Here is a 262902-nt window from a genome sequence, read left to right on the forward strand (position 1 = left end):
TGCTTGAGCCCAGGAGATTGAGGTTGCTGTGAGCTAGGCTGACGCCACGGCACTCACTCTAGCCTGGGCAACAAAGCGAGACTTTGTCTCAAAAAACAAAAAAGAGTAAATCATTGAAAGAGACCCCAAATTCTTAACTTCTTGAAAAATAGAAGCCACTCTTCTAAATAGCCCCAAAGAGGAGGTCTGAAGACCCCATCTCTTTGCCCCAGTGTGGACGCTCAGAAGGACCGTCCCAGCTTCAGAGCTCAGCCCCTGGGACCCCAGCGCCACACCCGTGTCCCCCGGCCCCGTCCTGCTGCCCCCCGCCCCCCCTGCAGGTGCTGTGCCCCGGAGCACGCCCCGCAAAGCGCCTGCTCGCAAGGCTCGCGCTCCGAGTCCGCTTCCTGCTGCAGCACCCGGACAGGCGGCGCAGAGCCACACCAATAGGAGGCGGCGCTCTGCGGCAAGTCCGCTCTCCAGACGGGGTGGCTCAGAGAGAGGCCCGCCCAAGGTCACAGCTGCTGGCAGAGCTGAGGTGACCCCAGCTTCGCCCCATCCCACCTGCAAACCAAGAAGAGAGTCACAGCGGAAGGGCCTGAGGTCTGCAAGGGCCAGGCTATGTCAGCAGGACAGGAAGTCTCAAGGACCGGCACCGTCAGTGCGGTGGGCTCTGGCTGAGACTGCGTGGGAGCAGGTCCTTTATTTTTAGTCTGACACAGTGCAGCTCACTTAGCACTGCAGGGTCAGGCCACTGTCGTTCAAATCGGCCCCTGCGGTGAGACACTGCCAGTCTAGTTTCCGGTAAGTTTCGGCATTTCCCTGTCACTACAGAGCCCCAGCTTTACATATTTTCAAAATCTTGGCCAGGAGCAGTGACCTGAAACAGTGAAACTTTTTTTGTAGTCTAAATCTGACAAGTTCAGCACCCCGGGCCTGAAGCTTCCTGCTTCGGGGCTTTCTCACTTGCTGGCTTCTTGGGCCACATGGGGCTGCCTTTTCTCCCTCTCTTCCTCCCTCACTTGTGTATTCATTCATCAAATATCCTGATGTGCTGACCAGGGTCTCAATGCTGGGATATAGAGACAAAAAATGACCTTGACTTCAAATGGCCGATGGCCAGGTCAGGGAGACAGATGGCTAACTGATCCACTTACTAACCCTTCAGTAGGAATGACTTGTTTATCATTGGGGGGGGTATAGTGAGTACCCTCTTTGAGACCAATTCAGAAAGCTTTGAATGATCCAAGGGAGAGTTTGCTGTCTATTATAGAGGCAGTGGGAGCCAAGGTAGGTTCTTGAGTAGGACAGTGGTGTGATTCAAAGTGCAGTTTGGGTTCATTTATCTGGCTGTATGGCCGTCCATCCATCCAGTATTTACTGAGCATCTACTCTGTGCCAGGCACTGTGTCTTATGTACCTGGTTTCCATTTACAGCCTTGAATAAGACAGACAGAAATCCCTGCCGCAGGGACCCAGCATTTTGGTTCTGGGGAGGAAGGGCAGATAGACAATAAAGAGCTCAACAAATGAGTGAGCTCCAGTCATGCTAAGAGTCATGAAGGAAATAAACAGGATGACGAGACTGAGAGTGACTAGGCAGGGAAGTGACCTCTAAGGAGGTGATGACTGAGCTGAGGTTTAAAAGAAGAGAAAGAGGCAGTTACGGGAGGAGCAGAGGGAGGAGAGTTAGAAGCAGCAGCAAGTGCAAAGGCCCTGAGGCAGGAGAGCCCGTGGCTTGTCGGAGAGAGTGGAAGGCAGTCAGTGTGGCTGAAGAGGAAGGGAGGAGGGAAAGTAGGAGAGGTGTAGACGGGGCCTTTCTGTGTGCCAAGGTGAGAACTTGGGAGTTTCTGGAAGGGCACCCAGAGGCCACTGGTGGGTTTTCAGCAGTGTCTTTGATTCACGTTCCTACAAGTTCCCTCTGGCTGCTGCGGGAACAAATGTGAGCAGAGAACCCAGCAAGGAGTCCGTGGGCAAGGGTGGCAGTGGCTGGCCCAGGCGGGGGACATGGGGCTGTAGGAAACAGAAGAATGGAGAAAGACGCCTCACTTTGGGGCTTGAGCTACGGGTGGCGTCACTGAGGAGCAAAGACTGGGGGTGTGGATGAGTCTTTGGAGAAATCATTTTAGGAGGTTTCAAGCAGATAATATTCCAGTTCGGAGCCCAGGAGAGAGGTCAAGGGTGCTGCTGGGAGTCTGGGACTTATCAGAGCACACACTTGGCTCAAGCCACGGAGCCCCCTGCGGGGAGGACAACAGGCCGGCCGTGCAGAGCCCCTGTGTCTGGACCCAAGGCTGTTTCGAGAAGGATGTTTGGGCAGGAGAGGGTGGTTGGCAGTGGCAGACATTGCCAAGAGGTGACCGTAAGTGTGGCATGCCACGATTGGACTTGGCTGCGAGGATGGTGACAGCGAGAGCCGTTTGGTGGCACCGAGGATGGAAGCCTGGTTGAGGATGCCCAGGAGGGGTGGAGCCGTGGAAGCGCACTGGGGGTGTGCACAGCTTTTACCAGAAGCTCGGTGTGGGAGGGACTGCAGGAAGTGGGCATTTGCTGGAAGGTGATGAGGTGGAGGGACACTGCGTGTTTTTTCACACGGGAGGTCCTGGGAGAGGGACAGCCGGGCTGCACAGGAGAGGCAGCTGGGTTACAGTATCACCAATTGTGTGTTCACTCCCTGTGGGACTTCGGGGGTGTCACAGGGACTTTCTGAGCCTCAGTTTTTGCATCTCTAAAATGGGCCACATGGGGCCCGGATGACTTGTGGGCGAGGTGTCTGGTCCTGGGGGGAGAGGTCCGCAGGGCAGAGCAGGCTCCAGCACGGAGGCAGTTTTGATGGCTGACAACCTTTAGTATGTGACTGTCCTGGACTGTACCCAGGGAGGCCACCAGGCCCCAGCGGACACACTTTGCTGCACTGGCCAACCTGACTTGCTCCCAGGTTCCCAGCCAGGCCTGGGTGGCCCCCCAATGCTTGGTCCAGAGCACGGTACTTTTCGGGGCTGGGGAATGAGATCTTTAGGGTCTGAGGGGCTTCCAGGTGCAGCCCAAGGGGTCTGGCAGGAGACAGACCTGGATTTGATCCTGGCTCTGCCACTTCCTGGATTGGGGACCTTGAGCAAGGACTTTACAGCTCTAGGTCTTAGTTTCCTTATCTGCAAAATGAGAGTCATCATTCTTCATCTCCATCATCATCATCAGTTGTTAGAAGATGAAATGAGATAACAGCTGTAGCACGCCCAGCACGTACTAAGTGTTCGATAAATGCTATAGCTCGCTTGCTCTCTCGGCTAGCTGGCTGGCTTGTGGAAGCTGAGTTCTGCCGTAGGCGTCTCCCTCCTCCTGGCTCCTGTTATCCGGGTGGGACCCCTGACAGGGCAGACTCACAGGAGTCTGGGCCTGTGGGCCCACGGGGCCCCCCACTGCTGCACTTATCTGTCCCACCCTCTGCCCTCTAGCCTGGACCCAGTATCAGTGACTGGCCCGGGCCCCGCCCAACACGAAGGGAGGGGCGCGGGGCTGGGCGTGGGCTGGACAGCAGGTGCACTGCCGCCAAGGGGGCAGGGCTTGCCCGAGGCCATACAGCAAAGGGGGGGAGGGCAGATCTGGTGGCCATGTGTCACTCTGGCTCCTGTGGGCATCCAGCTCTGGTGTCAGTGCTCAACTGCCGGGGAGCAGAAAGGGTGTGGATGTGCTTGGCGCTGTGCGGCCAAGGACAGGCCCTGGGGCGACTCCCAGCTGCTAGAGCTTAGCTCTGGGCCTTGCCTGGTGACTCAGCAGAACCTGCTGGTCAGGGCCTGGCCATGTCCCTCTGCCCATGGTTCAGGTCCCTCGTACCTGCCAACACCCAGTGTCACCTGGAGGTCGCAGGGCAGGGCTTAGAAGACAGGGCGCCGCGCTGGGTCTGGCTGGCATCTTTCAGTCCCTCCAGCCCTGTGGGTCCCAGGCTGGGTCCTGGCTCTGTCTCTCAGCAGCTGTGTGACCTTAGATAAACCTTTCAACCTCTGGAGCCTCAGTTTCCTCATCTCTGAAATGGGAATGACAATGGCTAAGCGCTTTGGTGGGAGGATTTAAAATGCTGCTAAGATCAACCCGCTGCCCCGCTCAAAACGGTCCAGAGGCTCCCACTGTGCCCGGAAGAGAGTCGTGTGTCCTCCCCCTCGGGGCCCCGTGGGTCAGGCCTGCCCACCTCCGTGTGGCCTCCTCTGCCTCCCCCTTTGCTTTCCCTGCTCTGGACACGCGGGCCTCCTGCCGCACACGCCTCCATCTCACAGGGCCGTCCCCGGCTCCCTGCCCCGTAGCCGTAGCCGTTCTCCCAGCTGGTCCCGTGGCTGTTCCCTCAGCCCTCCCCTCAGAGGGGCCCTGCTGACGCCCCCGCCCGCCCCCCACTTTTGTTCACTCCAGGGCAGGCACTTGGCGCTGTCTGGAAGAGTCACTTTTGTCGGCTGCTTCCCGCCCGTGGCGGGAATGGGAGCTGCGCGGCGGGCGGGCCTAGGTCTGTTTTGTGCGTGGCTCTTCCGACGCCTGGCCCCAGGTGCGCCGCAGCGGCGCATCACAAGCATCAGCCATTGCTGGGGCGCCCGGTGCTCCGGGGCGGAGAAGGGCGCCACCGGCGAGCGTTGAACCGCCAGCTTCTCACACCCCTGTGACTCACGCATTCACTCAAAACCGTCTCCCCGAGCAGGCCCGGAAGTGGGTGCAGGGGACGAAGCTGCGGCGCGTCCTAGTTAGCTCAGCTCTGTAACCCTCCACTACCAAACTTTCCATGGCTCCCTATTGCCCCAGGCCAAAGTCCATGCTTCCCATCTTACAATGTCTGCTCTGCCTATCTGGGTCCAGGTGGCTGCTCTGGTAGGAGCTCGCAGGGCACCCAAGGCCACTGCTGCCACCGTTGTGCCACTTCTCAGGGGGGCTGCTCCTGAGACACACGTCCCCACCCTAGTCCGCGGCTGAGCTTGTACTCGTGCTCCAGGGACATGCAGGGGTCGCCTGACCCGCCCTGCTCACATCCCTCAGCTCTCAGCCCGGGGCGAGTCGAGGCCCTCCGGTCCCACGTCGTCATTGCAGGCCCTCCGCCCACCGGCCGTCCTTGGTGGGCACAGTCTTGCATCAGGACCTCTCGCCACCCCCGGGGCCTAGTGGAGATGATCTGATCCCTGTTTCACAGATGAGGAAACCAAGGCACAAGAAGTTAAGTCGCTTGCCCAAGGACTCACAGCTGGTACAGGGGTCTTGAACTAGCAGGCTGACCCCAGGCCTGCGGTCCTCACGTCCCTGCGCTGCTGCCTCAGCTACTCGGCTGGGCCTTTCCAGTCGCTGGACTCGTGCCCTCACGCTTCCCTGGCCCGTGCAGGGAGGCCCGGCCCTGCCTGTGAGGACGTTCGTTCACAGCCACTGCCCACACTGGCTGGCCCCACGGTCGGGAGGCCTGCACTTCCCTTGGCCTGCCCGCCCGAGGCCGCCCTCCAAAGCCCTGGAACATTCTGTGGTCAGCATGTTGGGCTCCCTGCACTGGGTGCTGTGCAGTCACTGCCCTGGGTACGGCTCTCATTAGCCCCGTGTCCCAGATGGGGAAACCAAGGCTTGGACACAGGAGATCGCACACAAGAGATCGCACCTGCCACAAGCTACAGAGCAGGAGATCCGAGACAAACCCGGGTCTGTCCGAGCCGGGAACCCAGCCATGCCCACCCGCTGGTCTCCATGCTTGGTACCATGTAGCCAGCCACCACAACTGCCACCAGAGCTGCCACCAGAGCTGCCACCACAGCTGCCACCAGAACTGGCCACCACAGCTGCCACCACAGCTGCTACCCCAACTGCCACCACAACTGGCCACCACAGCTGCCACCAGAACTAGCCACCACAGCTGCCATCACAGCCGGCCACCACAGATGACTGCCATCTGCTGTTAAACACCTGCTGGGTCATGCGTGCATCCAACTCCTCTCCCCACGCGGTCGCACAGCAGCCCTGGGAGGTTGGTTCTATCTTTCGCCCTGTTGTACAGATGAGGGAACTGAGGCTCAGAGAGGGAAATGATGTGCCAAGGCCACTCTGCCAGCAGGGGGCGGGGCTGTGGGACCTCAAAAGCCTCCCACGGTGGCCCTGCGCGTCCACCTGACCAGGCCGCCTGTGTTTCCCTCCCCTGCCCCAGGGACACTCGAGTCTCCTGGGAAGCTCCAGCCTGGCCGCCATTCCCACCTGGAGCTTCCCGGGAGCTGGCAAGGGGGAGCCGCCCCTGGGCTGCCCCGGGCCCTTCCCTTCCGGCCGTCAATGGGCCTCTGTGTGGCCAGGCCCCGCCCAGCCACTGTCGCAGCACACGGTTCCGGCTGACCCAGGGCTCTGGGCCAGCAGCCGTGCCCAGTGGGAGGACGCGGGGCGGCTCCGGGGCTGAGCAGCCCCCAGGCCTTTGCACTGGCTGTTCCTTCTGCCGGGAAAAGCGTCCCTCCCTTTCTCCGCGACCAGCAGCTTCCGTCCTTCAAGGCACAGCTCGCATGTCCCCTCCTCACAGAGGCCCCGCACCATCGGCTGGCTGGAAGGGGCTCCAGGAGGCAGGGGTTTGCCTGCCCTGCGAGGGGACAGACAGCTGTCTCCTTCTTCATACGAAGACGTCAGTATGTCGACAAGATCCTTTCCGCCAGTGACATGCGCTGCCACGACAATCAGGCAGTTGGGCGACAGTGTCTGGGACAGGCCTCTCCGAGGCAGTGACGTCGGAGCAGAGACCTGGTGGGCGGGAGGACCCGCACTGACATCTGGGGCAGCAGGAGCGGCGGGCGCAGGAACGCGCCCAGTGCGGGCGGAGGAGGCCGGGGTGTCTGGCACACAGTGGGGGGAGTTTGGGGCCATCACGCAGGCTGTGCGGAGAACTCTGGCTTCTGCCCCGAGTGGGGAGAGTTCCCGGGGCGTCCTCTGACGCCGGTTTCCACGGAGCCCACGGCGGCCTCGTGGAGGACGGCTGACGCGGAGGGGAAAGTGGAAGCTGGGAACGCACTGGTCCGCGGGCCGGCCCTGGCGCCGACGACTCAGCAGCGGGCAGCGCCGACATCTGCCCTCGGGAGCTCCCGCGGCCCAGGTGGGCCCGACGCTGAGCGAGGGAGACCGTGCAGTGATGAGCAGGTCAGGGGATGAGGCAGGGAGTGCCCGTGTGCACCGTGCTCGCTGCAGAGGCCGTCTGTGCAGGCCCGTGACCCCCCGGGGGTGGGGGGGGGACAGCGGTGCTGCCATGGCTGGATCCCAAACCTCACCCTGGGTCCTGGCTCCAAAATGGACTCCTACCTCATTGTACCTCTGGGGAAACTGAGGCTCAGAGAGCTACTGTGGCCCACTGGGAAGGCCTAACAGCTAGCTAGATTGAACGCAGGGGGCGGTTTCCCCTCCAGGGGACAGTTGGCAGCGTCTGAAGACGTTGGTTGTCACACTGAGGGAGGGAGGGATGCCACAGACACCGTGGGTGGAGGCCCGGACGCCGCTGCCTGTCCCCGTGGGCGTGTCCCTGTGCGGCCCCACGCCAGCGCCCCCTGGTGGCGCCACCGGACATTGCAGCAGCCCCGGGCCTGGCGCCCCGGGTTAGAAACGGTCCCTCGGCGCCGGTGTGACTGTAATTCCAGCAGCAAGTGACCACACGGCGGTGATAGCAGCGATCGCCGGCTCGCCCACGGCTCACGGTGTGCCCGTCAACGCGAGCGGTTTCGTTTGGATGAATCCAAACGCCACATCCCCTGCCCCAGGCAGCTCAGAATAGACGCACCTGAACCCTGTTCTGCCTGCAGCCTTCCCGGGCTCACGGGCAGCTCCAGCCTCCCCAGGCGCTCAGGGGTCACCCCCATGTCCCATCTACTGGCTAATCCTGTAGGCTCCACCTTCAGGATATGTCCAGGCACTGACTCAGTTTCCCCATCTCCACTGCCCCCACCAGGCCCAGCTGCCATCATCTGGACCCCAAGTCACCTCCTCCCTGGGCCCCCGGCCTCCACCCTGTTCCTAACAGTCTGGCCTCCTCGAGGAGCCCGAGGGGTCCCCTGAGAACCTCAGTCAGGCAGTGTCCCTCCCTGCTGGGAATCCTCCATGGCCCCCGTCTCATTTGCAGGGCAGCCCAGGACCCTAAGTGGCCCACAAGGCCCTGCCCCACTGCTGAACGCTACGACACACTCCAGCCCTCCGCCTTCCCCTCCTGTGCCCTATTTTATTCACTCACTGATTGATTGAGACACAGTCTCACTTTCTTGCCCGGGCTAGAGTGCAGGGGCGTCATCATAGCTCACAGCAACCTCAAACTCCTGGGCTCAAGTGAGCCCGAGTAGCTGGGACTACAGGTGCACCCCACCTGTTTTTCTATTTTTAGTAGAGACAGGGATCTCGCTCTTGCTCAGGCTGGTCTCGAACTCCTGAGCTCAAGCGATCCTCCTGCCTCAGCCTCCCAGGGTGCTAGGTAGGATTACAGGCGTGAGCCACTGCGCCTGGAGACACGAACCCCCTCTTTGCCATGCACAGTCTCGGCAGACTCCCTACCCCCTCTTACAGGTAAAGAAACCGCGGCTCCCACAGGGGAAGAGGCGGGACCTGTCCCTTGGAGCTCTGCTCTGGGGTGAGGCTCAGGGACCCCTGGGAACCGGGAGGGAAGGGCTGTCATTCTGCAGCGTGACCAGCAGGGGGCGCGCAGAGCCCGCGACTGCTCTGCGGCATAGGCCGGGCTGCAGCTGCACGCGCGGAGCCCGCGCCTCCTTGCAGAGCGCACGGCGGGCACCCGGCTCTTGGGCCTAGTCCAGCCCTGGTCTGAAGGGCCGCGTCCCACTAGGAGACGCCTTTCCTCCGCCTGGCATCGAGCAAGTGTGCTCTCCCTGGCCCTGTGCCACGGGCTTCGCGCATATGTTGATTCACGTAGCCTAGGCAACCATGGGGTGCAGTTGTTACCCCAGAGGTGGTAACTGAGCCTGGATAAGGGAGTACCCAGAGGCAATGCTGTTCCCCCGTTTGCATGTTGGGCTCGCGGAGGCAGATCTTTGGATTATATGCCATGCTAGTGTTTCACGTGTGTGCGGTCTCCTCTGGGGATGGCTGCGCGTGTCCGCATGCTGAAGAGAGGAAGCAGAGGCGCGTGACCCAGAGGGTGGACTGGGCAGAACATAACACTGTCTTTAAACCTCTGGGTGTGGTGGCTCACGCCTGTAATCCCTGTACTTTTGGAGGCTGAGGCAGGAGGATCGCTGGAGCCCAGGAGTTGGAGGTTGCAGCGAGCTAGGCTGATGCTGCTGTGCTCCAGCCTGGGCAACAGAGCAAGACCTTGTTTCAAAAATAAATGAATAGGCTGGGCACGATGGCTCACGCCTGTAATATTAGCACTCTGGGAGGCTGAGGCGGGCGGATTGCTCGAGGTCAGGAGTTCGAAACCAGCCTGAGCAAGAGCGAGACCCCGTCTCTACTGTAAAATAGAAAGAAATTAATTGGCCAACTAATACATATAGAAAAAATTAGCCGGGCATGGTGGCACATGCCTGTAGTCCCAGCTACTCGGGAGGCTGAGGCAGGAGGATTGCTTGAGCCCAGGAGTTGGAGGTTGCTGTGAGCTAGGCTGACACCATAGCACTCACTCTAGCCTGGGCAACAAAGTGAGACTTTGTCTCAAAAAAAATTTTTTTTTTAGAGGCAGGATCTCTCTCTGTAGTCCAGGCTGGAGTGCAGTGGTGTGATCGTAGCTCACTGCAGCCTCGAACTCCTGGGCTTGGGTGATTCTCCCACCTCAGCCTCCCAAGTAGCTGGGACTGCAGGTGCATGCCACCATGCCTGGCCAATTTTTAATTTTTTGTGGAGATGTGGTCTCACTATGTTGCCCAGGCTGGTCTTGAACTCCTGGCCTCAAGCAATGCTCCCATGTCAGCCTCCTGAAGTGCTGGGATTACAGGTGTGAGCCCCTGTACCCACCCATCATTGTGTTCTTGTCTGATGCTCTTGCTTGCCCAGGCGGGAGTCAGAGGCCCGCTAGAGCTTCGTTAGAAGGGAGAGGCGAGAGTCAGTGAGGCGATGGGAGGTGTCAGCAACGACGGAGTTTTTCTCCTTGAGATGCTCAGAGCAGCTCTCTGACTCAACGCCCTGAAAGACCTAGAACAACCCCCAGTTGTCAAGTGTCCAGGTGGCTGAGCAGGCCACTCAACCCTGGGCCAGATCCTTCTCCTCGGCTTGCCTGGGCCCTCCCAGGCCCTGCGTCCAGACCCCTTGTCCATGCGCAGACTGGGAAGGGGCCCTGGAAACAGAGCCCGGACTCTTCCTTCTCACCCTCTGCCCCTCCCCGGCAGGGGTCCCCTAGGCAGGGTACACAGCTGGCACTCAGCCAGTCCTCCAGGGCCCGGGCTGCAGAGATTCAGCCTTCCGTGGCTGGTTTTATTTATTTAGTTAGTTTTTGTTTTTTAGCAGAACAATGTTCCCTGTACCACCAGCTCTTTCCTGGGCAGGGTTGGGAAACTATTTCCAGATGGGAAATAATTTTAGAGAAGAGGAACAGCTAAAATTACAGGCCATTCTGCCGCCAGCTCCCACCGGGACAAGCCAGCTGCGGCCCTGGAACGTTCCCGAAGTGGGATGGGTGGGTCTGAGCCGCGGAGAGAAGCCAGGGACAAGCTGTTGAGACTTAGTGTCTCTGCGGCCGCACGTGCTCAGGCCACATGGGCACCTCCGTCCGCACTGTCAAACGCTCTTCGACACAGCCCGAGGGTAGGAGCTTGGAAATGTCTCCGATGAAGCTCAGGATCCAGCTGCCACTCTGCAGGAAATACAAGGACAGGACGTGTTGCACACACCTTGGTGCCACCATCGGCCCGACCCAGACCCGGGGGACGTCTGCGGGTCACATGGCCCAGGGCCTGTAGCACGAAAACTACTTAGAAAAGAAGGGGACGGAGGAGGAGGAGAAATTAAAAGACTTAAAAGACAACAAGCTTTCAAAAACTGAGCGAGATGAAGTGCAGTGTCTAGGGACGCCCGCAGCAGCGGTACAATGTGATGGCCATCAAAGTCAGGGCAGCGGTGACTTCGGGAAGGAGAGAGGGGCTGTGAGGGGACAGGGCTCCTGCAGGGGCTTCTGGGGGTAGCGGGAAAAGCTACGTTTCTTGACCTGGGTGTGGTCACTAGGGTGTTTAGATGCCTTATAGTAAGTCATATTTGTGTTGTGTGCTCTTCTGTATCTGTGTTTTATTTTTCAAAAGAAAAAGGCTTTTTTTATTTTTAGAAAGGAAGCAGAACTATTCCCCACGCAGATGAGGACAGGCAGGCGCTCCCCGGATGTCCGGTTCCAGGAAGGAGGCTACATGTCTGGGGCTGGGATCTAGCTTCCTCCTTGGTGTTCGGACCTTCCTAGGCTGCGAGGAGGGTGCCTCTCATTCACCAGAGTGGCGAAAAAATAATAACATGCGGTGCTGGCACGGCTATGGGGAAATGAACAGTCTCTTTCCCTTCTGGCAGTACCTAACAGTAGAAACGTACACCCATCTTTTGATGCGGAAGTTTCACTTCTAGGAATCTATCCCACGAGCCTACTGGTCCATGCTCACCAACACACATCTATCGGGTTGTTCACGACAGTGCTATTGCAATAGGGAAGAACTAGAGACAGCTTCAAGGGCCACCCACAGGGACTGTTTCGTCTTTCTGGAGAATCCATTACTTGGGGTCAAATCCCAACTTTGCTGCTTCCGGGCGGTGCAGCCTTGGAAAGTATCTGGGCCTCGCAGAGAAATGGGGCAATGAAAGCACCCACCTCTAACATCCTTGTGCACAGTTGATCCGTTAGTTCAGTAGAATCTTCGGCATATAGCAAGATAGTTTTATGCGTATGCGCAGCGTGTTCTTAATTACCCAAAGACCCCACTCCTCAAAGCGCGGTCCACAGGTCAGCAGCGTCGGTATCGTCTGGGAGCTTGTTAGAAACGGCACCTCGGGCCTCGCCCCAGACCCGCTGAGCCGGCATCAGAAGGTCCGTGTGCACATCAAAGCTGGGGCGGCATTGCTGTAGTCCTTGTTCTGGAACAACTGGAGACAGATGCTCCCTTCTCTCTGCGTTTGCTGAGCTGGTGGGGTGAGAGCTGGGAGCTGCCGGGGGGGGGCAATCTTGGTGACATCATAAGGAGAACCTGTGTGCAGTGAAAGAGACGAGAGCCGGAGAGACTGTATCTCTGTAGACGGTGTCTAAGCATCTGGATCCAACCATGCCTGAAGCCTACATCCATGCCCGCTTTTATCAGACATTTGTGACATAAATCCTTCTCTGGCATAAGCCAATTTGAGTCAGGGTTCTACCGTTGTCATCTGCTACAGTCCTGCCTAAGACGCCCACCGTGTGGCCTTGGGAACTCCCTTGCCCCCTCCGAGTCCCAGCTTTCTGTCTGTAAGGTACAGGTGACGAAAGTGTGTGGTGTGAAGGAACATATGAGGCGACGTACTGAAAGCACATGCACGAGCACCTGGCGCGTAGTAGGTGCTCAGTAAGCAGTAGTGATGTGGGGTAGTTTTTATCATCCACCCTCGGCGCTTCAGAACTCCCTGGGGCTCCACCTTCTCTGCGTGGTAGAGGTTTGGGGGCAAAGGGCGGGCGCACAGTAGGTGCCCTGTGCGTGTGATAAGGTGACAGCGCAGCATGAGTGTTGGGAGCACTGAGTCTGGAGTCAGACAGACCTGGGTTCAACTTCAGGCTTTGCCACTTACTGGCTGGGTGACCCTGGGGAGATGGGCCTTCTCCGGGCCTCAGTTTCATCATCTGTGAAATGGGCGCGAGGCTCCACGCTGTGCCTGCAGTACAGGTGCAGTGAGAGCTGGCCAGTGAATGGCCAGGAACACTCAGGGGGCCGCCAGCCTACCTAGGGTGTGCACTGAGCCACCCACCGACTTCGGGATCCCCAGGAGGCAGGCGGAGAAGGTGCAGACTGTCATCAGCCCAGAGCCCGGGGCCCTGACCTACCTCCCGGGGCTCGGCTTGGGCCTGCTCCACAGCAGACACTTAGGGGATTCGAGGGCGTGAGTCCACCTGGGAGGTGATCCCAGGAGCTCTGGAGGGAGGGAGGGGAGAAGGCAGCCGGCACTGCTGGTTAAGTCCTGCTGGGACCTCTGGGAGGTGGTGGCCCAGGAAGCTGGAGGACCCAGCACCCCCACCCACCCAGCATAGGCAGCGGCGGAAATACCAGGGCCCCAGCGTAAGCTGGGCCAGGGAACCACTGCAGGGAAACAGAAGCCTCTGCCCTGGACTTGGTCCCACCGGCCGAGACCTGCCGGATTCTGAGGCCTCCGCCCTCATCTGAATTGAAGCACTTGGCTTCTAGTAAGTGCTACAGAGTGTGGCCGCTGATGGCATTATGGTTCTTATTGTTATATTATTGTTACCATCACGATCTGCCTTCAAGCTTCACAGCAGCCAGTCCGGACTCCAGGATGCTAAGTACATCTGTGATTAACTCTTGAAAGTGAGAGTGTCATCCATTAATTTTGCTCTGACCTCAAGGGTCCCAGCCATAATGTCTGAGACCCCTGTGCCCACTCCTGGTGCCCCAGGACCCCCATTGCTGAGTTTCTGAGCCTGACACAGTCTCCCCTGTCCTGCCCCTGAACCTGGCCCGTGTGGGCCCAGCGTGGACCTGGACAAGACAGCGCAGGGCATATCCTTCCTCCTGTTTCTACCAGCTGTACATCTGTCCCCAGTAGTTGTCCCGTCAGTTCAACCTGTGACATTTGCCTCCTGACGCCGGCCACTTCTCTATCTCCACGGGCGCCACCCTGCCCAGGCCACCTTTACAGCTGTAACAGCCTCCTTGACCGTCTCTGATGTGCAAAGAAGGTTCTGTGTTTAATTTCAAGTCATGCAGCCTGTGGTTCAAGTTCAAGCAATACGGAAGCATGCCAAACTTAAAACCATTTATGAACTCTCAAAAGCTGTTAATAGTAGTGGTTTCAAGGGTGAGATTAGGGAAAATCGGTTTTGTATTATTTGCATTTCATTGCTTAAATTTTGTGATAAGTGAGCACTACTTTCCTATTTTAAAAAATTATGTTTAAAACATAGGTAAGACACATAAATGGAAAAAGTTCAAATGGCACAAGAAAGTATGCAGTAAAAATTGAGTCTTTCCCCGCCTTTGAATCCTAGGTTTTCAGTTCGCTTTTCTAAGGCAACCTGCTTTCAGTTTCCTGTAGGTTTTTCCACAGAAAGTCTGTACATGTGCAAATACACACAACTAATACACTCCTTATTTACACAGACAGAAGAACCGGACGCCCAACATCTTGCAGTTTGCTTATTTCATTTAACATATCTTGTTGTTCTTCCTAATTCATCATGTACATATTGATGATGTCCTTTTCACGGCTGTATAGTAGTCCATTTATTTAGCTATTTCTTTACTGATGAACCTTTAGGTAGTTTCCTCTTTTTGCTATTATAAAACAATACTGTGGGCCAGGAGTGGTGGCTCACACCTGTAATCCTAGCACTCTGGGAGGCTGAGGCAGGCGGATTGCTCAAGATCAGTTCGAAACTAGCCTGAGCAAGAGCGAGAAGCTGTCTCTACTATAAAATAGAAAGAAATTAATTGGCCAACTAATATATATAGAAAAAATTAGCCGGGCATGGTGGCGCATGCCTGTAGTCCCAGCTACTCGGGAGGCTGAGGCAGGAGGATCGCTTGAGCCCAGGAGACTGAGGTTGCTGTGAGCTAGGCTGACGCCACGGCACTCACTCTAGCCTGGGCAACAAAGCGAGACTCTGTCTCAAAAAAAATGAAAAATAAAACAATAGTGTGGTGATTGTCTTCATCCTCAACATCTTTGTGTGTGTGTGTGTGTGACTATATCTGTGGGAGAAATCTCTGGAAGTCAGCTTTCATGACTGATTTGTGCATTTTGAATTTTGCACCACATGGTCAAACCGCACTTCGTAGAGGTTGTGCCAACTTACTCTCCCACTGACCCCGTGTGAGGTGCCTGTCCACCCCCAACTTTGTCGGCACCATGCTCATGAACTGTTTGATTTTTTTGTCACTCTAACAGATGACAGCGGGCATCTCGGTATAGTTTAAACTTCTATTTTTAAATTAAGAGTGAAGCAGAGCACCTCTTGTTTGTCGAGTTAAACATAGGATCACTGATATGGGCCTGGAAGCCCCACTGTTTTATTTTATCTTATTTTGTTTTATTTTCTCCTTCATCCTTGATACAGGCCCGTGCTATATGTCCCTGGATGTACATGCGTCCTTGTAACACAGCAGTATTATTTTATGCACGAGGGTCTAGTTCACAGGGAAGTCCTGCACCCGCACTCTGTCCCCAGACCTCTGCCTGCGGCCGTGCACGGCCCAGCCTCCCGCCCGGTGCTGAAAAGCCATTCGTTTCTGCTTCCTTCTCAGCGGGCTGTTTGCTCGTGTCTTTTGGGGTGGAACATTTTTCAGCCATGAGGAAACCTGGGCTCTGAGCCTGTGTCCTTTGAAGCGGGGAAGCCGCTCAAGGCCAGCAGAGGAGAGCTCCAGCCGCTCCGTGACTCACCCCGGCGCCGGCCCAGCAGGCAGGTCCCTGGGCCTGCAGTCTGCACTCGCCGCTGGCCCGGCCTTGGGAGGGGAGCGCCTGAGGGCCATGCGTGTGCTGGAGGGAGGGCTGGGACCAGGACTTTCCCCTTTGAAGCTGCCAAGGCCTGGGGCCCCTCTGTGGGGCTCCCCCACACAGCCCGGGGCCTCTTGGAGCAATGAGAAGCTCATTTCCTCCCAGGAGAGCCGGAGCTAAGGGATGCAGGTGGGACAAGGGTGGGCGGGGAAGGCCTGGGGGCTGTCACAGCTCCAGGCATGTCGGTCTCTCTGAGCCTCTATCTCCCCATCAGTAAGATGGGGAGGACCCAGTCCTCCCTGAGTCACCTCCTGCCTCCCTCTCCTTCAGCCACCACCTCCTACTCCCTCACCCACACAGTCACCTGCGACTTCCTGCGCACCCACTAAGCGCCAGGAATGGGCCATCCTGGCGATGACATCTGGCGAGTCTGCGTGTGTGTGTGTGTGTGTGTGTGTGTGTGTGTGTGTGTGTGTGGTGGCAGGCAGAACAATGCCACCCCTCCCCAAGGCGCCCTCATCCCTGGGACCTGCGGACACGCTGGGTTACATGGCAGAGGGGAGTTAGGGTCACTAAGCAGCCGGCCTTGAGCTGGGGGACCACCCTGGGTGGACCAGGCGGGCCACCGTAAGGACAAGGGGCCTGGTCAGTGCGGGAGGGAAGCAGGAGCACCGGAGTCGGAGGGCTGAGCCTGGGAGAGACTGGCCTCCCGCTGCTGGCCTGGAGGAGGGAGGATGGAGCCACGAGCCAGGGAGTGCGGGTGGGGAGGAGCGCAGAAACCGACTCCGTCCCGGCCTCCAGAAAGGAACCTCGCCCTGCGCGCACGGTGGCATTAGCCGGGGACACCTGCTTTGAACGTCTGACCCCCAGATCTGTAAGGCAATAAATTGTGCTGTTTTCACCTGCCAAGTTCACGGTGATTTGTTCCAGTGTGGCATTTGTTCCAGTGTGGCATTCGCCGTGTCAGGCGGTGAGGAGTGTGCTGGGGGAAAGTAAGGCCGAGGGAGGTGGCGTGTGCCGGAGGCTGGGGCCTCTTGGGTGCGGTTTGCAATTTTACATGGGGTGACGGGCAGGGAGGGTGTCCCTGTGAAGGCGACATCAAGCAGAGGCCTAAAGAGCGTACAAGCCACAGGCACAATGGGGAAGACACCAGGTGGCAGGAACAGCAAGTGCAAAGGCCCTGAGGGTGGGGCAGGGCTGGTGTGCTCAAGGCGCAGCAGGGCCCCCTGCGCCTGGGCAGAGTGAGCCGGGCTGGGGAGTGGAGGGAGGGTGGCCAGGGAGCGTGCGAGCTTGGGTGAGGCGGGCCTGGCACGTGGGAGCTGCTCAGAGGCGCAGTGCAAGTTCCTGAGCCCGTCCGTGCTGGGCCAGAGGGCCCGGCCTCAGTGGCAGACCATGTTTCTCCAGAAGCCAGCTGGTCCCCTTGCCTGCCCTGCCTGGGGCCGGCTGAATTCCTGTCAGAAGTCACTGACGGAAGGAGGAGTGTGGCCTCCCCCACTTCCCCCGCGGCTCCTGCCTCCTGGGCCAGCCTGTTTCTTGGAATCGGTCTCTGGATCTCGGCGGCAGACACGGCCTGGCCCGGGAAGGGCGGGAGGCCACGTGCAGCCAGCAGAGCACGGTGCCCTCTCCCTCACCCTGGACCGCCCGGGCTGGACGGGGGCTGCGTGGGCTCCCGCAGGCTCGGGGGCCAGCCTGTGCCCTGAGATTGCGGCTCCTCGGAGAAAGGTCACTGCTCTCCACTTCCTGCGCTCCGTGCCCTGGGGCTGGTGGCTCGCCCTTCCTGCCCCCCTTCCCCTGGTGCCACCAGCAGTTAGATTCCTCGGAGCCTTAAACCGCCAGCCTGCGGCCACATCCTGCCCACAGACATGTTCGAATGCTTTCAGTTAGTTGTCAATACTTAAAAATTGGGAAATTTCTTATAAAACTCTAGATTTCTGGCTTCTCTTAAGACATCAGAAGGTCTGGCAGTGCTAGTGACCGGAGCTGAGTAGCTGAGTCCCCACCCCGCCTGCTAGGTCATTTCTGACTCCTGCCTGGCTCACCGGCTGTTTGGATCTGCAACCCTGGGCTCTAAAGGCCCTTCCGGCTCTGATTTCACTCATTCATTCATTCATTCATTCATTCATTGATGCAACAGAAATGCCTTGCGTGTGTAATGCGTGTGGGACCCCCGCTTGCGCGTGTAATGCGTGTGGGTCCCGAGGAAGAAGCGTGTGTTACAGGCCATGGAAGGGAGGCTCCGAGAAGGGGTTGCCACCTGCCAGGGTCACGCAGTGGCAAGGGCGGCGTCTCGGCCACACGGACCACTGACGATCAATCCAAAAGGTCTTTGACGAAATCTGTTGAGTCCTGACTCCGTGCCCAGTGCCAGGCCACGGCCCCAACCAGACAGACAGGCTCCTGCCTCCGTGGGCCGATGTTGTAGCTCCTGGAGCCACGCGACTAGTGAACACGTGGCGAAACCTGGGCTAGCCAGGAAGTGACGGGTATGGCCCGGGTGGTGATGTTAGAGCCGCTTCCCCAGGGTCGAGGGTTTAAGTCCGGAGCCGGTGCAGACCCCCTTCCTCCCCTCGTGTCCAGCGTGGAGGCTTCGGCGAGAGCCGGGAGGGTGGGAGGGGGCCCACTCCCTGCGGCTGAGTTTCCACTGATCTGGTGGGGGCACGTGGCTCAGGGGCCAGGCTGCCTGCCAGGGTCCCTGCTGCCCACCCTCATGGGACCTTGGACAAGGGACTTAACCTCTGTGCCTCAGCCTCCAAATCTGTAAAATGGAGACCATAGGAGTGCCTACCTGGCAGGGACCTTGGCGGCAGGATGACGTGAATTACGAACTCCGAACTCCGGTAATCGAGTCGGCCCAGGGCCTCGCTGCAGCTCGCTCAGTGGGCTGCCATCCGAATGCGTTTCTCTGGGGGAGGGAGAGGCCAGACGGGCCGCAGCGTACCCATTCCCCGGAGGACTGGCCAGCGACCGAAGGACTGGGGGCAACGTGGGATACAAGGGTGGGCAGAAAAGTGGCCGTGTGTGGGATTCGAACCCACCACTGATGCTACCCACAGGAATCTCCCACCTCAGCGGCCACGGGAGGCCGGGGTTGGTGTGTGGTCCTCTGTCCCCTGGCTGAACCCAGCCAGCCTGGGGTTAATGGGGCCAACGTTTGAGGAGGAGGGACGGAGGGAGGGTGGGGGGAGTTGAGTTGTGCCTGGAGGCACAGAGCCCAGTGTCTCTGGCAGGCAGGAGCTGGGGTTCGTGAGCAAACAGCGAAGTCTTCCTGACAAACTGCAGGCTGTCCCAGCCGCAGCTCTCTGTGTGCCGACAGAGACACACAGGCTCCCCCTCCCTCCACCTCATGACACGCGTATGACACATGCCCGCCCCCGGCAGAGGCCACCGCAGAGAGACCCTCGCCCCACCCCCTTGCGCTTCCCCTAGTCCCTGCATCTCCCAGGAGAGGGGCTTTTCCAGACCAGGAGAGAGTGGAGGCAGGAAGGAGGGAGGCTGGGGGCCGAGAGAGGCCCGTCTAGTCCCCAGTCGGTCCTCGTCCACACAGTGCAGGCACGTGGTAGGCCCTCGGCAATGCCGGATGGACGGATGGACGACGGACGGTTGGGACTCAATCCCGAGAGCACTGATTCTGGAGGAAAATCACTGGGTCATCATGGTCCTGACCTCAGGGCCACCCAGGCCAAGTTCACCTTCCCTCCCTCCCGCCTCCCTCAAGTCCAGGCGTCTCTGGGGAGCGGCGTCTCCCCAGAGCAGGGGAGCAGGGGGCTAGACGGGCAGGGTGCAAAGGGAGCAGGAGAAGGAAACTTTGGGGTAAGATGGCCCGAGCGAAGGTGGGTCCCAGCCTCTGCGGCCTCTGGCTTCACACAGCTCCCCTCCCAGCTCCATCACCTCCTCGCTGTGTGGCCTGGGGCGAGTTACTGCACCTCTCTGTGCCTCTGCTCTCTCGTTAGCCAGAGAGGGTGGTAACAGCAGGTCCACCAGACAAAGGTTGTTATGAAGACTCAGGGAGACAGAGCGAGGCCCTTCGCACGGGGCATCCCACGCTATCGGTCTCAGTAAACTTCGGTGTCTAGTACCGTGTTTTCCCGAAAATAAGACCTACCCATAAAATAAGCCCTAGCAGGATTTCTAAGCATTTGGGCAATAGAAGCCCTACCCCGAAAATAGGACCTAGTGATGGGCGTGGCTACGCAGCGCGTCTGCACAACTCATGTGTTTCGTTGCGGAGCGGTAAAGAAGACGAGCAGCCCTTCTCATGTGCCCCGTGAGAGCTCTATCACTCAACGTGAGAGATTGGGGCCAATGGTTCTAAAGGAAATAGAGTCGCAAGAAATTCAGGCTGGAATTCAGGGTTTGGAGAGTTATGATGATGTTCCAGAAGAAGATGACTTAACTGTATTTGAATAAATGTAGATTGTTGTGCCGTACTTAAAAAAAATAACACATCCCCTGAAAATAAGCCCTAGGGTGTCTTCTTGAGGAAAAATAAATATAAGACCCTGTCTTATTTTCGGGGAAACACAGTATTTCATGCATTGTCACTGTTCCCAGTGCTTTCTATAAATGAGCTCATTTGAGTCTCTTAAACTATGAGGTGTGGCCCAGTATTTTTTCCATTTTACAGATAAGGGCTGGGTGGAGCCCTCGGATGGCTCAACTAGAAGGAAATTCCCTCCAGATCAACCGCTGCTGGCGAACAGGAGGGAGGATGGGAGTCTGTTATCTTGTAGCTTTGGGTAGTTTCTGGGGTGAGGGACGGGCAAGCCTCAGGGCAGAGCTGGCCTGCCATGGACAGGGCTAAGACACCTGCCGATCATTTTTTTTTAAAATTTTAAATTTTTAAAATTTCAGAATATTATGGGGGTACAAACGTTTTTGTTACATAAACTCCTTTTGTACCATTTAAGTCAAAGTTATAAGTGTGCCCACCCCCCACATAGTGTGCATTTTACCCATTAGGCGTGAATTTAACCATCCCCTCCTTGCCCCTCACACCTGCTTGACTTCCAATATTTTTTTAAAGAAAGAGCAGCCCTCGGCTTAGAATCTGCAGCAGCAACAGCATCCAGTGAGAATGTGATAACTTCGTCACATCTTCATGGAATTTATTTGTACAGTTTTTATTTGGCTATTTATAGCAAGCATGAGGTGATACTGATTTTCTATCTCTAGTGATGTGGTCAAGATTCCTTTAAATAGGCTTCTTTATTAGAAAATTGATTTAAAGGGAAATGCTAAGTAAGTATGAAAGGCATACAGATATGGCAAAAACCAAACCAAACACACACACGCACACACACACATGCACACACACGCATGCGCACAAACCCAGAGATAACGGGGCAAAGTTGACTTAGCACATGGAGGCAGTCATCGTATTCATGGTGGCTCTTGTTCATTCATTCATTTGTTCACTTATTTGTTCAACAAGTACTTGTTGAGCACCTACTATGTGCTTATTCACAGAGAATCTTTTCGTACGGAGTTGACATTCCAGTGGGAAGTACTAACCATGACCGTCTAGCAAATACTCAGACAGAATCATCTCACTGAGTGACAAGTCGACGGAGGGGACACAGCCGGGAAGAGGGAAGTGTAAAGGGACTTGGAGCAAGGGCCTCCTCCAGTCGGGGAGGTCAGAAGGGCCTCGCAGTGGAGGTGACGTCAGGGCTGAGACCAGGTGGGAAAGAGGCTGGCTGTGGCAGGGTCACAGGGGAAGCGTTCTGGCGTTAGGAACGGCAGGTGCAAAGGCAGGACCGAGCCTGAACATTCGAGGAGCAGAAAGAAAGTCGGTGTGACTGGATCCCAGTGGGTAAGGGGAGGTTGGGAGGGATGAAGTCAGGGAAGTAACAGGGGCCAGACCCCAGCACCTCAAGAGACGTAGTTGTTATTTTTACAGTGATACGTTAGAAATTATTGTTGTCATTTAACAACGGTCTGGAGGAACCCCCAGAGGTGGAGGGAGGGTGCCTCGGGAGCACACCGCGAGCACCCACGGGACGGGGCGCGGCTCCACGCACACGCCATGTGGCTCGGGGCGCCTGTCAGGGGTTTGCTGTCTCAGTGGGGGGTTTGGGGCAGGATCTGACGCCCAGGCACCAGCGTTCAGCCCCTGCCGCGGGGAGCCAGGCTGGGACAGCTCAGCACACCCAGTCTTTAGGGAATTTAAAATCACTCAAATAACTCGCGGATATATCCTCCTGGTACGGAATCACACATCGCGCTCGAGGCTGTGAAGACCCCGCCTGGGCCCGCACTCCCCGCCCTTCTCTGCCCTGTCTCTCTCCGTAGCTCTTAGACCGTATGCACCGGCGCCTTCTGCTTTGTTTCTTGTCCCCTCCCCCAGGAGGAGGTCAGATCCACAATGGCAGCGATTCTGCACCCCGAGAACCTAGCACAGCGTCTTAATAAATACGTGCGACATGAACAAATGAATGAACGAACGGATGAGTAATGAACGAAAATCCTCTCCCCACTCCAGTCCTTCCCTGTGCCCCAGAGGTAGCTCACCGGCCTCTTGGAGCTTTTCCTTCCAGAGCTAATTCCCGTGGTTCTCTCCTGGGCACTTTTGCCCCAGAGCACGTGTGGCAATGTCTGGTGACATTTTGGTTGTCACAACCAAGGGGTGGTGCTGCTGCTGGCACTGAGCGGGTAGAGGCCAGGGGTGCTCTAAACATCCTGCCATGCCCAGGACAGCCCCGCAGTAGAGCAGTGTCCTGCCCTGGACGTAAACATCCCGACTGGTGTCACTTCCCAGGCTGGCATGTTGTGCTGCTGTCACTGTTAAACACAGCGGGGAGGTTTGCCTATGCTGACCACAACAGCTCCAAGATTTATTATTATTATTATTATTAGAGACAGAGTCTCGCTTTGTTGCCCAGGCTAGAGTGAGTGCTGTGGCGTCAGCCTAGCTCACAGCAACCTCAAACTCCTGGGCTCAAGCGATCCTCCTGCCTCAGCCTCCCGAGTAGCTGGGACTACAGGCATGCGCCACCATGCCTGGCTAATTGTTTCTATATATATTAGATGGCCAATTAATTTATTTCTATTTATAGTAGAGACGGGGTCTTGCTCTTGCTCAGGCTGGTTTCGAACTCCTGACTTCGAGCAATCCGCCTGCCTCGGCCTCCCAGAGTGCTAGGATTACAGGCGTGAGCCACCGCGCCCGGCCTCCAAGATTTATTATTAAGAGAGAAAAGCATGTAGAGAACGATGCATACAATGTGACACCATTTATTATATATTTTAAACACACCAGAGAAATAAAACCTTTGTGTTTTCTACAAGAGCACGTGAATGTATGTGGCTGAGTGGGGTTTTTAGCTCTTGCCATGGAAGTACCTGGGAACTCTGAGCAGAGTTGAACGAGGTCATCTCAACGATCCCTCCAGCTCAGATGCTCCCCGAATCCTTGAGTGGAGCAGACGCCTGCCGTAGGAAACGCCCTCTCTGAGAAGCCGGGGAGATCAGAGCGGGAGGTGGCAGAGACAGGGAAGGGCAGGCACGGCAGGTGCTCAGGCCCAGAGGCAGGGCTCACGAACCTCATGCTTGGCCTGCAGGCATAAGGCTCACCTCTAGCAATGACCTCAAGCGTCAGGCTATGTACAGAGGCCTCTCCACACCCTCAGACTAGCCGCAGCAATGCCTGGGAGTGTATTGGAAAGGCAGAATCTCAGTGGCACGACCAGAGCTCACTGCAGCCTCCAACTCCTGGGCTCAAGCAATCCTCCTGCCTCAGCCTCCTGAGTAGCTGGGACTACAGGTGCACACCACCATGCCTAATTTTTTTTTTTTAATTTTTGTACAGATGGAGTCTCCCTATTTTGCCCAGGATGGTCTCAAACTCTTGACCTCAAGTGACCCTCCTGCCTCAGCCTCCCAAAGTGCTGGGATTTCAGGTATGAGCCACCACACTGGGCCCAGAATCTGCTTTTCGACAAGACCCTCAGGTGATTAAAGATTGGGATGAATGGATTTCAGTTTATAAATATCCAGAGACACATTTTTTATTCTTTAAGGGAGAAGAGCGGACTGAACTGCCATTTCTCTCTGTTTCCACGTCTCCCTCAAACGCCTTCCAGCACTTTCCACTTTGGTGGAAGAACAAAGAAGGACAAGAAGATGCAAACGCACAGGCACGAGCGTGCGTGCGTCCATGCACACACACGGCACCGGCGATGTCACGCGCAATTCGAGCGATTCCAGCGGCGGCTAACAGGCACACGTGTGTTTAATAAGCGCCGTTTCCTCCCAAAACATGCTCAAGGCTCCTCGCGGTTCAGCCACCAAGATTCGCAAGCTCTGGGGTCATCGCAGCCTGGAGGCGAGAGGCGAAGCTTCAGACACCGAAGGGTGGTCTCCGCGGCGAGACCCTTCCAGGGGCCCTGACCCCCTTCTGTCGCCGCCGCCGGGGAGAAAGGCCCTCGGAGGAGCCCGCCCCTTTGGGGGAGCGCGGAGCCCACTGTGGCTTAGCCTGGCAGGACCTTGACTTTGATGACTCGACCCGCCCTGGCGCGGCCTCCGCCGTAAATCCACCTCCCTTCTGGGCTCCGGGCCGGCCATCTAACAGCAGCCATCTGTACAAACAAAGTATTTTGGGGTCTAGAAACACGGTTTCCTTTCCGGGCAGGATTTTCTGATTTAATTGTCCCCTCGCCTCCGACTCCCTTGCTTACGAAGATCGAGACTGGGCAAAAGGAGCATATAATTTTATTCCACGTGTCTCTTAGAAAAACAAAAACACATTTTTAACTCCACGCCTCCGTCAGGGAGGCGAGTGTGGTGGCCGCGGTCCCGTCTGCCAGGCCGCTCGCCGGCCTGCGGGACAGAGGGACGCTCCTGGCCCGCGGCTGCTCTCTCCGGACCTCTGACCTGGCCTCTTTCTCTTTCCCTGGCTTCTCTCTCCCCAGATTCCTTGGACCCACCTCTAAGCCTCCGTCTGCCCACGCAGGAAGGAAAGGGGAGTGCGCAGCGTAAATATTTAGCCTGAGGGTCTTGCAGGGTGTTTGGGGAGGCTCCTGCCGGCCGGGTTCCAGGTTCCACTGACCTCGCCCAGCTTCTCCTGCCAGCACTGTCTTGGTCCTTCCTGCCTGTCCTCGACGTCCCATCTCCCTTGGCCCCGCTGTCCGGGGCACTTGGCGGTGGCCCCTACAGGAGTCCTGGTGTTGGGGGTGAATTTGGCTCCCCTGTAATTTCTGTAATCGGTTTCACAGCCACCCCGAGTAAACATACAACGCACATTAACGCAGCCCACCCGCTTAGCAGGTGTTCCCAGCTGCCCCTAAGCCCCTTCCATATGGCCATCCGGTCCTGCCACCGCGTAGATCTGACCGCCTTCACAGCAGAGGTTCACATCCAGGGCTCTGAATCAGCCCTGAGTTCAAATCCTGACACCTCCCAGCTGGCTGGCTGTGGGCAGGGAGCCGGGACTCCCGGAGCCTCCGATTCCTTTCCTGTGAAACGAAAATGATGCTGTGGTTCTCAACGGGGGAGACTCTGCCCCCTGGGAAACCTTTGGCAACGTCTGCAGACATTCCTGGGGTCATAACTGGAAAGGGGGCTGCGGCTGGCACCTGGCGGGTAGCGGCCAGGGACGCTGCCAAACACCTTGCAGGTTCTCCGTGCGGATATCAGCGTGTGCAGGTGGAGAAACCCGGGATAAAGCGACACCCGCACCGTTGGGTGGTTGTGAGGGTAAACAGCGCGAAGCCGCTAACACAGGCCTGGCACGCGCCGAGCATGCGGTCTGCGGCTGCCGACGCAGTTTCTGATCAGTCTCTGCTGACTCCGAGTGCGCCCTAGCACGCGAGAATGGCACCACCCGGCGCTGTGCACAGAGGCCACCCTGCCCATCGCCACTTCCACATGCCAACCACACGCCTCTGCCCAGAGTCCCGCAGCGACCTCCTTGCCGGCCTCCCTGCCTCCACGCCTTCTCTCCTCCATCCCTTTCTCCCCACTGCTGCCAAAGGGGGTCTCTAATGGCCAGGGATTTTTGAGCTCCAGGAGCACCTAGATCTATGTTGAGCGCTTTGCATTGCATACTTTATCTTCTTTAATCCTTAGAACAACCCAGTGAGGCAGATCCTAAGATGGGCTTCATTTTAGAGGAGGCAAAACTGAGGCTCAGAGGGGTGCAGTCACTGGCCTAAAGTCACACAGCAAGTAAGTGGCAGAGCTAGGATTTGAAACCAGGTTTGTCTGAGACTTTTTAATTGGAGTCTTAGCAGCAGCATCTCTCGCTCATTAAAACAGCACGTGCACTTCAGAATCTCCTCGGAGGGGCCCTGTTCCAACGGGAGCCACATCTAGGGTGGACCCCAGGAATCTGCATTTTGGCAATCTCCCCCAGGGCCTGCTGCAGGCACTTCTGATCCTGATGGTCTATGGAGCACACTTGGAAAATGACTCTCCTATCCTGTTGCTCGTCTTCCTAAAACCATCAGTGGTTTCCTTTTTCCCCCAGAACTGAGTCCAAAGCCCGGGACATGTCACCCCCTTCTCCCATTCACGCTAGTGTTTGAGCTTGTGTCTGGACTCTTTCGCCCCCGGGCATTTGCACGTGCCACACTCCTTGCCCATGACACCCTGCAAGCCGTCCTTCTCCCTTCGCCTGGGTGGTTCCCGCAGGTGCTGGGCTGGCAATTAAGACTCCTGGGGTTTAGCCTCATTGATCAGCACATCACAGTATAACTTTGGACGTAGCCTTCACTCTCTTTGAGCTTCAGTTTCTCCACTTGAAGCATGAGGATTTTGCTAGATGCTGGCTCTGGGAACAGGGACAAGAAGAGCAGGCTCCAGCCGCGAAAACCAGGCATCTGGGCCTCCCCATCTGGTTCCAGGTCAGCGGCCCGTGCTCCTGGCAGGTGCTCAGTGCTAACTCATGCTGCTGAGAAAGTCCAGGGAAGTCCAGCCCCGGCGCCTGGGCTGCAGTTGCTTTGGCCAAATCGTTTCCCCGCCTTATCTCTAACGGGCTCACTCATAATATTTAGACACTTGGCCTCAAGTTGAGAAATCTAGTGACTCAGAGAGAGAGCAGCTGCGGCCGGCTCCTGACCCCTGAGCCTTCTACCCCCAGTGCGGACGTGCCCGTCCGGAAAGAGCAATGGACTTTCCCTCCAGGGAGAAGGAAACTGAGGACCAGAGAGGAGAAACAACGTGCCCAAAGCCACACAGCCATGTACGTTAAGTATTTACTGAGCACCTAGTATGTGCAAGTCCCCGTGGCAGGTGCTGGGAAGAGAGGGATGAACAAACAGGACAGAGAAGGGATCTGTCTTTGCAGGCGTCTTAGTTGGCCAAGACTCTTGCTCCTGGTAAAGTTCAACATTTACAAATGTGCGACCATGCACATGCTTTATCTGATTATGTATTTTTTTTTTTTCAGGCCAGTGACAAAAGTGTATGATTATGTAATCTTCATAATAACCCAGGGACACAGCTGCTGTCATTTTACAGCTAAGGCAGCTCATCCCAGTGAGGTTGAGACACTCACCCAAGGTCACACAGTGGGTGTGGTGGGCGGAATGGTGGGCCTCCAGGATTTCAGGTCCTAAGCCCTGGAACCTGTGAATGCTGCCGTATATGGCAAAGTCTTTGCAGGTATGATTAAATTAAGGATTTTGAGATTGGGCGATTATCCCAGATGATCCAGATGGGCTCTAAATGGCACCCATGCATCATTGTAAGGGGAAGGCCAAGAGATGGTAGCAGTAGACAGACACAGAGCCGGAGAAAGCAACGGGAAGACCAAGGCAGAGACTGCAGTGATGCGGCTATAAGCGAAGGAATGCTGGCGGCCACCAGGAGCGAAAGAGGCCAGGAGAGATTTGTCCCCTGGAGCTTCCAGGGGGAGCACAGCCCTGCTGGCATCTTGATTTCAGCCCAGTGAAACTGACGCTGACCTCCTTGGCCTCCAGAACTGTGAGCAAATAAATTTCTGTTGTTTTCAGCCACCAAGTTTGTGGCAATTTGTTATGATAAGAAACTAAGACAGCTAGTCAATGGCCATGCCAGGATTTGAACCCTAGCAGTCTTCCAATTTTCAGCTTTACAGGTGTGCTTTACTCCATTCCTTTGGCCTCTATCAGTCCCAGTCTGGCAAGGCAGATAAGATCACTCAAACGCAAGTTCTTGCTTTTTCCCACTTTATGCAGGCCGGGAGGTAGGTCTGAAGGCAGGAGCTGGAGCAGCCACCTCGCACCCAGAGATTGAGGCAGTGTGTTGGGAATGGCTGAGCCTCCTTGCCAACCCTCAACCAGTGATCTCTACACTGTAATACTAGAGATAGACATAAACTATGTTCTTAAAAAAAAGAAGGAAAGAAAGGAAAATAAAAGAAAAAAGACCTCATTATCTGAGTGCCTCCCAGAAATTCGTGTGTGTATTATAGGCTATATTCAACTTTTACAGGGAATAAAAGCAGTACTTGTCTCAACAGCCATTTTTCTGTTAGATTCCTCATGTAAGGACCCCTCACTGCTTCGGAAAAACTTGTATTTATTCTTTTTCTTTTTAAAAATAATAAGTAAACAGGCTGATGCAACTGAACACATTTCCCCTTTCACCTTAGCTGCCAGGAAGCTCAGTTAAAGTCATTATCCAACCATCATGATTGATTACTCTCAGGTGCACGGTAACATCTGCATCTGTGCTCCATTCAATGAGGCTAATCACTTAACATTTTTAACTGTCCTGCGAGACTTGGTAGGATAGACCAAGATTCAAATTCATTTCTCTGTCACTTACCGGCTGAGGAAACTCTCTGTGCTCCAGTTTCCCTGCTTGAGAAATGGGGACGATGATCATCCAACAATAAGTCCTCAAGATGTCTTCTGCCCTATGGCAACAGAATCCATCTCTTATTTTGGAAAGCGCCCTCCCCTACTCAGTCCATGGGGTTTTGCTGGACTGAGCCCTGCATCTGTCAGCTATCGCTGCGTAACAAATCTCCCCAAAACTCAATGGCTAAAAAGAGTAAATATTTATTATTGCTCACAAGTCACTGGATGCACTGGGCAGTTTGTGTCCCAGCTGGTCATGCATCTGTGGCCGGCTGTGGGTTGGGGAGGCAGCTCTGATCCCGGCTGGGCTCGCTCACGCGCCGGGAGGTCAGCTGGCTGTTGGCTGGTCTGGGACAGCGTCTGCCGGGGGACTGGCTCTCGTTCACGCGGGTGCTCCTCCTGCAGCAGACCAGCCCAGGCCTGTCCTCACGGGGCTATCCAGAGTTCCAAGAGACAGCGGAGGGAGAAACTGCGAGGACTGCTGAGGCCGCGGCTGGGAACGGCAGATCGTCGCTCTCCGTGTATTCCCCCGGCCAGAGCAAGTCTCCACGCAGCCCAGACTCAGATCACGTGGAAATAAACTCACACTGCGAAGGGCTGGGGAGCAGGGAGGCCATTAATTAGGGCCTCGATGCGGTAACGCTGCCCCGGTCTCCACCTCCAGCTCCGACAGTGGGCAGGAGATCCAGGCCTGACCGATAAAGGCGTCTCACATGGCCAAAGGCGTAAGTAAAGGGATTTGCGTCTGACTTGAACAAGGCCAGCCCGAGTCAGTGCCGAACTTTCACGAAGACTATTGACCAAAGAGTGACCCATCCACTGGCGTTGCCGAGCGGGCAGGGTGGAGGGGCTGCTGCGGGCCATCGAGACAACACACGGGAGAGGCTGCCTGAGGGGGAAGCCAAAACAGGAAAGCACTGCTGAGAAATGGAGAGAAAGGAGTCTCCACAATGTCCCTGCAGCCTCTGGATCCTGCTGTACCTGAAGCTGTTTCCCCCCAGTTCCCTGAAGCCAGGATTTCATCCCTGAACTTTCTCTGCTTCTGGTGGTTGATGAAGTAGAGAGAGATTTTTTTCCTTTAGGGATGAAGGGACACGGGTCAATTGGAGTGTAGACGCCTCTGAATCTGGTCTCAGTACCGGGAGCGGGAACACACCGTGAACAGGGGCAGAGAGGAGCCAGGCTTCCGGGGTGGCCGTCCTGGAGTCTAGCGCTGCCTCCGTTGCTCTCGAGCTGCACGAGAGAGAGCGGTCAAGGGAGTCGTGATTCCTTCTCCGCAGGGCTGTTAGGAAACTCAAGGAGCCTGTGCACCGAGAAAGCTTAGTGCGGAGGGAGCACTCACGAGAGGGCACTTACTAACCTTGGCCTTTCTCCTTGGAGCTCAGTTTCCCCGTGACCAGGATGGAGGCCAGGCAGAGGTGGTCCTGGACAGCAGCGGAGGAGGAGGGAGGGAGACTGGACAGCTGAGCTGGTCCCTGAAACACCCAAGTGAAGCCTGTTTGACCCGAACCGTTTAAATTCCCAGCCTGGCTTGAGGTCCGTGTCTCCTGCCTCGTGGGGGCTCACGACCGAGATCGGACGAGGGCGCGCGGGCAGTCACGGAGACTTGCGTGGTATTTACTATACGCCGGACGCTTGCCTTCGTGTGTCCCCCCGTGGAAACGGGGGCCTGGAGGCTTAAGCGGCTCGCCGCAGGCCACCCGGCGGCAGAGCCCAGACTTCAACCCAGGCCTCGACCCAGCACACCTCTCGCTCCCGATGGCCGCCAGACGGCCTCGTGGGAGGAGGAAGAGGCCCGTTTTTCTTTGCGTGTCTGAAATCAGAGCGAGGAAGTCTGCAAGCCCAACGCACCGGCGTCTCTAGGTAAACGGGGCCTTAGGTTTTGTGTGCAGAAAGGAACATTCCAGGGCTTACGAGCTGGCCATGCTTGGGCTGCCTCCAGGCCTGGACGTATTTTATTTGGTCCACACAGTGTCTCACATATCAGGAAAAGGCACAGTGGAAAAATAAAGCTTTCCCCGCTAGCGCCTCTGGAGAGCCACAGGGCGGGAGCCGAGGGGCGAGGCTGGATTTGAAGGGGGCGTCTGTTCGCTGCGGGGGAAGAGGCCTCGAGCCCTGAATGCGGCTCAGTCTAAGGCAGTTTCCTGCGCCCAGGGGACCTCCTCTGAGTCCTGGCATCCCCGGAGCCAGGCACTCACTCCTGCAGGGGGACAACGCCCTCCTGTTCTTCTGCCAGCCTGGGTCCCGGGAGGGGAAAGGCAGCCGGGACCGCTGGTTGGAGCCCAGACTCCACCGCCCCAGCTCTGTGGCCTTGCCTATTTCTATCTGGGCTTCCCTTTCCTCATCTGTAAAATGGGCACACAGCCATCCCTGCCCACCTTTCAACCCTCCCACCCCACTTTCTGTTCCTCTTTCAGGGAATCATCCTTCCCACCTTGTTTGGCTGTCCATCAAGGTCGGTGGGTGGGCACACGACCCAAACTCAGCCAATCCGGCTTTCTCTTGGGAGAATAGGCGATTTAAGGGCAACAAGGCTAAGACAGAAGGAGCCGGGAAGACCAGCCCTCTGGCTCCTGCTTCCCACATCCCTGGCTCCTGCTCTCTGTGTCCCTGGAACCTTTGTTCTTGTCGTTTCCAAGTCCTGGCTGGTCAACTTTTCCTTTCCATACCCCGCCTCCCAACCTCTTTTTCCCCTTAAATTAGCCAGGGTTGGTTTCCGTGGCTTGAACAAACCCGAATGTTCTGGTGCCAGGGTGACAATCTCTACTTCTAAATTTGGTGCGAGGGTCAAATAATATGCACTGGAGCATAAGGCAGGACTTGGTGCTGCCCAAACATGATCAGTGGTTAGGGACAGTTACAGAACTCTGTCCAGACCCCTTCCGTGTGTCTGTTACCAGTGGAGGAAGGTCAGAGGCTGTGATAATAACGCTAACAGCCTGCATTTATCCAAGGGTTCCAATATTTCCAGATATAAACTCTTTTCATCCTCACAACGATCCCCATTTGACAATGGGAAAACTGAGGCTCAGAGAGGGTAAGCAACTTGCCCCAGGCCACACAGCTTTTACACCTGGGGTACCAGGCTTTGAGTCCATGCAGTCTGGCTCTGGAGCCCAAATTGTACACTAGCCTTCTGTGGAAACTCGGGACACGTAGACATTTGGGCTACCTCATTGCCCATACGTCAGAGTCTGGAGCTGTGACCCATGTGCATAGCTGAACAGCCACCCGGAGGTTTTCTGATTTTTAAGAAAGCAATAGAATGTTGTTCTTTGTTTTTGTTGTTTTTTTGAGAGGAGATCCTATGTGAATATGGAACAGACGAGGAGCTGATGCCTGGTGACAAGGGGCTGACAGTCACCGCCCTCTGGAAGCTCTGGGACGGACGGGCGGGGAAGAGGGGAAACAAACAGGCTCATTGTGATCTGAGACGACCATTTGTACTTTTACTCTGCTTTTAAAAAAAAGTATCGAGGTGTTCCTTGTAGCCTAACGGGTGGCCAGTGTTTGTGGATGTTTATGTTATTTTGACCTTCCGTATCCTTATATTTTGTCCTCTTGATCTTTCGTGGGCTGACGAAAGTGACTTAAAGTCTCTTTGCTCCGTCACTCTTTGTAGCTGGGTTATTGGTGCATACACGCTCAACCTTTATATTTTCAACAATTGTACTCTTAGCACTGTAAAGATCTCTTCTTTGTCTTGTTAAATGCTTTCTTGCTCTAATTCCAAGGGAGGGAATATTGCAGCTCCTCCTTTCATTTTGTTTGCATTTGTCTGACAGATTGTTGCCCCCTCCCCCTTCCACATGTTTGATTTTTTTCTGTTACTCTGTTTTAGGGGCGTTTCTTAGTCTCTGCTATACAACATCAAATTGGGTTCTGCTTTGTGATCCAATCAGAAAATCCCTTTCCTCTTCCTCTTCCTATAAGGCCACAGATCTTATTGGTTGGGATCTCACCCTTATGACTTCATTTGACCTCAAGTACCTCCTAAAAGACCTGTCACCAAATACAGTCAAATTGGGGGTGAGGGTTTCAACATATGGATTTTGGGAGGGACACAACTCAGTCCTTAGCACTATCTCTTTTGTGTATTTGTTCTTTATAATTATTTTGTATTTTTTTTGAGGCCTCTGATTATGCATATATTGGCTCTCCTTTGCCTGTCTCCTTTACCTATCATTTTCTTTCTAGTCTTTCTTTACTTCTGTCTCATTTTTTCTCTTTTCTCATTTCTTCCAAGTATGTTCCTCACTGTATTTTCTGCAGGGTCTATTTCCTTCATGTTCCTTCCAGGTTGTCTTAATTTCTGCGTTTTTCTCTCCCTATTACTTCTTTCCTGAGTGATACCACTTCATACTCTTTACCTCCTTTTGCCAGACATCTCTTTTCTGAGTTCTTCAATTTCCTTATTGTCTTTCTTCAGAGAGTCAATTGCTTCCCTTTTTTTCTTTTCTTTTCTTTTTTTTTTAGAGACAAAGTCTTGCTCTGTCACTCAGACTGGAGTGCAATGGCATCATCATAGCTCACTGCTGCAGCCTTGAACTCCTGGGCTCAAGCCATCCTTGCACCTCAGTCTCCCAAGCAGATGGGATTTATAGGAGTGTACCACTGTGTCTAGTTCCTGGGCGTCATGACTGAAAGGTTCTCCCCTCTGCTGCTGCAGAGACAGACTGCTTCCTGCAAATATGTCTGCTCTGTGTGATTCGGTTACATCTCTGTTTCCTGGGAACCAAACCAGATTCAGGAGCCCTTCTGCTGCTAATACTACTCACCCAGGCTCCCACGCTCACTTTTGTAAATAAGGAATATAACTTCTACCTCAGGGCGAGCTCTCATCCCAGGAAGTGTATTTTTGCTGATGCTCTCTGAGATTTGCCACCACGGAGCCCACTCATACTCTGAAGTGTGTGGGTTATATGTTTCTCCCAGCTTTGCTAAGAACAGAGTTTGTGGTTTTGTTTTGTCTGTTTGTTTTTCTATGCTCCTCGATGTTTTGGTATAATTTCTAGAAGGAGAAGGGGAAATGTTCCCTTCCGCAGCCATTTAGCTGCCCCCACTGTCCTACTGGATCTTCTTCAGCAACTCTGTGACACAGAGAGCAAAGCGGTATGATTGTTGTTCCACTTTCTACAAGAGAAAGCAGGTTCTGAGGCTCTGGGTGCTGCAGGCTGGCAGGAGGGCTGGCACCGGGTGTCTGTCTGGGCAGTGGGTCGACTTGGGTCTCTTTTCTCTTTGTTCTCCAGGCCAGCCTGGCTCTCAGGCAGGTCAGCAGGGAGTTGAGGAGATGGAGGTCTGACTGCATCATTTTTTCCACTCCATAGTGCCAAGGCAGCTGGTTGAGAGCCATGGGGATGCCTGTACCCTGGTACTGGGAAACCAAAGGGTGGAGGCCTGCTGGAGCCCCCTCCTGTAGCTCCTGCCCCCCTGGCAGACAGCCTGGGATGAGGAGCAAGACCACGCCCGAACATCATCTCTCAGCCCGAGACGAGGTCCAAGCGGAGTTAGCCTGGGAAAGCGGAACACGAGGCCGCCCAGCCCAGCCCTGTGTGCACCGGGGTAGCTGCCCCCAGCCTCTGGGCGCCTTGCCAGCCACATTCCCTACATAATCCCGGATCTGCTGGGGGGAGGAGGCTGGAAGACAGAGTTATTGCAGCTGGAACCCTCGTTCATTGGAGACCTTCAGCCCTCCCAACGCACGGGTATGTCCCCATCCTTAGAGACCATCAGTAGCAGGCCTATATGTCAGAAAAGAGGTCATTTCTTCCATCCCTCTGCCTCTGATCCAGACACGCTTTGTCCACTCCTGGACGAAAAAGACCAAGTGAGGAGGTTTGCCTTCTTTCTTTTCTCCTGTAAAATTCTTTTTTTTTTTTTTTTTTGAGACAGAGTCTCACTCTGTTGTCTGAGCTAGAGTGCGATGGCGTCAGGCTAGCTCACAGCAACCTCAAACTCCTGGGCTCAAGTGATCCTCCTGCCTCAGCCTCCCGAGTAGCTGGGACTACAGGCATGCGCCACCATGCCTGGCTAATTTTTTCTATTTTTAGTTGCCTGACTAATTTTTTTGTTTGTTTTTAGTAGAGACGGGGGTCTCACTCTAGCCCAGGCTGGTCTCAAACTCCTGAGCTCAAGCGATCCTCCTGCCTTGGCCTCCCAGAGTGCTAGGATTATAGGAGTGAGCCACCGCGCCCGGCCTCTCCTGTACAATTCGTGATCAAGAGGCCAGCACCAGGCTGATAAAAGCTCAGCGAGTGCGTGCTGAAAGAATTACGCTTCATCACTCTCCTGGAGTGTCTGCTGCATGTGCTAGAGACGTGACCTAGAATCCTTCCAAGCACCATGGGAGGGGCCCTGTCATCGTTTCCTTGCACAGATAAGAAAACCGAGGCTCCAAGAGTAGGAAGTAGCCTATTCTCTATCTAACTGATAGGACGAACATCCGACCACAAAGGACTCAAAAATGTTCAAAGATAATAGGCAATTTCTGTTGCATAACAAATCCCAAAATCTCCACGACTTGTAAGAACAGACCCACATCTGTCTCACGCGGCACCTGCGGGTCAGCGCGGCGTCTCCGCGTCCAGCTGCGGGCTGAGCTCGGGTTCGCGCTGCGTGTCTTGGCTGAAGGCAGAAACCAGCAGGTCAGATGGAAATGTGTGATTCCTCTTGAAACCTCTGCTCAGAACCGGCACACCGTCACTTCTTCACCCTCCACGAGTCAAATCGAGTCCCAGGCCTGAGTCCCCCGTCACTGGGCGGGGAGACGTCCTCTGCCCGTAGTGGAAGGCCCCAAAGTCACACGGCAAAGGGGATGAGTGTCTAATTCCCACAAGGGGAGAGGGCAAGAATTGGAAGCCGAGATCCGGTCTGCCGCGGGAACGGTCCCAGGGTGGGTGGATGGACCGCGTGACTTAGCAGGGGCTCTCCGCAGGCTGCCAGGTGGTCGCCACAGCTCTGAAGCCGTCTCTGGCCAGCCTCGGCCCTCACGTGCCGCAGACGTGTGCGGACGGCGTGGCCAACCTTCCTGGTGTGCCCAGGACTGAGGGGTTTCCTGGGACGTGGCGCTTTCAGTGCTAAACCAGGATCTGGTCACCTGACCTGTGTAGCAGATTGTTTCTGAATATTTGGGGAGCCGGGGTAACGTGTAGGTGTGTGAGTGTGTGTGTGTGTGTGTGTGTGTGTGTGCTGTTATTCCACAGTCCAATACAGCAAATGACTACACGCTCAATGTCACCAGTAGAAATGGCTGGATGTTCCTAATTCCTCGGGGAGTTTCACGCTGGCCGATTTTCTACATACGCCCACGATCTGCCTTCATGTCAGCCTGGTCTTCGCCCCCTCTCTCCAAGGCTTCCTCCTAAAACTCTACTGCTCTTCCTTAATTCTACAGAGCAATTTTGTTCAACATCCCAACTCCAGACCTATTTTGCTTATCCAAAATGTCTAAACCACGGGCCCTTGGCACTAGACTCCAGGGCTAAAATCAGAGGGCAGACGTTGCTGGCCTACACAGTGTTTTAAAATACACCGAGCCATTATTTCCGGCGTCTCTTGAATCAGGAGACCGGGCCACACTGGCATGTATTTCCCCACGGCCACAGCGGGCTGGAATGGAGCAGAGGCTGCTTCCTTTGGGCTGGGCAGCGCCGTCTAGCTTCCGCTGTCTCAGCCTTCCCCGGTGCCTTCCCGACAGGACCGGCCCGCTCCATCCCTTCGCAACACTTGCTTGAAGACTTGAGTTCACCACACTCTCACTAGCAGCACGAAAACAACCTAAACTTTGCCGTTTTCGCGTTTTCTTTCCCTCTACCTCTCAACCGGTCCGGCGTCTGGAAGTGGAAGAATAGCACAGGCAGCCTTTTTGGTTTTAGGTTGCAGCTGTACTTCCTGAAAGTGCAGCGGCCGTGGAAACGCGCCTCTGAGGTCTCCTGTACGGGGACCCGTTGACAGAGGGACCATGCTTACGGTGCTTCCCGGGGTTGGTTCCCAGCTCATGCCCGAGGGAGGCAGGCCTGTGCCTGGGCGACACAGGGCTCCCCTGGAGGCTCAAGGACATCCTGTTAGCCTTGCTGAGATTTCTTAGAACCGCACTGCAGCCCCAACCCTTCCCTCCCTCCCACCCCTTTCTCCCAGCCCCTCTGGTCCCTCCTCACTTTCCTCCCTGGCATTTAGCCCAGTAAATCTCTCGTACTACATCTCGTCTCATCTTGGCCGTCTCAGAGGACCTGGACTCATGCACCTTCCCATGACGGATGTGGATAAACGGAGAGGAAGACAATGGGGGGGGGCTTCCAGGCAGGCCACCAGCACGAGCCAAGGTGTGAGGCCCAAGGTGTGTTCACTGCACGAGGGAGGCAGGCAGCGTATCCTAAGAAGACATCAAGTCCCACGCTCTGGTCTATCAAAGGAAGGACTCGGGTGAGTTACTGACCCCCTCTGGGTTTTGGTTTCACCATCTGCAACCTGAGGATAACAATAGTATCCATTTTACAGGTCCTTATGGGGAGTAAATGAGTTATTACAAAAAAGTGTTTCCAATGGGGTAAGTGACCAACTAAAGTTAGAGCTGCCATTGAAAAAAGCGTGGAAAACTGCCCCTCTCTAACGAGGCTGGGTTTTAGCTGTAAAGAAGGCAGCACACACAATACTTCCCCTTCCTGACTCAGTGCGTCTGTAGGCTTCAGGATGCAGACGCGAGCCAGACCTGGTCCCTGGAAGGGAGAGAGCAGGGGCGCAGGGAGGAGAGGGCTGCCCTTTCCCAGGCAAGGTCCCCTGTTCTGATTGGGTTGGGTCTGGACATTATCGTCATGACCCTACAGCGGCCAGATAAGAGGGCAGGGAGTGGGTGGAATGGGACGGTTGCCCAGGCGTCATGTTTCTACTGGACAGTGGACATCTGGATGCACTGAGACTCCTACAGGGGAACGTCCGGCTGCGTGCCGCCGGGAGGAATCTTCCTGGGAGTCCACTTGACATGTGGGCTTCACATCCCGGATGAAGGCTTAGATGCCGCAGTTGGAACCCCACGGGGTGACTCCTTACCGCCACTGCCAGCAACACGCCCATTGCACAAACGAGGTAACTGAGGCTCAGAGAGGTGAAGCGACTTGCTTAGGGTCATGTGCGAAGCTGAACTTGGCTCCACTGTGGGCTGGAGGGGTCACCCTTGGGCCATACCTTCCCTGCCCTCAGCAGGGTCCTTTCGACCCTCATGGGGCAGGGGAGTTAGGAATTCCTGCTACTGTTCAGAGCCTGCCTGTTCCCGCCTGATGCCACAGCCAGACTGCTGGATGCCTATTAGGCTGCTAAATATGTTAATAGAAAGCCCGTGTGCTAGGTGATAAAGTAAAAATAATAAGACATTTTTGAAGCAACATTTTTGAATTACCACCAGGGGCCAGGCCTGTGACAGGTGCTTTGGGCGCATTGCTACCTCGCTTCGGCCTCTCACAGGCGTAACTGGGAGCCGTCTCGGTTGGGAATATTTTTGGCTATAAGTAAGAGAAAATCTGAGTCATGGTGTCTTAACACAGGCATTTGGTTATCTCATCAGACGAGAAATCTAGAGGTGGGCGGTTCCAGGGAAGGTTAATCTGCAGCTCTGGGCGGGGGCTCTAGAATTTTCCCGGCCTTCCCCCACTAGCGGCACTACTCCCCCCGCCCCATCACATCCGCACGCAGTGGCCCCCAAAGTAGAAGAGGAGACAGACAGGGAACTTTCCAGAAGCCTCCCACAGATGTCCAGAAGGTACCCACCTCTGGACTTGTCACCAGCAAAGAGGGATGTCCCCGACTGGCTCAGAGCAGTGACAGTTTATTCTCCGGAAAGAGGGTGGGGCCACCTTCCTCAACACCTGCCGACCCCTGACCAAATCCAGGACAAAACCTGGCAAATTCAGGATAAATCCCGAACAAAGCCCGAGGCACCGGCACATCCCTCTCTCTCTGGTGTGCAGGGAGCCGCGGCTCCTGGCCTGGGAGGACTCTGCCCCAGGGTGGCGTGGGAAGAGGGTATTTGGGAGAGGTTCCCACGGAGGCGACGCTGGTCTGCACTGAAGCCAGGAGTGGGAGTAGAAGAGCTAACATTTATTGAGCACCTGCTGTGTGCCAGGCCCTGTGCTGGGTGATTTCATACTCTTGTCATTTAGCTGATCTCCCAGCAGCCCTGTGAGGAAGGAACTGTTCTTCCCGTCTTCCCGATGAGAAAAGAGACCTAGCCCTGATCACAGATTTGGTGAGACGCCGAGCTGGAAAGAGCGGAGTAGCAGCTAACTTTCACCAGGGCTCGCTGTGTGGCAGGCACTCAGATGGTGTGTCACCTGCCGTAGGTCATGTGCTCCTCACCTCGACCCCCTAGGTTCTCTCTTCCCCAGCTCAGAGCACACTCCCTGGGGCCACAGCTGCTTATCGCTGAGCTGAGCAGGGCCGTGAACCCCACTGCCGGAAGACAGCCCCGTGGAGCTCCCCAAATTTGGAGAAAACCCTCCAGGCCTGTTCCGAGGCCTTTTTGGGATTGTTGGCTTCGCTGGCGGATAAGCTGGATAAATAAACAAGAGGTGCAGGAAACTCCTTTCGCCTCTTGCTGTCCTGAATCTGCCGAGGACGCATGGGGTCATCCGGCTGCCCTGACGGTTGACATTAAGCAGGCAAATAAATGAATGTCTAATGTGATATCGGGCCGTGTGAAGCGCTGCCAAAACCAAACAACAACAAAGCCCCACACCGAGCCCAAAGAAAACAAACGCGTTAAGGCAACAGAGTGATGGGGTGGCTGCTTTAGACCAGATGGTCAGGGAGGGGTTCTGAGCATAGCTGAGCGAGAGAGAGGGACGAGGGACGTGACAGAAAGAGCGAGCTGTGCAAATCTTCCAGAGAAGAACCTCCAGGCTGAGGGAATAGCAAGTGCAAAGGCCCTGGGGGGACATGAGGCTGGCATATTTGGAGAAAGATGGGGAGATCAGTGTGGCCGGAGCAGTGGACGTGGGTGGGGGGGCAGGGTGCTGAGGCCATGGAGGTAAGGGTGGGATGGGGCAGACCACGCTGCTTCCCACAGGACCTTGGAAGGACTTTGTGCTCTGAGTGAGGTGGAGCCAGGGAAGGTTCTGAGCAGGATTCAGTGATCTGACTTAGGTTCTCAGGAGCCTTCTGACTACTGTGGGGAGACCGGTAGGCAGATGAGGGCGGGAGCCACCAGACCAGGGAGGAGGAGGCTTCTCCACACTATTGGGAAGATGGAAGGAAACCTGCCTAAGCTCACCCAGTGGGGAGCAGGCAGATACAGGACTAGAACCAGACTTCCTGGGTCCCAGCTTCATGTTCAGATAATTGTTTCCTAAAACCTACACGTACCAAGCACTCAACACTTTCAATTCCTTTATACTGACAAGCACTCATCAACTCCTCACGGCAAGCCCTGGGGTAAGTACCATTCTGACCCCTCTGTTTCCAGGTAAGGAACTGTGCTCAGAGAGGTTAAGTCACCTGCCCAAGGCTTCCCAGGGTATCAACCTGGAAGGAGGAGGGCGGGGGAGGGTAGGGGAGGGAGGCACAAGCCTGGAGTGAGGCCCCGGCCTTCTAGCTGGGAGTCCGGTTTTCACCAGCACCCTGGGGTGGTCCTTTGCAGAGCACCTGGCACAGGGGCTGGCACCGAGAGCACCAGGTAGTGGCCCCAATATGCTCCAGCTGCAGGGTGGCGCTTCACACTCAGTCTGACGCTATAGCAGGTGAGGAGCGTGGGTACTCAGAGCGGAGTCCCAGTTGCTCCTCTGACTCCTGAGCTGTGGTTACTGAAGACGCCATACAGTGCAGTATAACCCGCCCAGCCCACCCAGCCCAGACCCACAGCACAGAAAACGCCAGGTCTGGGCCAGGGACGGGCTGGTGCCGGTGCGGTCAGCTTAGGAGGGACGTGGAAAGTGGTGGGAAAGCCCCTCCGGGCCCCCTACACTCCCCCCACGCCCTCCCACCGCAAGCCCTCCCCACACTGCCCCTCCCGCCCCAGGGCTCCTTCCGGGTCCCCCTCCGCCTCCCCACATTCCTCCCCTCCGCTGGCTCAGGCTGCCCCTCCCACCTCCCCCAGCCCCCTCCCACCTCTCCCCTGCACATCCCCTCCGAACCTCGCCCCTCCATCACCCCTGCCAGCCCAGCACAGCCAACCCACTCCATCCCCCCCTCCCTCCCACGTGTCCCCTCCGGACCGGGAGGTGGGGGCTGTCCCGCGGCGCCCCCCCAATACCGGAGGCCCCGCCCCCGCCCCGCGGCGCCCGCGGCGGGTGGGAGGGGCGCCGGCGGGGCGGAGGGCTTTACCTGGGCGGCCCGCGTCGCGGCCGCCGCTGTCCCGCCATGGCCTGGGCCGCGCTGCTCGGCCTCCTGGCCGCGCTGCTGCTGCTGCTGCTGCTGACCCGCCGGCGCGCGCGGTGAGTGCCTGCCCGCCGCCGCCACGGGCGCCTCGCTCGGCCGCGAGCCCGGTGGGTCCCCGCGCCGGCCGGCCGCCACGAAGGCGCACGGCGGGCATTGCGGGGACGGGAGGTCCCTGGGGCCGCACACCGCCGCGAGGGTCCGGGTCGGGCCCTAGCGCCGTGGCCGGACCGCGAAGGGGTCTGGGTGAGGACGGGGGTCTGCGAGCGGGGAGAGTGCGCGGAGAGCCTCGGCGGGACCGGGTGGAGGAGCCTCTCCTGCTCCTGAGCCTCCGCCGGCGCCCGGCACTCGCTGTCACACTCTGCCTGCTCTGCGCCCATTGCACTGACGGGACAGTTGAGGCCGCGGGATGTAGGGGCCCCGGGGCTGTCCTTTTCGCGCCCTGGAGCCACCTTCCTCCGTGTTCCGCGTCTGGATTGGGCTGGGCGGTGGGTAGGCTTCCGTGTGTTCATTTGCCTCGGGAGAAACTGGGGCGGCTAAAGGGGTCCCCTACGGGGGCCGGACGTTGCCACCTCCAGGGCCCAAGGGTTTTCCTGCTCCATTGAGAATCTGCGATTTAGGAGGAGAGGTAGAACTCATACACCTCCAATCAGGGTGATAGCAGTAGTTCTTCTTTTCATAAAGTATTTTAAAAATTAATTTGAATAGCAGAATAGATAAGACTGAAGCCCTTCAACCGTCCCCACCCCCTTGCCCTGGGATTCTAGTCCTTTCCCCTCTTCAGGCCTCTCCTGTTTCTCAGTTTGGGTGGAAACTTCAGGATTTGAAAAAAAAATGTGTTTTTTATTTTAGACTAGGTTGAGATTTACAGAAAAGTTGCAAAGATAGTACAAAGAGTTCCTGTATTCCCCTCCCCCGTCTCCCCTGTTGTTAACATCTTACATTGTCATGGTACATTTGTCACAACTGAAAACCTAGCACTGGCCGCATCACTGTGAACTAAACTTCAGACTTCACTGGGATTGCTTCAGTTTTCCATTAATGTCCTCCTTTCTTCCAGGACCCGATCCAAGGTACCACATTCCTTTAGTTGTGATATCTCCTCAGTCTTCCAGATGTTTTAAAAATTATTCTTACAGACATGAGCTTGTAGATAATCCAGAGCAGTGTAATGTAAGGTTTTTCCGCAGCTGAGAAAGAAACAGAGAGAAAGAGTGGGGCCAAACCAGGTGGCTTTATTTAGTGTTCCCAGAGGAGGTTCTGGGGCCCCAAGAGAGGGGGGCCCCAGAAGTCACCCCCGTTTAGGGGCGGCTGCGGCCTTTTATACCCTTTGGGCCTGGGCTAGGGACTTTTGGCAGGAAGAGCTGGGGATTTGCCATTGTGACCTTGGGTGGTCATTGAGAAGTAGGAGGGGCTGGCGGTATTTGCATTTGCGGAACCCAGAAGGGAAAAGTTCTTATCCAGGTGGACATCTGGGTGTGGCTTTTCTCATGGGGTCTGGTCTAGGGAGCCTTTTCTTTTTGATCTACAGAAGGGAGGGGGCCGCCACCAGCCTTGCATGTAAGTGTGTGTGTGTGCGCGCGCTTATTACGTTAGAGTGTTTGAAAAAGCCAGAAACATCGGCAAGTTTTGGGTTTTGAAACAATATGTTAGTTGAATTTTCAGGCACTAAGCTGCCCGTATTTTTCTTCAGCCTCCAGACAGCTTTTCAGGTGAAATTAAAATTGATGCCTTCAATCATTTACCTGCAGAAAAGGAAAAGACAGCAAACTCCCCGATGAAGAAATGAATTATTTCTCCTAGGTTGGCAGGCTCTTTCAGGACTCTGTAGAGAAGAGTTTTCAGACTGTGCCGTTGCTTTTCTTCACCCAGATTTTAGTTTTGACATCTGTTCAGTGTTGCTGCATGGAGATCTAATCCTCTGTTTTGATATTCCATAACATGAATAAGTTGCAGGTTTCTTTGTTCCTTTGTGTTCACGTGCCCATCGATGGACTTGATGGACTTTTAGGTTGCTTTTGGTGCTTTGCTGTTTCAGACAATGAGCTGTGCTCTTCCTGCGGGCGTCCGATGGTCTCGCTTTCCTCTGGGGCAGGAGGGGGCAGCGTGCCCCAGTGCATGGGAGGGGGTACCTGGGTGCCCGGTGCTCTTGGCATATGCAAATTCCCAGCCTGTGGAGATATGGTCAAGTTGAGTAACTGCTTTCTGCCTCAGTTTCCCTGTGTTTAAAATGGAGATGATGATAATAGTAGCTAAGAATGGAGTTGCTGGGTTGGGAGGAATGCCAATTGGACATTCTTTTGGCCAGTTCTTGCCGACTGTCAATCTGGAGAGCTAATCTATCTTTGGGATGAGCCTTTGATTTTTATACCTGTGGGTATATTGGGAGGGGTATCAAGTGAATACTGGAGAGAAGTGTGGGAACGAGGGGGGGGTCACAGCAGCTGGAGGGCAGTACATGGACTTTGGGGACCCCAATTTGGGCCCCCAATCTCATTTTCCCTTCCCAGCTCATCTAGGGGGCACTTTTGTTACCCCCATTTTACAGAGGAGGAAATGGAGGGTCAGAGAGGCCAAGCAACTTGCTCAAGGTCTGCCTGGATTAAAGCTCAGGATAGCAAGGATTTTTAATTTTCAGGAAAAATGAATTCTCACTCTTCCCGCACATTATATTTGTAATCTGACTACTTAAAATTCTTAGAACCACGGAGCCTTAGATAATAAGAGATGCAGCCACAGCAGAAGATTTCTTAAGGAAGGACAATCATGTGGAAAAAGATGGTGCTGTGTAGACACTGACCCAAAGTTTGGGTCGAAACAAGGCTCTCTGCTTCTCTCGTTTCATTCCTTTGCTGACCAAGCCCTGAGATAGTTTTCATCACCCCCACCATATAGCTGAGGCTTAAAAAAGGTTAAGTGACTTTTCCAAGATCATGCAGAGATTATATTCCACCTGTAGCCAGCCCCACAATTCATGCTTGGCCCAGTAAGAAAACAAAAAAACAAAAAAATACTACTTAATCCGTTTAGCAACTCTGTCTTCACTTAATGGTATTTTTTTTTTATTTTTTAAACTTTTTAATTTATGAAAAATTTTAACTATACAGAAAAAGAATAGTATAAGAACCCCTGCGTATCCACACCTTGATTTGACAGCAGGAGGGCAGTTAACGTTGTTTTAAAAATCATGCACGTCATGATATTTTACTCTTGAGTATTTCAGAATGCATATCAAAAAACAAGGATACAGTGAGCTATGATTATGCCACTGCACTTGAGCCTGAGCAACTGACCGAGAGCCTGTCTCCTAAAAAAAAATGCAATCACAATTCCATTATCTTGCCTGAGAATAAAAAATAATAATAATAATAATTCTTCACCTACACTCGAATGTTTATAGCAGCACAATTCACAATCGCAAAGTTGTGGAAACAACCCAAGTGCCCATCAATTCATGAGTGGGTTAATAAAATGTGGTATATGTATACCATGGAGTACTATTCAGCTTTGAGAAACAATGGTGATACAGCACCTCTTGTATTTTCCTGGATAGAGCTGGAACCCATTCTACTAAGTGAAGTATCTCAAGAATGGAAAAACAAGCACCACATGTACTCACCAGCAAATTGGTATTAATGGATCAACACCTCAGTGGACATATAGGAGTAACATTTATCGGGTGTCGGGCGGGTGGGGGGGAGGAGGGGATGGGTATATACAAACATAATGAGTGAGATGTGCAACGTTTGGCAGATGGTCACGCTTGAAGCTCTGCCTCGAGGGGGGAGGTGGGGCATGGGCAATATACGTAACCTTAACATTTGTACCCCCATAATATGTTGAAATAAAAAAATTAAAAAAAAAAATAATTCTTAATGCCATCTAGTTCCTGGTCCAAATCCAAATTTCTGCAAGATTTTAAGCCCAGTTTCTCCTGGGAAAGGGTGGAGCTGAGAGTTAGCAGTGTGACTTCTGGGTCCATTGAGGCCAATGATTTGCCTCGTGGGTATGAGAGACCTCCTCCTTGCTTTCCAGGCCTCAGTTTCCCTGTCTGTACTGGGAGGTGGCTCACAGAGCTGGTCTCTCGGGCCCCAGCCGCTTCATCAGGCTGTTCGCCTCTCTTCCTCTTTGGGCTAGTGCGGCTGTTACCTGGAGCATCAAGAGAGATCTCCTGGGGGTCCAGAGGCCATAGTGTCATTCCCTGTGGCTCAGTGGCTGGTCTGGGCCACTGCAGGATGCAGAATTTGTAGGCACAGATAAATCTGTCTCATTCTAACATGCACTGACCAGATGGGCCAGATGCTGGTCCGTGGCTGCATTCAGCCCTGCGTGTGTCCGGTTGGGCTGCACAGTACAAGGGGAAAAAGAGAGGGGCTCCGTATACAGAAATCCGGATTGCCAACTTGTTGTGAAAAATTGGAAGATCTAGCAACACTTTCCTGGGACTCAGTAGTAGAGCCCTCTTTAAACCTTGCCACAGTCCCCACGACTCCCTATAGCCTCTCCAACATGCTGCTATTCTGTTTAGCACTGTACTTCCTCTGCTGTTTTTTCTTATGTTGAGAAATAATTCTGTGAGTGTGTCTATTTCAAAAACAAGAAAACAAAAACTAGAGCAAGAAGGTTTTTTTCTACACAGCAGGAAGCAGTGGGGGGAGGTTTGGAACAGCATCTGGGAGACCTTCAGTTAATGGCAGACAGGAAACCCTAGAACAGGGGTCCTCAAACTTTTTAAACGGGGGGCCAGTTCACTGTCCCTCAGACCGTGGGAGGGCCGCTGGAGAGTGCGGCGCACATTCCACACATGCGCACTGTGGGCCCGGACGAGTCGGCTGCTAAGCAGGACAGGCAGCAGCAGCAAAAACACCTGGCAGGCTGGATAAATGTCCTTGGGGGGCCACATGTGGCCCGTGGGCCTTAGTTTGAGGACCCCTGCCCTAGAGGCCTGTGGGTGAGCCCTGGGGGAAGAATGGGTTAAAACAGTTAAACAAAAGCTCAGGTTGCTCCAACTCAGCTGGACAACTCAGTCCCTTTTTGTTCCCCATCTGATCCTCCCAGAGCCTGAGGGCCCTACATTACGTTGAAACTGTGGAACAGAGAGGTCAGGCAATCTTGCAGCATCGCACAGCTAACGGATGCCAGCCTCTGCTCTGGGCAGTCTAGAACACGGACGGTGTGTCAGGTTCTTAACTGCACTGGCTTAGCGCCCTCGGCAACTCTGGGAGGCGCGTGCTGCTCACTGAGTGCCGACTGCGCACGTGATTCCTCCGTCTGACACGCACTTAATAAGCACCTGCTCACCCTGTGCCGGCACGCTCCAGGTGCTGGAGGGAGCAGCCTCTGCTCTCGAGGACCTTGCACGGAGGATGCGACACGGCACGTCAGCGGGCACAGGGGCGAGCGACGTCCCGCCCGTGACTCCCCGCCCCTGGCTGCACGGGGTCAGCTGGGAGAGGGAGACAGGGCAGGTGGCAGGGCTGGCGGTGGGGTCTGTGAGGGAGGAATGGGCAGTTTTTAGAGGAGCCGCATCATGGGCATTAAAGCTCTTAGGGGAGAATCAGAAAAGACGTCTTGCTGCCTGAGCCAGGCTGGGCAGGCGGGGGGCGGCTGAGTGGGCGCGGGCCCGGACAGGAAGGTCGAGCCTTCCCTCCCCCCGCCCCCCCAGAGCCTGGCAGTGCCTTGAAGCAGTGAAAGTGTCAGTGGGCGAGGCTGGAGCCCTCAGACCTCAAAATAGAGCCTCCTTCGCCCCTGCTGGCTGAGTCACCCTGGAATGTGGCGGGCCTGAGTTGGGTCGAGGGCCAGAGCCTACGACCAGCCCGGCCAACCCCAGCCCGGCTAACCGCCCGCCCACCGCCCACTGACCGCATCAGGGCCCCGGCGCCTGGGCTCCCAGCTTCCGGCCTTTGTCTGCGTCTCCTTGGGATGCGTCTGGGGAGACAGGAAAGCTGCCAGAAATAACACCTGGCTCCGGCTGCCGGGACAAAGGGCTGGGACAGGAAGCCCCTCCTAGGCCTTGCGTTTGGGCAGGTGGCTGCAATCTCTCTGTTAGATGCACCCCTCATCTGCGAAGTGGGGTGTAAGTGTCCAGTTGGGGTGACTGAGGGCCAGGGTAGTGTCAAAAGCCTGGGCTCTGCAGACCTACTTGGATTGGAAACCCAGCTCCTCTAGGGTGGGCCCCCTGGCCCCTCACACCTCAGTTTCCTCCTCTGTAAGGTGGGCCTGCAGTAACAGTTCCCTCCTCGTGGGGTTAGGGGGAGGATTCATGGAGTTGGTGGGGTGAAGGGCTTAGCGTGGCGCACCCCACACTGCCAGGGCTCATTCGGTAGGTGTTAGCCATGATTACCAAGCAAGGAAACGTTTGGAAAATGCCAAAGCACAGTGCCTGGTGTGTAGCTGGCGCTCAGTAAATGGTGCCCAGGAGTCTTACTGGTCCCTCGTCTCAGCTGCTCCCGGCTAGCAGGTGCCAGGTGCTCTGCTAGGTGCCCTTAACCCCTTTCCTCCCCTCACAGCCCAGTGAGGTCAGTAGTGGGGTTACTCCCGCCTCACAGACGGGGAAGAGAGGCAGAGAGAAGCGAAGTCACACAGCCGGCAAGAAGCATGGCTAGGGTTTGAAGTCAGGAGGAGTGGCGCTAAGTCTGGGCTCAGAACCACCTCGCCCTCCCGTCCCTTACGCAGAAATCGCTGCTCCTGTGTCCTCTCTCCCGGGGCTTTGACCTGGAGCGGCTGGGTGCACCAGCTCACGGCTTGGCAGCGTGCCACACGGGCCTTCGGGAGAGGCTGCCTTAGCCCAGGGGCTCGGCGAGGCGAGGCGCCTCCTCAGGACCCCAGCTTCAATCTGCAATCTCCTCTGCCTAGAGAAGCTGGGCTTGGAACTGTGGGCGGAGAGGCAGGGTGGGGGCTGGGGAGAGAGGCGGGGATGGTGGGGGAGGCCCCTCCCAGGCCCCCAAACGTCATCTCTGGTTCTGTTCCCGTCTTCCCCAGCCATGGCCCTCACATCTGGCCATTCTCTCCTGCCTACCACCCTTTGGGTTATGTTGGGGGACAGCCACACAGAGGGAAGGGGAGGCAGGGGTGGAGGAAGAGGGAGAGGAGGAGGAAAGGGATGAGGAGAAGTTGGTGCTCCCCTGAATTGCTGGGGTGGGGAGTCAGGTGCTAGGCCTGGCTCACTGGGCGCCGTGACCTCTGCTTCCGCCATATTGCTGTCCTGGATGGTCACAGTGGTCTCCTAACACATCTCTCTCCTTCCTCATGCCTCTCTGTTGCGACCCTTTGAAAGCGTAGTCACATCATCTCCTGACTCCTGCTTCGAACCCTCTGGTGGATCCCCACCACGTTGGCATAGAAGCCAGACTCTGACTTCGGCCTTCAGGCCTTCACAGTTTACAGGGTCGTCTCCCTGGTCATTGCCTGCCTCTCACTCCTGCATTCTCCACTGCAGTCATGCAGGCTCCTGCTGTCTTGAAAACTCACCAAGTGCATCCCACCCCAGGGCCGTTGCGCTAGCTGTTCCCTTTGCTTATAACACTCTTCTTTCAGTGAATTCCCTTCTCATCCTTTGGGTCTTTGCTCACATGGCACCTCCTTGGGGAGGCCTTCCTTGACCACCTTCTGTAAACCAGGCCCCTCACTGACTCCCATCACCCTTCTTTCTTTTTTCTTTAGTGACATATAATTCGCATTCCGTAAAATTCACCCTTTTAAAGAGTACAAGTCATTGGTTTTTAGTATATTCAGTGTTGTGCAGCCATCACCACTATCTAATTCCAAAATGTTTTCCTCACCCCCAAAAGAAATCATGTCCCCGTTAGCAGTCACTCCCCAATCCGCCTCCCCTAGCTCTTGGCAACTACTAACCTATTTTCTGTCTCTATTGATTTGCCAATTCTGGATGTTTCATGCACATGGAATCATATAATTTGTAACCTTTTGTGGCTGGCATCTTTAACGTAGCTTAATGTTATTAAGGTCCATCCACATGGTAGCATGAATCAGGGCTTCGTTCCTTTTTATGGCTGAGTCATGTAGCATGGCCTGGGCACACCACATTTTGTTTATCCATTCCTCAGTCAACAGACTTTGGGGTTGTTTTCACTTTTCAGCTATTATGAATAATGCTGCTGTGAACAATAGTCTAAAAATTTGTGCATGAAGACGTTTTCGTAGTGTTACTGCACTTAACCTTTTGAGCAACTGCCGGGCTGGTTTGCAAAGTGGCTGCAGCATTTCACATCCCCAGTAGCAACTATGAGGGTTCCAGTTTCTCTGCATTCTTGCCAACACTTATCTTCCTTTTTAAAAATTGTTATTCTTCTTACTCCCATTCTAGTGGGTGAAGTGGCACCTCGCCGTGGTGTGGTTTGCACATCCCAGCGACTAACGATGCTGAGCATCTTTCCGTTGACCGTGTGCACGTCCTTGGAGACCTGCCTGTGCACGTTCTTCCTGCGTTTTTAAACCGGGCGATTTGTCTTTTCCTCATTGAGCTGTATCTCCTTTATTTTCTTTGTCACAATTCTCACCTTCTGATGAGATTTTTGCCCTTTTGCTTTTTGTTTACTTGCCCTTTTTGGTCCGTAAGCCCCATGTTGTCAGCGACCTTGTCTGCCCTGTCCCCCGCTGGGTCTGCAGCACCCAGGACAGCGCCTGCTTCTCATGAATGGTTGGCGAACGGGAATGAATCCCAGTGAGCAGGAGAGGCGTGGCGATTCTTTCATTCATCCAGCAGACAGGTATCTGGGAGCTTTCTGCATCCCTGTGGCTACAGTCATTTTAAGACTAAGTCGGGGGTCCTGACCTGGGTTTAGGGACCCCCAAAGGCTCCCCTGTGAGCAGCAGCCCTGCAAGGTTGTGCGGCCCCTCTGTGCTCCTGACTGCAGCCCCCAGCAGCCCCCAGTCCCGCCCTGCGAGGGTCCGAGGGTCATGGGCGAGGGCGGGGAGGCTTGGCTTGGGTCAGGGAGGGTGGACTCACGCCGTAGGTTTGAGAGCATTAGCTATTCATTGCCAAGTAACTAACCACCATGCGCTTAGCGGCCTAGAACAACACCCATCTGTTGGCTCAGTTCGGCGGGTCAGAAGTCCAGCAGGGTGCGGCCGGTGCTCTGGGTAGAGTCTTAGGTGGCTGAAATGGAGGCGTCGCTGAGCTGCCCTCTCCTGGGAAGCTCCAGGGAGGAGTCTGGCGGAGTCCCGCCGCCTGCGGTGGCAGCACCGAGGTCCTCATCTCCTTGCCTGCTGCCAGCTGAGGTCCCCTCACAGCTCTCGCAGCTGCCCGAGGTCCTTGTCACGGGACCCTCTTCCTCTCCCTGTGCCTGTGCTTTGAGTGTCTTTTGCCAGGAAGGGCCTGCCCCCCCCCCACCGTTAGCTCAGCCCACTCAGGAGAGTGCTTTTCTCCTAAAGTCACCTGTGCCATCCATCGCCGACTCAACAGAGGGGACTCTGCAAGGGTGTGGCTGCTACGAGTCACCCTAGAGTCCCGCCTCCCCCAGCGAGCTGGGGATGCTGTTATTCCACCCTCAGAGCAGTGTCTGCATTCACTGGTGATTCTGACCTTGGCTGTCACACACGTAACTGTCTCGTCCCTGGGCAGAGCTAGCATGTACCCCTGGGACACCCCTAGAGGCTGTGGCCTGGCCTCTTGCCACCGAGGTACCTCAGACCCTGAGCTGGCGAGGGGTAGTCGGGGGCAGCGATGAAGCAGGCGCTCCCACTGCCTTCTGCCACCCGACTGTGCCGTCCAGTCCCGTCCTCTGTCTGTGGGCAGGGCGGGGAGTGCGAGATGACCAAAGCCCTGGCCCGGGCTGGCTCACGCGACTCCTCTGTGTCATTATGTTGTGGGGTCCTGGAAGGCTGTCCCCCCACCTCCACTGCACCCCATACTCTCTGCCAGACATCAGCGGGTCCCCAGCTTCTGCTCCCACTCCAAGTCCATTCTCTGTCCTGTAGCAGGAAGCATCCTGGAGAAACCAAAGCCAAACTATGTCCCTGCCCTGCTCAGCCCCCCCCCATGGCTCCCACCTCACTAAAGGAAAACCCTGCATGAGCCCCTGTTACCGCCCCAGCATCAACTTCCATGACTTCTCCCTGCTCCCTCCGATCCTGCCACACTCACCTCCTCCTTTGATCACGCTGGGTGTGATCCAACCTCAGGGCCTTTGCGCTTGCTGCTCCCTCTGCCTGGATAGCTCTGCTCCCAGATGCCCCTGTGTCTCCCTCCCTCCCCACCCTCGGGTCTGTCCTCCCATGTCCTCAGTGAAGCCTGCCCTGACCGCTCCATTTAAAATGGCACCCCATGACATATACCCGTCTCCCCCTTCCTTGACTGACCGAAGAGTGATGAGCGCTGTGGCTTCTGCAGGCGACCCGGAGAGCCTCCCCTGGCCCTGGGCAGCATCCCCTGGCTGGGCCATGCCTTGGACTTTGGAAGAGATGCTGCCGGCTTCCTCACTAGGATGAAGGAGAAGCACGGGGACATCTTTACTGTAAGTGCTTCTTGTGCCTCCTGGGAGGGACAGGGATGAGAAACGGGGCCTCATACTGGCTGGTGTGTCTTCCAGTTCCTTCCACATCTGCCCATATGCTGATCCCCTCATCCAACATCCAGCCAGTGGTCCAGCCAAATTCCTATCCATCCACCTGCCCAGCTGCATATCCAGTGCTTACCTGGTGTCCATCCGTTCAGCACCCCCCGGCCTCCTCCCACCATCCCGCTACGCAGTCACTCAACACCTGTCCAGTACTGTACCTCCGTGCGGCGACCTCCACCCATTCATTCAACCTCCATCTGTCCAGCGTTCATCTGCGCACCTAGCATCTATTCTTCTGCCTGTCCACCCAGGGTCTACCCGGCACCCTTCTGCCCTAGTACCCACCCAACGTTCCTTCATATATTCTGTTTCCATCAGACTCCATCTATCTGTTCATCCATCCGTCTTTCCACATACTCTTCCAACATCTGTCTGTTCATCTTCTTATCCGTCATCTATCCCTGTCTGTCTACCCATATTTACCCAGCATTCTTCCACGCATGTAACCAACACCCATCCACTTTCATGCGTGTGCAGTCAGCCCTCTGTGTCAATGAGTTCTGCATCTGTGGATTTTACCCAACCGCGGATCAAAAATACTTGAAAAAAAATTGCATCTATACAAATATGGACTTACGAGCATATATGAACAAAGATGGACTTTTTTCTTGTCATTATACCCTAAATAATAGAGGATAACAACTACTTACATAGCATTTATATTGTATTAGGTATTATTATAAGTCATCTAGAGATGATTTGAATTATATGGGAGGTGTGCCTAGGTTATATGCAAATACTACACCAGGGACTTGAGCCTCCATGGATTTTGGTACGTGTAGGAGATCCTGGAACCAATCCCCATGGATACTGAGGAATGACTATTCACTTTCTACCAACTTCCATTTTCCATATGTCTACCCATCTTTCTATCCACCTGCCACTCTCTATCCAACACTTAGCTATATTCGATATCCAGTGTCTGTCCACCCAGTGTACATCTATTTATATCTCCATGCATCCATCTCTCCAACATCCGTTCAAACAACCATGACCCGTCCATCTTCATGTATTCTTCCAACTTCCACCCAACCATCATTCTTCTTCAGTCTGTTTATCCAGTATCTACTTACCATCCTGTTATCCATGTACCCAACATTCGTACATGTTTAGTTTCCAACCAACCTCTAGCTGCCTTTCCATCCTTTTTGTCCAACATAGATGCGCTGATCTATCCTTCCATTTATCCACCCATTTAATGTTCCATCCACTAGCATTTACCCAATAGTTTCCTTCCTTCCTTCCTTCCTTCCTTCCTTCCTTCCTTCCTTCCTTCCTTCCTTCCTTCCTTCCTTCCTTCCTTCCTTCCTTCCTTCCTTCCTTCTTCCATCCATCCATCCTTCCATCTATCTGCAGTCCATCCCCTGGCATCTACCCAGCACCATCCTTCCTTTCATTCATCTGTCCGTCCTTCCTTCCATCCATCCGTCCACCCACCCGTGAGGCACACAATGTCCCTCTGCTGTCTTCTGTCGGCCTTCCCTCCTGCCTGCTGGACATACGGCAGTAACCAAGATAACAACGGCCTGTGCCATTGGTGGTAAAGAACACAGCCTTTGTTTGATTTTAAAAAGCCCCGAATTCCAGTCCCAGCCCTGCCACTTCTCAGCCGTGAGATCGTGGGCACATTGGTCCCTTTTCTTAGCCTCACTTTGCAGCTAGAAACGGCGAGTCCCTGCCTCACAGAGTGGGCGTGAGGGATTGGTAAGAGAACATTGTCTCTTAAGTGCCCGGCGGGGACGGGCCATGACCACCGGGAGCGGCTGCTGTTCCCAGTGACACTCCCCACTCCACCCTGCCCACTCGCCGCAGGTGCTGGTGGGGGGCAGGTATGTCACCGTCCTCCTGGACCCGCACTCCTACGACGCCGTGGTGTGGGAGGCTCGCGCCAAGCTGGACTTCCACGCCTACGCCGTCTTCCTCATGGAGAGGATTTTCGACGTGCAGCTGCCGCATTTCAGCCCGAGCGATGAAAAGGCCCGGATGAGACCGTGAGTGGCTGCGCAGGGCGCCGTGGCGGGCTGGCGGGCGACCTGCTTCTGCCTGTGCGCCGAGTCTTGGGTGGGCCGTGTGGCTGCGCACCGTGTCCCGTACACACTGGGTCCCGGGAACGCAAACAAAAGCGAAACAGAAACAGCCCAGACAACGGGACTAAAGACTCTTCCCTCTCCTGTCGGCGCCCTTTAGGAGGCAGCCCCGACTTTAGCCGGAGGAGGCCAGGCCTCGGGTCTGCCGGACCCAGATTCAAGCCCCAGCTCCGTCTCTCCCTAGCTTTGGCACTTTGGACAAATCCCTTCCCCGCCCTGAGCCTCTGTCCCCTCCTCCGTGGAGGGAAGGAGAGTAGGCGGGGGGTGAATATGTTTGATCCGCACCCTGTGCTGGGCGTCACCTACCATCTCCTTAGTCTTCACAGCCGCTGGAGGCTGCGTCACTTCCAGGCTCATTTTATAGAGCGGCACCATAGGGCTGGGAGGGGTGACTTGCCTTAGGCCTCATAGCTAGGAGGTGGCGCGGCTCCTGCAACACGAGGAATAGTTTATCCACGAAAGGGCGCGTGAGCACGTTTACTCTGCGTCCATTCAGCAGACATCTGAGGACCTGCTATGCCCTGCTCACCGTCCCAGACTGGGGTGGCGGTGCAGGAGGTGCCCCGTGTTTGACAGGCACACGTTCATATCTGTCCCTTAGCCTCAGGAGGCGGGTATTTTTATCCCTATTTTATGGGTGAGGAAACTGAGGCCCAGAGAAGTGAAGTGACTTGCCCAGGGTCTACTGCTAGTAAGTGGTGGGGCTGGGATTTGAACCCAGGTCTGCTGCCTTCACTACCATCCTCCTCCATCTGAGATGCTGACACAGACGAAACCCTGTGTCCACGTCTAGAGTTCGCGCAGTCTGTGGCAGCCTTCAGCGATCTGTCTCAGGGAGAACGACCTCCCAGAGTGTGGGAAAGTGTCTGGCATCCTCTGTTTTGCAGGATAGCGAAGCAGAGGCAAGGCCAGCATTTATGAGAGGTGACGCCCCGTCTGACCTTGTCTGACCTTGTCCTGTGGGACAGCTGCTAGGAGCGTTTCCGAGCCTGAGTGTCCTGGGTCCTGCCGTTCCAGGGCACCCTGGGGTGGGTCAGCAACAGGAATCCACGGCTCACTGTATCCCACTCCCCCACCCAGGGAGGATCCCAGTTTCCTCCAGTGTCTGCCTTAAGAATTTCTGGAAATTTCTCACAAGCCAGCATGACATCTTCTGGACATAGCTGCCACTTCTGTTGAGGGCCACTGTCTCTGTTGAGGACTAGTGACTGGGGTGACGTGGGGAGAACAGCTGGGCAAGGGTGAATGGCAATGCCGGCTCCCACTTTTTGGGGAGCGTTCACGTTTTCAATGTGCCAGGCACGGTGCCAAGCCCCTGGCACCATCTCACACGAATCACATCTGTTGTTTTTCCAGCCACGTTCCTATTTGAACGTCCCAGAGTCGTTATTGCCAGGGAGTTCATGGACCCCCTCTGCAGGCTTTCCCCTCGTGAATTATGCAAGCACCCAGGGGCTTACTCAGTGTGAAGCTGCCCATCCCACTTCCCAACAGCGGGTGGTGACAGAACCTGCCGTCAGGCACAGGTAGAGCACCTGATCAGCACGGCCCCGCCGTTCTCGCTGCTGCCACAAGGTGTCGCTGTCAAGCACTGACTGTGCACAGCCCGGTGGACATGTGGTTCGCTTGCTGCCGTGGTGTCCTTTCTGGTCTAGATCCCTTCAAGAGGTGCAGAGGGGGCGTAGGCTTAGACACTGATCCCCCTTTCTTGGCTTCTAACCAAATCCTTAGTCGTGGCCCAGTGTGGACTGTGTAGCATGGGGGCTCAGTATGGGTGGCTCTGGCTTCTGCCACACACTCCCCCAGACTGGTCATCTCCTCCAGCTCTTAGGTCCGAGTGATGAGACCAGGTCACCAGCACAGATTCCCTGGACCTCATGTCAGGCTCACCAGGGGTCATGTCTCAGCAGTCCTTAGTCAGGGGACACCATAACTCTCCAAACAGGTCTTCCTGTCTTTTGATTTCAGGGAGAAAGGAGTTGCTTTTTAGTTCCTTCTCTTCCAGAAGGCTGTGGGTCCCTCATCCAAGCTTGTGTGCCCCAGGTAGAGACAGACGATCCTAGTTCAGAGTTGAGACCCTGGAGTTGGGCAGGCCTGGGTTTCAGTCTCAGCTATACTACTTACTGCCTGTGTCACCTTGGGTGAGTCACTTTGCTCTCTGTTCCTGAGTTTCTCATCTGTAAAATGGGTGTCACAATAGTAACTGTTATTCCTAGGGGGGTCGTCAAATGACATGAGATCATCGTGCTTAGCACAATAAGTGGCAACTGGCATTGTTGTTGACGATGGTAGTTATACTGTCATCTTGTTTAAGCCGGTCTCCCACGGGGCCCCACTGCCAGGGGCGAGCTTGAGCTCTGGGATCCTGAGATTTGGGGAGGAGGAGCCTGTGGGTGGATATTTGCCTTTGGAAGCCAACTCTCACACTTTGTCCCCTGCCTCAGGACCCTCCTGCACAGAGAGCTGCAGACGCTCACGGAAGCCATGTACGCCAACCTCCGCACCGTCCTGCTGGGCGATGCCGCAGAAGCGGGCGGCGGCTGGCGTGAGATGGGGCTCCTCGACTTCTCCTACAGCCTCCTGCTCAGGTGAGCCTGGGCGGGGCCTGACATCCGTCCCTGTGTCGCCACGAGCAGTGGCCACGGGGGCCGGGAAGACTTTGTGGGTGGGGGAAGCAGTTTGGGACGCCCAAAGCCAAGACTTCAGGGAAGTCGTCGTACACCTGGGAGCCCAGGTGTTCACCCGACCCAGCCCAGAAGCTGTTAAAGAGACACTGGCTGAGAATGGGGCCTTGTGGGTCACCCAGAGAAGTAGCAGAGCATGACTTCAGAGGCCTCTTGTCCTGTGGCTTCTGGACTTTGGGATTTCATGGACCAGAAAAACAAAATGTTTAAGAGACCAACCCAGGGCCTTAACCTTTTATCAGGCCATGTAAACTCATGTTAAAAACTGCACAGCCGACTGTTCCTTCCTTCGGCGTGCCGGGCACTATTCCGGGCCCTGGGAATACAGCAGGAACAGGACAGGTGAAGTCCCCAGACTCACACAGCTGACACTCAGTGGGCGAGACAGACTGTGGTTATGTCAGAGAGGGATAAACACGACAACAGAGGTCCACAGATGGGGTGATAGCATCGGGGGGGTCTTTCGGCCAGACCGATGGGGCAGGGGCTCTCTGAGGATCTGGCTTCAGAGCCAAGAAGTAGCTACGAGGTACCCACCGTGCCATGATTCTGGGCGGAGGACACGGCAAGCGCCAGGGCTTGGCAAGAGGGCCGGGGTGGCTGGAGCACCGTGAGCTGCAGGGGGAAGTGGAGGTGAGGTCAGAGGAGTTGGCAGAGCCAGGTCTCAACAGAGCCTCACAGACATGGAAGGTTCTGGAATGTATTCTGAATAAGATGGGTGACATCGGGGGTTTGAGCCGGGCACAGCATGGTCCAATTTAGGAGTTTTGAAGCCCCTTTGGCTGCTGGATGGAGGAGGAGGTCCTGTAGGGGGGCGTGGGCCTGAGAAGGGGGCAGGAGGACCCCTCGGGAGGCTGCCGTAGTCACCCAGGGGGTTGAAAGGCGGTGGCTGGGGGGCGGTGAGAGTGCAGGTAGCTGTTGGAGATGGCGTCCAAGGCCCTGCTGAAAGATTTGGCTGGGGCAGGGCTTGGGGAGCGTGGTGTGGGAAGGGGGAAGAGGATATTGAGGATAGCTCCTTGATTTTTAATGGTATCGTTAACCCACCAGCATTTGTAAAAGAAAGGGCATTTCAACCCTCCAAAACATTACAGCAACATAGTTTCAGGATAAAGGGCAGCAACTAGTTGACATGCGTGGGCATGTGGGTCTGTTTACGTACGACTCAGTGTGTGCCTACTTGTCTCATGCTCGCAGCGGCTCTGGGAGGCTAGTACTTCACATGCCCCATTTCACAGATGGGAAAACTGAGGCCAAGGGAGCCTAAGCCATTTGTCCAGAAGCCCACACTGGGGCCCCAGCAGGGCTGGCTCCGGAGCCCGCACCCTCAGCCACCACCCTCGCGTGTCAATGATCCCATTCTTCTGGGTTCATCCTGGAGTGGGGCAGACCCCGTCCAGGGCTGTGCTTGGTCTGGCTGGAGCGGGTCTGGCCACCTGTCATAGTGTGATGGGGACGGAGGGCCGGAGGCAGCTGAAACCACCCAGCAAGTTCACGGCAGGGCAGCCCCGAGGCCTCCTGGCTCCTGCCGTCCTGTGTCCCCATGTGGGCGAAGATGTCAGTGGGGTTGGGGGAGGCAGGGGACAGGGTGGCAGCTGGGACCGTTGAGGCCTCGTGGTGCCGCAGGCACAGTGCCAGGGGACGGATGTGGATCCGGCCCTGCAGATCCTGCCCTGTGTCCCCAGGGCCTGAGGCCTGGGCTGCGGCTCCGGCCTCCTGGCCGTCGGTGGCCCTGAAAGAGGAAGGGAGGGCGAGTTTGTGGAGGTGCAGGTCCGCACGGCGCAAACTGTGAAGTGCCGCCTCTCACAACCCCCAACCTGTCTGTCCTGCGTTGGCCTCACTCAGAGCCACATCCCAAGCCCTGCCGTGTCCTCGTCCTGTGACCCTGGCCTCTTCTCATCACAATGTCCTCCTCGCTGCCCCTTGAACGGGCCAGGCGCCCCCGCCCCCCGTGGGGCCTTTGCAGTTTCTGTTCCCTTGCCTGGGAATGCTGTTCCCCCCCACACACACATCTGTGCGGCTCCCACCTCACTTCACGGCTCATCTCGCGTGCCACCCGCGCAGAGAGCCCTTCCTTGACACCCCCTTAGCGCGACAGCCCTCGCCCGTGTCCAGCTTGGTCCCGCTTGAGTTTCTCTGTGCCACCCAGCACCCCCTGTGGGCCGTGTGTGATTTACACGTGTGATTGTCGCCCTCAGCCGCGTCGCTTTGATCGGAGGTGCCGTGGAAAGGGCCTTCACTTCCATGGGAAGCCTCGTGGTCCTCTGGGTTTATTTTAGAGTTTTTTTAAAATTGCAATTTCAGGTAGAAATACATGCACAGGGAAATCGTTCTCCATTTCAGGAAAAGCAGTGGTGCGAGCGAGGTGGTAAATGGCGACGGGTGTTTGACTGCGGGGTCCGGGGACCACGGCCGGCAAGGCAAGCGCGTGTCTCTGAGAGGGGCTGAGAGGGGCGGCCACGCTGTTCCCGCCCCGGGCTGTCGGGGGCGGGGACTGCGGCCGGGAGCGGGCTCCTGTTCAGGGGGAGTGAGTGGGGGTGCAGGTTCCACAGGTCTGAAGGTAGGTTCAGTGTGTTTTGGGGAAAGCTGTATTGACTGAAGGAGAGCATGCCGTGGACCGCGTCCCCTTCAGGGGCTGCACTTTCCAGCTGCTGCCTTAGGGACAGCGAGGGCGCCGGTCTGCAGAGGAGGGGACAGACCCCCGGGCCGGGGCAGAGGCTCGAGCAGGGCTGACGGCTCAGACGCTGGAAGGAGCGGTTCAGCTCCTCTGAAGGGGGTGGCTTCCCCTGAGTCCGTGGGACGGGCAGGTCATGAGCGCCCCATCCCTGGGGTGTGGAAGCCTCGGCTGGACGAGGGGGAGGTGAGCGGGATGTGGGGGAAGGTGGGACAGTGGCCTGAATGACTCAGAGGTCAAGGACTCAGAGGGACCCCGTAATTTTCTTGCAAGATCAGTGTTCTCAGGATTAATTTCTACCTATCCATCCATCCTTCCATCCACCTATCCATCCACCTATCCATCCATCCTTCCATCCACCTATCCATCCATCCTTCCATCCACCTATCCATCCATCCTTCCATCCACCTATCCATCCACCTATCCATCCATCCTTCCATCCACCTATCCATCCGTCCTTCCATCCACCTATCCATCCGTCCTTCCATCCACCTATCCATCCGTCCTTCCATCCACCTATCCATCCATCCTTCCATCCACCTATCCATCCACCTATCCATCCATCCTTCCATCCACCTATCCATCCATCCTTCCATCCACCTATCCATCCGTCCTTCCATCTACCTATCCATCCATCCTTCCATCCACCTATCCATCCGTCCTTCCATCCACCTATCCATCCATCCTTCCATCCACCTATCCATCCACCTATCCATCCATCCTTCCATCCACCTATCCATCCATCCTTCCATCCACCTATCCATCCGTCCTTCCATCTACCTATCCATCCATCCTTCCATCCACCTATCCATCCACCTATCCATCCACCTATCCATCCATCCTTCCATCCACCTATCCATCCATCCTTCCATCCACCTATCCATCCATCCTTCCATCTACCTATCCATCCGTCCTTCCATCCACCTATCCATCCATCCTTCCATCCACCTATCCATCCACCTATCCATCCACCTATCCATCCGTCCTTCCATCCACCTATCCATCCATCCTTCCATCCACCTATCCATCCATCCTTCCATCCACCTATCCATCCATCCTTCCATCTACCTATCCATCCATCCTTCCATCCACCTATCCATCCATCCTTCCATCCACCTATCCATCCACCTATCCATCCACCTATCCATCCGTCCTTCCATCCACCTATCCATCCATCCTTCCATCCACCTATCCATCCATCCTTCCATCCACCTATCCATCCATCCTTCCATCTACCTATCCATCCATCCTTCCATCCACCTATCCATCCATCCTTCCATCCACCTATCCATCCACCTATCCATCCATCCTTCCATCCACCTATCCATCCATCCTTCCATCCACCTATCCATCCGTCCTTCCATCCACCTATCCATCCGTCCTTCCATCCACCTATCCATCCACCTATCCATCCACCTATCCATCCATCCTTCCATCTACCTATCCATCCATCCTTCCATCCACCTATCCATCCACCTATCCATCCATCCTTCCATCCACCTATCCATCCATCCTTCCATCCACCTATCCATCCATCCTTCCATCCACCTATCCATCCGTCCTTCCATCTACCTATCCATCCATCCTTCCATCCACCTATCCATCCATCCTTCCATCCACCTATCCATCCACCTATCCATCCATCCTTCCATCCACCTATCCATCCATCCTTCCATCCACCTATCCATCCACCTATCCATCCACCTATCCATCCATCCTTCCATCCACCTATCCATCCATCCTTCCATCTACCTATCCATCCATCCTTCCATCCACCTATCCATCCATCCTTCCATCCACCTATCCATCCACCTATCCATCCACCTATCCATCCATCCTTCCATCCACCTATCCATCCGTCCTTCCATCTACCTATCCATCCATCCTTCCATCCACCTATCCATCCATCCTTCCATCTACCTATCCATCCATCCTTCCATCCACCTATCCATCCACCTATCCATCCACCTATCCATCCATCCTTCCATCCACCTATCCATCCGTCCTTCCATCTACCTATCCATCCATCCTTCCATCCACCTATCCATCCGTCCTTCCATCTACCTATCCATCCATCCTTCCATCCACCTATCCATCCATCCTTCCATCCACCTATCCATCCATCCTTCCATCTACCTATCCATCCATCCTTCCATCCACCTATCCATCCATCCTTCCATCCACCTATCCATCCATCCTTCCATCTACCTATCCATCCATCCTTCCATCCACCTATCCATCCGTCCTTCCATCTACCTATCCATCCATCCTTCCATCCACCTATCCATCCGTCCTTCCATCTACCTATCCATCCATCCTTCCATCCACCTATCCATCCATCCTTCCATCCACCTATCCATCCATCCTTCCATCTACCTATCCATCCATCCTTCCATCCACCTATCCATCCATCCTTCCATCCACCTATCCATCCATCCTTCCATCCACCTATCCATCCATCCTTCCATCCACCTATCCATCCACCTATCCATCCACCTATCCATCCACCTATCCATCCATCCTTCCATCCACCTATCCATCCGTCCTTCCATCTACCTATCCATCCATCCTTCCATCCACCTATCCATCCATCCTTCCATCCACCTATCCATCCATCCTTCCATCTACCTATCCATCCATCCTTCCATCCACCTATCCATCCATCCTTCCATCCACCTATCCATCCATCCTTCCATCCACCTATCCATCCATCCTTCCATCTACCTATCCATCCATCCTTCCATCCACCTATCCATCCACCTATCCATCCACCTATCCATCCATCCTTCCATCCACCTATCCATCCGTCCTTCCATCTACCTATCCATCCATCCTTCCATCCACCTATCCATCCATCCTTCCATCCACCTATCCATCCATCCTTCCATCCACCTATCCATCCATCCTTCCATCTACCTATCCATCCATCCTTCCATCCACCTATCCATCCTTCTCCCTTCCACCCATCCCTTCATCCCCCATCCCTCCATCCATCCACCTATCCACATGTCCATCCATCCATTTCTTCGCCTGCCAATCCTTCTATCCACCTACCCATCCGTCCTTCTGCCCACCCATCCCTCCATCCCTCCATCCCTCCACCCAGTGTTTGCGGGGGGCCACAACATGCTCGATACAACTTGCTGATCACTCTACCTCAAGCCCTCCCTGGAGTCTTCCCACAGCTGCCCCTTGTCATCCTTCAGGAGCCAGCTTGAGCGAGCCCCTCCTCACCACGCGTGCGACGTTGTGCCCCCCCCAGCCTGCTGCCCAGCTCTGTGCCTGACGGTGCTGCTGGGCACCAGCTGCACGTTACTCGTTCTGCTCGTTGTTCTTGTCTGTGGTCTGTCCCCCGTGCTGAGGACAGGGAGTTTCGTCTGTTTTACTCGCCGCTGACTCCCAGTACCCGGAACGGTCCCTGGTAGGATTGGGTGCTCATTAGGTGCATGAATGAAGAGAAGCTGCCATGGGTGGGTTTGGCTGTGAGTGTCCAAGGAAGACCCCTGACATGCTGTTTGTCACCCCCAGAGCCGGCTACCTGACTCTTTATGGAATTGAGGCGTTGCCACGCACCCCTGAGAGCCAGGCCCAGGACCTTGTCCACTCAGCCGACGTCTTCCACACCTTCCGCCAGCTCGACCTGCTGCTCCCCAAACTGGCTCGTGGCTCCCTGTCAGTGGGTGAGCGCCATGGGGGTCCCAGTGGGTGGTGGGGAGGATGGAAAGACTCAGAGGGGGAGTCCAAGCTCAAGGTAAAAGATCAGAGGCAAGACAGGAGGAAGGGCATCCTAATGCCCTGGGAGGCAGTAAGATCCCCGTCACTGGGGGTATGCAAGAGCACAGTGATAGGGAGGCAGGGCTTGGACCAGAGCTTGAGTTCCTGGTAAAAATTCTGATTCAGCACATCTGGAGTGAGGTCTGAGAATCTTTGTGCATGTATGTTCCTTTTCTTGTTTTAAGATTCGAGTTGCTTTAAAAAATTTTACAAGTAGTTCATAATTGTTGTAAAAATTCAAGTCATATAGAATAGAGGAAATGATGAAAGAGTTCTCCACTTTCTCCCCATCCTCAGTCCCCCACTTCCCTTCACAGAGGTGGCCACTGTCGTTAGCCTGGAGTATATCCTGGCAGAGCTTTCTCTAAATATACACGCAAAGAATTGTGTGGTTTTTTTTATTGTTTTCTATTTTTAAGCATTTTTCTTTCTTTTTAAACTGAGGTATAATTTGTATACAGGAAAGCACACACTTCCTAAATGTGTAGCTGAGAGGTAGAGCTAAACATTTCATGCTCTTTCCACTCAATATTCACCTCAGAGATAGCCACTGTACTGATTTCTTTCACCTCTGACTAGTTTTGCCTATCCTTGTACTTCCTGTAAATGGAATCATACAGTATGTGCCCTTTTGTGTCTGGCTTCTTTTACTCAAACTTAACATCTGGGATATTTATCCAGGTTGTTATATATATCAATAGTTTATTCTTTTTCACTGCTGTATAGTATTTCACCAGAATAATATGCTACCATTTATCTATCCAGTTTGCAGTTGGTAGACATTTGAGTAGTCCCCAGTTTGGGGCTGTTATGAATTAGGTGGTTGTGAATATTCTCGAGTGTGCCTTTCAGTGTACACATGCCCTCATGTGTACACATGCCCTTTTACGTTCACGACATAGACATATCACGCTGGAAGAACTGTTCTGCCGCTTAGAGCTTCCGCTGACCTCCACATCTAGAGCATTTCCATGTCAGTTTGTACAAACCCACCTCGTTCGTTTCTGCGGCTGCAGGGGGGACCCGGTGCTAGTAAAGAGCCCCCAGCTGATCCAGTGTGCAGGGGCCATGAGCGCCACTGGGCCGCACCATCCCCTGGGCCGTGTGTGTCAAACTTCCCTAATGGGCAGAATCCTCCTGGGCTTTTGTTGATAATGCAGGCCCCCAAGCCCCATCGGGTCCATTCGGATCTAAATCTCCAAGGAAAGGCCTGGAAACAAAACAAAACAAAACAAACCCAGACATCTTTTCTAGCCTTGCATGGCTGTCCGGCTGTTCTAGTATATAGTCAACCATCTCCCTCTGGTGGATATCTATTTACTTTCTTTCTGTTTTTCTTTCTTTTCTATCTGCCTGTCTTTCTTACTTTTTTATAAAAAACATTTCATTGTACTTGTATCTGTTCTACCATCTGGTAGATTTTATTTCTCTCTGACAGCATCCTGGAAGTGGGTTTGCTGGGTCAAAGGCTATACACATTAAAATTTTTATCAGCTTCTTCTACATCACTTCTAAAACCACAGAGCAATTGCTGAGCCTGCCCAAGGGGAAGAGTCTGCCCCGCCAGATGTTATCAGTCTTTGCACTTGTTCGCCAATCAGATGGGCAGAGGCGTAACTTACGGTTTCAATTTGCGTTTTCCCACAGCCTTGCCAACGAGCAGTCATCAGCCTTCAAATCCTTGTCAATCTGATGGGCAAGACAGGGCATCTGCTCTACGCAGCCTTTCCCTGGCTTCTGTGCTGAAACATCTTTTTGTGTTTCACTAGCCATTAGCATTTCCTCCTTGGTTGCTGCCCATTCCTGTCCCTTTTTAGAAGCAACTCATCATCTTATCAGATCCTCCCGTCAGTGCTGGGTGGTCGGTAGTGCCATACCCACTTGCACATAGGAAACCGGAGCTCAGAGAGGTGAGATCACTCACTTGTAGACACACAGCTGGAAGGTGGCAGAGCCAGCAAAATGAAAGCTGGGTCTGATTGCAGAATCCTGTACGTAAAGCACCTACCACATCCTAGCACTCATGGTTTCCCCAGGAAAAAAGCAGGTTTCTCTACTGCCTCTTCCTCTATACAGATGCTCCAGGAGAGTGTGGGTGAATGCAAAGGGACGCTCCCTCATTCTGGGAGCAGCCCGGGGCTGGGTGCAGGAAGGCTGCATTTCCCCGTGTGGGCAGCAGGTGGCGATGTTGGAGGACAGTTTCTCATCTTCATGGGGCCAGAGGCGCGTGGGCAAGGCCGCGCTCAGACCTTGTGGGCGGGTAGGTGTGTGAAGCTGCGCAGCCTCTTTTGCAGAGCCTCACAAAATATAAAATGCAACTTTTGATCCTGTACTTCCACTTGTGGGAACTTACCCTGCAGAAATGATTGCACATGTACATAATGATATTCATAGTCATGCTGCTTGTCATAGCAAATGCTAGAAACAATTTCAGCGTCTACCAGTAGAGGTGGATTAAATAAATTATGCGCTCGTAGAGAGGCAAACTATGCAACCGTAAAACAGAATGGCACATACTATATAGGATGGAATCCACTATTACAAAAAAGAAGGTGCAAAGCAATATAGTATGCCACGATTAGTATATTTATTGAAACGTGGGAGTATGGGTAGATTTTTGCCTTTGGCGAGGCTGAGATGGGGTGGAGAGAACATTACTTGTGTAGTATGCCCGTTTGAACTCTTAGCGATTCCTTCTCTTTTTATTATTGTTTTTAACCATGTCCATGAATTATTCCCTCTTTCACTTTTAAAAGTATAAGCATATTTTAAAAGAGAATTGATCCTTCAGGGATCCATAGACCATTGAGTCTGGTGCTTCTCATACGGAAGGGAGTCGTGGGCAGGGGACAGTTAAATAGAGCCCCAAGCCAAGCATAGTGCTTCTTTCTGGAGCATTCATTTTAATGGATCATTTTGGGGGGCTGTTTTATTTGGATATTGTTTTGGGAGACAAGGCATTCTTATATCGAAGAATCACAGAGTCTGATGTAAAACTGTAAGGTGTTTTAAAGGTCTCGAGGGCTTGTAGGAGTTTTCAGGGAAAAACTTGAGAGGTACTCAAGCCAAGGACCTCATTTTATGGAAGGGGAGAGGGAGGCCCAGAGATGGGCAGGTCTCAGCCAAGGCCACACAGCATGAGGAGCCTGGGATTTAAACCTGCTTCTGCCATCTCCAGACCGCCAGTCACATGGACCATGGGCCTGTCAACTCTGATTCATGGCGTCACGTCATTACACTGAGGCTGAGAAATCATACCTTGTAATAGTGGCAAGAATGTAGCAAGTACTATTTACCAAACTCCTGCCAAAACCAAGGGTGTTCTGTGTTTGATCTTTTTCAATCCTCCTGCTGATCCTACGAGCTAGATTGCTCCCATTTTACAGATGGGGGAAATTGAGGCTCAGAGATTCAAAGTGATTTGCCCAAGCTCATTCTGCTAGGGAGGGCAAAGCTGGGATTTCAACGTGGGTCTGTCTGGCTTCAAACTTGATGCTCTTTATTTCACAGTTTATTATTATTTCTTCATTATAGAAGCAGTATGTGTACACATTCTCCTTGGACCAACAATTTGCTAATATTCATCAAGTTTTGTTATTTAATAATATAGCTAACGTTTATGAGGCCTGTGCCAGGCTTCCCCCACTGTAATTTAGAAGCTAACGCATTCAATCCATACATAACCCTATGTAGCGACTTCTCTTATTATCCCATTGTACAGGTGAGAAAACTGAGGTGCTGAGAGGTGAGGTGACTTGTTCAAGGTCAGGCCCTCTGCTTGAGGGTGTGGCTCTTTAACTGGGCTCCCTTGACCTTTAAGAAAAAAAATCAAATATTACGGAAAATGGAAATTCTTTTTTGACCACATTCCCTCTAAATTTATCCCTGAGGTAACCTTGCTATCAGTTCGGTTTCATCCTTCCAAACCAGTGCTGTCGTGTAGAAACAGAATGCAAACCACATATGCGGTTTTCCATTTTCTATTAGACACACTAACAAAAAGAAAAACAGAGAGGTGAAATCAGATTTAATAATGTATTTTATTTAACCCAGTATATCTAAAATATTAGCATTTTAGCATGTAACCAGTGTAAAAATTATTAGCGAGATATTGTTTGTCATGTTAAGACTTTGGAATCCAGTATATACTTTGCACTCACGTGGGCATTTGGGCCCAGCTCCCGCACTCAAAATGCTCAGTAGCCCCGTGGCTGTGGCTGCCCCGCTGGACAGAGCAGCCCCAGGCCTTTCCACACGAATCAAAACACATCGTCAGCTCACGTTCTACTGTGGGCCCAGATACACAGCCAGCCCCCATTTTCCCAGTGTGAAAGTTTTTAAAGTTTTGTCTTGTTTTGGTTTTTTGGTCGACCTCAATGTTGAAATAATTAGGGCTGGAAATGAAATATTAATAATTGCATTTCTTCTTATCGATTTTGGTGAACATCGATAGTGAACACCCCACGTTGTATAAACTGCCCATTGAGAGCTTTGGCTGCCTTCCTGTGACCACATTTCAGGAGTTGGTTTTACTCAGACCCCACCTCTGGGAGCGGGTCCAGGAGGGGGAAGGCTGCTCAGTGTCGAGTGCTCCTTCCCCTGCTACTTAAAGAAACGCCATTCAGCTAATGCATATTTATTGAGCACCTGCTATGGGCCAGGTGCCGGGAACTAGCGGTGAGTCAGACAGACGAGGCTCCCGCCTGCAGGAGACAAGGCCCCTTGCTGCTTTCTACTGGGGGTGAGACACATGACAGGTAAGTGTTTCCTGCTGGGGGCCTGTCCCTGTAGCGTCTTCCTCCCCTGCAGGACCTCCCCACCCCCATGAGTGACACTCAAAGACCCCTGGCCTCATGGGAGGTCAGGGCTGGGTGGCCCTTGGGGGGAGGGTGAATCTGTAACCTGACCCCTGCCCTCTGTGTGCTCTGTCCCTACAGGGGATAAGGACCGCGTGGGCAGCATCAAAGGTCGCCTGTGGAAGCTGCTGTCCCCAGCCAGGCTGGCCACCCGGGCCCACCGGAGCAAATGGCTGGAGAGTTACCTGCAGCACCTGGAGGAAATGGGCGTGTCAGAGGAGATGCAAGCGCGGGCCCTGGTGCTGCAGCTCTGGGCCACACAGGTGGGTGCGGGCAGAGGGTGTGGGCAGTGGGCAGTGGGTGCGAGTGGGTGTGTGCAGGTGTGGTTGTGCATATGAACGTGTGTGTGTGTGTGTCATCAGGCACATGCAGACACGTGTGGGGTGTGCATGTGCATGTAGGCATGCATTTTGAGTGTGTGCACATGCATCCAGCTCTCTTCATCACCCCTGATCTCCTTTACTGTCAAATAGCATCATGAACAGGATCATTCATTCAGCATTCTTTTTTTAATTTGGAAAAGTGACAAAAGTTTCATAAATAATTTAATGAATTCCTATATACACTTCACCTTGATTCTCCAATTTTTAACAATTTACCACATTTGCTTTCTCTCTCTCTCTTCCCTACTGGCATCATTTTATTGAAATCATTTGCAAATAAGTTGCAGACACCATGACTCTTTACCCCTAATTACTTGAGTGTGCATCTGCTCGGAGCAAGAACACCTCTTGTATGACCATAGTGCAGTAATTAAACTCAGGACGATTAGCCCAGATACACGATCAGTATCTAATAAACAGCCGTGTTCCAGTTTTGCCGCTTGTCCCAATAACACCCTTTATGGCCTGTTTTGGTCCAGCATCTAAGCCAGGGTCACACGTTGCATTTACTGTTTCCGCCTCTTTAGTTTTCTTTAATCTGGCACAGTTTCTGTGCCTTTCCTTGTTTTTCATGACCTTAACATTTTTTGAAGTGTGTGAATGAATTATTTTGAAGAATCATTTAAAAGTTCCTTTGAGGAGCTGAGTGTGGCATCATGCACCTGCAGTCCCAGCTACTCGGGAGGCTGAAGTCACTTGAGCACAGGAGTTCCAAGACCAGCCTGAGCAACGTAGTGAGACCCCATCTCTAAAAAAAAAAAAGTTCCATTGAGTACGCACCATAGACCTCAAAGATCCTGCTTTGTGTTGTTTACGTTTAAGTTGGAGGGGAGGGGAAGGGGGAGGGCAGGGGAGGGGCAGATAGTCAAGGAAACAGCACAGGTGATTTTAGATGGTGACGTGCAGGATAGAATGGGGCTATGGGTAGATCCTTCCAGAGCCAGCATGGTCAGGGAGGTCTCTCTGAGAAGATGTCCTGATCTGACCCCTGGATGACAAGAAAGCTAGATTCAGGGACTTGGGGAGATGGGGGATAGAGTATTCCAAAGAAGGGAAACAGCAAGTGCAAAGGCCCTGGGGTTGCATCACGCCAAGTGTTCGGGCAACAGCCAGGACTCAGGAGGCTGCAGCAGAGTGCGGGAGAGGGTGAGGGACCAAGGGAAGAGGCAGGAAGGTCTGGTGGGTCCTAGTGAGTGAGGATTTGCGGTTTTTCTCCAGGTCAGGTGGGAGTCCTTGCAGAGTTCTGAGCAGAGGAGAGACAGGATCTCGGGGGCAAGGGCAGAAGCAGGGGCCGCAAAGAGGAGACGCAGGTGGCAGGATCGGGTGGTGGCCGTGGAGGTAGCAGGGCGGTGGGTAGATCTTAGGGACTTTGAGAAGACAGAGCCGGTGGGTTCGGTAGTGGACCAGCTGTTGGCATGAGACACAGAGGGCAACCTTGCATGCCGCGGGTCCCCGGCCTGGTTCGTGCCCTCAGCCCTGACCCTGACCCGTGCCCCCTTCCCTGGCCCCGCTGGGCAGTGACAGTTGCACAGGCTGACGTTTCTGGTTCCTCTCCCATCGACTGGCAGCTTATTTTTAGTTTCTTCTCAGGGCCATTAACTGTCCTTGCAGGCCGAGGCTGGCAGGGCCGGGGGCTGGTTTAGTCCGCAGGTGGTCCCCATTAGTGCCTGATAACATATTTATGGGCAGAGATGGCTTGGCGCTCCAAACTGTCCCCAGAACCCCTTGCGGAAAGGACCTCTGTCAGCAGAACTGGCCGCGGCTGGGGGGCTTGAGTGACAGAAAGTCCAGGGAACAGCCTTTGGCAGGGCCAGGGGAACTGGGCGGGACTTGGGGATGGGTGTCCTGTGAGGGTGAGTCGTTGGCAGCGGCCAGAGTCCGCAAGTGGGAAACCCTGCGAGAGTCTCGAGAGCAAGGCCGTGGAGCCCCGTGACTCTGGGCACAGGTTCTCTGACTTCCCGGCCTGGATTTGAATCCTGACTTTGCCACTTCCTGGCAAGTCAGTTTCTTAACCTCTGGGGACCTCAGTTTACTCATCTGTGAAATGGAGAGGCAGCACCTTCTTCAAGGCATGGCTGTGAGGATGAAAGGATGCAATAAGTGTGAAATTCTATAACTGAGCCTGGCAGGTAGCAAGTGCTCGATACACGTACTCAACGAGTCTTTACGAGGGTCCCGTGTGCCCGGCCCATTCTAGAAGCTGTGGTTAGTGCAATGAGCAGAATAGACAAACCCCTGCCTTTAGGGAGCTGGTGCTCTGGCGGGCAAAGACAGACAACTGATAAACAAGTAAGCGTCTGAGATGTATTAGAGGTGACGAGTTCTACGGAGAACAGGTGACGCAGGGAAAGCGGATGGGGGAGGGGTGAGGAGGGGCGGCCAAGCGAGCCCTACTGAGGAGGTGACACTGGAGCAGAGACTGGGGGAGGTGAGGGAGTGAGCCCAGTGCATACACAGAACGGGGGCTTCCAGGCAGGGCCAGCAGGGACCAAGGCCCTGGGGTGGGGCCAGGCCACACGGGCCCTCCAGGCCGTGGGGAGGGCGCTGGATTTTACTTTGAGTGAGATGGCGCCTGTTGAGGGCTCTGAGCAGAGGAAAACATGGCCTGTAATGCCTTAATCATTCCGGATGGTTCTGGCTGCAGCGGGGGCTGTAGACTGTAGGGGAGGAAGCAGGGCAGGGAGGGGGCCGCTGCAACGTCCAGGCCGGAGAGGACGGGGGAAGGCCTGGTTCTTGGGAGAGGGCACCAAGGGTGACTCTGGATTTGGCCCCAACAACAGGAAGGATGGAGGAGGGGCTATGAGCTCCTGGAAAATTGTGGGAAGAGCAAGTCTGGGGGAGAAGATCGGGGTCTGGCGCTGGGTGTGCCGAGTTGGAGCTGGAGGTGGGGCACCCGGAGAACAGTCTGGAGACGGGCCTTTGGGAGTCGTCAGCGTAGAGACCCTGGACTGGAGGAGGTCCAGGTGTGAGGGTGTTGGGAGGAGGGGGCCACACCCTGCGGCTCCCCAATTATAGGGTGGGAAAGATGAGGAGCAGCCCGCAAAGGAGGCTGAGGAGGAGCCTGAGGTGGGAGGACAGCAGGAGGGAGCCCCACCCCACAGGCCGGTGCAGGAAGTGTCCTGAGAGGCAGGGGGATCGGCTGGGTCAGACAATGCTGCTGCCAAGAGGCTGAGGAATAGTAACTGTGGTTGCTACCGTCAGATCAGAGCTGATGAGTCAGGAATAAAAATTCCAAAAGATACTGAGCACTTACCATGGGCCAGGCATCCTGCTGAGCACTTTGCAAACATCATCTCCCAGGATCCTCACAGTCTAGACTGATGGAGACTTCTGGGAGGGGCGGCCCCGTGGGTTGAGATCCAGGCAGGGGAGGAGGCCGGCTCTAAGGGGAGTAGGGCTCACGGGACAGGCTTCCCTGCAGCTTGGAGCTACTGGCCCTGGTGACAGGAGAACTGAGACCCACTACTGCCAAGATGTGCCAGTCACATTTCATCCTTTTCCGCCTCCAGCCCCGATCATGTCCTCAGCCCCAGGAACTCCTGGGTGGTCCTGAGAGGTGGGGTCGGGCTGTGGGGGTCTGAGAGCCTCAATTGAGGTTGTCATCATCAAGAAGAGTCCTGGGGCACAGTGACCAGGGGGTGAAAGGCAAAAGCACAGTATTTAGAGTCGGACAGACGTGGGTGGCATTTCAGCTCTGCTACTGCTGTTGTGTGACCTCGAAAAAGTCCCTTTTCTGAGCTTCAGTTCCACCATCTGTAAAGAGGATTTTTCTTCTTCAGCAGTTCGATTCTGAAATAATTCTGCATCGTGGGAGGGTTACACAGGTAGCGCAGGGCGTCCCCAGTGCCCTGCGCTCGCCTTCCCTGGTGTCACGTGACCTCAGCGCGCTGTCAAAGCCGAGAGTCGGCCCTGGCGCCCGACTGTTAACTGAAGTCCACGCTCAGTGCGGATGTCCCCAGGGCTCCGTGGTTCCCTTTCTCTCCCAGGACGCAGTCCAGGGTATCACATTGCACCTCACATTTCTGTTTGTTTTAAGTAGATTTTATTTTTAGAGCAGTTTTAGGCTCAAAATCGAAAGGAAGGTCCTCGGATTTCCCGGGAGCCCCCCCTCCCCCTCGGCATCCCCCACCAGGATGGTGCGCTCGTTACAATTCATGGCCCACCTTAACACGCCATTTTTATACTTGGGGTGCTTTTTTTATTTTCTTGAAATTTTTTTTTTTTTTTTTTTTTTTTTTGAGACAGAGTCTCACTTTGTTGCCCAGGCTAGAGTGAGTGCTGTGGCGTCAGCCTGGCTCACAGCAACCTCAATCTCCGGGGCTCAGCGATCCTACTGCCTCAGCCTCCCGAGTAGCTGGGACTACAGGCACGCGCCACCATGCCCGGCTAATTTTTTGTATATATATTTTTAGTTGGTCAATTAATTTATTTCTATTTTTGGTAGAGACGGGGTCTCGCTCAGGCTGGTTTCGAACTCCTGACCTTGAGCAATCCGCGCGCCTCGGCCTCCCAAAGTGCTAGGATTACAGGCGTGAGCCGCCACGCCCGGCCTCTTGAAATTTTTTTAATCACAAAATTAAAAGATGCATGATCCGTGACCGCCCCCCCCACTCTCCTTTCTTCTGTGCTGGCTCCCTGAAATCGAGTGGGCGAGGTCTTCCCTTTCCTGTGCATTCTAGAACACGTCCCAAGCCCGATTCTCTGTGGCCCAGCCCGGTCCCATGTCCCCTCTGAGGGGACCGCAGCCCACACCGGGGTCCGGAGCAGATGCTCAGCCCGGACCATGCGCACTGACCCAGAGCGAGGTGGAGGTCGCTCTCGAAGGGGAGTGGGTGCTGCCACCCAGGGGCGGCAATGCCAGGCAGGTGGGGGCAGCAGGTGCCTGCACTGCCCCGGAGGGACCGTGTGGGCCAGAGGTGACAAGACGGTGCCCATGAATACTAAGTGTGTGGGCCGCAGTAGCAGGGACTGAGGCTAGATGGGACATGCCTTCCTGAGCCAACCGAGGCAGGGCCCCCCGGGAGAAAGCTCAACTCCCAGGCTGGGGCGGGATTCAGGATCTTAAGGTCATGTGGGCACATGTGCACACGCACACTCACACACATCTGTGCTGTTGTGGGACAGTGGTCTTGGTCACCTCCCTAACTTGCAACAGGTTTTTCCTGCAAGCAAGGGTAACCCAGTGCCCGTGTGCTTGACTCCCGCTTGGCAATTAACAAGCAGTGGCCCCGTCTGACCACCAGGGCAAGATAAAGCGGCCTTGGCACTGAGCTAACCCAGTGCTGAATTATTTATTGCCCATGTCCCCCAGGCTGTTTAAGTGATGGACGGCAAGCGACCTTGCTGTCTCAGCCCGACCCGAGGGCCGGAGGGCCTGAGCCTTGCCTGTTCTCACACCCGGGGAGGAGCCGGGGAGAGAGGGTAACCATTTCTGGGCACCTGCGCTGGTCTCAGTGGACCCTTGCGGCCAGCCCGGGGGTGTGCTCTGTTATCCCCGTTTTACCGAGGACGGTCCTGAGACCCAGAGGGGACAGGGGCTTGTCCACAGTTGCAGAAAGTGGGGAGGTGAGATCTGAGCCAGCTCTGCCTGGTCTCTCAGCCCAGGGCTCTTCCAGCCCTCCTCCCGCTGTCTTGGAGCCCCACCCCGACCCAAAGGGACATAGATGTTCCTTTGGCAAATATCAGTGCCGGGCAGTGGGTAGCAGCCAAGGAGCACTTGGTTTTCCTTCTCGGTAAAAGGCCGGATGACGGCCGGCTTGCTGGAAACGCTGAGCACGAGAGTGTGGCGCCTCCTTGAAGCCGAATTCACGGGCCTGAAGCAAAAGCAGACAGCTCCGTCTCGCCCTCCTTGCTGCTCTGGTGCCTTTCTTTGTAGCCTTTCCCTGCATGTTTTTCTTCATGTAGTCCCTTTAACTCAGCCTTCAGCTTGCCTTAGTATTGTATCATGAGCATTTCCCACGTCCCTGGAGGTCACTATAGAAATCATTCAGATCCCTTCGATTTCACTTAAAATTAGTGTATCCATTAACAAATTCAAGCAGTTTAAAAGGGTCCATGCAAGGAAAACCAGTCTCCCACTCCCCGTCCTCCGGTCCTCCCGGCTTCTGTTCCAGCAGGGACCGGGTGCCTCTTAGAGATGGTCTGTGCTTCTCCGTGTTGCTCCTCGCACATGGACACGGGGCAGCGCCGAGCCCGTCCCGCGCCTTGCTGTTTGCACGCGCCCCTGCTCTTGGCTGTGGTCCCCTGTCGATGCGCACGGAGCCGGCTTCTCTGTAAGGACTTCCCGTGTCATCGTCCTGTGGATGGGCCATCACGTGTCTCGTTGGTTTCCTAGTGATAGACACGGAGGCTGTTTCCAGTGTTTTGCTGTTAAGTCAGCACTGCAGTAAATGTCCTCCTCCTGCATGTCCTCTTGCGCATGTGCAGTTATGTCTGCAGTGGATCATGTTTACCCATGGCTGGACAAACATGGTATTTAATGGCGATTTAATATTCCATTATGATGATTGAATGGGACATTTATGGGAGACAAAAATCTTCCCCCAAATCAATTTAGTTGCTATTCCATGCATGTCTGGATCCCTACAATGGGCCCTCTGAACATTTCAGCCACATGCTGAACAGCTGAGACACAAATGTATATGAACATTTTCAGCCAAGGCTGAAGGCTTAGGGCAAGAAATTCTATCCATTTTCCTAATTGTTTAGCTATTGGGAAGTTTTAAATAATTTTGGTTCAGGCGAGGCACTGTGGCTCACACCTATCATCACAGCGCTTTGGGAGGCTTATGTAGGAGGATGGTTTGAAGCCAGGAGTTTGAGACTAGCCTGAGAAACGTAGCGAGACCCTGTCTCTACCAAAAAATTAGCCAGGCATGGTGGCACATGTCTGTAGTCCCAGCTACTCAGAAGGCTGAGGCAGGAGGATCACTCAAGCCCAGGAGTTCAAGGCTGCAGTGAAGTATGATTGCACCACTGCACTCCAGCATGGACAATGGAATGAGACCCTGTCTCCAAAAACAAAAATTTGTTAAAGAAATTAATGGCTCTCACAGTCATCATTGAATTATTGCCATGTACTTTATCGTACATGTATATACTGTGTACTTTAAACGTGTACATATTGTTATGTTGTTTATATGTACAAAACACACACATTTATTCTTCAAGTGAGGATAGAATTTTAATCTATAAAGTATGTAATGAAATACTGCATCCCAAACTACAATGAGAATGATTATATTTGGAAGCAAATCTTTAGCTATTGTACCAATTAGCTATTGTTGTGTAACAAACATCCACATAAATTCAGTGGCAGGGAACATTTATTTAACTCAGGTCTGTTTGGGTCTGGCTATCTAATTGGGGCTCAGCAGCATGGTTCAGGTCTGCTCCATGAGTCTCTCATCCTCCTTGTGGGACCACTGGGCTCGCTGGGCAAGTGGAAACCCACAGGGTTTCTTAAGGCCTATGCTTAGAACTGTTGTCCTGTCAATTTCACCTCATTCTATTGGCCAGTGCAAGTCCGTGGCTGAGCCCAAGTTCAAGGGGCAAGGGAAATGCACACTGCCTCTTTAGTGTGAAGAAATGCAAAGTCACATGGTAGGAGCGTGGATATAGGGAATAGTGAAGACTCAGGCCAGTGGTGCAGGGCAGGCACCCTCAGATGTTAGCAGTAGTCTTAATTGGCACACCCTGTTCTTGTTACTGACAATTTTTTGCTGATCAGCTATGATGATTATCTGTGTGACCTCAGATCCGTGACTTTGCTCATGGTCAGAGATGCCAGGAGTGGCCTCGATGTAGGTACTGGGCCAGGCCAAAGCCACAGGGCAGGTTTGGCCAAGTCCTGAGGCTAAAGATAGACACGGTCATGCCGGATGCTTGGCAGGGGAGCGGGCCCAGGCCCGCTGGCTTCTGCGCCTGGACCAGGGCTGTGTCTGTGGCGTAGACCAGTCAGCTCTGCCCTCTTGGTGCTGTAACAGGGGCTTCTTCTCATTGCAGGGGAATATGGGTCCCACTGCCTTCTGGCTCCTGCTCTTCCTTCTCAAGAATCCGGAGGCCCTGGCCGCCGTGCGCGGAGAGCTCGAGCAGGTCCTCCGGCAGGCGGATCAGCCTGTCTCGCAGATGACCACCCTCCCGCAGAAGGCTCTGGACAGCATGCCTGTGCTCGGTGAGATGCCAGACCCTCCAAGATAGCCTCTGAGACCGGGCCATCATGGGCTCCCCCAACCCACCCCCCGAACTTGGGCTCCTGTCCTCCAGGGCCCGTCAGCGTCCTCTGACCTAGGGTTTCCCCGAGCCTCCCATCTTTGTAACCCCAGTCTCAGCTGCCCAAGACTCATGGTCTCAGTAGGAGATTTTTGGTAGCAAGTGACAGAAAAACCTAACTTAAATTGGCTAAAGTGGAAATTGGTTTTTATTTGGGACAGGTAACTGAACAGTCAGTCCAGAGGGACTGGTTTCAGGCACAGGTGGATCAGGCGCTTTAACGATGTCATCAAGACTACTCAGTCCCTCTCCATCTTTCATCCCCATTTCCCACTGGCTTGGCTCCAGTCTCAGGCTGGCAAGATGGCTGCCAGCAGCTCAAGCCCAGCTTGCTCTTGGCTCTGTGAGGCTGTGCCTCTTTTACAGCATTCCCACCAATAGTCCCAAGACTGTATCTCATTGGCTCTCTTTGTGTCATGTGCCCATCCTGAACCAATCACAGTCTCAGAGAGATGCTCTGATTGGCCAGTTACAGCCCAATCCCAGGAGTTGAGTGTAGAATCAACAGCCCAACCCCTGAGAGTGGGAGTGGGTGGACCCTAGAGGAAAACCTGGGGAATATGTGCTGGGTAGGTGGAAACGGATATTGATGGTGCCACTCTCTCCCCAGCCTTATGATGTTTGTGTAGCTCCCACCTTCCCTCACAGCTTCCCTTGGAGTCACACCCAGATCCCCTCACATTCAAGGATCTCTGAGGGATGACAGAGATCACATTTATCATCTGGCCTTTTTCACCTTGCTGTGTGACTGTGGGCAAGGCATGCACCCTCTCTGAGCCTCTTCATCTTCCTCTGTACAATGAGAGCCGGGGGCATTTGAGTGGGCGAGGGGACAGCCTGCTGACCCTTCCTGCACCCTCCCCCTGCAGACAGCGTGCTGAGTGAGAGTCTCAGGCTCACGGCCGCACCCTTCATCACCCGCGAGGTTGTGGCGGACCTGGCCATGCCCATGGCAGACGGGCGAGAATTCAACCTGCGACGTGGCGACCGCCTCCTCGTCTTCCCTTTCCTGAGTCCCCAGAAAGACCCAGAAATCCACACAGACCCGGAGGTAAATGGCAGGGGCGCCTGGTCATGCAGGGGACCGTAGGGGAAAACAGGGTGAGGGGAGGCAGAGCCAGGCGGTGTTCCCTGTTCCCTGTTTTCCTAACAGGCCACAGACCCATACCGGGGTGCGCCCCAGAGGTTGGGAACCTCAGCTTTCAGCTGTTCTGAGCCTTTACAGACATACACACAACACGTACGCGCATGGATAGATCATACAGTACATGCTGTCCCGAAACTGGCTTTTTCACTCAACAGCCAGCTGCAGATTCCTTCCACGTCAGCACACACAAACCTTTTGCGATAATTTTTTAGCCAGTCCTCCATCAGTTGACCTTTACACTGTTTCCAGTTTTTCTCCTCCTGTTAACACGGCTGTGGTGAACGGCATTCTTCTCGGTGCAGGCTTGTCGTGGGGGTGGGGTCAGAAATGGGCCTTCTTCCTACTTCAGGTGTTTAAATACGACCGGTTCCTGAACCCTGACGGATCGGAGAAGAAAGACTTTTACAAGGATGGCAAGCGGCTGAAGCATTACAACATGCCTTGGGGGGCCGGGCACAATCAGTGCCTGGGGAGGACTTATGCCACCAACAGCATCAAACAGTGAGTGGGCCGGGCACGGTGGGCGGGGGGGCTGCCCTTCTCTCCGGAGCCTGAGGGGCTCGGCCAGGAGCATGGTTCAGGGCAGAGGCCGTAAACGGACAGTACATGAGCTGTCTCCTCCCCACAATTCTGTTTATTCGTGTGTCTTTTTAATGTGCGCTAACCTTTAAGGATCAGAAGAACGCACGTAAAAAGTCAGATTTCTGATGTCTTTTGAGATGATCGGGTCTGGCAGCAGGCTCTTCCCTCTGAGACTGGTGTCGGGTGCCACGCGCTGGACATTCCGTCCAGCGACCGTAGCTGCCCGTCTGCAGCTGCTGTGGCATGTTCAGAGCCTCGCGGCGGGAACTGGCTGAACCTCACTGTTCCCGGTCAGCTGCTGTGACGCCGGCGGGGGCCAAGAGCCTCACACGTTCTCTCCCTGGACCCCAGAGCCGCGGCCCCCAGGATTACAAACGGATTGGATCAGGGGTTAGGACATCTGCCCAGTCCGCTGTCTAGCCTGTATGTGATCATAAACCGAGTGACCTTTGGAATGTCTCTTTCCTCAACTGTAAAATGGGGGTTCTGATTATAAGCACATCCCAGGGGTGTCAGGATAAAGGAGTTGGATCCTTCTAAGTTCTTAACCCACTGCCTGGCTCATTGTAGGCACTTGATAAATGTTAATTATTATCATAATTACTAATATCATCATTAATGTGCAGATATTATAATGATGTCATTGTTACAGCGCTAAGTGAATGGGCACATTGCACTAACCTTTTGGCCTTAGTTTTCCCAACAACTGCAGTTCCGACCTCATCGAGTTTCTGAACAGATAAAAAGAGATAGTGGACGCTGAGCGCTTAGCAGGTGTCTGGCACATAGTGTTTCAATAAATTAGCTAATTTGTTGTTATTTTTATCTCACTTAATTGTCATGGCAACCCTGGCAGGTAGTTATCAGTCTCAAACTGAGTCTATCCGTGTGAGGTATCTACATAATAATAATAACTAATAACAGATAAAAAACGGAGTCTAGACAAGTCGAATCACGTGCACGCCACGCTCCTCGGAAGCAGAGACGCCGGGATTCCGAGGCAGGTGCAGGCGCAGAACCCTCCCACCCCCAGGAATCCCGCAGCGTCCGAGCTGGAAAGATCCATCGACCTTTCCTCTCTTTGACCAGAGGGGGAACTGAGACCCAGAGTGGGAAAGAAGCCTGGCAAAGCCGTGCACACATAAGTGGCACAGCCCAGTCTCCTGTCCAGGGTGGATGTCCCTCGCTTCACCTGTTCAGTAAGGTTAAGGAATCCCTGCCGTGTGCTCAGCCCTCACCCGGGTGGGGTAGGGGCATAGTGATGGGACACAGAGTCGTAAAAGACACACTCCAGACTCTTGCGAACACGGGCAGTGGCATTAGATGTGACAGGTGGCAGGAGCCAGTTAACAGCCATCAGGCGGGCCCCACATTTCTGGGGGCGCCGATTACATCATAGACATGGCAGCTTTGCATATTCACAGTTCTCCAGGAGATGGCAGTAGAGAGCGCTCGTTCCCGAATCGTGGGTCTGTTAGGACGGTTCTCAGAGACGGCAGTAAAATGTCTTGGCAGAACGGTACCACCTGTCTCTAATCTCACGCAGGCACCTGTGGGCTAGCAGCAGCCCTGGCCAGGACAGACAGCGGGGGTTCCAGGAGTTTGGAGGAAGGGGCAGGGGATGGGTGTGGGCAGGAGGGACCAGAAGAGCCACTGTTTTCACCAGCACAAGCTCAGCTCTGCTGCTGTGACAGGGGCTGCCAGTGTCCCTGGCTTCTACCTGCACAGGTTCAGTTCCTACTCACACTGCATTGGCTGTGGGTTTGGGGGGCTTCTCCCCTCCACGCAGGGACTCGAGGGCCAGCCTCTCTCCATCTTTCGGCTCCACCATCTCAACGTGAAGCCAGGCGGGAGGGACGGCTGGAGAGTCAGTCACACGCCGGCTCTTAAATGCTTTGATGGGGAAGTGACTCATGACACTTCCGCTCAGAGCCCGTTAGCTGGAAGTCACCTGCTGGCCTGTCTGACCCTACGAGGTGCTGGCACAGGTGCAGGAGCAGCAAATGCCTTTGCTCTCCCCTCTCTCTCCCCTCCTCCCTTTTCCCAAAGTGGGAGTTGGGGTCGGACTCAGAAGGAAGCCATGGTTCCCCTGCCTTGTTCTCACACCTTCCACGCCACCTCTCTGCAGATTTGTGTTCCTCGTGCTGGTGCACCTGGACCTGGAGCTGATCGGCGCGGACGTGGAGGTGCCCGAGTTTGACCTCAGCAGGTACGGCTTCGGGCTCATGCAGCCGGAGCACGACGTGCCCGTCCGGTACCGCATCCGGCCGTGAGAGTGGGCCCCTGCGCCCCTCCGCCGGCCCGCCCCAGCCCCCCGCTCCCCCTGTCTGCACTGGGCCTGGGAGTGGGTGCCAGCGTCACCACTTCCCCGTTCCTCTCCCAGAAGGCTGTGGCCGGGGAGGGGAGAGGGGAAGCCGAGAGAGGCGAGCGCAGAAGAGACCTGAGAAGCTCTGCGGAGTCTCTGCTGGGAAGTCTCGGCTCCCAGGTCACGCCTCTCTGCTTCCAGCTCGCCATGCCTGTGCTCCGCACAGGAGCGAGCATGGACAAGGCAGGACTAGGAGCCCTCACTGCTGTGCCCCCAGTTCCCAGAGCCGTCGCCTCCCGAGTCCTTAACAACTGGTGTGCTCCAGGCCTCGTGCAGCGGGAGCAGGTGCTGGCCACAGAGGGGCCACTCGGAACCTAGCATTGAAATGACTCTGTCCCCCAGTTACTATGAAGTTAGCTAAAGCCAAAGGAGTCCCTTAGCATATCCGCTTCCCTGGGTGCCCCATCCACTGGGCACTTCCACGTTGCTCTTTCCACACTGAGACTTGAGAAAATGCAGGAGGGTTCCCGAGGCCGGGCGCCCTCTGAACACTGTTGTAAAGTTACTGGCGCCAGGTGGCATGGGCTTTCCCGGCGTCAAGAGACTCGGGTGGAGAGCTAAGGAGACGCAGCCCTGATGGGACAGCTCCCGGACTGGGCCGGCCATCGCAGAGGAGGTGCCGAGGTCATCCACGCTAGCAAGGAAGCTCCAGCGCCCGGCAGGCGTGTTTTGTTTGGCCTTCACCTGAAAAAAATTACCTTAGTTGTGATCGTCTGTGGGGGAGTTGATTCAAAATGTCCGGCTTCTCTTGAAAACTTGGTAGATCTGGCCACACGGGGCCATGTCACCAGAGGTAACCACTGGCCAGAGCTGAGTGGCAGCTGTGGGGCAGGTGCCCTCTGGCTCCCCAGGGTTCTCACGTGGTCTGACTCTCCATTCACAGTCACTCCTGGCCCTGAAGGCATTTGAGTTCGAGACCCTGTTCTAACTCTTAGAAGTGATATCGTAGGAGGTGGCGGGGACCAGCTGATTGATCTAAAGACCGATCGTCCATCGCAGCCTGGGTGCACCACCCTTTGAACAAACAGATCGGTGATGAAAACTTGCCTTTGCTTCCGTGTTAGAAAAAAGCAGCTTAAAGAGAAAAATTGGCTGGGCATACTGGCTCACACCTGTAATTCCAGTGACTTAAGAGGCTGAGGCAGGAGGATGGCTTGAACCCAGGAGTAGTTGGAGGCTGCAGTGAGCTATGATCCAGCCTGGGCAAGAGAGTGAGACCCTGTCTCTTAAAAAAAAAAAAAAAAGATAGAGAAAGAAATTGCCCACAAACCTTTAGTATGATGGTAAATAATGTGTTTTTATTAATATTAGGTCCTGTTTATTGAGTATGCTTTAAATGCCTATAATGGGCACAGTAGACATAGCATCTCTACTCCTCCCAGCATCTCTGTGGAGAGAGGATGGTTATGCCCACTTTACAGATGAGAAAACAGACTCAGAAAGGTGCAGTGACTTGCCCGGGATCACACAGCTTGTAAGCTCGTAGAACTCAGCAAACATACTTACTGTCTCAGGAGCACATGCTGGATGGGCAGCTCTCTCTTCTCGGGGGGCGGGGGCAGCTCTCTTTGACTTGGGAGGGCTGATGGAGCCAGAGGCACCCAGCCTGGCTGCATCTCATCAGACACAGACACACGCACACAACAAAGTCCTTCTGGCTTCAGCTGGAGGGAGAGGAGAGGACCCGCGACCTCTGAATGTTCCAAAGGCTTGTCTCTTTCAGAGCAGTGCTGGGGCTTGGGGGCTTCCCTGGCCCTCAGCCTCTAGGCACCCCCGGATTCCCAGACAGACACTGTGATTGGCAGGAGGCGGGATATCCCCAGGGAAACCCATCTTCACGCCTGGGTGACCCCCGCTGCCGCCTGCTTCTTAACTCTGCAGGAAATCAGAGCTGGCAGCCTCCTGTGGGAGGACAGAGCCGGTTTCCATGGCAACCCTCAGCTGCCTCATCAGTGGCTTGGAAGGGAAGGAAGAAAGTGCCAGCAGAAATAGCTATGAAGGTCTCGCAGGTTGCAATCCTGCTGTGCTGGGGGAAAGCCCTTCCGACTTCCCCCTTCCAAATCAGGCTGGGTTGTCACTGAGACTAGATTCTCACCTACCTTCAAAGAAGGGCCAATTCCCTTTAAAGGTGGCACCTCCTTGGAGCCACGATCATTAGTGAATCACTCGAGGAAAAGACGGTTCTCCCACCAGGCAGCTCCAGCTGGCACCTGATACTGAAGTACGGCTCAGGAGGCAGTGATTTTTTATAAGCCTGCCCTTGTTTTAATCTTTATTATTTTTTTTATTTTTTTCTCCCTTAGAAAAAATAAACTATAGAGAAAAGAGAGAGAGAGATGAGTGGATCAGCTACTTGCTGCAGGTTGGTTAGGAAGGTACCTATATAACATCATCGTATTTCCTCGTACCTTGTTTAAGAATCACAAAATTGCAGGACATGTGCTAGAAATATTCTTAGGTTGACCTAATGAGGTGTTTTCTTAACATCATTATCATTATTATTTGCTGTATTTTACATTGTTGTTTACTAAATATTCTCCTTTAGAAACAGACTTGCTTTTTAAGCTTAAATTTGTAGGAAAAGGGAACTTTTTTTCGATTGTTGCCAGTAACGGACAACATGTATCACTCGCTGCCAAAAATAGAAGGAGGCTGTGAAAAATAAATTTGCTAGAGTGGTGGTGGAGGGGGCTCCATGCTGGTGTCGCCAAGGCTCAGAGCCTTAGAGCTGTCTCCGCTGGGTTAGGAAATGAGATGAGCAAGTGTTAGATTGCCTTAAGGCCACACTGGCATCTCCCTGGCTCTCCAGGGCAGAGGAGGAGTAAGTTGCTCACCACACGGGCCACCCAGAGCCACCTCCCCCACCAGTGGGCCCCCACACACACACACCAGGGAGCTGGTGATATCTTACCTGCCCGTTCTCCAGGTAGAGAAACAGGCTCTGAGAGTCCAAATGTCTTGTCTAAAGTCATTGATTTTGATGATTTTTTTTTATAAACAGTGTTTCCTGAGTAGCAGTGATTGTTATGGCTATTTTAATGAAGAGTTCTATTTTCATATAACATTGTCGAGTGGAAACATGCAGAAATCTATTAAACTGTCCTTGTTTGTGGAACTGCCTCCGAGTGTGATTCCGATGGAGGGAGTCGGCCGTGTCTGAGATGATGAGGTTGGCTCCTGGGCTGGGAGCACAGAGCACATACTCTGTGCCCGGCCCTGCAGGGCCTCTCACTGACAGAATCAAGTCACACCTCCACCCATCTGCCAAGGCATGTGTTGTTATCCCCATTTTCACAGAGGAAGAAACCGAGGGTCAGGGAGGTGAAGTGGCTCACCCAAGGTCAGTTAGCTAAGAAGTAGTAGACTCAGGATTCCAATGCAGGCTTGTCTGCCCCTTGAGACACTTCCGTTGGTGATGCTCTTGGTGGCAGTGAAGGCACTGGCACCCATAGAGGACCTTGGGGTGGAGGGTCACAAGCAGATAACACAAAAGATCTCTTATAAATTCACTGGATATCTTCCAAGCTCCATCAGAATGCATGCATTTGCTTTAGGATAAAAAAAGAAAGGGTAAAGTTGATTAAATTAGCTCTGTGAACAATGAAAGGGGGGGAATTGTTTTTTTCTCAAAGCTTGGAGTAAAATTATGCCCCAGGGCAGATGTCATTATCAGTTTCCTCATCTGGGGTTATGGAGGCACATCCGGTGGGACTGGGTGGGACTGGATTTGGCCGTGTGGGGCAGACTTCTCAGTCACACGACAGCATTTTATAGTTTAAAGTGTTTTTGGGGGGCTTTTTTTGAGACAGGGTCTCGCTTTGTTGCCCAGGCTAGAGTGAGTGCTGTGGCGTCAGCCTAGCTCACAGCAACCTCAATCTCCTGGGCTGAAGCAATCCTTCTGCCTCAGCCTCCCGAGTAGCTGGGACTATAGGCACGCGCCACCATGCCCGGCTAAGTTTTTGTGTATATAATTTTAGTTGGTCAATTAATTTCTTTTTATTTTTAGTAGAGACGGGGTCTCGCTCAGGCTGGTTTCGAACTCCTGACCTCAAGCAATCTGCCTGCCTCAGCCTCCCAAAGTGCTAGGATTACAGGCGTGAGCCACCGCGCCCGGCCTAAAGTGTTTACATTCAAAAGAGCAGACATTTTTTTCTCTCTAAAGCAGATACAGGAGACCAGAGGTAGTGTGTGGCATCTCCACAGTCACCACATTTCTGGTATTGCTAGCATCTATAACCAGTGCTTTCCACGCAGGGCTGCTTAAGCTCCAGCCATTTTGTTCACATTCCAACCAGCAGGAAGGAGGGAGGAGCAAACAGGAGAAAAGCTTGCTTTCATCCCATTGGTCAGAATGTAGTCACATGACCCCCTCTTGCTGCATGGAAGGCTGGGAAATGTAGTCTTTCCAGAACATCAGTGTGTGCCCCCAGAGAGGCACCATAGCCCAGCTTGAGAAGCACTGCATTCTGCTCTCCTGCTTACCAGTCATGGTCTGAGCCACTTGGCATGGCCAGAGGGACAGAGCTTGGCTTTCCTGAGCCGTTGGCTTTACATTCTAGGTTCTAGGGGCCTGCAGCTCCAAGACTTTGGCCTTTCATGCCCTTCTACCATTGATGTTAACAGAAGGATTCTAGCATTTCATTTTGCCAGATAAGGATATTAAGAAATATTTCTGTAGGTTGGGCATTGTGACTCATGACTGTAATCCCATTATTTGGGGAGGCCAAGGCGGGAGGATCACTTGAGGTGAGGAGACCAGCCTGGGCAACTCCATCTCTACAAAAAATTTTTAAAAATTTGCTGGGTGTGGTGGCATGCACTTGTAGTCCCAGCTATTTGGAAGGCTGAGGCAGGAGGATTGCTTGAGCCTAGGAGTTTGAAGTTACAGTTAGCTATGATGACACCACGGCACTCCAGCTTGGGCAACAGAGCAAGACTCTGTCTCTAAGGGGTCGGGGGAGGGAAAGAAGAAGAAATAGATCTGTCATTTACTTCCACAGACAGTTCAATCTCCCAAAAGCAGAAAGATAGGTTCCATATCAGAATTAACACAGCCACTCCCTCAAAAATTGATATTGAATAGCCCTAAAGGTGGAAACAACTCAAAAGTTCATTAACTAATGAATCGATAGACAAAATGTGGTATGTCCATATGAAGAATAGTATTTGACAATAAAAAGGAATGCAGTATTGATACATGGCACATGAATTAACCTTGAAAACATTATGCTAAGTGAAAGAAGCCGGTCACAAAAGGCCACATATTATATGACTCCATTTATATGAAATGTCCAGAATAAGCAAATCTGTAGAGTCAAAAAGTAGATTAATGGTTGCCAGGGAGGGAGTGGATGGGAAGAAATAGAGAGTGACTACTAATGAAATCTAAAATTGACCATGGCGATCGTTGCACACCTCTGTGTATATACTAAAAACAATCGAATTGTACACTTTAAATGGGTGAATTTTATAGTATATGAATTATATCTTAATAAAGCTGCTGTGTATTTTTTAAAAATAAATATTTTGAGCACCTCACATGTGCCAGGCACCGTTGTAGACAACAGGGGCCCCACAGTGAGTAAAATGAACAAAAAAAAAATCCTTGTCTTCATGGCATTGACCTTCTCATGGAGGAGACAGCAATAAACTAGGTAAATAAGACATTAAGTAAGTCAGATGGTGACAAGTGCCTCAGAGAAGAATAGGAGGGTTGGGAAGTGCAATTTTTAATAGGGTGGGCAGGGACGGCCTCCCTGGGGGACAGTTTGAACAGAAACTCAAGGAAATGAGGGGAGCAAACCATTTGGATATCTGAAGGAAGAACGTTCCAGAGAGATGTGGACAATGCAAAAATGGGAAGCTCCCGGCAGGTTCCAAGAACAGAGGAGGCCAGTGTGGCCAGGAGCTGTGGGGGCTCTGGGTAGAGGGGGTTGTGCTCTGGCGTGTTCTGGCGGGATCCGTCTCACTGTGTGTGTGGGGAGTGGGCTTCGGAAAGAGGGGACACTGCCCGTCCAGGCAAGGTCTCTGCCCTCATAGTTGTCACGTTCAGGCAGAAGGGAACGTCAAAGAGGAGCAAATCAGCGCGCACACGTGTCAGGTGCGGAGGAGGGTGGTGGAGACTGGCAAACGGCAGGATGTGATGCCATGCAATGGTGGCACGGAGTGGGAGATGCCAGGGCCGTGGAAACAGGGAGTCTCCAGGCAGGTGGCATGTGAGCTGAAGTCAGAATGACAAGTATCATCCTTGCAAAGGACCAGGGGAAGAACATTCCAAGAAAAAGAAGAGCAAATGCAAAGACTCTAAGTAAGAGGTTTGGTGTGTTAGAGAGACGGTGAGCGCCCAGGGGGCTGAGGCTGGGTGTTGGGGCAGCCAGGGAGGCTCCAGGAGCACGTCGTCTCTGTCGGGCGTGGCCAGGAGGCTGGTCTGTGTGAAGTGCCCTGGGTTTAAGTAGGGAAGTAAACCACTGTGCTATAAACGGAATCAACGTAGCTTCACGAAAGCCAAGTTCTAGGCCTAGATTTCACCTGTAATCTCAGAACCTTGGGAGGCCAAGGCAGGAGGACCCCTTGAGGCCAGGAGTTTGAGACCAGCCTGAGCTACATAGTGAGAGCTTGTTTCTAAAAAAAATACAAAAATTAGCCAGGCATGGTGACACGCACCTGTAGTCCCAGCTACTCAGGAGGCTGAGGCAGGAGGATTGATCGGGCCCAGGAGTTTGAGGTTACAGTGAGCTAAGGAGATGCCACTGCATTCTAGCCTGGGTGACAGAGCAAGACCCTATCTTAGAAAAAAAAATCTAGTTCCATCGTCCTTTCTTTCCCTCTCATTTCACAACGGAGCAGGGAACACTGTAACCCCTCACTGCCCGGCGTTGGAGGATGTCCCAGGGTGTGTCTGCGGGAAGCAGAGGTGGTGAATGGGGGCATTGGCAGTGTGCTGTCCTGTTGCTGGGACCTTCCCCAGGACTTCAGGGTGGGCTGGGAGAGACAAGGCAGGTGCACCCACATTATGCAGACCCGGAAAGGTGACCTTTGGGGCATCTGGGTCCTTGGGGTGAACGGGGCTTTCCTCTGTGACTTTCCTCTGTGACTTTCCAGTGACTGGGCCAGTGGTGGTCATGTGACCCAGCACTGGCCACTGAGGTGGCTGGGAAAGTCTGTGGGACTTCAGAAATGTGGGACATGTTCCTCCTTCCTCTCTCTTGGAGCAGTCATGTGAGAACCTGACCATGGCAGTCGTCTTGTGGTCATGAGGACAAGAGACTCTCCCAGAAATCAACCAAGAATCACGAGGCCTCTAAGCTGCTGCCGTGACAGACCGTGGCTTCTGGATTGTGTGTTAAATGAGATAATAAATGTCACCACTGCTCATACTCTACCTAGAGGCCGTATCCCATGGTGGGTAGGGCGTGGGCTCTGCCTGAGTTTGCATCTCGGCTGAGCCACTCAGCACCAGGGCGACTGGGGCACTTCTCCGAGCTCCAGCTTCTTCGCTGGTGAAATGGGGTAACGGATAATAGTAACATCTCCCTCGTGGGGTTCTCGTGAGCATTAAATGAGCGAATATTGTCATTTATAGTCAGTGGAGGAGACCGAAAAATGAACATGCTAAGTAGCCTCCTAATAGTTTCCCAGAAGAAAGAGACACGGACTCAGGCTAGGAGGAGGTTAGGGAAGGCGACACTGGATACGGGTTCTGAAAAATGAATAGGAGTTCGCCATGCACGGAAAAGAAGACCGTTGGGGCTGGAGAAGGATTCTAAGCAGTGCAAATAGCAGCAGCGGAGACCCCGCATCAGTCATCCGTTGCTGTGCAACAAACAACCCCGAAACGTAGCAACTTAACACAGAACCATTTTATTATTTCTCATGGCTGTGTGGGTTGACAGGGGCTTACCGCTGGATGGCTCTTCTGCTGGTCTCACTCGGGTCACTCAGGTAGCTGTGGTCGGACGTCAGGTGAGGCCAGAACACGCGCCATGCTTCACTCGCATGTCTGGTGCCTTGGTTGGGCTGGCTGTAACAGCGGGGTGGCCGAGCCCGTCTCTCCATGTAATTCTGGGGCTGCTCACTCTCTGTGCCCCCTCTCCACGTGGTCTCTTACAGCAGGTGCCCAGGCTGCCTACGTGGTGGCTCAGGGCTCCCAAAAGCACAAAAGCAGAAGCTGCCAGACCTCCCAAAGGCTTAGGCCTGGAACTGGCCTCACTGTCACCACGCTCTACTGGTAAGTGCAAGACACAAGGCCAAACCCAGAGGCCATGTGGAAGGGGCCTGAGCAAAGGCATGAATGCGAGGGGACACGTTCACTGGGGGCCATCTTTGGGAACTGGCTGCCACCGGGCCAGAGGTGGGTGTGGAAAGGGCAGGGTGTGGGGAAGCCGGAGACATGCCCTGTGCCCTGCGCCCCCCGGGCCATGTGAGGGGAGAGGCGCGGGGGAGCGTGTGCTCAGTGAACCAGCGGCCTCTGCGGTTCGTCTGTGGATCTTGTCCTTTGTCTTGGCAAGGAGAAGTCATGAAGGATTATAAACAGGGGAGTGACATGCTCAGACTTGAGCCTTTCAAAGTCCCCCCTAGAGGCTGGTGGAGGCTGGCTTAGAGGGGGATGAAGCAGGGGGAGAGGGGCGAGAGAGGAGGCAGACGAGCTGAGGACTGGGTGGACAAGGGCAGCGGAGAGGGGGCAGGAGAGACAGCAGTCCCCAGAGGGCGGGAGAGCTGGGTTTCAATGAAATATTATCTCAGGAGGATCAGTTAATTAGCTCTTGATCTCTGTGGCTTTGATTTCCTCCTCTTGCTGACTCGCCCCTTTTCCATCGCATCTCGGAGTTCCCAGGCTCTTCGGGCGGGGGTGGGGGGAAGAGATATTAGTTTACCTCTAATTGCTCTGCTGGAAGCGTGTGCCTCCGTCCGTCCCTGCCCTGCGTTCCATCAGTAATTGGCCGCAGACCCTGGAAGTCAATGGCTTTGAAAGTCCTGGCCACAAAGAGGCAGACTGGGCCACATGCAGGTTTATCTGTCTCTGTGGGGACCTCTGGTGGGGCCCACATTTCCTCCTAGGGAGGGAGCCCAAGAGACCATGCCCGGGATCAGCACAGAGCATCACTCCAAACATTAGGTGATGGCTGGGTGGGGATGGCTGGGTGCGCGGGCGGATTCATGGATGGGTGGGTGGATGGATGGATGGATGGGTGGATGGATGGATGGATGGATGGATGGATGGATGGATGGATGGATGGATGGATGGATGGGTGGATGGATGGATGGATGGATGGATGGGTGGATGGGTGGGTGGATGGATGGATGGATGGGTGGATGGATGGATGGATGGATGAGTGAGGGATTGAGAGATGCATTAATATTAGGGGTGGATGAGTGATTGAGTGGATGGTTGAGTGGGTGAATGGGCAGATAGATGGATGGGTAGAAAGACAGATGGCATATGGATGGGTGGATGGATGGATAAATTGGTAGACGGGTGGATGAGTGGGTGGAAAGATTGATAGTGGATGGAATATATGAATGAATTGAAAGAAAGATGGATGAGTGAGTGGGCGAGTGGATGGAGAGAGTGGTTAGATGGACGGGTGAGTGGGTAATTCCATCATTTAGTGGCTGACTATATGGATGGATGAGGGGATGATTAGGTTGATGGATAGGTGATAGGAAAAAAATAGAGAGTTGGATAAATGTTTGGGTCGATCAGAAAACTAGGCTCAGCTGGGAGCAGTAGCACATGCCAATAGTCTAGGCTACTCGGGAGGCTGAGGCAGGAGGATCACTTGAACCCCCAGGAGTTTAAGGCCAGCCTGGACAACAAAGTGAGATCCCATCTCTAAAAATTTTTTTTCTTTTTAATTTAAAAAAATGAAAAAAGATAAAAGTACATGAATGGGCAAAAAAAAAAAAAAAAGAAAAAGAAAAAAGAAAACCAGGCTCATTCCTTTACCAGAAACTTAGGCTGGGAACCCAGGGGTTGACAAAGACAATCAGGCTTGCAGAAAATAGAGTAGGCGTTAGAATCAGACATCTGGTTACTCCAGTGTCACCCAACAGCCAATAGGTCTTGTTTATATTGGAATATTCAGCCCAAGGGTGAAAAAGCTAGAAAGAATCTTAAATGAGATCAGACATGTGCAAAGCATTTAGCACAGTGCCTGGTGCATAGTAGGTGCTCAGTCAATGTAGGCTGCTATTTCTGTGGGCATTAGTATTGCTACGACTTCCGTGTCAGTGAGTAGTTACCAGTTTCAGGCAAGGCGCAAAGCACGTTACGTGCATTTTCTCATTAGCCCTCTCTGCAACCCTGTGAGGCAGATTCTATCATTATCTCCTTTTTACTTATAATTGCGATTATTATTTTTGGGTGTGACAAAAGAGGAATGGGCGAGAAGACCAGAGTCCAAGCTGATGGAAAAATCCCTGGGGCTGCGGGGGCTTTGTCTGGGCGAAGCCACAGCACAGAGCAGCTGCCCGGGGTGACAGCCACCCCCTCGAGCCTTCGGGTACCCCTGTAACTACCCTCGCAGAGCAATTATTCCTACCCAGGAACTCAGGGGGGCAGGGGGATTAATTAGCCTCGCCCCATGTCCAGATGTGCCGAGTAAGCAGAGTAGGGTACTCAGCAGACTCATAAATAAATGATGGCTGGTGATATGGAATCCAGGAGAAAAAAGATCTGACTTCAAATGAACATGTCTCTTGCCAGCACCTTTTAAAGGGGATATCACTTGTATTTACACGGGCGAACTGGGTTGGCTTGGCCTCACTCAGCCTCGAAGAAAAATCTTGGCAGGATGTCTGCCAAGAGGGCCTGAGCAGAGGACATTTCGGGAACACTGCCCCAGGAGTCGGGTGACCTGGTGTTGGGACTTGGCTGCCCACTCGCTAGTTGACCGGTGGGATACTGTTGCCCTCACTAAGCTTTTTGGTTTCTCCATCTTTAAATGAGATAGTTGTATTTGAGATCTAATTGGGGAATAGTCTATATAATTCTGTATAGAATATCCTGAGTTTTATTATTCCTCTTGCCCTCTTTCCTGTATGTTCTTCTCAAATGGATGATAAATTTCCAGTCTGTGGAGAGAAGATTGTTGAGCTCTTTTGGAAATAGATGACAGAATGACAACTCAACTTGGCTTAAGTAAAAAGGGACATTTACTAGCACACATAACTGGAAAATCCAGTGGCACTGCTTCAGGCATGGCTGGATCCAGGAGCTCTAATGATATTGCCAGGACTCAGTATCTCAATCTCTGGGCTTTACTTCCCCCTATAATGACTTTATTTCTAGGTAGTCTCTCTTCTTGTGAAAGCAGAAAATTATTAGAAATGAAGGCCATGCGCCTTCAAATAACTTACAGTCTTTCCATTCAGAAAATGGAAATTCTAAATCAGGCACTGCGCAGAGCCTGGGGAAACAGAGAAATGCAAGACAACCTTTTTGGACTTCCTTGGCCTTTGCATGTAAGAAGTAAATTTATACCGGGACCGGGCAGGTAACGTCAATAAGAAAAGTGACTTGAGTGAAGGAAACTAGGGAGAAGCGGAGACCGTAGCAAGCAGAAGAGCATGCTCTGTGTTAAAGGGGGCAGCTGGAACTCAAGGGCAGGCACGCCTCCGTGCCAGCCGTAACTGCCATGCCACACCAGAACAAGGTTCCAGTGTCAATCAGATCCTCTGATTTTTCAGGAGAAGCCAGAAATCCATATTTTTATGTAAACTCCCCTGATGTTTAATATTGACTCAAATAAAAAAAAAATAATCTAATGGCCAAACAACACAGGCCTGCAGACCACCAGCGTATGGCCTAGCTGTTTGCTAGAGGGGATTGCCTGTTGGAACGCTGCTCACACACTATCCATCTCTTTTTAAAAAGATATTTACAAATATCAGTTTAGCCAAGATTGAGACTGTAAAGGATTTCAGGGGTCTCCTCACCGACGGCTTGGAGTTGGGGAGGGGAACAATAAGAGAGTTCTTTGCCAATTTTTTCCCTGTATATCTTATCCCCACCAATAGCATTGGATACACCTGGAGTCCGAGATGAGTCTTATTCATAAGTTTCTTATATGCCCTCATATAAGTGGGTTTATTTATTCATTCAAAAGAATATTTATTGGCCGGGCGCGGTGGCTCACGCCTGTAATCCTAGCACTCTGGGAGGCTGAGGCGGGCGGATCGCTTGAGGTCAGGAGTTCGAAACCAGCCTGAGCAAGAGCGAGACCCCGTCTCTACTATAAATAGAAAGAAATTAATTGGCCAACTAATATATATATAGAAAAAAACTAGCCGGGCATGGTGGCACATGCCTGTAGTCCCAGCTACTCTGGAGGCTGAGGCAGCAGGATGGCTTGAGCCCAGGAGTTTGAGGTTGCTGTGAGCTAGGCTGATGCCACAGCACTCACTCTAGCCTGGGCAACAAAGTGAGACTCTGTCTCAAAAAAGAAAAAAAAAAAAAGAATATTTATTGAACAGTTACTCTGTAACTGGATTGTGCTGGGCACTTGTGAACAGCACAGCAGACACCATTGGCTGCCTACCCAAACATTGTTACTTCTTCCTTATTAACGGAACTTCAATTTTGTAAAGGCAGTAGTCAACCCAGTTGTATGGAGTGAATCCTGTTCCTTTTGCTGGTGATTGGTCTAGGGGTAGCTATATGACCCAGTTCTGGCCAATGAGATGGTAAGGGAAGTGGGCAGTGGGTAGAGGGATTACTCCACACACACATACACAGATAGAGAAGTAGGATAAAAGAATTAATTTTGGCCCCAGGGTCACCTCCTTTCTGGTTTTTGAATATAATTTTATGAAAATTGATAGTTGGTGTGGTAGCAGCTATTTTGTGCCTATGAGACAACAAGCTTGGGAACAAAGATCCCATATATTAAGGAAGGCAGAACAAAAGGGTGGAAGAAACCTGGGTCCTTAATAACAGCTGAGCTGCTGAATCAACTCTCATACCACCCCCATCCTAACTTTTGTGTGAGATAAGAAAATATCCTTATTCTTTAAGCCTCTATTAGTTAAATGTTCTGTTACTTGAGACAAGCAGGACCGATCAGCTCCTGCCCTTAGGTAACCTACGGTCTACCAGACGGTGAGAGCTGGCGATGATTAAGTGCCCTCTATACATTCCTCATAGTGACCCTATGAAGTGGGTACTCTCTTTATTACCATACCCATTTTACAAATGAGAAAATTGAGGCTCAGAGAGGTTAGGCCACTTGTCCAAGGTCACTCTGCAAGTAAGTAATGGCACCACTCTGACTCCAGAGCCCTCTCTCTGAGCCACTAGATCACACTGCCATCCTGAGTAATTTTGCACAGAATCCTTGTTGAATTAATGAATGGACAAGTAGTAGCAACCGAGCTGCTTGCTGAAAAGTGACAGAGCTGTTCCCAGCGTCTGCATTTCCAAGATCCAGGTGTATCAAGATGTTCTTTGTCTGAGTCTGGAGCCAGACTTTGCAGGAATCAGGCCGCTGGTGGGGAAGACTCTAAATGGTGTGGGATGTCCAGCACTGGCTTTGGGCTTGGGGAAGAATCTCCCATCAGGCGCCTGTGGCTGTGAGATTGCCCAGCCACCCCCACCACTGTCAGCCCAGTCCCAGTCCCACTACCTTTGGCCTGGACAATTGCAGCAGCCTCATCACGGGTGTTCCTGCCACCAGCTTTTGTCCTCCAACACTTCCTAATGCTCACAGCAGCTAGAGCAATGACTTCCAAACACGTGTCAGCACCTGGGGCTTCTCTGCGTAAAACTCTACTGTGGCCTCCCAGTGCAATGAGAAAGAAACCAAACTCCTTCCTTTCCCTTGAGAATAAAATCACAACCAGGCTGTGCATGGCTGGTCCCAGCACCCATCAGTTCTTAGAAGACACCAAGCTCATTTCCACCATAGAGGCTCTGCGCTTGCTCTACGTCCTTCCTCAGAGCTCCAGGCGGTTGGCCTCTCCTGTCCTCAGGTTCTCAGCTTAGATATATTGCCTCCCCCAGGCAGCCTTCCCTGACCACCCTGTCTAAAGTTGCTGACGCCTCTCTTAGTCACGCTCTATCACTTCCTCCTGTTTGCTTTCCTTCACTGCAGTTATCACAGTCTGAATCATCTGACTTAGTTATTTGCTTGTTTATTAACTGTGTCTCCCAGCAGACTATAAGTCCATGAGCACAGACAATGTCTGTTTTATTCCCACTCTAGCTCCAGAGTCTAGAGTAGCGCTTGGCACATAGTAGGTGCTCATTAATTATTGGTTGAGAAAATGGCATTTCCAGCCTGGGAAAACCTTTGCCTTCTGTTAAGTTAATCTAGGGTTTCTCAACCTGGCCACTGTCGACATTTGGGGCTGGAGATTTCTTTATTGTGGGGGGCTGTCCTGAGCCTTGTGTGATGGTTAGCAGTGTCCCTGGCCTCTACCCACTAGGTGCCAGTGAGGAGACCAGTAGACTGGTCTCCCCTGGGCTTGTGACAGTCAACATCTCCAGACATTGTAACATACGCCCTGGGCTAAATAAACAAATAGAGAAACATAATAACGTCAAAATATGTGTCTGGCTCATGTTTGTGGGGAAATAGCTTTCCAGCTAACTGAAAGATTGGCCCCAGGTTTCTTTCCAGGGACCCATCTACATTCCGCAGGGGTTTCCTTGGGTAGAGGCGCTGCGGGTAGGAGAGGGTGGCAGACTAGTAATCAGGAGTAGGAGAGGAGAGCCAGGGAAGGGTAATTGCCCCTTAATAAACTTACTAAAAATTTTGTAGAGAAGATTAAAAGTCCACAGATAGCTAAGTCTGCCCTAGAAAGGAGAGCAAAGGAGAGGGACCAGGCCTACCAGGTACTAAAGCACATCACAAAGCCACACTAATAAAAAACAGGACATGAGCATGAGTACAAACAGACTGATGGAGCAGAGTGGGGAGGGCGGGGGGACTTCATGTGACAAAGGTGACCTGCCAATCGAGATCAGTGGGAGAAAGAGCAAGTTATTTCATGGATGGTTTTCAGAAAACTAAACAACTATAGGGAAAAAACGAAGTTGGATTTTTACCAAATAACACACACACACACACAAACACATACAATTGCTTAAAGACCTAAGTAAAAGATAAAAATATAAAATAAACAAACAAAAATGTTTGCATCATGGGGTGGGGGAGGACTCAAACAAAACTTTACAAGCAGAAACCATATTTACCAAAACTAAATTATTTTAATCACATTAAAAGAATTTCTGCTTAACCAAGGACAACACAGACAAAATTAACTGACAAATTAACTGACAGGTGACAGGTTGGAAGAAGATATTCGCAATGTCTAAAATCCACAAGGGACTTAAAATCTACATTATACAAAGGAGTCCATCAAGTCATCAAGAAAAAACAGGAGCCACAGTAGAAAAATGGGACGATTTACACACAATTTACAGGCGACATACACACAAGGACAACAACAAGCGTATGAAGAGATCTCAGACTCGTTAGGAATCAGAGAACTGCAAGTGTGAATACACTGAGATGCGACTTTGCATGCAGTAGACTGTCAAAACTGAGATACCTGGATGATGCCAAATGTTGGCAGGGACGTGGGGCTGCAGGAGCGAGATGCAGCCCGGAGCAGACATTTGTAGGGAGATCTGGGTGTACGGAGTTGAATTAAGTACGTACACACCCAATGACATATCAATTCCAATCCTGTAGAAAATATTTTTTTTTTCTTTTGAGACAGAGTCTCCCTTTGTTGTCCAGGCTAGAGTGAGTGCCGTGGCATCAGCCTAGCTCACAGCAACCTCAATCTCCTGGGCTCAAGCAATCCTCCTGCCTCAGCCTCCCAAGTAGCTGGGACTACAGGCATGCGCCACCGTGCCTGGCTAAGTTTTTGTATATATAATTTTAGTTGGTCAATTAATTTCTTTCTATTTTTAGTAGAGACGGGGTCTCGCTCTTGCTCAGGCTGGTTTCGAACTCCTGACCTCGAGCAATCTGCCTACCTCTGCCTCCCAGAGAACAAGGATTACAGGTGTGAGCCACCTTGCCCGGCCTAGAAAATATTTCTTAAAAAATCATCACACTGGCCCATAAGCAGACATGTAGGAAGATGCCATGGGCACATTCATTGCAATGGTAGGAGCTGGAGGCCATCTAGGTGACCACGTCAGGGTTGGACAGTGGAGAGGGGACACACAGCAACATAGACAACTGTGCAGCTCTTAGGAGTAGTGTGCTGGTGTACCCACAGGAACACGGATGGATCTTAGGGAAAAATAAATAGAATGCATTCTATAATACAAACCCTTAAGTTTTAAAATGCACACACAACATCAAACACAGTTTTATGAATTCATGCAAACAAAACAATATACAGTCGGCACGTGAGGTTGCTTCCTATGGGCTGGAGAGGGCAATGGGAGAGGAATGGGCATAAAGGAAATGAAGAAATGAATAAAACAACAGGGAAGAAAAACAAGCATCAGGTTTTCCATCCTGTTCCTTGCAAGAGAGGCATGTAGCTCTATGAGGACAGGGACTATATCAGTTATTTACCCTCAGTTCCCAGCACTGACATCCATGCTAGGCACATAGTAGATGCTCAGTAAACATGTGAAATGATTCCATAGATCAATAAATGAATTGATGGATCAAGGGCTTTGCAGAGAGGCTGCTCTAGGATTTAGATAGCCCATTGATTTTGGAGTCAAACAAAGAGATTCTTATCCTGCTTCTGCCAGCCACTTGCCAGCAAGACTTTGGGCAAGATTCCTTCTCTCTGAGGTTCAGTTTCTACATCTGTAAATAATGTCATCTGTTATGAACCCTCAGAGAACTATTTGTAGTAGGTGCTCAGTAAACATTCGTTCCCCACTCCTTGGCTAATTGGAGTAGAAAGGAGAGGCGTGTCTGAGCATCCTTTTAGCTGTACCTGGATGGCTGTGTTCTGCAGTAGTGCCTGGAAATGTTACCATTATAGAATCACTTTTTTTCTTTTCGTCAGGAAGGCTTTATTGTTTCTGGCAGCCTCCTGCAGGAATGCCCAGACCTCTGGGGGGAGGCTGCCTACAGCAGCTTAAGCCTAAGAGAGGGCCAGATGAGAGCCATTTCTGACCCTAGGAATGCCGGTCCGAGGCAGGAGGGAAGCTGACTGTTCTGTCTCTCACACCCCCATCCAGACCATCAGAAACTCCTGACAGCTTTACCTTTGAAATACACTCTGTCTGCCCCCTTCTCCCCACCTCCACCACCACCACCACCCAGAACCCAGTGGCCATCGGCTGTCACCTGGACAGCTATGACAGCCTTCTTGCTGCTCTCCCCGCTCCCACCCTGTCCGCTAACCATCCTCCAGCGTGATGCCAGTCTAACCCAAGTCACTCTCTGCTCAGTGGCTCCCATCTACCTCGCTCAAAGTAGAAGCCAAAGTCTTTGCTACGGCCCACAGGAACCCACATTATCCACCCCCCCCCCATGGTCCCTCCCGCCTCCTCTGTTCCAGGTCCTCTGGTTGTCTTGCCGTTCCTTAAACAAAGCTGTTGCCCTCTCCTCCCCAGGGCATTTGCGCATGCTTTCCCTCTGCCTGGAATGCCCTCCCCTCTTTCTCTCCATGGCTGGTCCTTCGTTATTTCCCAGGTCTCTGTTCACCTCCTCTGAGAGGCCCTCCCTGACCACCTTGTGGATAGCTAGCAGCCTGGTCTCTTCCCAGCAATGATGCTCCATTTCTTTTATAACATTCACCATAGCCAGAAACTGTCTCATTTTTTAAAATTTGGTTTTTTAGTTGCCTATGTTCCTCCACTGGTGTACAAGCCAAGAGAGAGGTGGGCGGGGCTGAGTTAGGGCACCAGGTCAGAAGTTTAGATTTTAGTCTAAAACAAGGAGACGTCCTGGGAGGGTTTTAAAGAGATGAGAGACGTGACCCCAGGCACGAAATGTAACCGCTGTCCTGGTGGCTGTGGGAGAATGAACTGTAGGAGGCAAGGGTGGCAGCAGGGGACCAGGGAGGAGGTTGCAGTGAGACAAGCTGATAGGACCATGGACAAGGGTCCCGATGAAGGAGGTGATGAGAAGGGGACAGGTTAAAAATATGGAATAACATTTTGTGCAACTCTATGGAAACGAATCCCTTAATTTTGGACGTGGAGAGAAGGGCGGAGAGGGGAAGGCCTTCCTGTGGAGCCCTCAGTCCTGTTCGGTTCTTCTCCTCCATGCAGGAGCCTCATTGCTGTATCCCCAGCGCCTATTTACGTGCGATGCAGTAAATAAGTACCTGGAAGAATAAATGAGTAAATGTAGGGCCCAACTGTGGCACCCGTGGGGAAGCCTTGCCCAGCTCTCCGGGTAAATTCTATATTCTTTTCTGGGATTATTTGATGGATTTAGCCTCCTGCTCTGGACGGGGAGGTCCAGGGCAGGACTCCTCCACTGAGCCTGCACTTGGGGGGCACATGGGGAGCTGTCAATAACCGGCTGTCCAACTTAACATGAATGCATGAATGAATGAATGAATCACTGGACTGTGCAACTAGCTCGCTCCTCCTCGATGTCTCTTCCCCTCACCTCGCTTTGTTTTTCTTCTTAGCAGCTATGACCCCCAGCCCGACTGCGCATTTATTTGTTGATGTGTGCGCTGTCCCCTCCCCCCGCTAGGCTGTGGAATTCCATCTAGAATCTAGAATGGAAGCTCGTGAGAGCAAGGGCTGTTTGAAATCGCAACCCGCCTTCCCCCAGCGCTCTAACCCTCCCTTCATTATTCCTCCAGCGCTTATCACCCCGACATGTTCTTTCACTGTTTTGTTTATAGTCTGTCTCCAATCAGCTGCGTGCGGCCGGATGTTTGTGCTGGGCTCACAGCTGGATCTCGGATCCCTGCGCGTCCCTGGCACCCGGCGGGCGCTCGCCCCGCGTCGTCGAGGGGACTGAGCAGGGCGGGGTCGCGACGCGGGCGGTGGAGGTGCCCAGGTGCGCAGGGACGAGTGGCGGGGCCCCGCGCTGGCCCGGGCTGGGAGCCCGCCCCCGGGCTCGCCGCAGGCTGGGCCGGGCAGGCAGGAGTTAAGCAGCGTGCGCGCTTCCGACCCGCAGGTGGCGCCGTCCCGCCTCGGTGCCCGACTCCGGGCGCTTCGAAGTGCGGGACAGAATCGCGGCGAGCGCGGAGCCGAAGCTCAGCCCGGACTTGTTGATCTCGCCCAGGCAGCCGCCGCCGCCGCCGTCGCCGCGGGAGCAGGAGGAGGAGGAGGCGGAGGAGGCGCCGCCGGATCGCGGTCCTGCCCCGCGCGCTGCCCGCGCCCCCAGCCTCGGAGAGCGCGCCCCGGCCCGCGGCGCCTGCAGCCCGGCGCGTCGCCCGCCCGGCCGGGGTAGGCCGGGCCCAGCCCGGCCCCGGGACCGCCGCTGCCCGCGGGCGGGGGCGCCCGGGCGGCCGGGGCGATGCGCGGTCCCTGGCCCCGGGAGGCGGCCGCCCTGGGGGTGAGTGTTGGGGCGTAGGGCCCGCAGTGGGGGCGCAGGCGGACACGGGCCGGGGGCTCGTCTGCCGCAGCTCGGCCTGTCGGTCTGCCGGGCTCCGCGGCTTCAGTCGGGGTGGGGGGAGGCGGGCACCCGCTGGGGCCTGGGAGACGCGCGATCCCCAGTCTGGGGCGAGGATGTGAGCCCCACATGCCAGGGGGCTCAGGGGGAAACCCCCAAAACCAGCAGTGCGCGGCAGGAGGAGGGCACGTTTTGAAAAGGCCAGAAAATTCAGCTCGTTTCCCCGCCTCCCACCTCCCCCACCCCTTCCCTTCCAAGCCCGGGGAAAGGCGCAGAACCCGGAGTTATAAAAAGCCATCGCAGGAGAGGAACGAGGAGGAGCAGGAGGAGGGGAGGAGGAGGAGGAGGAGAAGGGGGCGGGGAAGGAGCGAGGGGAGGACGGAGCAGGCGGATCCCGAGTTGTCTGCGCGCCCCTCCTGCGGTAGGGTAGGGGGCGCAGGGGGAGGGGCAGGACCCCGGGCAGAGCTTGGCTTTTCGTCTTCGCGGCCACCTCCGCGCTGGAGCAACCTCTGGAGATGCTCTGGCGGCGAGGGGTCGTTCCAGGACAGAGGGGCTGTCGAGAATACCCCGTCTGTTGTGACCTTTGACAGGTGGGCACCTGGAACCCCCAGAAACCCCCAAATATTTTAAGATTTAGAAAAATCAAACCCGCTACCATCTCCCTAAACCCCAAATCCTGATAATCTCGAGCTGGGAAGGGAAAGGTGAGAACTTATTTTAAAAACGAAAGACAGAAAGTTTTTCATGCAGCGCCCCTCTCTCCCCATTGCGGGAATCGACGGGGAGACCCGCGGAGAAGACAGTTTCAGCACTCGAGGGGGCGGACAGCGCCCCGGGCGGTTGGGTCGCGCCTGGGCCGCGGAAGCCGGGGGTGGGGCCTCCGGGACGCCAGGGGCATCTCCTGGGGCCGTCTCCCCGCCCCGAAGGCGGCCCCTCCCTCCGTCCGTGGGGTGGGGCGGACTTCAGCACCGGCTGGAGGGACAGCACCCAGCCATCCTATTGCACTGAGCCGCTTAAGCGCGGGGAAGGTCAAGGCCAGCTGGGACCCTGGTGGAGAGGTAGGGAGCAGCCATGCCCAACTCCTCGCTCGCTGACCCGCGTCCACTTTCGCTTTCTGCCTCGCAGCCGTCGGGATGGAGGTGAGAAGACGGCCGTGACGCGCGCCCGCGCGGTCCCCTGCACCCCCAGCAGCCCATAGCGCTCCCTGCCCCCCTCCCCCGCAGCAGCGGGCCTTGCCGTGGAGTGACAGCGGCCTGGGGGGGCAGGGGGGGCGGGGGCGGCCGGACCAGCGATGCCGGCGGGCATGACGAAGCATGGCTCGCGCTCCACCAGCTCGCTGCCGCCCGAGCCCATGGAGATCGTGCGCAGCAAGGCGTGCTCCCGGCGCGTCCGCCTCAACGTCGGGGGGCTGGCGCACGAGGTGCTCTGGCGCACCCTGGACCGCCTGCCCCGCACGCGGCTGGGCAAGCTCCGCGACTGCAACACGCACGACTCACTCCTCGAGGTGTGCGACGACTACAGCCTCGACGACAACGAGTACTTCTTTGACCGCCACCCGGGCGCCTTCACCTCCATCCTCAACTTCTACCGCACCGGGAGGCTGCACATGATGGAGGAGATGTGCGCGCTCAGCTTCAGCCAAGAGCTCGACTACTGGGGCATCGACGAGATCTACCTGGAGTCTTGCTGCCAGGCCCGCTACCACCAGAAGAAGGAGCAGATGAACGAGGAGCTCAAGCGTGAGGCCGAGACCCTGCGGGAGCGGGAGGGCGAGGAGTTCGACAACACGTGCTGCGCAGAGAAGAGGAAGAAACTCTGGGACCTACTGGAGAAGCCCAATTCCTCCGTGGCTGCCAAGGTGAGTCTGCGATCTGGGGCTGCTGGGCTCGGGGGATCTGCCTGTGTGTGTCCCCACGGCGAGAATCGCGGCTGGGGGACGCTGGCTTATCCCAACGATGAAAATCAGTGAGGGGGAGGGGCCAGGGCTGAGCTCCCAGGGCTGAGGACCAACCCCTCAGATTTTCCTAGGTGGCATTTCCATCTGTTTTTCTTTTTGTCCGATACTTTATACACCTACTTGGTTGAGGACAAGGATTTATAGGGACGCACAAAAGGCCAGGACAAGAGGATGGACACGGAGAAATGAGAGAGGGCACAGAGAGACACTAGAGGCCCTCTGGGGTGGAGGAGAGTTTGGTTCCCTGGGAAGTCCCAGACCCAGGCTGGAGGGGGTTGCCCTGTGATTTTGATACATACCTCCACATTGATAACCCCACCCTGCCCCGGGAAGGGAATGGAAGCAACTTACAGACATGCTTGGAGGATGTTGAGATACTGCCAGGTAGTTTCAACCTCAGAGAGAAAAACAAGGCGGAGGCACTCTGGGGTGGGTGTGTGTGTGGGTGACACAGGCAATCAGCTGTGGGCGCCTGTGGGCTAGAGGTCACCCCTGGTTACGTAGGTATTTATTGGGTGAGTTTATTTCAAGAATGGTTTGGTGCAGCTTGCAAAGATGCTGTTGGAAGAGGATGTAAATTTCGAAATATGAAAAATGAGGCAATGTGAAAAACAGAGGAGGAGGAGGAGGCAGGAATGCGCTTGGTCACACGGGGTGGGCCGGGAGTCCTGCGTGCTGCTGGGTGGAGGCCGAGGCTGTGAGGGACCGAAAGGGGCTTGCGGTGGGGCCGGGGCAGGGCAGGGGGTCACTGGTTGATGAGAACCCTCTCTGTGTTGCTTGGGAGAGATGGGGCCTGGCTTCACGAGGCCAGTGTGCTGGGTGTCGGAGCGGATGAGAACAGTGTGATAAGGGCTAGCGACTCGATCTCGTGAGGCCCAAGGGGAGCCCATGAACGAGAGTTGTTGATGTCGAGATCCAGCAAGACCAATTTGGGAAACACAGGTTGGGAGCAGGTAACTCACCCTCTGAGAGTGGGGCCTAAAAAGGGGCCAGGTACATACATCTGTGGCATAAAGAAACAGGGAAGAGGAAGTCGACATCTCCATCCATAATTAAATAGCCACGCTGGCTCCTGTCCAGGCCCAGACTCTCATTGTGGGGTCTCTGTGGCTCAGTTCTCACTAAAGGCCCCCCTGCAGGTCCCAGTCTGAAGGGGACTGTGGGGTCCTCCCCCAGGTCTAGCTGCCCAAAGAGAGGCCCCTGAGACTGGCTGCAGAAGGGGTGGCCGGTAGCAGGGTGGAGGGAGCCCCACATGGTTTTCCTCTTCTCTGCCCACCCTAACTAGGACGTAGAGGTTCCTGGGCCCAGCTTCCTCCTCTGAGGCTGTGGGCTGCCTCTCTCCATAATCCTGCCCCCGATTTCGTGTCCAAAAAGCCTCCCTCCTAAGACACAGTCACTCACCCTTAATCAGCTTAGGATCAACAGACTTATTTTGCTATTTCCAGGCCTGACACAGGTTCCCCCTCTCCAACCCATTTAGGCCCAAACATGACTCTCCCTTCCTGTCTTGTCCCTAAGACCTGAGAGCAAGGGCAGGAGACGAGAGGGTTTGCCCTCCCGGGGAAGCAGCAGGCAAAGGGCCATGTTTGGGTTGGCATCTGGCCGCCGGGCACAGGCGCTGGGGCGTGCAAGAGGCGACGTTTGGGAACGAAGAGCCTTTCCTCTCCCTTGGGTTAATCTGCTTGCTGGGACGAGCCTCATGACCTCTCTGTGATCCCAGGCGGGGGCTGCCGGCTCACATTCCTGGCAGATGGACCATCTAGGATTTTGTGCAGCCAGAGCTGAAACGGGGAGGCAGGCAGGCTCGTTGGCCCTCGGTATAGAGACCCTGGCTGCTGTTGATCAAACACCTACTGTGTACGGAGTCTAACAACGCTACTCTGTTATTATCTCACTTTTCACCAATAGTGAGGCTCAAAGGGGTTTACTAACTTGCCTAAGACCACACAGCAGGCAAGCAGCAGCCAGGAATTCCAGCTGACTTCTCTCCACAATGAGCAAGTGCTGCAGCCTCTTCCCTGGTCCTCCTGCCTCCTCTTTTGCCCTGCAATCCATTCCCACATGGCAGCCACAGTCAGCTTTTCAAAATGCAAATTGGATCACATTATTCATCTGCTTAAAATCCTCCAGAAGTTTCCTATCACATTCAGAATAAAATCTAGACTTGTCATCCTGGCAGATGAGGCCCTATAGAATCTGTTCCCATGACCTCTCTGAGCTCATCTCTGTCACTGTCTTCTGGTTCACTTGGTTCTGGTCCCATTGGCCTCCTGCCGGTCCCTAAACAAGCCAGGATTTATCCTACCCCAGGACCTTTGCACTTGCTATTCCCACTGCCTGGCATGGTCTTACCCAGAGCGTCCCCTGGCCAGCCCCTTCCCCTCATTCCTCATTTGAGCAGGTCCCTGCTCACAAGTCCCCTGCTCAGAGAGACTTTCCTTGACCCTTGTCTAGGACAGCCTCCCTCCCTTCACTCTCTGTCACATCCTGCAGTGTCCTTCCCACATGGGCCTTAAGCACCATCTGAAGTGACATTTCTTCCTCGTATTTCTCTGTTTCAAACCCACAAGAATATGAACACCACGAATTCACTGCTCTGTTCTCAGCACCCATCGTGGTGCCTGGCACAGAGGAGCTTCAAATAACTGCGTGTGGGGTGAATGAATGAATGAAGCAAGCAGTCACTGTGTCTCAGGGTTTGGGGACCTGTCACTCTTTCCCACTGCCCACCTGCAACCCAGTGCCCTGTGCCGCTGCCCTCCTTCAGCTGTCACTTTGCCTGCCCCGTCTCTACCCAGCCCCGGCTGGGACACGTTGCTTGTGGAAACGGGTGAGGCCCGTGGGAATTTCTCAGTCCACAGAGTGACAGGACCGAATGGGGGCTCACTTCTAGGGGGTTGGGAGGTGCCCAAATAGCCATGTCTCATGTGCTAAGAGCAGGGACTGACCGGGTCCTGCCCAGCCCCACCACTTCCCTGGATTTTGGCCTTAGGCAATTTTTTCACCTTTCCAAGTCCCAGCCCTCCACCTGTAAAATGGAGATAAAAGGCCCACTTCTCAGCGTTGTCATTAAATCATGTTTATCAAAAAATTGCACTCTGTGCCTAGCATGTGTTGTTGTAAACAGTAACGAGCAGAGTCCTTTTTCTGGGGCCGGGGGCTGCAGGGGGCTGCGTCGCTGCACACCCGATAGCAGCGCCCGGGAGGCTGAGCCAACGCTGTTAATAATTGATGGGGATGTTCTGGCAACTCGGAGAGGAACCAAAGCACAGGCCCTAGGCTTCCCCGTCAAGGGAGTGAAAATCAAAATCCATTAGGCAAAGGCAGTGTGATTGATTCTTGTTTAGAAGATGGGGTCAGCCCCATCGGGCTAACAGGGCTGCAGTGCTGGGGTTTCTGCTTTCTCGGAAAACCCTACAGGCTTTTCTCAGCAAAATTGAGGGGGAACTGATTTGCCAGGCCAGGAGTGTCTGCATTCCCTGGAATAGTCTCAGGGTTAAAGCCCTGAGATAACTTTCTCATTTCTAGAGTGGCCGTTGTTTACTGTGCCAAGCATTAGTGGGACTTTATATCTTCTACCTTGTGGAAATCCCTCTCCAACAGGTACTGTGCCAGTTGGGGATGCTTTGGGCTGCAAGTAGCAGGATAGAAAACTCAAAGCAACTTCAGTAAGGACAAAGATGCATCACCTCACATAACATGAAGTTCCAAGGTAGTTGGTTTTAGGTTGTGTCAGTGGCTCAATGATGCCATCAGGATTCTAGAATCTTTTCATCTCTCTGCTCTTCCAGCCCCTGTAGGTGGCTTGGTCCTCAAGCTTGATGCCTCATATCACAAGATGGCTGCCCAGTCCCAGCCCTCAGATATAGACACAATTATGTCCAACCCATGAAAAGAGGCATTTCCTCCTATGCCTCACTTTTTTCTTTTTCTGAGAGATAACCCTTTCCCAGGAGCAACCTAGCAGACTCCTTTTAAATCCCATTGGCCAGAATCACGTCACATGTTGTAGCTATAGGGGAACCTGAGAAAGCCGTCATCTGGCCTTTTCAGATGATGGAGGGAATGGATTTGATGAGTGGGATTCAGACTGTGTCACAGAGGAGGGAATGGAGGCTGTGGGAGGTGAAGTCAGTGCCTGAGCTCACACAGCCATGTGCTCAGTAAATATTTGTCGAAGAAATGAAACTGGCAGAGTCAGGGTTTGGACCCAAATTTATCTGGTTCCCAAGCCTGTGTTCCTAAATCCTGGAATCTTGGACACATCATTTAGCTTCCCTGAGCATCAGCGAGCTCATGTGCCAAATGGTGAGGACAGCCATGCCTACCTTTCGGGACTGTTTTGACAATTCGGGGAGATTTCAGATGTGAATGTGATTTGCACATGGAAAGTACTACAAGTGAAAGCTATTATTGTTATATTCAAAAGTGGGAGTGGCCTTTATTTAGGGACAGTGGTCAGTATTTTGCCCAGCACAGATGTGATGAACAATCAGCTCTGGAGCCCAACAGCTGTGGCTTGTTTCTTGTCTCCATTGCGTATCAGGAATCTGAACTTGGGCAGGTTCCTTTCCTTCTCTGAGTCTCAGTTTCCTCATCTAGGAGATGAGAAGGGCCAGTAAGGGGTAATTTATGTAAAGAGAGCAGCCCAGTGCCTGGCCTGCATTAGTGGCAACGGTGGCGACCAGCATTTTCAGCGAACGCCTCTATTCCAGCCACACGCCGTTAGTGTGAGGACGTTGCAGCTTCTCCAGCCTGAGCCATGGAGATCGTGTGTTACCATCAAGCAAAATGAGAGCATCAGCTCGGAATCCACGGGCCCTGCTGGGCTACGAGTCATCTAGCTGAGGCTCTCGCTGGCCCCAGCTTGGTCATCCAGATGCAAGTTTTTATTCCTGGGAGATAATATGCCAGAGATTCAGAATCCTGGTTGTGGGGTCACACGGACCGGGCTTTGAATCCTGGCCCTGCCTTTTCCTAGCTGTGGACTTGGGGCAGTTTGCTTCACTCCTCGTAGCTTCCATTTCCTAATCTGTACACGAGGGTGGTGCATATAAAACCGGCTCCCTGGCGCTGTCGGAGGATTAAGTAGGATAGCGCCCGTGCGGCCCTGAGGCTGTGTGTGTCAACCCCAGCGTCCCTCTTGCTTAAGGGGAACCCAGAGCCCAGGATGCATCTGTGACCTGCCTGGGATCCCACTGCTAGTTGGCGAAAGACCAGAGACCGTCCCCAGGCCTTCCCGGCCCCACCATCCTTCCCCCCACCGAGGCTCAGGGATCTTTCTGTCCCTCCCGATGCTTAACCAGGACCATGTCTCGGCAGCTGGTCTCCCAGGGGTTTTGAAAGGCCGTATGGGCGGGAGAATGTGAAAATGCTTAGGAAGAAAAAGTTCTGGCCAAATTAACAGTTTGGCCAAAGCTTAATTAACTGGAAGAGAAAATTAGGCAGCAACTCCGCACGCAGCACTTTGTGTACTTCCTACGCTTGATAGCACCGTGGACGGGAGCCCTGATCCCGGGCCTGGGTTGCCCAAGTCCAGAGTTTGGCTCCTCTTCCCAGTGACCATGTGAGTTGAGGCAAATGATGGCAGCTCTCTGTGCCCGGCTTCCTCCAGCCAACAGCAATCTGGGGGCCATAGCAGCGCCCGCCTCATTGAACAGCTACCAGAATTAAACGGGTTACGAGTGCGAAGCACCCAGAACAGCCCTCGATAACTGTTGGGGTTTTTTGTTTGTTTAACTGTCATCCCATTTAATCTTCCTGACAATCCTGTAGAGTAAATGACATTTTTAAAAAAAGAAAAATCAGCTGGGTGTGGCAGCATGTGGTGGCGTGTGCCTGTAGTCCCGGCTACTCGGGGGGCCGAGGCAGGAGGATCGCTTGAGCCCAGGCGTTCGAGGCTGCAGTGAGTTGATTGTGCCACTGCACTCCAGGCCGGGCGACAGAAGGATATCCTGTCTGCCCCCAAAATTATCCTTATAAAATGCTATGTGCTCCCTGTAAACCCAGAGGTCTCCCCAGCCACCGGAGCCCAGTGGAGGCAGAGGGCTGAGCCCGCCGGGAACAGCACTCAGCCCCTGGGTCGGGTGTCGCCCAGAGGTGCATGTTCTACACTGGCTCCCAGAATTCCCCAGCGGGCGTGAGCTCCAGTTGCCCACAGTGGTCACTTGCTTGAAAACACACCCTGTTTGACCTATTTTCCTTCCCTGTCTCATGTCCCCCTCCCCTTCCAGAGTTTTCTGGGACCACTTCCCACATGAGCCACTTGTACCCAGATCCTTATCTTAGGATCTGGTTCTGGGGAAACCAACCAAAGACCTGTGGGAAACCCCATCTCTTCGGTGTCCTGGTGTTTTATTACGGCCTCGGAGGCATCTACAACCGAACCTCCATCGGGCATTGTCGTAAAATGACAGACGGGGTGCAGCCAGCCTCATCCCCGTCTCTTGGATAAAACAAAACCAACAGTAGTGTTGGTGACAGCTACCGCCTGAGTGCTTACAAGTGTCTGGCGCAGTGCTAAGGGCATTCGCGAACCTTACATCTGATTCCCACGGCCACTGCATGAGGGAGGGACAATTATCCTCATCTCGTAGCTGAGAGGCTCGGAGGGGCGAGTGGCTGGCCCAGGGGCACACATGCAGCGAATGAGAGGCTGGGACAGATCCCAGATCCCACCCAGGACCCCCCGACTGCCAAGCCCATGACTTTGACCTCTGTGCTGTATGAATGACCTTCAGGAAGCTAGAAGCCAGCTCCAGGGACGCTACCCCAGCATTTGCTTTCCACCTTGGGGAGGTGCTGAGAGGTGAGAGGTTTGCCCAGCGTCTCCCACCTGACCTGGGAGTGTTCCTGGCCCCCGTCCAGAATGACCTTATCCCCAAAGGCTACTGGACAGGACCACTGGAGACACTGGTTTAGCATTCAGCATTATTTTAACAATAAACCAAATACATAAGGTCCTGCCTTCTCCCTGAGGTTGAATAGTCTTGATTTTGGTGCCTCTGGTAGGACTGGGCATAGCCAGGTGAAGCCGGGGCAGGAGGAAGACCCCAGCCCCACACTGGGGCAGGTGGGATGGGAGCCGGAATTCACATGTTGATATCCAGGGTGCTAATTCTCCTTAAACGTTTCCCCTGGTGACATAAATAAGAAAGATGTTGCCGTGTGAGACATGCTCCCATGGGCCTGGGGATGGGTCCTGGGTTCAAATCCCACTTCCTCTGCCTCCTGGTTATATGGGCCCCCAAGGCACCTCACCTCTCTGAGACCAGGCAGTGTGGATAATAAGTGGGCCACACCTCGCAGAGCAGTGGTTAGCTTTGCAAAATATCCATGGCGAGGCTATACAATTGCAACTCACCCCCTAGGTGATTTTTTTTTAATTGTAGTAAAATATACATGACATGAAATTTACTATCGGAATCAATTTTTTTTTTTTTTTTGAGACAGAGTCTCACTTTGCTAGATTGAGTGCCATGGCGTCAGCCTAGCTCACAGCAACCTCAAACTCCTGGGCTCAAGCGATCCTTCTGCCTCAGCCTCCCAAGTAGCTGGGACTACAGGCATGTGCCACCATGCCCGGCTAATTTTTTGTATATATATATTAGTTGGCCAATTAATTTCTTTCTATTTATAGTAGAGACGGGGTCTCGCTCTTGCTCAGGCTGGTTTTGAACTCCTGACCTCGAGCAATCCGCCCGCCTCGGCCTCCCAGAGTGCTAGGATTACAGGCGTGAGCCACTGCGCCCGGCCGAATCGGAATCAATTTTAAGTATAGTCACGTTGCTCTGCGACCAATCTCCAGAACTTTTTCATCTTGCAAAACTGAAACTCTATACACATTAATCAACGCCTCCCATTCCCTCGCCCCAGACCCTGGCACTCACCCTTCTACATTCTGTCTCAACGAACTTGACTGCTCCAGGTACCTCATGGAAGTGGAACCCTATGGTATTTGTCCTTTGTGACTGGTTTATTGCACTTAGCATAATGTGCTCAAGGTTCATCTGTGTTGTAGCCTGGGTCAGAACTGCTTTCCTTTTTAAGACCGAGTAATATTCCATTGCATGTGTACGCTGCATTTTGTCTATCCCTTCGTCCACTGGTGGACACTTGCTTCCTTCTGCCTTTTGACTATTGCGAATAATGTCGCTATTCACATGGGGAACAAATAGCTGTTTGAGTCCATGCTTTCAGTTCTTTGGGGCACGTACCCAGGAGTAGAACTGATGGATCACATGGGAATTCTAGTTTTGATTTTTTGAGGAAGTACCGCACCGTTTTCTGTAGCAGCTACACCAGTTCACGTTCCCACCAGCAGTGCACCAGGGTTCCAGTTTCACCACGTCCTTGTCAACGCTTGCTGTTTTCAGTTTTTGTTTTTTATAGTAGTCATCCTAATGGGCGTGAGCCGGTATCTCACTGTGGTCTCGATCGGCATTTCCCTGGTGATGAGTGGTGTCGAGCAACTCTTCACGTGCTTGCTGGCCACTTGTACACAGTAGTCCTCCCTCGTCCTGATGTCTGAGCCGTGGCTAGGACAAAACCCTGTACAGTCTGTGTTCTCTCCTAAACATACATGTCTATGATAAAGTTTAATTTGTAGATTAAGCACAAAGATTAACAACAATAACTAATAATAAAATAGAACAATTATAACAACATACTGTAATCAAAGTTACGTAGATGTGGTCTCTCTCTCAAAATACCGTATTGTATGTAATATTTTTGGACCGTGGTTGGTGGTGGGTAACTGACACGGAAGGTGAAACCACGGATAAGCGGGGACTATGGAATGTTTCTTTGGAGAAACGTCTACTCGAGTTTTTTGCCCATTTTTAAGTTGAGTTATTTGTGTTGCTGTTGCTGAGCTGGAGGAGTTCTTCGTCTGTTCTGGTCACTAATGCTTAGTCAGGTATGTGATCTGCAAACATTTTCTCCCATTCTGTGGTTGGCCTTTTCATTCTGGTGATTGCGTCTTTTGATGTACAGAGATTTTCAACTTTGTCTATTTTTTCCTTTGTTGTCTGTGCTTTTGTGTCACATTCAAGAAATTGTTGGCAAATCCAATGTCATGAGCATCTTCCCTGTTTTCTTCTAAGAGTTTTATAGTTTTAGGCCTTGTGTTTCAGTCTTTGTATGTGGTGTGTAAGATAAGGGACCGGCGTCACTCGTTGGCACGTGGCTATCCTGAACCACTTGTTGCCCCTGGTGATCTTGCCCACGGGAGGGGCCAAGAAACCCAGCATGGGGGACGGCCACGAGGTGCTGGCCTGCGCAGCACCATCTGGGGGTCACCGTCTGGGTCAGTGGCTGTTATGATTGTTGCCGGGATACGGGACAGTCTCTGACACACCCAGCAGGGCCCCACCTTCCTCGTCCACTCGAGACAGCTTGGTGGATGCAAGCGAGAGACAGTGTGAGTGACGTGTGTCCAGAATGTGGCTGCTCCTCACCCCCCAACTGCTGCCTCTGTGACCCCCATCCTCTCCCGCACGGACCATTGTGGGAGCCTCCTCCCGTCTGCCACTCCCGCCCTACCCCCCAGCCCCTACCCCCCAGCTGTGTGTGTACCCCTCCTGCACACACAGCAACTCAGCCCCCTGCTCAGAACCCTCCCAGAGCTCCTGTCCCACTCAGAGAAAAAGCTTAAATCAGCCCCATCCGCAGGGCCCATGTTCTGGCATCTTCCCTCTCTTCCCAGCGCCCTTCCAGCCGCCCACCAGACCCGCTCCCACCTCCGAGCCTTTGAACTTGCTGTTCCTTCTGCCTGGCACAGTCTTCCTGCAGACAGCCGCAGGACCCACTGTGGCCACATTGCTCAGGTCTCAGGTCAAATGCCATCTTCTCAGCGAGGCCATCCCTGAGCACCCTGTGTGAGACAGACCCGCCCCTCCGGCGCTGTCCGTGCTGCTATACTCGTGTCCTGCTGACACGGCGCACAGTCACTCACGTATTAATATGCAATTCCCTTCTCTCTCCCCCACTTGACTGTAAGCTTCCGAGGGCAGCTTTTTGTCTGTTTTGTTCCTTGTATTTTCAGTGCCTGCCTAAAGTAGGCACTCGATACTTGTGTTTTGAGTAAATGAATGAATGAATGATGTTACCCTAGAGATAACTGGCAATACAAGCTAATTGATGAAAAAGGAATTTGTTTATAAACTTCGGGACATTTCGCCCTTATTGCTGACACATTGCTAGACGTCTGACTCTCAGCTGCTTCTGCCACACTCTGGGCGCAGAGTGTGTCTGGTTTCTCAGCCAGAGCCCGGTTTTCTCAGCCTTAGTGCCGCTGACGCCTGGGTAGGGAGCCCCGCTCCTCATCGCCGGCCTGTCCTGTGCCCCGCGGGAGGCGCGGCCGCACCCTGACCTCCCCCACCCGCTGCTGCGTGGAGAGTGGGCATCAGAGAAATACGGGATGAGCAGCTGCCGGGAGGATGTTGCATTATTCCAGGCAAGGGGAGGTGACAGCTTGGAAGAGGGTGGTGGCACGGAAGTCAGCAAAAAGTGGCTGGATTGGGGGTACATATGAGGCGTGGGGACATTCCCTGGGAGGCCACAAACCCCAGCCTCCACCGGTGGTCAGAGATGCCCAGGCTACGTGACGGGTCTTGGACTGTGGCCTTTCTTTAGCTGAGAATCCCTCAGGTCAAGTGACTCACTTTCCTCATCCATAAAATGGACCTAATCACAGCTCCCACCTCCCAAGGAGGTTGTAAGGATTAGATTAGATAATTATGGCAAATAACAATAGTAGACACAGGAGGCCTGCAAGGCCAGTCGCAAGCTGTTATTACCATGACTGATTGTGTGCATTCATTCAGTGAAATTTACCGACCACCTGCTGCGTGCTGGGCAGAGAATAAAGATCCCAGCCCGAGTGGCACTGATATTCCAGTGGGAGAAAGAGCGAGACCATTAAAAACAACCAAATACAGGTCCTGATTGGACCCTAACGACCACGAAAAAGAAATGAGGTGGTGAGACGGGGAAAGACAGACGGTGCTAACTGGACATTTGCTGTTAATGAGGGCCGAGTGCTATTTTTAGGCATGATGATACTATTGTGAATACGTTTTTAAAATCTTTATCTTTTAGACACACACACTGAAGTATTTATGGATGAAAGGACAAGATCAGCTAAGCATGGAATGTTCTGGATGGTGCTATGGAGAGAGGAGGTCTGCAGGGAGGGAGGGGAGTGTGGGGTTAGCCAGGGGGGAGGGGAGGCCTCTCCAGAAGGTGTGGACTAAGCAGAGACCTGCAGGAAGGGAGGGAGAGAGGCGTGTGGACATTTGGGCGAAGAGCACTGTGGGTGGAGGGAACCCACATGCTAAGGCCTTGAGGCAGGAGCATGCCTGGGACACTCAGGGAACATTCTGGTAGCCAGTGGTTGGAGCAGAGTGAGCCACTGGGAGAGTGGGGGAGGTGAGATCAGAGGGGTGACCTTGTGGGTCATGGCCAAGCTCTAGCCTTCCCTTGCAGCCCCTGAGCCTTCACACTGGCCTCCCTGCCTCCAGGCTTTTCTATCCAGTCCCTCCTCTGCAGGCAACCAGAGCCGCCTTCCTCAAATGTAATCTGCCCATCTTAGTCATCCCCCTGCCCCCAGGATAAAGTCCACACTCCCTAGCCCGGCCTTCAGGGCCCCGGCCAATCTCTCCACGTTCACCTCCCAGCCTCTGTCCACACTGAGCTGCCTGCATACCTACATTTCTGTGTTCCCCAAACACCCCATCCTTCCCTGGGGCTGCAGCACAGCCTTGCCAAGCTGATTCCTGTGCCTTGCACCCCTTTCTTCCTGTTCTCCACCTGCAGCCCCCCTCTCCTTCTCTTTCTGTCTCTACCTTCAAGGCCCAGCTCCCCAGCCCCTCCTCTGTGGAGCCTTCTCTAGCCGCCCCCACCACCACCCACACTTCCCTCAGGCAGTGTGGACTGCTCCCTCCTTTGTGCTCCGGAAACCTGACGCTCATACCTTCCTCCAACAAAATATTGTGAAGATGAGCTTGTGGGTTGTTCCGTGGATGCCAGGCCTGGCCCACAGAGACAGGAATGCTTAAGAGCACGGGCTCTGCAGCCTGACTTTCTGGGTTCAAATCCCAGCTCGGCCACTTTTGAGCTGTATACCCTTTGGGGAATGACCTAACGTCTCTGGGCTTCAATTTTCTGATCCATAATCCGGGGAGCCTCGCAACAACTGGGGTGTTGTGCCAATTCTACATGAAGCACTCAACGCAGTACCTGGCATTCATCGAGTGTTCGGTACTTGCTTTCTATTATTATCGCAGGTAATTGTTAGTAGTTGTTAGTTGAGTGAATAGATAAGCAAACATGTGAGATTTATGATGACTGATCAGAGAGGTGAGGGTCTCCCAGGTCATCCCCCTCCTTCCACCTTGCTTGTCTCTGCCTGCTACCTGTCCCTGCACTTCCTGGGCAGGAAGAAGTGGTCCTTGCTCTCTATTCACAGAGAGGAGACACACGGTTAAATTAGACATTTGGCGTGTGCCCGCACCCCCGCTGCTCCGCTTTGCTCTGCAGTAAGAGTGGCCTCTCCCGAAGTCGCCCAACAAGGCCCGGCAGCCAGACACCATCGCTGGGAGAGTGACGTCACATTTCCCAATGCCACACAGTCACTTACATCCACCAGGTAATGGAAACTGGAATCAAACAGCTTCTAAAAATAGATCATCATATTTCACTCATTGTGACCTACAGGGCACCCCTGAGTCTTTCCAAGGCCTGTGTGATCCGTGGGGCCCTTGACCTTGGCCAGCCCTGCCTCTCAGGTCTTTGTCGACCCAATTCTACCAAAGAGGCGGTTGCTGATTGCCCTGTTAGGGCATACGAGAAGCAAAAGGAAAGAGAAGGTGCTGTTGAGCAGCTTTTCATTTGCGTGTCGCTTGTCTAGAATTCCCACCTTCTCTTTGATGGATCAATTTTCCTTTATCTCTTTTTAGTGGTGGATATGTTTGCACATCCTTTATTGTTCCTTGAAATCGTGACTGTAATTTGATTCAGTCGTCCCCTCCTCTCTCTGAGACAGTTCTTTTGGTTTAAAACTGGCTTCCTTTCTAGGCTCCCGTGGTCCTTCTAACTTTCCGTGGGTGTATGTGCATGCTTTGAGGACCTGTTTCAACGCCACCTGTTGTTTGTGTCAGAAACATTTAGTGCATGTGACTACATGTCGAGCACTGTGCTGGGTGCATGAGAAGCACTTGTGTATCTAGGAGTATCCTGGTTGCAGGTGACAAAATGCAGCTGCAATGGGCTTGTGTGAAAATGTAATTTAAAAGTCTTGGGTTAGGTAAGGCTTCAGGCAGTGTTGGATCCAGGAGCTTAAGTATATTATCAGGACTTGGTTTCCCATGTCTCCAAGTTCTATTCCTCTCTGTGTTGGCTTTTCAACAAGCTGTACCACCAACACGGCTGGAAAGATGGCCTCCTACAGCTCTAGGCTTGCTTCCTGGGGAGAAAGTAAGTCTCTTTTCCAATAGTCCCAGCAAAATCCCAGGGCTGATTTTCATTGGCTCCACCCTGAGCCAATCACTTAGCCGGGTCTGGGTCACATGTCAATGACTGAAGCTGGGATAGGACTGAGAATGGGAAAGAGGCGGCTCCTCAAAGAACCACCAAGAGATAAATGTGAACTGGCAGAAAGAATCTACGGCCAGCATGAAGTTTATTGCCTACTGGAGGGAGACAGGCATTAAACAAATAAAAAATTAAATGAAAGAATAATCACACGAAGTGTAATACGTATGTCATGAAGGAAAGAAGCAGGTGTTTTGATAGCTCAAGGTCAGGGAGGGCTTCTCGGCATAGGTGCCCTTTTCTGGGAATCTCAACGTGATTTCTGTCCTCCCACCGCAGAAGTGATCTTGCTTCTGCAAGTTGTCCGGGCTACCTCTCCTGCGCGGTTTAGCGTGCTCCCTCTTGTCTCCTGTTTTCTTCTCAACTTGTTTCATCTCCCCAAATAAAACAGGATGTTCTCAAGTCTAGGACTGTATCTTATTCCTTTCTGTGTTCTCAAGCAGGGTGGGTGGGCTGCCTTTTTTGTAAATAAAATATTATTGGAACATGGCCAGGCCCATTCAGTTACCTAGCGTGTACAGCTGCTTCCAGACGTGCGGCTGTAAAGCCTAAAACACGTTTATTATCTATTAATAGCCTTTAGAGGAAAAGTTGCCTGAGCTGTGACCTGATGCCGCCTCAGGGCCTGGTGCAGAGGAAGAGCTTGGTGGGTGTTATGGGGCCGGGGCAGGGAGAGAGGGAAAGCGCAAGCGAGCTGTGTGACTCTGCATGAATCACTCAACCTCTCTGGGTCTCTGACTGCACACTTGCAGTGTGGGCTGGCCCCCCTCATTCTTCGGATCTCAGCTCATGTGTCCCCTCTCCAGAGAGGCCCTCCCTGACCCTGAATGGCCAGTTTGGACTTGTGGTATTTACACTCTTTCCATGATAAAATGTCTCTCTGGTTTATTTTGAGATTGGGCCCACGTGAGCGGGCGTCGGTCCCCTCCTCTGCACAGCGTTTCTCCTCCCCTCGAACGCCGGCTCTCCGGTGGGGTGAGCGGAAGGAGCTCTGGCGTGGGATTCTGGGTTCGTAATCCCAGAACGGCCACATATGCACTGTGAGACTCTGGTCAGACCTTTCCTCTCTCTGGGCCTCGGTTTCCTCAGCTGGAAAATGGGCGTGGTGACTACCAAGCAGGGCGACTGGAAAGACAGGTGTGCTCACCAGTGCCAGGTGCCCAGCGCTGTGCCGGGCTGAGCACAGAGGCGTCGTTCATGCCAGGTTGTTTTCCCTTCCCTCCTTCCTTTTCTCAAGAGAGTTTCCCCCTGACCTTGCCATGATGCAGCGGTACCTCCCACGGCACCTCCACCTGCCGGAAGGCCTCTGCAACGAGCATGCCAAGGCGTGCCGGGAGGGGAGGCGTCTAAGCGCCCTAGGCTGCATCACAGCCCCCCATTCCTTGGTGGGCACAGGGAGCTCCTCTAGGCTACATAAAGTGCTGTGCAAATGCACCCCGGCGACAGTCCCTCCATTTCCCTCTTCCTCCTCCTAGGCTAATGCCCCCACGTCCCTCCCGTATAAAAATTGCTGGACCCTCCCTGGGCGCATGGCTACGTGGTTTTCCAGACAGAACAGAGCAGTCCCCCAGGGCTGAGCGCCTCTCATTACTAAGAGGGCCAGCTACAGAATTTGTGGGGCGCAGTACAAAGTGAAAATGTGGCCCCCACATTCAAAAACTGGTAAGAATTTGAAGACGATGACAGCGGAGTGTTACAGCAACCGTGGAGCCCTGCTAAGTGCGGGCCCTGCTGGACGGTGCAGGCTGCACGCCCAGGAAGCCGGCCTGCCCGCGGGGCAGAGGGACTCAGAGGTCCGCATGGTGGGGAGTAGACGACCCCTCAGTCCCAGAGGATCAGCCAAGGGAAAAGTGCCTGCCCCAGCCCCTGCCTGGGGACAGGAGGCCAGAGCTGGGGCCTCAGGCGCCGATGCTGCGGGAGCCAGGTGGGCCTTGTCACCACCAAGTGAAGCAGTGGCTGCGAGGGCTCAGGAGGGCAGGTTCACTGGGGACGCCGGTCAACGCCCAGCCTCAGTGCCAGCACCCAGCCGCTCCTCAGGCTGGGCACGGAGGGGTCTGTGGTTGCCCGGAGCTCGCCCACCTGAGGCGGTAGCTGCTGTTCAGCTCTGGGCTGGTTCTGGGCCCAGCCAGAAATTTTAATTTTCATGTGAGATGATCCCCATTTTTCAATGTTGGGAAGTAATTTTCAAAAATTAAAAACACTTGAGGCCAGATGCACTGGCTCACGCCTATAATCCTAGCACTCTGGGAGGCTGAGGCAGGAGGATCACTTGAGCCCAGGAGTGTGAGGTTGCTGTGAGCTAGGCTGATGCCACGGCACTCTAGCCCAGGTGACAGAGTGAGACTGTCTCAAAACGAAACAAAAGTTAAAAACAATTGAGAGAGCCAAACAGAACATGTCTGGGGACCACACGCAGCTTCTGGGGCTCCAATTTTTTGACCCCCGCAGCATAGAGCCTTCAGGTGGCTGGAAATGGGAGGGGGTCATGTCTGGCTGCTGAGGCCCCCACTTGGAAGGGAGGAAAGGGATGGAGCTTGGGCGACAGAAGCAACAAGTCCCCTGTGTTAGTTAGGGTTCAGAGAAACGGAGCCCATAGGACGTTTATGATGAGGAAGTGGCTCGTGTGATCACGGAGGCTGAGAAGTCCCACAGTGTGGACGCCCAGGAGAAAGCCAGTGGTGTAATTCAGTCTGAGTCGGAAGGCCTGAGGACCAGAGGAGCGAAGGTGTAGACCCCAGTTCAAGGGCGGGCAAAGACCCTGGGCCCCGCTCGAGTAGGCCTTTCTGTTCTGCCCAGGCCCTGGGCGGCCTGGACGCCGCCCACCCACACCGGGCAGAGCGTCCGCTCTCCCGCGTCCGCTGGTTCAAATGCGAATCTCATCCAGAAACGCCCTCGCAGACACACCCAAAACAGTTTAGTCCGGCCACCCCATGGCCAGTCAAGTGCACACATAAAGTTACCCGTCACATTCCTCCTCCCTCTTCCTACTCCTGGCACCAGGCGTAGCCCGGGTAGCAAGTGTTTGCTGAATGACTATCCCACCAACGTGAGGCTTGGCTCCAGCAATCCAGGCAGCTCGTGCCTGGTAGGTGCCAAGAGGAGTCAGGGGGCTTCTCAGGTAAATCCTAAACTTGCTAGCTAGTGAGTTCCAACGTCTTCCACCTAACTTCCAACCAGAGCACGAAGAAAAAGCTCCTGGAGTGGCAGGAAAAAGCCCTCGATGTTGGGTCAGCAACTGGACTGGCTCCAGCCTCAGTTTCCCCATCTGTAACATGAGAATAGTGCATGGAGTGACCCAGAGGATGGATGAGATGAAACATGCAAAGTGCTCGGCAAAGTGTGTGATGGGCAGCAAACGTAAGCCAGTATTTGTATTGCTACTTCCATCATCATCATCATCATCACCATGCAAGCATTTGGCTTATTTCTAAGGGCTGTGGGCCTGTGGAAAAGTTAATTGTGTAGAATTAAACTTGATATCCTTGTGGAGTAATGTGGGCTCCACTATTTCAGGCCAGAAAGCTTGGGCATTCGGAGATTCTCAGTAGAGATTAGAGTGCCTAGGACTGGAATTCTCTTGCGCAAGATCACTGCTGCGGTGTTCAGTGTTGGCGCATGGCCATTCAAGGTCACAACTCTGAGGTTCAAGGTCAGAAGACGGCCGTCCAAGGTCAGAATCCTCAAATCTGTAATTGGACCCTAGGAGTCCGTGGCCAGAGAGTCAGTATTCATGATTGAAACTCTAGCGGGCAAGGTCAGAACGCTGATGTTCCAAGTTGGAACTCATGTACAGAGCTGGAATTCTGAAGTTCAAGGTCAGAACACTTCAGCGGTATTCACCGTCAGAATTCTGGCAGGCACATTCAGACGCTGGTGTTTGGAGTCGGAACTCTTGTTCCCTCCTTGTTATGTTGTGAGTTCACCCCTTCTGTGTGTCCTTAACCCTTCATCCTCCACCCTCCCTGCTGCAGTGCAAACCACACAAGGTCCCCAAAGCTCCAATGAGCCAGAAGCGTTCTGATCCTTCTGCCTCTGTTTCTGATGTCCGTCCACTTGGGCCGTGCTGGGAGAGGTGACAGGATCCTCAGGGAGGCAGCTGACGTGTGGCTCCCCGGCCCCACGCCTGCCAAAGCCCCCGAGCCTGTTGTCAACTCTGTTTAGATCCACCTCTTCTCCTCGCTGGCTGCCTTGGAGCAGGCCCAGGGAAGCAGCTCTGCCAAACCCCTGGGGGCACCTGGATGATCTCGCTGCTCCGCCATCCAGAGAAAGGCAAACAGTGTCGGGCGAGGGGCAGAGCCGAGTGCCAAGGGCTTGTGGCTTCCCGATCGGGAGATGTGGGGCTGGCAGCCGCAGCGGGGAGGCGGAGCAGCCTGTTGGTCCCTGCGGTCACCACGAACGCACTGTCGGTGCCAACTGGAGGGGAGCTTTATTGATCCTGGGCTGGAGGGGCTAAAAAAAAGTCATCTTTAAACTCGACTTACAATGGTGCAAACAACGAGCGCTCAGCGGAAGGGGGCGGGGAGCCCGAGCAAGCGGCTGTAACACCCCCCTTTCCTCCGCCTGCCTTTACCGTTTCCGTAGCCCTCGTCACCACCTGGCGGATCACGGGTTTGCCCGGCTCTTGTCTCTCGTCCCGCCACACCGTAGGCGCCGTCAGAGAGGGACTGGGTCGGGTTGTGCTGCTACTTCCCCAGTGCCTAAAACCGCACCTAGCATCCAGTAGGTACTAAATAAATATTTGTTAAATGAATGAATGACTATTGTCCCTTCAGAGACGAACTTAGAGAGTTTTCTGAGCTCCCTAATCATTCCATATGCAGCCCATCTCTAATCCCATTTGCTCTGTCTGCGTAGAGTTTGTGGATAGGTTGAGGGAACTGGTGGCAGGGAGGGGTTCCAACCACTCTGCAGCTTCCTCTTGCTCCCAGGATAACTTTCCTGATCCTTTCTGGCCACCAAGGCCCTGCAAGATCTGCCACCCCACCTTCATAACCACACAGCCATCATATCCCCCCTTTGGTTCTCCCAGCCATACTGGGTATCATTTCTCAGATCCTCAGCACACAGCTGCTGGGTGTGCCTCAGGGCCTTTGCACACGCTGTCCTGTCTGACTAGGACAACTTGCAGCCCCTCTCCTGGCCCCCTGGCCTCCCTAACTCATCTTTTAGGGCTCTGTTTAAACACCCCTCTCCTGACTTCCCAAACTTGATATTGTCCACTCCCTGATGGGCCCTGGGATTTCTTTGAAGAATTTATCATTAGACTCCACCCCCCCTACCTCCCCACCCCCCGCCCCCGTCACTGCTTTTGGAGTCCAAAGTTCAACACTGTGGGGACAATCTTTCCTGAACTGGAGGTTCCTTGTGAGTGAGACAGCCAGAGTCCCTTCTTTTTTCACTCAGAAAAATGCAGAAACTGGCTCCTCTTCCCAGATAGGAGACATTCTTACTCAAGGGAGGAGGCGTTTTGGTCTCCCAGGAAGAGTTCTTGGCCGCCCCTCCAAAGCCTGTCCCATGCCAGCCCCATAACCATGGGGCCTTTGTCCCCTCAGTTACCTCTCACCTTCCAGCTGTCCAGGTTGGGCCCAGGGCTCCCTGGGGACTCCGAGGAGCTTGGAGGGTGCCACCCAGCCTCTGAAGGCACCCGCAAAATAGCTGACACTCTGTGCGCCTCTCTTACAAACATGAACTCATTTGACCCTCCCAACGCCCTATGAGGAGGGTATTATCATTATCCCTTTTTACAGATGAGGAAACTGAGCCCCAGAACAGTTAAGTCGCACATGCAAGGATGCAGCTAAGAGGGGGCAGGGCAGCATTTGAACCCAGAGCCCAGGCCCAGGCCCTGAATCAGCATGTCCCCTCCTTCTGCTTCCCTTCCCTTCTCTCCCCAGCCTGCCTCTCACTTGTCTCTTCCTTTCACTTCTTGGTCTTCTCACCTTGCTCTTTGCTCTTCTCTCTTTTCTCCTTAAGTAACTCGAAGTCTCCAGGCTATAAACAACCCCAAGGGCATGGATGTTTTGTTGTATTTTTCATATTGTAAAAATCATAAGGGCCGGGTGTGGTGGCTCACGCCTGTAATCCTAGCACTCTGGGAGGCTGAGGCGGGCGGATTGCTCAAGGTCAGGAGTTCGAAACCAGCCTGAGCAAGAGCGAGACCTCGTCTCTACTATAAATAGAAAGAAATTAATTGGCCAACTAATATATATAGAAAAAATTAGCTGGCCATGGTGGCGCATGCCTGTAGTCCCAGCTACTCGGGAGGCTGAGGCAGCAGGATTGCTTGAGCCCAGGAGTTTGAGGTTGCTGTGAGCTAGGCTGACGCCACGGCACTCACTCTAGCCTGGACAACAAAGCGAGACTCTGTCTCAAAAAAAAAAAAAAAAAATCATAAGGGCAGTGGATTTTTTCACATCTTTATAAGGGAGGGAGGGTGGGAAAGATGGGAGTTTTCCATTTGATTTGCTGCAGATTGGGGTGGGGCAGGGGCAGGTCTGCTCACAGGGGCCTGCAAGACTCCAGGAGTCCAGGCTGCCCACCTCCCTGGCCTCGTCACCACCGCCATCAGCCACACGGATCTTGTACTCGTACTCAGTAAATCCTCCTGCCTTGGCCTTTGCACGTGGTGTTCCCTCTGCCTGGAATGCTCTTCCTCTCTTCTCCACTCAGTTATTTGCCTCCTCATCCTAAAGCTCCCAGATCAAATGCCACCTCCTCCAGGAAGCCTTTCCTGATCTCTGAAGAGGTCAAATCCCCCAGTTACAGGTTTTCAAAGTTCTGTGTCTCTCTCATGGATGGCCTTTGCTCCCATTGTAATTTCACATCCGTTTAAGCCATTATCTGATTACCCCCTGCCTCCTCGTCTGACCGTGGGCTCCCCATAGGAGCACTTTGCTGTGGGCATCTGTCTCTCCTGCACCTAGCACCCTGCTACCTCCATGTCTCTCCTGCACCTAGCACCCTGCTACCTCCATGTCTCTCCTGCACCTAGCACCCTGCTACCTCCATGTCTCTATTGCACCTAGCACCCTGCTACCTCCATGTAAATCCTCCGTAAGACTGTTGAATGAATGGACGGATGGATGGATGCAGAGGTTAGTCAAAGTTGGCAGAAAGCAAACATCACACTCCTTTGGGTGGGGAGCGCATGAGATGGTCTGAAACGTCCAGCTGGAACCCCAACCAGAAGGTTCTTATTGTCTCCTGAAAGCAACAGGGCGGCAGATTCTTTACAAGCAGCGGGGATGTCCTCTCTGGTGCTCAGTGTGTGTTGAATGACCACTGCTGTCTTCTACCAGCTTTGTGAAGATACCTGCTTGGGTTATGTCTTATGGGTCGATGTTGAATTTTACTTATGTAAACCCTACATATGAAGACTCTAAACCTAGGAAACAGAAGGTCCGAGGGAGGTTTTAAAATGAAGAATCCCAGAGAATTCACTTCTGGTGAATTGAGTTGAGTTGGCAGTTGTGCTCCCTTTGGGGGCAGGTGGGCATGGTTCAGATCCCAGCTCCACCGCTAGTGCCTGTGTCCTTGGGCAGGTCCTTTCCACTGTCCTGGCTGACGTTTCCTCCAGAATCCATCCTCCCGGCAGGAAGACAGGCCGTCTTTCCTGCTCTCCCAGCAAAAGTCCCAGGACCGACTTGAGTCCTGTGATCATCCATCCCTGAACCGATCCCTGTGGCCAGAAGGGACATGCATGAATGGACCAGCTTGGGTCACAGACCACCATTAGGTCCAGGGGAGATACCTGAAATGGGATTTGCTTACTAGTCTTCTTTATATTAATTCATTTAATTTTCTAAATCAAGTTGTTTGAAGAGGAAATTTGATATCATGAAGAATCGGTACCATTTGCCATAAATCATGTCTTAAAATTCCAGCCGCATGCTGGAGCCTGACAGCTGCTCTCTTTGGGTTAGAAGGGGAGACTGGGTGTTAGGGAGGTGGGAGAGTCTCATTGGCTTCACACTGGGACTGAGTCTGCAGGTTTGTAGAGAACTGGGAAGGGCAGCACCTTCTCACCTGCGAATCCATGTGATTCCACGTCTTGTCCCTGGACAACTAAACCAGTCCTGCCTGCACGTGACAGGCATCTGGGGATCTCTGAAAAATCCCAATGCCAGGCCACCCTCCAGGCCCATTAAATCAGAAACTCAGGGACCCAGGGATTGGTATATTTCAAAGCTCCCACGGCGAATCCGCTGTGCAGCGAGGCTGAGGAATCCAGATTTCAACGCATCTAACACAGGTGGTGTGTGTCCCACACCTGGACGCACGAGAGTTCGGCAACTCCGTTGGGCTGCAGGAAGGGCGCACTGTGACAGCGGGGTGCCCTGGCTGGCCAGGGAGCATCACAGAGAGCATGCTCCTGTTTCTCCAAGGAGTTAACTGAGCAGGAGTCTGGAGAGAGACATTTAACACTCTTGAATGGGAAGGAAACATAATGTCCATCTCGTATGTCTCGGAAGTATTAGATTCCCAAAATGAAATTCAACTCTCACCCTGATACGATCCTACCTCTATTGTCTGAATCCAATTGCTTGTTACAGAACCTGCAGTCACCAATTATCTCAGACCCAGCTCTGCTGCTTGCCAGCTGTGTGGCCCCAGGCCAGGTGCTCAGCTTCTCTGATCTTCAGCTTCCTCATTTGCAGAATGGAGGCACATTGCTGGGCTGTGTGATCTTTAAGGGCATTTCCATTCTGAGGCCCTGTGAGTCTGCACACAGGGAGGCAGCCACGGACGCCTTAACTGGACACCCAAGCCCTAGGTTGGGGTCTTCAACCCCAGGCAGTTCAGATTCCCAGGACCACCCCCCAGACCACAGCTTCACAGTCTCTGGAAGCAACCCGGGATCTGCATTCCTAAGAAGGCTCTCAGTTGATTCTGATAGGAGTGGTCCTCAAACACACTTTAAAAGCACATTGCAGCCTGAGCAAGAGCGAGACCCTGTCTCTACAAAAACTAGAAAAATTAGCAAAGTGTGGTGGCGCATGCCTGTAGCACCGGCTACGCAGGAGGCTGAGGGAGGAGGATCACTTGAGCCCAGGAGTTGGAGTTTGCAGTGAGCTATGATGATGCCACTGCACTCTAACCAGAGTGACAGAAAGAGAGAGACCCTGTCTCAACAACAACAACAAAGCATATTGCCTATGCCTTGGTGTTCACTGTAAAAGCCTTCACGCCCTCCTCCCAGCGGCCTCTGTTTTATAGGTGAGGAAGCTCAGAGAGGCCACGGGTCTGCAGTGAGCCCGTGGAGGGGCTTGGATTCAACTCCGAGCCTGCCCAACTCCCTAGCTAGTGCTCTTCCCCCATCCATGTGACATTTCTCGAACTTTACGTGTCCAAAACTAAGCCCTGGGTCTCCCCACTTCAAACTTGCTCCTGCCAATGTCCCCGATCTCAGTATCTCTTTCTGGGCGCAGAGGCCAAAACCCCGGGAGCCATTCACAACTCCCTGTTCCTTAGTCATGATCTCTCTGGGATCTCTCTGTGCAAAGCCCAGGGCCCGGCTTTCAAAGTGTATCCAGACTCCAGCCCCTTTTCACCACCCCCATTAACACTCCGGACCAGGAGTCGGCGAGCTCTTTCTTAAAGGGCAAGATAGTAAATATTTAGGTTTGCAGTCCCAGAGGCAAAATTGAGGATATTATGTAGGTGCTTTTATAATCATTTAAAATGGAACCATTTAGGCCGGGCGCTGTGGCTCACGCCTGTAATCCTAGCTCTTGGGAGGCCGAGGCGGGCGGATTGCTCAAGGTCAGGAGTTCAAAACCAGCCTGAGCAAGAGCGAGACCCCGTCTCTACTATAAAATAGAAAGAAATTAATTGGCCAACTGATATATATATAAAAAAATTAGCCGGGCATGGTGGCGCATGCCTGTAGTCCCAGCTACTCGGGAGGCTGAGGCAGGAGGATTGCTTGAGCCCAGGAGTTTGAGGTTGCTGTGAGGTAGGCTGACGCCACGGCACTCACTCTAGCCTGGACAACAAAGTGAGACTCTGTCTCAAAAAAAAAAAAAATAAAAAAAATAAAATAAAATGGAACCATTTAAAAATGTGTTCTCAGTGCTGGGCACAGTGGCTCACGCCTGTAATCCTAGCACTCTGGGAGGCCGAGGTGGGAGGATCGCTTGAGCTCAGGAGTTCAAGACCAGCCTGAGCAAGAGTGAGATCCTGTCTCTACAAAAAATAGAAAAAATTAGCTGGGTGCAGTGGTGTGTGCCTGTAGTCCCAGCTACTCAGAAGACTGAGGCAGAAGGATCACTTGAACCCAGGAGTTTGAGGTTGCTGTGAGCTATGATGACACCACTGAACTCTACCCAGGGCAACAGAGCAAGACTCTGTCTCAAAAAAAAAAAAAAAAAAAGTGTTCTCAGCTTGCAGGTTGTACAAGCAGGTGGCAGGTGGCAGGTTGCATTTGGCCTTCGAGCCATGGTTGGCCAGCCTGCTCTGGACCAGAGGTTTTCAACTGGAGATGACTTTTGTTCTCCAGGGGACATCGGACATTGTCTGGAGACATTTTAGGTCATCCCTCCAGGGGGGACCCAGGGGACAGGGTTCTACTGGCATCTCTGGAGGCCAGAGATGCTGCTAAACATCGTACGGTGCACAGGACGGCCCGAACAACAAAGCATCATCCAGCCCTAAATGTCGATGGGCCGAAGTTAAGAAATGATGTTTATTTATTTTTAGAGATGGGATCTCACTCTGTTGCCCAGGCTGGAGTGCAGTGGCACAATCATAGATCACTGCAGCTTTGAACTCCCGGGCTCAAGCGATCCTCCCACTTCAGCCTCCCAAGTTGCTGGCATTACGGGCGAGAGCCACCATGCCTGACTCATGAGAAACTCTACTTTATTTTTTTTTTTTTTTTTTTTTTACTAGCTACTACTGGCTCTGAGTAAGAGAAACTCTACTTTAAACCAAGCCGCTACCTTTTCTCACCTGGACTGTTGCAGTCACTCTCTCACTGGTCCCCTGCTTCCACACACCTGGTCACCTGCTTCCACACTCACCAGCTCCCCGAGGCCATTCTCCCTGCGGCAGCCAGAGGGATCCTGTGAGAACCCGTCAGATCGCGTCACCCCTCACTCTAAGCCCTCCAGTGGCTCCCACTTCCCTTGATGTAAAAGCCAAGTCCTTACAGTGGCCCATGACGCCCCTTAGGACCTGTCCCCGGTGGGATCTCATCTCCCGCCTCCTATAATCTACCTCTAAGGCCTCGCAGAGGCTGTTCCTGCTGTTATATCCATGACTTGCTCCCTCGCCTGCAAGTTTTTATTCAAATATCACCTTTTCAGAAAGTGACACCTCCCTGACCATCCATTTCAAATGACAACTTCCACCCCCTGCACTCTTCTCTCCCTTTCCTGCCTTTTTCCACAGTAATTGTTAATACTGCCTCCCTCCCGGCCCACTTGAATATATGCTCCATGAGGGCAGGGGTTTCTGTTCTGTTTGCTGAAGTACCCTAGCACCTGAATTAGCGCCTGGCACACAGTGGGTGCTTAATCCACACTTGCTAAGGAATGAAGTTAGTGGCACTTCTCTAAGCCTTGGTTTCCCCACGTGTAGAATTTAGCTCCTGATTCAGCTGTCTCAAGATGCTGAGCTAACAACAGGTTGTTTGCTCACTGTAGAGTGCTGTGCCCAGCTGAGGGGGTTTTAGCTTGGCATGGGTGAAGTTGAAGGGGGGCCCTGCTCAGAGCCACAGGACCCAGTGCCTTTTGCAGCCAGGGTGGAGGCTGCAGGCCAGGCCCTCCCCTACCCCGGGCCCCTCTGCCTGTGTCCTGCCCTGCTCCGTCCTACTGCCTTCTCACAAGATCGATCTCGCCACCGCCATCCCTGTCCCGGGGCCTCCCGTGAGGCCTGGCCAGGCCGCCTTGTCTTTCCTCACCTTGTAACTTCATCTGCTCAGCCTGGTCCTCGAGCCGGCCGCGTCCTGCCTTCCCTCGGAGAGCAGCAGGCACAGCTGTGAGAGAGCCCGAAAGCCACGATTCTGAAGGTCTGCCCTCAGTGTCCCGCCGAGTCTGGGGTCCTGCAGGTGCAGAGGGTACGGCGTGCACGGTCAGCCCAGGTGTGCGAGCGGTGCCTTTTCTTCAAACACTGGATTCAATGGCCTGCGACGAGGGTGGCAAAAACTCATTCCCGGTTCCGTTCAGTCCTTCCCCTCTCTGCTGAGGCCTGGCCCTAAGCTGGGGAGGTTTAGGTGGTGATGAATTAATACAATAAGGGGACGGCCGACGTGGGGACCCTCGCCTGCACCCCACTGCTGTGAGCGCCGTCTGCGAATAGCCTGCAGCTGCCCCCTCCTCACAGCTGCCCCCTCTCACACTTGCCCGTGGCCCGTGGGGTCACCTGCCTGGGGGATTGCGACCCTGGCAGCTCCCCGCCCCCAGGGCAGCCTGTGGCCGGCTGGCCACTGCGAATCACGGTGGGACCAACTCTGCCGCAGTCCACACTCCAGAGCTCCCTGCAGGACCAGACCGGCCTGGCCTCCCTCCCGCTGCCCCTGTCTTCCAAAGGTACGTCCTCACAGAACCACGTGCCTAAGAGCCCCTGCCTCAGGCTCTGCTTCTAGGGACACCCTGACACAGTCACGCAGGGAGGTGAGCAGTGTGTTTAAAGATGCCATCCGTGTCCGAGTGCTACAGCGTGGCAGCCACGAGTGGCCCTCGGGCTGGGACAGTCTGCCCGCTCCCCAGCGCTTCCGTCCGCAAGGTAGGCTCCCGGTGGCCCTGTCCCCACACCCACAGACCCCAGGCCACTCTCCATTGTCCCTGCGGGCTGAAGAGTTTTGCTTCTGCTGCTGCTGGGAGGGGACAGTGGCCGGAGTGGGCTGCAGCCCAGGCGTTTGCTCACGGAGGTTTCAGAGGCTGGCCGGCGCGCCTCCCGCCTCCCCCGCCAGGAACGCCGCCCCTGCCCGGCGCGGCTCCCGCGAGTCCGCCCGTTTCCTTTCAGCCGGCGCTTTCTGAGGTTTAGCTTGGCAGCCTTCCTCGCCGACCTTGGATGGCTTAATGAAGTCGGGAGAGGCTCCGTGCCAGCCCCCCATTAACGTGGCTTTGAGAGTGCCGCAGGGGCTCCCCGATCGTTTGGCCTGCTCGGGTCAGGAGGTGGAGAAGGTGAGCCAGGCCGGGGAGAAGATGGTAGATTCAGTGGCGCTAAGACGCTGTGTGACCTTGGACAAGTCACACCCCTCTCCAGGTCTTGGGTCCCCCAGCTGTCAGGGGAGAGCCCGGGCTGGGCGATTCCCACCAACTCCCGCTGGGAAAACATGGACTGAGTGCCAAGTGTGTGCCAGGCGCTCTTCTAGGCTCTGAGGACACAGCGAACCAAACGACGTTTCCGCCTCGTGGAACAGAATATCCCGAGTGGGGGAATAGAGAGAACATGAATTTAGAATCAGAGGACCTGGGTTTCTTGCCACTGACATTTCTGAGCCTCAGTTTCCTCTTCTGTAAGGTGAGGCTGTTCTGAGACAGTGCATGTGGACGTTCCTGGCGGTAGCCACGTGCAACGCCAGCACCTGGTGGGTTCCGGGGCACGGACATGGTAACTCCCGTGATCCTCTGTGACTGATCACTGCAGTGATGGCAAGCGAAGCTCTAGAGCCAGGCTAGGTCCGAATCCCAGCTCTGCCACTTCCTGACTGTGCGACCTTGTGCCTCAGGTCCCTTACCTGTAAGAGGGGTAATAACTAGACCTGGATTGTAGGGTTGCCGGGGCTCAGGGAGAGAGTGGGTGAGGACTTGTACAGCCCTCAGGACAGGGCCTACCGCATAGTAAGCGCTCGATACAGGGGAGTTATTATGAGTTATATGTTGTTATTCATTCCATTTTACAGAGGAGGAAACTGAGATTTTAAGTACTTGCCTTAGGTCACCCAGCGAGGGGGGCTGAGGGAGGTGTGCGAGGAGCCTCCCCGTGGTGTGGACCCAGGGGCTCCCCCGCCTCATCACCTGGACCTGGAGAGGCTACGCTGAGATGCGAGCCAAGGCGAGGGATTTATCGCTCAGAAGTGCCCGTTTCTGAGTGTGTCTGAGCTCCATGCGCGTGTGTGGCCGTGCGTGCTCGTTTGCGCGTCCAATGATAGTGTGCATGATAGTTGTCATCAAGGAGAACACACTGCATGATTCCGTTTTGAGGTTCAAGACCAGGCAAAACTCAGCTATAGTGAGAGAAATCAGAACAGTGGTTGCCTTTGGGGACATTGACTGGAAGGGGATCTGTGGGGACCTTCTGGATGAGGGAAACGTGCCGTGCCTTAATTGGGTGGCGCTTTCACAGATGCATCCGTTTATCGAAAGGCATTGCAATGAAAACGTGTGCATTTTATTATGTGAAAATTACACCTCAATAAATAAAAGAGCACTGGGAAAATAATAAGGGATCTCATTTACTGAGGGGCAGTTAACCTCGTGCCACTGTTCATGGCGCCTTACAGGTGTTCTGTCATTCAATCCTCACAGCAGCCCCAGGTGGCATGCTGTGTGCAGAAGCATGTACTCGATCCCATGTGTATATGTCCGGGGCTGTTCGGAGCAGGCGTGTAAGTGGTTCACCGAGCGCACATGCACACATGACGCTGATCCAGTCCCATACTTGGGGGCCACAGCGGGCATGTAGCAGGGCGCACGTGTCCACGGATTTGTCCACGGGAGTAGACTTCTGCGGGCATCTGTGTGCTTTGCCCGGGGGCTTTGATGAACCGTGCGTGCTTCACACACCGTGCTACTGGCAGCACGATGCTCACAGCAGGCACGCAGGGGCCCTGGTCTGTGTAGACGGATCAAGCACTGTCATCCCACAGTAATGGCAGGGGATCGACAGCCAGCTGCCTGTGCCAGCCAGGGAGGGGTGGGGATGCAGTGGGCACCGGGCAATTAGCATCTCTAAAGGGCGTCTGGGCTGAATGGCGGCTAATTTGCAGACAGAGCCCCGCCAGCCCAACGCAGCGGTTGCCTCTCGGGAGTGATGGCCTCTCCGAGGATTTGTGAGTTGCTGCTGTTGGCTCCGGGATTTGCCCTGGGAGGAGCTCACCCTCTAAGGAGAAGTAGCTCTCGTGAAGGGTGATGAGCCCGCCGGCCCACAGCAGCCCTGCCTCTGTCCTCTCCGCCTGCTATAAGGACAGGTGGCATTGTGAGTTGGTGGGGACATGGAGGCCCAGAGACAGTGAGCAACTTGTTCAGGGTCAAACAGCCGGTCGGCCACCAGCCAGGAACTGAGATTGGGCTTCCGGACTTGCAGGCACTACGTGGCCCCCACGCCACCCCTCACTCCCATGCAGCTCTCGTGTGTTTTTGCCGTTTCTTTTCACCAAAGGTATTATTATTGTTTTCTTAGTATTTTCCCCTTAAACATCTCCCTTTTTAAATGTAAATGTTTATTTTTCAAAAGGAACTCGTCATTAATGAAAAACTAGTATCTGATTCCTGCAAAGTGAAGACCAACCCTTCCTGCCTCCGCTTGCCTGGGACCGAGGAGGTTCCCTGGACACGGAACTTTCAGTGTTTGAAATCACGATGGTCCTGGCAAACCGGGTTGAGTTGGTCACCCTAACTGAAGACAAGCTTAAGAATTAATAACCATGAAACAAACTAGCTTATTAAACTCCGACTATCCACCGTGGCCCACCAAAGACTCTGAGCCAGGAGCCTGTCCTCCACCTGAGCTAAGCGGGAGGATTGGGAGCACCTGTCTCCAGGTAGTCCCAGCGCAAGTCCCAGGATTCACTCTGATTGGCTTGATTTGGGTCACATGCCCAAACGGAGCCAATCATTTTTGCCAGGGGAATGAATAGTTCTGATTGGCCCGGACTGGAGCCAGAAGTGGGCTTCCCCTGGCAGGCGTGAACCAGCAGTGACCCCTCTGCCCTTGCAGGAAAAGTCTCCTCTTGCTGTCCCAGTCCTTGGCTCCCAGAGCACCCCCTGCTCCCTGTGTCCCTTCCCCACTCTGACCCTCAGTCTTCTCATCTATGAAATGGAGTGTCGAGCTGAATGTCCTCAAAGCATCTTCCAGGCTTAGATATTACGTGATTGGTCTTCCCCGGAACAGTGATTATTGGAGTTTGGTGGTGGCTGTTACTGTTTTCTCCCTCCGACCTGCCCAAAGGAAGATGAGGAATGGGAAGTCATACCACATGATGAAAAGAGCATAAGCCATTGCAGGTTCCAATCCAGCACTGACACTTTCTGGCTCTGTGATTTGGGACAAGTCACCTCACTCTCTGAGACTCAGTTTCCTCATCTCTAAAACAGGAAGAAAAATACTTTCTATTCAGAAGGGTCGCAACAAGGATTAAAACTGGCAAAAAGTCTTTAGTAGAGTGTCGGGGTGTATTCTGGTCTGTTGGGGTGTATTTGGGTGCAAGGAACAGAAAGCGAAATCAAACAGGCACGCACGATAAAGGGCCTCTGTTGTATGGTGTCGCTGAGATGTCCAGACAAGGCTTGATTCTTAGTGGGGGCAGGGGTCGCAATGTCATCGCAATGTCCAGGATTTACCCTGCTTTGTCCTCCTCTGTGAGTCGGTTTTGGTCTTGGGTTGGTCCTCTCATGGGAGCCCCAAAGGCTGCAGCACCTCCGGGCATCACGCCTGCACACCGTGTCATCCCAAAGAACAGAGAGCTCCCAGCATTCCCAGCCAAAGCCTCAGAAGTCGGCACACTGGCCTCGCTTAAGTCACGTGCCCTGCTCTGAGCAAGCCCTGTGGCCGGGCTGGGGGAGATGCCATGTGCCGATTGGCTTATCCCTGGGGAGGGGGCGGGGGCGGCTTCCTCAGAACCACAGGCATCCCCTGCAGGCCAGGGAGGGGTGGGGAGGAGGGCGTGTGCAGGGGTGATGCAGTCAGGGGTTGGAGATCACCAGGGACTCTGGCGCCGATGCTCTGCAAGGGCTGTCTAGGAGGCCTCCTCCTGTCCTGAACTATCATTTCACACAAGGGGACACTGCAGCGGAGAGAGGCGGGGCTGATTCCAGGTGGGTATCACCCAGGAAATGCAGCCGAGATCTGCCTTTGGCTGGGTTGCTGTAAGAACCCAGTGAGATAATAGTAACGTCTCGAGAAGGAAGGAAAGAGAGGAGGAAGGACTAACACGTACCGTACACCTACTAGGGGCTAGATTTTCTATATCCATCATGTCATCCAGTCCTGTGGACACCCTGGGAAGTGGGCTCTGTAGCTGTTCCCATTTTACAGATGGGAAATGCAAGGCTGAGAGGGTCCAGGTGACTTACCCAGGGTCACACGCTCGGAAGTGGTGCAGCAGGGGTGCCAGGCTGGCTCTGTTAGGATTCCGATCAGAGGCACACCTGCATTGAGCGAGCTACCCTGGCCACCATCTCTTACCCGAGGGGTCAGTGGGTCTGCCCACAGGAGGGGATGTGCCCGTAGGAGATCCTTCCTGGACACCAGAAGTGCCCTATTTTTCAAGTCACCTTTGCCAGCGGAGCCTCTGTGACCCCTTTCCTGCTCTTTCTTTCTGTCACCCCTCCCCCACCCTGGCAGTCTCACTCTGGGAGCCTCGAACCTTCCAGGTTCCTGGTACTAGCCCTGGCACTGACCAGGAGGTTTTTTCTGAGACACCCAGGCCTTTGTCTCCCTGGGCCCCAGGGCTCAGTCCCACCCCCGGCCACCCCCTCGCAGGCCCCTCCCCAGCGCTGGTTTGGTGCCAGTGTTTGGGTTGCTACAGCCCTGGCCAGGCTCGAAAAAGGAATTATTTCTGTCTCCCGCATAGTTCTCAGCCCATTCCCAAAATGGGAAGTGGCCTGGGAGGGCCTTCCAACCCCCACTCCAGGGCGGGGTGGGGTGGGGAGGAGAACTAGGCAGAGCTGAAGCATGCGTACATGCATACACGCACACACACGCGTGTGCACAGACGTACACACGTACCCCTAGGCCCCTTCTCTAGGCATGTGGCCCATACGGGGAGGCCAGGCACTTCAGAGGGTGAAGGGGATGGCTCCTGGGTGACATGGGCCTGGGGAGGATAACAAGCTCGGGGCAGGTGTGTGGACATTGTCCCACAGCTAAAAGGGGACACTCAAATCCTGGCTCCCACCCAGAATGCTTTGCTCTTGTCTGCTGAGGCTGGTCCTCCTCCTTCCCCTTCCGGGAAGCTTTCCCTGACTGCTGAGGGGCTGTGGCTTGAGAAGGGTGTCAAGGCCCCCGGTTATTCTGTGAGCTCAGGGCCACCTGCCCCATTTCCTAACATCCCTCCTGGTGTCCAGGTCCCAGCACTGCCCAGCCTGGGTGTCTGTTGTGACAAACAGCTGCGTCACTGGCCAGGGGGCAGCTTGGGTTCGACTGACACTGTCTGACTGTATGACTTGTCCACCACGAGGCTGAGTGTCTGACTGATTAGATGGTTGACCAACTGGATGAATGGTTGTCTGTCCGTCCGTCCGACTGAATGGGTGGTTGACCTCCTGGCTGGCTGTCTGCATGTCTGACTGCATGCTGGCGTCTGACCAAGTGGCTCCCTGTCTGACCACACCGTCAGAGCTCTGAGCACATGGAGGACTGACTGACTGTCTGTCTGTCTGCCTGGCTGTTGCACTTAACTAATTGTATGCAAAGCAAATTGTCTTTCTATCCATTTCCTTGTATGAATGCCTTTCTCAGTGTCTGAATGACTGAGTGTCTGCCTGCCTGGGTGTCTGTCTGTCTGTCTGGGTGTCTCACCAAATGTGATGACTGTCAGCCTATCTCCATGTCTGTCTGACGAGCTGACAGTCTGTCTGTCTCCCAGAGTGTTTGGCTGGCTGTAATTAGATGAGCGACTAAACCTAGCTGTCCTTCTGTCTGACTGACTGTCTAGCTGTCTCTGTAGCTGACCGGCAAGATGGCTGACAGACAGCCTACTTGTCTCTGTCCGTCTGCTGGGTGTCTGTTGTATCTGAGTAATAGATGATGACAAAAGGCCTGGGGTCTGTCCATCTCCTCTCTGACTGACTGACCATCAGTCTGTCACGTTGTCTGACCACGGGCCTGGTCAAATGGCTGAGCGGCTGACTGACCGTGTGCCTGTCTCTGTGTCTGACTGACAAGATGGCCGACAGGCCGACGTGCTGTTTCCCACCCTCATGTCTGACTGACTGGCTCCCTGGATCCTTGACTCTCTCATCACTAGGACGCAGCTCCAGCTGCCCTCGGGGGTCGGCAGGGTGTGAATGGCGCACATCTGGAACACTCCACCCAGCCTCAGCCACTACACCTCTGTCCCCGCCCAGGGCCCCCTGGCCCAGAGACGCCCAACCCTCTCCCTCCCAGAGCAGGAAAATGTGCACACCCGCTCAATTGTTTGCACTCCCTGGGATGTGGAGCGGTGAGCCCTGCGTTCCTCCTCCCATCCCCCACCACTATTGTCAGGGCTCTAAAGGGGGAAGCCTCATTCCTTGAGGTGGCCACAAGGACACTCACCCAGTGCGTGAGGCCCCACCCAGGCCCAGCCGTCCTTGGAAACACCTTGGGACGCCACTTCAAAATCTCCACCCCTTTGTTGCTCAGACGCTGGGGCAGATTCCTAGGACAGGGGCAGATCTGAGGGGCAGCTGGCTGCCTAGAGGACGGGGGACTGGCTCCCTTGTCAGCGTCCACACACCCCAAAAGCTCACAGCCCCCCAGGAGGAAGCTGAGCAAAGGAAGAGTGAGTGAGCTTTACTGGGAGTGCGAGCCCGGTCCTTCCCTGCTGGCCACGCTTCCTCCTGATGACAGAGTCTGCCCGGCTGTGGGGCACGCTGCTGACTGACCTCCCTTCCTTAAAGACAGGCTCTGCCAAGGAATTTTTTATTTCTAGAGAAATCTGTGCGTGAATGGGGGAGAAAGAGGGGCTGGGAGAAATAGGAGGAGTTGAGGAGCCTCTGGGTGGAAAGGGGTCTCCCAAGAATTTAGCTCTGTGTAAATCATGCCTTCCCTGTCTTTCCAAGGGCTCCCTAGGTGCCCCAGATTGGTCCTGGGGGTGGTGGGCTGGGCGACCGCTGCACAGGCCAGTCAAATGACTGATCCAAGCTCTGGGGTGAGGAGGGAAGAGGGCATTCTGGGAGTTCTCTGGACCCCTGGACAGTAGACGGCAGCATGTGGAGATGGCTGGGCGTCTGAGGCCAGGATGGAGCCCAATGTAGGACCAGGTTCAGGACTCGGTCTGTGACCAGGGTCGGAGATCAGTATGTGACCAAGGTCATGGCTCACCCTAGGACCACGTTATGGTTGAGGCTATGGCCAGGATCAGGGCTCAGTCAGTGGTAAGGGGCAGGGCTCAGTCTGTTTCCAGGATCAGGGCTCAACCAGAGAGCAGGGTCTGGATTCAGTACGTGATGAGGGTCAGGGCCTATTCTTGACAAGGATCCAGGCTCCGCCTGAGCCGACGTCAGTGCATAGCCTGGGTCGTGGCTCAGACCAGGGGCAGGCCTGTGACCTGGCCTGTGGCCAGGATCAGGGCTCTGTTTGTGACCAGAGTTAAGAATCAGTGTGTGGCCAGGTTGGGGCTTAGCATAGGACCAGGGTCATGAAGGAATATTTGGCCACAGTCAAGATTCAGTGTGACTCAGTTTGTGCATTGAGGGCTGGAGTTAGATTCAGTCTAGTTACTTGGGCTCTGAGAATAACCTAGATCCTTATCCCTAAAAGACAGGCAGATGGAGGAACCAATGACACCTGGCTGGCTCCTGTTCACCTTATCCCCTCTTGTGGCTGGACTCCAAGGGCAAGCCAGGACACCTTATGAGCCCCCCGACAGGCGAAGATGGGGAGGGTTGGGCCATCCTCGTGCCTGGGAGAGGGCGTGGAAGCAGGGGACTGGCCCTGGTAAGCAGGGAAGAGGAGGAGGAGGAGGAGAAGAAAGTCATAAAAAGAGGTAGTTACAAGCGTGGGGTCTGTAGCAGAATACTTGGGTTAGAATTCTGCGTCTGCCACTTCCTAGCTGTGTGACCTTTAGCAAGTTACCCAATCCCTCTGTGCCTGACTTCCTCATCTATAGATGCAGATAAAAGTACTATCTATAGGACTGTAGTAAGGGTTAAATAAGTTAATACATGTAAGGTGCTTGCAGTGTACCTGGTTGGTTGCAAGTGTTCAATCACTCAGAGCTGTTCTTTTTAGCTCCAGAGCCACAGACACCCCCCCACCCCCCAGCTAGGGTGGGGGGAGGGGGCTGGAGCAGGCTGTCACCCTCCAGCCAGCTCCCCAGATCTGCAGAGCTCCCTGCTGTTAGGCTCTGATACCCCCGTGACCCCTGGACATCATCGTTGTAACACTGATGACACTTGCAGTCACTTCCCTAATGCCCGTGTCCCCCAGCTAGAGTGTCTGCTCCCTGAGGGCCAGTTTGTTATCTTTCTTGCTCACCTCTGTGCCCTCAGCACCTAGCAGAGAACCCAGCACATAGTAGGTGCTCAAACACACAGTTAATAAATGCAGGATAATAATGAAAGCAACCGTTTACATTGAGCCAGGTACAAAGAGCCAGGTGCGGTTCTTTGTCTTCCCCTCCATTTTTTTATCCAGCCTTTTAAAAACCGATTGTTAAAATGACCTCAATCACATGGTAAGACTAATTAAAACAAGACCAAAGGGTATTCGCTGGAAAGATAGAAATCTCACTCCCATGTCGCCCGGCTCAGAAGAAACCATTTTCTTGTACATCTTTATAGTGTCTTTACGTGTTTATAGATTCACACGCACATCCGCCAGCTCCAGGGAGGTAGAGATTTTGCTTGTTTTGTCCACTGCTGTGTTCCCGCTGCGTAGGAGACTGCCTGGCAAGAAGTAGGTGTTCAATAAGGGTAGGTCGAAAGGTCATTTTTATTTCTAAAGCCAATAGGGTTACATCATACGTACTGTTCTGTAGCCTACTTTTTAACTATTAATAAATGAATAAGCCGCAGAGATCTTTTCATATCAGCAAAAAATAGATTGACCGCATTCGTTTTAATGGCTGTATAATCTTCCATGGCATGGCTGCACTTTATTTAACTAGACTAGACCCTCCATGGAGGTAGTTTTCAGTTTCGTTTTTCTTCACTCACAATGATGACCTCTGACTTTAGCTTCGTACCTCAATTCTGCAAGGGTTAACTCCGATTATGGCCGAGAAGACTGCATCTCAGAGAGGTTAAGGCACTTGCCCAAGGTCACACAGCCAAGCTCCAAGCCCGCTCCCCCACCCAGGCTTTCCTTCTCTGCCCGCTGGTGGCCCTGGCTGAGTTTTCCCATCACCAGCCTCACAGGAGGCTGCACTGAGACCCTTCTGTCACCTGCACAGGGTGTGGCCCTCCAGCAAGGTCCTTCTCTAGGTCAGTGTCTCCTCAGCGCCTGAGCCAGGATCAGAAGGGCAGGAGTCCCCAGGAGGACCTAGAATCTGCTTCTCCAAAGCTGTGTTAAGGCAGTGGCTCTCATCAGGGGTGTGTGATTTTGACCCCCAGAAGACAGGTGGCAATGTCTGGGACATTTCTGGTTGTCATACCAGAGCACATCTGGTGGGTGGAGGCCAGAGATGCTGCTAAGCATCCTGCAATGCACAGGACGCCCCCACCTGAATGACCCAGCCCCAAATGCCAATAGCGTCAAGGTTGAGAAACGCTGGGTTAAAGGCACAGACTTCCTAGGGCCAAATCCCTACCTCCCATGTACCACCTGGGTGACTTGGGCAAGTTGTTTGACCTCTCTGTGCCTGTGTTTCCTTATCTGTGAAATGAGCGTAAGAGTAGTCGCTGCCACCAGATTACATATGCACTCCGTTATATGGAACCGTAATTGGAGTCTTTGCCCCGAGAATCTGGGTGTCAGAGCTGGAATCGGACGCGCCCTGCAGAGAAAACCGGGCAGCGGGCTGTTCCCTGCCCCCACGGCCCAGCCTCCTCCGGGGAATGTGACCTCAGTCCACAGATAGAAATAGAACCCTCCGGACGCTGCTGACCTCTGCTTGCTCAGGAATGGAGGAAACAGCAGAAGACTGTTTCCATTTTTGGGGTCTGAAAAGCAGCTCCCAGGAGACCCTCAGACATGGACATTCTCAAGAAGCTGAGCATTAAAGGGTCTTAGAGACCAGTAACTCAAAGCCCTCCATTTAACAGATGGGGAAACCGAGGCAGGCCTTGCTCACACATCAAGGCAGTGGCAGATCTGTGCCGGAATCCAGCCGGGGTGAACACAGGTCTCCCTGTAGCTCAGCCCAAAGGCCCTTCTCAGGCTCAGACCAGCACCTGGGTCAGATCACTCTTCCCTGGTTGCCGAGAGTCTCTGGCATCCAGCCTGCCTGGGAGGCAGCGCCGAGCGAGTGTTTACAAGCACCGCTTTGACATCAGACAGACCCTGGTTCACGTCCCTGTTCCACCAGCTACCCGTGATGATCTTGGGCAGGTCACGTATAACTCCCTGAGCCTCAGCAGCATGGACACTATCCTGTTTTGTTGCTGAAAGGATTAGAGACCACGTGTGGGAACACTCGAACATCACCGGGGAAATGCAAATCGGCCAGATCTCTTTGCAGGGCAGTTTGACAACATCTAAGAACATGTGAAAGGCATCTACTCTTCCGTTGAACAGTTCGACCTCTGTAGAGACACCATCACATACAGGAAATGAAATAATAGTCTTTGCAGTATTGTTTGCAATAATAAGTTGAGAACAGTCCAAATGTGCACCAAGAGGGGACTGGTTGAAGGCTCCGTGGGCACCTGCACAAGGCCTTTAACATAGTCATTTAAGTTTTGGGCAGTTCTGTGTGTACTGATTCGTAACAACCTCCGAGATATATTATTAAGTGAAGCTATAAGATCTTGAAGGGTAGGTGTAGTATGTGCTACCATTTTTGTGGGGGAGGAAGAATACAGATAAATATAAATGCTTATTTAGGCTTACTACATCAATTAGGACGGCATGTATCTGGAAGGAGCAGAAGATCCAACAAACAATGGCTTGAACAAATGCAATAACTCCAGAGCTGTGCAGCCCAGCACTAGTGCAGCTGCTCAAGGATTCAGGTACCTTCCTCCTTTCCTCTCCCCTATTCCGAGTATGTGACTTTGATCTTCATGGTCCCAAGGTGGCTGCTTTACCTCTGGGCATCAAGTCCACATTCCAGGCAGGAGAAAAAAAGAAAGTGCAAAGGATAAAAGGAAAATTAAAGAGACAAGAGTTTTCTTTTCCAGACAATTTGACTTTTTTTTTTTTGAGAGTGGAAAGGAGCACCCTCCCCAGGACTTCCAGCTACACCTCATTGCACAGAACTGGGTCACACGGCTGCTGCTAGCTGCAAGGAAGTCTGGGAATGTGAGTGGTTTTATCTGGACACTTTGCCTCCGGAACAGAATTGGGGTTCTGCTGGCAAGGAGGAGACAGAGGATGGATAATGGGTGCACAACCACCAGGGCCTGCCATTTATGGTTCATCACTGGAATGATCCAGAAGAAACTGGGAACAGTGGCCACTTCTAGGGCAGGGAGCTGGGTGACAGGAGATGGAGGCAGGAGGGGAGCCCCCTCTTGTCTGTGTGCCGGTTTGTACCTTTTTGATTTTCTCGATGCATACATGTATCATCCTTCAAAAATTAACATTATTTATATAAAAGTATAATTTTTAAAAGGCGATGCACACAAAATGCCTGGGACGTAACAGGTGCTCGGGAAGGCTGGCTTTCCTTCTTTTGTCACTCGCCTTGGCGTCAGATATGGATTGAATTCTCAGCCCTGCCGCATCTGAGTTTTGTGACCTTGGGCATGTTTCCCCAGCTCTCCACGATTGCATTTCCTCCGTGGTATGTAGCATGACGCGGATCAAGCGTGTTCCGTTAGTGGCTGGCAGGAGAAGCCCTCCCCGGGCCGGTGTTGCAGAGGAGATGGCTGCTTAAGGCCTCTCGAGATGGGAGAGCCCATGGGTGTGGCTGGGCGGGTGCTTCCCGGGGGCATCCGAATGCCCCGTGGCACTAGTCCTGGAAACTGGCTGTGGGGGCTGAGACGGGCCCAGACAGGGGTCAGCACTTGGATGCAAGGGACAGAAGCAGCAAGGACCCTGAGTCTGCCGATCCACGGGCAGCTGCGGAGTTCTGGGGCAGGCTGGGATCGGGGGGTGACCTTGGAGATTGGGAGGTTTACAAAGACTGTTCATTAGGTGGGAAGCCCCGATCTCAGCTGACATCTGTGTCAAGTTAACTGGTAATAAAAATCCCTGCCAACCTCAGGGCTGTGGGGAGGTTCTGGCGAGATCGGGGATGGAATTGCTACAGTCCTCACTGGGCATCTGACCGTTTCACACCTCCGCCTCCACGCCCTGGGCCCAGCCCCATCTCTTGTCTCTCGCCTGGTCTATTTCAGTAGCCTCCTCGCTGGTCTCCTGGCTTCCGTCCTGCCCACATGTCCTGCCCACGTCCACCCCCCAGTCCTGGCTCCACACGTGGCCAGAGGCATCCCGTGGAAACCTAAGTCAGAGCATGTCCCTCTTCTGCTCAAAGCCTCATTCAGGATAAAGCCACAGGTCTCACCAGAGCCTACCCAACTGTCCACCTCTTCTCTTCCCTCTGGCTCTTGACGCTTTGGCCCCACTTGCTTATGCGCCCACCCCAGGGCCTTTGCACTTGCTGTTTCTCTGGCTACAAATGCTCTTCCCCTGACAGCAGGGTCTCCCTGTGTCTCTACATTCAGGTCTCGGTTCACATGCCACCTCTTCAGAGTGGCCTCCCTGGACCACAGTGCCTGTCCCCCATCTAGGGCAACTGCATCCCCAGCCATCACTCTGTCCCCTGCCTGCTTATTTTTTTATCACCACAAGTCAAATTACGCTTGTACGTCTTCCCTTGTCTCCTCTTGGTTAGCTTCCTGAGAGGGCAGGGACTTGGTGTTGCTTACCTGACTCGCAGCAGATTCTCCATAAATACATTTTTATATGTATATAAATATTATATACGTGTATATATATATATGTAACAGCTTTATTGAGATATTGGGATGTACAATTTACCCATTTAAAGTGTACGATTTAATGGTTTTTAGTACATATACAGAGTGGTGCAATCATTACCATAATTGATGTCAGAACATTTATAGCACCCCAAAAAGAAGCCCCATGCCCCTTAGCAGTCACTCCCCATTCTCCCACCCTGTCCCAGCCCCAGGCAGCCACTGACCTGATGTCTGTTTCAGTGGGTTTGCCTATTCCGGACATTTCACGGAATTGCACAATATGTGGCTCTTGTGGCTAGTTGCTTTCATTTAGCAGAATGTTTTCAAGGTTCATCCATGTGGCAGCATGTATTAGCACTTCATTCCTTTTTATAGCTAATAATATTCCATTGTTTGGATAGACCACATTCCGTCTGTCCATTCATCAGCTGATGGACATTTGGGCTGTTTCCACTTTTGGCTATTATGAAGAATGCTGCTATGAACATTCATGTACAAATTTTGTGTGGACATATGTTTTCCTTTCTGTTGGTATATATCTAGAAGTGGAATTGCTGGATCATATGGTAATTCTACATTTAACCTTTAGAAGAACTTCCAGACTGTTTTCCAAAATGACTTCACCGTTTTACATTCCCACCAGCCTATATGAGGGTTCTAGTTCCTCTGCATTCTTGCCAACACTTGCTACTGTCTGTCTTTTTTATTGCAGCCATCCTAGCGGGTGCGGGGTGGTGTTTCACTGCGGTTTGGATTTGCGTTTCCCTGGTGGCTAACCATGAGCATTTCCTGAAGGAGTGAATTGAATGATACGCTGTCAGGAGAGGGTCCACACAGGGCTCTGAGGGCTGAGATCTGCAGCCCAGGCGGTCCCAGGATGCTGTCCGAGGCTGGGTCAGGCCGAGTGGCCGGGCCAGCCCCCTATGCTGTCAGGTGGCTGGTAGCCAGCTGGGTGCAAAAAGCCCAGGTGGCCACCACGTCATGACACCCTTGGCCAAGCCTGGGCTGCTGACTGGCAGCTGTGGCCAGCTTTGTGGACCGAGCTGCAGGGACCACGACATCACCGTGCTCTGTCTCCAGCTCAGAGCCTTGCAGGGTGTCACCTCCTTCCATCTCCTCCTTAGCCTTTGCAGGGGCTGCTGTTACCTCTTTTTATAGGTGAGGAAAGAGAGATTCAGAGAGGTTGCTTCCTGGCCCCGGGAGACCCAGAATCTCTGCCCGCCCTTCTGAGATTTGTGTTCTCTCTACAAATACCAATTGAGCGTCTATGATGTGCCCAGCCCTGTACTAACCCTGGGGGTCCTAAGCCACTGAGACGAAGTCCCTGCCCCTATGGAGCTCACCCTCCAGTGGGGGAGACAGCTGGCACCCAAGTAGACAAACAGGTAATATAATTTCAGGAAGGGATAAGGGCAGTGAAGAAAAATAGAGAAGGAAAAGGGATGTGAGTGACTGGTGGGGGGGTTGCAAATTTAGATGATAATGATAATAGTACCAGACACTTCCGTAGTGTTTGCTGAGGGTCAGGTGCTGTTCGAAGCACTTCACGTGCACTAGCAGGTGAGGCAGTCGGGGAAGGCCCCCTGTCTCAGAGAAGGCAGATCGTGCCCCCACATACACATGCGCGCACTTCTTGGCTCTTGAATTTAAACCAGGAAAAGAAGGAGCTGTGCGAATAGCTGCAGGAGTGTGCTCCAGAACTGGAAGCAGCAAGTGCAAAGGCCCTGGGGTGGGATTGCACTTGGTAGAATCTAGGGAGTGTGAGGAGGCCAGGGTGCTGGTGTGCAGGGGAGCATGTAGGAGGTGAGGCCGGGTACAGATCAGAGAGAGTGACTGCCCCAGGGTGACATACAGTTAGTGGGAGAGCCCAGATTCTAACATGGGCCTTAGGACTCCCAGCCCAGTGCTCTCACAGGGCCCCACTGTCTTGGCTATCACCTGTGCCCTCTACTCTCTGGAGAAGGCATCTCTTAGGGGTCTGTGGGCCTCCTGCCCAGAGGCTGAGCACATGCAACATGACTCTACCTCCTGCCTTCACTGCTCTAGCCCAACGTCAGCGTCATTGAATCCCAGCCCTGCCCACTCCCCGACTGCATGGCCTCGGGCTAATGACTTTACCCCTCTGTGCCTCAGTTTCCCCATCTGCCAAATGGAAATAATAATAGGACCACCTCAGAAGGCTGTTGTGAGAATTAAAATGGACTAAAATAAATAATGTGCTTAGAACAGCACCTAGTAAGTGTTTAATAAATTTTGGCTTTTATTATTTTGCTATGATAGTTTTTTTCTATTTTTACTCCTGGCCTATGGTTTTTGAGACTGGCAGGAGTGGGAGTGCTCATGACCAGCCTGACTTGGAAGCAGAGATCATTCTTTCTTGGGAAGCTGGGGGAGGGAAGAAAGAGAAGGTCCATGGCCCGGCCCCTGGGGAGGGAGTGTGGGTCTCACCCCCAGGGGCCAAGCCTGGCCCAGTCATCCAGCTCTGCCCTGGTAGGGACAGGCGTCATCTGCTGTCATGGGCCCAGCACCAGGGGAACGAGTGAGGGGACACATACGTGTTGAGTACCTACGGTGTGCCAGGCACTGTGCTGGGCACAAGCGGAGCAAGCATCATTGCTGGTTGCTCTCCCCTCCCCCAGCCCCCACCGTGCCCACCTCCCACCCGTGAGCAGCTGTGACAACGGCCGCCGTCCTGGTGGGCAACCTGCACAGGAGCACCGGGCCCCACGCTCAGAAAGGCCCTGCACTTTGAGGCTCTGCTGTCACTGTCTTGAAATTCATAATCATTTTTGAATAAAGGGCCCACATTTGCATTTTGCACTATGACCTGCAAATGACGTGTCTAGTCCCGGCCCACGAGGGACTAGGAGGCCCCCGCTGCCCCCCCTTGCTGGAGCCGGTCATAGTGGCTGCTTTCTTTCTGTTGTAATTTACAGGCATTATTTGATCTATCTCGTTTAATCAAGTGCCTTGTGAGTGTTCTCGGAGGGTCAAGAAAAGCATTTACCCTTGAGAGGAAGCAGAGAGCCCAGGAAGTAGGGAGAGAGGGGGCCTGGCGGCGCATTTAGCGCTCGGAGGGCGGGTGGGGGGGACATTACCGGGGCATCACCAGGGCATGACTCTGTCCCCTGAGCTTTTCAAATGAATCCCCCTCCAACTCCCAGGATCCCAGAAGCTCCTAGAAAGGAAGGAAGTAACTGACCGAACGCCGCTCTGTGGCAAGAGCTCTCCCTGATGGATGTTGTTTCGCTTAATCCCGCCCGGGGAGGCGTTGCCATGATCGCCAGCATGTTTGGCAAAGGCTGACGCCGAGACTGCGCGGGGCAGGCGGTGCTCACTGCCAAGGCCCGTGGTGAGTGGGGGAGGGGTGCGGGCAGCAGCAGCAGGGCCACCTGATGGATGGACTTCCTGGGCCCTGGGCACTTTGCCTTTCTCCATCGAACATGTTAAGCATTCTGTTTTATGGCTGCGTTGGTATAAAGATGGATGTGTTAACATCGCATACAGCAGTAAAACATTTTCTTCAGCCTACAAGTTCTTTTTTTTTTCCTTCTAATCATAAAGGAAATTAAAACCCTGCTGAGGGGACCCTGGAAACATTGTGAGCCCCAGGCCGTGTGTCTGCTGTGCAATAAGGAGAAGTCGGCCCTGGCTGGGGCAGAGGCGGGAGAGGAAGAAGAGAAGGGTTGACGAGTCACACGTCCTAGGCGGCAAGGTCGCGATGAAATGCCATGGGCAGCAGCTCTCAACCCAAGTGTCTGAACTCTTGGTGCCAGCTCCCCCGGGCCCCCTCCACTCCTGCTGGCACCTAGAGACCCCGGGAGCTGCACCTGCCCCAGACTCCACCTGTCCAAAGCTGGTCCCTGTTAGACTAGATCTGCCCCAGTGCCCTGTTTTGGGGGGTGGCTGCGGCCATTCCCCCACCCACCGCCCCGCCACCCCACCTGCCCGAACGCCACTGCCACACGTGACAAATTGCACCTGTCCTTCCTGATTTATACCATCACCCTGACAGCCCGTCACCTGGCGTGCTGCCAGTGGCGCCGTTACCTTTTGCTGCCATTAACACGGCTATTTACTCCAAGGAAAATGACCTTAATTTACAAGGCATTATAACTAATACCAGATGATTACGGTCATTAATATTTATGGATTGACACTCCCAGGAGGGGACCTGGGTGCTAATTGGCACTCCTCTCTGTGCCTCTTTTCTCAATGAGCCTTCTGATTTGTGCTGCCTTGCTCTCGCTTTCAAAGGGAAATGCTGCTCGGGCCTTTCCTTATTTCTGGCTGATTCTCTCATTTCATTCTCTAACTTCCTCCTGCGTCTGTGGGCGGCCTAGAGACATGCCCGACGATGCACTGGGGGCCCCGGGGCGCTGGGGAAGGGCTGGGGGCCCTGCTGAGGGGACTGCGCCTGCGGGGAGTCACCAGGAGGGTCTGTGCTTCTGCCCCGAGTTCGGGGAGGGAAGGGGGGCATCGGGGAACGTGTATGTTGGTCCAGAAACAAAGCCCCGTCTCAGACACCCACGGCTTCCTCCGTGTCTAATCACAAATGTTCTGGTCTTTTTATATAAGACGGAATCTAAATCAACCCCTCCCAACGCCCCATCTCTGGGGGGGTTGAATCAATGGGGGTGTTTGAGGCATCTGCATTCAGGGCCCAGATTGGAGAAGACAGATCACACTCCCCCTTCTCGCTCCTAGGTTTGGGGGTGCCAGGAGCTGTTGCTGCCTGGGCTGAGAAGAGAGATGTACTTGTCGTCTCCTCTCCACTTCAGGTGGAAGATGTGTTACAAACCGCAGCGTGTCGCCGTGGTAACCAAAGTGCTTCCTTCCGAGAGAGGGGGAGGGGGAGAGTGTCCTGCCTGTGGCCTCACCTGCCCACGCCACCCCCCACCCACCCACCCCGCGCCTGTGCCCCTCAGCTGGGCTGGGTTGCAGTCTCGGGATGCCTCTGGGGCCGGGCGGGCCTGTGTGGAGCGATGTGGCCAGGAGGGGGGTGGGGTGGAATGAAACTTACATCCCGATGGAAGGGGCGGCGGCTGCCCCTCCAGCAAAGGGTGGCCCTGCAGAAATGTGGGCACAGTGCTGCCAAACCCCCTGTCATCCAACAGAAGCGGGAAGTTTGGATTATAGGCACCCTGTCCCAATTATTTTTATTTTGGGCCAAGAATATAAATAATACTCTTTTTAAAGAACTATGAGGGCCAAACAAAACATGTCCACAGGCCGGCCATGTGGGTTGGCCGGTGTGGTGGCCGTTTTTGCATCAGAGCAGGGGACACGCCCAGGGCAGGTGGCCCCACTCGGCGTCCTGTCGGGGTCCGGGGTCCGAGGCAACTGAATCCAGGAAGACCGCTTTGTAAGGGCATGGGAGGCGGGAAGTGGCCAAATTCCCGAAATAGACTTGCGTTCAGGAGCTGGACGCCGTGCTCGGCTGGGTCCTGTGTCTCCAAACGGTCATTCAGGATCTGCCGGGGTTAGAAAGGGGCACGTAGATTCCGGCCTGCAACTTTTTGAGGGGCCTTGGACTATGCCCTCCTCTCCTCTGTGCCTCAGTCTCCCCATCTGCACCATGAGAGGCCTGAACCCAGCCTGTCCAGGGGTCTTCCTGGTGCTGTCACCCTCCTGTGCTTACTCCAGTGTCATCGTAACCAACACGCTCTGGAGGACTCCTGGGAATTTTCAGAGTCGGGGTTTCACCGCCCAGAGTGGTTTCTGTCCCCATCCCAGTGACTTATTCTCTAACAACAGAGCGTCGAGCCATTTTGGTGGCAGGCACTGAAGGGGAATGGGGCTACAGAAGTGAAGGGACTGGCGGGTCCCTGCCCGTGTGGGACTCACAGCCACTGGAGGGGGCAGGGACGGTGGAGGGGTCGTCTCACTTCTGCTCATCCACATGGCCAAGCGCTGGCCCGACTCACCACTGGGGTAGCCAGTGTCCGTCTTCCAAGACTTAGCTGAGCCATTGCGTCGTCCAGGGGCCCTGTCCCGAGCAATCCCAGCCCCCTTCCACCTGGGGCCTCCAGGACTCAGGCTTTGGCTCTGATTGGTTTCTCAACCTTGGCACTGTTGACATCTGAATAATTACCTGTCTGAGACGATCAGACCAGTGGTTCCTTTCACTAGTGGCGGTCTGGGCGTGAACGTGGTTATATCTTCACCTGATGGCTAGCGCAGTGGCAACTCTCTTTGGTCCATGAGGCGAGCCAGTCTGGAAATGAAGCTGACCCTCTGAGGACGGTAGAGTAGATGGTAGAGAGTCTGGATCCTTGACTTGAGTTGCTGAGTCCCACAAAGGTGGGGTAACCTTATTTCAGGCCTTTTCGTTATGTGAGATCATAAATGCCCTCGTTGTTTGAGCCTCTTTTGGTCAGCATTTTCTACTTCTTAAGCCAAGACCACTCCTAAGTGATAATCAGAAATCATATCAGACCTTATCCTAAATGTCAGCTTCCTCAGGGGGACCTCCCTTACCCTGACAATGGAAGTTAGGTCCCCCTTATTCTTCCGGACTTTTCTTTGGTGGCATTCATCCCAATTGAAGCTCATATTGTGTGAGTCTACACAAGGCCTGTCTTCCTCCACCAGACTGAGCTCCGTGAAGACAAGGTCCTTGTTTTATCTTTTCTTCCACTGTATCCACTGGCTAACACGGTCCCTGGCACAGAGTAGGCTATCCATACATATTTGTCAAATTAATGAATGAACGAAGCTAATGAGGGAATGAATGAATGGGTGGACAGACGAGGGAATGAGTATACGCTCTAATGGCAGATGATGGATGGATATGGAAACGTGTGTGTCTGCAGCTCTGCGTGTATACTTAGACGGAAAATTCTCTGCAGGCCTGCAAATGCCAAAGCTGGACCTGCAGCCCTGGGAGAAAAGGGAGGGCCACCAAACAGCATCTCATTTAACGCTGAGGAGGAAAGCCTGTGAAATCACATCATCTGCCTCGACCCCCACGGCAGGCGGCATCAGAGCTATTTGGGAAGTGGAGCAGTGTGCCAGGCACGGGAAGGAGGGAGTCAGGAAAACAGCACAGATGTGGACCAGCCTCCCTGGGTGGGTGGGGGCGCGAGAGAAGCTGCCTGGCTTTGTTCGGATGAAACTCGAGGGAACGGGAAGCCTCATTAGACCAGAGGCAGGTGGGGTACTCTGCCTTAAGTCCCCACCAGGACGGGGAAGGGCTAAGCTGGGGTTTCTTGGTACAGATGGGGAAACCAAGGCCCGCAGAGGGCAAGGAACTCGGTTCCCTCTGAAATGGTCTCAGACCTGGGTCTGGGTGTGTCCCATGTACTATGATGTAGCCGAGAGAGCCAAGAGCCATGTGACCTTGGGCAAGTCATCTCACCTCTCTGAGCCTCCATTTCTTCACCTGGATAATGGGGGTGGTGATGCTACCTAACATTCAGCAAAGGTGTTGCATGGTTCCCCTGCAATATCACAAGCAGAGCACCGAGGCACCAAGTGGTACCCAGTTATCACAGTGGGTCCTTTTCTCATCTCTAGCTGGGATATCTGGGAGGGCTGCCTGGAGGAGGTGTCTTGCAGATTCTCAACTCTGTAGGAACAAGCCCTCAGGCAACTCCTCAGGGCTGGGAGTTGAAATATTTCTTGAAATCCTTACTGAGATGTCCAGGAAGACAGTATGGGGCTGTCCCTGCTGGAGAACTCTTCCTCAGTTGTGTTTTCCCTTCTAAAACTCCCTTGCCATGGAAATGCTTCTCTTAATCTATTAAAAAATGGTTTGATTGTGCTATAATTCACATGCTATAAAATTCACCCATTTGAAATGTATAATCAATAGTTTTTAGTATATTCCCAGAGTTATGCAGCCATTATCACAATCTAATTTTAGAACACTTTCATCACCTCGCAAAGAAACCTCGTACCCATTAACAGTCACTGTCCGTTGCTCTCTCCCCTCAGCCCTGGCAACCTGTAATCTACTTTCTGTCTCCGTAGATTTATGTATTCTGCACATTTCTCATAAATCGGATCCTATAACATGTGGCCGTTGTGACTGACTTCTTTCACTTAGCGCAGTGTTTCCGAGGTTCACCCATGGTGTAGCACAGCCGTCCCCAGCCTGTATGGTGAGGTGTAGAATTATTGCATTATATGTTACAATGTAACTAGACTAGAAATAGAGTGCATAATAAGCCCAATGCGCTTGAATCATCCCGAAACCATCCCCCTCCCCACCGGTCTGTGGAAAAACTGTCTTCCATGAGAATGGTCCCTGATGCCAAAAGGTTGGGGGCCGCTGGTGCAGCACATGTCAGTACTTTATTCCTCTTTCATGGATGAATAATATTGCATTGTGTGGCTACATTTCTCTTTAATCGGTTGTTGGATATTTGGGTTGATTCCTCTTTGGGTTGTTGTGAATAACGCTGCCACGGACATTTGTGTGCAAGTTTTTGTGGGGACACAGGTTTCAGTTGTCTTGGGTGTATACTGAGAAGTGGAACTGCTAGGTCGTGTGGTAGCTCTGGTCAACATGTGGGGACCTGCTCTCTGTGTCCCCCCCCCCCCCGCCCCTAATTCTGCGGTGTAACGAAGGCCGGAGTTGGCCTTGGGCACCAAGGCTTTCGCCCCACAGCTGACGTCCCCAAAGTCTCTTCCTCACCTGAAGAGTCTAAGGGTTGCCCTAGCCTGCCTCAGGTTGCCTTGGATTCAAGTCCTCCTGCCACCTAGGCTGTGTGACCTTGGGTAGGCAATTAAACCTCTCTGAGCCTCCATTTCCTCACCTGCAAAATGAGGACAAAAGGGATTCCTGGCTAGAAGACGATCGGGACTGTCAAAGTGAGGGAATGTGTGCGGGAATCCTCTGAGAACAGCGGTGGGGATGTCATTCCTCCACCCGACAGATTTCTCAAGGGCGTACTGTATGCCGTGACGGGACACCATGGCGACCGAGGCTGACAAAGCGCGTGCCCTCTGAGACGTCACATTCTGGTCTTTTTGGTGGCAGACTGCGGCCAACTGCTCCGAGAGGACCACACTGCCTCTTGGGGCCTGTTCGCCACCTGTAAAATGGGTGGGCCGGGCCCCCCACGAACAGTCGAACTCCTACCTCTCCTCTCAGCCCATCGCTAAAATGGGCACCTGCGTCCCGCACGGTGCCACCCTCCAAATCCCGGGCACGTCCTCGGCGGATGACGGGGTGGGCTCCTCTAGCTGCTCAGGGCAGTCCAAGAGGACAGGCAGGGAGGACGGCCGCTGGACTGGCTCCCCTCACCTGCATCTCCTGGAACCTCACCATAGCGGCCCCATGCAGCTCTGGCCACACTGGCACGATCGCACGACATCTGCTGGTCCTCTCCTGCCACAGACCCAGCCCGGTGGCCCAGACCTGGCCGCCCGGCCGCAGCTGAGAAAGGGGCCCCGGGAGTGTGTGTTCCTCATGAAGAACAAAGATGTAGGCAGCAGCCTAAAATAGACACGGAAAAACACTGCTTTTTGTTTTCTCCCTGGAAGGGCAGCTGAGTGAGCCGCGGCAGGGGACCCAGAGCGTCTGTGTTGAAAACACTGTTATTATAAGACACTCAGAGGAGGGAGCTGGGAGCCGAGGGCGCCGGTGGAAGGCACCGCGCTCTCACCACTCTGTGCCCTCCGGGATGGAGTTTGACCCCAAGAGAAGCCTCGCCAGACTTAAGATCCCAGAGGATGGGCACGGCTACTTCCCCACACCAACTCTGGTGTGGTCACGTCTCTTTCCTTCCTCCCAGCCCCCAGTGGCTGCCCGTCACCCGTTACTGACTGGCTCAGGTAGCTGAAAAGTCGGGGGTTCGTGGCTTCAGGCTTGGCTGGACCCAGGTGCTGAAACTATGTTGTAAGTGTTCCATCTTCCTCCATCACCTGGACCTCTTTCCCTTTGTGTTGGCTTCACTCGCAGGCGGCTCCCTCAAGTGGCAGCAAAGATGCTTCTCTGGAGCCCAGGCTGGCGACCAGCCAGCACGGCCCCTGCAGTGGGTACCAGCAGTTCCCAAGAGCCCTGCGGCTGGCATGCTCTGGCCTGGGTTGTGCCCAGTGACTGCCCCTGAACCAGCCACTGTGGCCTCGAATGGAAGGCTCCCATCAGCCGGGGCCGGGCCACATGCCCACACCTGGAGCAATTTCCTGGGGATCAGAGGAGGGACAGTTTCGGGGGGAAATCAGGGAGCGGTTACCGATAGGGGGGTGAGAGCATGCTGGGCACTTAGAAACAACAGGCGTCCGCGGCGACCCCCATGGCTCTGGTCTACAGTCAGCCAACTCCGAGTTTAAGCGGATTTCACTGGGATACAAACATCTGGGGGAAGAATGGTTAGAAACCCTCGTGGGCAAGTCTCATTCTCTGGTCTTAGGTTACTCACCTAAGGGATTGGACTTGAGCTTTGTCCATGGTCTTTCCTGCTTTGACACAGAACGACTGGCAGCCAACAGCCCTCGCTTGTCTCCTGGTTTCTGAGAGAAGAGACCCAGTGGGTCGCGTCAGGAGATGGGCTGTCATTAAAGACCAAGAAAGTGTTTTCTTTCTTAGTTCCTACCGCTGGTGTCCCATATTCCAGACTCTGTGTTAAGCACTTTACCAGCTACGTTGTTTTGCTCAATTTGCACGTTGGCGCTCTGAGATTGAAACTGCAGGAAACTGAAGCTGTGATCAGCGAAATGAGCGAGAATGGTAACCCCATCTGCCTGACTCCTAACCACTGTGCCCCACCACCTCCATCCCAAACTGAACATCCTGAGAGACCTCGGACCAGAGAGCGGGGTTGGGAGCACTGAGACGCCCCTGGCAGACCACGGCCCCGGGACTGCATGAAGAGGCCCGCGGGGCCGTCAGCACACTGGGATGCTCACGCCCAGCCGGTGGCAGGTACAGAGGCAGGAATGTGGAGCTCACTCTGCTAATTTCTCAAGATAAATTGAAAATTAGGATTTTCAAATGAAATCTCCCAAATGTATAAATGTTAGCAACGAATTCAATTCCTGGAGACACTATTTAAACCAAACAAAACATATTTGTGAGCTAGATTCAACTTCCAAGCCTCTAATTTTCAACTTGTCTCTCTCCTTGCTGCAGGTGGGGGAAGCTAAGTCAAGATATAGGTCATATAAATATCAATATTTGGCCTTATCCCTGAGGCTGAATTGGATGCTTTCTCCTAGGGTGGTCTTTCTTTTATTGTTTTTTGAGACAGAGTCTCACTCTGTTGCCCAGGCCAGAGTGCCATGGCGTCAGCCTGGCTCACAGCAACCTCCAACTCCTGGGCTCAAGCAATCCTCCTGCCTCAGCCTCCCAAGTAGCTGGGAGACTACATAGTGCGCACCACTATGCCCCACTCATTTTTGTGTTTTTTATAGAGACAAGGTCTCACTATGTTGCCCAGGGTGATCTCAAGCTCCTGGCCTTGGCCTCCCAATGTTCTGGGATTACAGGCATGAGCCACTGTGCCCAGCCTAGGGTGGTCTTGATAGTGTCTCTCTGAAAAGATGACATTTGAGCAGAGACCTAAAGGGAGTCAGGCCATGGCTATCTAGGGGAAGAGATTTCCAGGCAGATAGAAGAGCAAGTGCAAAGGCCCTGAGGCAGAAAAGCATCTGTGTTTGAGGGATAGCAAGGAGGCTAGTGGGCTAGAATGGAGTAAGAGAAGGAGAGAGGAGGAGATAAAGATAGAGATAACCAAGCCCTCTTCTATGTAGGGCCTGTAGGATCCTGATTTTAATTCAGAATGAACAATTGAGAGGACAAATTGATGAATAAATTTATGAATGAATGAATGGATTCCAAACTGTTTTCACTGGATGTTCATCTTTGGTGTTCATGTGGGTGTGGCTGATTCGTCCTAGGTTCTGAAGTCTTCAGGACTGTTCTAGAAGATGATCTGTGGTTACCATTCCCTAGATGCTGTCAGTCTTTAGATGTTGAAATGGCACTTAGAAGCCTGAGATGCAGCAGGTTCTCTGTAAGAGTGGGTGAAGGGACAGAGGCAGAAAGCGATGGTGCTCACCAAAACACCAGTCACGTCCTGTGTGCTCATCCCCTCGAGCCAGGGCCCCAGGCCTCCACAGAGGACGGTGACCTGGATAGTGACCCCAGGGGACTTCCTTATCACAGAGTCCCCACGACCCTCCCAGCGACCCCTGGCGAGCCCGCGCGCGATGCCGTGTCCTCGGCCGCACTCCGTCTGTGAGACCGTTTTGTGCCTTGGTTCAGGCACTGGCATCCCAGCTGCTGGCAAGCAAGTCGGGTGGGGTTGCCATGGCGACCCTTGGGCATGGATTCCCAGAGATGCTCCCTGCATCCTCCCAAGCCTGCCACTGCTGATTGCTGGGGAAGAGCGTGACTCACTGTTAAATATATCGCGGTCGTCCCAAATTGGCTGCTCAGCCCCAGCAGCCGGATGTAGGGACAGGCAGCATCTGGGGGTGTGTGGGTTTGGGAGGCTGGGAGGCACGACCTTCCGTGTACCTTTGGAGCACTTGGCTCCTGTCTCTTCCAGCTGTTTCCTTCTCCAGTCCCCTACTCGTACCTTCTGCCTTTCCCAATCTGTCCGGGTATCCATTCTAGCCTTGTCACTTGCTAGCTATGTGATCATGAACAAGAAGCTTCAATTCTCTGGGCCTTGGAGTCCTCATCTGTAAAATGGGGGTGATGTGAATACCAACCGAAGAACTGGGAAGGGTCTGAGCTTTTGCCTTGCGTGCAGTCTAACCTGCCGTGGTTTCACACATGCCAGCAGAAGACACAAGATCCCCTCACCAGAGACAAAGGACTTTGTCACTCACAGTGCAGCAGGCAGCATGAGCTTCATGTTTGCATCTGTTCTCCTGGCCCTGCAAGGTCCATGAGAGCAGTGTAAAGCAACCCAAGTAAATCCTGCACACAGGGAGTTTGCGTCACAGTGGAGGATCCCAGAGCTTCAGAAACCTGCAATCTTATAAGCGCGCTACTGGCAAACCTGCCCAGCCTTTGCCCCAGCCAGAGACATTATTATACCAGTTGAAAACAACTCTGTCCTCTGCCCTCGGCTCCAGAGGGAGGTACTAGCTCCATCTTCCAAGGCTGTTTGCTAGACAGACGTCCTTGAGAAGGTAGTTCAGAACAAGCTCTTGTTGTGCTTTGCTCAGAAGACATGCAGACCTTGAGAGACCCACGGAGAATTGTCTCCCAACGCCACTTCAAAGGGCTTCTGGAAGGAGTGTGTGGGTTCATACCTGTAAAATGCTTTGCATAGTGCCTGGTGTAGAATAAGCACTTAAGCACGGTTAGCTGTTGTTGTTATGACTCTCAGCTTTTGTATCTCTTTTCAGGTAGTAGGCCTCCAGCTCTGGGATGTCCCCAGTTAGGTGACTAAGAAAAGCACAGATTCTATTCTTTCTGACCAGGCCATGCTCATTTACTCCCTTTGCCCCACCCCACTTTGACAACCCCAGCCTCCCCAGCCCTTGTCTTTTCCCTCTGACTTCCTTGGCTTTTTTGTTTGATTGTTTATTTGTTTGTTTCTTAGAGACAGGATCTCGCTCTGTCACCCGGGCTGGAATGGAGTGTTGAGATCATACCTCACTGCAGCCTGGAACTCCTGGGCTCAAGCGATCCTCTTGTCTCGGCCTCCCAAGGAGCTGAGACTACAGGCGTGTACCATCACACACAACTTGTTTTTTAATTTTTTTTTTTTTTTAGAGATGGGGTCTTGCTATATTGCCCAGGCTGGTCTCAAACTCCTGGCCTCGAGTGATCCTCCTGCCCAAAGTGCTGGGATTATAGGCATGAGCCATCATACCCAGCCCCTAAAAGCAACCTCATGCCAATTTTCATTCACTCCCCATTCTCCCCCCTCCCAGGCCCAGGCAGCCACCAGGCTGCTTTCTGCCTATAGATTTGCCTCTTCCAGACATTTCATATACATGGAATCATATAACATGCGGGCTTTTGTGTCTGGCTTCTTTCACTTAACGTAATGTTTTCGAGCTTCATGCATGGTGTAGCACGTGTCAACAGTTCATTCCACCGTATGGCTGAGCGCTGTTCCCTGGCACGGACACACCACGGTTTCATCCGGTCGCCTTCGCTGGGCTCCCGAAAGGACTTAGAGCTGCGCGCCACCACGTGCGCTGCAGACCTCGGCTGTGATTGCTCGGACCGCTCTGCCGGCTCGCCTTGGGCGCGTCCTGTCATCATGGCTCTCTGGGGACTTCTAGCCAACTTAAGATAGGAGAGAGGGACAGTCTGGCAGGCAGAGTTTTAGAGACTTAAAAATCACAGGACAGACCCACTTCCATGAAAAGCAGGGAAAGGGCCGGTTCAGGCCCCGCTCCGACAAAAGGAGGCGCTCGCGGAGATTTTATGGGCCGACCTTGCCGTCTCCCCCCCCCCCCCCGGCCCCATCTCCGTGGCAGCCCCACACAATGCATGAAAGAGCAGAGAACAGAAGGAGCGGTTTCTGGTGCTGTCCTATAGCATGGCCTTATGTCCTTTGATATTCCAAATGGGACGACAGCTACCAGGTAGTTCCACGTTCCATGAAAAACATATAAGATCCCGAATTAAGGGAAAACATCTATTCTCCGTCTTTGCCAACTTCGCCCCCAACACAGAGGCTCTGGGGGCGGATCTGATTAACAGAGGCTTCTCTCTCAAGTGGGGAAGAGCCGGAGCCCGTTCTCCGCTATTCTAGCTGGAGAGGCTGGGAGCACTGGGGGGGAGTCAGCAGATGAAGTCTCTGACCTGATTTATTGGCCCTCCTTAAAATAACCCCCAGGCCTCTCTGTTATTATTAAAGCTCTACATCTGGATTTTGGGTCCCTGCAGGGCTCAGGAAATTACTTCCAAGTTGAGAAGATGCTCTATGAATCTACTGCTGCATAACAAACCACCCCCCGCCCCGAGAACCTAGTGGTTTAAAACAAAATCCCCCATTTATTTGCTCACAAATCTGCAGTGTAGGCAGCGATGGGCAGGGCTCATCCATTTCTGCTCTGCTCATGGCATGGGCCGGGGGCTCAACTGGGGCTCCCCGGCCTGGCTGCACAATTGACGCTGTCAGTTCCTCTCCACTGGGTGGCTTGAGTTTCCTCATGGCCCAGTGTCTGGGTTCCAGGAGTGATCACACCAAGAAACACGAAGTGAAAGATGCCAGTTTCTCAAGGTCTGGGTCCCAAAACTGGCGCCATGTCATTTCTGCCGTATTCCACCAAATTTGGGCTCTCCCAAATTTAAGCAGGGGGAGGGGTGGCCAAATCTCACCTCTTGATGGAGGAGTGTCAGAGAATGTGGGGGGCTATGTTTTGAGACTCGTAGCTTGTCAGTAGCTCAGGGGGAAGATGTTCCGCAGGACTGTTAAACCATAACAGCCTTGTCCTAGAACAAGACATTTCTTAGAACTTCGCATTGGCCAAAGTTGGTTTGGGCCAGATTTCATTTTGCCTGTGTGGGCCAAGTGTGAAGCAGGTCCCTAGCTCGTCTCCTCTCTGTCCTCAGGCCTGTGTCCCTGCTCCACCCGAGGGGCTGTGTATTTGGACATCCAGGCCCTTTTGCCCAACCTTGGTCAAGTGTCTTCTCAGAACTGGGAGACCCACGACTGGGTCAGCAGGACAGCTGCAGGACGTGGCTGCTCTGGGGCCCTCGAGCGCCCACTCTAACAGAGTCCAGAGACGTTTCCAAACACATCTTCCCTCGCCTCTCACTAGAGCTTTTAGAAGCAAAGGACCCGAGGTCTCTGGACACCTCCCCAGGAACACAGTGGCAGTGCGTGTGACCTCAGCCTGAGCTCATGGTGCTGCATGACTGGCCGCTTTGTCATTGGATGACCTAGAACCCTTGTTTCTTTCGGGCCCGACCACAGGCCTGTGCTTGTCTGCGTGGTTGTCTCAGCAGAGAATTGCCAAGGCCCGTGTCCTCTGAGCATCTTTTCTCGGATTCAGGGTGAGCAGACCAGAGTTTGAGGGCTGACTTCTCCTCTTAGTGGCGTTCTCCTCTTAGTGCGTTAGGCAAGGCACTTCACTTCTCTGAGCCTCAGTTTCCTTTTCTGGCAGGAAAGTATGGAGCTCAAAGTTTCCTTTGAGTCCCAAAAGTTCTCACTGTGTTTGTTTGACTGCCTTGAGGAAATGGAGTGCGCTTTGCTTCTAACCACAAAAATACACTGACCAGTGGGTATCGTTGCTGCCGTCAGCTGGACGTGTGGCCAGCACGTAGACTGTCAGCCCACAGGACGCAGGTTGCATTTCTTGCAGAGAAAGACCCAGGAGGCATTTCAGAGCCCGCTGGCCCGGGCACAGTCCTGAGGAGCCTGTCTGGAGACCTGGAATTCACTCGTTTGTTCTTCCAACCAGTCTTTATTTAGCATCTGCTACATGCCAGCCCCTTGCTAGGTGCCGAGGGTATCGCAAGCAAGAAAAGAGACAAAGACTCACAGTTCATGCAGCTTGTGTTCTAGGAAGAAGAGAAGAACAATAGAGTAAGACACAATTAAATCTATAATATAGACCCACAGATGTAGAACATCAGGAGTAAGGGGAGCGGTGTTGATGGGGGGTTGGATGTCATTTGAAATAGAGTTGTCAGGGAATGTGACATTCTAGCAGAGACCTGGGGATGTGACATTTGAGCAGAGACCTGAAAGAAGCAAGGAATGGAGACAGGTGTACATTTGGGGCGGGTGTTCTGGGCAGAGACGCACAGCAAGTGCAAGGGCCCTGGGGCTGGGGCACGCCTGGTGTAGCAGCCAGGCCAGTGTGGCTGGAGGGGACTGGGTATAGGGAGGAGTGGACAGGCGTAAGGCCAGCGAGGTAAGGAGGGGCCAGGCCCTGCAGGGCCCTGTGGGCTACTGTACAGACTGTGGCTTTTGTCCTGAGAACCCTGGGAGACGTGGGGGTGTTCTGAGCAAAGAAGAGTGCCCTGATCTGGCTCGGGTCCTGGAACCCTCTGGACGAACGTGGAGAATGGACTGCGCTGCGCTGTAGGGGCCAGGACAGAAGACAGTGAGGGGGCGACTGCGACAGTCCGGGCAGGAGAGGGCGGTGGCCGAGCTCAGGGCATATCTGTGGGGGTGGTGAGAGGCGGGCAGGTTCCAGACAGCGCTTGAAGGCAGACCTGGCAGGTTCCCTGTCGCTGGTGGCTCACGGTGCCTCCCCCATCACCAGGTGTGGCAGGCCAGACTAGAGTCATCTGGCCTCTGCCCGGCACTCGGCACACCTGTGACAAGGGCCCCTCCCACCATGCCCGGGGCACCAAGGCACCGACTAGGCCCACCCGGGCTGGCTTTGCCAGGCGGCGTCTCAGACAGAGCTCTGCGCTGGAGACCTCACTGCGTGTGAGCGAGACACCGGCGGCACGGGGTCGGTGGACAGCGGAGGTGATGCTCACGAATGGGTTAAGTACGTACACGTTATTAATAGTGCCATTCTGTCGTCTCCACCGTCACGTGGGCTCGTGGGAAACTTTGACCCTGATTCAGGTCAGGCCACGGCCATGGCTAAGTCAACATCTCCACTTTAACACAGTGACTACAAACCTGGGCTCTGGAGTCGTTCAGAAACGGGGAGAGCTCCTGGCTCAGCACAGCAAGCCAGGGAAGGGGCAGCTGTTTCCAGAAGGGGCAGCTTACAAAGCCACAAGCGCCCCCCCCCAGTCCGAAGCAAGACCAGCCTCGCAGGCTAGAAATTCTCTCTCGCCACAGCCAGCAGGGCCATGTCCCCCGGGAAAGCCTGGCCCTGCCTCTGCGCCCTGTGCCCTGGCGAGCTTGTCGCCAACCCCCGGGAGCAGCCAAACGTGGGACTGTGGGCTTCCATCGCTCCTGGGAATTCAGGCTCTCTGTCCCTGTTCTGGGCGCCGCCCTCAGCTCTCCCCCTTCCCTAAGGAGAACGGGGACAGGCTCCCCTCGGGCCAAGAGAAGCCTGGAAGACTTCCATTTTTTGAGGCTCCTGGAATATTAATTTAAGAAGAAAACAAACAAAAAACAAAGACGTCCCCAAAGTTGTGGTACCTTTAAAATGTCAAATTGGACAAACTGTAGACTCACCCTACACAAACTGACAGTGCGAAGTGAGAGTGGGGCTCACAAGGTGACCGCGCTCCAGTCCCTTTATCTATATGTTTGTATTCTGAGTGCGCGGAGTTCCGTAGGAGCGGCTCAGTGCGGGAGGCAGGGGGAGCATCGTTTGATGAGCCCCGTCTTTCCTCATGGCTGTCACTCTGTCCCCGTTTGTGTACGTAACCCATTTAGAGATAAGGTCAAAATTCTAAAAATACTGAAATGTCAGTTTTCTGAATAGGTAATATATTTTCTTAGCATGAACGTCAAAGTGTTCAAAAGGGCACACAGTGCAAAGTCCTCTCCCTCCCTGTCCCCCAGCCACCCAGCCCTCCTCCCCAGAGGCAGCCACCATTACCAATTTCTTCTAGTCCCTTCCGGAAATAATAGATCCATATATAATTAAACCCATATATGTGCATATTCTTTTTTCTTTGTTCTGTTGAGATGGGAGTTATTTATACATACCATGCTCACCTTGCTGTGTTTTCTAATAGTATACCTTGGGACTGTTCCCTGTTTATGCATTTTGAGCCACCTCTGCTCTTTTTACAGCTGCGTAGTATTCCACTGTGTGGATGGCCCAGGGTCAATTCAACTTTTCCTCTGCTGGTGGACACTGAGATTGTTTCCAAACTTTTTGACTGAGTAAGCAGTGCTGCAGTGAAAACTCTTATACCTGTATCATGAAAACTCTTGTTTAAGCTGCCTTAGGGATGTGAGGCCTGGGCAGAATGGCACCCCCTCTTGCCCACCCTCAACCCCTTCCTGGGAGCTGAGGCCTGCGTGAGGAGGGTCAACACAGAGTGGGGGAGAGCACTCCCAGGAGAGGGAACTGCAATGCAAAGGCCCTGCGGTAGAAATGAGCTCATTGTACTGGGAGAACGGCAAGAAGGCCATGTGGCTGCAGTGGAACATGAGAGGGGAGAGCAGGATATGGGGTCAGAGAGGGCTTTGGGGGACAGGTGGGGCACGGTGAGGCAGGAGGGAGCGAATGAACGAGCCAGGTATATGATAAGTGTAAAGACATCATCTTGCAAGAGGCAGGCGTGACTTCTGGTTGCCGCAAAGGCTGGCAGCGCCTCCCCTCCTGGGTCCCCTAGACCTTTCCCCAAGGTCCCCCACAGAGAAGAAAGAGCCCTGCGCCCTGTCACGGGGCTGGGCTCTGATCTCCCATTGCGTCAGCTGCCCTGGCCTCCCTGTCGTCTCTATGTGCCCAGGGCACCTGCTGCTCTCTGGGCTCCTTCCTCCGCCATCTCTGCATGGTCAGCCTCTCTGTCTCAGCCCGCAGGTCACCTTCTTAGGCCACCCGATATCAAGTTGCTCCCCACTTCATGCCCCCACCCACCTGCCCCATCCTCTAGCTGTTTGGAGCCACAGGGAAGCGTGGTGGTTAACAGCTTGAGTTCCAGGGACAGGCTGCCTGGGTGGAACCCGGCTCTGCCAGAGGAGCCACGAGCGACCTGCCTTACAGCTCGTTCCCTCGTGGGCTGAAGGTGACAAGGGCACCCACCTCTCAGGCTAGAGCAGGATTCAACAGCAAATGCACGCAAACCATCCTGAATGGCACCTGGCACAGAGGGTCCTGCAAAAGCTTAGCTGTTTGCTTTTCCACCCGGGGCCCATCTCCGTCTTCAGTGGGCTGTCTGTCTCCCCTCTGAACCATGCGGGAAGCGGGTGTTGCCAGTCGGGTTCAGCCCTAAGCCCCAAGTGATGTCTAAACAGACCTTGAAGGAAGAGCTGGAGTTAGCCCAGGTGGGGAGAGCGGAGAGAGCGCAGCCCATGTGCAACCCCCAGGACCAGACTGGTGTGGGGCGGGGCAGGAGTGTGGGAAAGGAGGTGTGTTGGCAGTAGTCAGATCCCAGAGGGCCTGCAAGCCTCACTGAGGAATTTGGATTTATCTAAAGGCACCGGGGAGCCACAGAAGGCTCTAAAGCAGAGGAGGGACAGGATTAGATTTTGTAGAAAGAGGCTTGGGATTCCCTGGGAGGAGGGGTCAGAGTGAGAGCATTATTGCCTTTCGTGAGTCAGACAGACTCTGTCTCTAGCTCACTCTCTCCCTCCCTCCCTCCCTTCTTCCTCCTTTCTTTCCCTCCTCCTCCTTCCTTCTCTCCCTTTTTTCTCCTACTTTCTCTCCTCTCCTATCATATCCTCTCCCACCCACTCTCCTCTCTCCCTCCCTCCTTCTCTGCCTCCTCCCACCTCCTCCCTGAGCAAAACTGTAATTCCTCACCCCCTCTGGCAGGCCCTGGCGCCCTCCCTGCCCTCCCTCCCGTACAGGTCATTATTTTAATTAAACTCTGGGATCTGTTTTACTAACCTGACATCTTGCTTAGGGAAACCAAAAGAGGAGTTGCCTGGGGCCAAGGAAGGGACTTGCCAGAGGCCTGTGGAAAGGTTTCCACCCACCCCTTTGTGGGAAGGGGCCTGAGCTCCAGGCCCAGCACTTAAAGCTGCAGCCGAGCTATTTTGTGTGTGTGTGTGTGTGTGTGTCGTGGCGTCAGCCTAGCTCACAACCACCTCAAACTCCTGAGCTCAAGCGATCCTCCTGCCTCAGCCTCCCAAGTAGCTGGAACTAAAGGCATGTGCCACGACACCCAGCTAATTTTTCTATTTTTAGTAGAGAGATGGGGTCTCACCCTTGCTCAGGCTGGTCTCATACTCCTGAGCTCAAGTGATCCTAGCCTTGGCCTCCCAGAGTATTAGAATTACAGATACAGGCCACCACACCCAGCAACTTTCTCTTGAGGTTTAAATGAGTTAACACAGTGCTTTTCAAACTGATGGTCGCAAAATCAATTTAGTGGGCCACAACCACCATCGCAAACACAAGAACAGAAGACACTGGTGTGTGTTACCGCAATACAGATGTGTACTATGGGCGGAGCATTTATTTCAGGGTATGTGTGCTTGCTGGATTGTTTTGGAGCTGTACTTATTGCTTTCCCAGTCCAGAAGGCTTGAAAGCTACAATTAATGCACTTAGAAAAGTGCACACAGTAGGTGCTCAGACTGTGGTTGCTGATTTTTCTTGTGGTAGCAAGAAAAGATTTCCTGTTCATTTCACTGCAATGGGTTTTGCCCCATTTTACACATGGGGAGACTGAGGCTCAGAGAGGCTGTCCAAGGGCTACATGACCATGCTAAGCCATGAACCCTGGCCTGACCCGCCTGAGTACGGCCCAAACTCCCATCCAAAATCTTCTGGAAGTCGAGGGATGATCAAACCAGACTGCCATGGTTTAAGGAGGGCCCTGGGCAGCCAGGGCCTGCAGGACTCACGGGAGAGGCTGGGCAGGGACCCCAGGGGCTGGGCACCCTTGACTGTGGCCCTGGAGGTGGCATGAATCCCTGGCCTAGTGATCTTGCCTCTCCACCCTGCTCCCTAGCCCAGCCCATAGCTACCAAGGAAAACAAATGCCGGAAGGGAAAAGGCTGCAGGTTTTCTGCTTCCTCCTGGGCTTTCCAGAAACCTACAGATCTAGAAGAGAGCTCCATATGGGGCAGGGGAAGGTTGTGTGGCTGAAGCAGGGTGGGGTCTGCAGACCACAGGGGCTTCAGGAATATTCTGTGAGGCCGTGACCAAGGAACTAGTGCCTGGCTGAGAGGCGGGGGGCTGGGTCCCTGCCTTGGTTCTGCTGCGGCAGGGCTGTGGCTGGGGCAGTTCCGTCCCCCTCTGGACTTCAGCTTCTGCACCTGGAGCACAGGTGTCGTGGCGCCAATGATCCGCAGGAGCCATGCCGATTTCTAGAAGCTGCTCCCATAAGTCTGTGTTTCTAGTTCGGAGAGTTCGCTTCAACTTCCCTACTGGGGAAGGTGTTGTATATTCATCCAGCCAACATTTACTGAGCACCTGCTGTGTACCGGGTAGCTGGGATGCAGAGGGCACCACGACAGACACCCTGCCTTCTCGGGGAACCCGCATGCTCGTGCGTGAGACAGTCATCAAGTCGAGAAGGAAATGACCAGTGCTTTGAAAGCCCTGAGAAGGCTTATGGGATAATACATGAGGGAAAAGTGGCTACTTCGCCAGGGTGGCCGGGAAGGCCCCCCTGGGGTGACATTTGAGCTGAAACCTGAAGGATGAGAAGGAAAGAGACGTGCAGAGATACCGGCGAGGAGCATTCCTAGCAGAGAGACCTGCGAGTGCAAAGGCCGGAGGCGGGAATCAGTCCAGGCGTTGAGGAGCAGCAGGGAGGCTGGTGTGGTGGGGGGGGGGCGCGAGGGGGAAGAGGGGGCGCAGCAGATCGGGCAGGGCCCTGAAGGCCGCATGAGGTGCTGGCTTTATTCCCGGTGTGCGGGGATGCAGGGAAGTGGCAGGATCAGTGATGGTTTCAGGAAGCTCATTCTGAGCGGAGAATGGACTGTGGTGAGGGGGACATGGGTACAGCAGCAGAGGTCCCTGCAGTGGTCCCGTGGGCTAGTCGGGGCCTGGCGGGGGTGGCCAGCGGAGGGGTCAGACTGGCCCAGACTTTTTTGACGGTAGAGCCGACAGGATTTGCGGACGGACGGGGAGGAATTGAGGAGGGCTCTCAGGTTCCTCGCCTGAAGATCTGAGAGGCTGGAGGTGCCATGTGCCCCAAAACAGGAAAAGCCCAGGAAGGAGCAGGTGGTAGGGGATCAAAAGCTCGGTGTGGCCTCGTTAAGCGTGAGGAGCCCGCGCGACAGCCAAGTGTCACAATGAGCCTCCTCCCACCCGCCAGGCCCGGAGAGCCCCAGAGTGGGTGGAGGGCAGGCTGCCTGGTGGCGATTAATTCCCATGACCCAGTTCTGTCTTCTGTGGCTATCTGGGCCACCTGGACGGCAGGGCCTCACCCCTCTGAGCCTGTCAGCCACCCCTAGCCTGGCCCGGCCCTTCCAGCTCTCCGGGCTACACTGCCGAGAGAGCGGGGAGGGGACCCACCGTTCCCCTCCCACCGGCCCCCGTGCGAACTGAGTGTCCTGCTTCTTTGCCTTCGCTCTTGCCCCTCCCTGTGCCTGCAGCTCCCTCTCCCTCCTCCCCCCACACATCCTAGTTCTTCCCATCCTTTCACGCCGAGCCCAGGAGCCTCTAAGAAACCTTCCCCGGCTTGGAATAATAAATAGGAACCCTGTGTTGAACGCCTACTGTGCGCCAGGCTCCCCAAAGAGTGCTTTACCTTTCTGATGTCACCTCACCTTCGGAGGCAGACATCATCTCCATCTCACTGAAGAGAAAGCTAAGGTTCAGAGAGCTGACGTGACTATTTTGAGGTCATACAAGAGGAGTGGCAGAGATTTGAACCCTAGGATTTCTGTCACGTTTCATAAAACATCTGAGGTACTTACTCAGCTTGAGGGACTCTGGGCTCCTTGAGGGCACAGACCGAGTTTGTTTAGTTTCTGTACCCCCGGGACAGCACAAGGTTTCCATGAATGCTTGCCGGGTGGGTGGATGGATGGATGGATGGACGGACAGACAGATTAGTTGGGTGGTGGGTGGGTGAATGATAGATGAATGGATGATGCATGGATAGATGGATGGATGATGAATATAGTGGCTGGATGGACAGGTAGATGGTGGATAAGTGGATGGATGGACAGATAGATGGATGGATAGGAAAAGAGAGATAAGATTGATATGAGGGAGAGAGAATTTCTAGCTGGGGCAAGTAGGAGGCACACTCTTCCTTTTTAAGGGAAAGCTCCAGCCATCTTCTCCCTTTACCCATGTCCCCCGGCCACTCCTAGCTGCAAGGGAGGCTGGGAAACAGCCTTTATGGGGGGCAGCCTTGTTTCCCTCTAACCCTCAGTGGCTCTGCAGCACCAAGGAAAGGAGAGAATGGCTGATGGGGACACACTGCCCCCCTCACTATCCCTGGTATTTATTTTCCTTCACAGAACTCTCCACGATCTCATATTATCTTGTTTACTTGTTTACTGTCTGTCTCCCCACTGGAAAGTGAGCTCCACTGGGGCAGGAATCTTGACTGTCGCGTTTGCCACCGTGTCCCCAGCAGTACAAATCAGTAAGAATGAAGGAAGGAACTCGAGCTTTTTCCTTGCACACCAAATTTTTCTCGGATTTTTTCCGTCATCCTATGATCGCACCTGTGGAGAGATGACAGACATGTGCCGGCCTCACGGACGCAGCAGTGCCGAGGGGGCGGCAAGCTCCTATTCGAGAAAAACACACTTTAGCTGGATGTCATTTAGGGAGTGTCACGTCAAAGTAATGTAACAAAAACACCAAACACGAGTGAGATGGAGCACAACTCGGGAGGGCGGGGAGGTGGAAGGTCCCCAGCAAGCCAGCAGCAGTCAGAAGTCATTACCCAGCCAGGCGCACCCTGGCCAGGCAGGGTCAGCGCCGGAAACCAGACTGCAAAGGCTGCCCAGAGCCGCAGCAGCTTGGTGGCTAACGGGCCAAGAAGCCCCCTCCACCCTCCCAGCTCTTTCCCGCCTGGCCTCATACAGACCCAAAAAGATTCTGGTTTTAAGACATGAGGTCACTTGGTTCTTGAAAGGTGGCATATGCATCAGAGGCTCGTGTGGCTTCAACAAGGCAGTATAGTACTGTGGTTCACATCGTGGGCTCTGAACCCAGCCCTGCCCAAGTTCAAATCTCACGGCATCTTTTGCAGCAGAAACCAAAGGGTCTATAGAGACTAAATTATTTCCTGTCAGTGCTGTGGGACCTTGCACAAGGATCTTAATCTCTCTGAGCTTCCGTTTCCTTATCCGAAAAGAGGGCTGTAAAAACACGCCCATCTCCTCGGGATCCTGTGAGTTAATTACATGCAGAGTGTCTAAAGCAGGGGCCAGCGACAAATCTAGCCTACCACCTGTTCTGGTACAGCCCACAAGCTAAGAACAGTTTTTACATTTGCAAGTGGTTGGAAAACATCAAAAGAGGAATATTATTTCGTGACATGTCAAAACCATATGAAATTTAAATTTCGGGATCCATAAAGGTTTATTGGAGCACAGCCATGCTCGTTCATCTCCGTTTGTCTGCAGCTGCCTCCGTGCTACCATGCGGGGCTGACTCGCTGGGACGGAGACCGCACAGCCCGCAAAGTCTAGAATATTTACTGACCCTTTGCAGAAAAGTTGGCCGAGCCCTGGTCTGGAGGTGTCGTCTTGCGGGTAACAGGCCTTGGCGTGCGTCCATTATTCTCTTTATTCAGGCCCTTAGAGGAGCCGCACGGGGTGAAGACCAGACTGCATTTATTAAGCACCAACTGTGTTAGACACATTATATTTGTCATCTCCTTTACAACAATTTAAGGTACATGTAACTATCCCCATTTTACAGATGAGGAAACTGAGGCTCTAAGAGTCGATGGGACTGGCCCAAATCACCCAGCTGGGGAAGTGGCAGAGCTGAGATTTGAACCCAGGGCCTTCTGGTTCCACTGACTGTCCCCCTCACCTCACCCCCTTGTACCATGTACACCTGCTGCCAGAGACAGCTCTGGGAACGTGCCAGCAGCCGTGTCTCTCCAAGGCTGGGCAGAGGGATCGCCTGGAAGGAAGAGTTTGTTTAAAATGCGGATTCTCTCTGTGGATCCACAGACCTCCCGAATCGTAACCCCTGGGGAAGGCCCTGGAGTCCACGCGGCTAGCAAACTGCCCCAGAGGATTTCAGTGTCGGCAGGCTGGCTGGGGAGGAAGAGTTCCCCATGGCTGCAGCGTCAGAGGTTTCCTGAGCAAGGGCGGCTGAGGGGCGGTTGGACAGGCAGGGGCCAGGGGAGGCACTCCAGGTGGGGACCGTGGCCGGAGCGTGCAGCGAGGTGCCACACTGGGCCCCTCCTAGCTCCGAGGCAGGCTGCATACAAGCCAGCCAGGTTTCCAGGTTGGGGTGACAGTCAGGTTCTCCCAGGAGCCCTGGCGCTCCCCAGAGAGAAGGCAGCGTGTCCGCTCCGAGACGGGAGCCGCCTTTCCCTCCGGGCTCTTAATTGCAAGCTCCTCACCCTGACCGTCCAACCGGGCATGGCCTGGCCCCCACCTGCCTCTCCCGCATCTTCTCTGACCGCTGCTTCCCTTGCATGCTCCACACGGCCACACTGGCCTCCTTTTCCGACCCTCAAACACACCGGGCTCCCGTCTCAGGGCCTTTGCACGTGCGGCTCCCTCTGCCGTGCTGCGCAGGTCCCCACGCCGCAGCTCCACAGGCGTCCTCACGGGCTGTTCTCCACCAGCGGCCGCCTGCCCGCTTGCTCCCTGCCATTTTGATCTCTTTGTTGGTTCCTCTGCTGTCCCGGGGACAGTGACCCCCTGCCCCACCCCCTGCTCTGCCCCCAGAGCCCAGCACGGTGCCTGGTCACAGAAAGCACTCAGTACGTGGCAGCTGAATGGACATGAAATGTGGGACATGCTCAAGCCAGCGAGGGGCTGAACGGAGGCTCTCGGTCCCCTGGTTAAGCACTCGGTGTCCCGGGGACTGCTGACTAAGGGTTTGGGACCACAACTTTGTGGCAGGAAATTGGGCAGAGAGGTGCATTGGAGAGAATTCATCAAAGAGAAAACAAGGCCCTCGGAGGACACTTCCAGACAGCAGTAGGAAGGCTGGTGATTAATCACCAAGGAGAAAGACAACGGGATCCCGGGGCCTTCCCAAGAGCCAGTGTGGTCCAGAAAAAGAACTTGACTTTCAGGCTGGGCTTCTCAACCTCGGCACTCGTGACATTTCTTATTGTGGGGCTGTCCTGTGCATGGTAGGAAGTGTAGCAGCATCCCTGGCCTCTACCCGCTAGAAGTCAGTAGAACCCTCATCACCACCCGACGCCCAATGTGACAACCAAAACTGTCTCCAGACATTGCCAAGAGTCCGCTGAGGGGTAGCATTGCCCCTGGCTGAGAACTACTGCTTTTAGGTGGAATCTAAAATATTGGCATCCAACGTACAAAGTGTTTAAGCCTCGTGCAGGTCTCGGACAGACACGACCAGCTCAGACACCTCCCGGCATCCAGCAGGTCGCAACCGTGAACAGGGAGGGATGCAGCCCGTGAGCTGCCGGTTTGGGAGTTCTGTCCTCACAGGTCAGGCTGGCCCTAGAGGTCGTCTCATTGTGTCGATGGGAAGACTGAGGCCCAAAGAAGGGAAAAGACTTGGCCAAGGTCACACAGCAGGATGGTGGCAGAGCTGGGCCTAGAATCAGCCTCAGTTTCCCCATTTATACAATAAGGATTAGACTGGGTGGTTGGTGGCTGCCTGGCAAACTGTTCCACCTCCACAAGACTCAAGGGGTGCCTCCTGCAGGAAGTCCTTCCTCGCTCCTCCCAACAAAGGTAGACTTGGTTTCTCTCAAGCAGTGGGCAGGTCTCTCTCCCCCGGGCCTGCAGTAATTTGCTTTGCCATAATTTGCGTGTCTATCTCTCTGTTAGTAGACGGGAAGGAAGACTGGGTCTAAACTCGCTTTTGCAAACCTGGCACCTGACCCAGGGCTGGTCATTTTTGTAGCCTTGCCATAAAGTTAAAATGTATTCATTTTTATTCGCCTATGATATATATGAAATATAGAGCCCTTCATTCATTCAACCGGTGACTGCAATGCCCCGGGTGCCGCGCCAGGCACCGCAGATGCAGCGATGAACGCAGCAGACCGTGTACTCGTGCTGGATCCCCCAGTTTAGGGAGATGGGTGTTACAGCTAATCCTACAAACGACTGAAATCAAGTTGACAGAGCCCAGAAAAGCGTGGCGAGCGAGGTGCCCAGGATGCAAGATTTAAGGAGAAGCTCCTTCTCAGGGTGGTGCGCCTGCGTTTTGGTTCTAAGAAGGGCCCCAGAGAAAAAGTGCAGACGCTCTGAAAGTGTAAGCAGAGAGTTGTAGCCTGATCCAGGAGGGAGGAGGAAGTGGAGACGGCAGCAGAGCCAGCGAGACGCGTGGACGCGTCACCATTCCGGTCCATGGTTCTCCACTCTCAAAGCCCAAGTCAATATAACTCCCAACTTCAGCGGAACTTTGGTAGAGAATCACAAGGACATTTGTATTAGACTTGTATGCGTTTCAGTATGCAAATGCCTGGTCACGACAATGACACCTAAAAACACCACGGAGTTGTCAGGTGCTTACACTATACATAGAAGCACTGTGAGTGTGGCAGCGACAAAAACAGACGTACAGGTGTGTTGGCAGCTCCCATACCACAAGCGTCATCGCCGTCAGCTACACTAGTTTTCCCAAATTGTGAATAACTCTTGGTAAAGTTCTAAACAGAAGAAAGTACAGTTCTTCCCTGGCTTTATCCAAGGGTGGCATAAATTTCTGGAAAATTCAGGATAGATTAAAACCTTGGCAAAATAGATCTGGTGTGTTTATATGTAAAATAGAGTCTAGGAAATTTAAACAAGTTGTTCACCTACCGGAATAACCACCAGGACATTCCAACATCGAGGGACAGTGCTTCATGGAGCAGAGTGTCGCATGCACTGCAGATTGCCTGGCACCCCAGCCTGAGGCATCCCCTCCCATCCTTGTGAGGCCCTCACAAATTTCCAGAACATGCCCTTATGGGCAGTACCACCCTGCTGAGAATCACTGAATCCAACCTCTAGCTAACAGCCGCCCCTAATTAGAAGGTCACCTTTGTTATCTGTTGATCTTTCCATTCCTAACCTAATGGTTTGTTTACTGACATCGCCATTATCAGGGTCCTTGACACACTGAGAATGTCTTGTCTTTTCCTCCCATTTGTGCACATCCTCGGTAATTATCTCTGGAAGGAAAGGAGGCAACACAAGTACAAATAAACACTCCCAAGGAAGGCGGCAGCCCCAGGCTGTATTGTTTCCGTGTGATTGTTTCTGCCACTCACGCCTGATTCCTCGGACACCAGCCAGCTCCCACGGGTGGTCACGGCCAGAAACAGGCAGGGAGTGTGGTCTGGAAGCCCCTCCGATTGCTCCTTAGAACCTGAACCAGAGCGAGCTCTCCTGCATGCCCAAGGCTTTTAGCTAGAACAGTTTCTCATCTGAGCATCTAATTTATTAGACTTGAGAAAGAAGAGCAGAGAAAAATTCCCTCATTTCCCCCCTCACCCGTTCACCCCTCCCTAACCATCACCCACCCCAGCCCCTGCACGAGCCTCAAAGAGGAGGGCACATCTGAAATAAAGGACATTACTTTGGCTTCTGACCTTCCTGGTTTCAGGTCCTCACCTTATAAAAGTAGGACTTTCAAAAGGAAACAACAAATACTTATCTTACATGGTTATTGTTGGAACCAAACCCATTAGGGATGCGACTCTACTGTATACTAATTCTAATCGTCCCCGCCACCTGCGTGGCAGGTGTTCTCAGTCCCACTGCAGATGAGGAAACAAGCTCCAAGGGGGCCGTGACCTGCCCAACTGCACGCCGCGGCCAGCAGCAGGGCTGGGGCTTGTCCCATCTGCTCCCCGCAGAGCACACGCCGGGCACAGCCACTCCGCTGCAGAGTCATTTACCTTCTCTCAGGGTAGAAATAGCTGTTTACCCTATTCTCTATGAACAGGTTTCCAAAGAGGCCTCCGGAATGTGTGTGATGAAGCCAGTGCATTTAAAAATACAGCGCTTATTACGGAACTTAGTATTATGGAACTTAGTATTAGCCAGCCTCCCACCCGCCCGGCTCTAATTAAAGGCCTGTCTGTCTGCTGCTTTACAAATCATGGCTTTCTGGGGCCTATAATTTAACCATTCCTATTCAAGTCCTGGCGAACTGGGGGTGGAATAATGGACTCCCCGTGCCTCAGTGAGGCTGGCGAGACAGAGACAGTTACCCTTAGTGTGGCCTCGGGTTCTCACGCCGTCTCCGCCGCTCAGGGTCAGGACTAGGGTAAGTCAAGTGAAATACCCGCCGGGGGCACAGAAATCCAAGATCAGTATTATGAACATTTCCTTTTCCCTCAGACTCCAGTATGGCTCAGATGCCACTGTTACTGATCCTGCCGTTACTTAAAATCTAGATATTTTGTTCATCATGGATTTTTTTTTTCACATTCAGTTTTATTTTTAAAAAATATTGCATTGAAATATTACTTCTCTTGATTACTGAGTTTTTTGGCACTGCCTTAAATTTTATACCCTTACATTTTTTCACTCTAGTCTCAGCCCTGCTGCCACTTCCCAGTTTACGTGACCTTTGTCAAGTCGTCTCCCCTCTTTGAACTACAGTTTTCCCATTTGTAAAGTAGGGGCACTAATGGTACCTACCTCATTGGGCTGCTAGATCTAAAGTCCCTGGCATACAGCTGGCACTCAGTAATGGCTGCCGTTGTGGGGGAAGAGAGAAAACCGGGCACTCCTGGCAGGGGGGCAGGACAAGACTTCACGACGCAGGACTGTTTGTGCATCAAGGACATCGCTTTTCCCCGGTTCCCACTCACGGAATGCCAGTGTCACCCCACCCCCCTCCCCATCACCGTGACAACCAGAAACACCTGCCTTCCCCCGTATTTCCAAAATGCCTCCCAGGGGAGGGACAGTGTCACCACCCCTGGGCTAGATCACAGTCTTTGGAGTCACACAGGCCTGGGCTCAAATCCAGATTGTCACTTAGCTGTGTGATCTGGGGCAAGTTCCCTAACCTCTCCAAGCCTCCTGTTTTCTTCATTTGCGAAATTTGTAACAATATCTCATAGGGGTGATTTGAGTATTTGGATGTTCAGTTTTTGGTAGCTGCTACTGTTATAATTATGTTGCTTGTGTTCAGAGCAACAGGACTTCTCGGAGCTGAGCTCCCTTGTGGCAGTTTGAGGTGTGTGGGGCAGGGGACCATAGACAAGAAGAGGTTGTGAAGAGGGGACGGGCAGATCTAGCTGGTAAATGTGTGTTATTTGAACTGAACTGCATTTACATATTTTAATTAGTTGCCAACATTAATGTACTGGGAAAATTCACACACACACACAAAAAAACACCTTAGATTTTTGTTGTTGTTGTTTCTATTGAGAAGTTGGAAAATTAGGCCACCCTGTGCCCACCTCTGTTCCCTCCTGAAGCTGGTGGTGGCCCCAGCACTCCTTCCTGGAGCTGCATATCCAGGCTGCTTTGGTCCTTGGCACTTCCTGCCTGGCCCTAGGACACCATGGAGTTTCAACCCCTGGCTAGCAAGGGGAGAGGACTGAGCCATTCAGAAAACTGGAAGGAAGAGTTCTAACAGGAAGCCTGGGATTGAACTAGGGTGTCAGGGATGATAAGAAGTACCCTAGGAATTCAGAGTTCCTTGAAAAGAGGCTGAAAGAATCAAGCTTTTCGTTTGTTCAATCTCACGAGCTCCTTGCAACTGGCTAAGAGTGGGAACGTGTTAAGCTTCTGGGGAAGGAGGCTGTGGAAGAGCACGATCTAGAGGCTGGAGTAGCCCTTCATTGTCCAGGGAGAACAGGGCAGGCTAGGGAGGCCAGTGAGGGGCAGGGCACCAGGTCAGGAGACCCTGAATCCAGTCCTGGCTCTGCTGCAGACTGGCTGAGCCACCTCAGGGTTAGCGACTTCCCTACCCGGGCCGGTTCCCTATCTCCAGGCAGGAAAAAGGATGGATGGAAGGACTGACGGGCGGGTGGGTAGGTGGATGGATAGACGGATGGATTGATGACTAGAAGAATGGAGAATGGATGGAAAGAAGAAAGGAAGGAAATGGATGGATGGAAAGAAGGAGGCCTAGTTCTGCCTCTGAGCGGCAACCCATTAATGAGCATCAATGCAGTGGCTGCTCTGTGCCCAGCCCCGTGCTAGTCACCGTGGCAGAGACAGGAAAGTCAAGTCAGAACCCTCCCCAATAAGGAATTCACTGTGTGGTTGAAAGGCACAAAGGCTGAGTCTGTTGCCCAGGGCAGCTCAGAGAAGAGGTAAAATCCACAGCAGTGCTTCAATTCTGCTCACAAACCGGGCTCCTCCATTATGGTCCCAGAACCCTGAAGAGGAGAGAATGGTGCTGGCCAGGCTTCCTGTGGAGCCTGTGAGGGAGGCTCCTTGGAATGTTCCGGAGCCCATGCAACTGGCAGCTCAGTGAGGGCAGGGACCTGTCTGTGTTCACTGCTGCATCCCAGCATCCAGCAGAGCCTGTCCTCACACACAACCGTTCAGTGACATCTCTTCAATAAACCATGACTAGCTGAGTCAGAGCAGCACTGGCCATGGCCATAAGCAGTTTCCACCAGCTTTGAGAACCTGTGTCCTCGCCGCTAGGATGGAACTAACAACACCCACCTTGTTATTATTTTATTTTATCACGGGGTTGTGGCAAGCTTTATAAAGGAACGAGACAGGACTGTGAAAGTGCTTTGAAGCTGGGGGGAGGTTTACAAATGGAAAATGTAGAGAGAGCAGCAGTAACGGCGTCAATCACAGTACCAACGATGGCCGGCCGCGGCGGTCACCGTGGTAACAATGGCAGTGAGGCTGTTATTCGCGGTAGGGGGAATAGGAGCGTGGATGGAAGCCGTCACCGTACAGGCGACAGCAGTGATGGTCACGTTAATTTAGGTGGTAGCAAGAATAATACTGTTGGTAGCAGGAGAGAACAGAAGGGAGAGCGTTACAGGATAGGGAAAAAATGTTCTGACAGTTACGAGCGACAGAAATCCGATTCAAATTGGCTTAAGCGGGGAAGGGACGGGAGGCTGATTTATTGGCTCCTGCAGCCGCAGAGTCCAGGAGGAGCCCTGGCTTCCGGCCCAGAGGCACGGGCCCTCGAACAACGTCGCCAGGACGTGTCATTACAGCTCCATCTCTCCCCATCTTTTGTCTCTGCCGTCCCCTGGGTGGTTTTCACTGTCAGGCAAGCTCTGGGGCCTTCCAGGCTTCCCACCCCCCAGTTTGTCTCAAGAGAGAACTTCTCCTCCCCATAGTTGCAGTCAAAGATCCAGGATTCCTTCTCATTGGCCTATTTGTGTCACATGCCCATCCCTCTGCCAATCACTGTGGCTAGGAGGGTTGGCCTGTGCTGATTGGACCAGGCTGGGTCACATGACCACTCCTGAGCTGGAGGTGAGGTCAGGATGGTGTTATCAGAAGGGGAAAGAGATTTGTAGGGCAGGAGGCCAGGGGGTGGCCTTCAGAGATGGGGCCACGTAATGATGACGTGTGTCAAAGGTCTCCATGCTTGGTAGATGCTCAACAATTCCAGTTTTTCCTCCCTATGCTCCAAGGATAGGGTTTTTCCCATACATTGGAGGGCAGAGCAGCCCTAGGTTCAAATCCCAGCTCTGCTACCTGCTAGCTGTGTGGCCTTGGGCAAGATACTTAACATCTCTGTGGCTTGGTGTCCTCATCTATAAAATGAGATTACAATAACGGATTGTTTTGAGTATTAAATGGCTTATTGCGTGTTAAGTGCTTAGAAGAGGGCCTGGAACATAATAAGTGCTCCATAACTCTTAGTTATTATTTTTATTTTCTATAAAATGGGGGTAATAGTGCCAACTCTTATGACTTGTGAGGATTAAAATCTCTTCCCTCTGCCCAGACATACCTCTCCTGGATTTCCCTACAGCCCGATCCTTCTTGTTTGGGTCTCAGCTCAGACATCTCCTCAGAGAAGCCCTCCCCAACCACTATAGCTGATGATGCCCCCACGCCCAGTCACTGTCCATCAGCCCATTTTCTTTTCTTTGTAATTCCTGAAGTGACCTGTTAACTTACCCGTTTGTTCACTTAACGTCTGCTTCACCCACCCAAATGTCAGCTCCCTGGAAACAGAGTCTGTCTTGGTCACTGCTGTGTCCTCAGGATCTGGGACAGTGCCTGGCACATAGTTTGGGCTTCATACATATTTGCTGAATGAATGAATGAATGAATGAATGAATGCCCCTTTTCTTCCTTGACGATGTTTTTATACAGCATTTCCCCATCAGAGAGGACTAGAGAGCAAACATGTAGGAATGGGGAGGGGTACAGGGATGAGCCTGCCACCCTCTGCTCCCAGAGAAGGGCTCTCTTTGGTCCCTGTCCCTGATTGTGTGGAGGGTGTCAGTTCTGGGTGGCCTTGGGGAGCAGGAGCGTTCATCTTGACATGGGTCATCCCAGCCAAGGTCAGGCTAAAGCCAGCAGGACAGGACACTCAGGCCCGGGATTACTATCCTTACACATCCTGCTGCTTAGCCGGGATTAGTGCGGATGCCACGCCCAGCAGCCCATGCGTGGAGCTCACGGAGAGTGATTCATAGGCCACCCTCCCTCCTACTCCTCAGCCCCTTCTTGCCTTGGGGAAGCCCCAAGACCCACCAGAGACTGGATCCAGGGCTGCAGGCAGCGGGGCTGTATTTCCTGTGCATTTTCACTACCATTTATTGAATGTCTCCTGTGTACCAGCCCCCAAGCCAGGCACTTTGCAGTGTCTCAATCAGTCCTTCAATGGGGCAGACTAGGGCTCATTTATTTTTAAAATTCAGGCCGGGCGCGGTGGCTCACACCTGTAATCGTAGCACTCTGGGAGGCCGAGGCGGGCGGATTGCTCGAGGTCAGGAGTTCGAAACCAGCCTGAGCAAGAGCGAGACCCCATCTCTACTATAAATAGAAAGAAATTAATTGGCCAACTAATATATATAGAAAAAATTAGCCGGGCATGGTTGCGCATGCCTGTAGTCCCAGCTACTCGGGAGGCTGAGGCAGCAGGATTGCTTGAGCCCAGGAGTTTGAGGTTGTGTGAGCTAGGCTGATGCCACAGCACTCACTCTAACCTGGGCAACAAAGTAAGACTCTGTCTCAAAAAAAAAGTAAATAAATAAAATAAAATTCAGTTCCTCGATCACTATTGAGCACCTACTGTGTACCAGGCACAGGTCTAGGCATGGGGGATACAGAGGTTAAGAAGATGGTCCCATAGATTTCAGTTTCTTGAGCAAACAAAAAAAAAAAAAAGAAGAAGATGGTCCCTACTTTCATGGAGCTTTTAGAGGAGAAAAAAGGCAGTGATTAAATAAATATTTTTTTAAATGCCCTTTGGTTCCTAAAGCAGGGGCTGAGGAGGAGAGGTGGGGAGCCACGGAAGGGCGGGTAGAGCTGCCCGATGCATACCCTGGTCTTGGGAAGCATGTTTGCGCCTCATAACCCGTGGCGGGTGGGGGAGCGTTGCTGCCTGGGAGAGAGAGGAATACGGACCAACTCTCCCCGTAAGCGTTGGTCGAATGGCTGAATGAATGTCCTGCTGTTGCTCAAAAGCCTTCCCAAGCTCCCCATTGACTGCAGCCTCTCATCCAGACCCTCGGCCGATGTTCCCGGCCCCCCACGACCTAGTCCAAAGTGCTCCTCAAAGTCCTTCCCGTCTCAGGCAATGCCACCACTATTCTCGGGACAAAACCTGGGATTCTACCTTGACTCTCCTTTTCCTCACCCCGCACATCAGCAGCTTGGTTGGTTTTACCTCCGAAATATATCTTGAATTTGTCTTCTGTTCTCAACAGCCACCATCTCTCGCCTGGACACCTGCCATGGCCTCCTCACTTTGATCCCGGCTTCTTTTCCAGTCCTCGCAGGCTGTTCCTAAACACAGCCGGAGGATCTCAGAAGCTACAGTGGGCCACGCTAGCCTGCTAAGAAGCCCTCTGTGGCTCCCATGGTTCTCAGAGTACAAATGTCTTTTTTTTTTTTTTTAAGAGACAGGGCCTCACTCTGTTGCCCAGGCTAGAGTGCAGTGGTGCCATCGTAGCTCACTGCAGGAACTCCTGGGCTCAAGCGATCTCCCGCCTCAGCCTCCAGAGCAGCTGGGACTACAGGCGCACACCACCACACCCAGCTAGTTTTTTTATTTTCTATGTCGCCCAGGCTGGTCTCGAATGTCTGGCCTGAAGCGATCCTCTTGCCTCAGCCTCCCAAAGTGCTGAGATTACAGGCATCAGCCACCATGCCCAGCCAACAAAAAAAAACATCTTATCAGGTCCTTAAGGCCTGGCCTCACTTCTCTCTTCAATCTCATCTCTCACACCCTTCTCCTCTTACATATCAGTCTCTTCCCTGCCACAGGACATTTGCACTTGCTGTTACCTCTTCCTGGAACACCTTTCCCCCAGATCTTCACCTGCTGGCTCCTTTGCATTCCTCAGCTCTCCACTCACACATCCCTTCCTCCGGGAACCCCTCTAAGGCCACTTGAGCTGAAGTAGTCCTCCCTCTCCTGCCTGTTATTTTTTTATCCCATGACTCTATTTTGTTGATGTATGGCAAAATGGGTGGTGGAGAATGGGAGGGGCCTTCAAAGCAGTCTGGAAGTGGGAGAAAAGGGGGTTGGGGGGCAGGGAGGAAATGCCACCAGGGGCCGTAAGGAAGCTGCAACATGGCCCCCTGCAGACCAGGAAGTGCAGGCCGCATACGCACGGCGGGGCCATTGCCGGCCCGGACTCCATTCCCACCTCCCTGCTTTGGAGCTCTAGCCCCGCATTCCATTCGCAACCCATGACTCCCTCCCGGCACTGTTTAATCTTTTCCCTCATCGCTGGCCACACTTCTAGTGATTTATTTCGGGGCTCGCAAACCCAGATTCCTACAGGGGCCAAGCAGAGCGCGTAAACAATGTGCACAGGGCACGTGAGACCTGAAGAGCAGAGGCCTGGACTCACTGCCACTCAGCTGGGCCCCGAGTAGCCAGAGCTTCAGATTTTTCTTAAGAAACTGGAATCTGAATTTGCAGGGAAGATAAACGCTGGCAACGAATTCACTGTGTGGGCCAAAACTCCCTGCCCGTGGGTGGGACCCTCCTGCTGGCAGGGTGGCCTTGGGTCACACTTGCCATGCCACTCACGGGCACCAAGTGGCAGGCCCTGGGGGAGCATGTTCCATGCACAGTTTCATTGCTGCCTCACAACCACTTGTGTGGTAGGAACTGTTCTGACCCCATTTTACAGATGAGGAAACTGAGGCTCAGAGAGACAATGTGACATCCACACCAGGGTTCTACCTACATCTAGAATTCATTCGCTTGCCCAGAAGCTAAAGAAGCTCCAAACTCTGCTCCAGGAGCATCTACCTGTGTTGCCTGACTTCGCCTGCCAGTCCTGCCCAGTTCACACCGGGGGCTCAGAGAGGTTAAGTCATGTGCCAACGTCACCCAGCTGGCAAGAGCCAGAATTGGCACCCAACCCTTACTCTGTCCAGCTCCAATGTGCAGGAGCCTTTGAGAAGCTCAAATAACCACAGAATCCCTGGTGGTAGTGAAAGCGTTATCTGTGCGAGCTCCTACTAAGTGTGAGTCTCTAAGAAGCGCTAGGACTTTGGCCCCTTCCCTGGAAACCCTGGGTTGTAGCTGGGACCCTTGGATGACATTTTCAGAAGGGAGTGGGGTCCTCAGGAATTTTGCTCAACATCCTGGCAGCTGGCTCGCTTTACGTGCCAGCTCCCAGGCCTGGGCTCCTGCTCCTGCCAGACCCGAGTGGAGGGCGGGAGGGTTAATGTTTGAAGGATTCCAGATGGAATTTAGAGTCCGACCAGCAGCTTGGAGCTTGGGAGCCTGGTATGTGTGTGGCGGCGCGCAGGGGGGAGTGTTCACTAACCGGCGTGTCTCTTCCAGTCCCCCTCGCCACTGTTCCTTGGTCTGTGCAGGAAGGGAACTGGGGTTTATTGCGGACCTGCTAGAGGCCAGGCACCTTCTGTGTGACAGTTCAGAGTGGGTCAGCCACTTCCTGACTGTGTGGTCCTAGGCAAGTCATTTCACCTCTACGAATCTGAGCTATCTCATCTGTAAAGTTAAGGTGACAATTTTGTTAGCCAGGTCACTTTTCATTTGCAAGGGTCAGAAATCCAACCCGAACTGGCCAAATCAAAAAGCTATTTATGCTATCAACAGCATAAATAGGCTCATGCTATTGGAAAGTCCAGGGCTACTATCTTCAGGAACGGCTGAGGGCAGGTGCTCACGTAGCGGCGTCAGACACCTGCCTTTGTCTCTCAGCTCGGAGTCCCTCTGCTTTCGCCACATTCTCGGGCAGATTCTTTCCAGAGGGCCGGAGTTGACCCTCCAGCGTCTTCAGGTCGATAGTCTGTCAGCTCAACAGCCGCTGGTGCCAGAGAGCACCTCTTTCCCAGTAATTCCAGAGAAAGCCCCAGTGTGGACCCTGGTTGGCCAGTCTGAGTCATGCCCAACTACTAAACTAATCGCTGTGGCCAGGGGGAGAAAGCTGGGGTCTCATTCTTACCCCCTGGAACTGAGTGACATGGCCACCTCCACTCAATACATGAAAGTGAAGGAGAGGTGTTCTCCAAAAAGATGATCAACAGTCCAGAACCCTGTCCACCACGATAATACCCACCCCCAGGCACCTGTGAGGCTTAAATGAGACGATACGCTGCGCGTGCCTTCTAGTACGTGCTCCGTGAACGTTACTCTAGGGCTTGCCTTTGTCATCTTTTTCAAGAACCCCTGAATATCCCTCTGACCCAGCATGGCCACCTCAGAGTTAGGCCAGCCTGAGTTCAAGTCCTAATTCCGCTACGTGGCTCTGGGCAAGTTATTCAGCTGCTTCAAGTTTTGCATTCATCTTCTGGAAAATGGAGGTGATAAGAGGAGCCACTTTCTGGAGTGACTTGGGACCTCGCACGAGGTCGGTGCTCAGGAAGTGGAGGCTTCCACGCTTGCCAGCCTTCTCTCTTCTGTGCACATCGCCCCGGCCGAACTGTGTTGACTGTCGTTCCCCACCTCCGGGCCCTTGCGTGTGCGGTCGCCTCTGCCTAGCACGCCCTCCCCTCCCCTCCCCCTCTGCCTGCTGGAACCCATCTCTAGCCTTCGAGCCCAGCCCAAATGGCGGCTCCTCCAACAAAGCCTCGCCATTTTGTGCCTTGGTTTTCCCAACTGCAAAACAAGAATTATGAGAATATCTGCCTCTCGGGGTTGACACAAGGAGTAAATTAGATTGGTCCTGTAATGCAGTTGGCGCAGTGCCTGATTTAGTGAAAAATCAATAAATATTAGCTGTAATTAGATCATTATCAGACATTTAGCTGCTAATTCAAGCTTGCATTTTCCCATAGTGCCTTGCTTAGGATGAGTACTCAATAAATATATTGCATTTGGGTGAGCTGGTTGGGGTCATGGTTTCTAAACCCATCCGCCCATCCAACTGACCAACCGACCAGCCATGCATCTACTTTCATCTTCTTTCACTTAATGCACCGGTATTTGTTGAGTGCCAACCCCGTCCCAGGCTCTGTGCTGGGCAGCAGGGATCCAGCCTTGCAAAATAGCCACCGTTCCTGCCCACCTGGAGCTACCCTGGGTTACTGGGGAAGCAGAAAATAAATGAGTGGACAAATGAATAAACAAGATGACTTCAGATGGCGACAAATCCCCAAGGAGGTGAAACAGTAGCGGGAGTGAGTGGCCGGGGAGGAGGTTGTCTGAACCAGGCGCTCAGGGGCAGCCTCTGTGAGGAGGGAGAGTGAGGGGTGAGAAGGAGCCAGGACAGAAAGATCGGGGGAGGATCTTCCAGGCAGAGAAGTAGCAGGAGCGAGCTTGGCACGTGAAGGAGCAGGCAGACGGCCAGGGTGGCGGGAGGGGGTGACCGTGTAGGGGAGCGCAGGGGAGAGATCTGAGTGGTCAACACGGGCCAGGGCAGGCAGGGCCGCGTAGCCTCTGTAAGAGTCTGGACTTTATTAGGGGCGCAGCGGGAAGCCATGGGAGGGTTTTAAGAAGGAGAGAGTGCAAGACCTGATTTCTACCTTAAAAAGACTGCTACGACAGGGGCAATAAAAAGGCTGAGCGACACTTAGGAAGGGCACTTAATTCAGCCTGGGAAAAGTTGGTAAGGCTTTTCTGAGGAGTGACATTTCTACGGGGTCCAAAAAGAAGAGAGGAAGCAACCGGACATGGGGGGAGTGGAGAGGTGGCAAGGAAAGGTCTCTCCGGGCAAGGCCCAGGGAACAGCAAAGGGGAAGGTGCCGAGGACTCTGCTGACTCCGCTTTTATCCCAGGAAAGTGAGGGCTGCTGGGGGTCTGGAGCAGGGAGGAAGGGCGTGGGCCGCAGCTGGGTAAGCGCAGGGGGAGCTGCTCGGGTTCTGTGGAGTGGAGTTGTTTTTAGAGCAACTTGTTCCAAGGCCATTGCTAGGTTACTCTGGGCAACTGGCTGCTTTTTGCCTCGGTGTCACTATCAGTCAAATGAGCTGGCAGTCCACGTGTAAGTCGAGGAGCATTACTGGGCTAACTTCGGCTGTGTTGATCAGGATCTAGGCCTGGCTGCTGTAATAAAGACTCAGAGAGAGAAGAGTATTTCTCTCATCAGTCCACATGTAAACATTCCAGGACTAGTTTGGTGGCGCTACAAAGTTGTCATGGCAACAGGCTCATTCCACCTCTCTCCTCTGCTTTTCCTAGAGTTTGGCCTGCAGCCTCATGGTTCTAAATGGCTGCTAAAGTTCCAGCCATCACATGATCATCCCTGGCAGCAGGATGGAGAAAGGTCTAGAAAGAGGAAGAGATTTCTAGAAGTCCCACATAAACTTCCACTTCCTTCTTATTGGCCATATCCAAGCACATGACCTCCAGCTAGCTGCAGGGGAGGCTGAGAACACACCAAAGAAGCCACATTAGCCCATTGGAAATCAGGATTCTGTTCATGTAAAAGAGTAGAAAATGATGCTAGCTGTCTCTGGAGCACATGGCTTTCCTCCAAGGAGCCCCAGGCCCATGGGGACCCCACCCCTTAGCCTCAAGAATTGAGAGAATGGGAGGTGGCAGGCAAAGCTCCCAAGAGTCAAAGCCCAAGCTCAGAATGTTATGCCTGGAGCTGCTGGTCACCTTCTTATCACTTTCCTGGGCAGTTGGTGAAATAATTCCATGCGCTTCCGTGAGTCAGCCTCCCCTTCAACAACCAGACCAAGGACTTGGAGTCGAGGTGCCCTGAGTGGTTTCGGGAAGGGACAACTGAATATCCAAGGGGATTTTCCAGAACACAGGAATGGCTGTCCTTATTTTCCAAAGCAGGTCCTTACTGGGGGTGGCAAAGAAGGGACTCAGAGGAAGACAGCTGCTAGTAATATGAATAATTGTAGTGTGCTCTGCACTTAGTGTGACATCTGCTCCCATCACCCACCGCGTTCCTCCCCGTCACCCACCCCGCCTCACCCATGCTTGCCAAACACATTCCTACCTCAGGGCCTTTGCACATGCCGTTCCTGCTGCCTGCAGTGCTTTTCCCACTGACCAGGTTCTCCTTATCATTCAAATCTCGGCTCAAATGTCACCTCCACAGAGAGGCCCTCCGTGACCACTCCGGCCAAAGTGACTGTCTCATAGTCATGCCCTTTCCTCCCGACCTGCTTCATGTTTTCATAGCAATTTTCATAACCCCAAATTACCCTGTCAACTTGTTATTTTTCATCGTGTGTCCCTTCCTTCTACAAGGCTGTCCACTCCCACAATCTGGGATTTTTCCTGAATTGTTCATTGCTATAGCCTCAGGGCCTAAAATAGCACCTGGCTCATCACTGAATCTTCATTAAAAACCTGGCCATGTAAGTGTTAATATTCCCTTTTTATAGATGAGGAAACTGATGCTCAGAGAGATGAAGTTCCTCGTGTAAATTCAAACAGCTGGTAAAAGTCAGGTGCAGGATTTGAACCCAGGTCTCACTGATTCCACCCTTCTGCTTGGTCTCCCTCCAGTAAATAATAACTGTAGTTCACCATAACAGCTCCCGCCTTTAGGTCTTCCTTAAATCAAGGTGAAGTGTCCCCCCCTCCCAGTTTTAAAACAAGTGAACAGCTAACATCCACTGAGCCCTTACCGTGTGCTCTGTCTCACTGAATTGTCACCTGACTACCCAGTGAGGTAGGAACCCTGCCATCCCCATTGCACAGATGCAGAAACTGAGGCTCAGGGAGGTTGAGATACGTGTCCAAGGTCTCGCAGCTGGAAAGTTGGGAAGCTGGGATCAAAGTGCAGGTGTAGGTTCCCAACCGACACGTTCTGCTCTCTCTCCTACTGCATCTAGCTCGGGCCTTCATTTCAAAATTGCATTTGTTCTGCCTTCTTCCTTTGTTTGATGAATGAATGAAGACGGGGCTCATTATAAAAGCAAGTGGATGAAAATTCACATTACAAAGAGTCTTCCTGATAATTTCAACCCTTTTTTTTGGCCAAGTCCTTGTCAGGTCTGATGAGATCATCATTGTTGTGAACCTCGTGTTGTGGCTGCCAACGGGCTCGGACCACGGGGACAAGCTTCGGTTCAGCCAGCGTCTCGATGCTCACCTGTGCTCACATCACTAGTGCTGCTTCCGAACCCCCGGGGCTTTGGGGGGATCTTGGTTAGCCATTCAGCCGCCTCTAAGCGGACTGGTGAGGTCAGAACCGAAGAACAGGATCTGCAGTCTGACCCAACCAGAGGAACTAGTCAGAAGGTTCTAGATTATGCCACAGTGGCTGAACAAACCTGCAACCTCTTGACTTTACACATCAAAGTTTGCATGTGGAGAAGGCACGTCACCTCCGTGCGGGCCAGAACCAGTGAGACAGCGCTGCCAGGCTGGCCAGAGGAAATAGAGTCCTCCGGGCGCCCGGGAAGAAGATGAGACCCAGACCCAGTGAGTGCTACAAGTCTCCACCCAGGCACAGTACCCTGCACCGTGGCCATCGGAGGAAGATGTGAGGGTTCCCTGCTCGACCCTGCTGAGCTGGAACGCCCCTGCTCTTCCCTCGGGCACTTCTCTGTCCCCCCCTCAGCTGGCTGACATAGAGTAAACAGGATGCCGATATGACGTCATGCACTAAATGGCAGTAAAATGTGATTTTTTTTTTTTGACAGTAAAAAGTAGAAATGCCAGTCATTTTGTTCTGCACCCTGTGTATCATTTCGTGCACAAACACACGGTGAGGACCGTCCCCTCCGCCTGCTGTGACGCATTTTATAGGTTTCAGTGCACTTGCTGCGTCCCTGGGGGAGATCGTAGACCTCACGGGCGGGCAGGGAATGATGTGTGTCACTTCTGGGCTCAGGCATTTCAGAGCAAGTGTGAGTCGTCCTTGCCGTCCCTTCCTCTGCTTTGGCAAGAGTGGAAGCCACATATTGAGATAGTAGAGCCGCTAGATTCCTGAGTCACCGCTTGGAAAGGACGTGTGCTAGAGACCCGCCAAGACTCTCGGTGGACACTGCATGAGAAAGACCAGAGATGTGAAGACACTGGCCTAAGGGTGCCCAGCCAGAATTAAAAGTAGGTGTCCCAACTGCCCACATGTCCATTTCACCCGAGTGTCAATCTCTAATGAGATTAAACTGCTGCATGAGAAAGATCTATTGTTAACCAGCCAAATGCCTCTTTCTAAATGTATATTGGACATTAACCAGCAAATCTGGTTATTGTCCAAAAAAAAGGCCACTCACAGAGCCATCATTCAGACGTTAGCCAGAGTGGTACCCAAGCCCAGCATCTGTCCAGACTCACATAGTTAGCTTCCCTTAGCGACCCAGCCACTTTGGCCAAGCTCTCAGAGACTAACTACCCTCCCCGCTCCCTATCCCGCCAGACTCGGGGGGCAAGCGGACGGGTTTGCGGACGGGCGTGTGGCTGGCCCACCCTGTGGACCCCGTCCTTGCCTAACATTTCCTGTGCTCCTTGCTTCCCATTCAAGACGCTGCTCTCGGCAGCAGGGGCTGACCCTGCCATTCATCACGGCTAGGCCTGGCAGCCTGTCCCTCACCTGCTCACAGCCTCAGCAAATACAGGAAACTGGTGATTACCCAGGCAGGAAGGGCATCGGCCTGTGTTTCTCCCCGTCGGAGGCAAGCCTCCTCATCACGTCCTCCCTCTGCAGGCACCAGGGTTGAGTCCCTCCTCCTCCCCCCCAGAGGCTGTTGTCCCCAGGTGGGCAGGAGGTAGTGGCATCACCAACTCCCAGAATTCCTGCCTTTGGCGAGGCCCGAGAGAACTTGGCTAGCCTGGTAGGAGGAGGTTGCCCAGCCCAGGGCTGCTGGGAAGAGCCCAGTCACTTCCGGGAGATGGTTCAAGTGAGGGCATGAATGAAAACCATAATCCAGACCCCAGCATGCTCGGATAAGAGAGGCCCCAGGTGCTTAAAAATATAAATAAATAAATAAATAAAAGAGGGGCTTCGGAGTCCAGTAGACATGGGTTTAAACTCTGCCTCTGCTACTTTCTTAATTGTCACCTTGGACATTTGCTCTCTAAGCCTCAGTTTCCCCAATTATACAATGGAGGGAGGTACAGTACAGCCTGTAGAATTATCATCAGGATGAAACAACATCCTTCATTATATAAATATTTATGGAGCACCTACTGTGTGCTCTGAGAATTCAGGATTGCAAAAACTCAGGCGCAGCCCCTGCCCTGGAGTCACAGCCAGCCAGCGGAGTGGGCATCGTTGCCCTTGCGGCTGGGATTTGACTTGGTCAGGAAGGTCAGGGACGGCTGCCCTGAGGAGGTGATGCTTGAGCGAAGAAGGACGAGTAGGAGGTAACCAAGCAGAGTGCAGGGAAAAGCATTCTGGATGGAAGGAACAGTGTGCGCAAAGGCTGTGTGGCAAGGCGGATTGTGGAGACTATGAGGGACGGAGGGAGAGCGACCGTGTCCAAGGTGGAGGGCACAGAGCAGCACTGAACAAGACAAGGCTGGAGACTTAGGTGGGGTGTAGACTAAGCGACTGTGACAGTGAACAAGACAAGGCTGGAGAGTTAGGTGGGGTGTGGACTAAGCGACTGTGACAGTGAGACCCCAAAACACAGTGGCTTAAGCAAGATAGATGTTATGTTATAAGGTAGACCAGGAGTTGCCAACCTTTCTGTAAAGTGCCAGCGTAGGGGTGGATTAGCTTCCATCTCAGATCCAAGATAGTCACTTCAGCTCTACGCATCACGTCTGCCTCCCAGCCTGCAAGGAGGAAAAGGAGACAGGGTTTGTGTTATTTCTGCTCGTCTTCCATTGGCCAAACTTAATCACATGGCTGTGCCTAGCTGCAAGGGAAGCTGGGAAATGTAGTCTCTATTCTGGGTAGCTCTATCTATGTCCAGCTAAAACAATGAAAGTGGAAGAAACGAGGAATAGATATTGAGGACATCTAGTGGTCTTTGCCACAGTGGGCCAGAGGGTCTTTGGGGAGACCGGAGAGAAGTCTGTTTGCAGGGGTCCTGGTGGGAGTTGACGGTGGCTTGGGGCAGAGTGGGGGCTCCGGGTGAAAAGAATGGAACAGATGCGAAGATGTTCGTGAATGACGGTTGCTCAGACTTGGCAGTGGATTGGGTGTGGCACAACGGATGGGGCGGGGTGCAGCACATGTGACCCCTGTGTTCCTGACTTGTGCAGTCAGGAGCAGTTCTTGTCTGGAAGGTTCTCCACACACAGCAGCAGGTCAGTTAGGGTTGCTGCGTTCACTGTTGCCGCAGGTGCGGCGGGACTGCAAACCCGACACCTGCAGAGACCCACAGATCCTGAAAGGGGTGCAGGACCTGTGGCAAGCGGGAGGCCTGCGCCCTGTCCATCGGAGCAGCTGCCCCTCGCTGCAGCCCGGGCTGCCGCTGGGCACGCCAGCCGAGTGAAGACAGAGCATCCGGCTTGCCAGGGGAATCTGAAAATCTGGATTTTTATGTGAAATCTCCCAGCTTTGAAACACGGGCAACTAAGTAAATTTCTCAGCACCGAGGCCTCTGGGCTGTGATGGCCGGGGCGCCCTCAGCGGTGCCCCTGCACCCCTCCCCACCCGGTGACTCTGTTTCTTGTCCGGTGAAGGCCTCTGCCTCCACCTGCCTCCGTCCCCAGCGGCGCGGCACCCCTCCCCGCCCGCGCGGCACCCCTCCCCCCCCTCGCAGCACCCCTCCCCCCCCTCGCAGCACCCCTCCCCGCCCTCGAGGCACCCCTCCCCGCCCTCGCGGCACCCTCCCTCCCCTCGCGGCACCCCTCCCTCCCCTCGCGGCACCCCTCCCTCCCCTCGCGGCACCCCTCCCCGCCCTCGCGGCACCCCTCCCCGCCCTCGCGGCACCCCTCCCTCCCCTCGTGGCACCCCTCCCCCCCTCGCGGCACCCCTCCCCGCCCTCAAGGCACCCCTCCCCGCCCTCGCGGCACCCCTCCCCGCCCTCGCGGCACCCCTCCCTCCCCTCGCGGCACCCCTCCCCGCCCGCGCCCCCGCAGGCCCGACTCGCTCTCCCCGCCCCACCCTGCCGCCTGCTCCCAATCCGCTAATCTAATCGGATCTGCGCCAGTGACCCTTCTAATTAAAACTCGCCGGCGTAATCCCCCCTTAAAGCTGGCGGAAGCGGAAGCACCATAAAAGGAGCGAGAGGCTGGGCGGTCCGGAAGCCGCCGCCTCCTACGCCCTTGACACGGTCTCGGGGAAACCCACAGCCGCGGGATCGAGTCCCGGGTCCGCCGCGTACCTGTTGTGGCCCTGGAAAATTCACTTCATCCTCTTGGCTTCGGTTTCATCCACTTATCGGCGGTGTAGGAAGCGTGTAGGGCACTGGTTTAGGAGCCGGGGGACAAGCAGGGAACAAGACAGACCCGCCAGCGCGGGCCTCGTGGAGCCCATACTTCACTGCGAGGAGAAAAGAGTTTCGGCTCAGCGACGCCCTGCTGTGATGGGAGGTGCTGGGGGTGTGGGAGCCCGGAGGACAGGGCTGCCAACTCAGCGCCGGGCCAGAGAGGCTTTGCTGGAGCGAGTGGGCCCGAGCTGAGGCCTGAAGGGGCAGCAGGAATGAGCCAGGAGAAGTGGGGGGGGGGTAACCTGAGCAAGGATCTGGAGGTGCAGCTTGGGATCTTACGTGGTTTCACCAGGAGTCAGTGTGGAATGTGCATGTGCAGGTAAACAGGGAACATGGGAGAGAAGAAAGGTGGTCTTAATGCAGAAGCCAAATCTCTCCATCAAGGTCCTCCTGCCTCTCTGACCTCCTCTCCTCCCACTCTCCCCCTCCGGCTCTTACCGCCCCAGCCACACCGAGCTGCTTTCCATTGCTTGACATGCCAAGCTCATTCCCACCTCAGGGCCTTTGCACATGCTGTGCCTGCTGCCTGGGACATTCAGATCTTTGAATGACACACACTCCTTCTCATCCTCAAGTCTCCTCCTGAACCAGGCACCCCCTAAGAGAGGCCTGCCCTGACCTCCCAGCCTCCTGTGGACACCCCCAGTGCTTTCCCACGGATGCCCTGGTTTGTCTTAGGCAATAACACGCAGCACATTACACTGTCTGATAGCGCCTTGCTCCTTTCCTGGTGTGTGTGTGTGTGTGTGTGTGTGTGTGTGTGTGTGTGTGTGTATGTATATATATTTTTTGTTTCCTTTTCTTTTCATCTGTCTCTCCCTACCAGCTCTGTGAGGCCAGGGGAATTTTCTTTCTTATTCATGCCGCATCCTCAGCAACCAGTATAGCATTGAGTAAGTGCTCAATAAACATATGCCAACTAGATACAAAGGAATCAGAACTTCACTGAGAGCCTGGGGAGCCATTGTAGGTTTACAGCAGGGCCATGGCTTGCTTGAATTTCTGCTTCTGTCCTGTGACCTATCAATCAATGTGGTTGTGGGCAGGGGAAAGCAAAGAGTTGCCCTTTATGGAAAGCCACTTTGCATGTAACTCTATTAAGGCTTATTTTACATATCATATAATGTACCCATTTCTAGTGCACAATTCAATGATTTTTAGTAAATTTTACCAGGTAGTACAACCATCACCCCAAATGCGTTTTGGAACATTTTCACCCCAATGAGATCCTTCATGCCCATTAACTGTTAATCTCTGTCCCCGTCTTGGCAACTACTACCCTACTTTCTGTCTCTATAGATTTGCCTTATGTGGACATTTCCTATAAATAGAATCGTATAATACATGGCTTTTTGTGTCTGGCTTCTTTCACTTAGCATAATGTTTCCACGGTTCATCCGTGTTGTAGCATATATCAGGACTTCATTCCTTTTTATGGATGAAGAATATTCCATTGTATGGATAGACCACATTTTGTTTATCCATTCATCAGTTGATGGGCAAATGTTTCCACTTCGGGGCTATTTTGAATCCTGCTGTTATAAACATGCATGTGTACGAAGAGCAATTTGCAAGCCCTAAACAGTAGGAGCAGCTCCCAGCGTGACAAGGCCGCGAGGGTTACTGTAGAGCTTGACCACAATGGCCTGTGTGACATGGCAGTCGCTGCCCTTCTCTGCTCGCATCTCCCCACCTTTCAGAGAGGAGCTTGAGCACTTTCCTGCACGGACGTTCTGTGCCTCGTCCACATCCCTGGAAGAGCAGGAGGTGTGCAGAGGCCATGCCAGTGTATGGGCATCAGCTGGTGGTGACAAGCCACCAAAGCTGGCAGTTAGGATGAGGCGGGCCTGGCTACGGCACACCTGAATCCCACCCTGGGGACCCACCTGCCGATCTCCTCTCCCAGAGGACCAATGCCCCCTCTTTCATTTGGTGCAGACAGGTGGACTCCAGGATCTGGAGCCTCCTTGCAGGGAGGGAATTTGGGGACAGCCTCTGAGTCCCTGGCGCTGGCTCCCGCCTCTGCTCCCTGGGTTCCTGGAGTTCTGCCCAAACCTGATTGGGCTCAGATCCCAGAAAAGCAGAGGCCCCATCGGGCCTGAACTGGGGCCAGGAGGGCTCCCGGGTGGTGGCTTGTCCCCCACTCCTGGAGCCTGTCCCAGAGACCTGATCGACACTGTCCATCTGGGCTCAAGAGCTGTTTAGAGGACACCTGCTGCCTTGGCCAGTCACAGAGGGTCCATAGACCTAGCCCTAGTCCATAGAAATAGCCCTAGAAGCAGCTAGTCCAGGGGCTGGGAGTGGGGCTGACACTAAATCGCCCAACTGATAATTTAGTAACAATGTATATTAAGTGGCTGTTATGTGCTAAGTGCTTAATTACTTTCATCTCCATTTTTTTTAAATGTTTTAAATTTTTATTTTTTGTAAAGACAGGGTCTCACTATGTTGCTCAAGCTGGTCTCAAACTCCTGGCCTCAAGTGATCCTCCCGCCTCAGCCTCCCAAAGTGCTGGGAGCCACCACACCCAGCCTTGTCTCCACTTTAGAGAAAGGAAATGGTGGCTCAGAGAGGGGAAGTGACTTGTCCAAGGCCACATAGCTGGGAAATAATAGCACTGGATTCGACCCAAGTTCAAAACCAGCTTATAATTCAATGTAAAGCTGTGGAATAATAAAAACAATAAAAGTGAAGAGTTACTGTGCCACGAATTAAGGGCCTTATGAACTCATTGAATGCTCAGTCTTGCAATGATCCCCTGTCTTATAGATGGGGAAACTGAGGCACAGAGAGTTTAGTTGGTGTTAGGAAGTTTCCCAGGCTCGAAGTGTGGCCCTGACTCTATGGGGCTCATAGAGTCTATGGGATCTGGAAGAGGAAATATTCTTATAAGCAGGGCCAGGAGGCGTGGGGCAGCCCCCCCCCCCCGGTGCTGTATTATACACGTGCCATTTGGTGCAAGGAGATGGAGGCCCGGTGCACTCTGACCCTCCCAACCCAACCCTGAGCAGCAGATACCACCCCCTTAGGATCCAGTGGGGCCCCTGCTCCCCTTTTCTCCTTTCCTGGGCATCCTCGGGCAGAGGGGAGGGGAGGGGAGGCCCATTCTCAGGTACAAAGGGGGTGCCTGCCTTAGAACAACAGGCACCAAGGACTGTACAATAGCTGGGTGCATAATTCATGCGTTTGTCAGCAGAACATCAATTATGTGGGCCTGGAGTTGTCGGGGGTTAGGAGCTGGAGCAGGCTTCCCCTGCCAGCCTCAGGGGGAAACAGGATTTCCCAGTTCTTAAAGAAACAGACTTCCTGGAACGAGACTGGCGCAGCTTCCTGTGAGATTCAGCCTAAGGCCCGCGGGCTGCCCTGTAAGATCTGCCCTACTGTGTGTCCCCCGCTCCCCAACTAGTGAGGGCCTGACTGTTGGCATATCCCAGAGTTTCTCAGCCTTGGTACTATTGATGTTTTGGGGGGACAATTCACTGCTTTGGGGGGCTGTCCTGTGCATGTGGGATGTTTAGCAGCATCTGTGACCTCAATGTGCTGGATGCCAGGAGCACCCCTCCCCCAAGTCATAACAACCAAAAATTTCTGCAGAAATTGCCACGTGTCCCCAGGGGTCAAATCATCCCATTAAACACCACTGGTGGCCGGGCGCAGTGGCTCACGCCTGTAATCCTAGCACTCTGGGAGGCCGAGGCAGGCGGATTACTCGAGGTCAGGAGTTCAAAACCAGCCTGAGCAAGAGCAAGACCCCGTCTCTACTATCAATAGAAAGAAATTAATTGGCTAACTAATATATATAGAAAAAATTAACCGGGCATGGTGGCACATGCCTGTAGTCCCAGCTACTCGGGAGGCTGAGGCAGGAGGATCGCCTGAGCCCAGGAGTTTGAGGTTGCTGTGAGCAAGGCTGATGCCACGGCACTCACTCTAGCCTGGGCAACAGAGTGAGACTCTGTCTCAAAAAAAAACAAAAAACACCACTGGTATATCTTCATTTTACAAATAAGGAAACTGAGGCAAGGGAAGATTTGATGCCCAAGGCCACTCGGCCAATGCATGGCAGAGCTGGGATTCCAGATCCAGGAAGCACACTCCTCACCTCAACACAGGAGCCCCAAAAAGCCATGCTGCCGAAGTGTTTTATTCCAATAATCACATATCTATTTTGAATACCCCTAAGACAAAAAATCAGGGGTTTTGCATGTTGTTTCTTAGGATAAGGCTAAAATAAGGTGAGTGGGCTTTTTGGTTTTTGTTTTAACCGGCAAGGAAAGAGTGGTACAAGTAGCAGAAGAATATATACAGTATGATGTCAAAACTGAGCAAAACAAAACAATAGTTTCTTTAGGGACACATATATTCGTATTGACAACTATACAGAAGCAGAGGGATAAAAAAATCAACACAAAGGTTTTTTTCTGGAGTGGGAAAAACACTCGGGAAGTATCAGTGTACTGCCACCGTTCTTGGACTTGGGTAATGGGTTCACTGGTATTCACTTGATTATGGTTCATAAATTATATATAAGTCAGGTCTACCTTTGTATGTATCAAATATTTCATTTTAGAAAGTGATTACAGAATTTCTTTCAAATGAGTGTAAATCAAGAAACTAAGACTCAAAAGCTACTCTTTATCCGTGTCAGATACGACTATAGCAAAAAGACTAAGACGTCAGTAGAGCAACTGAAGTTCGGGAAACTGCACCATCCATCAGTCCCTTTTGTCTTCACAGCTGGCCTATAAAGGCATCAGAGTCTCTTGCAACCTGTGCTATCCCCGTGTCATGCAAAGTGCCTCACATGTAGTAGATGATCAATAAATATTTGCCAAATTGAAAAGCGAATTCTGGTTCTGGCCCTTCCAATTATCGCTCCGTCAACTCGCTCAATAGCCCACAAACACTGGGAGCACCTGTCAGGTGTCATGCCCTGGGCGAGGTGCTGGGGCCAGGCAGATAAACCTCAGAACTGACCCCTGTTCCCACAACGCTTATGGATTGTGGGCAAAATTGGCACACGCGCACATGCATGTGCACCCATAATGGAATATATGTGGTAAGTATCCCCAAGGTATGGCAGAATGATGAGGGAGCCCCGAGGGTGGAGCAGCCAGCCCTGCCTGGGGAGAGCAGGGACACTTCAGAGGGAAGGAGCCACTTGGGCTGGGTTTTACAAGATGGATTGGAATTCACCAACAGATAGAAAGAGGCTCCGACTTGCAGAGTTGCCCAACCACAGCGTGTGGCCAGAGAAGTATGTAGTTTGGGCACCTGGGGCAGGAAAGGCCAGAGAGAGGGGTCAGAGTCAAAATGAGAGGGACTCAACAATGATGCGTCTTTGCTAGGGACATCGCAGGTGCCGAAAGCCCCACACTCAGCCACGCGGCAACTGGCTTTACTTACAGGAGACAACAGCAGTCTCAGACGGGGCAGGAAGCAAAGTCCAACTGGGTCACTCCAAGGCTGGCTGGGTGGTCTGGGCTGACAGGGTGGTGTGGGCTGCGATATTTCCGCTGTGATGATAGCTGGCACCTATTAGACACTCTCTGTGTGCTGCTGGAATCTGTCCTAAGCACTTGGCATGTGTTAACACATTTAATCTTCACAGCACTTCTCTGAAGTAGACACTGTTGTTATTATCCCATTTTGCAGATAAGGAAAGCGAGGCTTAGAAAGGTTAGATAACTTGCTCACAGTAAGGAAGTGGCTCAGCTGGGGCTTGAACTCAAAGCAGGCTGACGCCCTGTGCACCCTCTCAGGACCTTCCTGTGTCCTCATTGCACCTGCCCTTTGCCTCTTCCCTTCCTTCTCTGGCTTCTCTCGGAGGTTCAGCTTTCTGATGTTTTTTATGCCTCCCTGTCCCCTGCAACTTGGGAGACATTTGCTTGGGGTTTGGCCTTATCATGGAGCTGGTTCAAGCCCAGATTCTCCTTGACCGTTTAATTCAGGGACTCACCCTTCCATAACCCACTCGCCCCCTGGATCCCTGAGTTCAAATTCTCAAGGGTGGGTTGGCTGAACCTAGCATACAGATTGGCTCAGCCTGGATTTTCCTTCCAACCCTGGGCCGATCAGGAGCAGCCAGGATCGGATGGTACAAACACAGTGACCAGTCCCCAAGCCCCTTCAGGGGCAGGGGGAAGAGGACAGGCAAGTCTCTAAAACAAAGACAGGCATATGGAGGGTTTAGGGGGTTTCATTTAGTCCTGAGGAGTCCTGGAGATTTATTAAGCTAGAAGTAACGTGATTGGATTTGTATTTTTTGAAAAAAGACCCTCAGAGTAATTTATTGCATCTACTTGCTTTTCTGCATAGTCTGAGATTAGCCTAGATTCCATTAATTTCAACAAATATCCACTGAGCCCTATGTCTAGGCTAAGCCCTCTTCTTGACAGGTAGCTATTGTTATTATTAGTATCACTGTCATGAAAGTAGCACCCCATCCCATAATAGTATGAACCACTGGTTTAGATCTAGAGTCAGCAAACCATGGCCCACAGGTCAAATTTAGTCCGCTGCCTGTTTTTGTAAATAAAGTTTTATTGAAACACAGTTGTGCCCATTTGTTCTTGCATTCTCCAAGGTTGCTTTCATGCTCTCAATGCAGAGTCAAGAAGTGGCAACGGAGGGCACATGGGCCTCAAAGCCTAAAGTAGTTTCTCTCTGGCCCTCTGTAAGTTTGCTGGCCCTGGGCTTGCTGAGTAGCTTTAAATCATTTCAATTCTCTGGGCCCCAGTTTCCATACCCAGACAATATGGGTGTGGATAAATCATCTTTTTAGCTCAAACATTCAGTCATTAAGTGACTAGCGAGACGTGAAAATGCTCCCGAACACTGAGACATGCTCTGTAGACCCAGGGTGCTACGACGGTCATCCGCTGGTGGCTGATCACTAAATCCCACTCTCTTCTTCTCACAGATCCTCGCCATAATCTCCATCATGTTCATCGTCCTCTCCACCATTGCCCTGTCCCTCAACACCCTGCCCGAGCTGCAGAGCCTGGATGAGTTCGGCCAGACCACGGACAATCCGCAGCTGGCCCACGTGGAGGCCGTGTGCATTGCCTGGTTCACCATGGAATACCTGCTGCGGTTCCTCTCCTCGCCCAAGAAGTGGAAGTTCTTCAAGGGCCCGCTCAACGCCATTGACTTGTTGGCCATCCTGCCATACTACGTCACCATCTTCCTCACCGAATCCAACAAGAGCGTGCTGCAGTTCCAGAACGTCCGCCGGGTGGTCCAGATCTTCCGCATCATGCGTATTCTCCGAATCCTTAAGCTTGCGCGCCACTCCACCGGCCTCCAGTCTTTGGGCTTCACTCTGCGGAGGAGCTACAACGAGCTGGGCTTGCTCATCCTCTTCCTCGCCATGGGCATCATGATCTTCTCCAGCCTTGTCTTCTTTGCCGAGAAGGATGAGGATGACACCAAGTTCAAAAGCATCCCGGCCTCTTTCTGGTGGGCCACCATCACCATGACGACCGTTGGGTATGGAGACATCTACCCCAAGACTCTCCTGGGGAAAATTGTTGGGGGGCTCTGCTGCATCGCGGGAGTCCTGGTGATTGCTCTCCCCATCCCCATCATCGTCAATAACTTCTCTGAGTTCTATAAGGAGCAGAAGAGGCAGGAGAAAGCAATCAAGCGGAGGGAGGCTCTGGAGAGAGCCAAGCGGAACGGCAGCATCGTGTCCATGAACATGAAGGATGCTTTCGCCCGGAGCATCGAGATGATGGACATCGTGGTTGAGAAAAATGGGGAGAGTATGAGTAAGAAGGATAAAGTGCAAGATAACCACTTGTCTCCCAACAAATGGAAATGGACAAAGAGGACACTGTCCGAAACCAGCTCAAGTAAGTCCTTTGAAACCAAGGAGCAGGGATCCCCCGAGAAGGCCAGATCATCGTCTAGTCCTCAGCACCTGAACGTTCAGCAGTTGGAAGACATGTACAATAAGATGGCCAAGACCCAATCCCAGCCCATCCTCAATACCAAGGAGTCAGCAACACAGAGCAAACCAAAGGAAGAGCTTGAAATGGAGAGTATCCCCAGCCCTGTAGCCCCTCTGCCCACTCGCACAGAAGGGGTCATTGACATGCGAAGTATGTCGAGCATCGATAGCTTCATTAGTTGTGCCACAGACTTCCCTGAAGCCACCAGATTCTCCCACAGCCCTTTGACATCACTCCCCAGCAAGACTGGGGGCAGCATGGCCCCAGAGGTGGGCTGGCGGGGAGCTCTGGGTGCCAGTGGTGGGAGGTTCATAGAGGCCAACCCCACCCCCGATGCCAGCCATCACTCTAGTTTCTTCATCGAGAGCCCCAAGAGTTCCATGAAGACCAACAACCCCCTGAAGCTCCGAGCACTTAAAGTCAACTTCATGGAGGGCGACCCCAGTCCATTACTCCCCACTCTGGGGATGTACCATGACCCCCTTAGGAACCGGGGGGGTGCTACAGCTGCTGTTGCTGGGCTGGAGTGTGCCACACTCTTGGACAAGCCTGTGCTGAGCCCAGAGTCCTCCATCTACACCACAGCAAGTGCTAGGACACCCCCCCGGTCACCCGAGAAACACACAGCAATAGCATTCAGCTTCGAGGCGGGAATCCACCAGTACATTGACGCAGACACAGACGAGGAGGGGCAGCTGCTCTACAGTGTGGACTCCAGCCCGCCCAAAAGCCTCCACGGGAGCACCAGCCCCAAGTTCAGTGTCGGGACAAGATCAGACAAGAACCACTTTGAAAGCTCCCCCTTACCCACCTCCCCTAAGTTCTTAAGGCAGAACTGTATTTACTCTACAGAAGCATTGACTGGAAAAGGCCCCAGTGGTCAGGAGAAGTGCAAACTTGAGAACCACATCTCCCCCGACGTCCGCGTGCTGCCGGGGCCAGGGGCCCACGGCAGCACGCAGGATCAGGGCCTCTGACCTGCCCCGCCGTGGAGGAGAGACTTTGGGGCAAGATCCAAAGAGGAGGGCTGTTCAGAAGAGCCACAGAGCTTTTCTTCATGAACTCTGAAACAGAAAGGCCCTGCAAAGCCCCCAGACAGAAGAGAGACCCCAGAGAAGGCTCCCTAGGACCTTGAGAGCCATGACAGATTCCTCAGCATGAAGTTGGCCAAGCCATAGGGCACAGCACCTCCCTGTAACAATTCTATTGCCCTCTTTGGGAGATGACATGAGCAGAACTCGCAGCCACCACTACCACCATTCTGGACATAACCGAGGCCACCTACTCCCCAACCTTCTCGGATGGCTTTCCGTCACAGCCTAGGAGGGCAGCGTTTCCATCCCTCCCGACTTCAGCTGGAGAAGGGTGCCGGAACAAGAGGCTGGTGTCGAAAGAGTGGGTTGACCAGTTTGGTATTGGGTGTTGCCCGGCCACCTCTAGGAACACCTGCCCATCACGTCCTGGATGGATCCCACCGTCAGAAGGCTACAGAGAATGCTTGTGTCACAGGGAAATCTCTGCGCCACAAGCAATGATCCCAGCGCAAAACTCTTACTCAAATGTCTTCATTGACTTCGGTGTTCCATAGTACCTGAGATTTTATATTTTGAGATATCATAGGTGAGTTGCACCACTTGTACTCAATTCTAATTGCCCCCTGGCGATCTGGGAAGGGGTCAGAAGGCGGGCACTCAGCCAACAGTATGAACTCGGAGTGTTGCTTTAGGGTTGTAGGAGGAAAACGCTTTCTGTATATCACTAGTGTAGACTCAAAAGATATGCAAGTGTCAAATATGCAAAAGAAATAGCTTATTCAAAGAGACTGTGTGTTCCTAAAGAACAGCATAAAAATCTGATTTTTTTTTTTACCTGCGAAAATGAAAGGAAAAAAAATACCCATAATTGAAATGCCCAGTTCAGACTTTGAGTACTTCCTGCTATGGCAGGGAAAGCGCCTACTATAATAGAAATTCTTCTTTGTTTCCTGTGGTTTTCAAGCTAAAAAAAAAAATTAAAATAAAAAGCACTTTATGTTTTTAAAAAATAGGTTCTACCAGGGACAGTGTCAACATCTTGCACTTTAAAACAAGCATTATTTCCGTGGGCCACTTGTTGGGACTGTAGTTGGGTTGTTGCTACAAGCCTGTTTCTGGCCACGGTGGGTGAGATTGTGCTGGCATCACTGTCTGCCATATAAAAGTCTTTGGGCTCCTTTCCTGTCCCTCTGAAGCATCCCCTTAACCCTCATGGGTCAGGAGGGGTTCTTGGCCCTTGGGTGGGGCCTCTCATAAAGTCAAATGTACAGGAGACATGCACATCTCAGAAGGACAGTGACAGTTGGACATTGGGTGTCTTACTCTGTTCCTTTTCTTGTCAACCAGCCATTGGTGTGTTTTTAGTGTCACTGTCTGTACAAAAAAAGCTCAACTCTCCTTCCTGCAGCCATCAATGCAGCCGGTACAGACAAAAGCAATAAGTATGTGTGTGCATCCTGAGCGGTTCTGGTGTTTTTCTTGATGTTGGTCTTCCTGTCCTAGTTTGATGAGCTGGCACTGTCCTGCCTGCTTTTGGTCCAACAGCATGGCGTTGTTGGCAGTACAGTGACATTGGGTTGAACCACTGATTGATACAATGCTATGGTGTTGGCTCATCTGTCAGTAAAGATAACATGTTATCGGTCTGCTTGTCTGCAGTACGATGGAACAATGTTGGTCTCCTTATCATGTTGATGGATGATGTCCCAAGTACAATAGTGTAGGTCTGCCTATCCTCAATACAGGAGCAGGCATATGTCTTCCCCATGGAACAAGGACATGCTGTTGGTTCACCTGTTCTCAATATCATCTGCTGCTGGTCTGCCTATTGGTACAACGGCATGATCCACCTGTTAGCACACAAATATCGTGGAGTTGTTCTGCCTGCCCTCTGTATAATGGCATGAGATTGGGCCACCTGTCACAGGTATGATGACACGGGGTCATTCCACCACCATCACAAATGCTTGTTCTCTGCTGTATACAAATCCAGTTCATACCACTTCTCAGCATCTCCAGGGACTGTGGATCCCCCAGGAGGGTTCAGTCCTGTTCTTAGGTATCGTCAGATACCTGCACAACAAATGCGAAGGGACTCAGGGGCACGGAGAGTGTGAGATCACCTGTGCCAGCTGGCACGCCCGAGGGAGGGAGCAGCGGCTCTTCCAGAAGGAGGGAACGCTGTGCCGAGCGCACAGTCTGGGCTGGGGCCTCCTGAGCAGCTACCGCGGAACGCTTCCCCGCCGGCCGTCCCGTGTATCTCTCGTTTTCATCGCCGTCAGCGTCCGCCATCAGCACAAATGTGAAAATTCAGGGAAAACAAACAAATGCTTTTTGATAAAAGTAAATAGTTGTGATTTCTGATTCAGATATTTTTAGAGCTGATGCTATCTGTAAAAATTAATAACGATAATAATATATAGTCTATTTTACATATCAGGAAAGTGAATATGTTTAAATATAGCCATATATAGTGAGAAGGAACTTACCACCCCTTCTTCAAATCGAGGCATTTCATTTGTTGGTTGAAGCAGATGAGAAGTGTACAGATTGGAAATTCTTTCTTTTTATTAAAAAACTAATAACCAATTGGTGCAACTCTCCTTGTAACCAAAGGCCCTTTCTGCCTTGTGTGGTCGTGTAGGGCCTGGCCCTTCCTTCCTTGTGTACTTTGACCTTAAAGTAGCATTTTATTGAGTCACTTTTGAAGGACGAATTCAGAAGTATCATTAAGAACCTACCTTTTCAGGCTTAATAGCCAGAGTCCTATAGAGTTCTTATAGAAACAGAATAATTGAAATTCAGCATATACTATGCTTAGAAAGTATCCGTTTTGGTTTGGTTTTGTTTGGTTTTGTTTTTTTTTTTTTCCTCTAACTTATGCGTGTATGTATCGTGGGAATGTAGCTTTTACCCTGTGCTCAATTCAAAATAGAATATTGTTACGTTTTCCCAGCCCCCATCCACCCAAAAGGGAACATACCCAGGTTTGTAACACGTATATACCCAACCTGTACCTAGGTACATGTATGTACACGCACTGGGAAATCTACCTATGGGTCTCCACTGAGAAGTAAACTTGACAGACAGGCCTTGAAAGAGAAGAGGAAAGCAATGGTTTGGAGGCAAATACTGCTTTGACTTGGTGGTTCATTTCCCACCCTTTCCTCAACCAACGAAAGCAGAAAGAAACAAATCCACCCAAACAAATGATATGGGGAGAACTGGAGGTGAATGGATGCTGGCCACTTTGGCGAATTCAAGGAAACTCATCAAGAACCCAGCCGAACTTGAGTTCCAACTTCCACCATTATCAGAAAGGGCTAGGGACCAGGTAGCTATGTGTCCCAATCACCTGGGCGAGAGTCTGCAACCCGCGGCGGGCGAGGTGGGCAAGCTTTGCAGGAGAGAGTGTGTTCACCTCTTTATCTTTGGGCAAAAGAAAACAACAGGACTTTGGTGCAGTAGATTTCGCAGTGCCTTCTTTAGGAATTCTATCTTAAGCACACTTTAAAGGGGAAGAAAAAAGAGGAGAGAACGTTTGTTCCTGTGAAGTCCCTTTCTCAAAAGGACTGGGGATGAAGAATGAAGAAGAAGAAGAGTAAGAAGGGGACACAGCAAAAATCCCGAGAAGGTCATTTCCCTTCAACTCCCCCAGCTTGCCCCCGAGCACGGCTGGTGACGCGAACTTTTGTGAACTGACTCCCAACAACTTCTCCACTGTGTCTTGGTAACTGTAGCTGCCCTTTCTCCTAATAATAAGATCCGTGTTTCTACGGAGAAAAACAAAACAGTATTCTCTTCTGTAAAACTGTAATGTATTGTTGATATTTGTAACTACTGTATATTTCTGTCTTGCTCCAGTTACTAGGCTGGAGTGTCCACGGACAAGGGGATGTTTAAAATTCACCACGGACAAGGGCCACCAAAGCCAGGTCTCTATCTCTCTCCTTTCCTTATTTCTCTGCCAACTAGTCTCGAGTAACATAACCCCAGGCTTTTCGGTCTCAAGTCAAGAAACTTGGAATCAAGGAGGGCCAGGCAAACAGCCCCCCAGGACACCCGCCTCTGGGAATGGACTTTTTCTGCAGCTGCCAAGTGGGCAAAAGGAAGAAGAGGGCTCCCGAGCTGGTGTTTCCTCCCGAGCTGGTGTCTCCTCACCCACCACTGCCTGCAGGACAGCATCCCAGTGCTTCCCCGTCACTCAGCCCAGGCGGCCCAAACCAGCCCTGGCCACACCCAGAAATAAGAGTTACCTCTGCATTTTCTGTTGCCATTTTTTTTGGCTCTAGAAGTATCTGATGCGCGACTACGTCACAGGATGTCCACGCATCTCTCAGAGTAGTCTATTTTTCTGTTCAGATAAATATATATATATATATGTATTTTTAGCAAATTTATAATAGGGCAATCGAGTCTAATTTCTTCTTTTGTAATACAGAATACTGTCTTAGGAGTTTCATTGTCGGTCATTCTCGTAGCTTTGATATTCTCTGGTCTTTTTCATTTTCTCCCATTGTCCCTTGGGCTGTTTTTTTTTCTTTTCTTCCTTTTGATTCTGATTTCTTGCGCGTAGGGAGAGACTTTGGGGTCTGACTTCCTTGTGCAGGCATTTCCTGACGCTGGGCCTAGGGTCTGTGGATGCCGTACTTTCCTCATTCGGTCTGTGTGTTTCTCCTATTCGTTGTGCTTAAGAATCCAGGGCGTGAATGCAGGTGGGAGGGCAAGGGAAGCAGGGCTCCAGATGGCCTGCAGAGCAGCCTGCATGTGGGCTGGCTCAGCTCATACCCCACTCCCCCCCAGGGATCTGAAGGGACTGAGCTTTCTCATCCCTGGAGATCTTGAAACCAAAAATCTCCTGCAAGCGAACTTCCCGCTGCCATTTCTGAGACCTAGAACCCACCCAAGTTCCTTTTGGCTGGGCTGTTCCCATGTCCGGCACCCTGTAGATCTGTAACATCAATCAGATAGAAAGGCCAGAGCTTTTTCAGGTTCTTGCAAACCTCAGAAGAATATGCTGGGCCTCAGATCTCATTGACTTCTTATCAGCTCCTCATTTCAATCCATTCCTAACAGCTTCACCAAAAAACAATGGCCAGACACCCTGGCAGCCAAGCCCTGAGAAGAGATGTCCCCAGAATCTGCTAGCTCATCTCCCCTCCCTTTTCCTGTGGAGCTGCCTAGCTCCACAGAGCAAGCGATGTGTGGCAAAGACAGTTGTACTTTTATAGCTCCCACCTGTCCAAGCCTTGGGGCGTTTTTGGACTGTCCTGATAATTCCACTAGGCGGTTTTCAGCCTCGGGTGGGCAGAGGACATCTCACTAACCAGTATCTTCAGCAGAAAGCGATTCTCCATCCATCAACTCACACAGGAAGATGAAGAAAGGCCAGATAATCTCCAACTTGCACTCATTTCAGTTTTGGTGTCCCAACTGCCTCCCCGACAGCTGTAGGGCTCTGGGCTCTGCCCAGAACCAGAGATCTGAGCCAAACCAAGACCCCCAGGTGGCGGTGAACCATCCCCCATCAAATAACTCTCAAGAGGAATCCACCCCAAATATGAATTTATTATTCTGGACTATGACCCTAATCAGAGTTTTCCCACCCCCAAAATTCCTGGTAATCTGGATTGAACCAGAGCCACATAATACAGACAGGATTTTTTAAAACTTTTGTGCAAGAGCAACAAAACCAAAAAAAATTGTCTCCCAGTAACTTCCTAAGTTTGATGTCCAGACAAGCAAACACCCTTGCTTGTGGCTATTCTTATCAAGAAAGAGGTTACATAGTTTGGGTTTCCATCCACTGTTCCTGATTGTATCTTAACCTGGAATTTCTCCTGAACTTCCCCAAATGCCAACTTGAATTTGGAGGGGGCTCTGTTAATCGAGGGAACCCTCATCTTCACCTCTAACCCTGACTCTCCATCTCTTTCTGCTAAGATCCTGAACAGATATAAAGGCTGGCCAGGATGGGGTGGAGCAAGACAGTTCACCTAAGGAAGAAACCACCCAGCTGCAGGCTGGCTGAAATTGACAATTTCAGCTCAAATTAAAGAAGCCCAAGTCAAACATGGAACCCAGTGGAACTTCCTTATACTGCAGGTGTTTAAAGAGAGGCTAGAGGATGTACAAAATGGGCATTGCACAGGGTCCCTAGAATCGCATGGAAACTGGACTGAACAACCAAGGAAATTCTCCCCCTTTGTTTCTTGGGGTGTGTGTTTGTGGGTGGGGGGTGGGGGAGGCTTTGGACATTCTGGGCACAGGCTCAGCCACTGAGACAAAGGTGTGGAGCACAGTAAGGAACCCCATTTCCAGGCTTTGCAGCTGTCAGAGGGGGTACCCAAGAGGCGGGGTGGCAGCAGGACACCCTCCTTCCTCCCAGCACCTTGTCTTGGAAAATTTTAATGGCCCTCTCCCTATTGAAATCATCCCCAGTGACTGACCGGGCACCACACTGGACTGAGACTCTTGCTTCCCAGGCCAGCCAAAGAGCAATCCACGAAGCCCCGATCGCCCGCTGGCTGTCCTTCGGTGCTCTAGCCCTTCTGCCCAGACCCTGCGCCCTCAGGAGCCTGAGGCTTTCTGTACAAGAGACGCAATTATCTGTTACCCATTAGCCAGCCCAGTGAACAACTGCCCAGGCCATAGTGAATGGCACCATTCCAAAAGGGCTTTTTTTTTTTTTCTGGTAAATAAAATAGGAGATTCCATTCAAGACCTTTGAAAGTCCCCAGCCATGAAGTAAATCCCGAAAGGCCAAAAGGGAGAGGCAGCCATAATCCAGTTTCACAGCAAAGCAAGGCTTTGGCTGCCTCCAAGCAGAACGTCCACTCACCAACGTCTGTGACGTCCTCCCCAAATCAGCCCGGATCCTGCATCCTCCAAGGGAAGCATTTGACGAGAGCGGTTTTGTGTGTGGTGGGTTTGGAGGAACCTCAAACCTTTCAACTTCAGGGTGAAGCCAAGTCCAGGTGGTCTGGGTGGTTTTATTATGAGGTTTGGCGGGATGATGTGTTTGGATGGGCAGACCGGGCAACTGCCTTCTTCCAAAACCAAAATAAAACAAAACTCAGTTTCCAAGATTCCCCCTCTAGAAGCTCTGGCCTGCAGACATAGCTCAAGCTGCAATAACGCAAAGGGTATTGGACAGTCCGTGAAAATGTAGGACACTCCCCATCCCGTCCCATCGGAATGCCCGCAAGGACATGCATGGATCCTCCTGCACATCCTGCTTCCATGAGCTGAACCAGGTTTGGAAAGAAGGTGGTAGCACAGGAGAAGAGACCCAAAAAACCCTGTCTTCTCCGTGGCTTGGCTCATGGCCCCCTAGCTCCACTAGGGTTTGGGGCTCCCTCCTGGATGAGCTGGACATCGGAGAGCTGGGTGTGCCTGAGTGCAGGGGACGAGAGGGACCCGTGGCCGCTGGGCCGGGCAGCTAGCCACTTTGCTCTCCACATCTATTTTGATTTCAGTCCAAGGTCTAGAGCTGGGAACCCCGTTTCTGCACCAGAAATTCAGGGTCATCCCCAATGCATGCCCTTGGCACACAGTGGTCGTCCGGCCTGTGTTTTCTGAGTGAGCGGATGTGAGAATGGCCTCTGAGGGAACAGGTGGCTGTGTGGTGAACAGGGGACTTGTGAGTTCTCACCTGGCTTGCGGTGCCGCTCGCTGGGAGGGGAGGAGAAAGGGGGCACCCCTCTCCCACTGAAGCCCATAACTGCTCCATCAGCGCCATCTGTTCTCTGACTCAATCTGGGGCCAAGGTGACACCCAAATTTGACTCTTGCAGGCCTGCTCAGAGCCACACTTCTGGGGCCCGTGGGACAGCCCCGCCTCCTTCCTACTCCCCTGCCCTGCATTGTTCCGGCTCATGTTCTAGTTTAGCTCACACGTGGCCCATGGGGAGACCACCAAGTGGCTTTCCAGTGGGCTAAGTGAACAGTCCAAAGTCCGGGCTTCCCTTGGTCTGGGGCTTGCTGGGGCAGGAACTTTGGAGCCAGCATCTGGAAACTGGATTGCATTCCCTGAGCCGTGGGAGCCCAGCTGCATACGAGGGCCCGCCTGTCCTCCAGCTTTTAGGGCCAGTGGTCTCCTTTCTTCTGAGCCCCGAGGACCCCCATGACAGTATGTGCCCTGATCCCGTCAGCTTAGGCCCTGTCTCTCCCAGGAACCCGTGGTGTGAGGTTGGGGCTTTTCTGCCAGCAAAGCCATTCTGATCACCCCACCCTTGATGGGGGCCGAGCCAACCACATTAGCCATAAATGACCAATGTCCTCAGCCGCTTTTTTCTCGGGGGCGTGTTCATGGGTCTTGTTCATCTCTCGTCAGTTGACGTCTCTAGTCCTTCCTGTAAAGGTGAAAATGAGCATTACGTGTGCACGCGTACACACGCACACACACACGCACACACACAGAAACCAAACAACAAAAAACCCAGTGTCTTTTATGCATGTAGTGAGATGAAATTGTGATCCTTGTGTGACCTCCAGCTGCTGTCCTGTCTTGTAAAATACGTCCAAATGTTTAAGAATTTCTAAGCAAATGGTCCCTTAATGAAGTCTGCAGAGTTCAATAAAAGGTATGGAGAAAACAAGCTTGGTGACGTTTGTTTTATTTCCTGGTGGGCACAGGGAGGCAGGGTGTGAAGAGCCAAAAGGGGACCTGAATCTGGGACCCCGGGGACCTAGAGGGCAGCGCGGGCTTTTTCTGTTCCCCTCGAAGGGGGAGGGTGCAAAAATGTACCCGTCTTGTCACCCCCGATATGCAAGCCAGTCGTAACCCACCGCATGCTGTGTTCATGGATCAAAGCTCCCACTCTGAGGCCGGCCGCAGTGGCTCACGCCTGTAATCCTAGCACTCTGGGAGGCCGAGGTGGGTGGATTGCTCGAGGTCAGGAGTTTGAAACCAGCCTGAGCAAGAGCAGGACCCCCGTCTCTACTATAAATAGAAAGAAATTAATTGGCCAACTAATATATATAGAAAAAATTAGCCGGGCATGGTAGCACATGCCTGTAGTCCCAGCTACTCGGGAGGCTGAGGCAGAAGGATTGCTTGAGCCCAGGAGTTTGAGGTTGCTGTGAGCTAGGCTGACACCAGACCACTCACTCTAGCCTGGGCAACAAAGCAAAACTCTGTCTCAAAAAAAAAAAAAAAAAAAAAAAAACTCCAACTCTGGTCATTTGGTTTTCATGTCAACTATGCCTGGGTATCCCTCTTTCATAAAAAAATGTCTCACGATAAAAGATATAATTCAAACACCCACAGGGGCCAAGCAAGTAACATAAATGAGTAAAGCAACCCAACTGAGAGACAAAAGGGAGTGGTGGTGAGTGTGGCAAACTGGAGAGCGCACACCCGGCTAAAGGGCTGGGTGCTATTCCTCTCCCGCTGCTTGCTACCCCATAAGGATGCGGGCCCAGCAATGCTGGATCTTTTCAAGAGAAGTCAGAAATCTGGATTTTTATGGAAAACATCCCAACTTTTAAGTGTTGGCAATTAATTCCGATTGTGTTAGTCCTGTACTGCCCAAATGAAGCGCGTCTGTGGGCAGATGACCACCCACAGGCTACCGCCGTGTGATCTCTGCCTCGGCCCATGGAGCTCAGCAATTTCCGTGTTAGTTGTCCGCTGCTGTGTTACAAACTACCCCGCAACCCAGCACCTCAGGGATTCAGGAGCACTTTTAGCTGGGTGGTTCTGGCTGGGGGGTCCCACATGAGTTTGCAATCAAGACATCAGCTGCAGTCCTCTGCTCGACCAGGTGCAAGGTCTGCTTCTGCGGTGGCTCGGGAGGCCTCAGTTCCTTGCTGGCTGTTGGCAGGAGGCCCAGTGGCTCCCCATTAGCCTTCTCCGTAGGGCTCTCGAGGCCAGCTCATTCCTTGTTGTGGGGACTGTCCTGTGCATTGTAGGATGTTTAGCAGCAGCCCTGACCCCTGCTAGTCGCACCTCCCTCCTCCCTCCCCCATTGTGACAACCAAATATATCTCCAGACGTTGCCAGATGTCCCCCAGGGGACAAAGTCACCTCCAGTTGGGAACCCCTGGAAGTACAAAATCCAAAAGGTACCATGGACAGTGAAATCTCCCTCACACATCTGGAGCCCAATCCCGCATCTCTAGAGTCAGTTACTACCACTGGTTTCTCGCCTTCCCTTCCAGAGATAATTTTTGCAAACACACACATGCATGTTTTGTTTTGCCTTGTTTTATTTTACCCCACACATATAGCAACATACTATACACACTGCTCTGCACCTGGCTTTTTTCATTTAACATATCTTGGAAATTATTCTGCATTAATATACCAAGAGCCTCCTCGTTCTTTTGTAAGTCTACGTTGTGGTCTATTGTACGTGGTCATTGCCAGTCTCCTACTGCCGAACGTTCAGTTGCTTCTGAACTTTTGTTATGACAAACAGTGCTGAGGCTGGGTGCAGTGGCTCTCGCCTGTAATCCTAGCACTCTGGGAGGCCAAGGTGGGTGGATTGCTCGAGGTCAGGAGTTCGAAACCAGCCTGAGCAACAGCGAGACCCCATCTCTACTATAAATAGAAAGAAATTAATTGGCCAACTAATATATATAGAAAAAATTAGCCGGGCATGGTGGCGCATGCCTGTAGTCCCAGCTACTCGGGAGGCTGAGGCAGAAGGATTGCTTGAGCCCAGGAGTTTGAGGTTGCTGTGAGCTAGGCTGATGCCACGGCACTCACTCTAGCCTGGGCAACAAAGCGAGACTCTGTCTCAAAAAAACAACAGTGCTGAAATGAATGGCCTGTTGGCAGTTCCTCCGGGTTCTGCCATCAATACAGATCTGGGATCTGTATTTCTCGATGTCCGCTACGGCGGCTACGGGCCACACCGCCATTGTCTATTGCTCTATTATTGCGTCAGCTTCTAGGCTGGGCTCTTTTGCCCTTGACCTTTCAGACTCTTCTCAACTCAGTGGCCAGAAGGGCCCTGCCCAACTGTCAGTCTGATCGTGTCGCTTCACTGCCGAGACCTTGCAAAGCCTTCCCGACACGTGTGAAATACAACCCAAAGTCCTTGGCTGGGTCTGCACGTCCCCACCTCCACTGGCTCCTGCCCGCCTCTTTGTTTCAGCTCTGCCTGTGTCGCCGAGGGTGCTCCACTGCGACGTCACCGGCCTCCTCCCTGTTCCCCAAACGTGCCCTCCGTGGCTGACTGCCTTCTGGCCCCCCTGCACTCTTGGATGGCCTGTCTTATGAGCCATTCCCTCCTGTACTCGCCCCAGCCACACTGCCACCGTCACTTTCCCAGCACGCCAGGCGCACGCCCACCCCAAGGCCTTTGCCCCGCCTGGCCCCCCACACTGGAACATCTCTTCCAGGCTGGCCCCATGGCTTACCCGTCACCTCCTCCAGGTGTCACCTCCTCCAGGTGTCACCTCCTCAACAACCCCTTCATGTGACGACCCTATAGCAGCCACACATGCTCACACACACACGCCCACTATCACACTCACACACTCCATTCTTTCTCTGCTTTGTTTTTCTTTGTTTTCTCTTTGTTTCCTCTTGACATGCTCTATTTTATTTGTTTGTTTGTTTGTTTGTTTGTTTTGTTGTTTCTCTCCCTCCTATACCATGTAAATTCCACAAGGGCACGGATTTGTGTCGGTTTTGTTCACCGCGGGGCCTCTGGTGCCTGGAAGTGTGCCTGCCAGGCACATAGTAGGTCCTCCATAAATAATTTGTTGAATGTGGAATGAATAAATAAATAAATATCTGCATAAATGAAGTGATTTCCCACTGTGTTTCTTTCTTTTTTTTTTTTTTTTTTTGAGACAGAGTGTCTCTTTGTTGCCCAGACTAGAGTGAGTGCTGTGGCATCAGCCTAGCTCACAGCAACCTCAAACTCCTGGGGTCAAGCGATCCTCCTGCCTCAGCCTCCCAAGTAGCTGGGACTACAGGCATGCACCACCATGCCTGGCTAATTTTTTCTATATGTATTAGTTGGCCAATTACTTTCTTTCTATTTATAGTAGAGACAGGGTCTCACTCTTGCTCAAGCTGGTTTCGAACTGCTTACCTCGAGTAATCCACCCGCCTTGGCCTCCCAGAGTGCTAGAATTACAGGTGTGAGCCACTGCACCTGGCCAAGACGTTATCATCTGCATTTTGCAGCTGAGGGAACTAAAGCTCAGAGTATTGAGATGACTAGTCCAAGGTCACCCAGCTAGGAAGTGGCGATACTGGGATTTTAACCCAAATCTATCTGATTTCACCAGGCTGCTGCCTCTGCCAAAAGGATTAAGCAGGATAATTCTTCAGGCTGGGTGGTGCAGGGTTTAAAAGAGCCAGGTCTGGAACTAGACAGCTGAGTTCAAAATTCCGACTCCTCTACTCGCTAGTTACTGGCATTGGGGAGGACGCCAGCCTCCGTGCCTCAGTCTCCATCTGCGGAATGAGGCTAATCAGCACCCCTTGTGTATCAAGCCCTTTAGGGCCAGGGATAGGGTGAGGAGATCGAGGCAGCGTTGTACAAGTGCAGGGTTGGATCCCGTCTCTATTCGAAATTTTGATTTTTTTTTTCATCATGGATTTTTGGCATTCATTTTGAATTTTTAAAATATTGCAGTGAAATAGTCTTTATCTTGACTCCTGAGTTTTTGGCATCGCCTTAAATCTTGCATATTTTGATACTCTAGGGAGGTGGCACCGAGCAAGGCAAATCCTTGCCTTCAAGAGACACACACCCTAGTGGGGGAGGCTGCCAATAAACAGATAAAAATATGTGACAGTTCTGGTGCTAAGAAGAAAAATGAAGTTGGGTAAAGAGACAGAGAGAGGCATGGGGCTGAAAATAGTACCCATCTCACCAGAGCTGGTACAAAGATTAACAGAAATGATCCGTGCAGAGGGTCTAGTACCGAAGCTGGCACGGCAAGTGCTACGTAAACATTGGCCATCGACGTGATTTCTGTGCTGGGCTCCAGGTTAAAGACTCCGGAGCTCTGCCCCCCGGGAGCTTTCAGCATGGGGTAGCATTTCGTGAACTGTGTATTGGGACCCACTGGGCCAGGCAGGGGTTCTCGAACTTTGTGTACTGTGGACCCCCTTGCAAGCCAGATGGAATCCATGGGCCTCCTTCTCAGGATAATACTTTGAAGTCCATAAAATAAAATACACAGGCTTACAACAGGAACAAATTCTGCTGAAACGCAATTATCAAAATAATTCTTAGATGTGATATAGTAGCATATGTGCTTCTTTATTAACAAATTAAATAACAAGATCCAGCAGTGAGCCCAGTAACTACCATAATTTTGAGGTCTATTTCCAGACACCTGCGGCAGCTGCAATGAGATACAAAACAATCCGTGGGGGCGGTTTGTGAGGACGTCACTGGAACTGTCGATACTACTATGATATGTTGCCCAAATTCATAACTGACGGAAGTGCTATGTTCCAGCCAGAGGTCAGGGCAAATAAAGAGTTTTGTCCTGTGCAAGTTCCCAGACCCAGACTGCGAACTCCTGCATTTGGGGGCTTTGAAATCTGTTTCATGGGTAATGACTAGCACTTTTAAATGAAATAATAAAATAGACTGGACCAGAATAGAATAGAATAGATTGGAAATCAGCATGTGTTATTCATAAAAAGGCAAGTATGGGAGCCAGGCACGGTGGCTCACACTGTTATCCCAGCACTTTGGGAGGCCAAGGCAGGAGGATTGCTTGAGGCCAGGAGTTCGAGACCAGCCTTAGCAACATAATGAGACACTCTCTCTATAAAAACAATAGAAAAATTAGCCAAGCATGGTGGCACATGCCTATAGTCCCAGCTATTCAGGAGGCTGAGGCAGGATTGCTTAAGCTCAGGAGTTTGAAGCTGCAGTGAGCTATGATGACACCACAGCACTCTTGCCTGGGCGACAGAGAGAGCTTCTGTCTCAAAAAATAAAAATAAAAGGTAAGTACAGATCCATGAAACTTTCATTTCAATTGTGTGTGTGTCTGTGTGTGCATGTTTGCGCACCCTCACATTACAGGTCATGATGGAAAGTATACTTCTTCCTGCAAGTCACAGGCCATCAGCTTTGGTCTGGCCCCCATCTGCCCTCCTGCCCACGCGCAAGTATGCACGGAAGATTCAAGCTCAAAATAAGGCTATGCTGTCAGTGGCTGTGCAGCCTCCCCTCCTCCGGGACGGGAGCAGGTGTGGCGATGCCCATGTCCTGAGCTCATCGCCTGTTTGGGGACCTGCCCCTCCTAGCAGCCCCACAGCAAATATTAGGAGGGGTGTTTGTGCAGAGCCAGACTGTAGCGTGCCTGGAGATGCCAGGCTGCGAAGGTTTGGGCCAATGGAAGGAAGCCACCTCTGTCGAGACACCCGGAGGGAACTAAGGCAGGCTCGACCCTTCTGTGCCTTTTCTGTGCACGTGTGCATTCCTCTCCTTCCCATTCCTGGCTGTCGAAGGCGTAGTCTGGGAGAAGAGATTGGTATCGGAAAAACAAAACTTCTAAAGGAGTCAACAGCCAGTCTCCCAAGTGGAAAGGAGTTTGACGCTCTGCAGATGGGAGGGGAAGGAACAAATGATTCCGTCGTCGGCTGTGTGGGCGATTAACCCTGTGCTAACAAGCCGGAAATGAATAAAAGGGAAAGATGGGCTTTGGGGAGGGGTTTCAAAGTGCAGCTCAGCCTAGGGGCTCAGAACAGAAACTTTGGGGTCTGAAACATGACAGTTCACATTCAGGCTATATCACTTCCTTGCTGTGTGACCTAGGGCCAGTCATTTTCACTCTCTGGAACTTGGTTTTCTAGTCCATAAAATGGAGAAATAATAGCACCTGCTTCAAGGGGCTGCTGCGGGCGTCAATGAAAGGATGTAGTCAGCCCGAAAGGCTGAGGAAGGAGGATCGTTAGAGCTCAAGAGTTCGAGGCTACAGTGAGCTACGATGGCACCACTGCACTTTAGCCTGGGCAACAGAGCAAGACCCTGTCTCTAAAAAGAAATATATATATATATAAATTCTGAGAAGGGAATCTGTGGGTTTCATTGGACTTCCCATCATCTAGCCACATTGGTGACTTTGGAGATGTCCCTTGTCCCAGGCATGGGGCATGTAGAATCCTTGGAGCCAAGTAAGGAGAGGAGTTGGAATTTGAACCCAGGCCCCAGAGGCCAAGCTCTTAGGCACTGCATCACTCCACTAAGCTCAGGGAGCTGGTCCCTGCAGCATTAAGGAGAACCTCAAAATGGCGAGCACGCAACTGCCCGACAATGATGGATGGCGCTGCCTCTGCCTGGAATAATATGCATTACTTAAAATTTTAACTGTGGATAGTGTGGAGCTATTAAAAATTCTTAAGCTGTAATGTAAAGTTAAAAATAAATAAATTCTAGACACAGCTAAGGCACTGCGTCTTCCAGGAGGCTTTGCTCATCCCTTCCCTCGGCAAGGCTAGATCGGGCGCTTCCTCCGGGCCCCACGGCCGCCAGCGCCGCCCCCATCACAGCTTTCCCGGCGCCCGGCTCTCGCTTCCCGTGGCCTCGTGACTGGTTAACCCAGCCGCGGCGGGAGCCGGGTGGCCTGGGCTCAAATCCTGGCTCCTCTGTGTCCTGGCTGCGTGACCTTGGGCAAGCTGTTTCACCTCTCTGTGCTTCATGGACTGGTACAAGTAACAGCTGGTTGCAAGGGCTGTAGTTAGGATTAAAGTGGTGTCTCTTATAAAATGCTTGTCACACTCAATAAATGTCAGTTGCTGTGGCGTCCTCCTCTCTGCCCCAGACCACGGAGGCAACAGTCCTGTCTCCTTCTTGCCTGTGTTCCAAGCTCTCAGCACGGGGCCTCTCACGGAGCCGGCGCTCGGGCAGGGTTTGCTGAATGAGTCCAGGCATTCATTCCGCAAATACCCATCGAGCACCTTCTGTGCGCCACACCCTAGGGAGATAAAGGTGCGTGAGACAGACGTAGTCTGTCTGCTCTCATGGGGTTTATGTTCTCCTGGGGGAGACAGCCAATAAATAAATAGGCAAATAAGCAAGAAGACATAGGCTCAGTGCTATGGAGAAAATGAAACAGGTGGTGTGACTAACTGGGAAGTGTGACTCCAGATGGCAATCAGGGAAGGCCTCCCTGGGGTGGTGAAGGAGTTAGCCACGGGAAGAGCCAGGAGAACAGGCTTTTGGGCGGAGCGCACAGCAAGTGCAAAGGCCCTGAGGCAGGAGTGCTCTTGGGAGGCCAGCTAGGCTGGAGGAGGAAGGGAGGAGAAGAGCGGTAGGTAGGAGGGGAGAGCACAGCAGAGGCCCACCACGCACCCCTGGCCGGCAGGATAAGCAGCCTGGAGAGCAGTGAGCAGCCGTTGCAGGGGGTTAAGCCGGGGCGGGGGTGGGGCAACACCATCCCTGCATCCAGAGCCCCCGCACCACGGGAACCGTCCCAGCCGAAATCTGGAGGCATCTGCTTATCAAGGCAGCGTCCGACCTCAGCCTGGAGGGCTCGGCCCAGGAGTCGCTACTATCCATCCTGGTCTCAGCCTCCTCTCGAGTCAGACTCGGCACATTAATATAAATGAGGCCTTTGCTGACTCAATTTCTAAATGAGTCCAGACGTTCAAGATCTCTATTCCAGGAAATGTGAAATTTATGTAATGAAAATTAAAAGAGAAACTGGGGAAGCGGCTCCTTAAGTGCCTGCTTCCCGGGCAAGTGAACCAGGTCTGTGCTCTGGCGGAAGATGGATGAAGGTGCCATCAGGGCCTGCGGGGGCCTGTAGCCAGCAGGGAGGCAGGCCACGCAGTGGCAGGGGAAGCCCCCCAGCTCCCCTTCTTCCCTCGAGAAAAAAGCCACGATAATAATCGCTCACGGTCCTTGCTGCATGCCTAGCCCTGTTCCGAGTGCTGTACTTACACGGATTGTCACACTTAACACTCATGACAGCATGATGGGGTGGGCATTACTATTTCCCTCATTTTACAGATGGGGAAACTGAGGCTCAGATTAGTGAAATAACTTGATCAAGGTCACACAGCATAATAGTGCCCACAGTGGGACTCAGGTCTCTTTCACTAGTACTTCCACAGACCCTCTTCTCCAGAGCTCAGACCATGTGAATGGCAGAGAGTCAGAGAGACCTGGGTTCAAATTCAAGCTCCAACTATGGAGCTGCTGTGACCTAGACAAGCCACTCTTATGTCCCTGGGGATCAGTCCGTTTATAATCAGAACCCCCTTGCCACAGGATTTATCTCTGAATTAAAGGAGTTAATGTACAAAGATGTCAAGCAGCGCAGGATTTTAACTGCACTCTCAGGCTGGTTTTAAAAAAGGAAAATAATTGTAAACTCATAAAACTGAAAAGTCTTAGGGTAACTGACTTCAGGTATGGCTGGATCCAGGAGGCTCTAAAGTCATCAAGTCGTAAGGGATCAGTTAGGATCTAAAGCCTTAAGGGATCAGTTTTTTCGATCTCCATGTAACGGACGCTCTCTAGGAGCTCCAGGGCTGCGTCGTTCTTACAGCTGGAAAGAGAGCCCTTTTTCCCAACAGGGCAACAAAAGTCCCAGGATTCACTCTGATTGGACCAACTTGGGTCATAGACTCATCCCATAACCAATCTCTATAGCCAGAGGAATTGACGGTGCTGATTGGGCCACCTGGGTCACATGCCCATCTCTAGAGCCTGGGGGTGCAGAAAGCCCAGGCAGCGTCACTTGGACTGTGAGCGGAAGAGCACAGGTTCCCTGAAGGAAAACTGGGGTGCTATTACCAGAGAAATAGAGAATGCATTCCAGGCCAGCACAGCTGCCAGGTTGTGTTCGTGGCACATAGTAGGCCCTAAACAAACCTATGTTCAATTGAATGAACAAATATCTACCCCACAGACAGTTGTAAAGATAAAATAAACTAATATATGCAGAGTCCCTGGCATATCGTCAGCACTCAATAAATCTTGTCTTAAAGGAACAAAATGTGCTCACGCAGGGTTTGGGTTCCGGTCCTGTGCTGAGGAGCGTAGATTATGTAGATTACAGAGGCAGCCAGCAGGAAGGGCTTCCCTCCCGCAGCCCAGCCTCCCTCAAGTTGCCCCAGGGCAGGGCTGCGACCAGCTCAGGGAAAGCCAAGCGCTTTTCTCGGGTGCAAAATGTAAGGAGGCATCAAGAACTGAGTAATCAAGATAAGCAATATCTCAATGCAATAATTTTAAAGTAAATATCAATGCAGAAGTCCATGACAAACAAAATATCAACATTTTAAATAAAGACACCCATATACGACATGTGCATATCAATTATATTTAAGTATCCAGACACACACACATATGAACATTTTCACAGACATATTTATATCTTTACTTAGACATGTACACAGGACCACTGCATTGCCCAACTCCAGGAGAACCCATTTCACTGTAGCCTGCATGAATGGTGACCCCTGAATTGGGTAGGCATAGCCTCTGTGGCTCAACACGGCAGCCCTGTACGTGAACGAACATGTGCATACATTGCCACCCATGTGTAAAGGCATAACCACCTACATACCACAAAGTATGTGCCACATAACATCACACATGCAGCAGACATGCCAAGAGATATAATTGCACAATACCCTCACATACATGCTCACATTCCTGCCTCAGGGCCCTTGCACCTGCTGTTTCCTCTACCTGGAATGCTCTTGTCCCAAATAACCATGTAACTCCCTCTTTTGCTTCCTTCAAGTGTGTTCAAAGGTCACTTTCTTGGTGAGGCCTGCCCTGACACACTCACATTCCCACCACTTTTTAAAATTGCAACACCACACAGCCCTGCTTTATTTTTCTCCCCAGTACTTATTACCACCTGACATATATTTTACTTTTTATCATATTTAATGTCTGTCTACTCCTCTAGAACATCAGCTCTATGTTGGCAGGGATTTTTGTCTGCTTTGTTCTCTGCTGCGGTCCTAGCCTCTAGAGCAGCACCTGGCATATGGTAGGTGCTCAGTAAGTATTTGTTGAATGAATGAAAGAAGCCAAGAAGATAGACATTCCTGAGAATGAATGAGACCAAATTTCCCACTACCCCAGCTGGAAGGCAACCTAGGGACAAATGTAGGTTGATCTCAAGAACTAAGGCACACTGCAAAGTACATTCTCAGTGCTGTAAGAGTATTATCTCATTTAATCCTCATAGCAGCCCTATGAAGTAGTAACACTACTGTCCATCCACATTTTACATTAAAGGGAACTAAGGCTCTAAGAGGTTAATTCACTTGCACAAAACGTCACAGAGAAGAAGAGGCAAAGCTAGCATTGGAACCCAGGCAGCCTGGCTCCACACAGCCCGGACTCTTTCACACACACACACACACACACACACACACACACACACGTGCGCACACGCATACACACATGTGCACACACATACACACGTGTGCATACACGCGTGCACACACACGTAGCACCACCAGGCCCTTCCAGTCTTCCAGCAACTCTCAGAAATGAGAACTCCCTTCCCTCAGACTGGGTGTTCGGGGTCCCCTCCTCTGCCAGTGCCCCCCACCCCGCCAACCCCATTGTCCTCACTGCATCCCAGCCAAGAGCAAACCTGCGTCCCTGGTGACGCAGGAAGCTGTAGGCTGTCCGGTTGTCATGGCAACAGCCGCCAGCCCCTGTAAACAGTCTCGCCTCCGGCTGCCTGGCTGGCTCACTCTCACCACCCTCAGGAGCTGTCCCCGGCCTCGCTCCACGCTTGGCCCCTCCTGGGCGGCTGCGTGAGCCAGAGGTCCGGACACCTATCCCGCTTCCCACCTGGGGGCCGCAGAGGCGTGGAAGCAAAAAACCTGGGTCCCCACCCTTCCTGCCCCTTCTTGGCTGTGTGACCTTGAGCGGTCTCTTCCCTTCTCCATGACTCGGGTCTCTTGTCCCTGCTTTACAGGGCGGTCACAGGGAGTTAATGCATTCCTTCCTTCAATCATTCATTCATTCAACAAATAATATTTATCAGGCACCTACCATGTGCCAAGCAGTGGTCATGGCACTGGACACAACAATGACCAAGACAGTCTAGGTCCTCTGGGAGGCAGACAACAAATTCTGGGGAGAAAACAATATAAGTGAATGGTATGACTGGGGGGAACAGGACAGGGGGTTCTTTTCTTAGGGTGGTCAAGAAAATGTTCTATGGAGGTAACATTTGAGCTAGACCAGAATGAGAAGATAGCCTTGCAAAGATATGGGAAAAGACATATTCTAGGAAGCAAGTGCAGGATGTGCAAAGGCCCTGAGGCAGGGATAATGTGGCCTATTTAAGGGACAAGAAGGCCCTTCCCTCAAAATAATGCTTATAGTTCTAGGAGGGCAGGCCCAAGGTGTGGACTCTGGTGCTGCAGGTGGAGGGAGAGAAGGTGAACATCAACAGGGGATGCTGCTGAAGGTGGCGGGGAAAGGTGACCTCACAGCCAGCTGACAGGTCTAGCTTCCAGCTCCTAGAGGGACGGTCCTCAGACTTGGGATCTGAGCTTCTGCACCAGGACAGAGTAAAAGAATAGTAATAGCAATACAACATGTTCTAGATGCTTTACTTTATGTACATTAACTAGTTTAATCCCCACGACCCTAAGAGAAAGGTCACTGTTACCATCATCATCACCTCCATTTTATAGACAGTAAATTAAGGCAAAGAGCTACTCGCCAGGTTCAATACCTGCTGACTGGCGCAGGTGGGAGAATACACACCATGCTGGGTGCTCAGCAAACGAGCAAGGGGACTCGGTCCAAAGCCTCAGGAGGGGTGGGGATGGTGGTAGAAGTGGCCTGTGCAGAGGACACCAGCTCCAACCCATTGTGGCAGCACGTGGGCCTGCAGCCTCATGGTGGCAAGATGTTCTAATTTTCCAGAATAAACCAGACGTTTATGTGACCTCTCCTTGTTTCAAGATGGTGACTCAACTGTTATTTCAAATATCGGGCAGTCAAATAAAACACAGCATCATTCTAGAGCTCTAGGTGGGACCAGCTACATAATTTGCAGGGCCCGGCGCAAAATGACAATGCAGGGCCCCTTGTTCAAGAGCTGAGAATTTCAAGCCGGCGACAGCAGAATGTTGAACCCAACACAGGTCCCTTCTGAGCGCGAGGCCCCGTGCAAATGCCCAGGTTGCACGTGCGTGAAGCCAGCCTCCACCGTGGGCACTTCCTAATACCTGCTGAGATGGAAGCGAGGGGGAAAGGGAGGACAATGAGCAAAGATCCGGCACCTCCTAAGCATCAGACGTCGCTTTACATTAATAAAATAGCGAACACTTGCGCAGCGCTCACCCCGTGCCAGGCGCCACGTGCGTTAGTGCATTTAAAGCTCACGCCGCCGGCACCAGAGGACGGGGCCACGGGGATTCCCGAGTACCAGATGCAGAAGTCGGGGCTTGGGGACACGAAGTCACGTGGCCCTTGCTAACAACACTCCAGAGGGCTCACCTGGGCTGGCCAGGGCTGCAGGGGAACGAGGGGGGAAAGTGAGAGAGCGCAAGGCAAGGGGAAGAGGGGCACCCCAGGCCGACTCCCCAAGCTGGGCTGCGCTCAGGTCTCCGCCAAGACCGTGTGGAATCTGGGGAGGCCGCCGCACCCCCAGAAGGGCCCGTGGCATTTCTGAATCATGGTGCCATCCGCCCCGGGTTGGCTCCTCTCCGGCGATCCAATTACTAAATGTAGCCGCATTCTTTAAAAATGTCTTTCCTCTTATGTAATGCAATAGTGACAAACGCCAAACAGATGGTGCTGTGACAAGCTTTTTAAAAGTTGATTAGGAGCTCATCTTTCAAAATTAATGTGCGGGCATTTAAACGAGCTTCAGCCGGCCACAGAATCAGTGGAGGATCCATATGGGACAGATCGCTCGACGGACTGGCCGCGCTCACCTCCTCCCTGGCCAGGGCGTGGCGTGGCAGTTTGGGGAATGTTAACAGCTGGGGCAGGCTGACTTGCGAGCAACGGTCAGAAGACACCTGGCGTGGACAGAGAGGAGAAATACCCTGGGCCTCCCCAAAGCCCGGGAAGCTGGAGCCTCCTCCATCCACCTTTTACCAGGACCTTTTCCCCAAACTTCTACATTGTCTTGGAGAGAGCTGGCCGTCCCTCCCGGCTCCCGGAGGGAGGCAGGTTAGTCACAAACTGTGTCAGCTGCTGCCAGCGAGCTGTTCCCCCCACACCCTTTCTTCCTCAGTGTTCAGGGATGAGATCATTGCATTTGGAGCCAATTATAGACGGAGAATGCTGGGGATGTGCAAAGAATCCTTCTCAGAGCCCTTCTCTCCCTCCTCACGGGCTGTTCCCTGCCGGGACAGGCAGGGACAGGAGACCGGTGTCCGGCCCCAGGCTCAGCCCCAGGGTGTGCATTCCTGAGCCTCGGCTTGGATCTGTCAAGCGAGGAGGCTGGGCTGTCAGCGAGATGAAGCCTGTTGGCCTCAGAAGTTCAGAGCTACATGAGCCCTTAGAGACCAGCACTGGTGGGGAAACTGAGGCTCAGAGAAGGGAAGCGGCTTGCTCAAGGTCCCCGAGCAAGTTGGTGGCAAAGCCAGAGAGGTGGATGGTAGCTTCTCCACCTCTCATGAGGAGGACGGCTTTTGTCTCGAATCTGCCCAGCCCCCACTCCTGCTGCCTCTGGTGCCTACCCCTGAGCTGTCCCTGGGGAGTCATCCCTGCCCACTCACAGTCCAGGTGAGTGGCTCGAGTAGGACTGACCCCTCCCCCACTTCCAAGGATGCACACCTGCCCCAGCCCAGACAATCAGAGCAGTCCACCCACCACCCTTGGTTCAGGAATATGAACCAGTGATGTGAGATGAGCCAGGTCACTAAGCAGCAACCTCAGGACTTCGGCTGAGGCTGAGGCCATCGGAAATGAGATGCTGTCTTCCCCTCAGTGATGCTGAACTGGGAGGAAGAAAGCCTAGCGCTGCCGGCAGCCATCTCTGCCAACACCAGGTATGTGCCTAAGAATGATGCCAACACAGCGGAGAGCAGGGCCAAAAGAAAGTGATATAACACCTTCAACCTTTAAACACCTGGATCCAGCCGTACCTGAAGGCAGCCCTATTCTGGATATTTTAATTACATGAGTCAATAAATTCACCTTCTTGCTAAAGTTGGTTGAGCTGAGTTCTGTCACTCATTCCCCAAAGGGCCTCGACTAATATAAAGACTCAAGGACCTTAGGTGTAGGGGGTGTAGGGCAACGCTCCAAACAACATATTGGGTACTCTCTTCCTCCAACCCCAACACATCTCTGATCTGGTTTGTTTTTATTATTTTGTTTTTTAAGTACTGTCTGGATGGAGACAGCTCCCCCTCCCCAGAAGATTCTGAGTCCCTGCACAAGCTCCCGCACCACGCTGCAGAGGGAGCACCCAGGGTAAATGTCCCATTTCATGGGACCTAAGAGACGGCTCTGCCTTCCGGGGACCCAAGCTGTTCCCCACCACAGCCTCTACTGGGTCAGGCGTGCAGGCTCTCCACTCCAATCATGAGTCCTTGGGCAAGTCGTTTGACTTTCCTGAGCCTCAGTTTCCCTATCTGTAAATGCGGAAAAGATCACCTGCCTTATAGGGCCTTTAAGGGGATTAGAGCAAGCACCACTATTTCGGGGCTGGGAACAACGGCAGCTGCAGGGACTCCAGAAATTACGCGCCATGGACCTGGGCAGCCGTCAGGCACAGCCTGCCTGGGAAGACAGCACTACACACACAAACCGATTTCCGCATAAAACGGCCTCCTGTGGCTGTTCGGGGGCTGAGGCAGGAGTGTCAGCTGCCGGGGAACCTGTCACGGATGTGAGTCTGGCAGTCCCTTGCTCTCACCCCTCCGTTGCCCCTTTGCCCGGCTCCTCACCCCAGGCCGGCCACACAGGTGCTGCCGAAGTGCCCCCCAGTGGCTGCCTTGCACTCCCAGAGTGCAGGAACAGTGATTCCCGGAGCACCCAGAGTCCTGATTTAGGAAAGAGGATCGAGTAGCAGCGACCTTTGGGCCAGTTCCTGCCCAGTCCCAAGGGCAGATGAAAAATGACTCCCCTCCCCCAGCCAACAGCAGGGAGGCCTGGCGGAGGGCTTGGGCTGCGACCACCTGGCACAGTTCTTTATTTACCGGGGTGGTGCTTCCTGGAGTGACACATCTGAGACGGCTTCACCCAAGCCCAGGAGGCGGCATCGAATAATTGACTCCGGGGCTGATTCTTGCTACAAGATCAAGGAACCTGGAAAACACTGCGAAATGAAAGCAAGACCACACATATCGTGTGATTCCATTGCTGTGAAATGTCCGGAATAGGCAAATCCATAAAAACAGAAAAAGGCTAGAGGTTGCTGAGGGCTTGGGGGGTTGGAGGAATGAGAAGTGATTGCTAAGGAGCGCAGGGTTTCTTTTAGAGGGGGACAAAAATGCTCTAAAATTAGACCATGGTGATGGCTGTACAGTGTTTTGCACATACTAGAAAGGATTGAATTGTATACTTTCCATGGGTGAATGGTGTGGTGTATGAATTAGCTGTTAAAAAATATTAATAGCAACTCACTCCTAAGGGGAGAAAATTAGCCTCCTTTCAAATCTCTAATAATGTTTCTAATTTGCCCAGGAGCAAGACTCCATTGGATACTAGTTCCTCCTTACCCTCTACACTTGCTAATTTCTCGTTTGAATAAGGAACTGGGGGTTCAGGCTCAGCAGCTGGGGGTGGGGGGAACAACGATACCTAGCCAGACTTGTTTGGTTGCCATTGCATTTATTTTTCTGATTTTCTTCTTATATGGCTACTGATTATTCACTGATACATTCTTTTTTATTCAACAAATATATATTGAGCATTATTGTGTGTCAGGCACTGTTTTAGGCCCAGAGACACACAGACCAAAATCCCTGCCCTTGTGGAGCTGACATACTAGTGCAGGGAACCTAAGCAGTAGGCGCAATGGGTGTATGTAGTTCATGAGTTCGAATCCCCACTCTGCCAGGCACTGGCTGTGCAACCTCAGCCACGTGGCCTAACCTCTCTGAGCCTCAATTTCCTCACCTGTAAAATGGGGATAATAATCGCTCCTAACTCAGGACACAGTAAATCAATAAGTGTAAAGGGCAGAGACAGAGCTTGGCACTCTGTAGGTGCTTAATAAGTGTTTGCTATTATTAGTAGTAGTAGTATTAGTATTATTGAGACAGAGTCTCACTTTGTTGCCCAGGCTAGAGTGAGTGCCATGGCGTCGGCCTAGCTCACAGCAACCTCAAACTCCTGGGCTCAAGCGATCCTGCTGGCTCAGCCTCCCAGGTAGCTGGGACTACAGGCATGCGCCACCATGCCCGGCTAATTTTTTCTATATATATTAGTTGGCCAATTAATTTATTTCTATTTATAGTAGAGACGGGGCCTCGCTCTTGCTCAGGCTGGTTTTGAACTCCTGACCTCGAGCAATCCGCCCGCCTCGGCCTCCCAGAGTGCTAGGATGACAGGCGTGAGCCACCTCGCCCGGCCATGCTATTATTATTTATTTTCATTTATAATGGTGATAAAATGTTTCCTGTTTAAGCACACATACTTAAGTATAAGTTTTCTTTTAAAATAAATTTATTTAAGTAAAAAAAAAAAAAGTAGAGAGGGGGTTGGAGAGTCAACTTAACAACTTAAGTGCACAATAAGGAGAAGAGGGCAAAGGCCAGAGGCTGTTCCGATGAGATCTGGGAAGTCCTGGACTGGCAGGACACATTAGCAGGGCTGGGACTCAGCCCGCGCTTAGCGGGACCCTAAAGCTACTTTCAGTGTCAACATGACGACAGGCCTTTTCCTGCAGTCTCAGAATCGCAGCTGGCTCGTCCCGCGTTTCCCGCCCCCTCCGGAGGCTTCGGGAAGAGGGCCAGGACGGCTGGGGACCAGACGCTAGATGAAGATGAGGCTGTGGACAGCGGGGCAGGAACAATCCCGCAGCTGCCCCAGCCTCTCCCAGACCCCTCGGCACCGGGGGTGGCCGGCCGCCTGCCACAGCGACACCTTGTTCCTGCAAGAGACGGGCGGTTCAGGGAATGGCAAGGTCCTGGGCTGCAAGGACACGTGCCTCTGGGGCCCTTCCTCGGTTTCTGTGCATCGGATCAAGACAAACACATCCAGGCTGGGCTCCTCATTAGACACACGTTATCATTTTTATTATTAAAGGTTTTTTTTCTTCTGGTTTTTAAAAGAAATTGAAATTAAAATGGTTTTGTGGGCCCTGGGGGAAGTCAGCCTCGGGATGGCCACAGAGCCACCGACCCTCAGAGGCCACAAGGGGCGATGCAGAGTCCGCTCTGAGGCTCCGGGGAGGTGGTGCCATCACGCCCTTGCTGGGCAAACCTGGGCAAGTTGGTTAACCTCTCTGTGCCCCCTTTCCCTCCTCTGCTGGGAGGCAACAGAGTGGAGTGGCTAAGAACACAGGTTCCAGCACATCAGGTGGGGTTTGCCACCCGCTCCCAGGGGCCTCCACCTCCTCAGTGAAAAAAACAGATATCAATAATCTCCTCCCCTCTGAGGTGTTGGGCAGGTTATATGAGATGCTATGTGCAGAGAAAATAAAAATGACAATAATAATAACAGTGAACCATTTCCGCAACAAGAATAAACACTCTAATGCTACAGATGCAACCACATGGGTGAACTTGCAAACCTCATGCTGAGCAACATTCCAAAGGGCACCCCCTGCATGATTTTGTTAATGTAAAGTGGGGGGCGATTAAGCCAAAGTGTTTAGGGGTCTGCAGCGAGCAGAGTAATGCTCTAAAGGAAACTGCACAATGGATTACCACGAAAGTCAGGACGGTGGCTTCCTTCATGGGGAGGGGAGGGGCTGAGGTTAGGAGGGGACCCGAGGGGATCTGGGGGGCTAGCCGGGTTCTGTTCCTTGCCTGGGAAGTGACTACCCAGGTGTGTCTCCTTCCCAAATGTGTGTTAACCAGTTCATATATATTTTTAGCCAATTTTCTGTAGATATAATTCAAATCTTTAAAATATAACAACACCCCAGGTAGATTGTAGTGGCATGATCATAGCTCACAGCAACCTCAAACTCCTGGGCTCAAGGGGTCCTCCTGCCTCAGCCTCCCAAGTAGCCGGGACTATAGGCATGTGCCATGACGCCAGCTAATCTTTCTATTTTTAGTAGAGACGGGGTCTCGCTCTTGCTCAGGCTGGTTTTGAACTTCTGAGCTCAAGCGATCCTCCCGCCTCGGCCCCCCAGAGTGCTAGGATTACAGGCGTGAGCCACTGCGCCCGGCCAGCTATCATAAGCTTCTAAGCACCGCACCCGGCACATGATAAGTGCTTCATAAATGGTGGCACTTAAAGTTACTATTATTATCACCGTCGTCATTACATAAAATGGAATTAACGTCCTGTCCCTTGTCTCAAAAGGGCTTGGGAGGCCTGAGAATACTCGTGTACAGCACCTCCTTGGTGCCCAGCACATGGTGGGTGAGTGGCTCATGGCAGGTGTTCCCCTGCCTGTCCCAAACTCAGACACTTCCCGGGGTGAATAAACCCTCCTACAATCCCAGCGGACACGCTCACCCCCTCCGGGCCCATGCCCTCTCCGTGCCCGCTCTCGCCAGCTGCCCACGGAAAGAATCCGGCTGACAGCTCCTCCTCTCCTCGCTTTGATCCACCCGCTCTGCCCGGCCCTTCCTGGTGAGCTCATGCCCCGTCGGACCTCCCGTCACCTGCTCTGTGAGCCCGGCCCGGGCGGGGGCGGGCAGAGCTGCCTCTGTGACACAGCCCTGGCTGTCTCTCCGCTCCGTCCCAAACCCAGTGGAGGCAGGGGTCTCTGCGGCCCCCACCTCAGCCTCACGAAAGCGCCATGTATTTGCAGAGGCCAGAGTGTTTGCATCTTAAGAGAAATTTGGGATTAATCCGAGTCTTAAGGCTAGAAAGGCTTATCCTAAAATGGGTGGATAAGCTGGGGCTCTAAGAAGTCAGCACCTAGCCTATCCCAAAGAATGAATCTCTACTAGTGGCATCTCAGGTCTAAGACAGGTACGTGGCAGAGAGGTTGGACAGGCGCTGGCAGCAAGGGCCACCCTACAGCGTGATAATATTGTCGGACATTTACACTTGATCTTAGCCAAAAGGCTGAGAAGTGATAATATTATTGGACATTTATTTATTGGGCACCTCCTATGTGCCAGGCTCCTCACACCATTGTGTCTCGTCTTCACAGAGCAGACTTTGTTACGTCTATGCAGATTAGACATGATGACAGCAGCTACCATCACTAACCCTTTGCACTCGGATGTCGAGTGTGGATAATGTCGAGTGGATACTGAGAAAAAGCAAGCGCGTGCAAAGGGTTAAGTATCCACAGGGGGTCAGGTGCTGTGCAAAGGGCTCAGGATCCTTCCCACAATCCTACGTGGTGGGGACGATCAGAGTCAGGTGGAGGCCTGGCCCAGCATCACACGGCTGGTAAGGGACAGAGGTGGAATTTGAACCCAGACCTGTGCAGCCCCCAGGCCTCTTGTCCAGATCCGTCTGTTCCTATCGCCCCACCTGGGTGCCCTGCTCCAGGTGTGCAGCAGGCGGGACAGCTGAATTTTAAAAGGAAGCAAATCCTCACGGCTGTCTCCGTAAGAAAAGGGGCCACAGCTGCCTTGCCCACTGCAGTCCCCCAGTGCCCAGGACACCGCCTGGAACATGCTCCGTAACGAGTGCTCAGCAAACACGAATGAATGAATATAAAAAGCTTAGAATAATTCCCAGCTCAGAGTAAGCACTCAGTGTTTGCTATTGTTATAATCAGTATGTGAAGCGCTTTCTGAGAGGCCCCGCCCTGTGGGAGCAGCCTGGGGGGCTGATGTAAGCCAAATCTGGGTCAAACCCTGCTGTGTGACCTTGACGAAGTCACACCGCCTCTCTGAGTTGGTTTCCCCATCTATAAAATGAGAGCCACCAAACTTGGCCTTTAAGGGACTTGCAAGCATTTAATGATGAGGCCAGCTGGCTTTTCCTGAGTGCTTTCTGCACGCCAGGGGCTGTGCTAAGTGCTCCGCTTGCACAACCTCACTTAGCCCCCGCCCCTGCCCCATGGGGAGGCCCCTTGTTATCTGCACGTTCAGATGAGGCCCTTGGGCATCAGATAGGCTATGCGATTTGCCCAGGGTTACACTGCTGGCAGCGGCAGAAGCTTGGCTCCTAACCGGCTGGTCTGCTCTGGCACTAGCACCAGGACCCCGCTGGGCCCCGCCCTGGCCAGGGAGCAGCATCTCTCTCCTGGGGCGCCGCCTCCGGCAGCAGAGAAGCCCCACGCTCTACGGTCACACCCACCCATGCCCAGTCCCGCCGCTCACCCTCCGGCCTCACCGCCGTCCCCGTAGCAGCGCCGGCTCCTGGCGTCCTGGGCAGGCCATTCGCACTTCACACAGACCGTGTGGCCCTGGGTCAGATACCTTGTCCACTGGGCGTGGGGTGCCTTCACCTGCCCGCAGCTCCCTGGAATGGGCCCCAGTCGGAACCGGACGCAGTACCTGCAGCCGCACAGGCAGACACCAGCCCAAGCACCGTGAGCATTTATGGCCCTTCCCGTGCACCCAGCCCCGGCTAGGCCCAGGTGGGTGCAGTTTCTCCCTGATCCAGAAGCCTTGTGGGCAACTCGATTCGCATCAACATGTTGCACGCAACATGACTCAGCTCCCGCTTTGAAAGTTAACAGCATTGAGGGCTCGCCACGTGCCAGGCAGGTGTTCTAAGCACTTTTCCCAAAAGGCTACATATTCTATTTCTCCTCTGTCTCCTCGATTAGAATCCCAGCTCCAGAAAAGTGAGAATTTTCATTTGTTCTGTTTACCGTTGGGTATGACTCCTAGAATCATACCTGGCTCAGTAAAAATTCGCTAACAAAATCATTTGGTCCAATGGAATAGGGAACCCCGCAAGGCAGGTGTTGCCCCAGCTTGCAGATTAGGAAACTGAGGATCAGAGCGACAACTCACCCAAAGTCACCCAAAGTCGTAAGTGGTGGTGCCTGAAATGGAACCACTTAAACTGAAAAAAGCCTACATGGATACTGTTAGGCACCCCCTTACATTTTTCAAAAGATCCCATTTTTAAAAGTATTTACCATGAAGCTGGTTTAAAAGGGAAGCTCCCCATTCTAGAGAGGGGAGAGATACAATGAACAATATTTGGGTGATGGGCACTCTTATAACCATGACTCAAGCATGATAAAAGCAATTTGTGTAACCAAAATTATTTGTATCCCATAATAATCTGAAATAAAAAGAGAGAAAAAAGTTATTCAAAATTAGTGCTTTTAAAATTTTTGAAAATATTTTCAACAACAATTAAAATTTTTTAAAAATAGAGTGGGGAGAGCTTATTTCTTATTCTGAAATAAGACCCAATTTGCCAAAATTTTACTTCTACCCAACTTTTCCTACAAGTAGCGGTAAATAGCACCCCCTGCTGGAAGAGCCGCGGCTTGTCAAGGATGCAGGGGTGACTCCGTGTGGACCTGCTGCCCCCTGGTGGCTGCAGCCTCTGGGAGGCCCGATTTGCCCACAGCCTGCTTCTTCCAGGGACAGCCCCAAAACCTGTGCCCGGTCCCCTCCGCTCTGGGCTGCCCCCATAACTCCTCAGGAATCTGTCCCCTACCAGGAGCCTGTGACAACTGGAAATTCTGTCTTCCCAACACATTTTCTCTTCCCGTTTTGGTGGTTCATTTGGGGGAATCTCGCCCTCATCCTAGGAGGTCTTGGAGGGGCAATGGCTCAGGGTGCCTGGTCCTGGCCCCAGGCCCGCCACTAGAGTGGGCAGGTGATTGGAGTTGACCAATCGGAGTCCCCATCTTCCGGGGCACAGCGACGGGCTCAGGGTGGGCTGAGGATCCAGGCAGGACCAACCAGAGTCTCCTCCTGAAATGATGCTCTGAGACTGGAGACAGGACACCTTTGGGGCTGCTGAGCTGTGAGCCTGTGGGGCTGCTTCTCCCCACAACATCCCGAGGTGACCATCTTGGCCACTCCAGGGACACAGCCTGCAGTGGCCAACCTGGAGAATGAAACCAATCCACAGCGAGAGTGAGGGAAATGGAGAGAACGAGAGCAGATCCCAACATTAGGCGCGCTCTGGGCGCCGGCCATGCTTGAGATGACCCTGTTTCAGAACTTCCTTCCCAGTTATGGAAACCAACAATTCTCCTTTGCACTTGAGGCAGCTGGAGCTGAGGTTCTGCCACTTGCAATCAGAAGAATCCTAACTCACATGGTTGTCCTGTCCCTCTCCATTGCCGCCGGCTCCGTTCGGGCCTTGTCTTTCAACCGATGTTTTCTGAGTACCTATCACGTGCCAAGCATCATCCTAGACGCTTGACCTCATCGCCACCACCCTGCAATGTGCTGGTCTGTCCCCAGTCCCTGAGGCCTGCCCTTCAGAGGGTCAGAGGGCTGCCACCTGGTGCAAACCACCTTCGCCTCCCACCTGGACCACTGCAGTCGCCTCCTCACTGGTCTCCGGCTTCTCCCCTTGCTTCCTGCAATCTGCTCTCTCTCCACCCAGCATCCGAAGGGGGCCTGTGAAAACCCAAGTCAGATCCCGTCACTCCTCTCCTCAGCATCCTGCCATGGGCCGGGCACGGTGGCTCACGCCTGTAATCCTAGCACTCTGGGAGGCCGAGGTGGGTGGATTGCTCAAGGTCAGAAGTTCGAAACCAGCCTGAGCAAAAGCGGGACCCCGTCTCTACTAAAAATAGAAAGAAATTAATTGGCCAACTGATATACATAGAAAAAATTAGCCAGGCATGGTGGCGCATGCCTGTAGTCCCAGCTACTCGGGAGGCTGAGGCAGCAGGATTGCTTGAGTCCAGGAGTTTGAGGTTGCTGTGAGCTAGGCTGATGCCACAACACTCTAGCCTGGGCAACAAAGCAAGACTCTGTCTCAAAAAAAAAAAAAAAAAAAGAATCCTGCCACGACTCTCCATGTCATTAGAGAAAGTGCCCAACTCCTTACCACAGCCTACAAGCCCTCTGTGATCTGCACCTCCCAACCTCCATTATCTTTCTGACCTCATTTCCTACTCTCTCACTCTTTCTGCGCTCCAACTACACTGGCCTTGCCGATCCTCGAACACACTAGGCACACCCTGCCTCAGGACCTTTGCACTTGCTGTTCTCTCTTCCAGACATGCTTTTCCCCCAGAGAGCCTCCTCCAGATCTTAGTTCAACTGTCACCTTCCCAGTGAGGATGTCCTGACACCCCCACTCCCTTCCCTGCTTTATTTTTCTTTATTTTCTTTTTTTTATTTATAGCACCTAGCAGCATCCAACATGTTATCTATTTGTTTGTTGTATTCCTCCTCCCACTAGAGTGTCCATTCAATAAGGGCAAGTATTTCTGTCTTTTTTTGTTCCTTGCTGTAACCCCAAGGCCTAGTACAGCGCCTGTCCTGTTGTAGGCATTCAATAAATGTTGAATGAATGAAGTTGAATGGAGACCAATATTTGAGGACTTTAAAATCCATGTTCATGAGATTATAGATGTAACAGGGTAAGAAATTGAAGTTATCAAAGTCAGAGAGAGACAATGACAAAGGAAATTTAGTTCAGAGAAAAATGCTCATGAATTTCAGTTAGACCTTGGGCTCACTGGCTTCCACTTACCCTCCTGCGGCCTGCTTCCTGGGAACACCTCGCTTCCCTCGCTCTTTGCCGTAGCTGCCAGTGGTTACCAGAGCAGGGACTGTGGACCAAGGAGAAGACAGTTAGGCAGGACAGCACCCCAGGCTATGGCACCATGGGACACCAGGGCCGGGTACCCCTGGCATCCGAGTCACTTACTTGACAGCCCAAATGAGACTGTGGAATCTCAGAACTGGGCAGGTGGACCCCACAGAGTCCTTTACAGTGTTGGAGGTGGGATCGTATTTATCTCCAACACCTCAGGGCCTGGTGCATGCAACACATGCACGCCTGGTCCATGGCGGGTCTCAAAAACAACTGTTTGAATGATTCAGTGAATGAATGAGTGAGTGATTAGGAAAGAGTAGATAAGAGCTGGGCAGGGTGGCATGCACCTGTAGGCCCAGCTACTCAGGAGGCTGAGCGGGAAGGATCTCTGGAGCCCAGGAGTTGGAGGCTGCAGTGAGCTATGGTCCACCACTGCACTCCAGCCTTGGTGACAGAGTGAGACCTTGTCTCAAAAAAAAAAAAAAAAAGTCAATAACTAAATGAATGGCTATGGATGGCTGAAATGATGGAAGAAAGAGGGAATGGATGGATGGTGGATAAATGGGAAGATGGGAGGATGGAAGGAGAGAGAGATGAGTAGAAGAATGGACAGAGAGATGATGAATGGAAAGAAGGATGGATGGAGAGTTGACAGGTGAATGGATGAAATGGATAGATGGATGGATGGATAGATGGATGGATTGATGAGTGAGTGGATGGAAAGATGGATGGGTAGAAGAAAGGAGGTTTGGGGGATGGCCTGACGGATGAATAAATGAATGAATAAAATTATTCTATTGGGCCACATTCCAAGTCTCTTTCTTTCTAGATCAGAGAACATAGAGGAGGAAAATTGATAGTTCACAAGAGGTTGGTGATTCCTTAGGAAAATTAAAAAGCCATCGGAAGTCTCTACCCCTTCCCATTCCTAGAGTGATTGAGCTGAATTAAAGATTTAGTGTTGAGCTAATGCTTGTGACCTAAAGGAGACCACACCAGGGCATCCCAGCCCCCTGTCCCTGCTTCTACCACAGGGACAGGACTAAGCCTTTGTCATAACACACCGAATACCCAGCCTCCTTCCCTTGTCTCTTCCCATAGCCACAGTGCTCCTTTAGTGCAGCCTAAAGTGGTCAGGAGACCCCAGCTAAGCCCAGGGTCTAGTCCCAGCTCCCCCCTTATAGCTGAGCGGCCTTGGTTAAGTGTCTGCACCTCTCTGAGCCTCATCAGCAAAATGGGGATAATATTAGCACCTGCATCGTGGAGTTACGGTCAGAATTTAATAAGATGATACACGATTTGCACCTGGAACACAGTAAGTGCTCACCAAGCGGCAGCTAATTACTTCCCTTGCTCTCTGTTCCAGCCACGAGGCCCTGGGTCTTCGCGACTGCTCCCTTGTACCTACCTGCTTTCAGAGCCATCTCGCCTGCACTCTTTGGTGCTTGTCCCTTCACCGCCCTATGAGAACTATAGCTGCACAACAGCAGCTCACACTGTCAAGCGACTCGCCGCGTGCCTGCCTTGTGCGGGCCCTTTACCAACATCCCCCGTTCACATCGGGGACTCATCTGACCCTATGAGGCAACTTACCATTCATATTCTACTGAAGGGGAAACTGAGGCCCAGGGAGGTTGTGGAACTTGTCCATGACCACATGGCTAGTGAGTTGCAGGCCCCCTAGACCCCCAGCTCCAATTCTGCCATCTTGTCTGTGCTGTTCATTGCTGTACCCCCCGTCCCAGCACAGGCCTGGCAGAGGGGTTCGAGGGCTACCGAGGATCCTCTCCAGGGGATGAAGTGAACTCTGCGCAGCGCCCCAGGCTCGGCCGTCAGAGGAGTCCACCACCCCGGCCGTACTGATTGGTGCAGCAGTGGACACATGACCCAGGTCAAGCCAATGAGACTTTATCCTGAGACACTGGCTGGAACCATGGGGAAAGAGACCTTCCCTTCCGGCTGCTATGTGGATTGGAAGGAAGCCGGGAGCTATCAGAGACTATCACGGGGGAAAGCCTGCCAGAGAATGGGGCCAACCAGAGGAAAACAGAGCTAAGACATGGAAAGAGATTCCTAGGCAACACTGCTTGAGCTCCTGGATCCAGCCATGCCTGAATGCAAATCCTGGAATTTTAGTCACATGAGCCACACATTTTTGCTCAGGTCAGCTTAGTTTGGGTTTCCTATCACCTGCATTCAAACCAAGTCCTGCCTGATTCGCACAGAGAGGGGAGCAGAAAGATGACGTTGAGAAGCCCATCGGGAGTCAGAGCTTCTTAACTCACGCACAAGGTGAGGAGAGGGATCTTGGTGAAGGAAGGCCAAGCCCCACCCCAAGCTCAGGCCCCACCGGGAACTCACAGAGGGGCCTTTAGCCCAGCCAGACTGTCCCCCGAGTGCCGCTCCTGGGGCCACCTCTACTCACGCAGGGACTGCTGGCACTCCACGCCCTGGCGGCTCCAGTACTCCGCGCAGCCAGCCCGTTCTTCCAGAGGGGGGCAGGGGACACCCCCATTCCTCGGCTCCTGCAGGATGTGCCTCTGGCGAACGCGGTAGGAGACCTGGCAGGGCTTGACGCAGCGACTCCAGCCACTCCACCCCGCCACAGCACAGGCGACCGCTGGAGGAGAAGGTGGTGTCGCCAGGGGCGGCTGGCGTGGGGTTTGCCAGCCAGCGGCCAGGACTCCTCCACCCTCCCCACTAGCTGTGTCCCCCCAAAACGCCACACTGAAGGCTAGAACTCTTGCAAATCCCAGCCCTTGTTTTCCTGAAAGTTCCCCTGACGACTGTTGCTGTGTCCACCCAAACTCAGAACTCCACATGTCATTTATCCATCATCCTGCTGATGCTCATTTAGCTTGTTTCCATCACTCAGTCCTTCAACAAACATTTCCTGAGCATTTAGGGCAACTAATTTCAGCTCTCTATGCCTCAGGTCCCAGCTAATTTTTTAAAAAACATTTTTTGTAGGCCAGCGTGGTGGCTCATGCCTGTAATCCTAGCACTCTGGGAGGCTGAGGTGGGAAGATCGCTCAAGGTCAGGAGTTCGAAACCAGCCTGAGCAAGAGCGAGACCCCTATCTCTACTAAAAATAGAAATTAGCTGTACAACTAAATAATATATAGAAAATATTAGCCGGGCATGGTGGCGCATGCCTGTAGTCCCAGCTACTCGGGCAGCTGAGGCAGGAGGATCGCCTGAGCCCAGGAGTCTAAGGTTGCTGTGAGCTGTGATCACGGCACTGCACTCCAGCCTGGGCAACAGAGAAAGACCCTGTCTCTCAAAAAACAGAAAACACATAACTACTGTGAATCACAAGAATGACTTGTACATATTTATACACACAATCACACACACACACACGCACAAGCAAACCCTTACGAGCACGGGACTCCTAAACGGAATCAGCACAGTGGCTATCGCTGAGTGAGGGAAGGAGAAGGGACACATAGATGCTCTAGTGGCATCTGGCAGGGTTTGTCTCTCAGCTTGTCCCGGGGGCTTGCAGCGCTACTCCGTGCACACTGGTGTATGTCTCAAACATTTCATCGTACTGCAAGCACGGAGCGGGGTCCCTGTCCTCAAGGTGCTCCGTGTGGCCGCACAGGCGGTATTTTCTGATGGCGTCACGCCGGGACCTTCTCGTCTTCATTCCAAGCGCACAGTCCCGGGTCAGGACCGGAGCAAACCAGACGGGTGGGGCCGTGGGCAGAAACAGAATCTGCGCACTTCCCGTGGCTGTGCCAGCAGGTCTTGTCGGCGGCACGACACACACATTTCCTGGACACACAGGTGGCCGCCGCTGTCGGAATTCATCCACTCGGTCCTCGAATGTTTGCCAGCGTCTCCTGGGCGCGGGTGCGGGAGCCGCCTTGTGAACAAGACGAGGTCTGTCTTCGGGACAAACATCGCCAGCTGCGAGACACGTCCCCATTCGCTACATGAACATGTGGGGCAGAGCGTGTGCACCGTGAAGAGGAAATGGGGTTATTGCACTGTGAAAACAGCGTTGCTTCTGGTGCCTCGGAAAGTCCATATTCTTTGCATAAATCTCAGAGGTTTAAACAATTTTTTTTCTTGGAGAAAATAGTCCTTTAACCTGCCCCCCTTGGCAGAGTGGAAATGCTCAGCGGGGAAGAAGGAAGAAGGAAGAAAGAGGGAAGGACGAAAGGGAGGAAAGAAGAAAAAGAAAGGAAATAGGGAGGGAGGGAGAAATCGAGTCTGACAACCTAAGAATCATCAGGTGGCGTCATCGTCCACCTTATAATCACTCAATCACGTCTCTGGGGCTGAACCAAGCCAGTCACTATGTGGCTCCATTTCATCCTCATAACGATCTCACGAGGTTGTGCTTTCCCCGGTCCCCTCTCAGTCCTTCCTTGCCCTGGCTGTGGTCCGGGACGCCTCCCTGCCCCACCCCCACTGCCAGTAGAGTTGAGCCAATGGGGGGGACAGGGACCAGCAGGGATCAAGGTGGGAGGAGAGTGCAGCAAGGTGTTTATAGCCCCCACTTGCAGGGAAGGAGAGCCCTGGCCACGGATCCTGCTCCCACCAGGCTCCAATAACACCAGGCCCTTCTGTACCGCTGCGCCTACCTCTGTGAATAGAATCCTTCTTAAATTGTCTTCCATTAGACCCTCCTGGGGGACCACCTCTCACCTGCCAGGACCCCAACTCCTAACGTGTTTGCACTATCGTCAAACCTACCTTACAGATGAGGCACTTGGGGCTTAAGAGGCAAAACCCCTAAATCGAACGAAGGACTTGGAGTCAGCCAAGCCTGGATTCGAACCGCAGTCTAAAACAGGGTCGTTGTGATGACAAATGCAAAGCACAGAGTGTACCGTAAATGCTCGGTACAACGGGGGTCTCTATGCATTCCTTCGACAACTATTTAGGACCTACTGTGTGCAGAGCACTGGGCCGGGTGACGGGAACTCAGGGGAGCAAAGCAGGTAAAGCCCCCGCCCTCGAGGCTCGGTGGAGGAAACAGACAACAAGCAATAACGTGTAATGTTATAATTTCAACCAGTGCCCCAGGCTTTGAGAAACACGCAGATTTTGCAGAGAACCAGGCAGACGCCACCCTGCGCACGTTCTCCCCATGTTGCCGCACCTGCAGTCACCAAGCAGCACGCGCCTGTAAGAGGAAACAGTCATCACCCCTCCCACAGGCCGGGGGGCGCAAACTGGGGACGTCTGTGTGATTATGCATGCTGTGTCTGCCCCTCCACTAGAATGCCAGCGCAGAGACAGGGTCTCCCTCGGCCCTGCTCCCTGCCGAAGCCCGTCTCCAAGCACAGCGCCTGGCACGTGTTGACTCAGTAAGTACCTGTGTCAGTGAATGCCCAGGGAGCAAACCTTGCTTCAGCCACCACGAAGGAAACGCAACCACAGGCTGACATTGCAAAAAGCTACCACCAGATGGCGCTGTTTCTCAAAACAAAGCCCGGCTCACTTTTTCTAACTAAATGGCAAAGTCTGGCTCATCCGCGGAACAGAGAGGCAGGAGAGGAGCCCTGGGGACCCAGATAGCATCCAGCCGGCTGCGCCTGCTGGGGCGGGACCGAGTTTCCCACAGTGCCCTTAGAGTCGCTCGCCCCAGCCCGACAGGCCCAGGTTGGCCAGGAAACGCCTTCCTGGGCTCCCCAAGCCTCGCCTTCTTCCCCGAACCTCACAGCCCAGCCCCTGACCACCTGCCCTGCTCATCGTCTACCAAAAGGGTTTTCTAGAATACAGGTCTGGCCTGTCACCTGAAATCCTTCAGTGGCTCCCATCCCCTTTTGAGATGGTTCACAAAAGGTCTTTTTTGCTAGTGGATCGTAGATTGAGACCCCCAATGCTAGTGGCTAAAAATCTAGATTTTCCTGCAACTCATCCACAGTCACGTACTAACGCCCCCGCCTCCTATTCAATGTCTGAGCTGCTTTTACTTCAAGTCTCCAGAAATACATGGTCTCCCGACTCAGTAGTACCCTCCCAGCCTCCTTGCCCCCGTCTGCTGGTAGCTCAACCTCAGGTCTCTTTTGTGGAACCAACCCTCCCACTCTCAGTCCACCCAGGTTTGGATGGGGCTGACCTTGCCCTCTCATTCCTGGGATGGGGCACGAGACCCAGACATGGCCAGTTGACATATTCCTTCTCCCAGGACTCAGTGACAGATTGGATAATCAGCCCTAGGCGGGCACAACTGGGGAAAGATGCTCTCATCCCACTAGAGATGCCAGTGTGAAGCTACTGGGCACTATCTTTGCTACCACTTGGTGACAGCGTGCCTGAGAACGAAGCTAACACAAGCAAAGCTGAACGATGGAAAGAGATAGAGTCTTGATGACATCCTTGGAGCCCCTGGATCCAGCCATGCCTGAAACTCCAGAATCCTTGGGTTGTTTTTCAGTTACCTAAACCAATAAATTCCCTTGTTAGCTTCAGTCAATTTGTTATGTCACAACCCTAAGAGTCCCAACTAGCGCGATGAAGACATAAGTCAATAAATGGAGACATCGATCCTTACAGGGTAGTGATGAGAATTAAAAGTATAAAATACATGAAAACATTCAGTAAAGAACTTGGGAAATGCAATGGTATCTGTCCTTCAAGGCCTTCCTGGTCACTCCAGCCCCACCCTCTCCCTCCCGATCCTCACCAATCACTTCCAAGTTTCATCTTGCTCAGGCTGAAATTATTTATTTCTTTTGCAACTACCCTGACTCCCGAAAAACAGATGATAAGCTTGAGGGGCACCAAAACTTGATCCTTGCTTCCAGTCCCCGCAGCTCTTAGCTGAGCTGGGCACACAGCAGGTGGCCACCAATGGTGCTTGAACCAAACGTGGGAGATGTCGAGGCCTCTTTCACCTGCAGACTCAAGCTTCCCTCTCCTAACATGCCTGAGTCTCTCCCACCCTGGAGCAACCACACGGTATTGATGTCTGGAGCCAGACTCTTGGGCTTCGAATCCCAGATCTGACGTGTGACGGCTGTGCAACACGGAGCAGGTCACTTAACCTCTCTGTGCCTTCGTTCCTCGCCTATAAAATGGACAAGATAAATACTATTCCATAGGGTTGTTGGGGCTTAAAGGAGACAATTCACTTAAAGCACTTAAAATAGTAGCTTCCTGGCACTTGGTAAGTATTTAGTAACGTTAGGTTTGTTGTTTTGTGGGTTTTTTGTTTAAGTCATCCTCAGCATCTCCCTCTACTACAATCGATTACTTAGGGCAGTCGACTTCACCTCCTAAATCACTCGTGAAGAGAGCAAATACTTCCGTCCACCTCTTGGTCCCCAGTCAGCCTCTTGCTTGCCCCCCTGGGAGGTGCAAAGGAGACTTTTCTCTGGGTCTATTCACAACACCCCTGGCTCTGCCCAACCCAGACAAACGGGCATCACAAAAGGGCAAAACAAAGGGGAAGGCAAAGATGTGAGACTTTCCCTGCCCCCGCCCCCCAGCCCCAGCTCTTTATAGGAAGGAAAATTCAGGGGAGCTGATAACATCGTGTGGTTCTGTGGGGTGGGTCAGACTGTGGGAAAGTGTCCCTGATCCCCTTGCCTGGTCTGCCTGGTCTGCCTGCCGCCCCGCCCCACCCCACTCCTGCACTGTGGCAGGGACCCCTGCGTGTGGCACTAAACCCGGGACTGTGGCCCCACCAACCCCACGACTGTGCGCGCGCTGCACACGCAAAGCAGACGGGTACAAAAGCGTTCCCAAGACAGCCCTTCCCCAAGTGTAATCTGGAGCCAGGTCTCATCCGCTATGATTTGAGAAGACACCACACCCAAAATTACTTTTTCGTCTCACTGCTGCCTGGATTCCGGCACCCGCCACTCCTGGGAAGCGGCAAGAAGCCAAAAGACACGGGATGAGACCCAGCTCCACCACCGGCTGCACCGCCCCGGCTGGCCAAAGCCCAGCCCTCTCTTGGGGACCGGCTTTCCTCCCCTGGTAAACATACACCTGGCCCCCAGAGGGTTGTGAGAATGTATTTAGGCTCAATGGGACACCCAGCCCAGCTCCGGGTACAAAATGGATAAATGTATGTTAGATCCTTCCCATTTTGAATTTTTCAAAAAGTGCTGTCTTTCTCTTAAAAAAACAAATTATGTTGTTAAAATAGAGATGGTGGGTCGTCTCACTATGTTGCTCAGGCTGGTTTTGAGCTCCTGGCCTCAAGTGATCCTCCCACCTTGGCCTCCCAACTGGTGCGAGCCACAGCACCCAGCCCTCTCTTTTACGCATAAACTCCTGAAGGGGGCTCCAGCGGCCTAGAAGTGTACAGGGCTACCCTGAGATCATGTTCCTCCCCGATATTGGAAAGTTGGGTCATACCCACTTTACAAGGTGACAGAATTTAGATTTGTGTCTCCATTGGGTATGAAAAATGTACTTTTGGGATTTAAAATGGACAGAGTCCTCCCTACTAGTGACTCAACTACAACAGCCCCTGATCTCAAGCCTTGGGGCAGCACTCTGGCGGGGACTTAGGAGGAAAGCTCGTATGCATCCGGTGGCCCTGGCTGGCACGGGCACCACAGAGGGACTTTACCGGGACCCTCTGCCTCCCATCCACCTGCTGGAGTTTTAACCTGCTCCCCTCCTCCTAGTTCTGCACTCTCCGGAATCACGTGGCCTGTGCCCTCCTCCCCCCTGCACCCACACCCTCTCCAGGGCTGCCCTTCCCTGGGTTCCTCAACGTCCTCTCCGGCTGCCTGTGACCCCTGTGCCCGCAAGGCAGCCTCCCGCCAGCCCTCTGTGCCCACGCCCACCCCCAGCTAGGGTTGTCGATAAAATACAGGACGCCCAGGTAGATCTGAATTCCAGAAAAACAACCAATAATTTTTTTTATTTTTTTTTAATTCATTTTTCTTTTGTATTTTTTTAGATCAGGCATCCTCAAACTATGAATAATTTTTAATATAAGTATAAATAATACTTTTTAATATAAATATAAATTCAATATTGAGGACATACTTACCCTACAAAAGTAATTGAGGTTCATCTGAAATTCAGGTGTAATTGGCTGTCCTGTGTTTTTGTTGTTGTTTGTTTGTCTTTGAGACAAGTCTCTCTCTGTCGCTGGGGCCGGGACTGGAGGGCAGCGGCCCAATAATAGCTCACAGCAACCTCAAACTCCGGGCTCAAGCGATCCTCCTGCCTCAGCCCCCTGAGTAGCTGGGGCTACAGGCACGCGCCACCGAGACTGGCTGATTGTTTTATTTTTTGTAGAGACTGGGGATGGGGGTGGCGGGAGGTGGGGGGTGTCTCACTAGGTTGTCCAGGCTAGTCTCGAATTCCTGAGCTCAAGCGATCCTCCTGCCTCGGCCTCCCAAAGTGCTGGGATTACAGGCGTGAGCCACCGCGCCCAGGTTTGTCCAGTATCTTTATCTGCTAAACCTGGCACCTTATCTCAACCCGAGCGCCTTCCTCCCCGAAGCCCTCCAAGCCCCCCTGAGCCGCTCTCGCCGCGTGCGCCCCTCGGCTCTCACACGCCTCCAAGGCCCCACGCGCCCATTTCCCTTCCTGCACCTGTGCCAAACCCCTCGCCCTCGCGCCGCCCCCCAGTTCCCCGCGCAGTCCCCGCAACAACCTCTTCTCCCAGACACGCCGCCACCGTCCGGGCGTGCGTCCCCGCCCCAACCCCAAGCCCTGCGCGCAGGCCCGTGCCCCGCGCGTCTCTCCGCCCGCAGCTCCACAGCCCACTCCTGCCCGCACGTCCTGAGCGTCTGCGACACCCCCTTGCCCGCGCGCCCCCCACGTCCCGCCCGCCCTGCGTTCCCTTCCACGCGCCACGCGCGCCCGTCCCCCCGGCCCGCCCCGCCCGGGCCCCTCCGACTGCAGAGCGCCCTGGCCGCCGCTCCCGCCTCCGCGGCGCCCCACGCCCGGCCCGCTCTGCCCCGCGGAGCGCCCGCCCCGCCCCGCCCCGCCCGGGCGCACCTGGGCAGGCCCGCGCGTAGTCCGCGCAGCAGTCCCGCGCCGCGCCGCACGCCTCGTCGCAGAAGCAGCGCGGGGGCCCGCGGGCGAAGCACGCTGCGTCTCGCCCTGGGCAGCAGCGGCCCAGCGCGGCGCAGCCCTGCCAGGGCGAGAGCACGCCTGGCGGCCCCTGCTTCCAGGCCACCGCGGCCAGGACCAGCCCCAGGGACAGGACCGGCGCCGCGCCACAGCGGGCCATAGCCGGGCTCAGGCCGGGGACCCGACGCCAACCCGCACAGACCCTACGCCGCCCGCCCGGAGTTGGGGCGGAGGTTCCAGGGCCCGCCCCTCCCCGCCCCTCCCCAGACCCACCTCCTACCTGTCACCCAACTGACGTCCACCCCTTTCGTTCTAGCCAAACTTTGCGCAGATCCCTGTGGCGATGAAATGCCAAGAGAGTGACAATAATTACCGCGACAACTTGACAACTTCGCAGGGTTCGCACTGCCTCCAGGTTCCTTCCCGGGAGATAGTGAAAGATACAGAGGCCATCAAAGCAATATGCCATATTAAGATTGATAACAATGGTGTATTGTTATAGCAATAATAACAGTAATGACCACTATGCTATAATTATAATGGCAATAATGCCAACCATAACTGCCAATATTATTTAAATAGAAGTAATAGCCATAATTGCCAAGTAAGACTATACAATATATACATGTACTAGAATTTAGTTTGTGCCCCCTAAATCTATTAAAATAAAAAATATATATAAAAAAATAATAATTGCCAGATAAGGAGCCACGGAATCCGGCTCTGTGCCATCAATGTCGCCTAAACCTGAGTCCCTTGGATATCCCTTCGTTTTTTTTTTGTTTTGTTTTGTTTTGCCATATTCCTATTACCTTGACTATTGTTTCCTGGATAAGTCTCTTTAAATGGATTCATTTTTTTAAACTTGAAAAGATTTATTCTTTTTTTTTTTTTTTTTTTGAGACAGAGTCTCACTTTGTTGCCCAGGCTAGAGTGAGTGCCGTGGCGTCAGCCTAGCTCACAGCAACCTCAAACTCCTGGGCTCAAGCAATCCTCCTGCCTCAGCCTCCCGAGTAGCTGGGACTGTAGGCATGCGCCACGGTGCCCAGCTAATTTTTTCTATATATCTTAGTTGGTCAATTAATTTCTTTCTATTTATAGTAGAGACAAGGTCTGGCTCTTGCTCAGGCTGGTTTCGAACTCCTGACCTTGAGCAATCCTCCTGCCTTGGCCTCCCAGAGTGCTAGGATTACAGGCATGAGCTACCACGACCGGCCAAAAAAATTTATTCTTGAAAAAAAAAAAAAAAACTGTATCGTTCAAGAGAATGAGAAGACAAGCTGTAGACCGGGAGAAATTATTTGCAAAACATACATCTGATAAAGAACTGCTATCCAAAATATACAAAGCACTTTTAGAACTTAATAACAAAAAAACAAAAGACCTCATTTAAAAAATGGGCAGGCCGGGCGCTGTGGCTCACGCCTGTAATCCTAGCTCTTGGGAGGCCGAGGCGGGTGGATTGCTCGAGGTCAGGAGTTCAAAACCAGCCTGAGCAAGAGCGAGACCCCGTCTCTACTATAAATAGAAAGAAATTAATTGGCCAACTGATATATATATATCAAAATTAGCCGGGCATGGTGGCGCATGCCTGTAGTCCCAGCTACTAGGGAGGCTGAGGCAGAAGGATCACTCAAGCCCAGGAGTTTGAGGTTGCTGTGAGCTAGGCTGATGCCACGGCACTCACTCTAGCCTGGGCAACAAAGCGAGACTCTGTCTCAAAAAAAAAAAAAAAAAAAAAAAAAAAAAAAAAATGGGCAAAAGAACTAAATAGATACCTCATCAAAGAAGACATACAGGTGGCAAATAAGCATATGAAAAGATGCTCACTGTCACATGTCATTAGAATTGCAAATTAAAACAGCAATGAGCTATCACTACACACCTATTAGAATAGTTCAAATCCTAACGCTGGTGAGGACGTGGAGCAACAGGAATTCTCATTCACTGCCGGTGGGAGTACGAAATGGGACAGCCACTGGGGAAGGCAGTTGGGCAGTTCCTGACGAAACTAAACAGACTCTCACCATACCATCTGACATTCATGCTCCTTGGTAGTTACCCAAATGAGTTGAAAATTTATGCCCCTACAAAAACCTGCACATATGTTTACCGTAGCTTTATTAATGATTGTCAAAACTCGGGTGTCCTTCAGTAGGTGAGTGGATAAATAAACTGTAGTAAATCCAGGCACTGGGCTATTATTCAACACTCAAAAGAAATGAGCTGCCAGGTGTGGTGGCACACGCCCGTGAGCCTAGCTACTCAGGAGGCTCAGGTGGGAGGATTGCTTGAGCCCAGGGGTTTGAGTCTAGCCTGGGCAACATAGTGAGACCTCATCTCATTGAAAAAAAAAATTAATTAAATTAAAAATTTTAAAAAAGAAAAAGAAATGAGCTGTCAAGCCATGAAAAGACATGGAAGAAACTTTAATGCATATTACTGCGTGAAAGAAGCCAATCTGAAAAGGCTACATACTGTACAGTTCCAAAAATACGACATTCTGGAAAAAGCAAAACCATGAAGACAAAAAGATCAGTGGTTGCCAGGGGATGGGGGAAGGAAAGGATGAATGGGCAGAAAACACAGAGGATTTTTAGGGCAGTGACACTATTCTGCATGATATTATAATGGCGGACACATGTCATTATACATTTGTCCAAACCCATAGAAAGTACAACACCAAGAGTGAACCCTAATGTAAACTATAGACTTTGGGCGGTTATGATGTGTCAGTGGAAGTTGGTAGATTGTAACAAATGTGCCACTCTGGCGGGGGATGTCGGTAGTGAAGGAAACTAGGCGGGGGAGAGGGCGTGCAGGGAGTATGTGAGAACTCTCTGTACTTTCTGCTCAATTTTGCTGTGAACCTAAAACTTCTCTAAAAAAAATGAAGTCTATTTTAAAAAATAAAAGGAAAAGGGGAAAAAAAGATGTCACTACCATAAATGGAAAGCCAGCAATACTTTTCATAAATAAGGGGACAAGGAAGGAAGGGTAGAAAGGCAAAGAGTTGCAAGGACGATGCTGTGAGCCGAATCCTCATGTATTGGAGCAAAAATCGACAGATAATGTCTAAAGCTGATAAATCAGTGAATGGCCATGTAAGCTTATTAGTTAGCTGTATGGAAATAACAGCTAGAAGAAATAGCTACAAAGGCTAGAAGTGGTTGCCATGACAATTAAGCATAGGAAGATGCTCAGCTTCCTAATAATACATTTCAAACATAAAAGTACAGAGATACAGTACTTACCAGTTCCATAGTGGAGATCAAAAAGATTGATTTTTATGTAAATAGAATTGAGGAAGGTGCAGGAAAAGGGGCACTTGAGTATGAAGTTGGCAAACAAGTATGAATTCGTCAGCACCACCTCAGTTTGTCAATACCTAGCGAAATTATAAAAGCACGTACCTTTTGACTGAAGAATCCTTATAGATGGAGGCATATGTGCGCAGGAAAATATGAGTACAAGGTTATCTGCTTCACTGTAGTATCAAAAGGTTGATATCAACCTCAATGTCCCTCAGTAGGGGCTGGTTAAGTGAATTATGGTCCATCCCTGCAGAGGAATATCGTGCCACCTCCTAAAATAATAAAGTGGTTATTTGCATGCTGATATGGAAGACCTCTGACATACACTGGTAAGTGAAAAAGCAAGTTGCAGAACAGTACTTGCAGCATGTTGCCCTTTCTGTTTTTAAGGCTACTATTTGTATATGCATAGCATATCTCTGGAAGGAGATGTAATAATTGGTAAGAGGGGTTGCCTTTGGGGAGAAGAGCTGAAGGGTGAAGGTGGAGGAAGGGGGACTTACTCTTTCTCTTTACCTTTATGTACCTTTTGAAATTTTTACCACATTTCTTGGATTTTCTACTTAAAGAAATGTGAAAGAAATGTTAAGTGATTGCCTCTGGAGAACTAAACAGGGAGTGGGAAGGGAGGGATGTTTGCTTTTAATATATAGACTACATATTAATATGCAATTTGCAAAATGTTTACAAAGAAAGGTTTGCAAACATTTACAAAGTGGGGAAGGGAGAGAGAGATCTGAAAGAGAGAGAAGGTCCCTGTCAAGATAAGCGTCAGGTTAGGGTGGGCAGCCCCTCCTAACCCTGGTGTTTCCTTCCCCATGACAGGCCTAGCAGCTTCCGGTGAAGTTCCCAGCCTCCTTTATCTGATTTCTCTCTGTCCTGCCAGGTTTGAAGCATCCAAGTAGCTTGTGACCCAGTTCCCAGAAAATCTCCCTTGCTGTCCTTTTGTAAGGGCCCTGGGGACAGCAGGGTACTTGGCAGTTGCCACATCTCCAAACACAAAGAGAAACTATTCTCCTCTCCACTGAGCTGGGAGAGGGGGACCGGCCAGAGTGCGGAGGGCTGCCCAGCTGAGGGGGGCACCCTCTCTCCGTGGTCTGGGTGACGGTATTGGTCGGTCTCCCTTCACTATTCACTTCTTTTTTTATTTTTATTATTATTATTATTTTTTTGAGACAGGGTCTCACTCTGTTGCCCAGGTTAGAGTGCAGTGGCATCGTCGTACCTCACTGCAACCTCAAACTTCTGGGCTCACCCGATCCTCCTGCCCTGGCCTCCCAAAGTGCTGGGATTACAGGCTTGAGCCACCATGCCCGGCCCACTATGCATTTCTGACTCAGTTATCTACTGCTGTAGAATGAGCCACCCCAGAACTCAGAGCCTTAAAACAACAATTTTTCATTACTTCTCATAGTCCTGCGGGTTGGCAGAGCTCAGCCAGGTGGCTCTTACTTGGTGTCTCGTGCAGTCGCAATCAGAAAGCAGCTGCGGCTGAGGTCATCGCCAGGCTCGATCGGGTTGGATGTCCAAAATGGCGTCTTCACCCACACGTCTGGTGCCTCAGGTGAGATGGCTGGAGCAACCAGGCACTGGCTGGGCACCTTTTCCTTCTACATAGGCCTTCCCACATGCCTAGCTTGGGCTTCCTCACATCATGGTGGTCTCAACGTTAGTCAGACTTCTTCGATGGCAATTGGCATACCCCAGAGCAGTGTTCCAAAAGAATAAGGTGGAGCCTCAAGGCTTCTTATGACCTAGCCTCCAAAGTCAGGCACCTCACTTCTACTGCATCCTATTGGGTGCATGGGGCCACCCAGAATGAAAGTGGGAAGGGCCACCCAAAAGAGTGAACAGCAGAGCGTGTGGGTCCTGGTGGGCCGTCTTCTGAGGACAGCTGGTGCAATGGTGCTTGTCATTCAACACTTCCTTAGTTTTCCCGAGACCTCACCAGCCACTCCTTCTTGGTCTCTTTGGGTGGTTCTTCCTCATCTTCTGGCTTTGTATTAATCCAGCGCCACCCGGCTCAGACCTGGGCACCTCTTTCTACTATTTCCCTTAGTGATCTTATCCAGTCTCGTGCCTCTGAACACCTGTAAGCTGACAACTCCCAAATTTACATCCCCAGCCAGGACCTCCCCACTGAATTCTAGACACCAATCTCCAACAGCCTACTCCACATCTCTGCTTGGATGTTTCACCAGGACCTCAATGTTTGCAGTTCTAAAGCCACCTTTTAGCCTAAGCAAAAGGAACACCCAGACTCTACAAAAAATAGAAAAAAATTAGATGGGTATAGTGGCATGCACCCGTAGTCCCAGCTACTTGGGAGACTGAGGCAAAGAGGAACACTTGAGTCCAGGAGTTTGAGGTTGCTGTAAGCTAAGCTGAGGCCACAGCACTCTAGCCCAGCCAACAGAGTGAGACTATGTCTCAAAAAAAAAAAAAAAAAAAAATCAGCCGGGCGTGGTGGCTCACGCCTGTAATCCTAGCATCCTGGGAGGCTGAGGCGGGCGGATTGCTCAAGGTCAGGAGTTCGAAACCAGCCTGAGCAAGAGCCAGACCCCGTCTCTACTATAAATAGAAAGTAATTAATTGGCCAACTAATATATAGAGAAAAAATTAGCCGGGCATGGTGGCGCATGCCTGTAGTCCCAGCTACTCGGGAGGCTGAGGCAGCAGGATTGTTTGAGCCCAGGAGTTTGAGGTTGCTGTGAGCTAGGCTGATGCCACGGCACTCACTCTAGCCTGGGCCACAAAGCGAGACTCTGTCTCAAAAAATAAAAATAAAATTAAAAAATCATTATGCTGAGTGACAGAAGCCAGGCAAAAGCATCCATACATACATGCTGCGTGATTCCATGGACAGGAAATCTAGAAAATGCAAGCTAGTTTACAGTGGCAGGGATGGCAGGAGGGAGGAATTGCAAAGGGGCACAAGGAAACTTTTGGAGGTGACTGGACATGTTCTCTGCCCTAAGTGGGGAGATGGTTTCATGGGTGTATGTCTCGAGTAATCACATTGTACACTTTAAACATGTGCCATGGAGCATGCTTCAGTTGTACTCAATAAAGTGAGTATAAAACCTGAATCTAAAGAAAAATCACACACAGTAAAACCAAACGAGACTCATATTTGGAATACACACCAAACAGTCAAGTGTAACAGTTACCTTCAGAGAGTGAGAAAGGAGCCGAGAGCGGCTGCTTGTTACCTCTCACACAGTTTTCTGGTTCAAGTTGTTTGCAACAAGCATGTGTTAATTATGAGTTTAAGGAAAAAAACAATACGGCTTTTGCCCCCAAGCCTGGGCAGCAGCATTCACGGGAGCTGTCACATGCCCGGAAACCAACCAGGTCATTCTGCCAAACAAAGACACCTCCTGGATGGGAGCCAAGGGTTTCTGGGGGCAAATCCCCATCGGAAGACAATGAAAAATGTGCTCCCTCAGAACAAGGACTGCATTTACACCTTATGTCTACCTTCCGGACTGGGGCCCACACAGAACGGCTGCCCGGGAAGATAATGGAGCCATTCATCTCTGTCGGGGGTGGGCTCCTCCCGCCGACTTCCCATCTGGGTAATCAGACCAGCTGGCAGCCCCGTTATGGGTCTCGGTCTCCGCGGGGTCTGCGGGCACCTCCAGACGCCACACTGGCTTCTCCAGAGAGGCAGGTTCCCGGGTGACTTCAGGATGAGCAAACTGAGCCCATGCTGGGGTCCTCAGTCCTGCCCAGCTAGGAAGGAGGCCCCAGACTCAGGCCGGCGTGGACCTCCTGGCCTGTCAGGGGCCTGGGAACAGATGTCTGAGCGCCTGCGTTTGTGTGGCTGCCCAGGTGTGTGCTTCCATTTATCTAACCGCACCCTGACAAGATCCCTGGAGATTTGAACGCACTCATTCACACACCTGGCTGAACATGAGAAACACCTGGAGAGAGTTTTTCATGATGCCGAGGACTGAGATCTTCTGCCAGAGATTTTGCCTTAATCAGCCTGGAATACAATCGGGAAACAGCACTGTTGTTTAAGGTATAACATACTTAGTAGAGTGCATAAACTGCACAAACTTTAAATGGATAGCCTGATATTTTTTATACATGTGTACACTCATGGAACCACCACCCAGATGGTGGCATAGCACATTCCTAACACCCCAGAAAGTTCCCTTTTGCGCCATCAAGGTAGGGTGTTTAGAAGATTCTATGTAGTACTTGAGTGTGTACAGATTCAGCTGCAGACCTTGTTGAAACCAATTGCTGGGCCTCGCCCTTAGCCTTTTTAATTCAATAGGTCTGGGGTGCAGCTCCCAAATTTGCATTTCTCATAAGGTTCCCAGGTGATGCAGGTGCTGCCTGCTGCGGGCCCAGCCCCTCACTTAGAGACTACTGGTCTGAGCCAATCATAGGCAGTCTACTCCCCTTGCCAAAGACTGGCTTAGGCTTGAGACGTAGTGCAGGTCTGTCCAATGAGATTCAAGGAGAGGGTAGGGGGTGGGGTTTGTGAGGCAACATTCTGGTAAAGTCTATTAAAATGATGGCCTTGGACCAGGGGTGGGAGAGCTTTTAATGTTGGTAGGCTGAATTAATTTAGCTGTAAATGAATAAAGCTGCATTCAGGAAATTCCATTAGATATACTTCAAAATGTACATTTTGTAAAAATCTACTGTGTACTTAACAATTTCAAAAATGAAAACTATTTGTTAAAGTTAACTACCTTTTTTTTTTTTTTTTTTTTGAGACAGAGTCTTACTTTGTTGCCCAGGCTAGAGTGAGTGCCGTGGCATCAGCCTAGCTCACAGCAACCTCAAACTCCTGGGCTCAAGCAATCCTGCTGCCTCAGCCTCCAAAGTAGCTAGGACTACAGGCATGAGCCACCATGCCCGGCTAATTTTTCTTCTGTATTTATTAGTTGGCCAATTAATTTATTTCTATTTATAGTAGAGACAGGGTCTCACTCTTGCTCAGGCTGGTTTCGAACTCCTGACCTCCAGCAATCTGCCCGCCTCGGCCTCCCAGAGTGCTAGGATTATAGGCGTGAGCCACAGTGCCCAGCCTAACTAACCTTTTAATGACTTTGTTGTGTCTGCTTCCTGTTGGAAAGCATTTGATTATTTGGTTGCAGCATGGAGGTCCATAGTTCCAGTTGATCCTTTAGATTTTCAGTCCCCAATCCCCGGTGTGTGGACCAGTACTGGTCTGTGACCCATTAGGGACCGCCACAGAGCTCCACTGCCCCACCCCAGCTCTGCCCGTGGAAAAATTATCTTCCATGAAACCAGTCCCTGGTGCTGAAAGGGTGGGGGACTGCTGCTCTAGATGGCTATCAGTCATTTGTGACCTTAAGGGCATCTTGATTTTGGTTAGGTAGGAGAATGTAGATTCATAGCAATAAGTGGTTGAAAAGCAAGAAAGCAATTTTTGGACATGTTGCTGAAGGTGTGGGTATTGTACTGCATTTTTCCATATTTCAATTGGATCTTTCTTAGCATCAAACAATGACTTTAAAATGTCATCTACTGAGAGCTCACTCAGTTCCATCTGTAGTTCTTTAGATGCCTTGGTGATATCAACTAGGTGAGGCTGAAATGTTAATTTGAGTATGATGTCATGATTTTGAAAGTCAGTGAACCTTTCATTGTATTCTCTAATTAATGGGTCTATCACACTGTATATTCTTCAAATCATTCACATATACCATCCTGCTCATCAATGACCTTTGCCAATTGGGGAAAATGTTCATCTGAAATTTCCTTTTGAAGAAGAAATGTTTGGAAAAAAGATAGATTTTTTTCAAAATGCTTCGATTTTTTTTGCCACATCATATATAGACTTAGTTTTACTTTGCAAAGAAATATTCAAGTCATTTTGATTTGACATGCAATCACACAGAAATGCTGCATTCCTATAGAAATCTTCTTTCAATAATTCACATTGCTGATTCTGTTCTTCATAAAATTTAACAATCTGTTCTCACAGAGATAAAATTTTGGCTAACACCTATCCCTGCAATAGCCAACACACTTTAGAATGATACAGCAAATCCATACTGAATACAGCATCATTCAACTTTAGCATGTTACAAAATGGACAATGCCATGTTGTATTTGCACTAACAATACTTATAACTTGTTGCAAAGTGTCACTAAAAATAGTAACTTTAGCACAGAGATTTTGCTAATGCAAGATACAGTGAAAAGAAATGAGAGCATCTGGATCTGTTAATAGTTGTTTTTATCTGTGCAATAAACCCTTCATGTTTTTCTGTCATGGAAGGTGCACATACACTCTGTACTCTGTACATACACTCACTAAGTTTACCAAATTCAGTCCAACTTCGCCACATTTATCTTGAAAGTTGTTGAAGATATTTATTCCCTGTATTCTGTTTGCAAGAGTGCCCAAAAGAGAGTAACTCTTTATAGCAAAGAAAATCTTCTGTCATGACCCAAATGAAGTAAAACCTGCGCAGAGTCAGTAGTATCAGTTGATTCATCCAAAGCAACTGAATAATATATTAGTATATTTTCCTTTTGAAGTATTCCATGAAGTTCTGTTAAGTTGATGGCTAATTCCTGCTGCTGGTCAGATATGGTTCTCCTCGAAAGAGGCGGTTGTTTGTACTTTGAAACATTATTGGGGTCTAAGCACCCTACAACTTCAACAGTACATCCTTTCACAATTTCTGCATCACTGAATGGCTTCCTTTTTTCCCTTGAGTATATAAGCTACTTTATAAGTCACTTCAGTGGCATTATTTCCAGGTCTTATTGCTGCTTGAAAGAATTGTCTTTGCTTTTGCTTTTCATCTTTTAATTTCTGCAATACATCCTTTCTTGCCTTTCCCTCTAATTTAAAATATTTCTGGTCCGTATGAGTGTTGAGTGTTATATGCTGATGAGGATTGAATTTCTTTTTTTTTTTTGAGACAGAGTCTCGCTTTGTGGCCCAGGCTAGAGTGAGTGCCGTGGCATCAGCCTAGCTCACAGCAACCTCAAACTCCTGGGCTCAAGCAATCCTTCTGCCTCAGCCTCCCAAGTAGCTGGGACTACAGGCATGCAACACCATGCCCGGCTAATTTTTTCTATATATATTAGTTGGCCAATTAATTTCTTTCTATTTATAGCAGAGACGGGGTCTCACTCTTGCTCAGGCTGGTTTCCAACTCCTGACCTCAAGCAATCCGCCCGCCTCGGCCTCCCAGAGAGCTAGGATTACAGGCGTGAGCCACCACGCCCGGCCTGAATTTATTTAATGCCGATATTGCAGTATCTCCAAGCAAGGAAATCATTTTATCTTTAGCAGAAACAAGATAATACTGCAGTTCCCAGTCGTCGTTTAAAAATCTGTTTTCTTCCTTCAGCATTCTCTTGGTCTTCTTTGACATCATGGGCTGCTAAGCAGAAAGAATTAAAAAATACTATGGAGCAGGCTGGACACGGTGGCTCACGCCTGTAATCCTAGCTCTCTGGGAGGCCGAGGTGAGTGGATTGCTCAAGGTCAGGAGTTTGAAACCAGCCTGAGCAAGAGTGAGACCCCATCTCTACTATAAATAGAAAGAAATTAATTGGCCAACTAATACATATAGAAAAAATTAACCGGGCATGGTGGCGCATGCCTGTAATCCCAGCTACTCGGGAGGCCGAGGCAGGAGGATCGCTTGAGCCCAGGAGTTTGGGGTTGCTGTGAGCTAGACTGACGCCACGGCACTCACTCTAGCCTGGACAACAAAGCGAGACTCTGTCTCAAAAAAAAAAAAAATACTGTGGAGCTATGCGATTATTCACAAATTCCACCTCAAACAGAAACACAGTGCACCACTGTCAAAAGGTGATAACCGACTGGCGGACTCGACTCCCACAAATGCTCGCCGACCAGCCTCATGTGGTAGTGGCGCCAGTCAGGTGGGGGAAGTTGGAACTAAATCATGAATGTAGAAGCTGTCAATATAGCTCTTATGGCTTACTAATATTCCAATTGTGCCAATCAATCTGGAAGGACTATTTCATTGAAACTTATTTTATTCTTTGGTATTTTAAATAGGTTCATTTTAAAAATAAAAATATAAAAGATAATCAAAAATGTATTGATGAAAATAAAAGGGTTTGTTCTGTAAAATTTGGATTCAGTCAAAAGGCTGCACTTAAGGACCTAGAAGGCCACACGTGGCCTTAAGGCTGCAGGTTCCCCCCCCCCAGCCCTGGACTGAGCAGTGCAGCAGCCATTGGCTGGGGCATGGGAGGGCTCCTGGGAAAGATGTTCCCACTGATCGAGAGATGCATGGAAGGGGATGCTTTCTCTTGCTTTGAAAGTTCAGTCATGTCTGGAGTTGTGTCCTTGACCTTGAGGCCATAAGCTGAGATCAAACACCAACCACTCACGATGGTGGAGAGGAAAGTGGGAGGGAAACTGGGCCCCTGAAGAACTTGTTGAACTGCTGGATCAACCGACCTTAAGCAGTCCTCCTTAGGAACATCTTTCCTTTTTGTCTGGGTTACTTACAAATGGATTCTCTCTTATTTGTGTTTAAAAGAATCTAATACTCTGCTACTCAAAGCACAGTCCGAGAACCAGCAGGATCTGCACCCCCTGGAAGCTGGCTAGAAATGTAGACTCTCCAGCCCCACCCAAGACCTACTGAATCAGAATCTGCATTTTTAACAAGATCCCCACATTAGGATCTGAGAAGCACTGCTTTTACCTGCACAGCAGCACATATGCTTTGGATTTTCTGAGCCTTTCTATGAGCCCCATCTACTAATAGCTGCGTGAAATCATGTTATTCTTAATCATATGAAAGCAAAAAATCATGGACACAGCATACAGAAGCTCCCCAGCCAATTTTCCTGTACATCTCATTGAGCAGAACTAGGTTGCCTGCCTTAGCTGCAAAGGAGGTTGGGAAGGTGAGTGTCCAGCTTCATCTGCTTCTGTCACAGGAGAGGGGCTCTGCCCTCTGCCAGCGAGGACGCAAGGGAGGAAAAACCAGCTGCTGTGTAGAAACCAGAAGTGTCTACCATAAACAAATTTTACTAGTGACCATTTCCAGATGTAGGACAGGGCTTAGAGGTGTGAAGTCACTTGCTTGAGGTCACATACCTAGAAAGTACCTGCCATTTTGTAGGAAACTGGCATGAATTTTTATAAATGAGAATGGCCAAGTCAGTCAGTGCCATGAGTTGGACCTTGAACCCAGATCCCATGAAGTCCAATACGGTGATCTAGCCACTTCCTCAGGCTTCCTTCCTGTTGCCTTGTGTGTGTGTCTGTCTTAGATAATGTGTATTTTTAAGGACAGCTAACTCAGGGGACAATAAGGTATCTGTGTGACTTCTTGAGTGGCTGGACACAGTCAGAGAGAGGAGATGGATGTCTGATAAAACTTGAATTTTCCTAGCTACCTTTGGATACCACCCAACCCAAAATGCATATGGCGCCCTCAGATACACAGGCAGATGTGATTTTCACCGCGTCCTGCCAAATGTCTGGCTGGCTCCACTGGTAAATGATGACGTTCAGGGTGGAGCTGGCTGCTTGACTTGACTTTCTCTAAATGGTTAACTTTCCAGCTCAATTTCCCTTCCTGGCAGAGAGTCTGGGAAAGTGGAGCTTCATGAATTAGAGATGAGGAAAATTTCTGCTAAGCAAATGAAACATGTTGAGTGTTTATAGAGATATGTCTGGAGTTTTAAATTTTTATTCCACCTGAACACGAGTCCAGGTCTGGTAAGTGTTTGTTTAACCGATGTCAGGTATACGTGTCTGGAGCCCAAGTTTATCAGCAGCTGAGGTAGAAGGTTGGACACAATTCTGTGTAGCTTCGCAAAGTTCACCCCCACCTGAGAGCTTTTGCACTCTCTGTTCTCTCTCCCAGAATGCTCTTCCCTTTCACATTTTCTCATGCCCAGCTCCTTTTCGTCCTCCAGCCTTGGCTCACGTATCATGTTCTCAGAGAGGCCTTCCCTGAATTTTGTAACCACAGTAACGTTCTAGTCATTGTCTTTCCCATCCTTCTATTTTATTTAATTTATAGCACTTACTACAGTCTGAAATTACCTTCTGTCTGTATTTATTTGCCTGTTTATTGGCTGTCTCCGCCACTGGAATGAAAGTGTTATCAGATCAGAAGCCGCATATTTCCTGGCTCTGTCTGCTCAGAGGCCTAGGAGCAATGACAACCCGGCAGCAATGAGCACACCTTGCACCTGCATCTTGGTTTCTCCAAGTAAAGGAACCAGGGCTCCTTGAAAAATGACTGATTCCAGAGCTGGAATAAGGAAAGTAGGAAAGTGACCCAGTTAATGCAACACTAACAGGACAAATTGATATCATGTACCTCCTGGTATTCTGTACTGAGAGGGACACAACAATATTTCTATGTATTCTTGCCACAAAATGTATAACCTAAATTCATTCATGAGGAAACACCAGACTTCATGAAACCTAAATTTTCATTTAGAAACAGAGGAACATTCTATAAAATAACTAGCCAGTACTCTAAAAGTGTCGAGATCATGAAAGACAAAGTGGAAAGAGACAGGACAATGAAATGTAACATATGCTGTTAGATTGGATCTTGCACTAGAAAAAGGTTATTAATAGAAAAATTGGCAAAATTTGAATGACTTCGATGATGGATATATTAAAAGCATAGGCTTTTCCACTATATGATTCAGCGATGTAACAACAACCAAAAAAAACACTCGTACTTCCTATTTAAATAAAATTTATTTATTTAAATAAAAAATAATCTGGGCCGGGAGTGGTGGCTCATGCCTGTAATCCTAGCACTCTGGGAGGCTGAGGTGGGAGGATCGCTTGAGGTCAGGATTTCAAGACCAGCCCAAGCAAGAGTGAGACCTCATATCTACTAAAAAAAAAAAAATAGAAAGAAATTAATTGGCCTACTAAAAACATATAGAAAAAATTAGCTGAGCATGGTGGCGCATGCCTGTAGTCCCAGCTACTTAGGAGGCTGAGGCAGAAGGATTGCTTGAGCCCAGGAGTTTGAGGTTGCTGTGAACTAGGCCGATGCCATGACAGTCTAGCCCAGGCAATATAGTAAGACTCTGTCTCAAAAAAAAAAATAAATTAAAAAAATAATGATAATGCCAGCACTTTGGGAGGCTGAGGCAGGAGGATTGCTTGAGGCTAGGAGTTCAACACCAGCCTGGGTAACATAGCAAGACCCCATCTCAAAAATAAAATGAATAAATCTGATTGTCTTTTTCCATTGTTAAGTTGTAGAACTTCTTTAAATAAATATTCTGCATATTAACACACTATGCCCAGCTAATTTTTCTAATTTTAGTAAAGACAGGTTTCACTCTTGCTCAGGCTGGTCTCAAAGTCCTGAGCTCAAGTAATCCTCCCACTTCAGCCTCCCAGAGCACTAGGATTACAGGCGTGAGCCACTGGACCTGACTGACTGTGTCTTTTGATGCACAGAAGTTTTTAATTTTGATATAGTCCAACTTATCTATTTTTACTTTTGTCACTTAAGAATCACCTTTTAGGCTGGGCGCAGTGGCTCATGCCTGTAATCCTAGCACTCTGGGAGGCTGAGGTGGGCGGATTGCTCGAGGTCAGGAGTTCAAAACCAGCCTGAGCAAGAGTGAGACCCCATCTCTACTATAAATAGAAAGAAATTAATTGGCCAACTAATATATATAATATAAAAATCAGCCGGGCATGGTGGCTCGTGCCTGTAGTCCCAGCTACTCGGGAGGCTGAGGCAGGAGGATCGCTTGATCCCAGGAGTTTGAGGTTGCTGTGAGCTAGGCTGATGCCACGGCACTCACTCTAGCCTAGGCAAGAAAGCAAGACTCTGTCTCAAAAAAAAAAAAAAAAAAAAAAAAAAGAATCACCTTTTATTCCACCTTGTTTTTAAAATTACAATGTGTTAAAAGTGATGCTTATAGAAGAAAGTTAGAAAATACAGATGGACAAAAAATAAGTTTTAATTTAAAAATTACCCCCAAATCTGATAGACAGATATATACATACATAGATAGATATATAGTTAGATATATGGCCTAAGACTTATGTATACCCAAGCACACATTTTGGTTTTTAATTTCCATTACTATTCCCCACTAAAAGAAACCATGGCTCCTTGGAGATAATAGCTGATTTCAGGACTGGAATAGGGGATAGTACAAGATCATCTGGGACATCCTGATGTGCCAGAAAACAAGGACACCTTCAAAAATGTATGTGGTTATTCAAAAGGAGCCAGCCTGAAAGGGTCTTTACTGGCCAAAGTTGTGGCAATTTGAGCACCAAAAAAGGATCATGATAAACTAATCTGTGGTATCAGAATTCAGGGTAGTGGTTACCTTTGAAGAGGAGGGTGGACTTGTGCCCTGAGAAAGACCTAAGGGGGGCAGTCTGGTATTCTACCAGTGTTCTTGGTTTTGGTTTTGAAACAGAGTCTTGCTCTGTTGCCTGGGCTAGAGTGCAGTGGCATCATCATAGCTCGCTGCAACCTCAAACTCCTGGGCTCAAGCAATCCTCCTGCCTCAGCCTCCCAAGTATTAATAGCTGGAACTATAGGCATGCACCACTACGGTAGGCTAATTTTTCTATTTTTTGTAGAGACAGGGTCTCTTGCTCAGGCTGGTCTCGAACTCCTGGCCCCTAGCAATCCTTCCACCTCAGCCTCCCAAATCGCTAGAATTACAGGCATGAGCCACTGCACCCAGCCCAGCAGTTCTTAGTTATGATCTGCATGGTTGCAACATGGATTCATTCACCCTGGGAATTCACCAAGCTGTTCAAACTATGTTTTTCTATATGTCTGTTATACTTCCATAAAAATATTATTTTAAAAAGAATTATTAAATGCGTTGAAACACGCTGAATTAATAGAAATGATGAGTCTATAAGTCCATGAGTCAAAAATGAGTAAGCCAGAAAAACAAAATTCATGTGTCCCCATTGAGGCTGATATTAAAGCATCTTACTTTGAAAAGTGATTACCAAGGGGAAAGAGTTAAGCATTTTCCTTCTCTGCCTTTCCAGTAGGAACTGTATCTCCAACTAACCAAAATGAATCTGGATGAATCCAGAAGGTGAGACATTCTCCAAGACAAGCCCAGGTGGTGAAGAGGGAAAAAAGGATGATGCCAGATTAGAGGACATTAACTACAGACCTAATTCTGTTGTCACTATCTTCTTACAGTGTTGTGTGTCCACTGGGGGAACCAGACAAAAGCCACAGGACATGGGGCTGTTGATGACACAGAGGGGACAAGGGTGACACAGGGGGGACAAGGATCCGGAGATGCAAAGGCAGTATCAGCAGAGCCATGTACTGTGTGGCTGAGACAAGTCACTTCCTAATGCCCAATCTCAGTTTTCTTACCTGTAAAATTGGGATAATGTCACTGCCCTGGAAGACTTGAGTCGAGGAATAAATTATTTAAAACCTGTAAAATACCTAGCGTGAAGCCTAGTGGGAAATGCTTTAAAAGGCATTTATTATTGTTGCAGTTGTTGTCATTATTATAACTCAAGTGGGGAGAAATCGGGCTTAGAGAGGTAAGTTCAGACTTGGCCGGAAGGTAGGACAGCGAGCGATGGTTGGGACAGCCTAGCACACACCTGTGAAAACACCGCGTCAATCTTGGCAGCGCCCACAGTGACATCCAAGGCCCAGACTGCACGCGGGGCCATTTTAACATCAGGGCAAAAGAATGTCCTCGCCCACTTGGCCCACTCCTTCCCAGCCCTTCCCACCCACACACTGCGGTTGTCTATTTTAGAAAAGACCATTTGTTTTAAGGAGCCTGCCAAGAGAGAGGATGCAGGTTCCTCTTTTTCTTTCTTTTTAAAATGCCACAGATATAAATAGGCCCAAGATGCTCTGTTTCTGCCACCTCCTAAAGAGACCTATGATCAATTAACATCAGGACCACGAGAGGGAGTGACCAGAGTAGTGGCCAGGTTGGGCCACAGACGCTGCCAACTGCACTCACCCACCCTTTGAAGCCAGTTTGGAAACCAGCCACTGGGAAACCCCACAAACCCCAGTTCCCCCCAGACAATCTTGCAGGAAAAACCTGAGTCAACAGAGAATATGAAGGTTACTGGGAAGGTCCGAGGGCCACGGAGGCTGCATCTTAAGGCACAGATGCCAGGCTGGGCGCGGTGGCTCACACCTGTAATCCTAGCACTCTGTGAGGCTGAGGCGGGAGGATCGCTCAAGGTCAGGAGTTCAAAACCAGCCTTAGTAAGAGCGAGACCCTGTCTCTACTAAAAATAGAAAGAAATTAGCTGTACAACTAAATAATATATAGAAAAAATTAGCCAGGCGTGGTGGCGCATGCCTGTAGTCTCAGCTACTCGGGAGGCTGAGGCAGAAGGATCGCTTGAGCCCAGGAGTCTGAGGTTGCTGTGAGCTAGGCTGACACCAGGGCACTCTAGCCTGGGCAACAGAGTGAGACTCTGTCTCAAAAAAAAAAAAAAAAAAAAAGAAATGGCACAGATGCCATCGTCCCAAGCCAGGTGCTCCGGGAATGCAGTTGCCTGGGTAAAAAACACAACACCCAGTCAAATTAGAATTTGAGGTAAACCAATCATTTTTCACTATGTCCCAAACATTGCATGGGACATCCTTATACTAAAAATTGTTTGTTGTTTATCTGAAATTCAAATTTTACTGGCCATCCTGTGTTTTACCTGACATCCCAGCTCTGAAGGGAAAAGGGCAGTGCTGAACAGGACACAGCTTAAGTTATAAGTCTCAAACTGGTGGCCTCCAGGCCACATTTTATTTTTATAAAAATTGGAATAGGTTGCCAGCATTTCAAGGATTTCTGGTTTCTTTTGAAATGGGACGCTCCAGCCATGCTGGGAGTAGCTCCCCGACTATGAGAACATCATGGAGACATTATGAAGTGAAAGTGAAGTGAAAACTGATTACTGATTCCTTAGGATGGAGGGACTGTGGATAAATTCCTTCGGGGCTGGCCGGGCGCGGTGGCTCACGCCTGTAATCCTAGCTCTCTGGGAGGCCGAGGCGGGCGGATTGCTCAAGGTCAGGAGTTCGAAACCAGCCTGAGCAAGAGCGAGACCCCGTCTCTACTATAAATAGAAAGAAATTAATTGGCCAACTAATATATATAGAAAAAATTAGCCGGGCATGGTGGCTCATGCCTGTAGTCCCAGCTACTTGGGAGGCTGAGACAGAAGGATCGCTTGAGCCCAGGAGTTTGAGGTTGCTGTGAGCTAGGCTGACGCCATGGCACTCACTCTAGCCTGGGCAACAAAGCGAGACTCTGTCTCAAAAAAAAAAAAAAAAAATTCCTTCGGGGCTGTTTGTGGCAGGATAAGACTAGAGGTCAGGCGGTCAGCAGCCCACACCTGGGGAATCGGCACTCTTGCTGCTCCCCGAAGCGCTGGCTGCAGACTCTGAAAAGCTCGCCCATCTGCAACATCCCTGCCAGGCCCACTTGGACTCCCCTTTTCCCAAGCCGGGATGCAGAGATCTCCCGGTAGGCTGGAGAAATCAGTGCCCACACTGCCCCCTGCAGACACAGGCGAGAGCCATGAGTCCTGGGAGGGACCCCGCTCCTCTCCCCTGCAATTGTGTGGCCACGATTAGGAGTGAGACTCATAAAATCTAGGAGACGAAAAAGAAGATTGAAAGAAACTAAAAGCAGCAAGCATTTGAGAAGCTCTTTCTATGTTCCAGGCAGAGTTCCAAGTGTTCATTTACTTCCTTAAAATATCCGTGTAGGTAGGTACCATTAAATCCCTGTTTTTCAGATGAGGAAACTGAGGCTCAGAGAGCTGTGAATCATTGCCCAAAGTCAGTAGCTAATGTACAACATAGCCAGCATTCAAATCCAAGAAGTTCCAGAGCCCTTGTTTGTTTTTAACATTTTTAAAATCGTCATACAAGGCTGGGTGCAGTCGTTCACGCCTGTGATCCCAGCACTTTGGGAGGCCAAAGCGGGAGGATCACATGAGGCCAGGAGCTGGAGACCAGCCTGGCAACACGATGAGACCCCATCTCTACAAAACATAGAAAAATTAGCTGCGTGGTGCGCATGCCTGTAGTCCCAGGTACTTGGGAGGCTGAGGCAAAAGGATCTCTTGAGCCCAGAAGTTCAAGATTGCAGTGACCTATGATGATACCACTGCACTCTAGCCTGGGTAACTGAGCAAGACACTGTCCCCCCACAAAAACTGTCACACAATAAAACTGACTTTGCTTTTTTCTTTTGATGTACAGTTCTATGAATTTTAACACATGTATAAATTCATGTAACCACCACCACAATCAAGATAGCCCAGAAACTTCCTTGTGATAGTCCTTTATATCCACACCCTCCACCCATCCCAACTTCTGGCAACCACTATCATGTTTCCCACTGTTACAGCTTTGTCTTTCCCAGAATGTCAAATAAATAGAATCACACAGTATGTAACTGTTTGAGACTGGCTCACTCAGCTTAATGCCCCTGAGGTTCATCCAAGTTGTCGCACGTATTGCTAGTTCATTTCTTTTTACTTGGATGAAAATGGCTATCACTTTCCACAGGCGTAGCCAAGTAAAAAGATGTAATATTTTTTAAATTAAAAAAAATATTAAAATAAATGGCTATTACTAATCGAGTACTTACCTGCGGCCAAGGGCTACCCTAAGCATTTGGATACATTATCTCATTTGATCTTCACGGTGACCCCAGGAAGAAGGAAATGTTATGCCCATTTTATAGATGGGAGATCTGGAGCTAAGAACTGGCAATGCTACCGCTGTCTGCCAGAGGACTAAGCCCAGCTCCAAACCATTTGTAAAACGGCTCTGTGCCCAGCAAATGAGTGAGGTGTGGAGGAGACAATACCACCTCTCAGCTGAAATTCTGGAAGACACTCTGTGGATCCCTTATATATCCCCACAGCTTCCCAGAAATACTTGTGATTTCATCTATGCAGCTGGTGAGGGTCTTAAGCAAAAGCCCTTGCAAGGCAGTAGAGCACAGCAATGAGGGGCCAGGATAGGGTTCAAATCCCAGCTCCGTCACTTCCAATGGATATGAAGTAAGTCACTAACTCTCCCTGAGCCTCAGTTTTCCTATCTATAAAATGGAGTAATAATGAACAGGCCTGGGGTATAGAATAAATGAAATAATAGTTAACACAATATCAGCACACAGCAAGCACTCAATGACCCACATTTCACAGTCAAGGAAACTGAGGCTTATAGAGGTAATTTGCCCAGATCCCTCAGCTAAGAGGACCAAGAGGTAAAAGGAGACTGAAGCATCAAATGTTTGGTGGGACCTGAAGCTGGGGAGATGGGTTGCAAAGGGTTTGAGCTACAGAGGCCTACCATTGCTCTTGGAGCTCGGAGAAGCAACAACAGCAAAATCAAGAGACTCAGGATATGGCTGGGAACTCTCAAGGGAGCTTCTCGGGCCCCTGGCTGGCAGGCATTTGGGGCCATTTCTAACCTCAGCAGTATCTCGTCAACCATGTGGGCATAAGCAGGGAAGTCCAGCAAAAGCATTTGAACTTAAACTAGCTATTTCCTGCACCCATTAGATTGCACTTAAGTAAAATGCTGCAATTAAGCCAAGGATTACAAATGCAGGAGCCAGACTGACAGAATGCAAGTGCTGGCTCTGCCACTCACCACCTTAGTGGCCTTAGGCAAGTGTTTCCTCTCTGAGCCTCTCTGTTCCTTCAACTGTCAAATGGCATTGTTAATAATACAAACCGCCTCATAGGGATGCTGGAAGAATAAATGTTTTATTACGTGTAAAGAACTGAGATTAACACATAGTAAGGGTTCAGGTCTGAGGCTCACCCGTAATCCTAGCACTCTGGGAGGCTGAGGTGGGGGGATTGTTGGAGGTCAGGAGTTCAAGACCAGCCTGAGCAACAGCGAGACACCGTCTCTACTAAAAATAAAAAAAATTAGCCGGGCACAGTGGTGCGTGCCTGTAGACCCAGCTACTCGGGAAGCTGAGGCAGGAGGATCGCTTGAGCCCAGAGGTTTGAGGTTGAAGTGAGCTATGATCATACTACTGTACTCTAGCCCGGGTGACAGAGTGAGACTCTGTCTCAAAACACAAATAAATAAATTTTAAAAATAAATTCTTAGTTTGCTCGCTGTCAAAAAACAATTTTAAAAAATAGCCGGGTGTGGTGGTGTGGTAGTCTTAGCTACTTGGGAGGCTAAGATGGGAAGATCGCTTGAGCCGGGAATTCTATGCTACGGTGAGCTATGATGATTTCACTGCACTCTTAGTCTGGGCAACAGAGCAAGACCCTGTCTCAAAAAAAAAAAAAAAAAAAACAGAGAGAGATTTATTCTGGGCCAAATGTGTAAGACCACAGCCAGGGAAACATGGTCTCATGAGGTCTTGAGAAAATGTGCCTGAGGCAGCCAGGTTAGTTTGGTTTTGTACATTCATGGAGACAGGAATTACAAGTAAAATCATAAATCAATACATGGAAGGTATATATTGGTTTGACCTGTTGAGGTGGGACATCTCAAAGGGGGTATTACAAGTCATAGGTGGGTTTAGGGATTCTTTAGTTGGCAGTTAGTTGAAAAGAGTTAAGCTTTGTCTAAAGATCTGCAGTCAATAGAAAGGAATGCTTAAGATAGAGGGTCTGCTAGAATGCTTGAGTTAAGATAAGGGGATCTTCCATTTGTCATGTGATACTACACTGGACTCAGGTTGGAAAGTGAGCCACATTATACCAGGTTAATAAAAACACATTTAATGAGATTTTATTGTTTGTAGGCATGACTCATCAGGACTCTTAGAAAGGAATCTGGGCAAGAGAAAAAAAAAGTCAGAGGTCAGTCCTCACTACTGTTGACCAGAAGCCTTACCAGTTACATAAACTGTTAATTAACACATATTTTGTATGTTACGTGTATTATCTACTGTGTTCTTACAATAAAGCAAGCTAGAGAAATGATCATCTTAAAGGTCTTTACCCTCATCATCTTCACGTTGAACGTCACTGGGAGGAGGTAAAGGAGGGTTAGGTCTTGCTGTCTCAGAGGTGGCAGAGGTGGAAGAGGCAGAGATGTAAGGAGAGGCAGGCACATACAGTGCAACTTTTATTTTAAAAAATCCATATATAAGTGCCAGAAATTAGCTTCTTCCTGTATCCATTAGACTGTATCCATCACAGTTCAAACCCGTGATGTTCAAGGGTACAGTGTACATTCTTTAACATCCTAGGGGCCCTGGAACACATCTTCCTTCAGTGTTGTTGATTTGAGTGATGGTTCAAGGAAACTTGTAGTTAGTTTTTGCTTTATTGAGCACCTACTATATATTAATACAAGGAATACAATTATATTAATACAAGAACCGCAAGGGAGACAAATAAAAAACCCTGCTTGCTCTAGAAGGCAGCAAGTTGCAGACCAGGAGGTGCTTTGAGTCAAACAGATCAGGGTCTTTGACCCCATTCTGTCTCCTAGAGTTGAGGAACCATAGCTCTCTGAGCCCCACCCACGCAATTGAGATGACGAGCACGCTAGTTCTCCCCTCAGAGAGCTGTTGCCATGAGAAACAACGTGCCTGTCAAATGCTTTAGCAGTCCTGCCACAAGTCAAGTGTCTGATTCATTCTTTGGTTTACCAAATATTTATTGAGTGGCCTACCACGTGCCAGTGTGCCAGGCACTGTGCCATGTGCTGTGGAGGTGGCCACATAGGAGATGGAGTTGCTACCACATGAAGTCACGGTTTAATGGCAGGAGATAGATAATATATACAAATGCCATATAAATACATTATATATGCACACATGGACATATACAGTATATGCATTGGCAGTATTTATTAGGCAATGATAAGCAGTATGAAGAAAATTACAAGATAAGGGAATAGCAAGTGGCAAGGAAGACTACTTTCTTTTTCAGAGACAGAGTGCAGAGCTGTGATCACAGCTCACTGCAATCTCAAATTCCTGGGCTCAAGTGATCCTCCCCACTACATGTATAAGCCACCACACCTGGCTGGCTAATTTTTTACATTTTTTTTGTGGAGACAGGGTCTCACCATGTCACCCAGGCTGGTCTCAAACTCCTGGCCTTAAAAGTATCTTCCTGCTTCAGCCTCTGAAAGTACTGGGATTACAGGCATGAGCCATGATGCCCAGCCAAGGAAGACTCCTTTTGATAGGTTCCCAGAGGTGGTATTTGCGCAAATACCTGAATGAGACAAGGGAGGGAGCCATGCAAAGCTCTGGGAGTCTAGGGCTGGTCATTCTAGGCAGAAGGGACAAGTACAAAGATATTAAGGTAGGAGTGATCCTAAAGTGATGGAGGAACAGCTAGGAGGCCCATGTGGCTAACTCAGACTGAAAGAAAGGGAAGAAAGGGGGGGAAGAGGCTGAGTGCAGTGGCTCACACCTGTAACTCTAGTACTTTGGGAGGCCAAGGCTGGAGGACTGCTTAAAACCAGCCTGAGCAAGAGTGGGACCTCATCTCTACAAAAAATAGAAGTTAGGCTGGGCG

At 52.4% G+C, this 262902-nt stretch overlaps 3 protein-coding genes across 5 annotated transcripts; 2 read left to right on the top strand and 1 right to left on the bottom strand.

Moving 5' to 3' along the window:
• The first annotated feature begins 40645 nt into the window (after positions 1-40645).
• On the top strand, positions 40646-88101 carry PTGIS (prostaglandin I2 synthase). Of its 2 annotated transcripts, XM_076010883.1 has the most exons (11): positions 40646-40750; positions 51043-51166; positions 53084-53262; positions 55803-55946; positions 62242-62393; positions 67425-67606; positions 75731-75899; positions 76867-77048; positions 77494-77645; positions 79855-79935; positions 87306-88101. In XM_076010883.1, exons 1-11 carry the CDS (start codon positions 40677-40679, stop codon positions 87319-87321), a joined length of 1455 nt encoding a protein of 484 aa, XP_075866998.1. In that variant the 5' UTR covers positions 40646-40676; the 3' UTR covers positions 87322-88101. The 2 variants fall into 2 exon arrangements, with proteins under 2 accessions (XP_075866998.1, XP_020137324.2); XM_020281735.2 differs by lacking the exon at positions 87306-88101 and having other exon boundaries at positions 79855-83206.
• An 11904-nt stretch (positions 88102-100005) lies between these two features.
• Positions 100006-205017, top strand: KCNB1 (potassium voltage-gated channel subfamily B member 1). Of its 2 annotated transcripts, XM_076010884.1 has the most exons (3): positions 100006-100186; positions 100722-101454; positions 194352-205017. In XM_076010884.1, exons 2-3 carry the CDS (start codon positions 100888-100890, stop codon positions 196359-196361), a joined length of 2577 nt encoding a protein of 858 aa, XP_075866999.1. In that variant the 5' UTR covers positions 100006-100186; positions 100722-100887; the 3' UTR covers positions 196362-205017. The 2 variants fall into 2 exon arrangements, with proteins under 2 accessions (XP_075866999.1, XP_020137323.2); XM_020281734.2 differs by lacking the exon at positions 100006-100186 and having other exon boundaries at positions 100520-101454.
• Positions 205018-222006: 16989 nt separating this feature from the next.
• On the bottom strand, positions 222007-232124 carry LOC105868931 (somatomedin-B and thrombospondin type-1 domain-containing protein-like). Its single transcript, XM_012760351.3, has 4 exons — positions 231512-232124; positions 229021-229099; positions 225714-225890; positions 222007-222400 (listed from the first exon to the last, which is right to left on the bottom strand). The coding sequence occupies exons 1-4, from the start codon at positions 231906-231908 to the stop codon at positions 222283-222285; spliced, it is 771 nt and encodes a 256-aa protein (XP_012615805.2). The 5' UTR covers positions 231909-232124; the 3' UTR covers positions 222007-222282.
• Between the last annotated feature and the right edge of the window lie 30778 nt (positions 232125-262902).

This window comes from Microcebus murinus, chromosome 16 (genome assembly GCF_040939455.1).
Source record: "Microcebus murinus isolate Inina chromosome 16, M.murinus_Inina_mat1.0, whole genome shotgun sequence".
In the NCBI taxonomy this organism is placed as follows: Eukaryota; Metazoa; Chordata; class Mammalia; order Primates; family Cheirogaleidae; genus Microcebus; species Microcebus murinus.

Excerpts from the sequence above, each read along its gene's own strand:
- LOC105868931 (XM_012760351.3), bottom strand. The coding sequence starts at position 231,908 with ATGTGGAGTTCTGAGTTTGGGTGGACACAGCAACAGTCGTCAGGGGAA. Across the intron at positions 229,100-231,511 it reads GGAGTGCCAGCAGTCCCTGC|TCCCTGCTCTGGTAACCACT; the intron begins GTGAGTAGAGGT and ends CTTGGTCCACAG. Across the intron at positions 225,891-229,020 it reads AGGAAGCAGGCCGCAGGAGG|GTACTGCGTCCGGTTCCGAC; the intron begins GTAAGTGGAAGC and ends GTGCGGCTGCAG.
- PTGIS (XM_020281735.2), top strand. The coding sequence starts at position 40,677 with ATGGCCTGGGCCGCGCTGCTCGGCCTCCTGGCCGCGCTGCTGCTGCTG. Across the intron at positions 51,167-53,083 it reads AGCACGGGGACATCTTTACT|GTGCTGGTGGGGGGCAGGTA; the intron begins GTAAGTGCTTCT and ends CACTCGCCGCAG. Across the intron at positions 75,900-76,866 it reads GGACAGCATGCCTGTGCTCG|ACAGCGTGCTGAGTGAGAGT; the intron begins GTGAGATGCCAG and ends CTCCCCCTGCAG.
- KCNB1 (XM_076010884.1), top strand. The coding sequence starts at position 100,888 with ATGCCGGCGGGCATGACGAAGCATGGCTCGCGCTCCACCAGCTCGCTG. Across the intron at positions 101,455-194,351 it reads ATTCCTCCGTGGCTGCCAAG|ATCCTCGCCATAATCTCCAT; the intron begins GTGAGTCTGCGA and ends TTCTTCTCACAG.